Raw genomic sequence first — 230,114 nt, 5'->3', positions numbered from 1 at the left:
TCAGTCACTCATCCAACTGGAGACCAAGGCCAAGAGCGACACCGCTTTTCCCTCTTCATGTGTTTTAACAAAATCTTTCTTGCACCCCTGAATGGATGTCATTCATCACCAGGAACCCTGTCCAAGAAGCCACCTGTTCAGACGACACTCTCAGGCCTTTCATGGGGCGTCCACGACGGACACATCACTCAACATCAGTCACCTTTCACCCAGGATACTGTCGTCGGGACCAGACAACGTGAAGAGGTTTCAAAATACATCTTGGTCTGCTAATTAGACATGCATAACATGTCGGAAATGTTTAAGTGAATTTGTCTCTCTGTCGGAAATGATGTCGGCCGAACGTGGCCTTTTAATTGAACAGATCTAATGATCAGGGAAGCAGGGAAGTGGGGGTGTGGTCAACAGTTCAGAATGACTAATAATGTAAGAAAATTATATATATATATATATATATATATATATATATATATATATATATATATATAAATATGGCCTTTTGGCCTTTTAATTGAACAGGTCTAATGATCAGGGAAGCAGGGAAGTGGGGGTGTGGTCAACAGTTTAGAATGACTAATAATGTCATTCTGTAAGAAAATGTCATTCTGTAAGAATAATGTAAACATGGAAGTGAGTTAGCATTTTAGCACTCCCGGTTCCCTCTCTCTAAATTTATATAGACCTAGGCTTCAAAATGTATAAATTTTGAGTTGTCCTACATAGTGACGTCATCATTGGCACTCTATATATAGCCTATATTTAAAGTTTCATTTAAAGTTTCATTCATTGAACTAACCACGAGCAATAGCCTACATTTGTTACTGTTTAAATGGGTTAAATAGCCTAAACTATTTATAGTAAATAAAAACTATAAATAAACAGTCTTAATTATGTCTAAAACTATTTAGAGATATATAGTTCCTGCCTAATCACAGTAAAATAATATAATTTATATATTTTTAAACGTTTTAAAAATTGAATAAATATATTTATTTATACATCTATCAAAATATAATATAAAATCGTTATTTTTTTTTATATTTAAAATACAATACAATCTCTACCAAAGAAAATAATCCTAAACTACATAAAATATAACTCTTATAGATTATCGCCTGGGTAGGAGTTTCTTTTCGAGCACAGATCCTTTTACAGGTGGAGGTGGACCAGTGTAAATATGAGAGACCCTGATATGAATTTATGGGCCACCGCGTCAGTTCGACAGTGCACAGTTTATGAGCTAATTATGCAAACGCTAAATAAATTTGCCGGGCTATGAAAGGTCAAACTTACACTTCTGACTCGTTCGCTCATGATGCGGTTACTGCAACGGTTACTGTGAGCGTCGCCATCACATCTTCAGCTGCAAGTATTGAGAAACACAACACTTTTGACTGAAGGTTTGTTAGACGCACTCATGGGACTGAAGCTAAAATTGTTTGACTGGATCTTAAGGAATCTTTAAAGCGGTGAGTGTGTGTCCTGACTTTCCCTCAAATGCTTTGTGAGTTTAAATCGCTGCTCTGCTTTGTCCTAGTCACTCTGGTGGTGTGTTGGCCCAGAAAACCCTCATCCTACTTCCTTGCTCTCGTATTTTTCTCTTTTCAGGTGTCTGTATATAGAATGTGTGTATGAGAACCATAAAATCTGGATGGGGGGTAAAAATATAGTCAACATTTTTGGGAGTAAGTTAGCGATAAAGAGATTAAAAGATTGCGTCTTTTGAAATGAGAAACGAATATTGTCAGACTGAATTAAAAATAGTTTTAAAACACAACACTGTATTTTGTAATGAACAAGAAGTCTCAGTTGAAATATGACAAACACACACACAGAGGGGACCCATGGGTGACATTACTGTGTGAGAAAGAGAGTCTCTAGGACAAAATTCAATACAAATTGATAAAAATGCTGAGGGAATACATTGTGTATCATTTATCTAGCAGTGCTAGTAAAAGGAATTGGACGACTGTAGGCCTGCGGCCTGGAGAAGGAGAGGCAAAATCAATCTGTATTGTTCATTTCTGAGAGCCGTTATACCTACAGGACATTCATAATACTGGCATGTTGTGCTACTTATTGGGGATCACAAACAAGATTCAACCCAGTATTTCAGTTGAGGTTCACAGAGCTCTAAATCCATCTTCACATTCTTCTATACAGTATGTCTTGCCTTGAGAGGATCACACTCATAATGTAACATCACATTCAACTGGAAAAAAGGGAGCTTTAAAGGGATAGCTCTTTCCAAAATAAAAAAAACGCAATTATTGTTTGCATTCGAACATAAATATAGTGCATGAGTTACATTTATGATGCTTTTTTGCATTTCAGGCCTCATTCAATCCTGCTGAAAGAAAGAGTGATGAGTGAATGACATGGGGGTGAGTAAATGATGACCGAATTTTCATTTCTGAGTGAATTATCCCTTTACTAAAAGTAAAACCATAATCAGTATCAGTAATCAGGTCAGTGTGCATTGTAATAAGATAAATGCTCTAGAAGCATATTGCATATTGGAAGCATATTGTTCTTGCTGGATAAATGCATGTGTGTGAATATCTATAAGCGTCTCATGCTCATCAGATACACAGACTTTGGAGCAAATCAAGGTCAGAGAGACGAGAAAACTATTCTGAAAGTGAGAAAAAGTAACGTTAAATAGGTCCCATATATATACACTCACCTAAAGGATTATTAGGAACACCATACTAATACTATCAGGCAACATTTTTCCAGTCTTCAACTCTCCAATTTTATCGAGTTCTTTCAAATTGTAGCCTCTATTTGTAGTGGAGATGAGTGATACCCGGTGGGGTCTTCAGCTGTTGTAGCTAGGGATGTCACGGTACCAAAATTCCAGAAGTCGGTACCGATACCATTAAAATGTCACGGTTCTCGGTACCAGGCAATTTTGGTACCACAGCAAAATCAGTTTAAACTATTTAACTATTAAATAAAATAACAAATATATATTAAATTCAATTAAATCACTTTATTATTTATGATGGTAAATTTATGAAAGCATTGAAGGCTACATGCAAAAATATTCCGTCCATATTCGCGTGTTGTGTTCCCTTCTTCTTTGTTGAGTGTTGGCGCACGTTCTGTTTCGCGTCATTTCCGGTTAGTTTTATCGCGTGATTTTTCGTGACAAAACGTGGTTTGTAGACAAGATAGAAAAGGGGATTATCACGCTGATACGTAGTACTTCCGGATTCTGTGATCTTTGTGCACTGCCACTTCCGTTGACTCACCGATCTCGCTGGCAAACCGATGTAGGACTACACTAAGTTTATTTATACAGCATCCCTGGTAAATTCGTCTGATTCACTAAAGTGCCGGCTGCAAACAAACGTGCTACCTTGTTTTATTTTAAAGTTTTAATCCATTTCTTCCTTATACTCAATTCAGTCGGGAATGCATGAAAACTTAAGTAGGGTTGGCGTTGTTGGTTAGATTTACAAAGTAGAACAGAGCAGTGACATAAATAGCCTTCGTCTCAGACTCAGGCATTGTTGACCTGCGTCGGAAGTGTACATGCACAAAGTTGACAAATCCCGCCCATGAAACCCGGAAGCGTGATAATCATCATCATCAATAATAATCAGTTGTTGGCAACTCGTGTAGTGCGTTACCTCCTGTTGCGGACCAATCACATTGTGTTGTGTGGTGTGAACAGCTTAACAACTTGAACACTCCTGATTTCACTGAAAGCAAGTCATGTATTGTGAATCGCACAGTTCAGCCTGGCGTTTTAAAATCATGTAGTGTGAACAAGGCTTAAAGTGTTTGGTGAAATGTGAGGGGTGAGATACTGTATATGTTAACCTCTACATAAATGCAAAAAAGGAAACTAAAACACTAAAAATTTAAACCGATTATTGTTGTTATTTAATGATTACATTTAAGTGAGCTTTAGATGATGGCAAAGGTTATGTATATTCTGAAAAAAAATCTAATATTGGCAAATAAACAATATGGTATTGATATGTGTGTCGCAAATTGCTTTAACCCTTGTGCATCCTTATGGACATTTTTGTCCTTTTCAGTTTTGTTTTTTTGATCACTTTGCCTGTGTTAAAGCTAACTGCAAAAAACTTGGCACTGGTGTGTATTTTTATTGGAATTTTACTATTTCACCGTCATTTTCGTAAAAAAATATTTTTTGCATTAGGTACAAAAAATACTCCCTCTCAGCACCTTTTGGACAAAAATGTCCCCATTGAAACCCATTAAAACTGCCATTTTTAATCCCCGGTTCAGTTAACTATAAAATTATGCAATCTTTGTTAAGAGCCTTTCATTCTGATGGCAAGGCTTCAAAATTTAATTTTTTACTATTTTTTATCAGATGGTGTCATTTTTTAAAAGTTTGGCCTATAAAACAAATATCGCTTTATTCCTGTTTTCTGGTTCGGCATATTATAGAGCCAACTGGATAAATTATGCAACGATATTTGTGTGGGTGTGTTGGTATGGATGTCAGAGTGTGGTTAGCATGTGTGTTATAAAAAAATATGTGTGTGTGTGCGCATGTGTGTGTTTGTAATACTGAGAGAGAAAAACTGCAAATTGAAATCCAATCACTGTGAGCTCCAGTGGGGTTTTGCTGGCACCCAATGGGGAAAATATGTTACTACGCCCAAACAAACTGTTACCGAAAGCTCATTTTTTGAGATATCATCCTCAAATTTGGAACACAACCTATTTAGATTTATGGCTTTGATTTTATTGCAGTTTTGAGTTCAACCTGATTTAAAAAATATATATTTTATATAAAATATTTTTTATAAATAATTTTCATAAACTTATGCCTATATAACTTTTTTTTGGATTCACTTATTATTATTTTTTTTACTTCAGCAATAATCTGCAAAGGGTCTTCTTTAAAATGATACCAAATTTAAGTCTGTGCTCCAAAGCGTCACATTTTTATGACAGTTTTTTGACATGGACATTTTTGTCCTCTTTTTACCTATGTGTTACTTTTTTTAATTGATGCACAAGGGTTAATTACAGAAGATGGAACCAGTTGCACTTCAACTCATTTAAAATCTCAGGCTGGAACTTCTAAACCCAATGAAAGGGTTTGAAAAACGCAATTCAGATCTTTTGTTGACTTTTGTTGCCATTTCAAAGTACATACTGGCATTTATTTTTTACACTTATATACAAATGTACATTTACACTCCTGTGCAAAAACAAAACAAAAACAGGCCAACTAAGCTGAAGCTAAGCTTTCATTGTCTTAACCACAAATTATTGGTCAGGAAATGAGCCAAATTTAAGCAAATGCACTACTTAAGAAGCCATTGCTTCCCAGAAAATGAGTTTTTGGCAGAAAATGGGAAGTTGTGTGTGGAGTGATGAATCACACTGAAACACAAGTTGAATGGTGATGCTCCAGAGCGGTGTCTTCAAACCTCAGGTGAGAAATATAATAGTAAATGCATCTCTATTACAGTGAAGAATGGAGGAAGAGGTGTCATTGTCTGCAGAGCCGTTTTAGCTGCTAGGATTGGTGAGCTATACTTCACTGTGAAAATCATTCAATGCTTTGGAGTACAGGAGAATTGTGCAGAATGGCTAGCTTCCCACAAATGAAACGTTGTTATATTTTAGATCATATGGTATTTTTCAACTAGACAATGCTCCTGCCCAAATTTCAAAGACAACCAAGAAGTGTCTCGAGAACAAGTCCATCAGGCTCATGTTTTGGCCTGGTCAGAGTCCAGATTTGAATCCTATAGTGAATATTTGGTCTCACATTAATCTCAAACTAACTGGGAGACATTTTTCAACTACTCATGAACAGTTTGAAGCCATTAACTGTCTGCAAGTCGGGGAAAGTTATTCCATATTCAATTACATTATCTACAGTATTTGTGCAATTCTTGCTAATTTCCTGACCAGTGCTTTGTGATTAAAAATGGTTAAAAGACCACTAAATATTTAAACCAATTTTTGCCTTTTTTTTTTGCCCATGAGTGTATTTGTTCATTAAGCAGCTGCTTTTATCCAAAGCTACGAATAAATGAAGAACCATATGGCCTAAAACTTAACATACATGGACTAAAAGCCACAAAACTCCAATTCTGACCAATTTCAAGGGTCTTCAAAAGATGAAGTGAGCAGTGAGGAGAATTGCACATTAAACTGCATCCTTTATCTGCAGGGTTTGATTTCCAGACTAGAGAGTGTCTCTGGTGGTGTGTATGAATACCAAACAAGCCACTGGCTGTGATGGCAGATGACCCTGTCTGAGCTAGATGGACTCTGAGATCTTAAAGCTCTGTTTGGAAAACAGTTTGGGCTGCTGACACTGTTGTCCCTGACAAAGCTCCAAGGAGGATAATTAAAACCCAACACGGAACCATCTCTGACAGCCTAAAATCCTCCCGGACTTTGACGGATCCACAGTGAAAAAAACCAATATGTCCAATTACCTTTCCCTGCCCCACCCCCCACATCCCTCAGTCAAATAGAGAGACGGACGGAGGGAAAAATGAGAGAAATGCATCTCAATCCTTATCCTTAAAACAAGTGATTCAGTTATGAAGCTCAGAAAATGATTTTGTAATATACATTACAGGTCATTCTGGTCATATTCTCCGGTTTCACAGGAAAGGCATAAGCCTAGTCTCAGACTAAACTGCATGTTTGAGCTGGAAGCAACTTGCACTGACATATCTTAAAGTATGTCAGTATTCTAAGGCACGTTTATAAAAGCTTCTTTAATTCTGGCTTAATCTAAGCCCTGTCTGTGAAACCAGGTCTTTATATTGTACATTAAAAAAAAAGTATAACCTTAAAGGGATACTTCACCTCTAGAAAGATGAATGTGTATTTAAAATGGGTAATTTATGTAGAAGAAATGCGAAATTATTTTTGAATTTGGAGCTTTCTAGACTGAGAAAAGCCAGAAAAGGTATTTTTGGCTTATGTGAATGAGAGACAACAACTCCCAGAATGCACTTGCTTCACTGCCCCAGGAGGCCACGCCTACCGGTAACCGCGCAGTAGTTAAACAAAAAGTCTAGGCTAGTCTAGTGAGTCTCTGTGATGAGTCTGCCCGAAAATGTGTTTCGAGATCACTCAAAATGTCCGGGATTCGGCTTTTGCGTTCTACAGTCGCCATTCATTATGTTTACGGGACGAGTGAGGGCCGCGGGAGAACTGCGCGAGGCCCGTGGCGTGATTACCGATAAGCGACACCTGTGAGACCGGTCTCGTATCGCTCACGAATTTTCTTCACAATGTTAAAACGCACATCAACCGATCACTTGTTTAGCGTTCACTACAGTCAGATTCACAAATCGGAATTCAGTTAGATTGAAACAAAAGGGCATGTAAACAATGAAAGCTGAATCCCGGACGTCAACGGCCCGACATGTCCGGGAAAAAGAGGGTGGTAACCCCTACTACGCTTTACAGAAGCATGCTAGCTTAGCTTCCAAAAAAAAAAAAAAAAAGATGGCTGACACTATGTGTTCATTCTGTGAGTAATATCCCACCCTCTATGGGCGGGTTGAGAACATGCGGGACAGCCGCTACTACTGACTGTAGTCTTTAGCCTCTGGCCAAAAAATCCTCTGATGACGCAAAATGATAATTTTTGCGTCATCTGAGGAATTTTTCCAGACAAAAAAAATCAAAAATCTCTCGTCTCAGGGGGATATGAGGGTGGAAATCACGGTAATTCGAAAATACTACAGGGTTTCTACTAATACAAAGCTTGATGCTAAATCCTGAAGTATCCCTTTAAAGATCTATTCACACCAAGGACAACTATAAAGATAAAGATATAGTCTTAAAAATATCCTTTGAATCAGTTTCAGAACAATTTCCTCCATCTGATCAATCCCATCAGAATCCATTCTAATAGCTGGAGCGTTTAAACATGAAGGCTTATAATAAACAGAACATCATCGTGTGTTTGTGTAAATGCTGGTTATCTTTAGTTATCATTCCAGGTGTGATCAGGCCTTAAGGCCAGTAACGGACACGCACAGCGCAAACTTCCCCAGAATTCCCTATTGTATCACTGACAGTGCTGTCACAAGCAATGCATGCATTTGGGGAACATGAAGGCATCTGATGCTTCGTAAACAACTGATTGTCTGTGGTGGCAGAGATCAGAACGCCACACACACATTAACACAAACACACACACACACTGGCCCTCTCTTCCATACCTTGATGTTATCAGTTGTGACAGTGCTGTGGAACTATTTGGATGGGGATGTGATACACGGCTCTCCATGCTTATCAAATCTCCCAGAGAGGAGACCATTAACTCAGAGCAAATTGTGCCATGTAGCTTAAAGGGGCTTGTCTGTTCCAATATCCCTAATATCTCTATTTGTTGTCGGAGTGTAAAGAAGTCTGCTGTGCTCTGTTAGGGTGAGTGATGGAAAAAGAACATTGTCATGCGTTCTTACTCTCTCTTTTGTGTGTGTGTGTCTTGAGAACCAGATCAAATCATAGTTTGATCATCTGTTGGTGTTTAGAAGCATCCGTAATGAACAAATAACTTTCAGATATTGAGAAAATCTTTTTTTTAACATTTTTTTTTTACACAGTTTTACATTATTTCCAATATTTGTGAGTTTCTTCTTCCTCCGCATGCATTCTCAGCCTGATAATTGGCATTAGTGTGATTTGTGCACATTTTGGTGAGACACTTTGGCTAGAAAATGTCTAATAAAGACATTGATTTTAAGGACTTAATCCAACATTGGTGTAGACTTTAATTTCCCATAACTTATGCTAACAGAACAGAATTAGCTCCTAATAGGGTGTTATTATAAAAACACTCTCACTTGTGGTTTTGAAAAAAAGCCCTTTTTCTGATTGCTTATTGAACACTTGAAGTTAGTCAGAGTAACTAAAACCGAGAGTAACTTAACCAGGTTTCTTCTTTCCATATGCTTGGATGGATTCTGCTCATTTTTCTTTTCTTGCATGGTTTCTGAACGGATTTTGAAATTCTATGGAATTGACAAATATGAAAAAAAAAGCTAAGCAAGCTTGAGAAGCTGAAAGGTTTTTCAAATTATAATGTAATGATCAAAATTAAACTTAATTTTTTGACCCAAACTTGAAATTAAAATGAGCCTAAAAGCTCATTCAAAACGTTAATACATACAGTATATAAATAATGCTAAAATATCACTAAAAATTACACAAGCAAGATAACTGAGATGTTGATATTCAGACCAGCACGATTTCCATGCTGGTATTGCTTTTAAACATTTAATATTAAGTAACATATTTAGATCCAACATTGTCAGCAGCTGTTTATTAATTTCAATAGTTCAAAATGAAGCCAAAGAGAATATATGATACTCTTCTCACACATTTAAACTGCATGAGCGCAGGTTGAAATGAAGTCAAAATGTCAAATTTGTAATTCGTTTGTGAGATCCTGACTTCATCCTCGAACCAGTGACAAGCAAACCAAACTAACGGGAAACACCTCACTCAGTTTTCACCCAATGCCGGAAAGAAGCCAGCCATCAATTTTCAAAGCAGCACACATGTGTGTTGCAGACAGACAGACAGGTGTGTGTGTGAGTGTGTCTAGACTAAAAACACAGATCACAGGCCCTGAGACATCGATGTCCTGGTGGCTTTCTCATTCCTTGACTCATCGCTTTAAGACAAGACATGTCAAATCACACCCTCACCATCACAAGCGCTCGTAGCGTATGTCCATCACGGTGGATGCCGGGTCAGACAGGAAACGAACTGGCGCATGGACTAAAAACCAGTGCGCAAGGCAGTCTCGGGAATAAAGTGAACTTTAGACAGGCGAGACAAGCCAATCAGGGGCCACACAACCCTAATGGGCTCGTGTTCCTATGGTCGCCATGACAACACAGAGTCTGACACATTTACAATGACACGACGCTTCAGTTCGGTCCACTCTGACAGAAAGGAAGTGACAGAGAGGAAGAGACTCTCATCGTTCCATCTCTTCCTTTGGCATTGTGGAGTCTGTTGTAACTGTGTGACGCTTTAACCAGCACTCTAAAAAATGCTGGGTTGTTTTAACCCAATTTTGGGTCAAATATGGACAAACCCGAAATGTTGGGTTAAAAATGTAATGTAAAAATTTAACCCAACAGCTGGGTTAGTCCATATTTGACCCAAAGTTGGGTTAAAACAACCCAGCATTTTTTAGAGTGAGGGTTCGAATTACGTGGGAGCCAGTGGGAGCTGAGCTCCCATAGAGAGAGGATGAGCTCCCATGAAAGCAGTAAAATCATACACCTGTGGGGGCTCTAAAAATCATCAGCACCATTATTTTCAATTACAAATAAAGCACTTTTTTCTTCAATAATCAAGGCATATTTGTTAATCCTTTCGCACGTACGATCACAGCGGTGTGATTATGGTGCGTTCTATTATTCACCCGTCTCGGAGATCCGAATCGGACGACAGACGTTGCCTAGCAACATGCCCCCTTTCCTCGAATTTTTCCTCTCGGACGTCGGACAACCATGAGGACACCGAACAAGAATTCCGTTTCGGAATTCAAGATGGCTGCGCCCTGTGAATTGTAAGAATGAATTGTTTTCATTGTTTTTGAACCGCTTTGGTATTTTAAATGACGATTATAATCACTCGTATTACTGCGTCCCCTGTAGGTATGGGAATCGGTTGTTGTGAGTGCAATTACTAACGTTGCTAGTGTTGCTAACAGAAGATTAACATGAAAAACTTTAAATAAAGTGAACATTTTCAAGTTCAAATGGCTGCATTTTGATAAGGTGAAGTTATATTTTTATTTTAATGTAAGTGCCTGGTACTCGGCCAGTGCTACCATTACAACAGCTTTCTCCGACTCGGACAAGCAAAACATAATAGAACGCTTGAAGTGTGGACGTGACGTCAAATCCGAGGTCCGAGTCGGTTCGTTCGTTGGGTATAATAGAACGCACCATTAGAACATTCAGTGCATCACGTGATCAACTGCTAAATTCAAAAGTGCTTTCGCGCATTGGCTGGCGCTGAGCCAGAGTCTCGTTCGGACGCGGTTCGGACCCATTCGCATGCGGTCTGCGAATCTCCGTAGGACTTCCGGTCGTTTCGAAGCCGCATCGGAGCTGATTTTAACTGCCAGTGTGAAGGCGGCGTTAGTGTCAGTACATACTGAATCATCAGATAGAAAAGGACATGAAGAGCAAGCGTTCAGGGGCAAATAACATCACTGGTTTTCCTTCATTCTTCACTTATCCATGGAAAGATTGAAGTAAAGTCACTGGGCAGAGAAGAAGATAAATCAATTGTGACATTTCTGGATGGAACGTTTTGCATTTCATTAGCGTGAGACACACAGGAGAATGCTGAATTATCTGAAGACACGTCTGCGCAGAGCAGCAGTCAGGTTGTCTTTTAAGACGCTCCGCGTTCGGTTATCAGGACGCACTGTCCATTTATTCTCCGCTTTCACTTAATTTCACTCAACAGCCTCCTGTAGGGTGCCGGACATCTGATAGCTAATTATTTGTCAGCTAGCGGAGGCTCAGCAAAAGCCTTAATTCTGCTAACAAAATCCACTTTCCATCCTAAACGTCTGATATAGCTGAACTGGTTTAGTGGTTCTCATTAGCATCTGGCTCGTCAATCTGATAGTCGGGGCAAAGAGTTAGACACTGGGAATGAAGTAAAGTCTCCCGTTTCAAACAACATTGCGGGTAGATCGAAAATATCTCTCAAAACTGGGCTGGAACAATATTTGGCACTGAGGATGGATCATTACATGACCCCTCAGGCCCGTGAACAGGGAACAGTATTGACTTTGCGAGTCCCAATGGCCGTGTATCTTTGCTTGCTCTTCTTTGGTGTATAAGAACTATAGAGTTGGATAATAGGGAATCTGAAGCTTCCTGCAAAGGAGGTTTATTGATCGCGACCCTTATTTGTCTGGCTGGTATTAAAACGCTCCCACCTCTCTATATTTAAAGGTTGATAAAAAATACATGGACTGTGGCAGTAATGGTTTATATAACAGACCTCAGACGATCAGTCCATAGTTTTAATATGTGCGTATTTCCCCTCAGACGTATCCTTTGCCCTGCTCATAAAGACTGTGGTAGGACAGCAAGTTTGAGGAGAAACGAATCCTCTTGTGATTTTTGAGTTTTATGCAGAATAACATCTTCTGTTGAATCTTTTAAATTGAACGAATCATAGGCTAATGTTTCTCTTCATATTGATAAAAGAGAAAAATAATTTTGCCCTAAAAGACCTAAATGATTCAGTGATTCACTGATGTCACAGTTAAATACACTCACTTTTCGGCATTACTGGTTGAACAGTGCAATCAACAGAAATCGTCCCATGCATACCCTCTTTCACTATTGAGTGAGTTAAAGGGACAGCTCACCCAAAAATCCTGTCCTTATAGTTGTTCAAAATCTGCATCAATTTCTTTTTTCTGCTTAACACAAAAGAAGATATTTTGAAAAATGTCTGTAACCAAACAGTTTATGGGCCCCATTGACTTCCATACACTCTCAGAAAAAAGCTGTCACTTGGGCTGTACCTTTTCAAAAGGTAAACTTTTGCCCATTTTAGGTGCTAATATGGACATTTTAGGTGCTAATATGTACATTTTAGGTGCTAATATGGACATTTTAGGTGCTAGTATGTAGATTTTAGGTGCTAATATGTACATTTAGGTTTTAATATGGACATTTAGGTGCTAATATGGACATTTAAGTTCTAATGTACATTTTAGGCGCTAATATATACATTTAGGTGCTAATATGTACATTTTAGGTGATAATATGTACATTTGGGTGCTAATATTTACATTTTAGGTGCTAATACATACAATTATGTACACATAGGTGCTAATATATACATTTTAGGTGCTAATATGTACAATTAAGGTACCAGTTTGCACCCTTTAGGTACAAAAGCGTACCTTTTGAAAAGGTACAGTCCCAGTGACAGCTTTTGGACCTTTTTTTCTGAGAGTGGTATTTTTTTTCTCCTTAAAAAAAGGGTTTGGATATCTATGTTCTTCAAAATAACTTATTTCGTGCTTAGCAGAAGAAATAAATTCATACACGTTTGCAAACAACTTCAGGAGTAAATGATGACAGGATTTCCATTGTTGGGTGAACTATCCATTTTAATGAGTGAATGAAAACAAGTGAGCGAATTCGTACACTGAGTTCACCGGAAATGCGAAATACTCACAGTGAATCTGTGTTCTCCGTTGAGTGTACATTGGTTGTACACTCATTATTGAAGTGCAGTATGGGATTGAATGAGAACACTGGATAATATCCAAGATTTCAGATACCACTACATTGGCTGACTCCTCAAATAGTTAACCATAAAAAGGTATAGACAACTCGATCTGCACACTTCATGTTAAGCAAAGGGTCTCAGCTTGGTCAATAGGAAACAAATTGAGTTTATCTTGCCCTGCAAGAGCTCTCTCTATCTCTCTTGTTTTATCCGAACTGTAGATTCAAACACACTTGTTTGGGATGGCCTGTTCTTAGGTCCTTATATCCTCAGTCTCTCGCTGTGCATGTCTTGTCAATTGCTCTACAGCCAATTTGTTAGGAGTGCATGCCTGACTTTGCTACACCTCACTAATATATCACAGTCATTTGAAGCTGTTCACACACAGCCTGAAAGCCACGTACCATACACACTCCTGAAAGGCTGAATTTCAAACTCTCCATGTCATTAAAAAGTCCTGATATCTGCTTAATATACACATTTGAACACATACACACACAAAAAAAAACACTTTTCATGTTTTACTACATAAATTTATAGTTCACTTCCCCAAAATATTAATCTTTATCTGATCTCATGTCATTGATTGATTGGGTCCTCAAGATTCAAAGATGGTTCCTACCAAGGGAAATAGACTACTTCAACAAAAAAATATATAAACAACTCAAATCTATAACAGTATCTCGATACTACAGGACACTGATCTCCAGATATAGTGTACAGCAGTGTTTCCCAACCCTGTTCCTGGCGGCACACCAACACTGCGTGTTTTCTTTGTCTCCCTATAATCTAAAACACACCTGATTCAACTCATCAGCTCATTAACCCATCTGATTATGAGCTGATGAGTTGAATCAGGTGTGTTTGATAAGGGAGACAAAAAATACACGCAGTGTTGGTGTGCCGCCAGGAACAGGGTTGGGAAACAATGGTGTACAGCGTTCTTTCCTCTTTCAATGTAAATCTAGAGGTTATAATCAAAGTACAGCAACAGTTTCTAAAATTTATTTAAAAAAAAAACACTGAGTCTTTGAGGAAGCAAGTCCGAGTAAAGATTTTGTCCCGACATATCCATTTTGATATTTGTGATATATCCCCCCAGTTAATAATCAACAGTTATTGGCCCACATACTAAGCTAGATTGGTAATTGTTTAGAGCAGTCGTCTTAACGTCTTAAAGGGATAGTTTAATTTGAAATTAATTTTTGGTATAAGGACATTCAAGATGTAGGTGTCTTTGTTTCTGCAGTAGTTTCAATTTTGATATTTTTAGGTCAAACCGTTCTTGTCTGTCAGTCATTTAATGCAGGTCTATGGTCACCAATGGTTTGTGGTTCTGAAAGGCGAAATTTGGGGGTGGTGATGGCGCAGTGGATAAGATACAAGCCTTTGGTGTGAGAGACTCGGGTTCGAATCCACTGTGAGACACCTATGTGTCCCTGAGCAAGACACTTAACCCCTAGTTGCTCCAGAGGCGTGCGACTCCTGACATATATAGCAATTGTAAGTCGCTTTGGATAGAGGCGTCAGCTAAATGAATTAATGTAAATGTAAAATGTGGTTTTCTGCAGTTCTGACTATTAATAGAACAGACGACTTCAGACAGGACACAGACAGATTAGGGGCTCAGAGCCAGTGGGCATGATGGGTAATGAAACTAGTACAGCACTGAGCGTTCATTGTTTGTTTGCGTGAATGACTGTCTCCATTGAGAACCTTGTGTATTTTTCATGTGTCGTATGCTGCAGGGATCAGTGGGAGTAATTAATATACTTTGGCGTGCACCCTTTATAATCCACAAATGTTTTTGTTGCATCACTTGCAGTGTAGACACGATGTAAGAGTCTTGACGCCGATCTTTGCTTTCACTGTTGAGATTTTTGATATAGAAAGGTGCGTCAACTCAACACCAGACAGACGCAAACCAACAGGAGATTATCTTTGTCTTCCTCTTTTTCCTCCTCTTTATCTCTCTCTATCGTCAGTGCTTCTTCTCCAGCCCTCTGGGCCACAGTGATGAATAAAGATGGCTCATATAACTTTCGATCACCATGGAAACGCAGCACTCCCAGGGATTTAAGAGAAAGAAGCTGACGCCCAAATCTGTGAGGAATGTTCCGGCACGCTCCAGAGGAGCGCTGTACAGCTATGCCTCTCTCTCCTCACTATATGCGACATCCAAAAACACACTCTGACTGTAAGGCTGCCATGCCGCCCAGAGGAAGTGTGTACCATTTTATACTAGCTTAAATAAGTCTTATCAATCTCAAAGCCTACTGTGGAAAAATGTTTAGTTGGTAACACTTGAGTCATTAATGGGTTACCATGATCTTCACTTTAGAAAACTGATCCAAATAGTAATTCATTTAGGAGTCGTTACTTTTTTAAACAAAACTTCAGAAGCTTACATTTAAATTAGGGAGATATGCGTTTCATGTTAAACTACTGATCCAATTAGTAATTCCTTCTGAAGGATTTGGCATTAGGTAGAGCTTACAAATTACAGCCGGTTACTGATTACAAATGACATGGCAAAAAATGTAGTTAGTAATGTAATCCATTACATTACATATTTAAGGTATATTTGATTACTTTTAGATTACTTTTTGACCAAACTCGCTTATCACATTGATTTGAACAGGATAATCCTGTCGATGACATCGGAGAACCATGAACTTGAATCTATTATTGGATTTAATTGTATTATTGACCTGTTCACTTAAAATCGCTGGTGGTACTTTAAATAAATATTAGGTCAAAGAGGTAGAGCTGACAAAAAAGTTGGGGAATCCCTATATTCCTTCCAGGTAAATAAGAAATTACATGAATTTGTACATTTGAACGTGTTTGGAAGACAAAAGACTTGGTTAAATGACTCACTGAGTGATAATAATTCAAATGATAATCAATGTGTTTGTCAGGAGTTGATTAGAAATGCAGCGTTGCAATGTTAAGAAAAATGGATAGTTGAAAATTAGTATTTGGTATGTTTTAGCTTACCTCAAGGGCATCCAAGATGTAGGTGTCTTTGTTACCGCAGTAGTTCCAATTTTGATATTTTTAGGTGTCTGTCAGTCATATAATGGAGGTCTATGGTCACCACCTCAAAGAGCACGAAAGACACGTAACGAGCGGTTTGTGTGAGAAAACGAACAGTATTTATATCGTTTTTACCTCTTGTAAGCCACGTCCAAGTGATCTGAGGGCGCGGACGCTTTGTGGCTGTGGTAACAAGAGGTTTGTTGTGTAGCTTGTTGTGATGTATTAAAAATGCATAAGTCATTGCATTGGTACGCAAGAGTTTACAGACGACATGAGATGTAAATAGCAACCGTGTTATGGAGGATGATCAGATAATTATTTTAATTTGATTAAATTGTGTATGTCACTCAAATAGCGTGCTGGCAGCCAGCCAACAGACCAAACACATGATTAATATTAGTAAAAAAAAAAGGATATGTTTACATTGAAGTTACAGTATCAAAAAAATATTATATATTTGCTATTCTTTTAAATTCTTAAAACTGGTGGAGATTGGTGGCCTATATGGCATTACCGTACTAAGAGTCTCTAGTTTTGAAAACGCATGTGATTATCAATATCATTAATCAGCAGCTTCTCTCTTCTCTGTGTGTGTATGTGGATTATCTGGTTGATTAGCTCCTTGCACTTCTAATCAAGCCATCAAGACCCTACAATGATGCGCCTCAAAAAAAAAAAAAAAAAAAAATCATGGCATTTGTAATCAATATGTATATGAGAGCAGAAAGAAAAAGTAGGGAACTTTCTCGTGCAGGTTTGTGACAAAGAGGCAGAAAAGACAGAATGTACACAGACGAACAGAAACACTGTCATAAAAAATCAGCTTTCGCCTCACAAAAAAAAAAAAACCCACAATAAAACTAAACCCCTGTCCAGTCTGCAGATCAGTAAGTCCTTCTCTCTGCACACATCTCTGGATTTATTGTGTGCTGAAAGCAGGAACTCTCAATCTCTTCTCAGCCTGGAGTCTTTGGTCTCATCTCCCCTCATCTCACTCTGAGCCTCCGCAGTGGATCCACGGATTCATGTGCCGTCTTTGTGATATTTCTCTCCACTCTTCTGGAGAAGTAGACTACATGTTGTTCTATCCTTCCTTTATTACATAATGCTTTACAGAGTTGGAAACCCCCTTCAGTGAATGATAAGGAACAAATCTCTAGAAACTTGTGAGACTGAGTCAATTATGTGACCTCTGAATCCTCACGAGACAAACATTGTATTTGGGATGTTACAGAATCCTCTAGAGGATTGTACGAATAATTCCATTTATTAGATAGTTTGAGCTATGAACGCAAGAATCAACTCCCTAGATTGGTGAGAAAGATGGCACACTGTAAAAAAATATTTTCAAGATTTGTTATCACAACATATTTTCTTTTGTCAAATCAACTTAAATAATTCATTTAGTTGAGATAACTTATTATTTTGAGTTTCTGATGATTAAAGTAATCTCCTTCATTGTGTTAACTCACTTTTTCCAGTTCAATCAACTTAAAATTTTAAGTCAACCAGGTTACTTACTTTTTTAAGTTAAACCAACAATATTTTTTTTACAGTGTGGGACCCCACAAGGTAGTCTGGATTTGTTGGAATAGCATCCATTAAAATGGTTGTCTGTTTTGAAATAGTTTTTTAACCACTAAAGGCAGCGTAACATCATGAGAACCATATTTTTGATTTTTTTTTTCCAATAAAATATGATGGTTGACTATATCAAAAGCTTTTGAGAATGGAAGTATGGAAGTAGTGATATTCTTTTCTTCCTTATTGTGACATATATCAATGGAAGCTTGTTTCCAAAAGAAAACTGCAACTTTATATCTCACAGTTGAGAGTTTACATCTCACAATTTTGACTTTATTTCCGAGAATTGCAAGACATAAAGTCAGAATTGTGTGATATAGTCGCAATTACGTGTTATAAAGTTAGAATTGCAAAATATAAATTCAAAATTGCAACATATAAATTTGAAATTGCGAGAAATTCTGACTTTATTTCTAGCAATTGCGAGTTTATATCATCTTTTCTCCGAATTGTGAGATATCAACCTCACAAATGCAAGTTATAAAGTCCAATTCTAAGAAAAAAAAGACTTTGTTCCTCAGAATTGTGAGATAAAAAGTCGCAATTGCCTTTTTTATTTTGTATTCTGTGGCGGAAACAAGCTTATATATATATATATATTATATATATATATATATATATATATATATCTGGATGAAATGGCTTCTCGAACAAGAAAAAATGTAGGGCAGGAATTGATTTTGTCCATCGATAATTGATTGGATGGTTGTGTGGATTGCTATTGGTCGATCTAATGTGAGTGACAGGTAAACACGTCATCAGAGAAGAGAAGTCACTGCAGGGGAAGTTATTTTGGCTAACCAGATTAAACAATTTATCATTATTTTCACACACAAATCGCATTAAAAGTTTGTAGAAACATTTTGAATCCTCAAGCAAACAAATACATGAAACATGTCTTTCTCGCCTGCCGAAATCCTCAAAACCCCTCCCGTTCTCAACCAGCAGTCTCATCCAGAACAGGTTTAACTGCACCTACATTCTCTTCCTTATTTATTTGTGTGCAATCTGTGAGCTATGAGAAAGATTCAAGAGTGTAGCTGAGCAGTTCACCCTAAAGAAAGAGAGAAGCAGGTAAGCATCCTAAAAGATGAAATATGAATGCGTTCAAATGATTTGATATAAACTCCTCTGTGATATCTTATTCTTATAGCTTATTCTTTTCAATGACCGGCAGACCTATGAAATCTTTGCTCATTTAACTCGGAGCTGATCATGGGCGCTTCACAGAGCAAGGATAAGATGCATTGCACCAGATACCTGAACGGTCCTCCACCGCTGGGTGAGACAGGTGAGCTTCTGACCCGACACACAGGTCATGACACTGAAAGACAAATATTACCCACAAATAAATATCTACATGTTTTCCCACTTTTAAGAATGCATGAATGCTATTGCGTCAAATAATTAAATATCAGTAGCACTTTACAATAACGTTTGTTAACAGTATAGTTAATATAAATTAACAATTCTTTTAATGCATATTAATCTAGTTCACAACAGCTATTATATGACTAAAATTACCATATTATTTAATGGCCATAAGCTAACATGAAGGAACAGTTCTATTTTTATTAACTAACATTAACAAAGAGTAAATAGTGTAACAAATGAATTGCCTATTGCTAATGTTAGTTAATGCATTACCTAACAAGCTCAATTTCAATAAAATTATTAGTTTTTTTAGGTTTCAAATGATTAAAAAAATAGATAGACATTTTTTTTTTTTGTGAAACATTAGCACAACCTGCTAATTCAGTAGTTAATGTAATACACTAATACCTGGATATATCTAGGACGCCTGACATCATACATCCACAATTAAGAGTAGCTCAAGAAAGTCACTTTATTTCTGAGAAAAGCTTGTATGTGTTTGAGGATGCCATTTGTACCATTAACGTGTGTCTGTTATGTTTCGTGACAATTCAAGCAGAAACTCAAAGATCAAGCAACCGCAAAAAGAATAATCTGATAAAACAAGGAAGCCAGCCAGATGGAGGGCAGATGAATTGTAACATTGAAAGACGGAGTTTGCCGGGACATCCTGACTGTGACACCATTCAAATCACCTTTCATTTTGATGATGGAATCCAGTCGGTGAGCTTATGATCATGATGAATTCTTCTCATTGTTTTTTTACAGTATCTCTTCTTTGACGGTGTTTAAATAACAAGGCCAATTGACACACCTTTCAATCTATCACTGAGAAACATCTCAGCTATCTGTCTTTCTGCTCTGTGGAATCCTGTCCAGCCTGTTTCTCAGACACTTACACACTACAGAACTGAAATCCCCTGTTATGATATATAGACACTAATGCCTGAAGTGTTTATAAAGTGCTGTGCTTGACCTTAGTGTCCATCAGTTGTTGTTGTTTTTTAATCAGATGAGTTTAGAGTTGTTTTTTTATGGAAGTGCTCAACTTTAGTAACTCGTCTTGCAGGATAAGCATCCGCACCCGGGACATGGCTACAAGGGGAGTGAGTGTGTGGCCTACCTGCCTCAGAACACCACAGGGACCAAGATCGTCCGGCTACTGGAGCAGGCCTTCCAACACAAGCTGCTGTTCACTGTGGCGGCCGATCTCAGCGGTGAATACCGCGTGACGCCTGCAGATATACCCCTCAAGACTCGGGACAGCGGAAGGTATAATAATGAATCCCAAATAGTAGATCAGTGTTCACCACAGTTCTTCATAATTGCTGAGTTCAAATATATATATTCTTACTTCACTAAACAAAACAAAATTTACTTTCTATTCATTTGCAGCGTCTTACATACTATTTTTAAGCATGAAAATAAATATTTTCAATTCAATTAAAATTGATTTATTTTTAGATTTTTTTTTGTTTTATTTTCTGTTAAGTGTTTTTGTTATAGTTAAGCAAATTTGATGATTTCGTCTTTAGAAGCGATTAGAAAAATTAAAACCATAATAATATAAACAAATTATTCGAGTTTTTATTCAAAATGTCATCTTTATTTGATTTATTTATCCTATTTTGCCTTTAAAACCATAAGGAAACCCTTATGTTAAACATTTAATTAAGCCTGAAAATAAATATTTTCAATTCAATTAAAATTCATTTATTTTCAGATTTTTTATTTTTATTTTCTGTTAAGTGTTTTTGTTATAGTTAAGTTAATTTGATGATTTCGTCTTTAGAAGCTATTAGAAAAATGAAAACCATAATAATATAAACAAATTATTCAAATAAATAGTTATTTTTTGAGTTTTTATTCAAAATGTTATCTTTATTTGATTTATTTATCCTATTTTGCCTTTAAAACCGTAAGGAAACCCTTATGTTAAACATTTAATTAAGCCTGAAAATAAATATTTTCAATTCATTTAAAATTGATTTATTTTCAGATTTTTTTTGTTTTATTTTCTGTTAAGTGTTTTTGTTATAGTTAAGCAAATTTTATGATTTCGTCTTTAGAAGCGATTAGAAAAATGAAAACCATAATAATATAAACAAATTATTCAAATAAATAGTTATTTTTTATTCAAAATGTTATCTTTATTTGATTTATTTATCCTATTTTGCCTTTAAAACCATAAGGAAACCATTATGTTAAACATTTAATTAACATTTTTGGATAATATACTATTTTGTGCGATTTTATTTCATTTAGGTTTTTTGTGTTGTTCATCTTTAATGTTGATTCGTCAACATTCTCTCTCCTTTTGTCTCAGCTCGGGCTATCCAGATCCGAATTATTTGAAATCAGTGAGGAAAAGTCTCAAGGTAAAAGGGATCAAATGAGAGGAAGTGGACTACTATGACTACAACAAACTTTCCAACCTCATCATGACCCTGATCTGCATGACGAGGATATGGATATGTATATAGATGTGGATATGGATGTGGTGTGATGACATGGAATGTGACGTTTACAGCCAAATCAACAAAACATTGTCATGGCTGTTCAATTTGACATAGTTCATGAGGACCTTTATGCAAAGCCAGAAACGGGCACGCTGGTGACTTGTGTATTTTCTATAAAACAAGAGTTCTAACATGAAGTACGACAGTATTGTATACACTACTAGCTATTGCTTATTTGCTTACAGTGTTTTTAAATAATGAAAAATTAATATAACCCCTTTATGGATTTCTTTAAGAAATCAGTAAATGTTGTCACATTTTTTCTTGTTCATACCAATTTCATTTTAGTATTATTTATATACTATTATTAATATTTTGAATTAGCGTTTACTTTTTATATTTCTATTGAGCTTTAATTTATTGTTATTTATTTCATCATTTTAATACTTTTAGTAGTTTTAATTTTCAGTTAACACAACAGATTCATGTTCACATCTTAAAATTAATCAGACTCAAATATTGATTATAATTTAGTATGAATGAAAAAAGTACAACATTAACATTTTAAAGGTATAGTGAGGTGAAGGTAGTCTGCCAGGTGAAGTCAACGCATCCTCTGCAATATTTCCTCTGTGCCTGAAATGTGTCTTCACATTGCCGAGTGTGAACTTTCCCAGGCTGACGGTGGCCCTCTGTTCTCCTCAAACTGAATTACACACCAGGCTTCATACTCACAATAAAGAGTAATCGGATTGGCAGGCCCCATTAGAGAGGGCTCCGTCATCTCCAGGGGCGTTCTTAAACCACTTTCTCGTGGACGCTCCGCCAGGAGTCATCCGTCCCGACTGTCAGCTTCCACCACGACTCTGACAGCTATCAAATCTGCTCCTGCCCCATCCTCCTTCAATCTGCGCAGCTCTCCCCTCCTCCGTCACATCCCCCCTCTCTCTCTCTCTGTTCACGACCTGAAGAAGCCAGGCTCTGTCTGAATGTGTCACAAACCCGCTTAAGACTAAACCTGCCCTTAAATTATGACCAAAATCTTTCTATATCTTAGAGCTTTTCCCACTTGAAATAGTTAACCCTGAGCCATGCTAAATGGAATCCTGGCTTATCTTGCTTCAAGTTTCACATTACTCACAATTTACCAGGGGTTAACAATGAATCATATTCCGCTTCACACTGTCGCCTGCATTCTTAAACCCTGGGTTAATGTTCTTATTTGAATATGTGGCGTGTCAGTGTTCAAATACGTAAAGGCTCTAGCATTGTGCTTCCTCGTTTTATATATTGTCAACTGTATCATTACGTTTATACTAAATGGACTTTACAGACTAGTAAGGAAGATATTAAACAGTCTCTTTACTCCAATTGTTGCATTTTCAGTCACTGACATTTTCCCCTTGTATGTGGAAACAGCCTAGAGTTTACACAAAGCGTGTTTTTTTTGTGACTGTACAAAGTGTGTCAATATAAGGGATGCGATTGGCTGTAGCCTGCTATCTAGTAATCTAGTCGTAACATTCTTACACTGCAACATTTGACACTCAACACGATTGGAACCGTAATGCGGCGTTAGAAAAGCGCAAAAGCAGAGCATGGTTTTTAACCCTGGGTAAAAAGTGGTGTTAACCCCGCATCTAAATTTCAAGTGTGAAACATTCCTTTACCCGGGGTTAAAAGTGGTGTTCAGAATGATGATAATCCGGGGTTAAGCGCGGGGTTAACAGAGCAAAAGCGGAGCAGGGTTTATAACCCTGGGTAAAAAGTGGTGTTAACCCCGCTTATAAATTACAAGTGTGAAACATTCCTTTACCCGGGGTTAAAAGTGGGGTTTAGAATGATGATAACCCGGGGTTAAGCGCGGGGTTAACAGAGCAAAAGCGGAGCAGGGTTTATAACCCTGGGTAAAAAGTGGTGTTAACCCCGCTTCTATATTACAAGTGTGAAACATTCCTTTACCCGGGGTTAAAAGTGGGGTTTAGAATGATGATAACCCGGGGTTAAGTGCGGGGTTAACAGAGCAAAAGCGGAGCAGGGTTTATAACCCTGGGTAAAAAGTGGTGTTAACCCCGCTTCTATATTACAAGTGTGAAACATTCCTTTACCCGGGGTTAAAAGTGGGGTTTAGAATGATGATAACCCGGGGTTATGCGCGGGGTTAACAGAGCAAAAGCGGAGCAGGGTTTATAACCCTCGGTAAAAAGTGGTGTTAACCCCGCTTCTAAATTACAAGTGTGAAACATTACTTTACCCGGGGTTAAAAGTGGGGTTTAGAATGATGATAACCCGGGGTTAAGTGCGGGGTTAACAGCGCAAAAGCGGAGCAGGGTTTATAACCCTGGGTAAAAAGTGGTGTTAACCCCGCTTCTAAATTACAAGTGTGAAACATTACTTTACCGGGGGTTAAAAGTGGGGTTTAGAATGATGATAACCCGGGGTTAAGTGCGGGGTTAACAGCGCAAAAGCGGAGCAGGGTTTATAACCCTGTGTAAAAAGTGGTGTTAACCCCGCTTCTATATTACAAGTGTGAAATATTCCTTTACCCGGGGTTAAAAGTGGGGTTTAGAATGATGATAACCCGGGGTTAAGAGCAGTCTGAAAAGCCAAAGTTAAAATCATTTGTTAGTAATGACTCCTTCCTCTCCTCCTCGTTATGCAAAACAAAGTTCAAATTGTCATTAGAAATCATTGTCGTCCTTCCCATGAGATGAGTGTTTGTGGTGTTTTTCTATGTATTCCCCACTGGGGGGCTGAGTGTTGGTCTGTGCACCGGCAGCTTGTGATGAATGAGCTGAGGGTGTGTTTTCATTAGGCTGTTTAATTTGGAGCACAATTAGACTTCATCCTCTTTTAGAAGACAAAGCAGATTCTAAAGTTGTTAATTAAAAGGCAGAGTCACAGACAGTGAAGATGGATGTGAACGCAGGGAATCCTCTCCAACAACAACAGTGCACTCCAAAGTCAATTCTTCCTTGTCTAACTAGTTGCACTGCTCTCCTCAAGAAAAACTAGTAATCACTACCTAGTTCTTCATTTTCCTCTGTTCTAAATTCAATTTGCTCTCTTTTCATAATCTCATCTCTACTGCATGCTCTCATCTCATTTGCCTTTCTCGGCTCTTGTTATCTCATATCCCCACATGACGCGTCTAATTTTGTTTTGTCTTGTCTCGTCACATTTCGTTTTGTCTTGAGCTCTTTTTATGCTCTGCTCTCCTCATTTTGCCTTACCTCATTTTCTCTTCTCGTCCAGAAATAGTGTTTACTATCTAGTGTTTACTTGTCTCTTTTCATCTAATTTTATCTCCTGTGTTGTTTCATTTCATCTCCTCTATTCTCTTTTCTCATCTCTGTCGATATTCTTCTGTCTTCTCTTGTCTCATCTCACCTGTTCTACTCCTGTTTTGTCTTGTCTCACCTGCTCTCGTCTCATATCTAATTTCTTATCTCAACTGTTCTTTTCTTGACTCACATGCTCGTCTCGTCTCATGTCATTTCTTATCTCACAAGCTCTCGTTTCGTCTCATTTCTTATCTCACCAGCTCTTGTCTAGTCTCATCTCATTTCTTATCTCACCAGCTCTTGTCTAGTCTCATCTCATTTCTTATCTCACCAGCTCTCGTCTTGTCTCATTTATCATCTCTCCAGCTCTTGTCTCGTCTCGTCTCATTTCTTATCTCACCAGCTCTTGTCTTGTCTCGTCTCATTTCTTATCTCACCAGCTCTTGTCTTGTCTCGTCTCATTTCTTATCTCACCAGCTCTTGTCTTGTCTCGTCTCATTTCTTATCTCACCAGCTCTCGTCTCATCTCATTTCTTATCTCACCAGCTCTCATCTCGTCTCATTTCTTATCTCACCAGCTCTTGTCTTGTCTCATCTAATTTCTTATCTCACCAGCTCTCGTCTCATCTCATTTCTTATCTCACCAGCTCTCGTCTCATCTCATTTCTTATCTCACCAGCTCTCATCTCGTCTCATCTCATTTCTTATCTCACCAGCTCTCGTCTCATCTCATTTCTTATCTCACCAGCTCTCGTCTCATCTCATTTCTTATCTCACCAGCTCTCGTCTCATCTCATTTCTTAACTCACCAGCTCTTGTCTTGTCTCATCTCATTTCTTATCTCACCAGCTCTCGTCTCGTCTCATTTCTTATCTCACCAGCTCTCGTCTCATCTCATTTCTTATCTCACCAGCTCTCATCTCGTCTCATCTCATTTCTTATCTCACCAGCTCTCGTCTCATCTCATTTCTTATCTCACCAGCTCTCGTCTCGTCTCATTTCTTAACTCCCCAGCTCTCGTCTCATCTCATTTCTTATCTCACCAGCTCTCGTCTCATCTCATTTCTTATCTCACCAGCTCTCGTCTCATCTCATTTCTTATCTCACCAGCTCTCGTCTCATCTAATTTCTTAACTCACCAGCTCTCGTCTCATCTCATTTCTTAACTCACCAGCTCTCGTCTCGTCTCATCTCGTCTCTTCTCATTTCTTATCTTACCTGCTCTCATCTCACCTGCTCTCGTCTCATTTCATCTCTTACCTTACCTGCTCTCATCTCCTCTCTTTTCTTCTGTGTCCTCCCAAAGCCGTGTTTAACATGTTATATATTAACGATGACCCCGGGTCGGACTCAGCTTACCTCTGTGTAAATTGTGCTGCTCCTGTGGGACATTTAACTAAATCAATTTGCAAATAACATTACACTTGCCTATAAAAACAGAAACTCTGAAGTGCACAAAAAGAAAACACAGGTTTCAAAGCAGCACATATCTTCTCCACCGTGACGCAGGATGTTTTTTACAAACCGTCACGAGATCCCGTAAGGCCATCAAAACCAAAAAAGCATGTTTTGATGGACACGGCACATCCCATTTGTGTCCATTTTACAGTCCCTATAAACCTTGGCGACAGGGGAAGTGAGAAACAATACAACGTCTCTTCGCTCCGAAGCATCTGTGCGAAAAAGGCACCTGCCGCGGCACGTAGAAAGTGAATCTTCCGGAGGAAATGGTTTATGAAGTACTAAATCTCGATGTGGAGATGGATGGAGTGTTTCTAGCCCTTGTCCCTGCATGCTGATAGGACGGACCTGTCCCTTCAGGTTAACGCTGAGATAAAATGAAGTCTTAGGTAAAAGAGGGGGAACATCCGTAGGAAGGGCAAGAGGAATTACCCATAATTCATTGTGAACGTATTTAGAGAAATATCTTTTACAGAAGTAACAATATGAATTTTTGATGACGGATGCCGAGTCTTGTCAATGCTAATGGCTCAAAAGCTCGACTGAAAGAGCGACGAGTAGAACAGTAGATGTGTAGACAAGTCGCGGTCGGGGAGGGGAGCGTGTCTCGGTTTGATTTACGATGCTGTCGTTCGATATCCTCTCAGGTACCTGCTGTCCTGCTTTCATAAAGCCACCAACACAAACGCATTCACTCTATAGCCTTCCAGCTCCATTCATCAGAGCAGAAGGTCCCCGTTCGGCTCTTTTCATCTCAGACGCACAAGCTTGGGCCCCTTCGCGAACGCGCCACTCTCCTTCACACGGCCAAATCAAAGCAGTCAGAGATCTGCCCGTGCGATAACCTCCCGCCTCTTTGTCCTCTAAGGTTAGTCCCGCTATGTATCCGGCTGCCACACGCAGTCACCGCGAGCAGATATCTCACTCGGAGCTCAATGGACCCGGGGTTTCTAAAGAGTCACTGATACATCCCTGTGATAGTGGGGGATAGTGTGTCGGTGGCCTTTAGCTGAGAGAGATGGAGAGATAGACGACACCGGTCTCCATTTCTCTTTTCTCAGGACCGTACAAAGAGCAGAAAGCGTTGGGCATGAGCACTTTTAGCAGTCTGGTATTAGAAACTCACACATAATGGATTGCCGTGGGCCGTGATCTTTCTGTCTCTCTGAGGCCACAGTGATTTCATTCATCTTAAGACGGCAGAATAATGAATTATGCTATTTTATTGAATTTCAAAAACATGTAAAATGCATGTTTGTATTACCAAAGCCCTCGTTATTTACTATGGATCCAAAAGAAACAAGCATTGATAACAAACTAGACATCTCTGAAGAAAATATAAGTGATGTTTGTCCATTTAAAACTTGATTGGCAGGTTCTGAATGCAGAAAAGTTTCAAACTAATTCCTGTATTTGATTTGAGAAGTGTTGTTATTGTTAACTAAAACTATATGTTAACATATAATCTTAAAAATCTTAAGATTAAAAACTGTTGTCTTTGCAACTAACGGAAATGAAATAAGTTGAAGTGCTAAAATGACAAGCTAAAACAAAAATAAATTAAAGCTAAAGTCTGAAAATATAAAAATAAAAACTCAAAATATGAATAAATATTATAAAAGTATATAAGTATATGAAATTATATACGTAATACTAAAGTAACATTGGAATTGAGTTAAGAAACAGAGTGCACAACTGCCGTTCAAGGAAGTAGAATTAAAAAGAACTGAAATTGAAAGAGATTCATAACTCATTTTTAATTAAGATCGTTTCGGAACTTTAAAGTTTGAAGGTTTATAGACAGATAGATAGATAGATAGATGGACGGACGGACGGACGGACGGACGGACGGACGGACAGACAGACAGACAGACAGACAGATAGATAGATAGATAGATAGATAGATAGATAGATAGATAGATAGATAGATAGATAGATAGATAGCAGAAGGGACAACAAAAGATGTTGTTCTGAACATGTCCTACTTGAATAATCACACTAAGTGATCTGCACTTTGAGACACTTTGTAAGGATTTTATGATGCTTTAATACCGACATTTTGCCCCCTGAATTGATCCAAGCTTGTCCTGGTGGGTGAACAGCTCCTCTAGGAGGATGAGCCGAACTGCCCAATCTCTCTTGGCACTTCGTGATTTATGACCTTTTTGGTGACAAATCGCTTCGGTTACAGCGCATCGGAATAGCAGCGTTTAGAGTCGGCCTACCTTAAATCAATGGCCCATTGTTCCTCCTCCATGGACTCACTGCGACTGCCGAACAGGGACAAAGCCACCCAGATCTGCTGGAGAACAACAGCACTTTTAGAGAGCTCAGAAAATGGTGAACTTCACATGTATACCGCTGCTGAGACTACATAACTTTGACCCTGAATTCAAAAATGAGGCGTGTTTATTATTCATAATAATTTATTCAGCTATTCTTGATGATCTGTCAAGTCTTCAATATGAAAATATGAAAGTTTGGAATTACCAATTAACCAGTAGGGGGCATCTGTAAAGCAACCAACCAGAGATGCTTTCTGTGTAAAGGACAGGTCCAAAATTGATGACACCACAACAACAAACCAGAAAAGTGAAAACGAAATAAATACATAAATAAAGTAGGTCAATAAAGGGATAGTACACTCTAAAATATATATATTTTGTCATCATTTAGCGTGAATTCAGGGACATTTTTTCCCAGTCAACTCAATTGCAAAAAGTGTCACAACATACCTGAACCAACCGTCTCTCTCATGTCGTTGTAAACCGGTACGAATTGAAGATAAAGATATTATGAATAATACAGTTTCGGCTTCCATTAACTTCTATTGTGTGATATATAATGGAAGTCAATAGGAAAAAATGGTCAAAATATCTTTTTTTGTGTTCCACAGAAGAACAAAGTCACAACATGAGAGTGATTAAATGATAACAGAATTTTCACATTTTTGGGTGGACTATCCCTTTAAGGTCTGTCCATCTAATTGGCTCAAGATTCAGACTCATAAAAAATGTGCCATGATTACATCACATCAGTCATCACGACTGACCTTACAATAAACTCTGATGACTAACTTTGTTTTCCTGCTCCTGAAGGTCATGGTTTCCTCAAACTATGTCCAGCTGGATGCACTAAGAGCTATTCTATGTTGTTTTTTTTCATGTCACATACAATACTTCTCTCAGGCCACTGAATCTGCCTTTTTATTTGCACAATGCTGTATGTTGATGTTGAACATTTTCCTCCTGGTAATAGTGTAAAATTATAAAGAAGGAGAATCGAGAATGCTTGAAAATGCCCATCTGTCTGTTTTCATAGTGACAAAGTGTGTGGAGAAAGTAATGAGGGGTGATAAGCAGTTGCCATCCAACTAAAGGTCATGTCTGGTGGGCAATTGAGTTATTGATAATAAATAATTGATAGTTTATTGTAATTCGTATTCCATCTTTCACATGAACCACAATGCCGCAAGTTTTAAATCTGAATCTGTGCTCACATTTAAAAAAAGGATAAAAACAAATGTTACTCTTTCTGTGCGGATCTGAGTAACTTCCACACAAATGTAACATAAAGCACCCTATAGCTGATTAGATTAATATCTGATTAAAAAATTTAAAATAAAAGTATTTCAAAAAATCGAATTGGACTTCTGGCAAAGGTTTGAACCGTAAATTATATAAATAAAATTATTTAGTCAACAATTCAACGAAAAAAATGTACTAAATGTGAGTTTTTGTTTTACGTTAAGGATATAGCATACATAGTTCCCTTAGTTATAGTTCCATTTCGGGTCTGTAATGTTTGAATGTTTTTGAAAGCAACCCACTACGCTGCATTTATATGATCAAAAATAAATACAGTAAAACCAGTAGTATTGTATAATATTACAATTTAAAATAACTGTTTTCTATTTTAATATATTTTTAAAGTAATTTATCTAAAATATGTATAACATATATATTTAAATATGTAACATATTCCAGTGATTGCATGCATTACATGTATACATGTCTTTACTGCCCTTAATTTCAATGGAAAACAAAAAACATCTTACTGCACCCCAAACTTTTAAACAGTAGTGTTTGCTTGACTTGGTAACCACCGCTAATTGATCTAACTGTTTGGCCTGAAGCTGAATTGCTTTAAATTTAAGAGTCCAATCTTAAAGATTTCCTGAACCGAGTGTCTATTCCGATCAGTGGTAACAGCCACACAGCTGACAGTGTGAAGCACTAATGGCAGGCCTGAGAACTATCTTTTATGTCTTAATAAACCTCTCTCTCTCTCTCTTTTTCTCCTGCCACCAATGAGAGACGATGCTTTTTCTCCTTCTGAGAAAGGGGGCTGCCCGCAGAGGATCAGCTTCCTGTCAGTGGGTCTGTCTCTTAATGAGTGGGACTTCACATAACCTTCAAACTGGGCCGTGGAGCCGCCCAGTGCCTGACAGCTTGGCCCATCTCCCCTTGCACCAATAAATGTCAAGCGTTGATCTCTCTCTCCATCTCTCCGTTCGCCTTGCTCGGTCTTAACGGGGGTCCCATAAATCTAACTGGCCCTTTTCTCCCAGGTCTGAGTCGGGGACTGAAAAATGACAGTTCCTCGGCGCTCATTTTTATTCTTTATTTCATCTCCTCCTGTCTATCCTCCCGACCTGTATTTAAAGCACTGATACAACGTTCACGCCACCGTTTGCCTATAGGGCCCGGGTGTGAAGAGAGTGACTTCATAACTCACCTTAGATTAACAGAGAACGACCGCGGGAGAGAGAGAGAGAGGGAGAAGTAAAGAAATTGAATAGGTTATGGGGTTATTTGAAGGGCAGCGCAGTGGCTTTGTCATTCTCAATGTGATCTTTGTCATCAATTTCTTATTACAGAATACATCACTACAATCGGGAGCAGGGGGTCTGTTTGTGGTCGAGGGTTTTTGCGAAGCACCGCAAAGGATTACGATCTGTTCTGTTTCTCTTCATTACAGACCAGGGGCGATTTCCATGCGAAAGTGAACATCAATCCCAGGGCAGAACACTTGAAAGTGAGAACTATAAAGGGTGCATATGGTATGTACACACATGTTCACATACATAACTTCAACTACTGTATGTTAAAGTGTAAAGTTGCTTTACATGACAGCAGAACTCATGATAAACTTATTTTGGAAAAAATGCTCTCTTTGCATGTTTCTCAACAGATGTAGTGTCTATAAAACATGATATTGTCTGTGATGTTATATATATATATATATATATATATATATATATATATATATAACATCACAGACAATATCATGTTTATAGACACTACATACATATATATATATATATATCTCTTTGTAAGTATATTTTATATAAAAAATTGAACAAAAGTGACAATAAAACTTTTACATTTAAAATAAATGCTGTTCTTTTCTAACTTTCTATTCATCAAATAATCCTGAAAAGCCTTCAGAGTGAGTGGAGCATACTGATGAACATATTTTAATGGAATTTCTGCCATGAACGAATTGCATTGCTTAGAGTTTTTTAGAATTAGCCTAGGAATTTACTTCCTGTAGTGTCATTCAAGGGCAAACAGGCAAGTTTCAATATCACTCTTAAAAGCAAGTGGTATCGATCACTTGATCTCTCTCAGTTCTCAGTCCAAACCTAAAAAAAGAGATATGCAAATATACACACATGTAAACAAATATAACCTCTCAGTGCACATAACAGGCAATAGAGGGATTTCAGCTCTACAATCCACTGTGATAGACGGTGAGGTGGAAGAACGACAAAAGGGATGACCTGCAGAGAAAGAGATAAAATAGAGAAGCCGTCAGTAAAACCACTCACTCACAATTATCTTTAATTAAAAATCAGTGAAATTCTAACACAATAAGCAAGCACCAAGTTACATAAATGGCAAATCCGAAAACAATTAAACCTGATATCAACATACGGAAAAATGATACACCCTGAACATTTAGTTTACATTATAGTGTCGTATTTGGTTATTTTTCAATAAATTAAATGTCACAGCGAAGGTGCTGTCCACCCGCACAATTAGATGCTCACTTCAGACTTGTTTACTGTGTTATACTGAAAACACATTTATCAGTAATTGGCTGCTGTTCTTTGTTGGGGGAGGCCAGGTTATAGATTTATCCCATAGCACTGAAAACAGTGAGGTAATGAGGGTGAGAGCTCTTAAAGGACCTGGGTTGTGTTGAACAGATTCAAGTATCTGTTTAAAGCTGACTCAACTGTTGGAATGTGGTCTAGTGGCTTTGCATTCTCTTTAAGCAGTGACACGTGTGTTTGTAAGTAGTAGCCTACATAGGTAGTGTGAAACAGCTGATAATAGGAATGCCCTGGAGAAAACCAGCTTTTAAGTGCCTTGCACAAAGGCACAACAATGTTAATGATGTGTATATATACCCTGCCAAACACAGCGCCCCTTTTATATTTGTAAATTTGTGAATATCCCCATTTACATTGATACATTTGGCAGATGTTTTATGTAAATTGCATATTGTTATTGTCAAGGTTCTGGTTTTTGTCATGCGTTTCCCCTGCCCTCATGTGATCATATCACGTGCTTTAATTGCCTATTGTGTTACGTTGTGATTGTTTGTTTTAGGCATATGTGTTTCTCAGACCCTGTTCACACGAGAACGCTCGCGGGTGAAAACGTAAAAAGTATTTTGTGCCTTTCGTTTACACGGCGACGGCGTTTTTGAGGCTTAAAAACGCAAAAAAAGTGAAACCGAGTGGAAATCTTAAAAACGCTCCACCGCCGCGTTCCCGTGTAAACGGTAAAACGCAAAAGTTTGTTTGACAGTGAAGGTTGTACGCAGGCGCGTGGACTTGGTGTTGTAGTATGCACTCCTAGCCTCCTGAAGTGCATACTACATTGAATTTCACACACTTTTGCGTCACCATTTGCACGCGGATTTCCCAAACAAAACGCTCGTCTAAACGCAGAATAAAAGTGATGACGCGCAACGCCACTTTTGCGTTTTCTCCATCGTTTCCGTGTAAACATAGCCTCAGTTCTGTTTTCTCATTGGTTCATTATCTTGATTGCTTTCAGATGTCTTGTTTAGACGTTAGTCTTGGCTTGGCGTCGTGTGTGTCTGACGTGATTCAACTTCTCCCCAGTTGTTCCATGAAAACACTGAAAGCTGTGAAGTGATAAATTAGATGAAGGAAATACTGGAAAATGGGGAGAATGAACAAAGAAGAAGAAGTATTTTTTTATATTTATCAAGAATAGGTATGATGAAAAGAATATGATGTAACTGGACATGATAGGAAAAAAAATCCGGAAGATGGCGGTAGTGCAACATTTATGGATGCAAACTGCCGATAAACTCCAAAGAAGAAGAAGTGATAAATTAGGTTGTTTCTGCTTTGGGTTGACATACACATCATAAAAAGGTAAGCATTACGGACCACTTTTAGTCTCCGCATATTTTTCCACCGACTGCAATTGCGCTAGCGCTAAGCACTTTCACCGGAAAAAAAGTTTACCCTACTTCCGGTCTCAGTCGCTATTTTGTGAAATGCCCGCTTTAACTCATCCACCCTCTTAACATCACTGGACCTCTCGAACAGAACACACATTTGAGTCCTACACTCTTAGAAGAAATGGTTCTATTTAGAACCAGAAATGGTTCCATCCCCCACTTCATATATGGAACTCCAAAATGGAACCATTTTTTGGTAAAAGGTTCTATAGGCCAAGTATGGAACCCCAGGGTTTTAAATAGAACCCAGAGGAACCCTTTTTTAAGAGTGTATAGAACCTTTTAGGGGTTCCAAATACGTAGCGCTAATAGAACCTTTTAAGGTTCTATATATATATATATATATATATATATATATATATCTTTATAGTTCCATCTCCATGGCGATTATCACGGCCATTATATCGTCCTTGATCTCCGCCTCTCCTCGTCGTCATTAAGCTCAACCGTGTTCAGAACGCAGCATAACAAATGAGTCTCATCACTCGCCCTCTAAGCTCAACCAATTCTACCAAATAGTGTTTTTTTAAACGCCTTCCGCAAGGGAATTGCAATTATTTGTCATTTTAATTCATCTGGTCAGACACTGGGAAAAGAAAAGGGACAGGAGCCTGTGTTCGACATTGTGAGCGCTAATGATTCATGGTTCTGTCTCCGGGCCCGAATTAATATTTGAATGTAATTATTACTTCCTCTGCCATTAATGCACCGGCCAAATGAAATCATGTGAGTGAGGATTTTATTAATGCACTGAGAATCTAAAAGGGAAAAAATACCACAGCAAACATCCCCTGCAAATGAGTGACTGCATGCTTGAAATAATCTGTTGAGCATTCTAATGGAGGCTGATCTGTGCAGAACATCATAAAGAGATGTGAATTTCCTGATGCTTTTACTGTAGCATGAATCAGTGGCAAAGGACAGATCTCTGGCTTTTTACTATGAAACAGTTAGAATTCAACCATCAAAATATATAAATTAGATGTGGCCTAGCAATTAGTGCAGATGCTCTGACACTTTTAGCTTTGCTACTCTGTGATATTCTTCAAACTGCAAACTTAAAACCTGATATTATGGGCCCATTTCAAAATTATGAGATAAAATGTTTAAGGACAAGTTCGGTATTTTACACTTAAGATCGTTTACACTTAAAGGAGTAGTTCTTTAAAAAAAAAAAAAAAAACTTTTGATGATAATTTACTCATCCCCATGTCATCCAAGATATCCATGTCATTCTTTCTTCAGTTGAAAAGAAATTAAGGCTTTTGATGAAAACATTCCAGGATTTTTCTCCATATAATGCACTTTACTGGTAACCAAACGGTTCAAGGACCAAAAGACAGTTTCAGTGCAAACTGCAAACTGTTCAAAAGGCTTTAAACGATTCCAGGCGATGAATAAGGGTCTTATCGCTCATTTTAAAAATAAATAAATAACAAAGTTTAAGTTTTATAAGTTCAAATGCTCGGCTTGCTCTGTTCTGTGATGCGCGTTCGTGACTCTCCTGTTCGATCTCGTGCATCAAAATGAACGAATCTTTTTTCGTGTCATTTGGTTCATTCAACGAACGAAATGAACGAATTGACTTAGGAAAAGATTCGGACAAGTGCAATATGACGTGCAAGAAAAATGGCAAATGGTCAGCAATTGTTTTATGACAAAAGTAAGTAAAGTAAATCAACTTATATCTTAAGTTGAGATGACCTTTAATGGACAGATTAATTGTCTACCGTCAGATTTCGCACATCCCTATCAGAAAACACATTGAGTTTCTCCCTCTGATTTTCTCCTGTGAGAAGGGGACAAGATCGGTGATGACAGGCCTAGTGAGGGGGAAGAGATGTCAGAGAGGCACTGGTGACAGGCCTAATGCTGTCAGGTAGCGCTCTCTCCCTATGTGCCCTCTGGATATGCACGCCGCTTCATGAGGCTAGTAGAATTTAATCTGTGCTGATAGTATAATGACATCTGCAGGTCTATTTGTGCAGGAGAGATGTTTAGATGATGATCTTATAAAGTGTGAGTAGCAGAAGGCCAAATCGGTGAGGTGATATAAGTCATGTGAAAGATCCTGTCCAACACCAATAACAAAACTTATGGGTGTGCCTCAGCTGCAACTTCAGTGTCCTACACGGGTAACAGGTCATAACTAGTCAGCTGGAAAGATTCACTCACTTCAGCCTGTACTCTCACCATTGGCGTGCCACAAGGTTCAATGCTTGGACCCCTGCCACTGTCAGCTAACCAATCCTGCGTCAAATAAATGTGGAAATACATAAATAAATAAATGTAGAAATAAATAAATAAATACATAAATGTAGAAATACATAAATAAATACATATATAAATGCACAAAATAAATAAAAACATGTAAAAATACAGAAACAGCCATTTATATTACAAAATGTATTTATTTTCACTATATTTATTGCATTTGTTTATTTCTACTTTTATTTATTCATTTATTTTTCCTTTTGTCATTTTTAGTCCTTCATATTTCCGTCGTATTTATCAGTAAAATAGCTCAGCAACTGAAACACACAATTTAAAATCTAGCGACAGGATTGACACACTCTGTAAATAAGTGAACAACCTGACAGCAGACAGAAAGGTGAGTCGCCTGTGTCACTGTAAGGTGTAGGCTATTTAAGGAGACGACCTGTTTGTCCTTGAGAACCTGCACCAGTCAACGTGATTTATTGCGCGATATTGTTGTGCTTTTCAATATTGTTCAAAAGCAAGGCACTGATTACCTCTCAGAGTTCCTCTGTGGTCTCCTGTCAGCCCTTCGCTCACCACCCCTGCGGGGTAAGGCCTCTTTAATTGGTTTTGAAAGGATTTTCATCAGTGATACACTTCTTAATGTTGAGGGCTGGAGCTGGTTAAATTCAACTAACTCTGTTCTGAGGGAGATCCAAAAGGCTCCCGTGTGGAAATTACAGTAGCCTCGCTTATGAGTAGCCTAACAGACAGCAAGCAAATAGAAAACATTAATTAGCTAAATAAACTTGAGCTAGCGTCTTTGAAACGTTAATTTGAGCTAAAAACGCACCAGAAAAAAATAACTTTCCCTTTTTTGATATAACTTGTTTAGCTTTGTCTACTCCTCCTGGCACAGATCAACAGTTTCTGTAGTTTTATAAAAGGCTTGAGTGGGTATGACATTATTTAATACGGTGTCTCTCAGTCTACAGTAATGGCTCAGTAAATGTGAAAAATCTCTGCAATATTCGGGGCTGTAACGGAGTAGCCTACCTTTCTTCTTTCTGCTACTTAAACTTCTCACACACCTGAGACGGACCATTTCAGTTCTTCACTCAAGAGAGCGCAATCTCGTCTATGAACTCTCATCACTGCCTCACTGGTAGAGTTTAACCTCGTATTTTACCACTGGTAACCCCCAATACTGAATTTCTGAGTTACATCTTTGACCTCCAGTGTATGTGGGATGTCTTTAATATTGAAAAATAATATCATAAATATTCTTTATCTAATCAAAACGTTGCCGAACCTGAACTCCAGCAAACAGTTCCCTCTCCTGGTGACAGAACGCTATTGCCGCAGAGTGAGAGTGACGCCATCATTCAGAAGGACTCTGGTGATGAGTGACATCCATGATGGATGGCTGCACCCACAGTAGCATATTGCTGCCCTTAGAGAGAACAATGTCTGTGCAGAACACTGAGCCTAACACCATTGAGAACTGCTATATTTGTCTCCGAACATTGTGCTAAGGACAGCATATGAAATGTCACCCTCATCCGTACTGAATGAGAAACACACAGAAGAGGAGCACAAAACTCAAACAAAATCGTCTGTAGAAGAGTCATACAATAGCAACAACATTAGAAATAGGTAACTCTTAGTTACAAGCTATTAAGTTATTTGCTGTAAATACATAATGAAAGCAAGACAACTAAAATACCCTAAGAAAGGCCTGAGTAGGGCTGTCAAACGATTAATCGTGATTAATCGCATCCAAAATAAAAGTTTGTTTACATAATATATGTGGGTGCACTGTGTATAATTATTATATATATAAATGCACATGCTTGTATATAATTATTTATATATTAACATAATTATTTTGCATATATATATATATATATATATATATATGCAAAATATTTATACACAGAGCACCCACATATATTATGTAAACGAAAACTTTATTTTGGATGCGATTAATCACGATTAATCATTTGACAGCCCTAATTTTAATGTATTTTAAAGTATTAATTTCTTAATTCACCATTTGAACAGTATACTGCCAACAAGCCATCAATAGTCTTAGTCCATTTGGAAGAGACATAAATGTATATGTTGGTTAAAAGTTTATTTACAAAAAAAAAGAGAGATTACAAATGGCCTAAAATCTAATAAACATGAATACACTCCTAGAACGTTCTATAAAGAAGCTTCTGTCAGCGTTTCACATTCACATACAGAACATTTAGGGGTTCCCATGAGAGGATAATGTAGTATGAACATGTGTCAGTGCTAGTAGACAGTACAGTTAGCAGATGACCGTTGAGTGCACATGAAGTCACTGGTGATCTCTTTATATCCTGGAGCTTCAGTAAGACCGCTGCCTGCACACAGACAATAAACCTCAGAAGCTGGATTTGTCTTTCCATTAATGTTGTTTAATTATTCAAATACAGCCTTATTGTATTTTGACCTACCTTCCATTAAGTTGTAGAGGTTACAATAGTTGGTGCCGTGGTCTTTGACAACATACCAGGTCTCTGACACTGACATGGCCTGGAGATTGAGAATAAACAAAAACTGGTTATTTGATTGGCCAAATATGATACTTCTACATAAAATCAAATTTCAAAAGCATTTCCATAACACTTACAGACACTTGGCAATGTGTAAAGAATCTATAGGAGACGAGTCTGAAGTTGATGTCATCAACATATTTTTTCACTGGCGTTGTGTGTTTGGCTGATATGAAGTGCTCAGATGCAGACTGCAACTTCAAAACAGAGAGCAAAATATTCATGCAAGTTATTCAGAGAAATATACACACACATCTTCTTGTATCAAAGCACACACCTTGTAGAGACACTTCTCTCCTCCCATGGCACATGTCGAGACTGTCCTCCACTTTTTAATCTGTGTGACCAGAGCTTCATACACATTTCTGCAAGGGAGACTGAAATACCTTGGAAAAGCCGAATACAAGTTCTGAGTCAATTGCGTCGCTGTTAACTCCGTACAAATGCTGCCACCTAGAGGAAAACGAAGCTGTTGCACTGCCCACTAAAATTAAAGTCTCCCTGTATAGCCATTTTATCACTTAAAACTCACTTTTGTTCACCAAAATTACATATTTAAACGTTTTTTTTCCTTGAAAAAAAAAATCGCCATGCTTTTAAATAGCTTGAATGTAACTCTACAGCCTTGCCTCATTTAGTAGCTATAAGCGGTTCTATGAATATGCAAATGGGGCGGGGTCAGGGGTAGGTCATTCGTACGAATTCATACGAATTGGCCAATTCGTAAAATATGTACGATTTAGCAAAAACGTACTAGTGAGGTCGTACGAATTGTTACGAATTAGCCACCTCGTAAAATTCGTACGAATTCTCGTGAGATCGGGTTGGACTGTCTTTGTTTCACTGCAGTTTTAAGGAGAAAATGGTGTTGTCTCATGAATTTGCACATGGTTTGTTTTAAAGCATATTAAAAACACCACATAGACATGTAAACAACATTAAAAACTTGGTTTTCACCACAGGCCGACTTTAAATATATAGTAGCCTGCATGATCATTCTAACTTATAGAAAAGCTGTTTTCTATAAAACTCTAGCCTATAATATCTATAAATAATTTAAATATTACTCATAATAAGAACAATTAAACATTAAATACATGAAACAATGTATAAACATAACCAGATATAAAAATGTAGAACAGAAAAAATAGACTGATTAAATTTTACTTCTTTAAAACATGTTAATATATAAAGTAAAACTTGATAAGCGATTGAAAACAAACAAAACTGTTAAAAACATTTCATAACTTTTTATCTAATCAAAACCTTATAATAATTTACTTTAACATTATATAATTATAATATAAACAAATAGCCTACATTTACCTGCATTATTTCAGTTTCTTTTCAACTACTGTATATAAAAGTCTTCTGTAAGCAAATCTAATGCTAAAAATTTTGTATTCTTTAATTCTTTTTTTTTTTTTTTTAAATAAAAGTCACAGAAATGAGTATGATACTTTACCACTCGACTTTGCACTGTGCGTGTAGAGGTCCTGCGGAGCAGAATTCAGATGATCCTAATGTCACAATACAAATAAAGAGCAAGTTAGAGAAACGCATGGTTATTCTGCAGTCTCCAGGCTTAAAGTTCAATCAATGCTGAACGTTTCTCGAGAGGTCTTTACAGGACAGAAACAGAATCATAGGATGGTCATGAGTGAGGCTGCGGGGGGAAATTGACTAATTTAATTACAACATCAACTGAGCTCTCGAAAAAGATACGGGCCTACAGGGTGTGTGAACGTTGAGCTCACTATAGTCTCAATCTGAGAGATGGGAGAACGATTACATTTTTAAAGTGAGTTTGCAGACACTCTTTCTCTGATGTCCGTTTCCCTCGAGGACAAAAAAAAATGTATATTCTTAATAGACTTTAAACCTATTTAAATGGAGGATCAGAAACTGGAACAAATATTAGGGATTCAGGATAAAGAACAGTTTGGACGAGAACAAGAAGAAACTTGTAAAGTTCATCATTTCTTTACCCTCATGTTTTTACAAACATTACTTTCTTTCTTCCTTGGAACACACACACACATCTTCGTTGTCCCCAGATTTACAACACACAAACACACACAAAGATGTTTTTTATGGAGCACTTTTATGGAATTTTTTATGGAGTTTTTTTATGTCTTCATTTGTTTTTACTTTTTCCCTCACAACTGCATTTACAATTTTTTATTTTTTGGAAGGAAATTTGAGCATGCACACTTTAGTGCATTTTTACAAAGTTGCTTTATATATAACCCGAGACAAAAAAGGCCTCAAACCAAGCTTTTGTATTCTGCCAACACAATGCACAAACTGGTACTCGTCAAGTCATATCATATTCCTTCAGAACTCCACGCACACACTCCTCAAGGATGTTCTGCAGCATCACATGTCTCTCAAAATGATAAACTCTTACTATTCTGGTCAGGAACAACATGTTTGCTGTTTTTTGCAGGCCTGAAGCTGCTGTCCTGACGTTGCTCAGAAGTTGAAGAAAAAGAGGGATAACAGCAGTGTGTGAACTCATTGGAGGGCTGGAGGAAAGAGCAAAGATGCTATTTTAGGAGAAATGAAATAGCATGTTGAAATGTTTTCGTCAGCATGCTCTTGCTCAAGGCTCTCTCGGTCCCTCCACTCTTGCCAAAGGACCTTAAGGTATCACAGATTTGGACACAAAGTCAAGCAGTAAAGTCACAGTCTACTTACAGTGTCACCAATAGTCTAGCATAACATCCATCCATCCATCCATCCATCCATCCATCCATCCATCCATCCATCCCTCCCTCCCTCCATCCCTCCCTCCCTCCCTCTCTCTCTGTTTTTGGCCATTCTGTGCAGGCGGTTGAGTGAGAAACACTGGGATGTGTCATTATTTGCAGTTTTCCCAGTAATCTGTTGTGCAGCCCATAGCAGGGATTTTAATTTTAATGAATGGTTTCAATCCCTTTTCCGTGAAAATGTCATCAGCTTCGTGACGTTTTGTCACAGTGCATTGCTCTTACCGTACATTGTTCACCTGCGATGTGTAATTCATTGTGGCCAGATTACAAGCTTTGCATTGTGTTAGAAACAGACATGGTGAAGTGAACAGAATATTATTGCACAGAAAAAGGAAGTTTTCAATAAGGTCTGTTAAAGTTTGTATTCCAAGTAAAAAAAATAAAATAATAAATCCGATTCTTACAGTAATACGACATTGCATAAATTGCATATTTAAAAGGTTTAAAGTTAAATCGGTATTTTATATGTAGACCTTCTATTCTATAGTAATATGGCAGAGTTTGATTTTGATGCCAATAAATGAACAATTTTTGCCTTATTACCTGAACTGCATCTTTTGTTTACCCTTTGTTTTTAGCACCTTGTTCTCCAGTAAAAAAATTAAAATCATAAATATGAACAGTGTCTGGCTCAAATCCACAATGGTGATTCATACAGTGTTGTGGGGTTTGAACCTAACTATTGAGTGAGCAGCCTATATCAACCAAGAGATGTCGTCTACTGCAGAGGACATGTCTTCTGACTGTTCAACAGCAGATCTGAGACATGCTGCAGCACTCCAACATAACAGCAGAGAAAATGAATAAAGAAGAACGGCAAGTGTTAATGAAACGTGGGTTACGTTGAGTAGGTGCATAGCGGCCCGGAAGTTAAAAACGAACGGTCGGTGTAAGCAATGCTCTATTTTAGTTCTTAACTGTGTGTTTAAAATAATGGCTGTTACAATCTACGTTCATTTTTTAGGAATCAAATTTTGTTCGGATCCTTTCTGAAGCAGCGTCATGACGATTTTGTCACGTGCTAACTGTTTTTTTTTCTCAGCGCCGTCAACAAACAGTTGATTATTTGGTGAGGGTATCGCACAATTGTTTAATTAAGATTTCTGGGAGGGATTTCTATTTGTGTGACAGGTTAAAATATAATAAAATTGAGAGATTAAAACGATTATACTATTACGCGCGCAGATACTTCCAATGAAATGAAAAGCGTTTTGAAATTTGAATGCGCGTCAATGTGGAAAATCGGCTTTTGAGCCTCCACGCGCCCCCTAGAGGAAACATCAATTATTGTCTAGGAACAGCAGCAGCGCAATGAAAGACACGCAGAGTCTCTGTATGCGAAAATAGCGGTGGGTCACTACAAATCAAACGGACAGAGGGCGGGTAAACAGTCACCGGTGAGGGAAATTTTCATCTCATCCGTTTGCTCGATGGTGTCACGGCAGAGTCCATCACAGGTAACGTTATAAGATGTTTTTCACAATTATCGGGTGGGTCATCCTCTCTGCGCTCATTATGCGGGATCTACAGAGCAACCGTTGCCTGCCACTGCAATTATATAGAGATATAGCCTATATATTGTTTCGGTTCTTCTTTTTATGAATAAACAATTATGTATATTCTGCTGTTTGCATATGACCAGACCTTTGGCGCTCTAACAGGTCACACAGCCTGTCTGAGATTTCAAAGTCATACAGAATCTACCATTCTATTCTATTCTATTCTATTCTATTCTATTCTATTCTATTCTATTCTATTCTATTCTATTCGTTTCCATTCTGTATTCTTTGTTTGGAAACATTTTAACATTTAATACATGAAACCCTACACCTTGCATCCAACCTGTGGATCTTAATATTATTTTTCAACATTTACTTAAAGATTGTATTTAACATAACTTTATTGTTGAGTAATTATTTAAAGTTATTGATTTATTAGTATAATCAGCATTTCCATCCAAATCTCTCAACCATAATACGTCCAGATGTTTTACTCATATTTAACTTATTTATAATTTTCCTTATTCTCAATGACGATTGCCATTAGATTCCTATTACTTTAATACAATAACGAAAACCCTAACAATACAATAGATACGTTTTTTTGCATATATGTATATATATATATTTTTTTTTTTGCATATATATATATATATATATATATATATATATATATATATATATATATATATATGAAGAGTTCAGATGCAAAAGCCTCTAAATGCCATTTGAAATTTTCTTCCAAAATTACCATTTTTATCAAGCTTGTAAATTTAAGTTCAGTAATTTCACTTAAATGACAATTAATAGGTAATCTTCATTGCCATTTAAGTGAAATTACTGAACTTAAATATACAAGCTTGATAAAAATGATCATTTTAGAAGAAAATTTCAAATGGCACTTAGAGGCTTTTGCATCTGAACTCTTCATATATATATATATATGCACGGCCGTCCCAAGCATGGGGCCCTGTACACACATACATTTTGGGGTACAAATCTAGAGAGATTCTCTTTTCACTAAATTGCACAAAACAAAATCGGCATCTGAGATCTCTTTTAACAAAGTATTATTATTCCATTAATGTCTTTAGATCCAGTACGGGGTGCTTTGGGCCTGAAAATGGACTCTATTTCCCTGTTGGGCAGCAGCCCGGCCAGCACCAAAGTTTGCTTCCTACCCAACGGGCTGAAGAACGGTTCCAACGAGGGATCTGGCAAGCCCACAGTCGGCATCATCGGATCTGGGGACTTCTCCAAAAGCCTGACCCTCCGGCTGCTCCGCAGTGGGTTTCACGTGGTGGTGGGGAGCCGACAGCCCAAGAGAGCGGCCGAGTCGTTCCCGCATGTGGTAGACGTGACCCATCACGAGGATGCAGTGGGGAAGACCAACATCGTGTTCCTGGCCATTCGCCGAGAGCACTATTCCTCTCTCTGGGACATCAAGCACCTGCTGGCAGGGAAAATACTGGTGGATGTCAGCAACAACAGACGGGTGAACCAGTATCCAGAATCAAACGCAGAATACCTAGCCTCCCTATTCCCAGAATCCATCGTGGTCAAAGGCTTCAATGTGATCTCGTCCTGGGCCATGCAGTCAGGCCCCAGAGACTCCAGTCGACAGGTATGTTGTCCAAAATGCAGTGTAACATTTTCCATTTAAAGGCCATGGTGCAGGTTTGGCAATTTTCTAGTTGGTAATAAACATTTAAACAGTTATCCATTGTATCTAATGTTGTAGGGTACTCAAAAATTGAAATATAATACGGAAAAGTGGGTGAAATGTTAGCTTTTAGCTAAAGCTAAGCAAGGATTCTTATACAGTATGTCACTCCTGAAACACACCATGTGTGCCTGGCCACTAGTGTCTCAACCTGAGTTTAACCTCAGTCCTCATGACCCCTTACTAATAAACCTAAACCCATGTTATCCCTAAAATCAGAGCGAAATGAGAGGTGGATGACACCCTGGTTGTAAATCTAAACCTGACATAAACTGTAAACGTGTCCCTCAAATATGATTGGTTGATTGGAATGTTGTTCCAGGAACACGTTGTACTTGGTGACATCACATTCAATCTATACAGTACCAGTGTTATTTATATACTATTATTGTACACAAAACACAACATTAATACAAAGGAAGATATATTAAAGAATATGGGTAATCTAATCCATTTTTTATGGGGAAAAAATACTATGGAAGACGTCAATGGGGAATGATGATGAGGATGAGGATTATGTCTTCTGTATTAGCAGAGACCTCTTCCAGCCAGCAGTGAATGTGAATGTCTGAGTTTCTGTGAAGAACTGATTGGAATGATGAACAGATGAGCTGTGGAATCTCTGTGAGCTGAAAGAGGAATAGATTTTATTAACACTATGAAAGATCCATTAAAGCCATGCCATAAACCTGCTCTTATCTCAGTCTAATTTTGAACGCTTATAAACTCAGTGGATTAATTGCACTTTAGTTATGGGTTCTAGGGAATTGTTCTTACTGTATAAAATCATTCACACTGGTTCATTGGAAATAGTTTTTTTTTTCTGTTGTTTTCCATGTATTTCTAGCTACTTGGGATGCACTGATATTATACTTGGCCTGTACCGATAATGATTTATTGATAATTATTTTACGTTATTCTATAATATTTTTTAAATAAATTAAATCAAAGTAAAACATTAAAAACTAAAACTAACTGTTTCAAATGTTACAAGTGAATTAAGGCATCAGAAGATTATAAATATATTTAAAGATTACATTAAATATTCTAATTAATTTATCAGTCTTTTAAAGATTAACTTTAAGTGAGCATTAGATGATGGCAAAAGGGATCAAAATGCCAAATTAAAATCAGGTAAAATGATCTTGTCAATTTAAAATATATTTAAAACCAGTAAGAAAAAAAACAACATGATACCGACATATATTGTGCATCTCTAACGACTCATGAATACAGTATATGGCATTCATAAGTCTGACACCACATTAAAAATCTGCCATTCACAATCTAATTTTGGTCACCAATATATCCGCCTGATTGCTGTTGTGAATGAATGATAATGATAATTGCCTGTAATGTCTTTATACAGGTGTATATTTGCAGTAATTCGGCGGACGCTCGACAGCAGCTCATTGAAATGTCCCGTCAGCTCAGTTTCATCCCTGTGGACATGGGCGCCCTCTCCTCTGCCAAGGAGATCGAGAATATGCCACTGCATCTCTTCACAGCCTGGAAAGGACCTGTTTTGACCACCGTCGCATTGTCCATCTTCTTTTTCGCTTACTCCTTTGTGCGGGACATCATCCATCCGTATATGAAGACCAGACAGAGTTTTTTCTACAAGATTCCTCTGGAAATAGTGAACAGGACGCTGCCTGTAGTGGCCATAGTTCTGCTAGCACTGGTGTATTTGGCTGGACAGCTCGCTGCCGTGTACCAGCTGATCTACGGGACGAAGTACCGGCGTTTCCCGTCCTGGTTGGAGGGCTGGCTGGAGAGCCGCAAACAGCTGGGTTTGTTGAGCTTCTTCTTTGGCTGCATACACGTGCTGTACAGCCTCTGTCTGCCCATGAGACGCTCCGAGAGATACCTGATGCTCAACATGGCCTATCAGCAGGTGTGTGTGTGTGTGTGTGTGTTTTACATCTTTTAGATCCAGCAATTCCACTGAAACCATCCTGAGCATCCTGGACTGTTTGAAGCCAATATAATAATAATAAGTAAATACAAAATAAATATGTAAATATATAGAGATACAATAATATTAATAAAAATATATATATTATTATTATTATCTTTATGTATTTATTTATTATGATGATGCTTATTATAATAATGACAATAATTAAATTAATAATTAAATACAAAATAAATATATACTGTATATTCAGATATAATGAAATATGATGATTATTATTTTATCTGTCTGCATTTATTATTTATGATGATGAAGATGCTCATAATTATTGTTATTATTAGGATTATTGTTATTAATCATCACAAATAAGTAAATAAATAAATATATCTATAAATACATACATACGTACATACAGATGAGGTAACAAGAATACCACCAATATTATTAATAAGCAGTACATTAAATATGTCCAAGCTCATAATAATCTATTAAAAAAATGATCTGCATCAGTTTAAAAAATAATAATAATAATATTTAAAAAAAAATTTATTAAAAAAAAAACAAAACAACAACAAAATATATAATATTTAAATATTAAAAAAATATGTAATATTTTTTTAAATATTTAATATTTTAATATTTAAATATATTTAATAATAGTTTAATATTATTAATATTTTAATATTAAAAAAATATTTTAATATTTAAATATATATATATATATATATATATTTTTTTTTTTTCTTTCTCTGTAGGTGCATGCCAATATAGAGAACTCATGGAACGAGGAGGAAGTTTGGAGAGTGGAGATGTACGTTTCCTTTGGCATCATGGCTCTGGGGCTTCTCTCTCTATTAGCTGTCACTTCCATCCCATCCATCCACAACGCGCTCAACTGGAGAGAGTTTAGCTTTATCCAGGTAAGACATCAATAGGCAGGCACTGCCACCTCCCCATCTTGCATTTTTGGATAAATATGATGTCAATAAGCGTCTATATCCTGTCAGTCTACCCTAGGTTACATCGCACTGCTCATTTCCACGTTCCACGCTCTGCTCTTTGGCTGGCAGCGGGCATTTCTGGAGGAGTCTTACCGTTTCTACATGCCACCTAATTTTGTCCTGGCTTTGGTTCTACCCGTCACGGTGATAATCGGAAAAGTGGTGTTGCTGCTTCCCTGTGTGAGCCGGAAGCTGAAACAGATCAGGCGTGGATTAGACCCCAGTCAGAGCCGCACCAACCACGAGAGACCAGCAGCCCACGTTTCACCCGAGAGGGTCACCATCATGTAACTCCACCACAGTTATTTGATATCACCCTAACGTGAACTCTCCGTCTTTTGTTTCTAGTTGTGCTTATCATACTCATAATACCCGACCACTGTACAGCCCATCTGTAAGGTGACATGTCTGCTGCTTTTTTGGATAAGGGACTAAAAGGTTTGTTTGTAATTAGTATTCGGTTCCAGATGATGAATAGGAGTTCAGTTGGAACTGCACTGGTCATGTGACCTCAATTACCCCTTGAAGGAGGATGTCATGTGACTGGATGACCTGATCAAGAGCTTTATTGTATCCCAAACTTCTTATTTACACACACACACACACACACACTACCGGTAAAATATTTTGGGTTGGTAAATAGTCTCCTATACTTACCAAGGCTGCACTTATTTTATTAAAGTACAATAAAATAGTAATATTGTGAAATATTATTCAAATATTTTAATATATTTTAAAATGCGATGGCAAAATAACCCAATCTAACTAAAATAATTCTAGTTTGCTGATTTTTGTGCTCAAGAAATGTGTATTATTATTATTGTGCTGCTCAATATTTTTGTGGAAAAGCTTTAACATAGCTTTACAGCAAATACGTAAAGGTTTCGGCAAAAATACCACATAACATTAGCTTTAGCTTTAACAATAGCTAGAAAATGACCTTAAGTGGTGTCAAGATGTTCCCAAGCTCCATCCTGGTATGGAAACACCCTCTTTTCTCTATCCAATCAATTCCAAATGGGAGTTTGGAAAAGAAATCAGGTTAAATTGGACCATTTTTTTACCATTGGATTAATTACATTCACAAAACATTCACACTGACATCATGTCAGCCCAACATGTCATAATGTTAGTGTTACACCAAATCTGTTTTAACATCTGTACAGGAAAAGCAGTCCCATGAAATGCTAAACCACTGGAAATGACCTGCACAGACTCACTGATAAACATCTCATGGTAAAAGACAGCTCTTATTTCTGCACTGTTTCTTGTGACGTGTTCTGAAAACTGTTTTGTGTCACTTGTCTTGTTGCACAACACTACCGTATCTCTGCCTACGGTGTGTTGCTTTTTGGTAGAATGTGAACACAAACTTCTGTGCCTCACTTGATGCTTGGAGTGAGTACCAATAAATACAAATATACATCTCTCCAAAACCTTCTTAATTTTTTTTTTTTTTAAATATGCAAGATCATAACAGATAGATCATTATAGTGCACATTCAAAAGTTTGAGATCTGTATGATATGTTTGTGAAAATCTGTTTTCTATTTTAATATATTTTAAAATGTCATATATTCATGTGATGTAAAGCTTCATTCAGCATCATTACCTCAGTCTTCAGTGTCACATGATCCTTCGGAAAGCGTTCTAATATGCTGATTTGACGCTCAAGAAACATGTTTTATGGTCTGAAAACATTTGCTGCTTAATATTTCTAGTGGAAACTGTGATACTTTTTTCATGATTCTTTGATTCTTTTTTTGTAAAAGTCCATTTACTGTCTCCATTCCTCAACATTTAGCACCGTCAATAAACAGATTCACCAGCAGATGGCACACGTCTCCCTCTCAAATAGAGCATTGGTGTTGCGCAAGATCACACAGCAGTTTGTCATTAATATACATAATACAGTAAGAGATAAAATGTAATATCTTCATCCGCAAAATGTTTAGTTTACATCTTAGCAGGCGTATCTGAACCCTTAAGGAACTCCTGAAGATCCGGACACAGAGAAGAGCGGAGTTCGTCACTATGGTCACGTGACGTTCTGCGGCCTTAGTGCGCGCTGTTAAATCTTTCATTTTCCAATGTTTTGATGAAATATCACCATGCAGTTTGTGCCGACCTTTTACAAAGAAACTTCCCACAAATAACTACAAATGCAAGACAGAGACATTTTTTTCATACCACGCTGAGATTGTAACCATGGTTACAAATGTGCTTCCTGCTAGTTGAAAGACAGAGATAGATTAGTCTTAATTACCACTAATGATCTACAAACAAGGATAAATTGTTTGCCTGTCATACTCCGGTACAGGTTATCACCTCAAACCTTCATAGCCTCACAAAACTTACATCTAATTTATGCTTATGTCGTTCATCAACACAGCTGCGGTAATTGCAGGGGTGAGTAAAAAACTGCATTTTATGAGAGCGTGTGGCCAGCGTGCGTTCATACTGGATTATATAATATAATAATTATTATTTATTTAATAATAAATAGTCTCTGTGATTAGCTTCTCTTCCATTTTTCTCGCAGCTAATGTTTTGGTAGGAACGAAAGTTTACATTCATGTTTCTCCGGAATCAGCCAGCGTGAAGGACATCTATATTCCGATTGGTTGCTGGCGTTTTGCCGCTGCTTGCCGTTGAACCACGTCACAGCTCATTCCCATAAAGTTGAGCTTCTTTCAACTTTCTTAATGACGCCCAAAACGCGACGCCGATGGATTTGACGCTCCTTGCAGCTGAGAAAAGCCAGCTTCCATTGAAAATGAATGACTTCCGGCCGCTTTGGAAGCTCAAGTCGGCGGCGGTGTGAACATACAGTTATGACTTGAAGGTAGGCTATTTCTGGATTTTTCTATTTTCTGTATGAACTATTTTATGGCACTTTTTATGGTACTTCATATGAAAAAGAGCAGCGTGAACATTTTTCTAAACATCTCACAGAATAAAGAAAGCCAAACAAGTTTGAAATGACACGAAGGTGAATAAATGATGTCAAAATGTTCGTTTTTGGGTGAACTATAAGCAGCTTTTGCAACTATAACCGATATAGTAACACATTTCATTCTCACTTTCTCTGCTCATCCAAACCTCTATCCAATGTGATAAGGGGTTTTCTTGATTTGGGAGCAGCACTCGTTTCTGTGATTCTCAATTGTGGGTGTTGAATAAGTTGCCCTTTAATTCTTCTCTCTCCTATCGATCGCCTTTTCTACTCCTCTCACCAGAAGACCTGAACGACTCTTCCTCCTCTCACCGATTGCATAATCTTCACTATTAACATATGAAAATGGCTTCCACTGTGCATGTGTGAAGATCTGCCATGCTGTCTGCTGATGGCATGACAAGGAAAAAGTCTTATTAAGGTGTAGACCTTTGCTTTAAAAGAAGATAAAACTAAAAACGAAAAGGCTGTCATGATTTACTCGCCGCCATGTCGTTCCAAACCCTATGATTTTCCTTTTTCAGTAGAACACAAATGGAGCATTTCTTTTCTTTCCCTTACAATGAAAAGAAAGTGAATGTCGACAGATGCCGTCGAGCTTTACAAATGTCAAAGAAGCGGAAGAAAGAATGTCATAAAGGTTTGGAATGACACTAAGATGACAGAACTTTCATTTTTCGAAGCACTATCATTTTAACTGTTCTACTGTGCAGAAATCTACTAACATCTGTATGTGGTTTTGTCATCCTGTTTATTTGATCTTTCTTTCTGGAGTTATATGCTGTTCTCTTGAGAGTGTCCTTAAGATTAACAGGCCTTGTTCTGTTTTAACCTCAAAAGGGGATGTTGTGTTGAAAGTAGAAGTGCTGGTCATTCTGACACGGAATGATACACTTATGGAGGCACTTTACTTTCTTCCCGATTAAATGAAAAGGAAATTGCTCCACTATCATTTATATGCAGAACTATCTTCATTATGAAAGCCACCAGGAAGCCGACAGTCTTGAACCACTGCCAATAAAACCAATCAGAGCGTAAAACCAACAGAGAGAGAGAGAGAGAGAGAGAGAGAGAGAGAGAGAGAGAGAGAGAGAGAGAGAGAGAGAGAGAGAGAGAGAGAGAGAGAGAGAGAGAGAGAGAGAGAGAGAGAGAGAGAGAGAGAGAGAGAGAGAATCAGAATGGAATCAGAATGGAACATCTGGATAGTTTAGAACAGATGAAAGTCACATAGAAAAGGTGAGAGAATATAATAGAATAGCAGAATATAAGGTTACACTTTATTTTGATGGTTTACTTAACTATAAATTTGTACCCTCATGTCAACTAACTCTCAGAGTATTTGTAGATTGTTAGGGTTAGGGTTCAGGTTAGAATAAGTAGATGTACTTCCAAAGTTACAAAATATCGGTTGGGGGAGCATCAAAATAAAGGGCCCTATTTTACCGATCCTATTTTACTGAGCGCGTGTCTAAAACGCACGGCGCAAGTGCACTTAGGACGTGTCCGAATCCACTTTTGCAAGTTTATCCATTGGAAAAATGGTTGGCGCACTCGCTGCATGGTCTGAAAGGGTTGTCCCTATTCTCTTAAAGGGTTAGTTCACTCAAAAATGAAAATTAAGTCATTCCTTCGTTTCGAACCGAATAGAATTGAATAGAAGAGAGTGGAAAAGGAGATAATAAAGCACAACAGAATACAGCAGGCAAATGAAGTGCATTGATTAGGCATTAATAAAGCTGCTATGTGGTATCAAACGTAAACTGTAAAACTGACAGAATGTTTTGAGAGGGGGCTTGTTGGCGTCCAGATCTGGGTTTCGTCCAGTGACACGTGGCGTAGGTGGGACAGCTGTGATGTTCAGTCTGCCGGGGAATGAGTGGGCCTGACTGGACTGCCAGCTTCCCTCATTAAGATTTGATTAAGATTATTGTGCCCTTTCACGGAAAGCAAACAGAATGTTCTTCATTTGCTCTTCCTCCAACTCTGTCACCTTGTCCAGGCTGTTTCTGTTTTCCCTTTTACGTTCATCCGTGAGGACGTGTGTTAAGAAAGGTTAGAATGCGATTACATTGATTGCATACAGCGTGTGACACTATGACATTTACATGTATCTAACGAAGACAATGGTATTATGTTCTTGATCAATATTAAATTCAGTCTTGGGCAAACACGTCCCTCCTTCATATTTCCTCACAAAGAATATGAACAAGAATATGAATATTATTATGAAAATTATCAGTACTGCAGTTGCAGAAGCCGTGTATCATAGACTGTAAAAAAGATTGTGTGCGACGTGAGTGTGTGTGTGTGCGTGCATATATATATATATATATATATATATATATATATATATATTAGGGCTGTTAAACGATTGCATCCAAAATAAAAGTTTGTGTTTACATAATATATGTGGGTGCACTGTGTATAATTATTTTATATAAATACACACATGCTTGTATATATTTAAGAAATATTTTTATGTATATACTGGATATAGATTTATATATAATTTATATACATGCATGTGTGTGTATTTATATATATATATATATATATATATATATATATATATATATATATATAATTATACACAGTGCACCCACATGTATTATGTAAACACAAACTTTTATTTTGGATCCGATTAATCGCGATATATATATATATTATTATACGATTCATTAGACAGCACTATACATGTGTGTTTTCTGAAATAAAACATAGAAAAAAATAGCATTTGGGTTTTTAACATTTTTAAAGATTTAAAAAAATCTTTAGATTAATCAATTATTAAAATAATCATTAATAGCGATAATGGTATTTTTTCAGGACCTGTGGTAGTCATGGTCGATTTTTTTTTTTTTTTTTTTTTTTTTTTTTTTTTTTTTGTACCGACACATAAACAGTTTCATGAATTCACAACATGAGGGCAACATACCGCCTGTCCTTCCTCCACGTGTCCCAGCGGAAAGGTGATGGGATCGATATCCACATGTGCGATTAGTTTTCCACATAAGGCTGTGACAGATAGAGATAATCCCTGCATAAATCACACTGCTGCAGTGTGTGATACATCTAGCCAATCAATCACCTGAAATCAAAAACATGCAACGCCCAGCCACTCTGTCATCCAATCAGAATGCAGCTCTCTGAGATGAACAGGTTGTTCTGCCTGACGACCCGGCCCAAAGATTCTGTTGAACCAAAGAGGCACATTCAGGACAGCCAAAGAACAATATATGTATCTCTAAAATGTCTCAAAAGCAACAAAATACAATTTTCACTATTTCTTAAAATTTCATCCAAGGTGTTCTGTTTGAGGAGTAATGAGATATTTCCTAATCAGGATCTTGAACCTAATAAGAACGGCAGAGATCTACGCTGAAAGAAACACAGCCCTGCAACCCTGGAATCTGGTTGATATGTTGCCACGGAGATAAGAATGGCATGTTGTGTTTCTCATTGGGCGAAAGACTAGCTTGACTCTCATTTGATTGGTTTTTTAAAAAGCTACAGCAAGTCCACCAAATATTCATATTGATTAGTGATCAACAGTACAGTGACCTGGTGACCTCCAAGAAAAAAATATTTCTGTTGAATGACTGTTGTATTTCATTGAATTTTAATTGAGCAAAATCCTCAATTCAACATATTTTTGGGCATTCAAATTCACATGAATTTTAAAGGGAGCCGGTTCTTAAATTCTGAATGGCCCTATTAGTTTCGGGGTGAAATGCTCCATCAAATCTTGGCTCAGTTCATGTGTTGGAAAGAACAGGGCGGAAACCGCAGCAGATGTGATCAGCCCAGGCAAAAAAAAAAAAGAAAGAAAGAAAAAAAAAAGAAAATAGTATTTGATGCTGCTCTCACACTCGACAAAGTGCACTCATGAGCTCTTTCAGTCTCAGATGATCTACAATGGCCACTAGTACTTTACAAGACCAATTGACGACCCTTTCAGGCTGGCCATGTTATCCAGGAGGCTTTAAACTGGAATCATCTATCAAAAATAATAAGCTTTCATCTCTTCATCTGACTGAGCTGCTTTTGGCTTCATCACTGAACCAGATGGAGAGAATCCTTTCACAGAGCCAATCGGCTGCATCTCTGCCTAACTTCAAACAGTTAAACTCATCATTTCTCCTGGAGAACAGTGGGATTTCTTTTCCCACGCAGTGAGATGTGTCCTGTCCAGCTTCCGTTTCTTTAAGGTCTAGTTTGTTCATTTATGGTTCCCCAGGTCATTTTACAGTCAAACAGCTGAAATCTTGCCACTGCCGGCCCACACAAAGAGCAAAGCGTTTTAGTTCATTTGAGTGTCCCTCTCAGTGTCTATGGTGGCCCTTGTTTACTATTTACTACTGTAGATAAGGTCTAATTCTCACAATTACCTAACTATTAACAATGACTTTTGCCTCAATAAACTCCCAATTACTGCTTATATTAAAAGGTAGTAGGCATGTAGAATATGGTCTTGCAGACTAAGGCATTAATATAAGTAGAACTAATAAACAGCCAAAATTAATATGCAACTATAGGACTAAAGTGTTACCAATAATTCTCATTTACTGAAACGCAGTTTAAAGGGATAGTTCACCCAAAAATGAAAATTGTGTCATTAATTACTCACCCTCATGACTTTGGAACACAAATTGAGTTTTTTTTTTATGATGAAATCTGAGAGTTTTCTGTCCCTCCATTGACAGCTAAGCAACTATACGTTATGTATAATTTGGGTATAAATAGAAATGTTAAAATAAACCTAATAAAATGATAAAAGCAGATAACACAATTACTAAAACTTAAACTAAATTTTAGATATAAATGCTAATTCAAAAAGTTAGGACATATTATAATAGAATGTAAATTATACTAAAATAATACTGGTTATCATCTTATGCAGTATATACTAAAGGAACAAGTAGTATATACTGCAACTATATTTGTACTAATTGTGGAATGTGCAGTTTGTAGTATGGTTATTGTACAATTTTTTAATATGAGTTGTGCCATAATAATATAAACATATGCGGTATACAACCAGAGCACATTGCACTTTAAAAAACTTAAAAAACTTTTTTTTTCCTGTCCTGAAAAGTGAAATCAATAGCCTACTTTTTTTGTCAGCCATCTTTGAAATCAGTACAGATATACAGAAGCTACCAAGGGTGGAAATCGCAACAGTAAGCGTACAGTCTGACATGGAGTCCCTTGTCTCTCGTATCAAAGGCTGTAACATCAGATGCTGAGAGCATTATTCAGAATAACACAGATAAGACAGCCTGTTTATCGCTAAATGTTTTATGTGATTATAAGAGCCTCTGTGTGTGCAGTGACCTCAAACTAAGGTTGATCTCTCAGTGACTGAGGAAAAGAATCACCCTCCCTTTGTGTATTTTGATAAAACGTACCACCTTATCCAATTGGATCACATCCTCGATCGAGTAAACTCTTGTGTGAGTAGTATAGTCCAGCTAGGATCGATCTCCAGCACCAGCCTGGTGTCTCAGCAGTTACTCTATCGAGCAGAAGAGCAGCGGTGTGTCCGATTAGAGACTCGACGGACAGCAGGAGATGTAGGGCCGCACGGCTCAACTGATTCATGTTTCCTGCTGCTTTTGTTCACCTCTGCTTAACTCCGCGATCGACCCTCCAATCAGGGCTGAGAATGCAATGCATGATGGGTTATCTTTTAGTGGGGATTGTATCTGACAGGAGAGAGGGATGTGCAGGTTTACTACAAGAGGAGTTACGTTTGAATTTTCTCTGCAAATGGAGACGTTTAGCCTTTTCCAGCCCAGAGAAGAATTTGTGCACAGCAAAGCTTTTAAAAGAACTGCCTCAGCCAATAACCCTGATGGATTTTGTTAAAAGTTATTGGACTAAATTCATTTGAGAGTAAATGTACCCTAAATGGGCATTTCATGGAACATTTTAAAAACTTCAGTGAAATGAACAAAGATGCCGTTAAAAGTTCTTCCGATGTGTAATTAAAAATTACTTATTTTAAGCTCTTCCAAAAGTTAGATGTTGTTTATGGTCATGTTATATAGTGCCATCCCAGAATGCATAGCGCTGAGAGAGAGAGAAAAAAGATGGTGGATAAGTTCAGAGAAATGCTGATTAAAGCTACACTGTGTGATTTTTACCCCCATCTAGTGGTGAAAAGGTATATGACCATCCAGTGAATATTAGTTTCTGTTCCTCTCAATTCCGATTTCGTTTTAACTCCTACGGTGGCCAATGTAGTCCAAGATTAACATGGCTTCCAGTTCGACCTCGTCCATGAGTGTTAACTCAAACGTAAACGCAAAAAGCTTGAATTAACGGGTATGTCCCTCTTTGGCTAATGTACTTTCAAGATGGAGGGGCAACATTAGAACCCCTTACCCGTATGTATTTTCAATGCCATATTATACACTCACGAGAATACTTTATTACTTGAATGAAGTAAATATACATTAATGAGCACATATTATATTTTTGAAAGTGTTTTTAGCTAAGAATAAACTAAAATAGTTACACTGTGTAGCTTTAAGTAGCTTGAAGTTACTGTTTATTCAATACTGAAAATGTTGATAAAATACAAATACATTTTATGTTTATTACAATCAGCATGGCATTAGAATCAATTGTGAATCGAGTCTACCGGGCTTTGGAAGAGATCTGCAATGTGTGTGTGTTTTCATGCGTGTACATGTTCGTAGCATATGGCAGCACAACACAGTTCATTAGAGCAAAGAACCAGGGCAAATTAATTCACAAAACATACAGCAACATTGAACACTGAAACAAGACCAAGCAGGACCAGCAGCAGATCTAAACACAGCTTAGTGAAAGTACAGACCAATGTATACACTACAAATGAAACCATTGGTTATTCATGTCAACATTTGGAGAAAATGCAGTGCAAAAGAAGTGAGTGAGAGATAACACAATTTATCAGGAGGCAATACACAGTATACACACACACACATATGTAAATACAATTCTTACATTTATTTTTTTTAGTGGTGGGGCCTTACCCGTGTATCTCTGGCGTTAGAAAGGGGATTTTCACTGGGAAAGAGGCTGCAGTTCTGTCTTGATTTATCTTGCAGATTTCTCTCATATTCGGTGCAGCTCTGAAATAGCAGTTCCTTTCTGGCCCGTTCACTGGGCGCACCATCCCAAAACCGGTCAAAACTGGCACTAGAAATGTGTTGTTTGGTTCTTTAGCTGGCACTGACGAAAAATATCACAGTCATAAAAGGAAACTTGGACTGTGTGTTGTTGGGAAGCAGGAAAAAAAAAAGAGCCAGCAAGCACCATCTGTGTTTTCAATGTGAATCATTCACAGTTCTGTATGACATACTTCTGAACAGCACAAGAAAGGCCAAATGTTCAGATATCAGTGCGTCCTCAAGCTGCCAGAAATGATGATGAATTGAGACTGCCAAAGGAAGGTTTAAAAGTCATATTGATGCTTAGCAATCACAATAGCTTTACCGTTTTACCGTTTTATTGCCGGTCAAATCTTTACTGGGAAAATTTAGAAATGACGCAAAAAAGTAAATAGAAATTTTTTTTTTTTGTAATTTCGTAGTCATTTTTCAATTCACAAAAAAGACAGAAGGAATTTTACATAAACAGTGCATGAAGGAAATATGATCGCCATTACACGAGAGTAGATGTTAAAACTCCATGCTGATTTAAACAAACTCAACAGCGATCAAAAATTCAGTATAACCAATAAAGCTTCCAATGTAGGGCTCAGAGAATATTACAGCATTGTGATGATGTTCATGTGATGATTCATATGTGCATATGTATATACAGTATATATGAGCATGTTTTTTTTTTATCTCTCCAAATACTAGAAAACAAAACGGTCAACCCTCAGGCCAGTACACTCTCCATTAGCGATGAAATGCACTCAAAGACACACACACATCATCATAGTGTGGTTCAACAAAATTCCCTTTACACGCACTCACACCAGACACACAGACAACTTCCCCTCCATCATTCAGTCGTTCTTCTCCTCCCTCACGTTCCGTCTGTCTGAGTTTAGAAAACCATCCTCATCGAATTACCTGGCAAAGCATAATGAGCAACATTTTTATAGTGCAAATGACTTGGTTGTTTAGTTTGAGATATATTGCTTCCTTCTCTTTCTTTATTTTAAGCTATTTCACTCCCTCAAGTCATTTTCATTTCAGGATATATCACTCCCTCACTCTCTTTACTTCAGGATAAGTCACTCTCCCCCACTCTGCTCTTTACTATCTTTATATCGGAATATATCACGACAAGAATCCTTTTCCGTTGTGCTCTATTATTGATAATCTAATGCTGTGAGTTCAGTCTGGTTTGAAAGTGCAGAGAGCAGAATCCAGACAGTGATGCAACCTGAATGTCATATAGTCTGGCTTTTAATATTGACATGTGAAGCCATCTAATTTTATAATTTATACATGAATACATCATTTTTTTTTTATAAATTCTGATTATTGTATATGTACACTGACCTAAATGATTACTAGGAACACTATACTAATACTTTGTTTGACCCACTTTCGCCTTCAGAACTGTCTTAATTCAACGTGGCATTGATTCAACAAGGTGCTGAAAGCATTCTTTAGAAATGTTGGCCCATATTTATAGGATAGCATCTTGCAGTTGATGGAGATTTATGGGATGCACATCCAGGGCATGAAGCTCCCGTTCCACCACATCCCAAAGATGCTCTATTGGGTTGAGATCTGGTGACTGTGGGGGCCATTTTAGTACAGTGAACTCATTGACATGTTCAAGAAACCAATTTGAAATGATTCGAGCTTTGTGACATGGTGCATTATCCTGCTGGAAGTAGCCATCAGAGGATGGGTTCATGGTGGCCATAAAGGGATGGACTTGGTCCGTAACAATGCTCAGGTTGGCCGTGGCATTTAAACGATGCCCAATTGGCACTAAGTGGCCTAAAGTGTGCCAAGAAAACATCCCCCACACCATTACACCACCACCACCAGCCTGCACAGTGGTAACAAGGCATGATGGATCCATGATCTCATTCTGTTTGCGCCAAATTCTAACTTTACCATCAGAATGTCGAACAGAAATCGAGACTCATCAGACCAGGCAACATTTTTCCAGTCTTCAACTGTCCAATTTTGGTGAGCTCTTGCAAATTGTAGCCTCTTTTTCCTATTTGTAGTGGAGATGAGTGGTACCCGGTGGGGTCTTCTGCTGTTGTAGCCCATCCGCCTCAAGGATGTACATGTTGTGGCTTCACAAATGCTTTGCTGAATACCTCGGTTGTAACGAGTGGTTATTTCATTCAAAGTTGCTCTTCTATCAGTTTGAATCAGTCGGCCCATTCTCCTCTGACCTCTAGCATCAACAAGGCATTTTCGACACACAGGACTAAAATAGTAGTGTAGTTAGAAATGGATTATTTCACGTATGCTAATTACCGCATATAGTGGCAAAATGGGAAGCACTGTTGACAATAATTGCGAATTGAAGAGTTCTACTGCTGCGTGAGGTAAAGTCAGGTGATGATCCAAATGCTGCCATAGTATGTAAGCGTCGAGTCTCTCTAAACTTGTAAATGTTTACTTAATAAATCACAGTTTTAAGCACATACAAGCATCCCTAAAGTGTTCAACAGATTAGATTTGGAAGATTAGAAAAGACAGGAAAGGGGCACAAGTTCCTTTCTTGTTGTTTTTCTGCTCAGCTACTTTGCTAATTTGAGAGGTGCGTGGTGCATTTGTTTATGCTTGACTGTGTAAGCTGGCATTTGCTGTGTGAGTTTTATTGGTATAGTAGAGTCCCTGGATACTGGCATCCTCTGGTCCTCTGTCCTACCAACTACAGTACACCCACCCACTTGCGTGGAGATGGAACCTTCCGTATTCCCCAATGACCATGTGGGAGGCATCCCCACATCATTCAGCACAGTCACATTTAGAAAAGCCTCTCTGGTCCTACCCACATTCACTCGTAACCGTGTGAAAAAAGCTAAAGGTTGTGCAAGCCATCTTTACAAGGCTGTGTTACATAATCCTGACCTCTGTCTCTTAGTTTCACATCTCAACAGTTGCTCACCTGGAAAATGGAGATTCTGAATCTCAATGGCAACTCTACATCGTCACAAGCACAAAAGGAAACAGCTATTACATTTTTCCAAGAAAAAGTAAGCAGGGCTTGTCTGTGCAAAACCCACAAACACAATGCTAAAATGTTGCTTGTGATGGTTTGGGTGTAGTTATGTGGTTACTAAGGTTACTAAGGGTGTTGCTGTGCAGTTGTGAAGGTGTTCTAGGTGGTTGTTCGGGTGTTGCTATGCGCACACGCTGTCAATCAATGATCAATGTAGCTGTCAGTTGGAGGGGCGTGGTTATGGATGTTAAGGAGACACCCAAACCGCAAAGCCTACGTCATCGAGCAAGGTCCTCCAATGCAGAGGGGAGGGGCATTTTCAAAATTTGATTAAAGATTACGAAGCCAAAAAATTTTTTTGTGTGGATTGACTTCCATGTATGAATTGTTCACCACAAAACGATCAATTTAGGCAAACAAAGTGAGTATGTTCAATTTTGATTTCATGGGGACTTTAAAAAGCAAAATAAGCGGGTTTCTTGACTAAATATGAATTTTGATCAGTTAATTTTAAACCGTATGAACTAGTCCAAGTATCCAATAAGCAATGCATTCAAACCGTCAGTCCAAAACAGACCAAATGCAGAGAAAACCCGTCCAATTTCTTCAGAGATGGCTGAGCGAATAGTGTATTTGACTTCAAATGATGATATCTCTCCTTTTCTGTGATTGTTTCAGGGCATCCCAAGCCATTTCTCATCGTGCTAAATACAGACTGAACGGCAGCTCAAAACACCCAACCTGTCACGGATGGAACAGGAGTCAGACAGGTGGCAAGTGAAATAGTGTTTATTTACAGGTTGCAGATCCAGACAGAGATACGGTGAGTAAGCAAGCAGACGATATTGAAGATAGAACTTAGCTGAAGGATAACCAGAGTCTTTGTTTACAGATGCGGATGGAGAGCCACCGGGAACAGGCTGATGTTCGGAGACTGAACTTCCGTGTGAAGGTTAGCAGGTGATTGATGGATGGAGCTCAGGTAGCGGGTAAATGGCAGGTAAGTAGTGTGATAGTCTGTAGTGTCATGTAGAGACAAGACCAGACAATGAGTGTGTGAAGAGGAGTTGAATATATAGGGAGGTGAACTGATTAGGTGCAGGCGATGGTGATTAAAACTCAGGGGACCGTGGACGAGTGGGAGGAGTGAGTGAAGCTGGAATCCTGACACAACCGCTGTGTGAGGCCACAATTTTGACATCGATACCATGAGGAAAAACTGCCATAAAGATATTTTTAATATTATCTCATAATTTGGGAGCTGGTTTGTTAGGCTGCTGTCACTTTAAGACCTGACGCACATATTCATTATACTGTTATACATGCGTTGTCTTTCTCAACTGTTAACGTTCAATGAATACTCGTCAAGATCTGATTTTTTTTATATTATTTTGTGTGTATTTTACTGTTCAGATGCAATAAGCAGTGAAAAGGATCTCAATTTAGTACTGAGAGGTGGATTTATGTGCGAGCACAAAATCTGTGGGAATGAGAAAATCATGCGCAATACATGCAATCCCAAATAGTAATTGTAATATTTCACTGTAAAGTATTTAAGAAGAATATAACAATAATGATGATAACAATTTTATTTGACAGTACAGCTATAAAATTACAATACTAATATTTATGGTTGTCTTATTTTGTTAATTTTCAAACGTAAAACCATCAAGCACTAATTTTGGCAGAAAACAAACCAGCGGGGAACCTTTAAATATTCTCTTTCGTCAGTGTTAAGTTCGGGGAGATGGTTAAAGATAATTTACCAATCAGAATCAAATATCCCAGAGGACAATATAATAAGCCAGAGTTAGTTTGCGCAAGAGCCAGAATGATGAAACTATAATATCTTGCAGCTGTCAAAAATCTATCTTCATTAACTTCTTTCAATATTTATTTATCCATCTGATCAGCTTGCCTAATTTAATGTTATATATCACAGGCACCATTTGTGCTTCAAAAGTCAAGTAATGATTACTAACTCAACCAAAATGATTGTGAATTTTTAATAGCAATGAATCTCTCCTGTTTCTCTGCACGAGGAGATTTACTCTCTCATGGACGTCTGGTGGATTTGATTCGAGTGCTGTTATTTCTGATGAGCAGAATGAATGAAGCATGCTGATATTTGAGTCTTATTGCCTTCTCAGTGTTTATGTTTGATGATTTGCGTCATTTAGCGAAGGCTTTGGTTCCAGGCAATCAGCAGGGGATTCTGTATAACAGACCTTTAGCCCCATGAGTCATAGCCACAGTTCCCTGCAACGCTGATCACATCAGCTGAGATGCAGTGTCAGTGAGATGAATCAGATGAAAGCGCTCTAACACTTGGGAGGCGGCGCTGTTAGAGGAGCTGAGGTGAGGGAGGAAGCTGTCAATCACTGGCTGAGTAATTTGACCTCATCTCTATTTCTGTTACTGCATAAAAACATAAACATTTGTCACAGGTAGCTTTCTTCAGTTTGATTGACAATTGAGATTGATTGCGTGCGTGACATTGAGAAACAAATTGATCTCTGTCAGGAGATATGATCATGGAGCCATGTAGATGTAAATTGAATGCATGCTGGGGGATTTATGCTTGGCAATTAGGGTCGATTACAAGAAAACGTCAGCTATGAGAACCTTTGTTGGTAAACTGGTGTGTCTGTTTATAGAAAAGGCCACAGATGAATGATCTTGATGGGTATCCTGCTGAAAAGACGGGAAAATGACAGTAATGCAATGATTAGGGATTTACACTATTTTACAAATCCCCTATTTTTTATTCAGGTTACCTTGCTGTCATTTAACACTGATTAATATAATCTTTAAAAAAATGCAAAATACATATACGGTTTTTATACTGTGCATTAAAATGTTGAGATGGCTACATTTACTTTTAACACTTAAACAATAATAAAAAAGATGGAAGGAAGGAAGGGAGGGAGGGAAGCTGGATGAATGGATGGATGGAAGGAAGGAGGGAAGGATGGAAGGAAGGAAGGAAGGAGGGAAGGAAGGAAGGAGGGAAGGAGGGAAGGATGGATGGATGGATGGATGGATGGATGGATGGATGGATGGATGGAAGGATGGATGGATGGATTGATGGATGGAAGGATGGATGGAAGGATGGATGGATGGATGGATGGAAGGATGGATGGATGGATGGAGGGACGGATGGAAGGAAAGATGGATGGATGGATGGAAGGAAGGAAGGATGGATGGATGGATGGATGGATGGATGGAAGGAAGGATGGAAGGATGGATGGATGGAAGGAAGGAAGGAGGGAAGGATGGATGGATGGAAGTATGGAAGGAGGGAAGGATGGATGGAGGGAAGGATGGAAGGGAGGAAGGAAGGATGGATGGATGGAAGTATGGAAGGAGGGAAGGATGGATGGAAGGAAGGATGGATGGATGGAAGGAGGGAAGGAAGGAAGGATGGATGGAAGGATGGAAGGAAGGAAGGAGGAAATTATGGATGGATGGATGGAAGGAGGGAAGGATGGATGGATGGATGGATGGATGGAAGGAAGGAGGAAATTATGGATGGATGGATGGAAGGAAGGAAGGATGGAGGGAGGGATGGATGGATGGATGGATGGATGGAAGGAGGGAAGGATGGATGGATGGATGGATGGATGGATGGAAGGAGGGAAGGATGGATGGAAGGAAGGAAGGAGGAAATTATGGATGGATGGATGGAAGGAAGGATGGAGGGAGGGATGGATGGATGGATGGATGGAGGGAGGGAGGGATGGATGGATGGATGGAAGAAAGGAGGGAAGGATGGATCAATGGATGGAAGTAGGGAAGGATGGATGGAAGGAAGGAAGGATGGATGGATGGAGGGAAGGATGGAAGGAAGGAAGGAAGGAAGGAAGGAAGGATGGATGGATGGAGGGAAGGATGGAAGGAAGGATGGATCAATGGATGGAAGTAAGGAAGGATGGATGGAAGGATGGATGGAAGGAAGGAAGGAAGGATGGATGGATGGATGGATGGATGGAAGGAAGGAAGGAAGGAGGGAAGGATGGATGGAAGGATGGAAGGAGGGAAGGATGGATTCAAGGATGTAAGGAAGGATGGATGGAAGGAAGGAAGGAAGGAAGGAAGGAAGGAAGGAAGGAAGGAAGGAAGGAAGGAAGGAAGGAAGGATGGATGGAAGGAAGGATGGATGGAGGGAAGGAAGGAAGGAAGGAGGGAGGGAAGGAGGGATGGATGGATGGATAGAGGGAAGGATGGATGGATGGAGGGAAGGATGAATGAATGGATGGAAGGAAGGAAGGAAGGAAGGATGGAAGGATGAATGGATGGAAAGAGGGAAGGATGGATGGATGGAAGGAAGGAAGGAAATAAGGAAATTTTGGGAAATAAAGCAATATTGAAAAAATTACAAATTATCTGAATTTACCAGTTTTTCACTATCAGTATATTCCTGATAGAAGCAGCAAAATAAATATCATGAAAATAATGAACAACAGTCATTGACATGGAAATAATGTGATAATATAAAACAAGGTATTCTTTCTTTTGATTTGGGGTTAAAATAGTACATGGAAATGTTCTTGACATGTCTGATGAGATTCATCTCTGTCTGTGTGTTAGTTCTGCTTGTCATTGAGACAGGCTGATCTATTCGAGCTGTGAAATTTCCGGTGCCTCATTAAGGCAGATGGAGGCGGGTCAGTCTTGTGCCATCTCCGTAGCAACAATAGCCATGCTGATATTAAGTAATATTGATGCAGTAAAGGTCAGAGTTGGCTGACGAAATAGCAGGCACAGACCACTCTTTGTTATGCCTTAAGGGTTAGTTCATGCCTATTTCAGGACAAAGAATCACAGGTATGATTATGTCTGACAGCAGGTCCCAAAAATGACCTCATCCAGATACAGATGCACAATGTCTTGGATCATTGAATTATCAGAACTGATGTCAGGTTAGCTTCTTTGATCCTCAGATAAGCACTGATGTTTCCTTAGCTTTTATTAAAGTCTGGGACCACTGGGGCATCTTTGACAAAAAAAAAGAAAAAAAAAGAACCAAACAAACAAACCAAAAAAAACATGAAGGAATGCATCAAAGGAGATTCATAAAAGTTATAAAAGGGTAATTTTGACATCTGTGGGTTGAAAATTAAACATTTATAAATATATATATATATATATATATATATATAGGTAGTCGACTAGTCGTAAAATTAAGTGTTACAGAGATTTATTTAAAAAAATATTTAATGACCCGAAAAAAGTAGTTTAGCCTATATTTATTGTATACTCTCTTTTAGTATCTTTTATTGTTTTTTTTTCTTTTGTCTTCACTACTTGCTATTTTTCATGTTTTTTTTGTTTTGTTTTTTCGTCCCATAAGAGCACTCGTGACTCAAGCGATGATGCGCTGCTCTGTTCATCTGTTATGCTACGATGAGAGGAGATTCTGACCACGTGATTCGCTTTGCTTTTGATTGATAGCTGTATTAAGAGTGTCTCTGCTGCTTTCGCTAATGGAACATCACATTCTGAGAGCCATTACTTCACCAGCCATCCCACTGGCCACCTCTCTCTTTCACTCTATATCTGTCATCCATCTCTTTTCCAGCTCTCACCTATTTCGCTCCTCCTTGATCGTGTTTCCCGCCACCTATCAGCTGTTTACATTCAATTTCTCAGAGGCAATCGTGCTGTGCCCTGTGTGGACTAAATGAAGGTTAAGCAGAAGTTAGATGCACTGTCGTGGCCCAGAATGTGCTGCCTGGCTGGAGATGCTTATTCCCAGAATCTGGAGTGATTTTTCTGTCAAGGGAATAATTCCTCTCACAGACGGTGGGCTCATTTGCATCAGATGTCGACAACAGCATTGTTTTGACAGCTCAGAGAGGGAGATTATTCCAAGCCACACAATCGGCACCTAATCTTGGAAATCAGGCGAGCGGCACCCCTCAAAGAGGTTTATCAAAGCACACTGTGTCTAAAACGGATACTAAAATATCAAATTCGTATGACCACACTCGTACGAATTAGTACGATTTTTGCTAAATCGTACATATTTTACGAATTGGCCAATTCGTATGAATTCATACGAATGACCTACCCCTCTCTGTGAGTTTCGGAAGGGATGATTCAGATTTCTAGAAGACAGACGGGTTGCTCACGTCACATCTACGTCGTCAAGCTCTGTTTGAGTCGGTTTGAGTCTGCGCGTCAGGAACGGAAGTCCTAAAAAATCGCTAAAAATGGGCTTCACTTGTCTCAATGGAGTTCCAATGATATGGCTCTGTCCACTTTTTATACTGTCACTGTAAAAAAAAATCCTGTAAAAAAAGCGGTAAACTACTGGCAGCTGTGGTTGCCAGCATCATACTGTTACTATACGGTGTGTTAGTGTTTTTGTGTTAAAGTTGTATACTGTAGCTGACAATACAGTATTTAACTGTTCATTTCAAAAACAGTAACACACCGTATTTTTACGGTATAATGCTGGCAACCACAGCTGCCAGTATTTTACCGTTTTTTTTACAGGATTATCTTTCACAGTGAAGTTGTATACTGTAGCTGACAATACGGCATTTAACTGTTAATTTCAAAAACAGTAACACACCGTATTTTTACAGTATGATGCTGGTAACCACAGCTGCCAGTAGTTTACCGTTTTTTTACAGGATTATTTTTCACAGTGAAGTTTTATACTGCAGCTGACAATACGGCGTTTAGCTGTTAATTTCAAAAACAGTAACACACCGTATTTTTACGGTATGATGCTGGTAACCACAGCTGCCAGTAGTTTACCGTTCTTTTTACAGGATTATTTTTTTCACTCTCCACTGCACAGTAAGCAGTATGCAAGAAGTACATAACATTCAGGACAGGACACACACTTTTAAGTCAATAGCATCCCAGACAGACTGCTGTTGGAGACATTGGCTCGGTTGCCCAGTGGCCAGTGTGATGAGTGTCAGCAAATGGTGAGTCTGATATTCTTAATGCAAGTGTTGCTGCAGAGCTCATAAATTAGATTCAAGCCTGAAGCCATGCAGCCGAGCCAACTTCATTTGCAAAGTGCAGGTGATAAAGATACACACAAGCAGACCCTCAAACTTTTTTTTTCTTTCTCCCTCTCAGAGATGCACACACAAACTTCAACAGAATCACACTTTGCCTGGACAGTCCGTGAGTGAGACAGGCCTGATTTCTCATGTATTAGCAAAGGCAGACGTGACAACATGATTTTTCATCTGTATGACTCAAGCAGAAATCTTATTTCCCTGACCTCTGCTCGCTGACTAAAACTGAATAAGGAAGTGGTTTTACTGTCATTGCATTCCTGTCAAAAACATTTATAGGGCCTATTTCACATATCCTTCTACTGAACTCTTTACTGGAAGGTTCTTTGAGGAACCAAACATGGTTCTTCAATGGGAAAACGCCTTTTAAAAGTGCAGCTAGCATAAATATGTTGGTAAAATGTTTTTAAAAATGTTTAAATTGGCTTTATTAATCTGACTTTATTATTATATTTTGTATTAAGAGTAACTAAACCCTAAACCAACTTTTTTTAGTTAATGATCTGTAAGAATGGATCTTTATTAATACCAGTCATTGATTCGAGTAACTTTTTTGACATTTGTGTATAAAGTGTTTTATTTCTACAATATATGGTGTAAAAACGTCTTAGTGCTGCCCTCGTCAGGTTGAACGGTGGCTACTGCAGTTGAATTTTCCTATTGGATGTTCTGCACTTTGTGACATACGCAGGTTTCAGCTCACCACACTCTTGGTACGAGCGGCAGTATAAAAACCAGCTTGTTTCGTCAAAACCACTGTAGCGAGTCAGGAGTTGGAATTGCGAGTATTGGAAACGATCTCCTTCTGCAGGGGTGGTGTTTTATCCTCTTTGACGTCATAGTTCCCCACTTGGAAAAACGAGTCGTTTGCTGGGGCTGGTGTCAATAAAAGTTTTTATTGGACTAACAAGGACGTTTTCAGTTCTGAAACTTACAGAATATTCTTATAATATGATGAACTGAGAAATGAAATTTTCCTTGCGCTTTTGACATCTAAGAGGTCATCACCCCTTTAAAAAATGACAAATTACACTCCTAATGAGAGCAAAAGTTGCACCATTGTTTTGTGAATTGATCCCTTGGAGTGTCTAGATTCATTCCTGTATTATTTCTGTAATGCAAATGATTTCAGTGCAGCTAAAACAAGAGCATGGGGAATGACAAAGACAGATACAGAGAGCGAGCGCTGGGTTAGAAGGCGCGTCTGACATTATTCTAGAGATGAGTGATCGAGTGACACACTGGGCACTATATCATTCCCTCCGAGCATTGTGGGTAATTTAATGCTTTTGTGTCCATGCATGTGTTTAGGGCCGTTTTGTTGGTTTCAGTTTTGATTTATGTCTTCAGCTCTGGCCTTTTAGCAGCTGAGAATGAATTAAAGTTTGATTTGCATACATTTGCTGTTAATTTTTTGCCCGTGAAAGCTTTTGTCTCGGTGCCTGGGTATTATCACACTCTATATAAATACAATAGAAGGTTGCTGGAATCTCTCTAAAGCTGATCTCAGTCCCACAGCACCGTTAGACCCTTTTTACCTCTAAGATTATACACTTATGTAAGACTCCATAAATAGTTTGATGTTCAATTTGATATAAAATGGGTCAGTAGAGTCTTAAACAAACCGCTATCTCACACACGTTTTTTTGATCTTCATATCTGTGCCTCTGGTCGTGCCTGTAGCTTGTTAAAGTTCTGTTTTAAGCCTTAAATAAGTATAAATTATAATTGTGGATTATGAAAAAACAAACTATTATGTATAATTTGTCATTTAGTGTCTATATTAAAAAAACACATTATAGTTTCCACAAAAATATTAAGCAGCACAACCGTTTTCAAAACTTATATTAATAAGGAATGTTTTTTGAGCAGCAAATCAGAAGAAATGTCTGAAGGATCATGTGACTCTCAAGACTGGAGAAATTATGCTGAAAATTCAGCTTTGTATCACGGGAAATTTTTTTTTTTTTAAATATATCAAAATAGAAAAACATTATTTTAAATAGTAATAATATTTTACAATATTACTGTTTTTAGTAAATTTTGATCAAACAAATGCAGCCTGATGATACACTTACTGACTCCAAACCTTATTTATTTACACTAAACACAACAAAGAAACTAGACAATATTATTATTTTAGACAATATTCGTATGATAAATATTTCACCAAAAAAAAAAAACATCTATGAATCAGAATCATTTTCTGAAAAAAAAGTTAGTATAGGACAAACTAATTCATTAAAATGAACTGGGACCAGTGCAACATATGAGAGGTGATGCCATTTTAGGAGAGCGCGTTTTATGTAATTTGGGCTATAAAGTTTGTGCAATGCAGTGTGACGTATAAGACAATTAGCATTTTGATAGAAATTCCCTTTTTGTAATCGGTAGAATTGCCACTGTTAGTGTAGTTATTTACAGTAACAGCCCAACACTGATTATTCATCTGTAAAAAATAACAGTTGTTTTTTTTTTGTGCAGTTTTTTTTTTTTTTTTTTGGTTCATGCGACATACAAGACAGAGAACTGCCGTGCCAAACCAAGAGTCTGAGCTGAGGTTTCATTCAGATCCACTTGGCACGTACACATCCCAGCGGCCTCAGGATGAGGAACCGGATTTAGTCAGATGCAACATGGCCAAAGGTCATTGGAATCAGTATTTGAGTTTTAGACATCTTGTTTGAAGTATTACCTGGAGAGTCTTGCCTCAGATGCACGCGTGTTTGTGTGTGAATGCATGTTTGCTGACTCTTTGGAAAGACACAGACTATGTTTTCTCACCTTCATTGGGCATCAGACCGGTCCTGACCAAGCAGTCCAGATGGAAGGCACTGCGTGAGCATTTCGTCTCTAACTCTGAGCTCATAACTCTCTCTCTCTCTCTGTTCCACTGGCTGTTTCTTCTGTTGCGCAAGCTGACAGTGAATTCAGGAGTGAGGCCTCATTGCTTTCTCTTATAATCTATAAACAGTGTTGGGAAATAACTAGAGCCAGACCGATTTATCGGCAGGCCGATATTATCGGCCGATATTATGGATTTTCCAAACTATCGGTATCGGCACTTATAATGGCCGATAAATGAATATTAAAAAAAATGGACGAAACACGCTTCAACCATGTCATGAGTGTTGGAGTTGTATAGTTTGTCACCAGAGGGCACTCTACACCGTCCCTGTTGGCAACACTCGTTGAGTTGGTCACGAGGCATACATTGTTTGAATAACAATTATAAAAACTGATGGGGATGTTAGGGAAATCTGTTAATGTTTTGTTGCACGTTTCTGAAATAAAAAAATAAATAAAAAATAAAAATATCGACCGATATATCGGAATATCGGATTTTAAAGGGTTAGTTCACCCAAAAATGAAAATTAAGTCATTAATTACTCACCCCCATGCTGTACCAACCCCGTAAGACCTTCGTTCGTCTTCGGAACACAAATGAAGATATTTGATTAAATTTGAGAGCTGTATAACTACCACATTGGCTGCCTAAGGGACTGCCTCTTGACGGCCCAGAAAGTCAATGAAGAAAATGTTTAAATATCCCAAGTGACTACCGTGGCTCAACTATATGTTTATCAAGCGACGAGAATACTTTTTGTGCGAAAAAACAAACAAAAATAACGAGTTTATTCGACTATTTCTTTTCTTCCTTGTAGGCCAGAACGAGACTTCCTTATAGATTTCCACGACGCATGCGCGAGAATTGCGATCTGAAGTAGTGTAAGCTGGTGTGAGCAGATCGCAATTCTCGCGCATGCGTCGTGGAAATCTATAAGGAAGTCTCGTTCTGGCCTACAAGGAAGAAAAGAAATAGTCGAATAAACTCGTTATTTTTGTTTGTTTTTTCGCACAAAAAGTATTCGCGTCGCTTGATAAACATATAGTTGAGCCACGGTAGTCACTTGGGATATTTAAACATTTTCTTCATTGACTTTCTGGGCCGTCAAGAGGCAGTCCCTTAGGCAGCCAATGTGGTAGTTATACAGCTCTCAAATTTAATCAAAAATATCTTCATTTGTGTTCCGAAGACGAACGAAGGTCTTACGGGGTTGGTACAGCATGGGGGTGAGTAATTAATGACTTAATTTTCATTTTTGGGTGAACTAACCCTTTAAAACCAACAAATATTTGTATCGGTATTGGCCTTCAAAATCCTTTATCGGTCGGGCTCTATAAATAACTAACTAAAAGTAGCAATTCAACTAACTTCTCTATATTTATCAGTAGTGTTGGAGTAGATAATCTTGAAAATACTTTTTCTCTAACAACCTTTTTCCAGTAACAATCTACTTTTCCAACAAGTAACGGTGTAACGTGAACAAACACTGTTTAGTTCTAAACAATCTTTCATTCTAAATGGTCTTCGTGCTCATATATATATATATTATAATTATTACGATTATGAAAACTAGGAATATACACTACCGTTCAAAAGTTTGGGTTGGTAAGACTTTTTGAAAGACGTCTCTTATGCTCACCAAAGCTGCATTTATTCGATAAACAAAAATACAGTAATACTGTGATATATTTTACAACTTAAAATAACTTTTCAATTTGAATATTTTTTTTAATGTTATTCCTGTGACGGCAAAGCTACGTTTTCAGCATCGTCACTCCAGTCTTCAGTGTCACAGAAATCATTCTAAAATGAAATCATGACATTTTTTTCTAATATGCTGATTTATCTTTGTGGGATGAAATTTTTAAATACATCCCACATGCATCTTTGCTGAATAAAAGTATTAATTTCTTTCAAAAAAATATATCTTGACCCCAAACTTTTGAAGTGTTATGACTGTAGTTAAGCTCTTTACATAATTACTTGTATCCTGGCAGGCTACAAAGTTGCTTCCCCAACATTATAAATAACATCCAAAAGACAGACAAGAACAAAATGACAGATACATCTTCTTAAGCGGATGAACGATAGCTGAACAATGACACTGCATCTCCAATAACTTGCTCATTCAACGTGTAAAGAAACTTTTGAAAGACATCCAGAGAACGCTATTGTGCATGTCGAAGCGGCTGGGACTAAATTTAATCAGAGTGACTGACACAGAAATGCTTCGTTCTTTCCCTCACTGTATGAACATTGATTATAGGTTAAAGGCAATTAAAGTAATGGAGAAAAAAAAAAGCGAGGACGCTGCCAAAGAGAGTCTTGGCTTGGCCGGCCGTTAGTGCAGAGACGGCGAGTGAGAGGTCTGATTTAGAGACCTAGAGCGTCTTACAGGAACAAACCCTTAATGCAGCATCTCTGGATGATGTTCAAAGAGAGAGTGAGGGTAGAGAAGCCAATGTCTGCAACGCTTTAGCTAAAAGGCATTAAAACAAACCAAACCTCCTACAATTTACCTGAATCAATAAAGGTCTCATTAATACAAAACAAAGTATCTAAAAAGGAAACTTGTATCTACAACTATTATTTATTTGTTTCAATGGCTGAGTTACACCATGTGTCAATGCAATAAAACAAGAAGCAATTCATCACGGCTGTTTATTTCCTAGTCATCCTTAGATGCTTAGATTATTGCTGTCACGTTACTGTACGCTGGGTAGTCCCACCCACTCTAATCTGATTGGTCTGAAATCTTGGCCCTGTATAACCTGGTTTACTAAACAGGGCAAATTAGCGTGAGAGCGCGATCCCATAAAAGAGTCGATGGTAGTGGAAACTTCTGTGCGTGATCTACTGACTGGCAGCTATGGAGCCCAAGTTGGTTAACAATCTTCTGCAATTTTGTTTGTTCATGACAACAACAAAACATAGAAAGCATTAGAGGCCTGCATTCAAAACAAGTCGGGGTTAGCAGTTTACAGGGCATCAAAAGGTCTTGATGAAGAAATTGTGCCCTGGTTTGCATGACATATATCGAAATTAGGTGTCTGACAGCTGAAGTCTGAAGTTGGATCATTTTCTCTGAATGTGCTTCTCCTCTACTAATCAATTACAGCCAGCAAATAACAAAATGCAGTCAGCATACTCATATCGAAGTAAATGATGCACCATTTCCACTCATGTAGTTGACTCAAAAAAGTGGTATATGGCAAAGTACGGGATAATTGAATTCCTCCGGGGCCAGACCAGCTCAGCGAGGTATCAGACAGAATGCCCTGTGGTTTATTTGGAGCCGTGTGTAAATACTCTTCTGATAGTGGTTCATTTTTTGATATGACTGAGTGCATGCTGCAGTTTAAGTGCAGGTTTACCTTTGTCTTAAAGGGATAGTTCACCAAAAATATTTAATTATTTCATCAACCCTCATATCATTCCAAACCTGCACTGCAAAAAAAAAAAAAATGTGGAATTCATTTACACCTTTAAATTTTTAGTAAATTTCTACATTATTTACAAAAAACTGCAAATACACACAGAAAAAAAGGTGTGCAAATTGTACGTTTTGAGGTACAACAGCTTTCCACTGCATAAAAGGACATCTTTGTACCTTTTTACCACAAAAAGGTTCATAGTAGTACCTTAAAGGTGCATTGCGCAAGTCTATGAGTTTTTGCAGAACTATGCCCCCTCTGGCGATGAGCGAAACTGCAACTAGAGGTGTGCACGCTCATGGAGCACACGCATACGCTTGCACGAGCTGTTCATAACCAAAGGACCATCAGCCGCTCATATCTTTTGTTATAGTCATAATGTCTTCAGAGGTAATAAAGTTATAAATCTGCAAGTCATTTTAAATATATGAAAGGAAAGGCATTTGAGTAAATTACACACTTACTGTATGTGTGAGGGGAAAACAGGGGTAGTAGAAAACTTTGCTTTTTTTCCATCTATCTCCATGTTGAACTGTTTTATGTGTTTACTGTATCACTTATGATTGTATTATTATGGAAACACGTTCATGAACAATATAAGTCATTACTTTGTATAGGATCCCTTTTGAGCCGTAGAGCAGACCGGAGATCTCTCCGTTTGTTGAAAGCTTCCCGATGTTGACTCTCGTCTTATTCTGACGCCTGGCACTAGACAAAAGTTTTATTTTCTTTGTTTTACGTGGAGTTTGCATTGGGGTTTGGAATGAACTACAAGCTCTTTGAATCCATCTTCTACTTTTGTCGAAAGTTGACTAAAATTTTGTCTCTCAAGTTTTCTTCGCTGATACGGAGAATGGCGGCGAATACACAAACCCGCCAGACATAGCCAGGTGAGCGTGAACGCGCATGACGTCTCAAAATCCGTCCCAAATCCCTATTATTAATTTTACTGTAAAGGATTATAGAGGCAATCGCAGTGATCAGAGAAGGGCTCATTCAGCCCATCAGGCAATTGTTTAACCTTTAACCGAAGGTTAACCTTAAGCATGTATGGGTTAGAAATTTTTTTATTTTTAACTATTATGAAATATTGCGCAATACACCTTTAAGGTCAGAGGTGGAGAGTAACAAAGCACATTTACTTGAGTATTGTACTTAAGTACATTTTTACAGTATCTGTACTTTACTTGAGTATTATTTTTTCTGGAAACTTTTTGCTTTAATGTCATTACATAACATACTTTTTACTCCACTAAATTTCTGTCAAGGTCCTTGAGTAGAAAAGTCACTGGATGATTTTGGTTGGAAATGAAAGTCGGGTTGACGTCAGAACCCAATGTGTATTTTCTTTTGTCAAATCAAATTATTTCATTTAGTTGAGAACTTATTATTTTGAGTTTCTGATGGTTAAATTAATCTCCTTCATTGTATTAACTCACTTTTTCCAGTTCAATCAACTTAAAATTTTAAGGCAACCCAGGTTACTTACTTTAAGTTAAACCAACAATATTTTTTTACAGTGTAGTAATCATAACATTTTTTCTTTTGTCAAATCAACTTAAATAATTTATTTAGTTCAGATAACATATCATTTTGAGTTTCTGATGGTTAAATTAATCTCCTTCATTGTATTAACTCACTTTTTCCAGTTCAATGAACTTACTTACTTACTTACTTTTTACAGTGTCGAAGCCGACGTATGTTGGTTTCTGACATCAACCCGATTCTCATTTTCAACCACAATACATGAAACATGAAATTTTGAACCAGCATTTTCTTGTAAAACAATCTGTTTTATTTACAACTTCGAAAATTTTATTTGAATTTAACACAAAAGAAATTTAGCCAAATGTTCAATCCTTCTTTTTATACAATAAAAAAGATCAAAAGGATAATAACAGAATTAGCATTTTATGGTTCAGATCATATCTGCCCCAAACCAACAGTACACTCAAAAAATGCTAGGTTGCTTTAACCCATCTTTGGGTCAAATATGGACAAACCAAAACGTTGGGTTAAAATGTAATAAAAAAAATGACCCAATGGCTGGGTTTGTCCATATTTGACCCAAAGTTGGGTTAAAACAACCCAGCAATTTTTAGAGTGCATGTGCTCTTCCTTTTCCTTTCTTCCACCGCTCACGTTTCTTTAACTCCATCCCTCGGTTTGCCCATTGTGTAAATAAACCAAATATCAGGCAGGGCTGATTGACTTCCTGCCCGGTCTGGTCCCACCCAGCCCAACTCTACATGCGAAATAAACTTCAATTCCCCCTGTCAGGTCTCCTGGTCCCCACAGAACCTCTGTCTGCAGGTTGGAGAGGTTTACTGACATGCGTTTCAGCAGGTCTAAATGGATCCTGTGTGCTGTAACCCCCGAGAACACAAAACCCTCATGCAAGCTTCAACAGTGTGATGGATTGAAAAGGGTTTTGAATGAGAGCTGTGTGGCTGAACATGATGTTGCAATGTTTGTGTGGACCTCGTGATTGGATAGTACAGGCTTTGACGACACGGAACAGAGGAGAGTGTGTCTGTTGTGATGCCACACAAGGATATCAGTCATGATGTTTGTGCAGCAACCGTGCCCATGGGGTAACTGCACTTAAATCTAGACTATGTGAAAGAGAGACAAGAGAGAAAAGTGCAACTAGAGGGCAAACATCTGTTCTAGCTAAATCATTCAATTCTGTCCTTAATCACTCATCATTAGTCCTAATCTCACTAATCATGAGTTTTTTGTCCCTCCATTGACAGATACACAACTGGCACTTTGACGCTTCAAAAAGTTCATAAAGAGACTCGATCACTTTATATGATGGACAGATAGAATTTAGGCTTTTAATTGGTTTTATTTCACAATAAATGTGTGCCTATTGACCGCCCTAAAGAATGTGTGGTAACACTTTACAATAAGGTTCATTAGTTAACATTAGTTAACTACATTAGTTAACATGTACAATATGTGAACAATACTTCATCATCATTTATTAATCTTAGTTAATATTAATTCCAACATTTACTAATACATTATTAAAATCAAAGGTTGTATTAGTTAACATTAGTTAATGGACTGTGAACTACTGTAACATGAACGCACAATGAACAGCTGTATTTGTATTAACTAACATTAACAAAGATTAATAAACACTGTAACTAATGCATTGCTCATCGTTAGTTCATGTTAGTTAATGCATTTACTAATGTTAACTAATGAACCTTATTGTAAAGTGTTACCGAATGTGTATATATAAATATATAAATTGAGAGTAAAAGATGAAGGTGTCATTCAGGACAAGACAAAGAAAAAAAATTGGTGCATCAGAGGGATAATTTTGACAGAAACAGCCAGAACATCACCAGTCATTGATCACATAGAGAAGAGATGCCAGCTATCTCCTGAGAGAGATAGAGGACGATTACCAATTTAGAGAGAGATCTTTGCCTGATAGAAATTGAGACAGATGAAAAGAGGCTGAGATAAAGAGATGGTCAGTACAAAAAAACCCCCAAAAAAACGAAGATATCAGAAGAGAAGATGAGTGGGAGAGAGAAAAAGAGAGAGAACAAATAGCATAAAAGGAATGGGGAGTACAAGAAGGGGAGAGAGAATTAAAGAACAAAGGAAAGAGGAGAAATGGGGAGTAAGGGCAAAGAAATCCTCACACATAACAGTGGGATTGCTTAAAAAGAAGTGTAAAAGAGAGAGCTTGAGCAACATTGCAGACATCATAATAAAATAAAATCTCAGTACACATTTTCCTTTGGAAAGCTTTAGTACCACTGACACACACACACACACAAAGGATAGAGCCAGACACGTCCAGAGAAGCTCTTGTGGTAAATGGGTTACATTAGGCATTTGGCCAGTGTGTATAGAAAACTATTAAATAAATGTACTTATGAAATATCCATTTAGTCTGATGCACTGAGCCCTGACAAAACAATCCATTGCAACCTAAACCTGAACACGTGAAAATACGAGGCAACTATAAAAAACTAAACAAACAAACAAAAAAACACCAATGCTCAAAAACTAGGCCATTGCATACGGAGTCTGAAATTTTCATATGCGTTTTTTCGTTTTCGTGATTCAGTGGCTCTGAATTGTCAAAACACCATTCAAACGGCTTGCTACGGATGCGAAAAACGCAGAAAATCGAACCCGACGGACGAAAGTTTCATTCATTTACTTCTCTCTCTGCCTCGAGTCAGGTTACTAGTTTAATAACGTAAGCTTCTGTTATTGTACGTCACACGTATCACACACATGACCAGCTCTACGCTATCACTTTACGTTAACTGACTAGAGGCTCATAAAGAAGGAAGTGAATAGTTAAAATAAAGTCGTTATTTTTGTTTGTTTTTGCGCACAAAAAGTGTTCTCGTCGCTTGATAAACTTAAGATTGAGTCACTGTAATCACTCAGACTATTTTAACGATGTCTTTAATAACTTTTCGAGGCCGGCAAGTTTCAATCCCTCAAGAAGCCTATGGACTAGTATGATGAGTGATCCAGCTCTCAGATTTCATCAAAAATATCTTAATTTGTGATCCGAAGATGAACGAAGGTCTTACAGGGTTGGAACAACATGAGGGGGAGTATATACTGACAGAATTTTCATTTTTGGGTGAACTATCCCTTTAAGAGTATGTTCACATATGGACATGGACCGCCTTGTGTAGATGTGATCTGATCAGAAGGGGTCACCTAAATGTCCTTGAGAAACACATGGAGCTCCAGCATGCACCAGTTCTGCTCTGACGAATGGCCAGGACCTGGTTTCAAATATCACGTTCCTCTTAAGAAAGCAACACACGGTCCTTCTGTTGCTCATTAAACTCTTGATGTCATCGTGATTGTTCCACTAGCCAGTCTTCCTGCGTTCTGTTCGCTCCATTTCCTGTGCAGGTTTACACTGTGTCCTAACCAGATGTGACATGATAAACCAACAAGCGCATCCACTGCGTTCTGTTGCATTGTGCTGGGTCACAAGGATGAAATCTCATTGGCACAAAGTTGTAGTCCATGTATCTCTCTCCTTTTCGAACTCGTTTCTCAAAATGAACGAATCTTTTTCGTGTCATTTGGTTCGATAATCGCATCCACTGCGAACGACATCCAGTTACAACGAACGAATTGACTCGAGAAAAGATTTGTTCAATTTGATAAACGAGTTCGAACAGGAGAGTCACAAATGCGCATCACAGAACAGAGCAAGGCGAGCATTTGTGCTTATAAAACTTAAACTTTGTTATTTTTTTTAAATGAGCGATCGTTTCGCTTGATAAGACCCTTATTCATCGTCTGGAATCGTTTAAAGCCCTTTGAACAGTCTGCAGTTTGCACTGAAACTGTCTTTTGGACCTTGAACCGTTTGGTTCCCATTGAAGTCCATTATATGGAGAAATTCTGTTTCATCAAAAACCTTAATTTCTTTTCGACTGAAGAAAGAAAGACATGGATATCTTGGATGACATGGGGGTGAGTAAATTATCAACAACCTTTTTTTTTAAAGTGAGCTACTCCTTTAACTCAAGCACCATGTTTTTAGAACGGTGAGATGCTGCAAAAGATGTGAAACACTAGAGAATGACAAAAGCACCCTATCCATTTCCATTGTACGGAAAATAACAGAAATAAAATCGTATGGGTTTGGAATACAATATGCAAAACAAACCCGATGACAGAAGATCTATTTCTCCAATCGGCAAGAGTCTCATTGGAACAGTACAGCGTTGGTCCAGAGACAGCTGACCTTGCGAACCCTATACACCAAAAAAATGCTCTCCTATTCTGCCTGATGTTCTGTGACCACAAACATCTGCCCTCAGAAGGAAATGAAAACCTCATCTCAAGGGAGACACCAGCTGGGACTGGACTTCTAGGGGATTCCTAGAATACAGGGCAAAGGTGGAGGAAACGTGCCGGTTGGGATTTCCTCAGAGCCAACAGGGGGAGCAGTGTTGGGGGTGAGGGGTGCGTCCTGAATGTACTAGTTGTTAAATTGATTCCAGCCTTGAAAAGCAGAGGAAATACCATTCCTCATGCAAGATCCTTTTGTCTGGGTAAAACATCCTATACTATTGTTCTGTCTGAAGTTTTAAACTGAAACACCTGCCGGAGGCCCCTTCGGACCGAGTGTCTGCTTTCACTACAACTTTTTCCTATAAAGTAATTAGGATAAGCCTTTTGGCCTGCACTGAAAAATAAGCACGTTTAAAAAATAACTGCAGAACTGCAAGTGTTGTTTCACATAAATGGTCCTGTTTTCCTAATATGATAATAGTAAGTAAGGTTTAGAGATGCTTTTTAAATTTCCTTTCAGTTTTGAGTGCCGCGTTTTTTAGATGTGTCGTGCGAGATACTGCAAAAGTGTGTCAAACCTTTCTCTCTAACACACTTTTACATAAAAAACAAAAACAAATGAAAAGGAGTTCAATGCAAAAACAAAAAATGCATTATGTGTAAGGCAGTGTTGTTTTGGTATTGAGATACTATTACAGTTTGTATTAAAAGGAGCTGTATGTAAGAAATGTATTCTTTTATATTTACTTTATATTTTTATTTATTTCTGTTTAGTTTTAGTTATGGCCCACTCTGGTTCAAAAATACTCCAAATAAAATAAGAATAAAAATGAAATTATAAAAATACAATTGTAAAAACTAAAACTAACAGCTAAAGGAAACTAAAACTAAAATGAAAGGACATTAAGGCATTATGTGCATGGCATGCAAATGTGATTTGAGAGTCGTCTTGAGAGTTTTATAGTGCTTTTTTTTATATTGTTCAGCAGAAATTATTTTGTTTTCCTAATAGTGGACAATAGCTATATTGGAAGGAAGCCAGAATATATTTTGCTGATGGGGTGCGTCCTGGCTCAGGGATATAAGATTCCAGAAGACACAACCTGGTTCCTCCTCAAACGCTGTTGCGCTTACGATCTTAAGCCAACCAAATCCTTCATAACCTTTTCATGAAAGATGGTGGGGGTCGATTTCCATCCTGTTCGTGCTTAGCGTAGCATGCCAGTGAAAACGGAAAAAGCGCTCACGCAGCGTCCATCGCCTCTGAGATGTTTCTTCTGCATGTCACTGTCAGGTGTCCTGGAATTTATGCCTCACCCTCCTGTCCGCCCAAGTCTTTTTACACACAAACAGATGCATACGCATGCACACATGGACTAATGAAACACATGTGACAAAATATACACCTTATAGACGTCCTAAAAAAAAACCCCCCGCAGTAAAATCACATTCTTCGCCACAGATGGGACCTCTTTCTTCTGAAATGAAACTACACAATTCAGTTATTAACAATTCAGCCTCATGTTTTATTCCTAGTCTTATAAAGATAACTTCAATGGCTGTAACTAAAACCAAAATCATGATATTGCTTAGTGGCATGTGCTAACCATCTTTCTGAACTTGTAATGAGAAGTCCTTAAAAATCAGCAGATATCAACGAACGAGAAGCTTTAAATGCTAAATAAAACCTTGACGTTAAAAATGAAGAAATTAAGACATTTTAAATATGCATTCAATTGTTTAAAAAGAAAAATATCCTCAGCATGTGAGTTATATAAACTACTTTTTTTGATCACATTATTGTATTGTTTTTTAATCTCAAAATCTCCTATTATCATTCACTGTAAATACATGAAAAAAAAACAATCAACACTTAATTCATAATTTATAAATTACTGAAGAGTAAATAGTGACAACGTTTTCTTTTTGTAGCTGAACTATTCCTTTAAGTCACAGTAAATGGCCTTAATTCTTTTTTTATGCTATTGTGAGCATATCATGTCACCATAGTGGACAAATTATATATTGATGGACAATTATTTAGAGACAAAGACACTACTCCCTGGCTTTACTAATTATTGAAACTGTCAATGTAACATTTCCAATCTGTTTATGCTCAATTTATATTCAATTCATAATCTTTATATTCTTTCATTAAACCACTTGCACCACGCACGCACATTGTATTCCAAATGCACCTAAATGGCCTTAATTCTATTTATTATCATGCAGAGTCGTGCCAGGAACTTCAGATGGTTGGAGAATGATAGAAAGATGTGGAGATCAGAGAGTGGGAGGAGAGAGGCAGGGTTCAAGTGTTGATGAAAGATCCGCAGAATGAGATGGATCGATCTGGACCGAAGTCTCAGGATTGGGCAGATGCCAGCACTTAGAAACGTCTACCACAATAGACTTTAACCAATGATTCCTGATGGACTTTCGCCTTTTATCAAAGTCTATTAGCTGCAGTGATGTCCTTGTACAGTTTAACTGATTATTAGCAATAACCATAGCAAGTCCTAAATTAGCAATCAAAAATAAACAGCAAGCAATATGTGCAATCTCTCCCTTGACAGACACAGATAGTTTAATAGAAGTCTTGCGAACACTTCCTTGCTGCTCCGAAAGGAAGAACAAGGGAAGAACAAGGCTAATCTGTTCCATTCCAGGAATGTAGTGTTTAGAAATGGATATTACATGTTCAGCACTCCTGATGGACTCTATCCAAACTGTCTTTGACTCTGAGCCCAGCTGTCTAGCGTCACAAACCCTATGGGCTTCATTGAAAGCTGATGACTGATCACCAGCAGTCAATAATCTAGTGCAGACGGGACTGAATGTGCTCTTTTAATCTGCACTAAGCGTATCTAGTAATGGAGTTCCCAATGCAGCATTTAGCATCGCTTGAAAATGCAAACTCTATGTCTGGTCTTGTCTGGAGGGTTTTATTGCAGTGCTATTGGTCATTGTGATAAATTCATCTATTGGGAAGCAGCCAAGACTTCCTGTTTAGCATCCACTGTCCGAGTTTCCCACTATGCAGAAGGTGCGTCCCAATTCGCGTACTTATGCACTAATCTATGAGGTTTTTTTAACCCTATGGGGACCCTTTTTTGGTCCGTTTTCTCTATTTTTACATTTGGGCTTATAAACTATATAATGGCGATGGAACACTATGGGCCCTATCTTGCACCCGACGCAAATGACTTTATACTCAAACGCATGTCTCATTTCTATTTTGCACGCGCGCAAAGCGGGATTTTTCCCCTCCACAGATGCACGTCGGTAAACTAGGGAATGAACTTGTGCTCCCTGGGCGGATCGGCGCAAAAAGGAGGAGTGTTTCGGCGCAAACATTCCCTGGTGCTATTTTACACTTCCAGAAAACAATTGCGCCACTGACCAGAAAAAACCTGGTCTAAAGTCAGTGGTGCGTTGCGCGTTGTTCATAATGCTATTTTAAGCGTGCATGCTTGCCCATAATGTAGCGGGGACACAACGCGCTTACACTGATTCTCTCATCAACACAGATGCAGTAGTTTTTATTTTTGCAAATCATACATTATAACAAGGAAAAATATTAACACATGAGGGAAATCATTGTGGTTTACATGAAGATGAAAAAACTGAATTACCCATTTTTTAAGGCTAATTGTAGTACTGGATCAGACCTGTTTGCCCAATAGTGGCAAGAAACATTTGTATAGGCTATAATGTTTAACAGACGAGAGTTTCTCCCATCCCCATACAACATCACCTCTCTGTCTTTCACTGTCCTAACAAGAACGTCGGTCTCATCGGCTGTGAACGCTCTTGGCGCGCGCCTGGTAAACCCGCCGTTATAATAACAATCATGCAACATGCGCACCTGTTCTTAAAAGGTATGTTGGATGGCGCTCGGATTGGTTTATTTCACGTTACGCCCAAACCACACCTATGAATAATGAAGCTACTTCAGACCAACCCCTTTTAGATTTTGCCCCTGCACAAGAGGCATTTATCCCGCCGGGAAAATAGCAACAGCGCCGGGACCCGCCCACAAAGTTACTTGCGCCATGCGCTTTGACACTTGCGTTTCAGATCGTTAAAATAGGGCCCTATGTGTTTGGTGTCTATGGATTCAGAAGACCCTGAGCTACCATAAGCATGCATGTAATGTGTTTATAAAGGAATTATGAGTGAAAAATGAACGAATTTCAAAAACCAAAATTCAATTTTTGTCATTTATATCTGAAAATCACACATTATACAACAATAGTGAACAGTTTTTAAGCAAAAAATATATTTGTCAAAGCCTTGGCTTGACAGACATGTAATTGTTAAATAAAATGTGTAAAGAACAATGAAAAATCTAACTTTATTTACAAATAGTCCCAGGCTTTTTTCTTAGGAATGCTTAGAATTTTCCAAGCAATGCTTTCTCCTCGTCACTCTCCAGTAATTGTTCCAGAGCCTGTTCCACCGTAAATCGTTCATCTTACTGCACTTACAAGCACCTTTAAGCCGTCTGTACTTCACTGTTTGTAAAGTACAAATCTGAAAAATCTCTGCCTTGAGTTAACTTTAAGAATCTGCATTAATTTCCCTCCATCAGACCAGCACTGCAGTAATGGTTTGAGATTTCTTTTTATTACAAATTGAGTCAGCATCCATAAACTTTCACATCCTCCCAGAGCAAAACATCAGCAGGATAGTCAGAGTATTTTTATTAATGCTGAAAGATTGTGAAGCACTTCTTACTGTCTCTGCAGAAATTGCCAGGGGTGCAGGACGGTAACTGCTCGATTAAATGGTTGTATTTTCATAGCTTTATGATCACCAGATCACTGTCTAGAGTCCTTACCGGATATGAGAAGAGGGTGCGGGTTTGTGATGCAGAAATAAGAACCTTCATAAATCAAATGCAATAGAAAAAATAAATATATAAACACACTATGTGAGAAAGTAAACTTTTGAAGCATTCTTTTAGCTGTTTTCATTTCAGCTCCCCTCATTATATCGTATATAATTAAGTACACGCAGCAATTGAAACCTATAAGTCTGCTACCTTTTAAGACCCTAGAAACCAAACCAAAATAGTGAGCAACTGAAACATGCTTCATCTGCCTTGGTTTGAATTTGTGGGGAATAATTCTCATTGAAGTGTCTTTTACAACCACGCAAGAGCACTCCAGGGCATCTGTGTGATTATCTCTCAGTTTCATAAACCATCTCTCTAAACTCAGAGTTTTTATTGTGTGTTTATTACTTTTAGGACAAACACATTGCTTTCTTTTACCAAGGGAACATGAGTCCTGCAAATAATGCATTTCTTCCCTTTGAAGAAGTGTCCATCCATTTTTCAGCGATAGAAATTGTCATCATCTTTGGGAAAAGCCGTGTGGTCCACCAGGTTATGATTGTGTTCTGATTTTGGACCATTTTAGTTTCGTAAAACAAAAGATACGACTATAGTCACCTTGTTTCTTTTTCCTTCATTACTGCTGAGACTTTGATCCTCCAGCGGTCATATTTCGCTGAATGACCGAGCGGAACATTGAGTTAAAAGCGCCCAGCTGTATTTATCCAAATATCCCTTTTCTCAGTGTTTTTGGGTCCAGTCGAGCTGCCCGTGTTAATTTTTGGACCATGTTTGTTTAGGTTTATCTAAAGGGTGTGTCTTTGGGTGTGCGTATATACAGTATGTGTGTGGTGTCACATCTCAGGTGGGTATGTGTTTTGTGTGCTAATCTCTTCTGTCGTGTAAGTAAGCCAACCTGCTGTGAAAAGCTCTGGCACTGATGCTCCTAAATCCTGCCAGTTCCACTAGGCACCAAACCAGCACCACAGCCCATACAGATGCAGGAGAGTCGGCCTGTTTTGCCCTGTTCGCCCACAGAGGATAGAACATGGTGGCTGTCTTCCAAAACCTAGTAAACTACCTGCTGCCTACATAGGCAACATCCTAACGGCATGCTTACTAAAATAGATTCTCATAACTAATTTTGAATGTTTACATACAGTAGTTTCACTCAGTGTTGGGGGTAATGCATTTCAAGTAATGCGAGTAACGCAATCAGATTACTTTTTTTCAAGTAACTATTAAAGTAACCAATTACTTTTACTTTTTCAAATACAACTTTAAAGGGGATTTTCTCAATGTTTCGATTTTCAAATAGTTGTATCTCGGCTAAATATTGTCGTATCCTAACAAACCATACAGCAATGGAAAGCTTATTTGTTCAGTTTTCAGATGGTGTATACATCTCAATTTCCAAAATTGACCATGTGACTGGTTTTGTGATCCAGGGTCACATATGTGGTTTGTGCTGAACTAAAACTCCATCTGGACAGCAAAGGCTCAGTGTGGGTGGAGCTTTTAGCATGAGATGTGTTAGGACAGCAGAAGTGGATGAGTACAGACTGCAGTGGGAGTCAATGTGTGCCATTTCTGATTAATTTCTGAGTAATACTTAGACATCTGATAGCAAACACATACGCATTCACAACAACAACAACAACAATAATAACAGAACGAAGTGGCATTACTCACATCCAAAATCATTATGTCAAGATGTGAAATGCTTAAAAACTGGAGCTAAAGAGTAAACAAACAAACAATGGAGATGAAAATACAAAAAATACATACGGGTATGGTACGACCATTTGATTGAGGCAATTTTGATCCAATTCTAGGTGGTCTTGGAAATGATTGGCTGGAGTTTATCGAGTCCTGCCCGTTCCACAGATGATTCAATTGCTTAAAAAAAGCATTGTACATATTTAAGAAATGAATAATTTTAATAGGAAATATTTTGTTTAGTGTGGAAATATATTATATAGAAGCTGCACAGTGTCATTCACACAAATATTTAACACCATCATGGTAACATGTTGAAATTTAAAAAAAGCAATAAGCATTCATTTAACAACATTAAATGTAAAACCCTAACTTATTAGAAAAAAAAAACAAGAAAATTATGAAGAAACAGTTAAAATAGATTAAATGTGAAGTGTCACGCAGGGAATTGTGGGAATGTCAATTTACATTTTTTCACTCTAAATTAAACAATGACTTGTTCTTGCAACAAAACTGTTAATTTAACAGTATTTTACTGTAAAATTACATTACATGTACCAATATATATTAGTTATTTACCATATATATTAAGGAAACTTTCTCTTAACCAATTAACAGTTTTTCGCGGTAGCATTTTTACAGTCTTTTACTGTTAAAATCACAATCCTTTTTTACAGTGTACATTATAGGCCATGAATGGAGAAAAATGCTTGTTGAATCAGATGGTGTAGTACAGCCTCTACCAGGCTAACTGGGTCATGCTAACCAACCAAACCTTGACAACATGAGGGTGAGTAAAGGATTACACTCAACTATTTCGTCTTCTGGAGCATAAAAGAGTAGAAATAATATTTATGTGTTTATCCATATCTTCTAAATGCCTTACAACAGTTATCCCATGGCAGAAAGTCTTTACAACACACTCCACATGACAAAACATGTGGTTATATGACTCATAATGGAAGTTCCTCAGGGAACACAGAAGATAGAGGTGTGAGCGATAACATTTATATCATATTTCCCCCTCACTCCCAACAATCCAATTATTACCTCTTGCTCACCACTCATAACCATATTAGAGGGAGCTGTCAATGGCAATGGAGATTTCCAATCAGCTCTCTCACGTTTCTTGTCGCATGGTAGATGACGATATTAAAGGGCAGAATTTATCACTGGGGGTTCTCCAAATCTCATTTGGGATTCAATCATGAGAGCAACAATAGCTTAATATTCTGTTTCATCTGGCTATGTCTCAGAATCCTCAGGGTCACCATTAGCGGGTAAACTGTGCGAAATGGACCTGTCATATGTCATTTTTAATGAACCCAATGACATTTTTAGTTATGTATGCTTCTAATAGGGGAACCCAAGGCTAGTTATCACTTAATACTCCAGTGAATACCAATATTGGGGCATGTTGTCACAATGGATGAAACACTTAAAAAACGAAAAGTCTAAGGCAACATACAAAAGCAGCTCTTGTTGTTTTGTCCAACAAATATTGTAATTAATCAATTGAATGCATTTACATAATTTAAAGCGTGATATCCTTAATCCCCATCCACATGAGATATTTAGCCTTCCATCTACCTAACATTGTGTTGAATCCTTTTATTAAAAATCTCATGTGACATTGTGTGCCAGGATTTGTAGTTATATCACTGATGCTGTAATCATCACCAAACAGATATGGCATTAAACAATCCTCCGCTGTGGATATCTCCGGCATGAGACAGGTTTGCCACTTGAATCCTGTATAATCCCGCAACCTGTCTGTGTTTATGTAAGAGAGCTGAAATACCTCCCCAAATATCTTCCTCGTGTGCGCACACGGGAACTGGCATCCCTCAGTTCGCATGGCTCAGTCATGCTGCTTCCAGGCCACAATCAGCCTGAAATGTGAACTGTGACAACAGCCCAAACCATTCAATTTCTCATGGGAGTAAGACAGGCCTGGATGTAGCCTAATACCAGATCTTTCTTGGTGGTGGTCTTTCGGGAAAATAAATAAATAAAATCAAGTTTGAAAGATGTTTGGTACTTTGAAATCATGGACAAACCCACCAGTGGAAAAATGACAATGAGAACCAATAAAAAAGTTATAGTTTTTTATAGTTTTTCTCCTATTGCGGATTTTACAATTTTGTTGCCATGGACTCATATAACATGATCTATTTGCAAGCGACCCCCTTCCTAAAATAAAGGCAGCTTTGAAACTGTGAAAAATATATAAAAAGTGCAAAACATTCGGGTTTTTTTTAGCGGTAGCTAAATACGTTTAGAGAATCTAAAACCTAAAAAGAAACCAAGATTGCAACCAAGATCTCAAAACCAAATGAACTGAGTTTTAATTTTGAACACTCTTACTGTGTCTCAAGAATCGTCTCAAATGTGTCTCATCTAATTTAGCCCACATATAAGATAAAGTAAAATGCTTAAAGGAGTAGTTCTGCTAGTTCACTTTAAAAAAAAAAATAATTTACTCACCCCATGTCATCCAAGATGTCCATGTTTTTCTTTCTTCAGTCGAAAAGAAATTAAGGTTTTTGATGAAAACATTCCAGGATTTTTCTCCATATAATGCACTTCATTGGGTGTTAAATGGTTCAAGGTCCAAATGAGAGTCTCAGTGCAATCTGCAAACTGTTCAAAGGGCTTTAAACGATTCCAGACGATGAATAAGGGTCTTATCTAGCAAAACGATCGCTCATTTAAAAAATAAATATCAAAGTTTAAGTTTTATAAGCACAAATGGTCGTCTTGCTCTGTTCTGTGATGTGACTCTCCTGTTCGAACTCATCAGATCAAATTTCAGATCAAAGAACTGTTCATTTTCTAAGCACTGCTAACAGAGATATTGTAAAAATCCAGTTGAGTTCTGCTGGATTTTGAAAGCAAACATGAAAGTCTGACTGAATTATTGATCAGCTAGGAAAGATTCTGCAAAAACACGCGGGTCAGACTATCCATCACACCTTCTCAGCCTTGATTTCCTCTCCGCTCAAATCAGATATCACGAGCTATGACACTAATGTACAGTATAATCACATTGGTTGCCATTAAATGGTGACTTGTGATTTACAAGACCGGGTATTTCAGTTCAGTATGCGTGTAGCTGTAATGTAACAAGCTTGCTGCACTTATTAAAAGGCTGAGTTTGCAAACATTGCTAGGCTATTGAGTCTGCAGACCATATTTAATATTTAATCACTCAGGAATTTAGTGGAAAAGGCCAAATAATTTTTAACACTTTAAAGTTTGCACCAAGTAGGCTATTTTTTCCACTTGAAAAATGTTTTACACTTAAATAAATTCATAGACTTTTCCAAAAATGTTTAAAATGAGATGAAGTTTCCATTTGAAAAAGGATTTGTAGTTTATAATCATTAGCAACACCAAGTGGAATTGCATATGAATAAATAAATAAATTCCAAACAAAGTTTACCAAGTCTACCAAACACTGTCCTACAAAGTTCATCAATGTTTCAATGTTTTTGTGTTCACTGGCAAGAAGCTTACATTCTCTTGCAAAATTTTTGTGTTCGCATGTCAAATTTTTGCCTTCACAAACACAAAACTTGTAATGAAAATAAAATGGATACCATCCCCTAGTTTTTCCATCACCTTGTCCCCCTAGGGGCTCCGTTCAGTCGTGCCCCAAAATCGCACCATTGTTTGAGGTAATGTCAAGTTTCTGAAACAGACCGTAATACCATTTGGTGCCACTAGAGTCACAGATATTACACATTGCACCTTTAATCCGGGTTAACACTACGATTTTGGCCACCTGAGACTGACGTATATGATCGTTAGTTTGACATGTTTGCAGACAGCCAATTAATAACAGTTGCAATGAAATTCTTTCAGTGTCAGAAGATTTGACCTAAAGTCCTAGCGTGGCTTCTCCTACGATGACCATCAAATTGTCTTCGTTTTTCAAGACAAGCCATGCTTTCGGTCCAATCCAAGAAAACAAATATTAAAGTTCACTGGTGTTTTAGAACTAGATGAGAAGTTTACACTCTTAGGCCGTGTGTCCACCAAAGTGTTTTTCCACGCGCCTGGCGTATGTTTACAATTGATTTCAATTTTTAAACGGCATGAGCGTAACGAGGCGCTGAGCGTTTTTTTTCACGCTGAAGCGCCCAGCGTTTTTACTGGTCGCCGGGAGTTGAAAAATGTTCAACTTTGGATAAAACGCAGCGCTCATCACTGTCACTTTTTACCCAGCCGTCCAATCAGAGTGGAGGAGGGGCGGGACTAATACCACACTGACCCAACTGTCACAACCTTCTTTCTGTACAACGACATCAACCAGCAGAGCTAACCGAACAAAATGGATGAAAAATTATTTTTTAGTATGAAACAAATGATCTGCGAAATCCGTTACAAGTAAACTGTGTAGCGGATATTCTGTATCATAGCAACGAAACGTCTCAACAGGAAAAACGCTGCGCTGACAAAACGCTCTCAAGCGCCCAAAGCACGGCGTCTTCAGCAGAGCGCCTGGCGTTTTCAGCTGGCTAAAAACGCTTTGGTGGACACACGGCCTCAGAATAAAAGTTTCAATGGGGTTCTATAATGAACTAAATTTTAATTAATTATTTAAAACAAAACAAATGAATTAAAACTAAATCGATAAAATGACGTTCTATAGAACCTTTTCTTTTAAGAGGGTAGAGGCATTCCCCTGGGCCACAGCAGGAAAATGTGTGTCATCCTTTGTCCTGTTTTCAACAGCTCTGATTACGCATTTAACATTTAGAACGATGGCACGCACTTGATGTTTCGGCCAATCCCACGATGGCACTTCCAGCAGGAACCTGACAGGGCCCGGGGACAATGCGTCTCATTACCCTTACTTAGCCCAGCAGGAGGGCATCTTGCCCCCTCACAGATGGTTCGGGAACCTGGACGGCATCCACAAACACCAGAATGACCGAGGCAGTGTCAGCTTCCGGAACTCTGACCATCCGTCTTTTGACGTCTGCGGTCATGACAACAAAACACACTCTCCCACTGACATATGCACAGTGACACATGGATACATCGCGCACAAACACACTCAAACCCGTTACAACAAATGGATGACAAGACACCCTATAGACCGCGGATGATTTATTGGCCGGATGTTATGCGCGACCCTAATCACATTATGTAAATATCGTGTTTGATGCGCTATTGTGCACATGTTTGCTGTTTTATGCTCCATCTGTCCTCTAAAGTCATTCTATAACCACAGCTGGACTTAAAACCAGACTTTCATGGGGAAAAAAAGCCCCGAAATTTTTTCATCCAATTAAAACCAGAGGCTATATTGTGATTTCAAGGGAGACATTATCTCTACACTGATGTTTAAAGCCTGGCTTTCTGAAGAGTCTGTAAGTTCTGACCTCAATCTGACCCTGTGGTCTGGCTGCATTTTATAACTGTCAGTGAGTCTGCGCCATTGCTGGATCTGCATAAGTCTCTGACGAAATTACATGCTTCTAAACCTTAAAGGAGTAGTTCACTTTTAAAAATACTTTTGCTGATAATTTACTCCAACCAAACGGTTCCAAACGGTTCAAGGTTCAAAAGAGAGAGAGAGAGAGACTAATCTCCTGTTCGATCTTTTTTCGTGTCATTTGGTTGATTCAACGAACTAAATGAACGAATTGACTCGGAAAAAGATTCATTCATTTTGACGAACGAGTTCGAACAGGAGAGTCACGAACGCGCATCACAGAACAGAGCAAGGCGAGCATTTGAGCTTATAAAACTTAAACTTTGTTATTTTTCTTTTTAAATGAGCGATCATTTCGCTTGATAAGACTCTTATTCATCGTCTGGAATCATTTAAAGCCCTTTTAGCAGTTTGCACTGAAACTGTCTTTTGGACCTTGAACCGTTTGGTTCCCATTGAAGTGCATTATATGGAGACAAATCCTGGAATGTTTTCATCAAAAACCTTCATTTCTTTTTTTAAAATTGAACTACTCCTTTAAGCCTGCTATCATTTGAGCCTGTTCTCACATAAATGCATCTCTATAACACACATTGCGTGTTGTCGTGGAATTTATACGCGAAAATTAGTTTTTGCGTACATACGCAGTCTTCGCGTGCATTTGATACATAGTTCATTTGGGTGTAATACACACACAGACAGACAGACAGACAGACAGACAGACAGACAGATAGATAGATAGATAGATAGATAGATAGATAGATAGATAGATAGATAGATAGATAGATAGATAGATAGATAGATAGATAGATAGATAGATAGATAGATAGATAGATAGATAGATAGATAGATAGATAGATAGATAAATAGATAGATAGATTTTTGTTCCTGATGTCTCTAAGAAAAAGAAATGCAAATGGAGATTATGCTGGAAAGAGCGATGGGCGAAAAGAAGAATAGGAGTGGCGAGAGAGGGAGAGAGTGATGCATGATGGGTCGCCAAGAGAAATGGCCAAATGCTTAACCCACACATGTGAAGCCTGAACCTGTTCAAAGCACTTTTGGCTAATCGGGGAAGGAAGCAGAAGGAGCGTTTTTGAACCAGGCAGTCAAAGAGGAGCGTTCTGAATGGGGGAGCAGATGCAGTTCCAACATTAGAAGTGATATTGAGAGGGAAGGTTATACGGGGCAGCACAGTATCAGCGCCGGAACAAAAGAACCATAGAGTCTTCAATCTCTATCTGAGAAGTACAGCACAAGACAGAGAGAGAGACTACCGTACAAAGTACAGAGCGAGCAAAAACAGAATGAGAGATGGTCAGAGAAAGAGAAAGAGGCACAGATGGTTGCTGAAATGTGTGATTGCTCTAGTTTAGGATGTCATCACTATTGCGTGTCAACGATAAATGCCAGAATTGAATTTATGGCACCTGCTCATTTCTCTTTCTTTAGCACAACTGCCCAGCAGGCGTAACACGCTTCCACAGCTTTGCATATTGGTTGCAGTTATAAAGTAGCCAACATTGTGGAACATTTTAAAAACAAAAGCTGAACCAACTACACTGTTTCTCTAATATTTTATTTAGGTTTTAATGTAATATATGTTTCAAAAACATAGTGAAATCAAAACCATATTACAATGTTATTTGTCCTTGTCAGTGTTGTTATTGTTGACCTTAAACTAAAACTATTCAAAATCATTTTTTTTGTTAATTGACATAAAGCTGAAATAAAATAGAATATAAATATTAGATTAAAAACTTAAAGAAATGATTAAGTTGTACTTAAGTACTAAAAGTGAATTAAAAATAAATTAATTTAAGAAATAATTAGAATGATTATATAATAGGCCTAAATAAATCAGAAATATTAAGAAACAAAAGCTAATAACATGACAAAGGTACTAAACTTAAACTGAAATAAAATGAAAACTGATAAAAGCTCATTTAAAATATTAAATACTGTAAAAATATACAGGCTGTGTGTGTGTGTGTGTGAGGAAAACAACAACATCTTGGATGACATGGGGGTGAGTAAATTATCAGAAAAAGTATTTTTTTTAAAGTGTACTCCTTTAACATGATAACAAACAGCTGTCTGACTTTTGCATTTGTTGACATGCCATGGTTAGATTCAGATATATCATATATTAACTTCGGTGTCTACGTTAGATATAATCACATAAATATAATTAAACCATCATGTTTAAAAATATGATATTAATTTAGCCTATTGCCACTACTGTAAATCTATATTATTACAGGATCATCTACAATGCTTTCAGAATCTTTACTTTTTAAAATAATTTTGTTTCTGTATTTTTTAAACATTTTTATGTTAACACAACATATTTATTGAACAAAACTGACTTATTTTATTCATCAAAGTAAACAGAAAATAGTACAAACTTTGCTAAAGTGATTGTTTTGAAGTATTAACTTAGACATTATTAAAATAAAAACATATTATTTTAGCTACTATTTGTTTCAGTACTTTGACGTTTGCCCCATGCTAGCCTTTCACCCTGTGTGGGGTGAGATTTTAAACAAACTACTTATGATTTATTTTCACACACAACATGTTGCTCCATCAATGTTTTCTGTAATCATACACTATGGAAGTAGTGAAAGCACATTTTTCGTTGAGCCTTTAGCCCCGTTGTACATTGTACTTGTACCTCAAAAGTGGGGTAAATTGTGAAGTCCCATTCTTTGTATGCTCCAAGACAGCAAGTGAAATGCCCTCTAGTGGACATGAACGGTACACTGCATGTTAAAAGGCATCCAATGAAGGGTAGCCAAGATGTCTTGTAAACACAAAAGGATAAAGAATTATTACATACTGTGTATATAGAATATACATCATATCTCTCTCTATAACTAATATACATATAAAGTTGATAACAAAATAAATGTATTATTAATTTTAGTTAGCATACTGCTACTACTACTGCTAACAATAATAATAAAATATGAATAATATTATTAAATGTTATTATCAATAATAATACATATTCGGTGTTGTTTGGTGTTGTGTTTCTGATCTAGGATTCCGTGACGTTGCTCTCCGTGGGTTCTCCGCTGAGGTGGGATTGAGAGCGGAGCTCAGTGCGCATGCTCAGAAGGGAGAGGTATGGTTGAAAACTCGCAGTCCATCGCGTTGAGCAGAAGAGGAGCAGCACAACTAAATGTGACTTATCTGAGCATCATCATCACCACATCTGCGCCTCCGGGAGACAAAGACGAGACGAACTCTAAAGGAGCAAACAACGCGATCAGCAGAGCCTCCCGGAGTGATGTGATATTATTATTATTATATCTCGCGACGTGACGACTGTTTGCCTGCCTCTAATGTTTCCAACCCACTGAGACCAGAGGGAATTATTCCTTCTTTTGTTCTTTGATTTTTTTTTTATTGACTATTAATAAAAGCAAGCAGCCAAAACGATTAAATACGGGTCATTATGGTTTTGTTAACACTGAATAATAGAAGAGGGTTGAATTGCTTGTGCGCGCAGTTCTTGCTGTGGATTTTATGTGCTGTGGACGGTGAGGAGCAGCAATTCAGTGTGGAGGTAAGAGATCCACACAGGAGATGATGATGATGATGATGATGTCCACATCTCTATGTTCATAACAAACCATGGACTGAGCATTTTGCATGAAAACTTCTATGCAATTCACGTTAATCTCCCCATAACACACCAATTCAAAGTTTATCAAATGATAACAATACGCAGGAATGGACTGTCTTGTTATTTCTGAGACTTGTTGGTGAATGTTTACAAGACCGCAGGTGTAGGATTTATAGCCTATACATAACGTTAAATAATGCATCAAGCATTTGTGAAAATGAGGGGGTCACAGTCTGAATTAGTGTTCATGTTACAGTGCAATGGCTTAGTAATTAAAAAGCAGCATGCAATTTATGTTGTGATTAGGCATACACTTTTGTAATGCATAGGCTATTCTCAATCTAATTGTTTTGTATTCAAAAACATAGAAGTGCTTGTTTAGTTGCACCTCTGCCTTATTGTGTGACACACTTCCATAATTCCAGTCCAGAAGCTTGTATATACTCTCTTCCTGCTGCACTGGACACACACACACACACACATAGATTGAGGTTTGTTCTATTGGCACAATCTGATTCACGAAAGGGCGGAATAAATCAAGTCGACATGACTTGATATCCGGCCAGTAACCAAAAGAAGTCAACCTGTCATTACAGCCTAAATATTGTAACGGTAAACATGCTGTTACAGTTCAACTTTTCATTTTTATTAGAAACGCAGCAAAGAAAGCTTTCGCCTTTGAAACGTGCCAACATTATAAAAGTCCGCTGTGAATTTACAGTCGGTCAGAAGTTATGCTCAAATGAGACAGCTGTTTGTGTTGTTTGGAGTAGTGAAGTGTGTTCAGGGCAAAGTTTTTCTCCATACTTTATAATGACTCAAGCGCTGGATGGTGTTGCAGAGGCAGACCGCCTGTTTATGAGCTTGACAGTTGTGTCAGATGCCCTTTATGTTCTTTAAGGAGCCTAAAATCTGCGGGAAACCAAACAATAGCTTTGAGCCGCCTTCAATTTTCATTCTGACAACTGGTATTCTTTCTGTCTCTTAGAAGATTGCTATTTTAGACCCTTTGAGATTAGAGGCTTTCTCAGGACAGCAGCAATTCTGTAAGATTTTACAGTACCGTGTACTTTGAAGTCTCCAGTCACCGTGTATTTAAGCACCCAGTCATGTAAATTAGAATTTCGAGAGGACTCAATGAGAAGCGAAGTGGAAAACAGATTATATAAATCAAATCATCAACTTGATACAAACTTCTTCACTGGACTGACTTTGATTTCCATGGAGAACCTTTAAAAGGATAGTTCACTTTGAAATTAATTTTTGATATGTTTTAGCTTACCTCAAGGGAATCCAAGATGTCAGTGTCTTTGTTTCCGCAATATGATATTTTTAGGTCAAACCGTTCGTGTCTATCAGTCATATAATGGAGGTCTATGGGGTCCACCTCAAAGAGCATGCACAGAGAAGTCCAAATTAAACATGATTCAATGACTCGTAAATGTCAGTAAACATTGATGGCCTAAAACACGAAACGAGGGGTTTGTGTGAGAAAACGAACAGTATTTATATTGTTTTTACCTCTTGTAACGCCCGCGCCCTCAGATCACTTGGACGTGGCTGTGGTTACAAGAGGTAAAATCTATATAAATACTGTTCGTTTTCTCACACAAACCGCTCGTTTCGTGTCTTAGGCCATCAATGGGTACTTACATTTACGAGTCATTAAAGCTTTGGATAAAAAGCGTCAGCTAAACAAATAAATGTAAATGTAAACAAATGTCTCACACAATTAAAGTCAATGGGGTCCAATGTTGCTTTCTTCAAATTATATATATATTTTTTTGTGTATTCCAGTTTTGAATGACATGAGGGTGAGTAAATGATGACAGAGCTTTCAACTATCCCTTTAAGAAAGGGAATCTGCCAGGGTAAAAGGACATAGAACAGACAGACTGCATTTTCCACTTGTCTGATGTTATAAATGGACGCTGATGTAAAAACATTACGTTTATTGGCGCGGTTTGGCTTTGTATGGTCTGCTGGTGTGGCAGTGGCAGAGGTTTATATTGGTAGCTTCCTGTGCGCACACAAAAATACAGGGGTAAGATGAGTCTCTGTCTTTCTAAATGACGGATCTGTGCGTTTGCCAGAGTTTAACCCAGATCTGTCCAGGTTTTGATGGCGGGGCAGCGGACGGAGCTGATTGGTCACTGAGCAACAGCATCACTTCAAATCCCTGCCTGCTTGTGTTCCACACCATTAACACTGTTTTACCAGACACATTTAACTAGTTTTATTGTGTTATGGTTCGATATCTATTCGAATGTACAATGCACACACTCCCATTACAGTAGAAAAGGTCTCTCTCTCTCATGCTTGCTCGCGTTCGGTCTCTGTGTGTGTGTGTTTTGGAGAGAGACATTATTAATAGTGTGACAGACAGACAAAAGAGGGATTTAACTAGTGTGCAGCAAAGGCAGTGAGGTGTGTTATAAAAGAAACCATTGACAAACTATTTGGTCTTTCAGAAAGCCAAATTATTAAGAGCTGACAATGGACATGTAATCTTTTCTTGGCAGTTCTCGCGCTCTCCATACGTATTGCTCTCTGGAGGTCTTTGCGAGGCTTTGAGTTGAAGAATGGCCTCCCAGAACCAGCGGAGAAATTATCTCTCGGGGACACAACTGATTTATTTTTTAATTAAAAAGAAAGATTTATTAAATGGAAAAAGTTGTATTAATATAAATCGTTTAGATTATGGGGTGTTATTCCATTCATTGTATAGACTCAAGTCATCATGTCTTACCAAAAAGCTGTTAAATAGCGCCAGAGCTGTCAGTCTACAGAAAGCGTCACTGTGAACAGATAACGCTCTGTCACACCTCTCCAACAAAGCCGTATTCTCTGCAGAATGACATGTTTGGATGATGTTTGTCATTTCGTTTGACGTGATGTGTGTGTGAAAGAGTTCAGATGGAGTTCAGCCTCCAACTTTCTATCGCCGTGTCGCATTTTGCTAATGTTACGTTAAAACAAGAGCGAAATGTTATTTCTGCTGCCATGGCCACAGTGATTCACCCCCAAAATACTCATACCTATGCACTGGATGTATTGGGCTGGGTGATTTTAGGGCGTTTAATGATATTAAATATATATAACACAATATTTATGTATTTGCTCTGAAATTACCCAAAAGTGATCAATCTTTTTTTTTAACCAAATCTGCAAAAAAAATCATTGCAAGAATTAACACTGCACTAAATACATTGGTTTTTATTTTTAAATGATTAACTAGGGCTGTCAAGCGATTAATTGCGATTAATCGCATCCAAAATAAAAGTTTGTGTTTACATAATATATGTGGGTGCACTGTGTATAATTATTTTAGATATATAAATAAATACACACACATGCTTGAAATAATTTCGTGTATATACTGTATATAGATTTATATTATATAGAAATATTTTATATATAAATAATATTTTTTTCTTAAATATACATGCAAGTGGGTGTTTATATATATATATATATATATATATATATATATATATATATATATAGATACAAAAAAATTATACACAGTGCACACACATATATATTATGTAAACACAAACTTTTATTTCGGATGCGATTAATCGCGATTAATCGTTTGACAGCCCTAATTAAAACCTAAATCTGCTAAAATATTATTAAATAAAAATTTTTTTCCATTGATATGGATCAGCATAACTTCACATCCTAATAAACTGAAATTTACCTACAAATATTTTACTGAAAAATTTGAATATGTGAAAAACACTATACTGAGACTTCCATTAGCGTTCTTGAGTGACAAGATAACACAAACAAGTTACTGATTTGAACTTATTCACATAGATAAATTGAATCAAATAAAATATTTTGTAAATACATATTTATTACATTGCCTAGCTCTATTTGTATGCCAGTGTTTTGGGAATAAAAAATATTACGTGGAGACTTTCATGAACATTTTTGAGTGGTGATGCAAATGAATCATTGAATCAGAGCTTAATTGATTCTGATTCATCTAGATGAATTGAACAAACTCTGATGCTACTTTGAAAAATCAAAGATGCTACTAAAACTGAGTCATAAAACAAGGAAAGATTGTCATCTCAACTATTTCATAAATATTCTATATGTCACCCAGCCATAATTACACATTGGGGTTGAACAATATGCTCTAACACATCAACTAACGCTCAGACATTTACAAAGTATTCAAAATATCCCCTAGCTCTAATAGTAGGCCAGTGTTTTGTTTTGTCAAATTATAGGTCTATATTTAGATAATCTGTGTATCACATTATTGGATTTTGTCTCACTCATATAACCCACTTGCACATATAATACACATATTCTCTCATGCTCAGCTCTCAATGCAACACACAGCTTCAAAGAGAATACACAATGCGCAACTCATCCCATAAGCCCTTTGCTTTAACTGTATATGTACTAGAGGGCTTGAGGTTGTCCGACTGCACAGGTCCAGGTCTGTCTATTTCACTGCCCGACTGATCCGATCACAAGAACCCTTTGAATAACGGAGCCGTTTGACTTGGTCGGTTTTGTTTCCGAGTGCAACATTAAAGTCTCTTTTGATGGCTCATCAATGAATGAACAGAAGCCCAAATGTTCATTAGATCGTTCCCTTCATCCTTCTATCTGTGTGTTTATACGTATGCAGTGTTTATGAGCGGCATGTTCTGTCTTGAGGCCTACTGTGGACATGAGTAGATTGTTGCTCCTATATTTGTTAACAGTTATACACAAGATCTTCCTTCTGTATGTGTTTGTGTATGCATCAATGCATGGATGCTTTCTATTACATTGTGTCATCATGTGTGTTTCCAGGAAAGATCGTATAGTGCTCTGTTTCATGTAGCATGTTGCGTTCACACATGGTCTCTCTGATGTCAGTTTGGCTCTATACTGCGAGCAGATTTTCGCTGTGGAGGGGACGACACATCCGTCTGTTTATCTGTCAGAATCCTGTGAGAACTAAAGCGCACCAACCCAAACACAGTCGCAAACCTAATGTGCGATTCTGTCTGTATGCAATGCCTATTTCTAGCTTTCTTTCTCCCCGGACGTTATTTTCTTTCTCTCGCACCGTCCCTTGCTGTTTCCCTTGGCGTAATGTTTGTGTGCTGAAAGAGACTGTTGCTCTTCAATCTTTAATGGCATGGGTGATTGCTGGTGTTGAGCAGACGCACATGACACTATCAGCCCTCTTGAGATGTTTGGGGTTTTCTATTGACACCGTAGGGACCTGGAAAAAAATGTTTTTGCAGCTCAATCCAGTGATGACTTGATGCCAAGCTCACTTCTACATAGCACAGCCACTGTAAAAACTAACAATGTGGTATTTCGACATGAGCTGACCCTTGGAAATTACAAAAAATCATTCAAAACCATTGACGTTTTACAGTGTAATGTATATTGAAAATAACATAGTACCATATTTGTTCTGCCCCCCTTTGTGTTGCATAAGAGACATCTAGTGGTGTAAATATTGCATTTGAGTTCTCATATTTAGTCCCTCTCTCTTGCCGTTGTTTTTTCCTGTTTGCTTCTGACTTTGGTCACGTAGCAGTTACTCTTAAATATTTCTGTAAAAAGTATATCTACTTTGCTATATTCTTTGTGTATTGTCCGTTTTAGCATAATATGTGTGTTGTATTAATAGATGCTAATCGCGATTAGCATTTCTCCATAGACATCCATGTTAATGTTAGCTTAAATGCTTACTAGTCCTGCAAGTCTCATTGTAATGGCTCATATTTCTTATGGGATAGCTGTATATGTTAGACTTGAGTTGCATGTTCATGTACATGTATATATGGGCAGTTTGTAATGCCATATTATTATGTTTTCACAGTTTTAAAAAATTGGAAAGATCCTTACTAAACTAAAGGCCTCTCTCTACTCCGGTTTCCTGGGTCTTTATTTAATGGGTCTTATGTTAGCTATCTGCTACGCTAACCTGTCAAAGCAAGAGCACAATAATATTACTAATGATACTGTCAAATAAATGTGAGTTCCCACGGCTCCTTGAAAGTTTATGAATCAGGAAAAATAATTTCAAGGCCCTGGAACGTTTTTGAAAATAAACATGCTTAGATACAGGTCCTTGAAAGTGCTTGAATTTATTTTGTGATAGAAGTTTTCTGGGGAAAAAAAATCCATATTATATTATTCCGGTCCACTAATGTGTGTTTCGCCAACACTTCGTGGCCTATGCACACTAGCTTTGCTTGATTATCGTTAGTTACGCACATTTAGGCGGTATGTTAAGTTGTACGTTGCCTTGACGTTAACTACTATTATGGTACCTGAACGTTTATTGTTGGACACAACAAATGTGTCCCCAAGTCGTTAAATTTGAGGGTATTGGACCTGGAAAGTCCTTGAAAGGTACTTGAATGTGAAGTTACCAAGTTGTGGGAACCCAATACAATATTTTCTTTATATTTTTTTGGGAGAAATATGTTCTTTTAGATGTCATGAGGTTCTGTATGTGTGGAATACCTGAATGATTTGCTACATTTGCCAAAAAATGTGCAGTACAACTGGAACACAATGTGCGAAATACTGTTTTCCTCAATGCACTGAACTGAACTCCACCTTCCATTTCAAGTGTGACGAATGAAATGGAAGCAAAAGCCACAATGTTAACATCTAATCCATGCTTAATTAATCATTTAAAAAGTCAAAACATTAGACATGAAGAAACCCCGCTAGCAATAGTACCCACTTATGAAAACATTTGTGCCTTTCAGTTTGCGTCCTTGCTTCAGGAGTGCTATTTTCTTTTTTCGATTGGTAAACCTCATGATGACCGCTGGTGGTCTCTCATTCTTCGTGGGCAGTGGGTGACACGCCTCGATGTGCTCCAGGTCCATCTCTATCCCCCTGTTCTGGAGGTAGGAAGCAACCTGTTGTTCCACCGACTGTGTCTCCTGGTCGCTGGGCTCCCCGGTGTCCGTGGCCACCGCACGCGCATAGGAGCGCGGCCTGATCTTAATCCCGGTGATGACCACGTCATTCATGCGGGAGTATTGTTCCAGCTCGTCCACTCTCCGCTCAAGATCCACAATACGCTGGTCTTTTTCCGCGTTCTGGAGGCGTAGTTGTTTCACCTCCTCCAGTAGTCCCAGGAGCTGATCCTGCTGCGCTCTAACCGCAGCCACATCGCCGCACAGGGAGTGGATAGAGAGCTTTATCTCCTCGAATTCCTCCGGTATCGGGCCTTTCCTCGATGGGGGCATTTTGGTGATTTATACGCCAAGCATCCAGTATCCAATATCCAAAGGAATTTCTCATAAAACTCGTTTGAATTTTCCCGGATAAGCGTGGTTAACGTCTCGCGTCGCGCAAGCACTGCGTCACATCCCCAATGCCAAGTTAATATATATTAACTTATATATATATATATATTTTGGCACTTCAAGCCAAAATAACCTGTTGCATGTCGTTTTGCCAAAAAACTTGCGACATGTATGATATTCCATCATGTAAGCAAAGTCAACAGTGATCACAAGGTGTTTGGTTTCATCTTTTTGACATGTTCTATGTGTAGCCTGTGCGCCGTCTATACTTGGGCTAGTTAGACGTCCATTGAAGATTCAGACAGCCCTAATGTACCTTGTTTTAGCCAAGACGTCAGGGCTGTGTTTGGATGTAAAATTCCCTGCTTAATTAATTAATCATTTAAAAAGTCAAAATATAAGACATAAGAAATGGACAACAATTTAGCATGCCACACTACGGCTTCACATATACTATGAAATATGAGAGCATACAGTACATACTGGGCAGTATGCAGTATGCTAGTATTCAATTCTGAGCATGTAGCAAGCAACAGACACAAACCTCTCTCTGGAGGGAATGAACTGCGAATGAATGAAAATGTTTTGTTTGGAACTGGGTCGAGAGGTTAAAAGCATGCTAGACCCGTTATAGAACTGTGACATTCTCTGACATTTGGCCAAAACAGTCGGCAGCGGTTGATGGAGGGCATGAGACGGAGGGGGTAGCCATGGAGATCCCATGTGCGATATGACGGTTTGGTATGTGTCCGGTATTAATAATTTAGTGCGTGTGAAAACGGATACTGGAGAGCGATAGCCCTTACACTCACTTAAGCAAGTGACGCAAGAGATCTGTTGTGTCTGGTGTCACAGCTCGGCTAAAACACACAGCAGTTCAGTACCATTGTGTGAAACGTTTCGTTTTTAGTATAAACCACGCTAAGTGTCGTTAGAAACACAAGTATACACGTGTGTATGTGGAGGCAGCAAAACAGTCATGGCGACTTAAATTGCATGTTGGGATTGGAGGTTAGATCACACAATAAAATGAGTTAGCCTTGCAAAGCTTTCCAAACGCCCATAATGATCTAGTTGAATTATCTGGAAAAGTTCTGACCAACTTGATTAGGAATTGCTAAAATAGTGACTGTTTTCACTCAGGTTTACTCAAACACTCCTCTCATCTGCCATTGGTCAATCTCCCGTCCCAAACTTACCCCATTGGTTGAGCCAATGTTGCTGTTGCCGGGCTGATCTGGATGCTCAAACAAACAATTTTTTTGAAAGCACCACAGAGCCAAACCTTTACACTTTTAACACTAAAAAATAGACATTTCACCTCTAAAGATGAACAAATGATTTCACAGGATAGAGTCAGAAGCTTTTTGACTACCCAAACAACAGTCACTTATTGATCTGTTATCTATATTACATCTTTACACGTTGCCATGGTCCCATCCTCTCTATGAGGGTTTCTCATTGCTAATGAAGCATTAGAACGGCCTTTAGGGTTCAGCTTTGATGTTTCTATGAGGCTAATTAGGCCTCGTTTGTATTATTAGCTAGTGATCCATGAAACGCATCAGCTCTGAAAATTCACTGGTGTGGTTCAGCGATCAAAACACGGCGTCAGGTCTGGTTCGGCCTGAATCATATCGTGTGATTTTGGTTGAGCTTTTTGGACTTCAATAATAAAGTTGTAAAAAAAATTGCACAATCGCAATAATTATCCTGTTGGTTACTGTACTTGGCATTTATGGATCAGGTGATTGGCTCAAAAAATTTCCACAAAAAAGTGCCCATGAGCAAAGATGACAGCAAGCAGCTCACATACTTCCCAAAAGTCCTGCAAAAGACGAGTAACTGTCATTGAGATTAATGGAAATGATAAGGATGTGTTTTTCATTGACTAGTTTGATTGACGCATTTTCTGTCCAATGATTCTAGGTGGTCTTGGAAATGATTGGCTGGAGTTTTTCCGAGTCCTGCCCATTCCACAGATGATTAAATTGCTTAATTTTCATTTCAGTGCTTCTAACTCAGTGGCTGTAAGTGGGTTAGGAATAGGATTTCAAGTGATTTTGAAAAAAAATGGTCACATACCCCACCTTTAATTTTACACTATTTTTTTCTAAATGTGTCTGTGACCAGTTTAAAAAAAACTAGACCAAATGGTTCTGGTATAATATCAACCCAAATAGGCTATTTAGCCATTGTTTAAAGGTGGAGTTTGTGATTTATGCTCCACTACTGGCAACCGAATTGCAAAAGTAAGTATTTCAAACAAGTTTCCATTGGTTTGGACAAACAAATAATCCCACAACACTGGTTAAGCCAGTGTCGTTATGCCTAAACCAGTCAGGCCTTTCAAACAAACAGATTGCAATTCTGTTTGGTGCCAGAAATGGCACACTTCACTTTTAAAAAATAATACAGCCTTTCTAAAACCTTGCCAATATTTAACGCAATAATGCACCATACCTCCCACAGATTAAGTCGAGGTTTACTGTGTTTATTTATACTCATGGTTTTTGCCAGGATTTGAGGTCTTTTGCAACCTTTGGGGTTTATTGAGGTTTTGAAACAAAGCCTGAAAAAGTGTTGGGCGTAGACGCTGGGCAGTTGCGTTGTGCAATCAAACAGCACCTCTGCACAACGCCGCTCACAAAAACGTGACACATTTGCTGCTCTGGTTTTCTTTCCTCACTCACTTCAGGTCTGTGCATTGAGCAACACCTCATCACATATGTGTTTGTGAACCTGAACTACCATAGATCCCCTTGGATCCTGTTCCAATATCAAATTAGGTAATGATTTTTATTCATGAAGTCAGACGTTCAGTGCCAAATGCCCGTGCCAGGTAAAAGCATGGTTCTTGTGCAGGGGTATAGAAACCTCTGTTGAGTTAACAGCATGCTGTGAGTGAATGCAAATACAGGATATATTAGCAGAAGGTTACACTTTCCTGGCCAGACATGCCATTAGCCAGGGGTGAAGGTCAACCAGTAGGCAGAGGGAATTCTGTGAGGAAATTCTGAATGTATTGGTCAATGTGTTACATTGTACATATTTTAGCTGACCCCTAAATCATATCTAGAGGAAAATCCCTTTCGTACCTCAGTATATCTAATGGAGTTATCCATTCCAGTATCACCAGTTTGATATAATTTGATGAGAAATGTTTTGGTTTACATTGAAATAGTTCTGATTAGACTTTGCATCTTGGTGAATCCCAGCACTAGCCTGGCATGCCAGACTTACATCAAGATGTTAGGTCTGGGAACTCATCATTGACCGGGCTCAATCCGAGGGGCGGGATAAACGGTTGTCTTTCAAATTCTCTCTGCACGCAATCGCAATTGGATAGCGCTACAACCAATCAGAGCAACGAAGAAGGTGGCGACTGAGTCCCATGCGTTTTCCCACCAGCGGAGCAAGTTGATATATCAAACTTTTACTATCCAGTCGGCAAAACGAGCACATCTTTTTTTTTTTTTTTTAAATGACTCAAGTGTCGTTCTTTGTTCTGGTTTCAAATAAAATCTTAAGTTCAAATCATTCAGAGTAATGGTCAAAACCGAATCGCTAACCTGTCAAAGCAAGAGCACAATAATATTACTAATGATACTGTCAAATAAATGTGAGTTCCCACGGCTCCTTGAAAGTTTATGAATCAGGAAAAATAATTTCAAGGCCCTGGAACGTTTTTGAAAATAAACATGCTTAGATACAGGTCCTTGAAAGTGCTTGAATTTATTTTGTGATAGAAGTTTTCTGGGGAAAAAAAATCCATATTATATTATTCCGGTCCACTAATGTGTGTTTCGCCAACACTTCGTGGCCTATGCACACTAGCTTTGCTTGATTATCGTTAGTTACGCACATTTAGGCGGTATGTTAAGTTGTACGTTGCCTTGACGTTAACTACTATTATGGTACCTGAACGTTTATTGTTGGACACAACAAATGTGTCCCCAAGTCGTTAAATTTGAGGGTATTGGACCTGGAAAGTCCTTGAAAGGTACTTGAATGTGAAGTTACCAAGTTGTGGGAACCCAATACAATATTTTCTTTATATTTTTTTGGGAGAAATATGTTCTTTTAGATGTCATGAGGTTCTGTATGTGTGGAATACCTGAATGATTTGCTACATTTGCCAAAAAATGTGCAGTACAACTGGAACACAATGTGCGAAATACTGTTTTCCTCAATGCACTGAACTGAACTCCACCTTCCATTTCAAGTGTGACGAATGAAATGGAAGCAAAAGCCACAATGTTAACATCTAATCCATGCTTAATTAATCATTTAAAAAGTCAAAACATTAGACATGAAGAAACCCCGCTAGCAATAGTACCCACTTATGAAAACATTTGTGCCTTTCAGTTTGCGTCCTTGCTTCAGGAGTGCTATTTTCTTTTTTCGATTGGTAAACCTCATGATGACCGCTGGTGGTCTCTCATTCTTCGTGGGCAGTGGGTGACACGCCTCGATGTGCTCCAGGTCCATCTCTATCCCCCTGTTCTGGAGGTAGGAAGCAACCTGTTGTTCCACCGACTGTGTCTCCTGGTCGCTGGGCTCCCCGGGGTCCGTGGCCACCGCACGCGCATAGGAGCGCGGCCTGATCTTAATCCCGGTGATGACCACGTCATTCATGCGGGAGTATTGTTCCAGCTCGTCCACTCTCCGCTCAAGATCCACAATACGCTGGTCTTTTTCCGCGTTCTGGAGGCGTAGTTGTTTCACCTCCTCCAGTAGTCCCAGGAGCTGATCCTGCTGCGCTCTAACCGCAGCCACATCGCCGCACAGGGAGTGGATAGAGAGCTTTATCTCCTCGAATTCCTCCGGTATCGGGCCTTTCCTCGATGGGGGCATTTTGGTGATTTATACGCCAAGCATCCAGTATCCAATATCCAAAGGAATTTCTCATAAAACTCGTTTGAATTTTCCCGGATAAGCGTGGTTAACGTCTCGCGTCGCGCAAGCACTGCGTCACATCCCCAATGCCAAGTTAATATATATTAACTTATATATATATATATATTTTGGCACTTCAAGCCAAAATAACCTGTTGCATGTCGTTTTGCCAAAAAACTTGCGACATGTATGATATTCCATCATGTAAGCAAAGTCAACAGTGATCACAAGGTGTTTGGTTTCATCTTTTTGACATGTTCTATGTGTAGCCTGTGCGCCGTCTATACTTGGGCTAGTTAGACGTCCATTGAAGATTCAGACAGCCCTAATGTACCTTGTTTTAGCCAAGACGTCAGGGCTGTGTTTGGATGTAAAATTCCCTGCTTAATTAATTAATCATTTAAAAAGTCAAAATATAAGACATAAGAAATGGACAACAATTTAGCATGCCACACTACGGCTTCACATATACTATGAAATATGAGAGCATACAGTACATACTGGGCAGTATGCAGTATGCTAGTATTCAATTCTGAGCATGTAGCAAGCAACAGACACAAACCTCTCTCTGGAGGGAATGAACTGCGAATGAATGAAAATGTTTTGTTTGGAACTGGGTCGAGAGGTTAAAAGCATGCTAGACCCGTTATAGAACTGTGACATTCTCTGACATTTGGCCAAAACAGTCGGCAGCGGTTGATGGAGGGCATGAGACGGAGGGGGTAGCCATGGAGATCCCATGTGCGATATGACGGTTTGGTTGATTCTAGGTGGTCTTGGAAATGATTGGCTGGAGTTTTTCCGAGTCCTGCCCATTCCACAGATGATTAAATTGCTTAATTTTCATTTCAGTGCTTCTAACTCAGTGGCTGTAAGTGGGTTAGGAATAGGATTTCAAGTGATTTTGAAAAAAAATGGTCACATACCCCACCTTTAATTTTACACTATTTTTTTCTAAATGTGTCTGTGACCAGTTTAAAAAAAACTAGACCAAATGGTTCTGGTATAATATCAACCCAAATAGGCTATTTAGCCATTGTTTAAAGGTGGAGTTTGTGATTTATGCTCCACTACTGGCAACCGAATTGCAAAAGTAAGTATTTCAAACAAGTTTCCATTGGTTTGGACAAACAAATAATCCCACAACACTGGTTAAGCCAGTGTCGTTATGCCTAAACCAGTCAGGCCTTTCAAACAAACAGATTGCAATTCTGTTTGGTGCCAGAAATGGCACACTTCACTTTTAAAAAATAATACAGCCTTTCTAAAACCTTGCCAATATTTAACGCAATAATGCACCATACCTCCCACAGATTAAGTCGAGGTTTACTGTGTTTATTTATACTCATGGTTTTTGCCAGGATTTGAGGTCTTTTGCAACCTTTGGGGTTTATTGAGGTTTTGAAACAAAGCCTGAAAAAGTGTTGGGCGTAGACGCTGGGCAGTTGCGTTGTGCAATCAAACAGCACCTCTGCACAACGCCGCTCACAAAAACGTGACACATTTGCTGCTCTGGTTTTCTTTCCTCACTCACTTCAGGTCTGTGCATTGAGCAACACCTCATCACATATGTGTTTGTGAACCTGAACTACCATAGATCCCCTTGGATCCTGTTCCAATATCAAATTAGGTAATGATTTTTATTCATGAAGTCAGACGTTCAGTGCCAAATGCCCGTGCCAGGTAAAAGCATGGTTCTTGTGCAGGGGTATAGAAACCTCTGTTGAGTTAACAGCATGCTGTGAGTGAATGCAAATACAGGATATATTAGCAGAAGGTTACACTTTCCTGGCCAGACATGCCATTAGCCAGGGGTGAAGGTCAACCAGTAGGCAGAGGGAATTCTGTGAGGAAATTCTGAATGTATTGGTCAATGTGTTACATTGTACATATTTTAGCTGACCCCTAAATCATATCTAGAGGAAAATCCCTTTCGTACCTCAGTATATCTAATGGAGTTATCCATTCCAGTATCACCAGTTTGATATAATTTGATGAGAAATGTTTTGGTTTACATTGAAATAGTTCTGATTAGACTTTGCATCTTGGTGAATCCCAGCACTAGCCTGGCATGCCAGACTTACATCAAGATGTTAGGTCTGGGAACTCATCATTGACCGGGCTCAATCCGAGGGGCGGGATAAACGGTTGTCTTTCAAATTCTCTCTGCACGCAATCGCAATTGGATAGCGCTACAACCAATCAGAGCAACGAAGAAGGTGGCGACTGAGTCCCATGCGTTTTCCCACCAGCGGAGCAAGTTGATATATCAAACTTTTACTATCCAGTCGGCAAAACGAGCACATCTTTTTTTTTTTTTTTAAATGACTCAAGTGTCGTTCTTTGTTCTGGTTTCAAATAAAATCTTAAGTTCAAATCATTCAGAGTAATGGTCAAAACCGAATCGAAAGACAGCTGTTCGCCAGCAGTAGCACAAGTAGCAGTGAACCGTCACAACTCTGTCGTCATTATGTTAAGCCCGCCCACCGACTCTATACACGATGTGATTGGCCTGACCAGAGTTTGTTTTTTTCCAGCTAAAGCCCCGTTCACACTACACGCGACCAAGCGACACGATACCACCATTCATTTTCAATGGTGAGGGGGCCGAGTTCCGCGGTCACGACCGTTGGCGACCGGAGGGGTGTGTCCAGCGACGCAACAAATTTGTCTGACCGAGGGCGAGGCAAGTTGAACGGGAAGCTCATTTTAGCAGTCAGAAACTGTCCTATAATTCATGATATATCTCCGTATAACTTTACATACAGTGGTGTTCATGACTCCGTGACTGAATGGTTTCAGGGAACCCAGATAGACTGGTATTTGCCCGTTTCCTGCAGTTAAATTGCCACGATGGCAAAGATCACTCACTGTTTCTAGATTTCTATTTACAGTTTTTTTTAGATCTTTTTTCTGAAACTTTGGACACATTTACTATGGTAATCATGTTGTTATTTATTGTTAACTAAAGTATTAAAAAATTGTTTTTGATATTTAAAATTAAATTGATATAAATATTAGATAACGAATTTCAAACTTTAATGAAAATTAGCCTTGCCAGCTTGAAGTACCAAAATCTAATCACTTCATGACCACTAAAAAGTATGTTTTATATATATGATGTGTGTGGTAAGAATGTAATCTGGGTGACCAACCAGTGTCTGTATATGTGCCTAATATTTTATGAGTACTGTGAATATATACTCCGTAAATATTTAGTAGGAAAGTATACGATTTCGGATGCAGCCATAGTGAAGGGTAGGGTTAGTGATAGGGACGGGATACGCGATCGTCAGCACCACTGTATCTTTTGGTCTGATGCTGCTGGCCTGGCGCTGCTGTCCTAAGTCTGCTGTGGTTTTGCAGTCACCTGACCGATACAGGTTCCTTAAGGCATTGAGAGTGGTGCCATAAAAAAGGCATGATTGTGAACAGCTCTGAATAGAGCGTCACGTGTTTACATTTCGAGACTATGGTAATTACGCCATTGCATGAATGCAGCGTAACACACGACAGCTCATTATCCTTGTGATGCATAACACATAAAACAACTTAAGTGAATCAAGTCCTTTGATTACTAAGTGTGTAATGGAGATATATCCATATGACTGTTATACACTGTTTTAAGTTTCTGTCAGATACCTCACAGAACAACCTGAATTTGTTCTTTATTCTTACTTGGGCTTGATGAATTCTCAACATTCCTGGTAAATAACATAAAAAGGTTGTGTGGCGCTGTGTTGAAGTCTTAAAAACCTAATTTTTTCTTCAAGATTGGTCTTAACTTTTTGAAGTCAGTTACAGAAAAAGTTAGTTTGGTCTAATCTACATCTGAAAAGTAAGAGTGATTACTTCTTGTACAACTGCTAGTTGGTCAAATTAGTTATTACGACACAGTCTTAATTTAGAGGCTAGTTTGTGTAACTGGCCCCTGTGCTTTAAAGTATAAGTACATACTTGTGCATTAAACTCCTTAACATGATTTACTAAAGTAGATTGTGTTCCTGTATCAATTACCTTGTTGACCACAAACAACATTTGTTTCAACCTATCAAACCTTATTTTTAGAGCTATCATTTTATGGGATGGATTGGCTTATGATTGTTTGATAGGAAAGTTATTACAAACAAGCAATGTTGATCAAGGAACGTCATACTTGGGAAAATTGTGTTATGCGTTTTAGTTTAGTATGTCATAAATTTAAGTTTGCCAGGTCCAGGACCTTAAAAAACCCACTACAATGCTGAATCTCACATAGAAATGTATAGATCATGTTTCAAACCAAAATAAAAGACAAAGATGGATATAAATATATCCGATATACCATATGAAAATTATAGCCTACTTGGCATATTTTGCATAAATATCATCCTCATTACAGTAAGGCAAAATAAATATAATTCTCATTACTGTTTTGTATAAGATATAAGATTTATATCTTAAGAATATCTTTATATATTAAGAAAAAACCTACTACAATGCTGAATCTCACATAGAAATGTCTAGATCATATTTCAAACCAAAATAAAAGACAAAGATGGAATATATATATATATATATATATATATATATATATATATATATATATATATATATATATATATATATATATATATATATATATACCATATGAAAATTATAGCCTACTTGGCATATTTTGCATAAATATCATCCTCATTACAGTAAGGCAAAATAAATATAATTCTCATTACTGTTTAGTTTAAGATATAAGATTTAATATAATTTAATATATCTACAATATATATACAATATTTAATATATGGGCTACAATAACTAATTTTTCTGAATGCAAAGTTTTATGACAGTTTTTTTATTATTATGTCAAATTGAAACAACTAAAAACACTCTAACACCATTTGCTCAAGGATGTTGTCAATTTTATATCATTATCTATTCTACTAAGTTAACTAATAAAACGACCATCAACAGCCAATCAAAATTCAGCAGTTGAAATTTGACACCAAACAGCTACAGGATCTATTGGTTCTAATGTGATCATTGTGACATGTTCTCCACATACGCTTAGATCAGAATAATTGCAGTGTTTAGCTTCGTTTTCATTTTTTCGTGTGGTTTTGGGGTGAAATATGACTTTCTTGACTCACACCACAATAACTTTTGAAGGCCCAGATGACCTTAATGTACAGAGTACAGGTAATTCAACCTCTCCTTTGTGTGTTTATATTGTGGACTTCTCTTTAACACTGTCACCGGGACTTTAGGAAAGGGCACATAAGGACAGGTCTGTTCTTATATCTAGATGATAAAATCATAATTTAGTATGATTCATAAGCTGTTTTCCTCATGAGGACCAAGTTCAAAAATGACTTCTCCATGTTTGTGTTTATCGCCATGTTTGTGAGGACATTTGGTCCCCAGAATGTAGGGTTTACCAGGACCGCACACATACTCAGAGTGTCATGATGAGTGTTGTAGAGTTGTGATGAATTTGGCTGTTGGCTGAAGGCAGCAGATGGGTCAGCAGAGGATCCGTGTAAGCACTTCCTACCGCCTCTCTCCGGCATTAATGAGAAAACCACTTCAAAACAAACTCAACGTTCTTTTTAATCTGCTAATGGCAGTAACGGTAGCAGCCGCCATGTTTCTACAGTTAGTTCAGCTATGCTAAAATAATATAATTATATCTGGATTATGTGTAGACTTTTAACTGGATATAAAATTTGTCTTTCTCTCAGTTTCATAAGAAACTGTCAGAATTAGTTATTTTAGCTATGCTAAGGAAAAAATTCAGCTGTGTACAAATGTAAATAGTACTTCTTATTACACTTTCTTATTATACGCTTATGGAAGTAATGTGTAATGATTGAACACAATTCTCTCTCTGTCTCTCTCCCTTTAAGGCTTGGCTGCAGAGGTATGGCTACCTCCCTCCCACAGACCCCAGAATGTCCGTCCTGCGGTCAGATCAGACCATGCAGTCTGCTATCGCTGCCATGCAGCGTCTCTACGGCCTTAATGTCACCGGTGAACTGGATAAGAACACCATTAAGTGAGTAGCAGTTACACTCTCTCTCACTATAGCTCCCATATTGACTGATTCTGGGTCAGAAGTTTAAGATGATGTTGTTCTTCTCAGAGACTCTTTAACATTACTGACTGTGCACATTGCACGACAAAATGCCCATAAGTGCCCTTAAGGTGATTGACCCTGTTGAAAAGACCAATAAAGATGGATGCCTGTTTGGTTACCAATCATGAGGTGTTTCTATCAGCAGTGGCGGTAGCAATACAGGTCATGGGTTCAATGCATGAACTAATACAAAAAGTTTCAATTTTGATATTTTTAGGTCAGACCGTTTGTGTCTATCAGTCATATAATGGAGGTCTATGGTCACCACCTCAAAGAGCATGCACACAGAAGTCCAAATTAAACATGATTTAATGACTCATAAATGTGAGTACACATTGATGGCCCAAGACACGAAATGAGCGGTTTGTGTGAGAAAACCAACAGTATTTATATTGTTTTTACCTCTTGTAACCACAGCCACGTCGCGGGTGCTTTGTGGCTGTGGTTACAAGAGGTAAAAACAATATAAATACCGTTCTCGTTTTGTGTCTTAGGCCTTTATGAGTCATTAAATCATGTTTAATTTGGACTTCTCTGTGCATGCTCTTTGAGGTGGTGACCATAGACCTCCATTATATGACTGACAGACAAGAACGGTTTGACCTAAAAATATCAAAATTGAAAAATACTGTGGAAACAAAGACACCTACATCTTGGATGCCCTTTAGGTAAGCTAAAACATACCAAACATTAATTTCAAAGTGAACTATCCCTTTAATTTCAGAAACGTCTTTGCAGACTGTTCAAAGCTCTAAAACACAACATGATAAATGTATTGATATTACAAAATAGATCTGTATCTCCTGCTTACTGAATATGATGTACAGCTGTGATTCCCAACCAGGTGTATAAGACATGTTTGTAGTTTAGTGTTATTAAAAGGCACTTGAGCCTTTGTGAGAAGACTGAGGAGCTCTATATGACTGAAAATGTTGGGAAACACTGATGTACAATATCTGGCTGCTAGGATCATGGTGATTTCATATCTCTTATGTACTGTTTTTGCTTCCTTTTTGCTTCGGCATAGTGATATCACTATAAGGTGAGGCTGATTCTTCTCTTGTGATTTTGTTTTTATGCATTCAAAACCAAACTTCTCTCTCTCTCTCTCTCTCTCTCTCTCTCTCTCTCTCTCTGTGTGAACTCTATTGAAGTTGTTCTTAGCAAGATCAGAATGAGAGAAAGCTGATTTAGAGTATCATGAAATATATATTAGTGATAGTGGAAAGCATTCATTAGCTGATATTTGGATATTGTTATTGGAATTGGATATTAAAAACAAGTGCGACCAAATCTAAAAATGCAAAGTAAATTAAGTATACCACAATAGAGTTGGAAAAGGTGTATATAAACTTTAAATATGAAACCTCATGGAATTTGAGACGTTATTCTGGAATGCTAATTCATCAAGGAACATTTTAGAGGCTCAGACAGGATGAATGTCACGAGTGAGAAGCAATGCATTATGAATGAATCTACTTCTTTCTCTCTCTCAGCTGGATGAGGAAGCCAAGGTGTGGGGTGCCAGACCAGTTCGGCGGTGGCTCGAAATTTAGCGTCCGAAAAAGACGTTACGCCCTCACAGGGCAGAAGTGGCAACATAAACATATCACATACAGGTGAGTTACAAAAGCACACTTCCTTTGTGTGTATGTGTGTGATATGAAATGCATTTCTTGTTCTGAGATTTCTGCAAAAAAAAAAAAATCTTAAAGGAGTAGTTCACTTTTAAAAAAAACTTTTGTTGATAAATTACTCACCCCCATGTCATACAAGATGTCCATGTCTTTCTTTCTTCAGTCAAAAAGAAATTAAGGTTTTTCCAGAATTTTTCTCCATATAATGGACTTCAATGGGAACCAAACGGTTCAAGGTCCAAATCAGAGTTTCAGTGCAGCTTCAAAGGGCTTTAAACGACACCAGACGATGAATAAGGGTCTTATCTAGTGAAACGATCGCTCATTTAAAAAATAAATTAAAAAGTTTAAGTTTTATAAACTTAAATGGTGACCTTGCTTTGTTCTGTGATGAGGGTTCGTGACTCTCCTGTTCGAACTTCTTTTTTCGAGTCATGACTTCGAAGGGTCCTAGATAAGTCCCTTATTCATCGTCTGGTGTCGTTTAAAGCCCTTTGAAGCTGCACTGAAACTCTTTTGGACCTTGAACCGTTTGGTTCCCATTGAAGTCCATTATATGGAGAAAATCCTTTAATGTTTTCATCAAAAACCTTAATTTCTTTTTGACTGAAGAAAGAAAGACGTGGACATCTTGGATGACATGGGGGTGAGTAAATTATCAGCAAAAGTTTTTTTTTTAAAGTGAACTACTTCTTTAATCAGTATTTTTGTCTCGTTTTCCAGTAAACATCTTTAAAACAAGATAAATCCACTTCAGACAAGACATGATTTCAGAGAAAGTTTTTCTTTTCTTTTAAGCCTAAATCTAACAACATTCAAGTGCGGGTTATGTTTAAATCCATTTGCCAATGGGGTAAGAAAAACACACTTAATTCTTAATATTTTATGTCATTTTGTTTATCGAGTATAAACGTGTCTTCTTTTAAGGATGTTTAAATGTGTTCACTAAAAAAACGACACTAATACTGATTAAGAAAATGATTTGTGCCTGGCTAGCAGCAGTGCTGAGATAATTAGGCTGTCAGATTCTTCTCCCTCACCTCACTGTTTGCCTGCCAAACTCCCTTCACTCGTCCTAAATCACTCATCTCTTCCCCTCTCCCAGCTGGCCTCACTCCCTCTGTGTTTACAAACCTTTATTGGAATGACTGTAAATGATCAAGTTTCACTATATTATTCAAGCCTAATTATTTAAAGACTATACATCATGTACACCATCAGGATAAACTTTGTTTGAAGGTGTCATTGTTACAATGTAATTAATTATACATTAAATTACTGAGTTATATTAATTAACAACATGTAATTATGTATAATTTACTGTTATTGTAAGTAGATGTAACATATGTAACAAGGACACTGTAAAATAAAGTGTTACCCACTACCATGTAGCCCTCAAACCGTATTCACTTTATAGCCCTTAATCCTGTAATTGTGGGCACAGAGGACTCAGGTGTGATCCTAATTTTTATTTATTATAAATGTTATATCACTGTCTTCGATAAAGTTTTGTCTATACATTTATGGTGTTTTATTTTTATTTTGGGGGTATTTTTGAATTTATTTACTTCAAAAAGTACCATATTTTCTATGTAAACTATGCTTATTTTTATGTTTAATTTTTTTTTTTTTTTTACTACATTAAAATATCATTCCAATAAGTTCTTAGAGCTAAAACCTAAAGATGAAGTGACTTTGCTGTCACCTGGTGTCTTATTTTGGCTTATTTTAGAATGATCTAAATTACAGTTTTTCCCATTCATTTCTGTGGGTGCCCATTTATGACCCAAATACAAGATTAAGGAGTTTTTCTTTTCACCCACTTAACATTGTAGAATTGAGTCAAAAAAAAAATTGTGTGTGTTCAGGAGGCAAACTTAGGAAAAGTAGCCAAGTCTTGTTCCGCTCAGATCAAGGGAAGTATTTTTTAGTAAATAAATCAAAACTATTTTGCCCACATTTGTCCAGAATACAGTTTTAGGGTTAAATGTTTAGGGTCAGTAAAATTACAATGAATGCTATTCTTTTTAACTTTCTATCCATCAAAAAGTCCTGAAAAGATTGTATCACAGTTTCCACAAAAATATTAAGCAGCGCCGGTTTCAAATTTGATAATTGTTTCTTGATCAGCATATTAGAATGATTTCTGAAGGATCATGTAGACACTGAAGACTGGAGGAATGATGCTGAAAATTGAACTTTGCATCACAGGAATATAATCAGAATCATGCTTTGCATTGTTTTGCCCTACATTGTTCTTAAATGACATCACCAACATTGTGATTTGTACAGTATTGTAGTGAGATGTATTATTGTTACATGATGCTCTCTATCCAAAATGCAAGATTTGTTTTGATAATCCCACAGCTTATGTATGTATGACCTATATTCAAATATAACTGCATTACATTTGCCTTAAAATAATCTGCCTGAGTATTGCGAGGACGGATTCGTGTGACGGACGCGAAAGAAAAAGTCCCCGAAAAGCAGCCCAATACTCCTAGAACATAATAACAGACGTTCATCCACCTATAAAAGTGGTCCCAAATGATAACAGAATGTAACAGAATAACAAACATTCTTACTGAATAATTCATGTAAGTGCTTTAACAAAACAAAAAACAAAAAGCTTTACTTGTCTGCTTTTAAACTCTTCGGACTCTTTTAGCTGTCAGAAAGTTAATATAAAGCCGTTTTTGCAATCTGATGGACACGAAGAAATGACAAAAGACCATACAAGTGTACCAAAATACTTTGATGTGATGTAAATCAAACAATATGGTCTACCGAGGAAGAGAGAAAGAGAGAGAGAGAGATTATGATTATGCAATGGAATGCTGCTTGGTGGCTTTAGGCAGTAGTGTGTGTGTGTCTGCGTATGTGTGTGTGTGTAGCCAGGCTGAGCAGATGGGTAGGCAGATGTTCCCTTCAGTACTCCCTGCTCTCTGTCTTGATCCAGACTGTACCACCCTTCACCTTCCCCTAACCCTGGATCATACCATGTGAACAGCACACACACACACACACTAGAGCCCTCTCCTCATCCTCATACTATAACAAGCACAAATAGCATCTGTGTGATGCTATCACTGTGTCATTATATTCCTGTGTGTGTGTGTGTGTGTGTGTGTGTGTGTGTGTGTGCTAATTGAGTTGGTCTCAAAGCAGTCTGTGTTCTCATAACCACTGACACACACACACATTCACGTAACTGACATGGTTTCAGTATCGCCAGCGAAAGACTTAGAGGGACAAAGCGCAGTGTTGTGTATTCAGTGTCCAGGGGACTCTTTCGTGTGAGCCCTTGTGTTTACATGGGTTTAGACGATATAATACCAACATTTTTATAGGAACAGCATGTGTAATGAAAATGAACAACACTGTTGTTGCATTTTGATTCGGCAGAAGCTCATCTGGGCTGGGTCGAATATTTTCAACACCAAACGAACACTTGATATATTTAGGATTCAGTATGAGCTCTGTGGACAGCTTTTGTGGCATAAGGTTGATTATCACAGATCTTTTTTTTTTTAAATGGTTGCAATAAAATCATTGGATGCATACCAGGTCGGCATCTTTTTAAAAGCATGATTAGATTTTTTAAAAATATTTTATTAACATATTACAGCTATATGTTTTTTTTTTGTTGTTGTTTTTTTCAGTAGAAGTAAATCAACCCAGTACACTCTAAAAATGCTGGGTTGTTTTAAACCAACTTTGAGTCAAATATGAATAAACCCAAACGTTGGGTTAAAAATGTAATGAAAAAATGTAACCCAGTGCCTGGGTTTGTCCATATTTGACCCAAAGTTGGGTTAAAACAACCCAGCATTTTTTAGAGTGTATATAATTTTATATATAATTATTTATTTTTGCTAACATTTTTTATTAAAACACTGGCCTGGCATTAATTATTTAGTACAACTGCGTTTACTTTGATCTATAAAGTCTAAATCTACAGAATTTACTAAATTGTCATTTTTAATGCTTTTTAATGTTTATATACATATATATATATACAGCCAAAGCTATTAAACAAGGCCTTCTTACAAACAAACTTCTATATTCTCTATTTAATTCTGAAAGGCACACAGCTCTGCGTTGTATATAGAGGACAATATCCTTGCTGTTCAGGTTTCCTAGTGGAAAGACTTGGTGGTGGTGTAGTCTAGTGGTTAAAAAGCTGGGCCAATATCCAGACAGTTACAGGTTCAAACCCCAAAAGAGGTGGTGTATATGAATTATAACCATTGTGCCCTTCTGACATACACTTAACCCCTACCTGACGTTTTGATTTAACGCGGTTAGATTGTGGATACGATTTCCACTGGCACTGTTCATTAGCCAAGTGCTTTTTGGCATCCAAAACTGATGCAAATTTATACACCGATTCTTTATCATCTACTGATTCAATTCTGTATGTAGCAGATGAGATGCACCGCTGGAAGTTTTGTAAGACACCTCGCACACAGATAACAAGCTTCACGGCAGCTGAGCTGAAAATATAAGCCTGGAGAGGAAAAGAAATATATGAAGGGTCATGAAGTTCAAAGACAGGATTATGATTTCTGGGAAGTACAGCTGAGAAAGAAAAATACATGAACGGTGGAAGCCAGATGTTGATCTAATAGTTTGCTCTCACAGACAGAACAACTGTATGAGGATGATATCAAACCCCATCCTGCACCACCTGGAGGGAATGAGAGAGAAATAGAGATAGAGAGGTTAGGTTTCCCTGAGATATTATGTCTTGTAAATATTTTAAGAGGCACAGCTTTAATAGAGTTTAAATTCCTCAGCACATTTGAGAAAACAGCTGCTACTGGGTTGATAGAGAGTTTTGGCTGATACACAGACACTAGCACAAAATACCCAATATGGGTTAATTCACCCAAAAATGAAAATTATGTCATTAATGACTCACCCACAAGCCCGTAAGACCTCTGTGGAACACGGTTTAAGATATTTTAGATTCAGTCCGAGAGCTTTCTGTTCCTCCATTGAAAATGTACAGTATGTACGGTATACTGTCCTTGTCCAGAAAGGAAATAAAGACATCATCAAAGTAGTCCATGTGACATCAGTGGGTTAGTTACAATGTTTTGAAGCATCGAAAATACATTCTGGTCCAAAAATAACAAAAACTACGACTTTATTCAGAGTTATATTGTCTTCCGGTTCTGTTGTCAATCCACGGTTCAATTCAGTGACGAACTGAACCGGAAGAGAATACAATGGGCTTTATGCACGGCGTTATTTCCGGTGAAGGATTAAGGATGCTCGATAACTTCCGCCGATCATAGAGTCCAATGCAATACCGATAATTTATATTGAATTTTATACTCCATGGTTATACTAATGAAACGTTAGTCACAAAAACAGATAAAACAGACACCCCTCGTTGTGTTTATGCTTCTTTTTAAAATTATATTAAATAAACGTAACTATATATAAAATTACATCTAAACGTATGTACGTTTCGTTTCAAAGACGGGAGGACAGTAAATATTGAAGACTCTGCCATAATCCCGTTTTCTCCGGTTTTCCTCCGCTTTAATCTACACAACCGGAAATGGACGAGCATCCTTACGTCAAATGCGGAACTTATGCGTGCATATAGCCCATTCTGAATAAAGTCGTAGTTTTTTTTATTTTTGGACCAGAATGTATTTTCGATGCTTCAAAACATTGTAACTAACCAGCACACATAGACTACTTTGATGATGTCTTTATTTCCTTTCTGGACAAGGACAGTATACCTTACATACATTTTCAATGGATAATATAAGATAATATCTTAAACTCTGTTCTGAAGATGAACAGAGGTCTTACGGGCTTGGGACAACATGAAGGTGAGTCATTAATGACATAATTTTCATTTTTGGGTAAACTATCCCTTTAAGAGTAAGAGTCAAGATCTGCTAATTAGGTGTAACAAATCATTTAAAATTAAAAAATATTTTATAAAACTTTCATAATTACCTTAATCTTACATTTACAATAGAATACATTTGATAAAAATCACCTGTCAAGCTTAAAATATGGCCTATATTACAGAGTCAAATTGGACATCTACAGGACTTATCTCAAGATCACACATTTAACTGTTCATTTATTGCTGAAATTATGAAAAATGATCAGTCAAGAATATAATTATTGAAAATATTAAAATCAGGAGTGTCTGAATTAGAATGTAAAGTTTGTGCATGAAAATGTCCGTCGAAACCAACATGTTGAACGACGTTCAATAACCTGGTGAAGTTTTTCAATTTGGATTGGCGTTTATTCTCTTTACACTCTAAAAAAAATGCTGGGTTGTTTCAACCCAAATTTGGGTCAAATATGGACAAACCCAAATGTTGGGTTAAAAATGTAATAAAAAAAGTGAAATTTAAAAGTTGGGTTAAAATTTTTAATTACATTTGTAACCCAACATTTGGGTTGGTCCATATTTGACCCAAAAGTTGAAGTTGGGTTAAAATTTTAAATACATTTTTTAACCCAACATTTGGGTTTGTCCATATTTGATCCAAATTTGGGTTGAAACGACCCAGCATTTTTTGGAGTGTAGCATGCAGTTTGTAGCCTTTCACTCAGTTCCCTGATCATTCCGATTCAATTTCAGGGTGTGAAGAACAAATTCACGTATTACGTACGTTATCGTTTTTGACAGACAGCACGATGAAGGCAGCCTTTTACACCCTTTTCTCGAAAAGCTGGGACCTAGTCAAAACATCTGGTAGTATGGGTTTCATACTACATATGTATGTGCAACACAGGGTTATTTATGTGATCACTACATGTTAAATTCACACTTCCTGATTGTTGTCATCTAATCTTTCCAGCATAAAAAACGTCACACCTAAGGTGGGAGCGGAGGAGACCCACAACGCCATTCGCCGGGCGTTCGACGTGTGGCAGAACGTCACACCGCTGCGTTTCGAGGCAGTTCCCTACAGTGACCTGGAGCGCAACAAGAAAGATGTGGATATTACTATCATTTTCGCCTCAGGTTTCCATGGCGACAGCTCCCCTTTTGATGGAGAAGGGGGTTTCCTTGCACATGCCTACTTTCCTGGTCCAGGGATCGGGGGAGATACACACTTTGATTCGGATGAGCCCTGGACACTAGGGAATCCTAACCATGACGGTATGTAAACCTTATTATATTGGCCGCGTATAAACCCAACTTTATTGGAGAATAAATCCCAGTTCGCTCTCCATTAAAGCGAATAACTTTGTTGTCTTGCCCCTGCTTTTCTGGACTGCTCTAGAAAATCTTACGATATACGTATTACATTCCTTTCAAATGAAAAGAAACTGATATTTTGAGAGCATTTTGAGAACAACAAATCAGTAGATTTGAGTTTTACAAGTTTATATAATCAAGTAGTTTTGAAAGTTGTTTGAGGAACTTGGTATCAAGTAAATCAGATTTTCAGCAATTTTATATTCTGCTTTTTTTTTCTGTGAAAATATCAGTACTTATTACTTTTGGATAAATGGTCGCATCATAATTTGAGTTTTTCCACACTATTACAGTATTGTTGTTTCATTGATTTCAGATTTATCCAACCCTAAACAACTCGTTCAACTTAAACAAACTGTGGTTTCTGTACACACTGGTCAAATGGTCTCTTCCTGGGCATTTCTTGACCAGAATAAGCAGCAGCTTAGATCGGATTCGGACACTAAGCCAAAGTCTGTCTCTGCGAGACCAGATTGTCAGATCTCACTAGAAAAATAACCCAAAAAACGAAGACAAAAAAAGCCCAAAGTAAGCGACTCAGTTCAATAAAATACACCACACATTTGTGTGGGTTAATGGTGTTAATTGTTGTGTGGGATAGTAACTGTAAATGAACCATCAAAACTGAAAACCGTGACTTTACAGTAAGAAAAAGAACATGGCAACGGATTCTGACTTCAAGTGTTCTGAATTTAGAAAATGTAATTTGTCAGAATGCATTATGTGGGGGCAGAGTCAGAGTACTGTCAATCATTCGATAATTGAATCCATTACCATGCAATATTACTCATCAATTTTTCAACAGGAATTTTTTTATACCAATGCCAGAGAGCAATAATAAACTTGACGTGCAACCTAATTCACAGTAACAATGGTATCCATATATCATGACCAGTTCTGAACCTTTTCTAACACATACCCGAACTCGTTTCACATAATTTCAATTTCAAACTTATAGTCGCAGCTCATCCAGCTGCAATGCATTGCAACACAACAACCAGCTAACCTTCCTTATCACGTCAATATACAGTAGAGTCCATTTCCACATCAGATTAAACATTAAAAATGGTCATTGTGAGATAAATAAAGAAACAGACATATTGTGAAATATAAAGTCACAAGTTCCAATTACGAAACAAAGAGATATTGAGTTATTTAAATGTGAGATATAAAATATTGTGATATAAAGTCACATTTTGAAAAGTTATTGAGAAGAGTATTTAGCTGGTGAAGTGGATTTGCTTATTGTAGAGTTAGTTAAAGTTATCATGAGCATTGTAATGTTTGAAGTGGATATCATAACAGATGTTAGACCCCGAGCGGTTCATAAATCCATAAGATCTTACTTTCATACTGTGGAAATACAAACCTGAAGAGAGAAAGGAATGAGTGCAGCGCTGAAAAGGGGCGGGGCTGCATAAGATCTATAAAGTTGCGAGATGTAAAGATGAAATTATGAGACGCAAAATCACAACTGACATATATAAAGTCAGATTTTGAGACATAAATATCATTGTGAGATGTAAAAGTTGCAATTGTGAGACCTAATCACAATTAACCATATACTAAAATATTTAGTTGTGATTAAAAAATGCATAAGATATAAAAGATCATTTGTGAGTCACAATTATGAGAGAAACAGTAGTAATTACAACATATAAAGTCACAATTTTCTTATTCGTTTTTTACCCTGAGGCAGAAACAAGCCTCCATACTTCAATATCCTCTCCTTCAAATCTAACTGCCCTCTCATCCTCCATTTCCCCTGCACTCATTCTCTTCCTCTCTCTATTTTCTATATTTTCTACACTTGTCATCCTGCTATCATAGGAACCCTTTAGGTCTCTCTCATTCACCACATTTAGAATTGTTGCCATTTCTGCCATCTATCTTTATAATAGGCCTACTTGTATACACCCACAAAGCACGTGGTCAACAGGAGACAACACTTATGCGCCTCTGTCAAATCAAACCCCTGCCTGTTGCTGGGCACGATTGTTGTGTTGGTTTTGTTGACGTGCACAGCTCTCACACATCCTCCCTCACGTGGGCCGACACTTCCACTCTCTGCTTGTGGACATCCTCTCTACCTCCACTGTCTTGTCGGAGAGTTCGGCTGTAAGTAGGTCAGCTTGTGTGTAAAAGCAGCAAGTGATGGGGATTTTAGGAGTATAATAATGGACACAGCTCACAAGATGTTTAGTCTGAGTTAGGGGGACAAACTACACAGAAAAATGCGAATTTCACCCTTATTTCCAAATTCGTACCTTCTCTTTCAATTTTATCGCTCTGCTTGGTTTCAGAAGCAGACACAAGGAACATTACGGCTGGACTGTAGAACTGTGTGTGAAGGAGAGCAGTTAGACCTCACAACAGGAACATTCTCCTTGTCTCATTCTAGGCTGAGAGAAAGAGAGATTGTCTGTGACGATAAAGATGAAATACACAGAATAGAGCAATAGTACAACTGCAGCCAGTTTAGCACTAAAACTGTGAACTGATGAAGCTGTGTGTAGCTTCTGTCCTTCTGCTAGGGTGTCATGGTGCAGTGGTTGAAGATATGGGGTTGTAACCGAAAGGTTGGAGGTTCAAATCAGCATGGCAAGGTTTGATTCGCTAGCATGGTCCAATTAGCCTGTTCTAGTAGATGCCACAACTACATATCGCGGTCTTTCTCCATTGACAACCATTCAAAGAGTAGTTTCATTTATTTAATGGAGAATATTTTTTTTAATTAAATTGACAGCATTTTTTTCCTAACCCACTATTAGATGTATAAACCTGAAAAAAAATATTGTAATACGACTATTTTTATGTCGATGATTTTAACTCGAATTTTGTTATTGTAAAGAAAAATTGCAATATGAATAAGACATTTATTTATTAACTTACCATAACATGTTAATTAAATACAATTTTTTAGTCAATGCCATTAAGTTTAGCCAAATATACACTGTAAGAAAAAAATCTGTACAAAAAAACTACAACACAATTACCTGTACTTTTTCCGGTTAAGTTTACGGATATTACCGTCAAGCCTAAAACACAACAAAATGAGGTGCGTAATTGAAATTAGTGTAAAATACCTGTGAAAAATCAATACAGAAAATTCCTGCATATTAGCACAGTATCTAACATCTAATTCAAATCAGCCTGTATGTAACATGAAAACCTATAATATTTCCAGCTGATCATGCAGGCACCATTATACTCTTGAAAAGATAAGCAGCAAATGTTTTGTTTTTCACCCAAATGTCCCCGGGGAGGGGTCCACTCAGCCAAACACGGATTCCGACGGATTCTGAAGTTTCCCGCACTCTTAAGTTGATGTGATAACATCGGCTACAGTGGAAAATATGGAACATTCATGTGGTTGCATTCATGCAGGAAATTAAAATTCCAGAGTGATATTTTCTCTCCCTCACCCAAATCAGGGTGAGACGGGCTCTGTGTGTAGGAAAAACAATCGAGAGTGAGGAATGCCCTGAATGTTTCCTGAATCAGGAGACATGCTTAAATAATTCAAGAATTTCACCTACATTCCTGATGAACACATTTAGTCAAATGCAAGAGCAGGCAGGAATCGTAGCTCGTGTTCGAGCAGTTTGGTGATGTTGGAGGAAGAGGAGGGAGGAAATGAACATCTGGAAAACTGTGCAAGGAACAAGCTCTGTTGGAAGAGAATAACTGGACAGATAAGTGTGGATGATACAGTAAATGCACAGACGCATGTTGCATGTCCACATGGTTCAGTTGACTATCAACATAAAGAGGTGTACTGTATATATGTGTGTGTGTGTGTGTGTGTGTGTGTGTGTGTGTGTGTGTGTGTGTGTGTGTGTGTGTGTGTGTGTGTGTGTGTGTGTGTGTGTGTGTGTGTGTGTGTGTGTGTGTGTGTATTTTTTGGATGGATGGATGGATGCATGGATGGATAAATGGATGGATGGATTGATGGATAAATTGATGGATGGATGGATAAATGGATGGATGGATATATGGATGGATGGATGGATATGGATGGATGGATGGATGGATAAATGGATGGCTGGATGGATAAATGGATGGCTGGATAAATAGATGGATGGATAAATGGATGGATGGATAAATGGATGGATGGATAAATAGATGGATGGATAAATGGGTGGATTGATGGGTGGATTGATGGATGGATGGATGGATGGATGGTGATAAATAGATGGATGGATGGGTGGATAAATGGATGGATGGATAAATAGATGGGTAAATGGATGGATGATGGATAAATAGATGGATGGTTGGATAGATGGATAAATAGATGGATGGATAAATGGGTGGATTGATGGATGGATAAATAGATGGGTGGATGGATAAATGGATGGATGGATATATGGATGGATGGATAAATGGATGGATGGATATATGGATGGATGGATGGATGGATAAATGGATGGATGGATGGAGGGATGGATGATAAATAGATGGATGGATGGATGAATAAATGGATGGATGATGGATAAATGGATGGATGGATAAATAGATGGATGATGGATAAATGGATGGATGGATAAATAGATGGATGGTTGGATAGATGGATAAATAGATGGATGGATAAATGGGTGGATGGATGGATGGATGGATGGATAATAAATAGATGGATGGATGGATGGATAAATGGATGGATGGATCAATGGATGGATGGATAAATACAGATGGGTGGATGAGTGGATGGATGGATGGATGGATGGATAAATAGATGGATGGATAAATAGATGAATGGATGGATGGATAAATAGATGGATGGATGGATAAATAGATGGATGGATGGAAAAATAGATGGATGGATAGATTTATTTGTCAATGGTAGTGTATATTATTTATACACCCCCCACCAAATAAGATAAACGGATAAACAATCAACAAAATGACAGCAGTCAAAAATAAAATCAAAAAGTTATTGCAGAAGATTCACAATCCAATCGAAACCCGATAGATTCAACACATTCCAGAAGTTAAATGCAAGCGCGGTTTTATGTTGTCTTGTTGAAACCATTGCTGCATTCATTTTGTGTCAGAATTACTGTAATTATGTTGTAAACAACTCTGAGACTCTGAGCTGGTCACATCCTCAGACTCAGAAATTATTAATTTCTATGGCAACTCTTACAGCGGCAAAGCAGACATATGCGCGGCTTTGTTCTCGAAGACATCAAGACGTAATCACTATGTGAATTCACTTCTAAAGATGTTGAAGAGTAAGCAAAGTGCAATAGTGACTATAATAAAAACAAATGTTTTTACCATTTGGAACCTATGGAATTTCTGACATTGTGAATGCAGAATGTCATGTGACCAGTCTGTGATGTCATGGTTTACTCCATAAATTGCAGCAAAAGAGACTGTGTGCACAGTACACACTTAATATAATACAGTATATGGCAGAATTAGCATTTATGAATAACCAATATTTGATTTGATTGGCCTGCAGACACTGCGTTGTACTGTATGTGATCCATATCCTGTGTGTGTAAGGAGAGGGACTCATGCTGCTACACACCAGGCCTGCTCTCAAAATAGGCTCTCACCCACCGACTGGAGCATTAGCATTCCATGTGGGGAACAGCAGCACCTTCCGCCGGCACAGCCTGCCTCTCTCTCATTCACTCCATCTCTCACTTTTTCCCTCACTTCTCATTCAAAATTTGTCTCACACAGCATTGTGAGTGAGGCTTTGATAACCCGACGTGTGAGTGTTTAAATACTGTCCTTAATCTCTCCTCACTCTTGCGTGTGTCTCTCTCAAGGCCACTGCCTCTGGATTGAGTAACAGCGTGTTTTTATTCAAGCCTTGTTAGCTTGCTAAAGTCAAGGAATCTTTAAGATGCCGCCTTAGATACCGTCTTCCTTGATAAAAATTGTGATTTAAAAGAAAATTTTACTATACTAGTAGTAATAATAATAAAAATTGTATTATTGTTACTAAATAATATTAAACAAGACAATTGTAATATTTCACTGCAAAATAAAAAGGAGTATTTAAAACATAATATAATAATAGTATTTTTATTTTGCAGCACAACTGTAAAAACCACAATATATTTTGTGGCTGTCTTATTTTTTGCATTTTCATTAAATCGTTTTAAAATTTCGTTTAAAAAAAACACAGGAAGCCAGGTGCCATATGTTGTGTTCCCAAATGCACATTATAAGCAACCCAAACTCAGATCAGATGCGTATAACTAGACGCAGTAGGCGTGAATTTGACGTGCTATTCGCGTCTGGTGTGAACGCATAGTTAATGAGCAAAATATTAAAATATTTAATGGAGAATATTTAAAAGAAGACTCATCTTTTTTGTCTCATGAGATACCTTCATCTGATCGATTTTTGATGGCAGCATTTATATATCCTTCGATGCGTTTGATGTCCCACAATCCTGTGCGTTCCATTCTGTGACAGTTGAGCTAAAAAATAAACACGGCATCTGAAATTTGCAGTTTGTTATCAGTTTGAGTGTAAATATACTTTTTTGTCCAGCGTTTTCACTGTTGATGTCATTTCTAGCTAGAAATATCTATTGTAGTAATTAGATATTCGATTAGTTATCACCGAAGCTCTCTCTATTTAGCTTTAGATCATTAAACTATTACACTGCCTCAGAAATCTATCCGAAATCAGTCATTGCCAAGAGTCAGCTGCCTTAAGGCTCTTGCACACTGAGTCTAAAATTCGCGTCCGAAATTTTCGCACGTTAAAAAATAAATACAACCTCATGTTATGTCAATCACGCTTCCACACTGCCTCCGAAAATTTCGTCCGTCATAAAAAAAAAAACGAATCGAGTTCGATTTTATGCGTTTTGCGTAAATTTATTTGTCGATTTTATGCGTTGTACTTTTTTGGCCAGGATTTTCACTGTTGATGTCATTTCTAGCTAGAAATATCTATTGTAGTAATTAAATATTCGCTTAGTTATCACCAAAGCTCTCTCTATTTAGCTTTAGATCATTAAACTGTTACGCTGCCTGTCCGAAATCAGTCATCGCCAGGAGTCAGCTGCCTTAAGGCTCTTGCACACTGAGTCTGAAATTCGCGTCCGAAATTTTCGCATGTTAAAAAATAAATACAACCTCATGTTATGTCAATCACGTTTGCACACTGCCTCCGAAACTTTCATCCATCATTGGGTTCGATTTATGCGTTTTTCGCATCCGTAGAAAGCAGTTTGAATAGTGTTTGAATGGTGTTTTGACAATTCAGAGCCACTAAATCACAAATATACGAAAAAACGCATACGAAAATTTCGGACTCGGTGTGCAATGGCCTTTAGTTTTCCGACGCTGCCTGTTGCGCTTTACTCAGAAACAAACAGTCCATATATTCATTTATTTATTTAACCGCAGTGTTTGTGATTTGATAATCGTGCTAATATAGCGTTTTCTGTTTTATTTTGATCACGCAGCGACTAATCGACTAAAGTTCAAGTTAGAAGTTTTAAAAATCCTTAACCATGTGCAAGCACTAAATATTCTACAACAGTACTGCGTTTTTGAAATGATTTGTGTTCAAGGTCCGCATATATATTAGTGAGGATCTAAATTTGAAACAGGAAAATCAGCGGTAGAGCCAAAGTAAAGGCCGTAAGTCTAGTCTAGACGTGAGAACCGAACAAGAGGAAGAGAGGGGGTTTTGGACAGATGAAGAGAAAAGAGAGAAAGATGGCCGGGCAGCTGTTCTTTCCACAATGCTTCATCTGTTCATGGGCACCGGCTCATTTCTTCACACCCAAGAATGAACCTGAACCTGATCTCTCCTGGAATCAGCCACGGCTAACAGAAGAGCGCTAGGAATCTAAGTATTCAGTGTTCTTTTCGTCTCCCTCTCTCTCTCCATTCCTGATCCAATTACTTCAGCGATGGCCTTCTCGGAGGGATAACAAAAGCCCTCTTGTTCTCAACTATCCCATGTTTTTAATCACCACTTATGTTGAAATGAAGACTAATAATGTTTCTCATCCATAATTAGCATTTCAGAAGGGGATTCCTCTGATTCGCAGTTCAACTGTGTGCTTTATGAGCTGTGTTGATGCTAACCGCTAAGGCCTACCGTTTTTACTGGAATGATCTGTTAGCACGGTGTTCTTAGCTGCGTCTGTTTACCGAGTGTGAATCAGCAAGGGTGTGTTTGTGAGGTGCGTTAGCATTGTTAAGCGAGGGTTTGGGTTAGCAGAGAGCATTAGGCTGGTGTATTTGGTTTGCTAGCAGGGTGTAATGACTTGTGTTAGCAAGGTGTAGCCTAGTGATTAGAATGAGACAGGTTCTGAGGACAAAACAAGTAAAAGCTATATAGTATTTCGAATGTAGCCTCACTAAAATGAACCGACTCAAAAGAGTTGTTCACAAATCAAACTAAACCATTTGTCCAGTGTTCAGACTGATCTCATGAAGTAGTGTGTGTATGACACGCCAATTTGTATTTCCATTTTTGGCGTGCTATCAAGACGCATAATCGTTTTTCAACGTGTTATTACTGTATATAGAAATATATGACTTACCTCAACCCCGTCCCTAAACCTAACCGTCACTGGGGTTAATGGCATTTATGAGTGTTCCCTTACTATCCTAGGAAAAAAAGAGATCGCTCCCCAGATGTAGATCTACATTTTGCTTCGTTTCGCGCAGACATTTGACGGCGTGTACAGACACGCGGAATCACTCGGACGTTAATGGCGTAGAAATACACGCATACACGTGGATACACGCGGATAGCTCAAAATGCGTACCCAGATAGCAAACTGACATTGAATCAACGTGGAAACATGACATCGAAACAACATTGATCTGACATTGTTTTGCTCATTTAATTTAACGTTGAACCAACGTCAGACGCGTCATTCTTTCAAAACTAACTGAAAATCAACTTGAAATCAACGTTGTTTCAACGTTGTGAAAGTAAACCAATTTTCGATTTTCATTTAGCTTTGAAGAACGCCGCGTCTGACGTTGGTTCAACATTAATTCGATGAGCAAAATCAACGTTGTTTCGATGTCATGAGAGACATTGTTTTTCTACGTTGATTCAATGTCAGTTTGCTGTCTGGGTAGAGATAGCACGCCACTTGAATCGAAAGTGGTGTGTATGTTTACGCAAAAGTCATGATGTCATGTTGCAGTGTTTTTGATTCCCTCAAATGCGTCCTGTTTCACACAGTTTTTTTTTATGATCTCCATGTGACCGTGATGTTATAATAGATACTACCCAGAAGCTCTTTGTGCTCTCAGAAGAAAGAAATGGTTGGGGAAACTCAAACATGGTTCACTTTAAAAGAGGGGAAAGGAATTTCTCCCAAAGAGACCAGTTAGGCCTTGGGCATTTACTGTTTTCTCTGAAATCCTGTTGACAACGCTGTAAGTGTGGGCCAGTACTGTTGCAGAAAAAGATTATAAAGAGGAAGTCAGTATAGCAAATGTTAGATTAATGAAATAGGCTTCTTGCTCTCTATTACCTGTGCTTTCTGTCTTTAGTTGAACAGAACGTTTGTCCCCCTGCTGAGAGGAAATCCGTATGGGATATAAAAAGGGTGTAACGTGCCCCAAGGGTATCCTGACTGATGTCTTTGTGTGCGTGTTTAGCTTTTCATTTAAGGCGCCTGGTGCCTCAATGTCACAAACATCCACACATTCGCACGTTCGCACACATCTTGCCTTACTGAATTGCTCTCGTTCCCCTGAGAAACGCCGAGTGATGTCATATCCTTTGAAGGCTAATGAATTCCTGAAAGTTCATCAAGCCGTTCGCTGCTATTAAAATTATTTCCTGGCAGTGAATGTGGCAGAAAGGGATGTCAATCATTTAGCGGTGTGGGATGATCCACTTTGACATTTCCCATCTCGTGTTTGGAATTAAGCGGATGGATCCATCATCTGTAATCAGAGCCCAGGTCTCGTGTGTGTGTGTGTGTGTGTGTAGGAAGCTCATCATGCAGCTTAAAAAGGCATCGCTTATTTCGAAACAAGCGAAACTGACTTTAGAAAGAAGGTGAGATATAAAGAGAAAAGACTAGGAACATTTGACTAATTCCCTTTTGCATGATGGGATACATCATATACATGAACCAATTGTTATGTCTCTGTTCAACACATGAGTGTACCGTGGTGTTACCATGGACATCTTACTATTATAATGCCATGTTTTTTTAATTTGCAATGGCAGTACTATGGTACAGTGATACTATGTTACTTTAAAACATACCATGGTATAAAAATTAATGTACTATGGTATTTACATGATACTCCAATGTACTTTGAAGGTGGTCTTACAATGGTAAATAGTAAAAAAATAAAATAAATAGGGTGGTACCTTGGTTATTTTTGAAGGGTTTACTGTGATAAAATCATAGTTTATTTTAAGTACTTTTGCAGTACCTTAAAGTAGCATGGTTCTGTATATTAATACGGAAATCATTCAGTACCATGGCATACATATCAATGTTCTATGGTATTACCATGCTTTATTGGACATTTACCATGGTAACAACATTTAAGTAAATTAGAGTACCATGATAGTTAAATATGTATGGTATACTGCATATCAAAGTATCATGATGTTTATTTTTCAAACCCAATTATTCATTAAAGAACTTTGAAGTACCTGGTAAATACCATGATATACAGTACAAATATGGCAGTTATTCAATATATATATATACATATACACATACATACATACATACATACACACACACAGTATATATACCATGGTATTACCAAGCTTTTTGGACATTTACCATAGTAAAACCATATTATTCTTTGAAGAACCATGCCAATAAGTAGGGTAATCATTCAGTACCATGGTAGATATCAGTGTTCTATATAGTATTACCATGTTTTATTGGTTTTATTTACCATGGTAATCACTTGTGGTCCTTTGAGTACCATATAAATAAATACCATGGAACATATGAAAATAATCCTTCATTACCATGGTATTATAATCTTGTTGTTGTTGTTGTTGTTTACATTTACCATTGAGTACCATGTAAATACCATCGTATATGAATATGGTAATCATTCAGTAGCACTGTATATATCAAAGTACTATGGTATTCAAATGTTTTATTCTTTTCATGTCCGTTTTTGTTTCCCCTCACTTTTGCTTTTCTTTTCTTTTTGATGAGTGAACTTGCCTTTCAGCTGCCTGCTAATTAATCAGGGTCTCTGGTCTTACATAAGAGATGTGATGGTTCAAACACAGCTGTTCCTGATTGAACTTCAGGAGGAGCATCTTGGGAGAAGTGAGCCTGAGCTCGAGTCGGCTGATACTGTATGACACGCACACTTCACTCCACTCCACACATCACCAGATCTACCCCCACAGGTTTTATCCTTCTCTCTGTAGAGGGAGCAAAAATTATAATACATATTTATATTTTATGTAAAAAGCAGAATTGGTGTGCTCTTGCAGTCTTGTGGTCCACAAGTCAGTAGGGTGTCCCATTTGTCATTTTAGGTTTTGTTTGTTTTGATTTACTGAAAAGAACTCGTAAGAATCATTTGTTCATTTTGTGTTTCACATTTATTCATTTTGAGATATTTGTTTGTTCATTTGTGAATCAAACTACAATGATTGCACTTTCTGATTTTGTTTCATATGGGCTCATATGGGCTATTCAGTCACAAATCAAACTACACTGGCCATGATGTGTGTTTTTGATTCACAAATTGACTGATAAGAGTCATTTGTTCGGGAATTTTACTGGTCTTGCTTTATTTTTGATTCATATCTCTGTCTCGCACTCGTCTGTTTTTGAGTCATTGAAACGAATCGGCTCATAAGAGTCATTTGTACACTTGCCGTGCTGTGTGATTTTGATTCTCAAATGAACTCTTAACAAATATACCGGTTTGCTATGATTTTTTTATAAATTTTTCTATCCAGCTTTTACCCTTTTTCCTCATGGAGAGAGCATAAATCAAATAAATTGTACATTTTATAATTAAAAAAAGCTTAATACAGTCATGTTTTTGCCAGTTTTGGGCTGGCCCAGGAGTTGATTAGCAGTTGAGTGGTTGTTAGCATTTTGCTAGGTTGTTGCTCGCTGGATACACTCTGCCTTAAACGGACAATTCACCAAAAAAATTCAATTCTGTCATCATTTAGTCATTTAAAATCCATAGGACAGATTTATTTTTGAGTGAACTACACCTTTATTTCAAAAGAGCTCACCCAAGTCTTTAGAGGGCTCAAATTTCAAATTTCTCCTTAAAGTCTAAGATCTGAAATGCCATTCACGTCCGTAGCATAAACGGTGAATTTATGCTACAAAGTTTTGAAAAACTGATCGCTCTATTTTAGACACTTCAGTTACAGTGCGGCCCACTTTCTATCATACTACAAAGTCTCTCTCGATTACATTCTTGCACACAAACCACCCCGTTAATAAATTCTTAAAACTCATAAATTCTTAAAAACGCTTCTGTGTGATGCATACAGTTTGTTTCCTTCTAAAATCCTGCCAAACTAATATTTCCCTTTGATGACAGAAATGTAACTGGTCTCGTGTGTTTTGTTCGCTCAGTAGCATTTGGTCAACTGTGTATTTTGGAGTGTTTTGCAGCCTTCGGCTTTGATGGCGCCGAAGTCTCCGGGGCGTCGAAATAGACCGAAATATCCGGGAATGCAAAACGCATCATTTGATCTGCCTCTCCCGCGCCAAGCACTTTAAATAAAACACAAGTTGACTGAATAAAAATGTGTCATAATCATTTGTTTCAGCAGATAAAAGATAGCGAGTCAGAACTGAAGGAGAAGAGGATAGACAGCTGAAGTGGCCATCATGGGTGTGCTGTTCTCGTTTTCCATCGCATAACGTCTGCCGTACTTTGGTGTTTGGACTGTTTTCTGGCCCGTGGCGTAAAGTCCCACTTCCAACGCTTCTTGGGGCGAGCAGGGTGGGGTTTTCCATTTGTGCACAGAGGGAAGATGCTCAGCGTGGATGTTGGATGTGAGGGTGTGTGGTGACAGCGTTCATACTGTAATGAATCCCGGCAGTACCTGTGGTTACTCTGGATGAGTTATTCTGGAGTGGAACCAGAGATGGATAACAATTACGCACACAAACAACCACACACACACACACACATACAGACTGCAGCTTTGATTTTGACATATCATTATGTGCTCTTACACATACAGACTTTGCTGTGAATTTAGTGGTATTTTCTTTCTTTTAGAACGTATAAACTTCTCATTATTCAATATGTGTTGCATATTAATAATTAGATCCTCATTATCACTGCTTAAAGGGATAGTTCACTTTGAAATTAAGTTTTGATATGTTTTGGCTTACCGGTACCTCAAGGGCATCCAAGATGTAGGTGTCTTTGTTTCCGCAGTATTTTCAATTTTTATATTTTTAGGTCAAACCGTTCGTGTCTGTCAGTCATATAATGGAGGTCTATGGGGTTCACCTCAAAGAGCATGCACAGAGAAGTCCAATTTAAACATGATTTAATGACTCGTAAATGGCCTAAAACATGAAACGAGCGGTTTGTGTGAGAAAACGGAAAGTATTTATATTGTTTTTACCGCTTGTAATCACAGCCACGTCCAACTAACAACAAACTCTTGCTTGTATAGTCTTGGGTGCTGTGTGTTAATTTTTTTGTGTTTCCGTGTTTTTCGTTCGCCATCTTCGTGCGAAACACTATTTTGCTTCGCTTCTGCTATGATAAAGAGACATCCATTGCATCCATTGCGTTCATACATTTTGGGGGTGGAGCAATGAAGAGAGGGGTGTGTTCAACAATGAGAAATTGCACAGTTGATTGGGTCCTGAAAAGTGTTTTTTACATATCAGCTTGGTTGCTGAATGTTGTAGATTAATAGACATCTTGATATCTTGATATATGTTTTTGGTTTTCTACAACGAGCCGGCTGATTCAGGAATCAGACTTTATCGATGTTAGCAACTCTAACAAGTGACCTCAGAGTGTTTTAACTGCAGTTTTAAAGATGCAGTTATTTTTTCTGAAAGTTATTCCATAGTAATTTAAATGGTTTTATGTATTTATTTTGTGTGTATAGGGAACGACCTCTTCCTGGTGGCGGTACATGAGCTGGGACATGCGTTAGGCCTGGAGCACTCCAACGACCCCACTGCCATCATGGCCCCCTTCTACCAGTACATGGACACAGAGAACTTCAGACTGCCACACGACGATCTGCAGGGCATCCAGAAGATTTACGGTAACATTCACATAGAACACACTAAATTTCACAACATTGCTTTTCTCAACAAACTCGCACACAGTGTGTAGCTCAAATCAGATCCACTTTTCTAAATCCCATCCAACATCCAAATGGCTCATTAGAGTCGTTCATTTGTGAATCAAACCACAACATGTTTACTCGTGAGAGTCGTTTGAGTCAACAACTCATGAGATTTGAATGAGATTTGAAAAAAGAGAAAATGTCCAGGGGGCTCAGGGAGTTCAAAAAGTTATTAGAAGGTGCTCTTTGGGGTCGGGAGTTCATTGTACACAAATACAACCCACGTGTAGTGGCACAAACAGCCTTCTTCAGGATCTTTTCTATCATTATAGCCAGTCTAATAAAGGCTTTTTAATTTTCTAAAGAAGAGTGCCTTGGATTTCCTTTTCTACAACTGATGAGATTTGTTTGAGTCAACAACTCATGAGAGTCATTTGAATCAACAACTCATGAGAGTCGTTTCAGTCAACAACTCATGAGAGCCGTTTAAGTCAACAACTCATGAGAGCCGTTTGAGTCAACAACTCATGACATTTGTTTGAGTCAACAACTCATGAGAGCCGTTTAAGTCAACAACTCATGAGAGCCGTTTAAGTCAACAACTCATGAGAGCCGTTTGAGTCAACAACTCATGACATTTGTTTGAGTCAACAACTCATGAGATTTGTTTGATTCAACAACTCATGAGAGTCATTTGAATCAACAACCGATGAGAGTTGTTTGAGTCAACAACTCATGAGATTTGTTTGAGTCAACAACTCATGTGAGCTGTTTGAGTCAACAACTCATGAGAGTCATTTGAATCATCAACTCATGAGAGTTGCTTGAGTCAACAACTCATGAGAGCTCTTTGAGTCAACAATTCATGAGAGCCGTTTGAATCATCAACTCATGAGAGTCGTTTGAGTCAACAACTCATGAGAGCCGTGTGAATCATCAACTCATGAAAGTCGTTTGAGTCAATAACTCATGAGAGCTGTTTGAGTCTACAACTCATGAGATTTGTTTGAGTCAACAACTCATGAGAGTTGCTTGAGTCAACAACTCATGAGAGCTCTTTGAGTCAACAATTCATGAGAGCCGTTTGAATCATCAACTCATGAGAGTCGTTTGAGTCAACAACTCATGAGAGCCGTGTGAATCATCAACTCATGAGAGTCGTTTGAGTCAATAACTCATGAGAGCTGTTTGAGTCAACAACTCATGAGAGCCGTTTGAGTCAACAACTCATGAGAGTCATTTGAATCAACAACTCATGGGAGTCGTTTGAGTCAACAACTCTAGTGAAGTGTCCATCATATGCACACTTAAGTATCTCGGTGGAAGTAGTATGTCATCTGAGGACTGTTATTTGGACATATAGTAGGGAATTATTTGATTTTGGATGCTGCTTGTGTGTTTTTTGATTCACAAATTGACTCACTCGCTTCGATATGTTTTTGATTCATCTTGCTATACTGCACTGGTTTTATCCTCTTTTCCTGTGGAGAGAGCATAAATGAACAACATTTTTACATTTTATGAAAAAATGTAAGTGGTGTTTTGCCCATAATGTGACCAAGATGTCATCTTGTTCTATGCTTTTGATTCATCTCTCTATCTTTTTTTTCTGTGGAGAGAATATAAAGGAACTACATTTTTACATTATGTCAAAAAATATGTAAGAGGTATTTTGCAGATTTTGAGGTGACTAAAGTTGTTGGATGGGTTGCATGTAGCCTTAAAGAGACAGTTCACCCCAAAAATGAAAAATTCTGTCATCATTTACTCACCCTCCGAACTCGTAGGACACACTTTTATCATAAAATGTCAAATCTAGTGCCTTAAATTTCCCTCTGTTCCTCCACTCCAATCCAGAATAACTCTTTCCTGGATCCCATTCAACATCCGTCCCTTCGGTCTTCCTCTTTCCTCCCTCCGACACGAGGCCGGAGAGGGTGGAGATACTCGCACATCTTACGTATCACGCACACATTCCCAACCATGTTCTCTCAACATCCCTCACTCTCACCAGAGCAGATCTCTATCTCTCTCTCTCTATCTGCCTGTGTCGTCCGCCCTGTGTTGTGTAACATGAAGGGCTGTAATCCTCGCTCTATTTCAGGAGATTTGATTTCAGACAGTCACTCCTCTCTGTGGTCCTGTGGGTCGTTCACATCTCCAGAGGGGTAATCCTGTCAGGCCGCCCTCCTGCCTGATTCATACTTAAAATCATTCATTATTTTCTCTATTTAATCACCTATCCTTTCATTCTCACAGAGGATTTCTTGACCTCTCGATCCGTCGGCTCTTAGCGTTCTGTCGCTCATCCAAAAATGTGACGTCTCAGTTCATTGTGCTAACAGCTTGAACTCTTCAGCGCGGGTCAGCTGTGATAATGAGTCCGCAGATAATCGAGGTGTATGCTGGACTATAACTGATGCGAGAGCACATTATTACACCAACACTCCAGATGAATATTATAAAAGCAATTATTCTGCCAGCTTCATTATTTAGCTTATTTTACCTTTATTTTAAAATAATGCATGCAATAAAGTACATAAATATTCAATGATAAATGTTATATATTATACAATTCATGATAAATATGTGAAAAAATATATACACTGAAACAAATTAAAATATCAAATATTTATATTTATTAGGTATTTTATTTAGATTTAAATAATAGTAAATGTATTATTTAATAATAAAATATATAAATCCATTTTAGACATTAGTTAAAATCTAATCTTTTTAAAGTTTTGTATTTATTTTTAATGTTAAAAACAATCGAATGATTTATATTGTAGAGTGAATATAAATAATAAAATATAATTAAGCATAAATATATTATAAAAATATATTTATTTTAAAATTATTTATTTATATTTTTTTTTTCAAAGTAATTATATGTATTATTACTCATTAAAAAATTATTAAAAAAAGTTATTTAGTGAATCATATGGATTTTATTATTTATTTAATTTATTTATTAAATATTTGTTATATATCTTTATAAAAGCGACTGAAAAAATATGCTAAATAAACTAATAGCAGTCTTCAGTGAGTCAGGGGTATTTAACAATAAAACATTTATAAAACCATATCATAAGACAAGCACAATATTCAATGAATCATTAAATGTATTATTGTTAATAATTCCAGCAAGTAATATAGTACATTAGCAAGCCATGACAAGCAACATGGCACATTAATATAGTCTAAATACTTCTTAGTATGAGACCAAATTGTGTCGTTTATAAGGGTTTTTTGGCTACAAACACCCTTAAAACAAAGTTTAATGACCCTCATCTCTCTCTCTCTCTCTCTTCAGGACCTCCAGATAAACTTCCTCAGCCAACGAGACCTCTACCCACGATCCCACCCGTCCGCTCGCACCCTCCCGTAGATCCACGCAAAAACGACAGGCAGACGCGGCCTCCCCGAATACCGACCGGCGACAAACCAGCGCACCCGAACGCTAAGCCAGACATCTGTGACGGTGGCTTCAACACGCTTGCCATCCTCAGGAGGGAGATGTTCGTGTTTAAGGTAAGCAAACGAATGAGACATACAGTATCTGTCTGAAACGCACCAAACATACACACAGATTCTTAATGACTACATGAGCTCATTTCAAGCTTATGGTCTCATAACTGCTGCTTCAAGCGCTGGCAGCCTCAGCTGACAAACACACACAACGTGGCGGCCACAGGAAACATTTCAGTGTGTGGGTGTTTTCTCTTTGTTCTCTTGAGCTTGTGCTGAAGGAAAGTGACCTATTAGTCAGAGCCAATGAGCTTTTCTTTGCTCGCTGAACCTGAGAGCTGCCTTCAATGAATCCTTAAAGCTCTAGTGTGATAGTTCAGTGTATCAAAAGAGCTGAGCGTTAGCAATCACTGTGTGGATGACAGGGTGTGGATTATCAGGCTCTGACCCTACTAATGAAAGCTTGAACCTCACCAGTGGAAAAAACAGAAAGGGAAGCTCATGGAAAGCAGATCAACTAAACTCTTTAGTTCTACATACGATATAGGGAACAGCATTTTCCGATAACGTCATGCAATTACATATCATAATCACGTGTTAATCAGAGGACAAAAGTAACCATAGGAACAGAAGGCTACTTGAGTGTTTTTCTTTAGGATCAGTATTGAAGTACATCGACAAAACAGTAGTATTGATAATATTTCTAGATTTGTTAATTTAGACAACACTATCATATTGCCATTTTACATGAAATTATAAACAGGATACATTAAATTGATTAAAAGTGACAGTAAAGACATTTAACTTGGTAATAAAAAGTTGAACTTTCTGTCTTTCTTGAACTTTCTATTCTTTAAAGAATCATGAGAAAGTATAACGTTTCCACACACAAAAAGTAAGCAAAACAACTGATTTTAAACTTAACATGATAATAAGAAATGTTTCTTGCGCAACAAATCAGCATATTAGAATGATTTCTGAAGGATCATGTGACACTGAAGACTGGAGGAATGATGCTGAAAATTCAGCTCAAGTCACATGCATACATTATAGAATATATTCAAATTGTTTACTTTTGAATGGTAAATAAATACATACATTTTTTACATAATGTTTTACTATATATATATAAAAGTTTGTGTGTACATAATATATGTAGGTGCACTGTGTATAATTTTTTTTATATATATAAATACACACACATGCTTGTATATATTTAAGTAATATTTTCATGTATATACTGTATATAGATTTATATATAATTTATATGATATATAAATATAAATATTTGATATATAAATAATATTTTTTTCTTAAATATACATGCATGTGTGTGTCTTTATATATATATGCAAAATAATTATACACAGTGCACCCACATATATTATGTAAACACAAACTCTTATTTTGGATGCGATTAATTGACAGCCCTATATATATATATATATATATATATATATCCACAATGATGTATAAAAGATATACTGTATACGCAATACGAAACCTTTTTTTAGAATGTAAGATCTATATTTTTTTACTGGTAGCTCATGTAGGCTTTCAGAAAGGTGATGACTCCAAAATCCATGACTGTCAAAGTCTATAAACTGAAATCAGAACAAACAAAGAGAAGTTACGAATTGATGTCCACTAACTGCACACAGGGGCAAGTTAGTGTTTTTGTTGTGTATGTGTTTTTCTCTGTTTAAAAATAGATGGAATTCATTTGTCACGACTTTACAGAAAGTTTCTTTTTTTTCTAAATAGACAAACTGACGTGCAGATTTATTCCTCTTGTAGAGGGGTTTTGTTGGGATCTAATCTTGTCACTTGGTCTCTACTCCCACTTCCACAGCAGACGCCTCTGGGAAAACTAAATCTATCATGACACTCAGTCGCTCGCTCTATCATCGCGGTTAGACAATAACACAAACATATTTCTGTGCTGTAAAACATTCAAAGTCTGCCATCTAAGCTCTGAGGTGTATCCACAGTAATGTCTGTGTCAGCTTCCTCACGTTGGCGGCACACGGTTGTGGACGGAAGTCCTGATTGGCTGAAAGATGAGGAGGTCGGCAATATATTTAACTCTAGAAAACAGAAAAACACTGACAGATCCATAATCATCAGCAAAAGTTTGATACCAGATCATTTCTTCCAACCACTTGAAAACCATTACTAGGTCAATATAATACAATTTATATACAGTATATATATATATATATATATATATATATATATTTATTTAAAAAAAATGCAATATAATATAATATTTTAATAAACATTTATTTCTTAAATCTTAAAAACAATTTTTTTTTAAATGTCAAAGTGAAAGTCTGTACAGTAAAGTCAAAAAAATAATGCACTAAAAATAATATAAAATAACAAATATTATATATTGCATGATAAATAAGTAAATAAATACATACACTATTTATATAATATATTTTATATTTTATTTACTTATAATAAATATAATATATAAATATAATATTTAATAAGCTTTTATTTGTTACATTTTAAAAAGAAGCTCAAAATGAAAGTCTATAAATGAAAGTTATAAAATATGCATGACTATATATATATATATCAATATATATAAATTATATATTTTATTTATTATAAATATACAATAAAAAAACTAATTGAATAAGCCTTTTTAAATGTCAAAATTAAAGTCTATAAACCCCGAACGTACAATCTCTGCCAATGTAAAGAAAAGCACACTTTGTTCTCTATCATTTCTCCAGTAATATAAACAGTCAGCTCCCTCCTCCCTCTCTCTCTCTCTCTCCTCTGATTGCCCGTCTCCTGAGCGCTGGTGTTTGATGCGGTTTCAGTCTGTGCCCGGTGACAGATCTCTTCCGTCCAGTCTCCAGTTCTGTGAGGAGAGTTTCACAGTCCGGCGAAGGATCTGTAGACTGTGAAACCGAGAGATAGAGGCTGATCTCCCAGCAGAGAGCTCTCAACCTGCCCAGCAACACACTGCTTGTGGCGCTTTCATCTCTCATCCCTCCATCTCCCAGCAGGCAGCCCTGTGTTAAGTATGGCTGGTTGTTACGGTGGGCTTCATTTGCACAGGCTAAACCTCACGCGTCACATGAGCGTGGAATCCGTATTCACATCCTCATGCTGAGCTCTCGTAACGTACGCTTTCGTCCTGAAAAATCAGACAAATTCAAATATTAGTGAAATCAAATAACGTTTCATTGATAGATTTCCCTATGAGACACTTAAAGATCTGCCTTCAACAATTCTGGGTCCTTAATCGTTCCATTATCAATTAAAGACAATTTTGAATCAGATATTACACTGATTTAATTCTGTCATTACTGTTGTGTTTAATTCTGTCATTACTAATATAAAACTTATATCATAACTTAAAACACAATTTCCCCCAAGGACTCTAGACTAAACCAATCAGATTTCACAAGAAGTTCTGAGCCTCTGATCTTTACTACAACGTTATATTTAACATTTCACAGATAAAATCCAGATATTTTACATTGAAGAGTCCAACTTGTACCAGATAATGGTCTCTCTGAGAGTGGCTGTTCCTAAAAGTGAGGTACGGAGGGTCACATAAGTCACTCTTTCTTGCAGAATAAAACAGAATTCATTTTAGTTTGGTGACCCATTTTTTTAAAACTCCATAATTCATGCAACCCCTCGTTTTAAGCCTACATTTTAAAATCTCACAGATGCAATATACCGTACAGAACTTCAAAATGCTTTTCTATTAAGAATTTTTATTGTTATATTAGCAAATAATTCGGGCAGCCCATAAATGAATAAGAAAGGCTGAAAACCTATGAAATCAAAAAGGACGATTCATATGATAAATGATTTACCTCTGCACATCAATCATTTTTTTTAAATGCACGAGCCCTCGTATTCTTCAATCAAATCAACTAATTGCAGCGACATCTCTTCTCTGATGATGTGTTCAGTAGGGCGAGGGCGGGGCAACCTGTCACTCAAATGAGATCGACCAATAGCAAACCACAACCATCCAATCAATTCCCAACAGTCAAAATCAAGTCCAAGCCAACATTTTTTCTTGTTCGACAAGCAATTTCACTCAGATATACGTCACAATAGGGAAGGCTATCACAACTTAATATTTAGTGTTTTAATTCTGAAGCTACATATGCAGTGTGTCCCGTGGCCTGTCATTTCTCACTCATATCAGCTGTATGGAGCTGAACGCAGACACAACGGTGTGTCTTCTCTCATAGCCAAACAATAATGAAACGCAGAAGAATGTGGTGCCTCCAGGGAGCCATAGGTCAATGTTGTCTGTGTGGGCCTTCCTGTGATTACATAGTGCCATGCAGTTGAATTTGTTTGTCTTTCTCTGGTTTTGTGATAGAAGAGAAGGATGAGAAAAAGTAGGAGTTTATATAGAAGCAAAGAAAAAAGTGACTTTGTGCCACAATGCCGTCTTTGTGTTGTGAAATGAAGGCCTCTGTGTTTAACCCAACCAAGTTTTAGCACACACATTAGGAGCAGTGAGTAGTACACACACACACACACACTGGAAACCGTGGACACACACATCCATTCACTGTTAGCATGTTGGTATGTGATTACTTGCCATCATTCAAGTCTATAGCACAAACAGTATGTTACAAGTTACACACCAAAGTTTAATTTGGGTTTGTCCAAATCACCAACCCAAACTATGAGCCAAAGTGTCAGTGATATCTGATTAGTAAACACCAATAATGACCAGAATGCCTTTTCAGTTACAGTATTTTCTCCAAGGACACAGAATACTATTTTCAGTCCCTAAAGACTCCTGCTGACTGCTGTGGGCGGATGGCAGTTCTCAGAGAGTGTGTGTGCAGTCGCGTATAGTGTCAGATAATGGAAAAGAAAATGATTACACATTCATAGTATCATTATACACACTTTTCACACTATTTCTAGTTTAAAGAGAACTATATATAGGCTATTCATCCTCCACAAGTCTCAAAATGATATTTATGTCAATTTTAGAATAAAATATCCTTATTTTTCATCTTGCTTTGTTTGGGTCAATTTCATAGCAAGCACTTCATGCATCCTAAATACACAAAATTAAATAATATTTTTTTTACAATTTTGCATAGAATCACAGCTTGATTGGAAATGATGAACAGTACAAAATATTTAATAACCAAGTATACAATCCTTGGGTCGATGTGTAAATGACAATTCGAGGAATATCATGCAGGAATATTATTTTTGAAATTAAAAAATTAAAAATCATTTTCGCTGAAATTAAGTGAAAAATTTAAAAACTAAAAATCTTGCCTTTGCAACTAGCTGAAATTATATATATATATATATATATATATATATATATATATAAAATTACTAAATCTAAAACTGAAATAAAAACAAAGCTACATTAAATAGAAATAATTACTAAATAAAAAATAACTAGTAAAATGATAAAAAACACTTAAAAAATGACTAAAATGTAAACTCAAATTAAAAATATATAATTAAATGCTCATTTAAAATATAAATGAATACTAGAATAGTGTTTAAATATAATACTACAACAACACTATAGTACACGATTTGTGTGAGAGGGAACAAGTGGAATCGAAGTAGTCGTGCAAAATCTGAAGAATGCCATCTCTGTGATGGAGTAGAAAATACTGTGAGTCACAGGCTGAAGAAGTGTCATCTGAGGGTCTCACTGCTGTAGAGAGACTGATGGTCAAACGCCATGCTTCAATTTGCTACAAAAAGATTAGTCGGGAGAGGCAAATCTGTGCTTGAAGAATAATGGAGGTGTCATTCTCGAACCATTTGTTATTCTCAAGCTTGCTGTTAAATTGTATTCTGAGAGATACAGCGAAGGATCTCAGAAATTCTCATATAAAAAGCTACTCTCGGTGTGACGATGGTCAATATCATGTTCCAGGTGCGCTACACTACACAAAATAATTATGTTCAACAGAAGGAAGAAATCATAGAGCTTTGAAACGAACAGAGATGAAAAGCTTGATATAATATTATATTTTATGTAAATTATTTACACATACACAAACACACACACACACACACACACACACATATATACATACATACAGTATATATACACACGTCAGTGTATATATATATATATCAGGGCTGTGTAAAGATCAATTGCGATTAATTGCATCCAAAATAAAAGTTTGGGTTTACATAATATATTTGTGTCTGCTATGTATAATTATTTTGTATATATAAATGTACACATGCATGTATATATTTAAGAAAATGTGTTATTCATATATAAAATATTAATATTTATATATAATATAGATTATGTATTTATATACACAGTATTTACGTGAAAATAATTCTTAAATATATACATGCATGCATTTATTACAAAATATTACATGCACATTTATGGAACCCATTCTCATTTCTGAATATATAGATATATATTTAAATATATATATATATATATTTCTGTATCATATTTTAAATAATATATAAGATTATTTATAATAATATAACACACATATGAGACCCATTCTCATTTCTGAAATGATATATATATGGAACAAAAACGTCATACAGGTTTGGAGGGAATAGAGATCAAGCCTGGCAGAATATGCTTCTTGTTTATCCAGTTTATGCGGTGACAGGCTTGATTTCCCATCATCCTCTGTGTCAGAGTGATAAAACACAGATGAACATCAATTATACCTAATGCGCATCATTTGCTTGCTCTTCACTATAGGACTAAAGTAAAGAGCGTCTTGCATCTGATGGGAACTGTTAAACAGAGAAAGAAATATGTAATTGCCCACAGTTTCTATTCACTTGAACGCGCATCCCCTCATTATTTTGATTTCTGGACTCTAAGTAGGAACTTCCCTGGAGGCAACGATTGTTACAGTGATGACGGAGGTATTGTCTGTTTTGCCACCAACGTTTAAACAAGCTTTGGAGACATCAAAGCCGTAGATGTGTGACGGGGGATTTTTCGAAGCTGGAAGTGAGAGCAGCTGTGGCCGTGGCAAATCAAACTATTCCATGTAGGAAGATGTCTGTTTGGGTTTGATTTAATAAAATATACTTTTCCGCCCCAAAAAACAATGACAGAATAGCTGTTGTTTACAAGACAAAGCCTCTTAGAAAACCTCTAAAGTCTTGTATTGACCAAAAACACATCATGCAAAGCTTTATAGGATCCATCTGGAGCTGTAAACCCCGAAACGTGCCACGCAACTAATGTTTCTTTATGAATTTTTTTTCTCTTTCAATCTCTTTTCCCTCTGTGAAGGACCACTGGTTTTGGAGGGTCAGGGATAATGCCGTGATGTCCGGTTACCCCATGCTCATCAATGTCTTCTGGAGGGGTCTGCCACCCAAGATTGACGCCGTCTATGAGAACAGCAAGGGCAAATTTGTGTTTTTCAAAGGTAAGATTTCTACACATCAGATCAACGTCCCTCAGCACGGTTTGTTTACAAGCGTAAGAGGCGAGTTGAGTTCAGACAGAGATAGCGAGGGAACAGCGTGAAAATGAGACTTAACCTGGTTTCTACAGAGAGGTCAACTGCTGTAGGGCTCTCGCTGGGTTTATCTACGCTGACAGTTTGCCTCTAAATATAACAACATTAGGGGTTCATAGTGAATACTGGAGAATGTATGCGTGTAAGAGCGAATCTCACAAAGCCTTTTCAAGAGCATGGGTCATATTGTACACAAAATTCAAAAAGAAAAGACATGCATTATATATATATTTTTTTGTATTTCATATTTTGCATAATGAAAATAAAGCTTATTTTTAAATTAAAGCTATTTAAGATTAAATTTCGGAGTGTCTATTTACACCAAGTGCAAAAAGCCCACCTTATCAGTAGAACCTCATTGCAGTACACAAGATCCAGGGGCGGAGTTGGATCCAGATCTAAGGGGTGGAGATGGGCTAGGTTTAGGGGTGGGGTTAGGGATCAGGGATTTTAGGGATTTAGGGAGTTAGGGAGTTATTTTCAGGGGGTTAGGGATTTTCTTTGTTTATGTTTAGTTGTGTCTGTATCACCAGCTGACACTATTGGGCTCTACACAATGTGTGTATTTTTTGAGTGAGAGAGAGAAAGAGGAGGCTGGGCCAAATGAGATAATGACAAATACACACACACCTACACAAACACAGCAGTTTTCCACACGCTTTTGTTCCTCGACAACTAGACAAATGGTCTCCCATGTTCAGAGAGCTTAATGAACCTTTTTAGCCCACCATGCCTGTAATCTTAATTATTTATTTGCCTGTACACCTCACAGAGAGCAAGGGAAAAGAGAGGGATGGATTGAATTATGGATGGATGGAACATGTACCAGTTGTTTCTGGGTTTTACTGTGTGATTGCGCAAGCTTTCTGGATCCACTTTGTCCCAGATTTTTGTGTTTCAAGTTTCTGTTTCAATTATGTTTCAAGTTTCTGAAAATTATAAAAGTACATTTTCCCAGCTCATGGGGTTTCTATAAATGAAAACAAATGAAAAAAAAAATTATACAATTGCTTTCATTGTGATTTTTTTTGTCCATTCCAATGGACATCAGGTCAAAACAGGTGTACTTCCCAAAAATGTACCAACATGAAATACATTAATAAACATAAAATTTGTTGGTCTATACTTTAAGCTTTTTCTCAAGGTCAAAAAAATTCCAGCAGTATACCATTTCAACTATAATTTTGAAGTTTTTGTTTTACAGATTGCACATTGTTTGTAACAAACTAAATATATTCTAATCAATCTGGTCATATTAGAGTCATTTTCTGTGTGCATCTTTCTTTTTTTAGAACAAAAAACTTGAACATTATAACATTACAACTTCAATCGTAAGGTTTTTCCTTTATATTGCACATTTATTTATTCATAACAAAATAAACCTAGGAATAAATCCACCGTCCGTGAACCCACTATTTTTATAATTGGATAAGTGCTACGTGGGATCTCAATATCTCAGCTCTGGAAGGGGCTAGAGCCTCAATTTTTGCACTCAGGTCTAAGTCTCATGGCCCTCTATCAGAATCCAGAGTTTTGGGAAGATTGGAGAAACTTAATTTTTCGCCCGAAAAAAAAAAAACGTAAGGGGTACCACTGTTGTTGTTTTTTTTCGGGCCGAATTTTTGAGTTTTGATATCTCAGCTCTGGAAGGGGCTAGAGCCTCCATTTTTGCACTCAGGTCTAAGTCTCATGGCCCTCTATCAGAATCCAGAGTTTTGGGAAGATTGGAGAAACTTAATTTTTCACCCGAAAAAAAAAAACGTAAGGGGTACCACTGTCGTTTTTTTTTTTCGGGCCGAATTTTTGAGTTTCGATATCTCAGCTCTGGAAGGGGCTAGAGCCTCCATTTTTGCACTCAGGTCTGAGTCTCAAGGCCCTCTATCAGAATCCAGCGTTTTGGGAAGATTGGAGAAACTTAATTTTTCGCCCGAAAAAAAAAAAACCGTAAGGGGTACCACTGTCGTTTTTTTTTTCGGGCCGAATTTTTGAGTTTCGATATCTCAGCTCTGGAAGGGGCTAGAGCCTCCATTTTTGCACTCAGGTCTAAGTCTCATGGCCCTCTATCAGAATCCAGAGTTGTGGGAAGATTGGAGAAACTTAATTTTTCGCCTGAAAAAAAAAACGTAAGGGGTACCACTGTCGTTTTTTTTTTTCGGGCCGAATTTTTGAGTTTCGATATCTCAGCTCTGGAAGGGGCTAGAGCCTCCATTTTTGCACTCAGGTCTAAGTCTCAAGGCCCTCTATCAGAATCCAGAGTTTTGGGAAGATTGGAGAAACTTAATTTTTCGCCGAAAAAAAAAAACGTAAGGGGTACCACTGTCGTTTTTTTTTTTCGGGACGAATTTTTGAGTTTCGATATCTCAGCTCTGGAAGGGGCTAGAGCCTCCATTTTTGCATTTAGGTCTAAGTCTCATGCCCCTCTATCAGAATCCAGAGTTTTGGGAAGATTGGAGAAACTTAATTTTTCACTCGAAAAAAAAAAACGTAAGGGCACTGTCGTTTTTTTTTTTCGGGCCGAATTTTTGAGTTTCGATATCTCAGCTCTGGAAGGGGCTAGAGCCTCCATTTTTGCACTCAGGTCTAAGTCTCATGGCCCTCTATCAGAATCCAGAGTTTTGGGAAGATTGGAGAAACTTAATTTTTCACCCGAAAAAAAACACGTAAGGGGTACCACTGTCGTTTTTTTTTTCGGGCCGAATTATTGAGTTTCGATATCTCAGCTCTGGAAGGGGCTAGAGCCTCCATTTTTGCACTCAGGTCTAAGTCTCAAGGCCCTCTATCAGAATCCAGAGTTTTGGGAAGATTGGAGAAACTTAATTTTTCGCCCGAAAAAAAAAACGTAAGGGGTACCACTGTCGTTTTTTTTTTTGGGCCGAATTTTTGAGTTTCGATATCTCAGCTCTGGAAGGGGCTAGAGCCTCCATTTTTGCACTCAGGTCTAAGTCTCATGGCCCTCTATCAGAATCCAGAGTTGTGGGAAGATTGGAGAAACTTAATTTTTCGCCCGAAAAAAAAAAACGTAAGGGGTACCACTGTCGTTTTTTTTTTTCGGGCCGAATTTTTGAGTTTCGATATCTCAGCTCTGGAAGGGGCTAGAGCCTCCATTTTTGCACTCAGGTCTAAGTCTCATGGCCCTCTATCAGAATCCAGAGTTTTGGGAAGATTGGAGAAACTTAATTTTTCGCCCGAAAAAAAAAAACGTAAGGGGTACCACTGTCGTTTTTTTTTTTCGGGCCGAATTTTTGAGTTTCGATATCTCAGCTCTGGAAGGGGCTAGAGCCTCCATTTTTGCACTCAGGTCTAAGTCTCATGGCCCTCTATCAGAATCCAGAGTTTTGGGAAGAATGGAGAAACTTAAATTTTCGCCCGAAAAAAAAACTTAAGGGGTACCTCTGTCGTTTTTTTTTTTCGGGCCGAATTTTTGAGTTTCGATATCTCAGCTCTGGAAGGGGCTAGAGCCTCCATTTTTGCACTCAGGTCTAAGTCTCATGGCCCTCTATCAGAATCCAGAGTTTTGGGAAGATTGGAGAAACTTAATTTTTCACCCGAAAAAAAAAAAAACGTAAGTGGTACCACTGTCGTTTTTTTTTTTCGGGCCGAATTTTTGAGTTTCGATATCTCAGCTCTGGAAGGGGCTAGAGCCTCCATTTTTGCACTCAGGTCTAAGTCTCAAGGCCCTCTATCAGAATCCGGAGTTTTGGGAAGATTGGAGAAACTTAATTTTTCGCCCGAAAAAAAAAAACGTAAGGGGTACCACTGTCGTTTTTTTTTTCGGGCCGAATTTTTGAGTTTCGATATCTCAGCTCTGGAAGGGGCTAGAGCCTCCATTTTTGCACTCAGGTCTAAGTCTCATGGCCCTCTATCAGAATCCAGAGTTGTGGGAAGATTGGAGAAACTTAATTTTTCGCCCGAAAAAAAAAAACGTAAGGGGTACCACTGTCGTTTTTTTTTTCGGGCCGAATTTTTGAGTTTCGATATCTCAGCTCTGGAAGGGGCTAGAGCCTCCATTTTTGCACTCAGGTCTAAGTCTCAAGGCCCTCTATCAGAATCCAGAGTTTTGGGAAGATTGGAGAAACTTAATTTTTCGCCCGAAAAAAAAAACGTAAGGGGTACCACTGTCGTTTTTTTTTTTCGGGCCGAATTTTTGAGTTTCGATATCTCAGCTCTGGAAGGGGCTAGAGCCTCCATTTTTGCACTCAGGTCTAAGTCTCATGGCCCTCTATCAGAATCCAGAGTTTTGGGAAGATTGGAGAAACTTAAATTTTCGCCCGAAAAAAAAACGTAAGGGGTACCTCTGTAGTTTTTTTTTTCGGGGCGAATTTTTGAGTTTTGGGAAGATTGGAGAAACTTAATTTTTCACCCGAAAAAAAAAACGTAAGGGGTACCACTGTCGTTTTTTTTTCGGGCCGAATTTTTGAGTTTCGATATCTCAGCTCTGGAAGGGGCTAGAGCCTCCATTTTTGCACTCAGGTCTAAGTCTCATGGCCCTCTATCAGAATCTAGAGTTTTGGGAAGATTGGAGAAACTTAATTTTTCACCCGAAAAAAAAAACGTAAGGGGTACCACTGTCGTTTTTTTTTTCGGGCCGAATTTTTGAGTTTCGATATCTCAGCTCCCGAAGGGGCTAGAGCCTCCATTTTTGCACTCAGGTCTAAGTCTCATGGCCCTCTATCAGAATCCAGAGTTTTGGGAAGATTGGAGAAACTTAATTTTTCACCCGAAAAAAAAAAAACTTAAGGGTTACCACTGTCGTTTTTTTTTTCGGGCCGAATTTTTGAGTTTCGATATCTCAGCTCCCGAAGGGGCTAGAGCCTCCATTTTTGCACTCAGGTCTAAGTCTCATGGCCCTCTATCAGAATCCAGAGTTTTGGGAAGATTGGAGAAACTTAATTTTTCGCCCGAAAAAAAAAACGTAAGGGGTACCACTGTCGTTTTTTTTTTCGGGCCGAATTTTTGAGTTTCGATATCTCAGCTCTGGAAGGGCCTAGAGCCTCCATTTTTGCACTCAAATTTTCAGTTTCTCCAATCTTCGCAAAACTCTGGATTCTGATAGAGGGCCATGAGACTTAGACCTGAGTGCCAAAAATGGAGGCTCTAGACCCTTCCAGAGCTGAGATATCAAAATTCAAAATTTCGACCAGAAAAAAAAAACGACAGTGTTACCCCTTACGTTTTTTTTCATTTTCGGGCGAAAAATTAAGTTTCTCCAATCTTCTCAAAACTCTGGATTATGATAGAGGGCTGTGAGACTTTGAGCTGAGTGCAAAAATGGAGGCTCTAGACCCTTCCAGAGCTGAGATATCGCAACTCAAAATTTCGACCCGAAAAAAAAACGACAGTGTTACCCTTACGTTTTTTTTTCATTTTCGGCCGAAAAATTAAGTTTCTCCAATCTTCTCAAAACTCTGGATTATGATAGAGGGCTGTGAGACTTTGACCTGAGTGCAAAAATGGAGGCTCTAGACCCTTCCAGAGCTGAGATATCAAAATTCAAAATTTCAACCCGAAAAAAAAACGACAGTGTTACCCCTTATGTTTTTTTTCATTTTCGGGCGAAAAATTAAGTTTCTCCAATCTTCTCAAAACTCTGGATTATGATAGAGGGCTGTGAGACTTTGACCTGAGTGCAAAAATGGAGGCTCTAGACCCTTCCAGAGCTGAGATATCAAAATTCAAAATTTCGACCAGAAAAAAATACGACAGTGTTACCCCTTATGTTTTTTTTTTTCATTTTCGGGCGAAAAATTAAGTTTCTCCAATCTTCTCAAAACTCTGGATTATGATAGAGGGCTGTGAGACTTTGACCTGAGTGCAGAAATGGAGGCTCTAGACCCTTCCAGAGCTGAGATATCAAAATTCAAAATTTCGACCCAAAAAAACCCGACAGTGTTACCCCTTTCGTTTTTTTCATTTTCGGGCGAAAAATTAAGTTTCTCCAATCTTCTCAAAACTCTGGATTATGATAGAGGGCTGTGAGACTTTGACCTGAGTGCAAAAATGGAGGCTCTAGACCCTTCCAGAGCTGAGATATCGCAACTCAAAATTTCGACCCGAAAAAAAAACGACAGTGTTACCCCTTACGTTTTTTTTTTTCGGGCCGAATTTTTGAGTTTCGATATCTCAGCTCTGGAAGGGGCTAGAGCCTCCAATTTTGCACTCAGGTCTAAGTCTCAAGGCCCTCTATCAGAATCCAGAGTTTTGGGAAGATTGGAGAAACTTAATTTTTCGCCCGAAAAAAAAAAAACGTAAGGGGTAACACTGTCGTTTTTTTTTTTCGGGCCGAATTTTTGAGTTTCGATATCTCAGCTCTGGAAGGGGCTAGAGCCTCCATTTTTGCACTCAGGTCTAAGTCTCAAGGCCCTCTATCAGAATCCAGAGTTTTGGGAAGATTGGAGAAACTTAATTTTTCGCCCGAAAAAAAAAAACGTAAGGGGTACCACTGTCGTTTTTTTTTTTTCGGGCCGAATTTTTGAGTTTCGATATCTCAGCTCTGGAAGGGGCTAGAGCCTCCATTTTTGCACTCAGGTCTAAGTCTCAAGGCCCTCTATCAGAATCCAGAGTTTTGGGGAGATTGGAGAAACTTAAATTTTCACCCGAAACAAAAACGTAAGGGGTACCTCTGTCGTTTTTTTTTTCGGGGCGAATTTTTGAGTTTTGATATCTCAGCTCTGGAAGGGGCTAGAGCCTCCATTTTTGCACTCAGGTCTAAGTCTCATGGCCCTCTATCAGAATCCAGAGTTTTGGGAAAACTCAAAACCGAAAAAAAAAAACGTAAGGGGTACCACTGTCGTTTTTTTTTTCGGGCCGAATTTTTGAGTTTCGATATCTCAGCTCTGGAAGGGCCTAGAGCCTCCATTTTTGCACTCAAATTTTCAGTTTCTCCAATCTTCGCAAAACTCTGGATTCTGATAGAGGGCCATGAGACTTAGACCTGAGTGCCAAAATGGAGGCTCTAGCCCCTTCCAGAGCTGAGATATCGAAATTCAAAATTTCGACCAGAAAAAAAAACGACAGTGTTACCCCTTATGTTTTTTTTCATTTTCTGCCGAAAAATTAAGTTTCTCCAATCTTCTCAAAACTCTGGATTATGATAGAGGGCTGTGAGACTTTGACCTGAATGCAAAAATGGAGGCTCTAGACCCTTCCAGAGCTGAGATATCAAAATTCTAAATTTCGACCAGAAAAAAAAACGACAGTGTTACCCCTTATGTTTTTTTTTTTCATTTTCGGGCGAAAAATTAAGTTTCTCCAATCTTCTCAAAACTCTGGATTATGATAGAGGGCTGTGAGACTTTGAGCTGAGTGCAAAAATGGAGGCTCTAGACCCTTCCAGAGCTGAGATATCGCAACTCAAAATTTCGACCCGAAAAAAAAACGACAGTGTTACCCTTACGTTTTTTTTTCATTTTCGGCCGAAAAATTAAGTTTCTCCAATCTTCTCAAAACTCTGGATTATGATAGAGGGCTGTGAGACTTTGACCTGAGTGCAAAAATGGAGGCTCTAGACCCTTCCAGAGCTGAGATATCAAAATTCAAAATTTCAACCCGAAAAAAAAACGACAGTGTTACCCCTTATGTTTTTTTTCATTTTCGGGCGAAAAATTAAGTTTCTCCAATCTTCTCAAAACTCTGGATTATGATAGAGGGCTGTGAGACTTTGAGCTGAGTGCAAAAATGGAGGCTCTAGACCCTTCCAGAGCTGAGATATCGCAACTCAAAATTTTGACCCGAAAAAAAAAAACGACAGTGTTACCCCTTACGTTTTTTTTCATTTTCGGGCGAAAAATTAAGTTTCTCCAATCTTCTCAAAACTCTGGATTATGATAGAGGGCTGTGAGACTTTGACCTGAGTGCAAAAATGGAGGCTCTAGACCCTTCCAGAGCTGAGATATCAAAATTCAAAATTTCGACCAGAAAAAAAAAACGACAGTGTTACCCCTTACGTTTTTTTTCATTTTCGGGCGAAAAATTAAGTTTCTCCAATCTTCTCAAAACTCTGGATTATGATAGAGGGCTGTGAGACTTTGAGCTGAGTGCAAAAATGGAGGCTCTAGACCCTTCCAGAGCTGAGATATCGCAACTCAAAATTTCGACCCGAAAAAAAAACGACAGTGTTACCCTTACGTTTTTTTTTCATTTTCGGCCGAAAAATTAAGTTTCTCCAATCTTCTCAAAACTCTGGATTATGATAGAGGGCTGTGAGACTTTGACCTGAGTGCAAAAATGGAGGCTCTAGACCCTTCCAGAGCTGAGATATCAAAATTCAAAATTTCGAACAGAAAAAAATACGACAGTGTTACCCCTTATGTTTTTTTTTTTCATTTTCGGGCGAAAAATTAAGTTTCTCCAATCTTCTCAAAACTCTGGATTATGATAGAGGGCTGTGAGACTTTGACCTGAGTGCAGAAATGGAGGCTCTAGACCCTTCCAGAGCTGAGATATCAAAATTCAAAATTTCGACCCAAAAAAACCCGACAGTGTTACCCCTTTCGTTTTTTTCATTTTCGGGCGAAAAATTAAGTTTCTCCAATCTTCTCAAAACTCTGGATTATGATAGAGGGCTGTGAGACTTTGACCTGAGTGCAAAAATGGAGGCTCTAGACCCTTCCAGAGCTGAGATATCGCAACTCAAAATTTCGACCCGAAAAAAAAACGACAGTGTTACCCCTTACGTTTTTTTTTTCGGGCCGAATTTTTGAGTTTCGATATCTCAGCTCTGGAAGGGGCTAGAGCCTCCAATTTTGCACTCAGGTCTAAGTCTCAAGGCCCTCTATCAGAATCCAGAGTTTTGGGAAGATTGGAGAAACTTAATTTTTCGCCCGAAAAAAAAAAAACGTAAGGGGTAACACTGTCGTTTTTTTTTTTTCGGGCCGAATTTTTGAGTTTCGATATCTCAGCTCTGGAAGGGGCTAGAGCCTCCATTTTTGCACTCAGGTCTAAGTCTCAAGGCCCTCTATCAGAATCCAGAGTTTTGGGAAGATTGGAGAAACTTAATTTTTCGCCCGAAAAAAAAAAACGTAAGGGGTACCACTGTCGTTTTTTTTTTTTCGGGCCGAATTTTTGAGTTTCGATATCTCAGCTCTGGAAGGGGCTAGAGCCTCCATTTTTGCACTCAGGTCTAAGTCTCAAGGCCCTCTATCAGAATCCAGAGTTTTGGGGAGATTGGAGAAACTTAAATTTTCACCCGAAACAAAAACGTAAGGGGTACCTCTGTCGTTTTTTTTTTCGGGGCGAATTTTTGAGTTTTGATATCTCAGCTCTGGAAGGGGCTAGAGCCTCCATTTTTGCACTCAGGTCTAAGTCTCATGGCCCTCTATCAGAATCCAGAGTTTTGGGAAAACTCAAAACCGAAAAAAAAAAACGTAAGGGGTACCACTGTCGTTTTTTTTTTCGGGCCGAATTTTTGAGTTTCGATATCTCAGCTCTGGAAGGGCCTAGAGCCTCCATTTTTGCACTCAAATTTTCAGTTTCTCCAATCTTCGCAAAACTCTGGATTCTGATAGAGGGCCATGAGACTTAGACCTGAGTGCCAAAATGGAGGCTCTAGCCCCTTCCAGAGCTGAGATATCGAAATTCAAAATTTCGACCAGAAAAAAAAACGACAGTGTTACCCCTTATGTTTTTTTTCATTTTCGGCCGAAAAATTAAGTTTCTCCAATCTTCTCAAAACTCTGGATTATGATAGAGGGCTGTGAGACTTTGACCTGAATGCAAAAATGGAGGCTCTAGACCCTTCCAGAGCTGAGATATCAAAATTCTAAATTTCGACCAGAAAAAAAAACGACAGTGTTACCCCTTATGTTTTTTTTTTTCATTTTCGGGCGAAAAATTAAGTTTCTCCAATCTTCTCAAAACTCTGGATTATGATAGAGGGCTGTGAGACTTTGACCTGAGTGCAGAAATGGAGGCTCTAGACCCTTCCAGAGCTGAGATATCAAAATTCAAAACTTCGACCCAAAAAAACCCGACAGTGTTACCCCTTTCGTTTTTTTCATTTTCGGGCGAAAAATTAAGTTTCTCCAATCTTCTCAAAACTCTGGATTATGATAGAGGGCTGTGAGACTTTGACCTGAGTGCAAAAATGGAGGCTCTAGACCCTTCCAGAGCTGAGATATCGCAACTCAAAATTTCGACCCGAAAAAAAAACGACAGTGTTACCCCTTACGTTTTTTTTTTTCATTTTCGGGCGAAAAATTAAGTTTCTCCAATCTTCTCAAAACTCTGGATTATGATAGAGGGCTGTGAGACTTTGACCTGAGTGCAAAAATGGAGGCTCTAGACCCTTCCAGAGCTTAGATATCGAAATTCAAAATTTCGACCCGAAAAAAAAACGACAGTGTTACCCCTTTCGTTTTTTTTTGTTTTCGGCCGAAAAATTAAGTTTCTCCAATCTTCTCAAAACTCTGGATTATGATAGAGGGCTGTGAGACTTTGACCTGAGTGCAAAAATGGAGGCTCTAGACCCTTCCAGAGCTGAGATATCGAAACTCAAAATTTCGACCTGAAAAAAAAACGACAGTGTTACCCCTTTCGTTTTTTTTTTTCATTTTCAGGCGAAAAATTAAGTTTCTCCAATCTTCTCAAAACTCTGGATTATGATAGAGGGCTGTGAGACTTTGACCTGAGTGCAAAAATGGAGGCTCTAGACCCTTCCAGAGCTGAGATATCAAAATTCAAAATTTCGACCAGAAAAAAAAACGACAGTGTTACCCATTACATTTTTTTTCATTTTCGGACGAAAAATTAAGTTTCTCCAATCTTCTCAAAACTCTGGATTATGATAGAGGGCTGTGAGACTTTGACCTGAGTGCAAAAATGGAGGCTCTAGACCTTTCCAGAGCTGAGATATCGAAACTCAAAATTTCGACCAGAAAAAAAAACGACAGTGCTTTCGTTTTTTTTGTTTTCGGCCGAAAAATTAAGTTTCTCCAATCTTCTCAAAACTCTGGATTATGATAGAGGGCTGTGAGACTTTGACCTGAGTGCAAAAATGGAGGCTCTAGACCCTTCCAGAGCTGAGATATCAAAATTCAAAATTTCGACCCGAAAAAAAAAAACGACAGTGTTACCCCTTACGTTTTTTTTCATTTTCGGGCGAAAAATTAAGTTTCTCCAATCTTCTCAAAACTCTGGATTATTATAGAGGGCTGTGAGACTTTGAGCTGAGTGCAAAAATGGAGGCTCTAGACCCTTCCAGAGCTGAGATATCAAAATTCAAAATTTCGACCAGAAAAAAAAACGACAGTGTTACCCCTTGTGTTTTTTTTTCATTTTCGGGTGAAAAATTAAGTTTCTCCAATCTTCTCAAAACTCTGGATTATGATAGAGGGCTGTGAGACTTTGACCTGAGTGCAGAAATGGAGGCTCTAGACCCTTCCAGAGCTGAGATATCAAAATTCAAAATTTCGACCAGAAAAAAAAACGACAGTGTTACCCCTTTCGTTTTTTTTTTTCATTTTCGGGCGAAAAATTAAGTTTCTCAAATCTTCTCAAAACTCTGGATTATGATAGAGGGCTGTGAGACTTTGAGCTGAGTGCAAAAATGGAGGCTCTAGACCCTTCCAGAGCTGAGATATCGCAACTCAAAATTTCGACCCGAAAAAAAAACGACAGTGTTACCCCTTACGTTTTTTTTCATTTTCGGCCGAAAAATTAAGTTTCTCCAATCTTCTCAAAACTCTGGATTATGATAGAGGGCTGTGAGACTTTGAGCTGAGTGCAAAAATGGAGGCTCTAGACCCTTCCAGAGCTGAGATATCGCAACTCAAAATTTCGACCCGAAAAAAAAACGACAGTGTTACCCCTTACGTTTTTTTTCATTTTCGGCCGAAAAATTAAGTTTCTCCAATCTTCTCAAAACTCTGGATTATGATAGAGGGCTGTGAGACTTTGACCTGAGTGCAAAAATGGAGGCTCTAGACCCTTCCAGAGCTGAGATATCAAAATTCAAAATTTCGACCAGAAAAAAAAACGACAGTGTTACCCCTTATGTTTTTTTTCATTTTCGGGCGAAAAATTAAGTTTCTCCAATCTTCTCAAAACTCTGGATTATGATAGAGGGCTGTGAGACTTTGAGCTGAGTGCAAAAATGGAGGCTCTAGACCCTTCCAGAGCTGAGATATCGCAACTCAAAATTTCGACCCGAAAAAAAAAACGACAGTGTTACCCCTTACGTTTTTTTTCATTTTCGGCCGAAAAATTAAGTTTCTCCAATCTTCTCAAAACTCTGGATTATGATAGAGGGCTGTGAGACTTTGACCTGAGTGCAAAAATGGAGGCTCTAGACCCTTCCAGAGCTGAGATATCAAAATTCTAAATTTCGACCAGAAAAAAAAACGACAGTGTTACCCCTTATGTTTTTTTTCATTTTCGGGCGAAAAATTAAGTTTCTCCAATCTTCTCAAAACTCTGGATTATGATAGCGGGCTGTGAGACTTTGAGCTGAGTGCAAAAATGGAGGCTCTAGACCCTTCCAGAGCTGAGATATCGCAACTCAAAATTTCGACCCGAAAAAAAAAACGACAGTGTTACCCCTTACGTTTTTTTTCATTTTCGGCCGAAAAATTAAGTTTCTCCAATCTTCTCAAAACTCTGGATTATGATAGAGGATTGTGAGACTTTGACCTGAGTGCAAAAATGGAGGCTCTAGACCCTTCCAGAGCTGAGATATCAAAATTCAAAATTTCGACCCGAAAAAAAAACGACAGTGTTACCCCTTTCGTTTTTTTTCATTTTCGGGCGAAAAATTAAGTTTCTCAAATCTTCTCAAAACTCTGGATTATGATAGAGGGCTGTGAGACTTTGACCTGAGTGCAAAAATGGAGGCTCTAGACCCTTCCAGAGCTGAGATATCGCAACTCAAAATTTTGACCCGAAAAAAAAAAAACGACAGTGTTACCCCTTACGTTTTTTTTCATTTTCGGGCGAAAAATTAAGTTTCTCCAATCTTCTCAAAACTCTGGATTATGATAGAGGGCTGTGAGACTTTGACCTGAGTGCAAAAATGGAGGCTCTAGACCCTTCCAGAGCTGAGATATCAAAATTCAAAATTTCGACCAGAAAAAAAAAACGACAGTGTTACCCCTTACGTTTTTTTTCATTTTCGGGCGAAAAATTAAGTTTCTCCAATCTTCTCAAAACTCTGGATTATGATAGAGGGCTGTGAGACTTTGAGCTGAGTGCAAAAATGGAGGCTCTAGACCCTTCCAGAGCTGAGATATCGCAACTCAAAATTTCGACCCGAAAAAAAAACGACAGTGTTACCCTTACGTTTTTTTTTCATTTTCGGCCGAAAAATTAAGTTTCTCCAATCTTCTCAAAACTCTGGATTATGATAGAGGGCTGTGAGACTTTGACCTGAGTGCAAAAATGGAGGCTCTAGACCCTTCCAGAGCTGAGATATCAAAATTCAAAATTTCGACCCGAAAAAAAAACGACAGTGTTACCCCTTATGTTTTTTTTCATTTTCGGGCGAAAAATTAAGTTTCTCCAATCTTCTCAAAACTCTGGATTATGATAGAGGGCTGTGAGACTTTGAGCTGAGTGCAAAAATGGAGGCTCTAGACCCTTCCAGAGCTGAGATATCGCAACTCAAAATTTCGACCCGAAAAAAAAACGACAGTGTTACCCCTTACGTTTTTTTTCATTTTCGGCCGAAAAATTAAGTTTCTCCAATCTTCTCAAAACTCTGGATTATGATAGAGGGCTGTGAGACTTTGACCTGAGTGCAAAAATGGAGGCTCTAGACCCTTCCAGAGCTGAGATATCAAAATTCAAAATTTCGACCAGAAAAAAATACGACAGTGTTACCCCTTATGTTTTTTTTCATTTTCGGGCGAAAAATTAAGTTTCTCCAATCTTCTCAAAACTCTGGATTATGATAGAGGGCTGTGAGACTTTGAGCTGAGTGCAAAAATGGAGGCTCTAGACCCTTCCAGAGCTGAGATATCGCAACTCAAAATTTCGACCCGAAAAAAAAACGACAGTGTTACCCCTTACGTTTTTTTTTCATTTTCGGCCGAAAAATTAAGTTTCTCCAATCTTCTCAAAACTCTGGATTATGATAGAGGGCTGTGAGACTTTGACCTGAGTGCAAAAATGGAGGCTCTAGACCCTTCCAGAGCTGAGATATCAAAATTCAAAATTTCGACCCGAAAAAAAAACGACAGTGTTACCCCTTATGTTTTTTTTTCATTTTCGGGCGAAAAATTAAGTTTCTCCAATCTTCTCAAAACTCTGGATTATGATAGAGGGCTGTGAGACTTTGAGCTGAGTGCAAAAATTGAGGCTCTAGACCCTTCCAGAGCTGAGATATCGCAACTCAAAATTTCGACCCGAAAAAAAAACGACAGTGTTACCCCTTACGTTTTTTTTCATTTTCGGCCGAAAAATTAAGTTTCTCCAATCTTCTCAAAACTCTGGATTATGATAGAGGGCTGTGAGACTTTGACCTGAGTGCAAAAATGGAGGCTCTAGACCCTTCCAGAGCTGAGATATCAAAATTCAAAATTTCGACCCGAAAAAAAAACGACAGTGTTACCGCTTATGTTTTTTTTCATTTTCGGGCGAAAAATTAAGTTTCTCCAATCTTCTCAAAACTCTGGATTATGATAGAGGGCTGTGAGACTTTGAGCTGAGTGCAAAAATGGAGGCTCTAGACCCTTCCAGAGCTGAGATATCGCAACTCAAAATTTCGACCCGAAAAAAAAACGACAGTGTTACCCCTTACGTTTTTTTTTCATTTTCGGCCGAAAAATTAAGTTTCTCCAATCTTCTCAAAACTCTGGATTATGATAGAGGGCTGTGAGACTTTGACCTGAGTGCAAAAATGGAGGCTCTAGACCCTTCCAGAGCTGAGATATCAAAATTCAAAATTTCGACCCGAAAAAAAACCGACAGTGTTACCCCTTATGTTTTTTTTTCATTTTCGGGCGAAAAATTAAGTTTCTCCAATCTTCTCAAAACTCTGGATTATGATAGAGGGCTGTGAGACTTTGAGCTGAGTGCAAAAATTGAGGCTCTAGACCCTTCCAGAGCTGAGATATCGCAACTCAAAATTTCGACCCGAAAAAAAAACGACAGTGTTACCCCTTACGTTTTTTTTCATTTTCGGCCGAAAAATTAAGTTTCTCCAATCTTCTCAAAACTCTGGATTATGATAGAGGGCTGTGAGACTTTGACCTGAGTGCAAAAATGGAGGCTCTAGACCCTTCCAGAGCTGAGATATCAAAATTCAAAATTTCGACCCGAAAAAAAAACGACAGTGTTACCGCTTATGTTTTTTTTCATTTTCGGGCGAAAAATTAAGTTTCTCCAATCTTCTCAAAACTCTGGATTATGATAGAGGGCTGTGAGACTTTGAGCTGAGTGCAAAAATGGAGGCTCTAGACCCTTCCAGAGCTGAGATATCGCAACTCAAAATTTCGACCCGAAAAAAAAACGACAGTGTTACCCCTTACGTTTTTTTTTCATTTTCGGCCGAAAAATTAAGTTTCTCCAATCTTCTCAAAACTCTGGATTATGATAGAGGGCTGTGAGACTTTGACCTGAGTGCAAAAATGGAGGCTCTAGACCCTTCCAGAGCTGAGATATCAAAATTCAAAATTTCGACCAGAAAAAAAACGACAGTGTTACCCCTTATGTTTTTTTTCATTTTCGGGCGAAAAATTAAGTTTCTCCAATCTTCTCAAAACTCTGGATTATGATAGAGGGCTGTGAGACTTTGACCTGAGTGCAAAAATGGAGGCTCTAGACCCTTCCAGAGCTGAGATATCGCAACTCAAAATTTCGACCCGAAAAAAAAACGACAGTGTTACCCCTTACGTTTTTTTTCATTTTCGGCCGAAAAATTAAGTTTCTCCAATCTTCTCAAAACTCTGGATTATGATAGAGGGCTGTGAGACTTTGACCTGAGTGCAAAAATGGAGGCTCTAGACCCTTCCAGAGCTGAGATATCAAAATTCAAAATTTCGACCAGAAAAAAAAACGACAGTGTTACCCCTTATGTTTTTTTTCATTTTCGGGCGAAAAATTAAGTTTCTCCAATCTTCTCAAAACTCTGGATTATGATAGAGGGCTGTGAGACTTTGAGCTGAGTGCAAAAATGGAGGCTCTAGACCCTTCCAGAGCTGAGATATCGCAACTCAAAATTTCGACCCGAAAAAAAAACGACAGTGTTACCCCTTACGTTTTTTTTTCATTTTCGGCCGAAAAATTAAGTTTCTCCAATCTTCTCAAAACTCTGGATTATGATAGAGGGCTGTGAGACTTTGACCTGAGTGCAAAAATGGAGGCTCTAGACCCTTCCAGAGCTGAGATATCAAAATTCAAAATTTCGACCAGAAAAAAAAACGACAGTGTTACCCCTTATGTTTTTTTTCATTTTCGGGCGAAAAATTAAGTTTCTCCAATCTTCTCAAAACTCTGGATTATGATAGAGGGCTGTGAGACTTTGAGCTGAGTGCAAAAATGGAGGCTCTAGACCCTTCCAGAGCTGAGATATCGCAACTCAAAATTTCGACCCGAAAAAAAAACGACAGTGTTACCCCTTACGTTTTTTTTCATTTTCGGCCGAAAAATTAAGTTTCTCCAATCTTCTCAAAACTCTGGATTATGATAGAGGGCTGTGAGACTTTGACCTGAGTGCAAAAATGGAGGCTCTAGACCCTTCCAGAGCTGAGATATCAAAATTCAAAATTTCGACCAGAAAAAAAAACGACAGTGTTACCCCTTATGTTTTTTTTTTCATTTTCGGGCGAAAAATTAAGTTTCTCCAATCTTCTCAAAACTCTGGATTATGATAGAGGGCTGTGAGACTTTGAGCTGAGTGCAAAAATGGAGGCTCTAGACCCTTCCAGAGCTGAGATATCGCAACTCAAAATTTCGAAACCGAAAAAAAACGACAGTGTTACCCCTTACGTTTTTTTTTCATTTTCGGCCGAAAAATTAAGTTTCTCCAATCTTCTCAAAACTCTGGATTATGATAGAGGGCTGTGAGACTTTGACCTGAGTGCAAAAATGGAGGCTCTAGACCCTTCCAGAGCTGAGATATCAAAATTCAAAATTTCGACCAGAAAAAAAAACGACAGTGTTACCCCTTATGTTTTTTTTCATTTTCGGGCGAAAAATTAAGTTTCTCCAATCTTCTCAAAACTCTGGATTATGATAGAGGGCTGTGAGACTTTGAGCTGAGTGCAAAAATGGAGGCTCTAGACCCTTCCAGAGCTGAGATATCGCAACTCAAAATTTCGACCCGAAAAAAAAACGACAGTGTTACCCCTTACGTTTTTTTTCATTCGGCCGAAAAATTAAGTTTCTCCAATCTTCTCAAAACTCTGGATTATGATAGAGGGCTGTGAGACTTTGACCTGAGTGCAAAAATGGAGGCTCTAGACCCTTCCAGAGCTGAGATATCAAAATTCAAAATTTCGACCAGAAAAAAAAACGACAGTGTTACCCCTTATGTTTTTTTTTTCATTTTCGGGCGAAAAATTAAGTTTCTCCAATCTTCTCAAAACTCTGGATTATGATAGAGGGCTGTGAGACTTTGAGCTGAGTGCAAAAATGGAGGCTCTAGACCCTTCCAGAGCTGAGATATCGCAACTCAAAATTTCGAAACCGAAAAAAAACGACAGTGTTACCCCTTACGTTTTTTTTCATTTTCGGCCGAAAAATTAAGTTTCTCCAATCTTCTCAAAACTCTGGATTATGATAGAGGGCTGTGAGACTTTGACCTGAGTGCAAAAATGGAGGCTCTAGACCCTTCCAGAGCTGAGATATCAAAATTCAAAATTTCGACCAGAAAAAAAAACGACAGTGTTACCCCTTATGTTTTTTTTCATTTTCGGGCGAAAAATTAAGTTTCTCCAATCTTCTCAAAACTCTGGATTATGATAGAGGGCTGTGAGACTTTGAGCTGAGTGCAAAAATGGAGGCTCTAGACCCTTCCAGAGCTGAGATATCGCAACTCAAAATTTCGACCCGAAAAAAAAACGACAGTGTTACCCCTTACGTTTTTTTTCATTTTCGGCCGAAAAATTAAGTTTCTCCAATCTTCTCAAAACTCTGGATTATGATAGAGGGCTGTGAGACTTTGACCTGAGTGCAAAAATGGAGGCTCTAGACCCTTCCAGAGCTGAGATATCAAAATTCAAAATTTCGACCAGAAAAAAAAACGACAGTGTTACCCCTTATGTTTTTTTTCATTTTCGGGCGAAAAATTAAGTTTCTCCAATCTTCTCAAAACTCTGGATTATGATAGAGGGCTGTGAGACTTTGAGCTGAGTGCAAAAATGGAGGCTCTAGACCCTTCCAGAGCTGAGATATCGCAACTCAAAAGTTCGACCCGAAAAAAAAACGACAGTGTTACCCCTTACGTTTTTTTTCATTTTCGGCCGAAAAATTAAGTTTCTCCAATCTTCTCAAAACTCTGGATTATGATAGAGGGCTGTGAGACTTTGACCTGAGTGCAAAAATGGAGGCTCTAGACCCTTCCAGAGCTGAGATATCAAAATTCAAAATTTCGACCAGAAAAAAAAACGACAGTGTTACCCCTTATGTTTTTTTTCATTTTCGGGCGAAAAATTAAGTTTCTCCAATCTTCTCAAAACTCTGGATTATGATAGAGGGCTGTGAGACTTTGAGCTGAGTGCAAAAATGGAGGCTCTAGACCCTTCCAGAGCTGAGATATCGCAACTCAAAATTTCGACCCGAAAAAAAAACGACAGTGTTACCCCTTACGTTTTTTTTCATTTTCGGGCGAAAAATTAAGTTTCTCCAATCTTCTCAAAACTCTGGATTATGATAGAGGGCTGTGAGACTTTGAGCTGAGTGCAAAAATGGAGGCTCTAGACCCTTCCAGAGCTGAGATATCGCAACTCAAAATTTCGACCCGAAAAAAAAACGACAGTGTTACCCCTTACGTTTTTTTTCATTTTCGGCCGAAAAATTAAGTTTCTCCAATCTTCTCAAAACTCTGGATTATGATAGAGGGCTGTGAGACTTTGACCTGAGTGCAAAAATGGAGGCTCTAGACCCTTCCAGAGCTGAGATATCAAAATTCAAAATTTCGACCAGAAAAAAAAACGACAGTGTTACCCCTTATGTTTTTTTTCATTTTCGGGCGAAAAATTAAGTTTTTCCAATCTTCTCAAAACTCTGGATTATGATAGAGGGCTGTGAGACTTTGAGCTGAGTGCAAAAATGGAGGCTCTAGACCCTTCCAGAGCTGAGATATCGCAACTCAAAATTTCGACCCGAAAAAAAAACGACAGTGTTACCCCTTACGTTTTTTTTCATTTTCGGCCGAAAAATTAAGTTTCTCCAATCTTCTCAAAACTCTGGATTATGATAGAGGGCTGTGAGACTTTGACCTGAGTGCAAAAATGGAGGCTCTAGACCCTTCCAGAGCTGAGATATCAAAATTCAAAATTTCGACCAGAAAAAAAAACGACAGTGTTACCCCTTATGTTTTTTTTCATTTTCGGGCGAAAAATTAAGTTTCTCCAATCTTCTCAAAACTCTGGATTATGATAGAGGGCTGTGAGACTTTGAGCTGAGTGCAAAAATGGAGGCTCTAGACCCTTCCAGAGCTGAGATATCGCAACTCAAAATTTCGACCCGAAAAAAAAACGACAGTGTTACCCCTTACGTTTTTTTTTCATTTTCGGCCGAAAAATTAAGTTTCTCCAATCTTCTCAAAACTCTGGATTATGATAGAGGGCTGTGAGACTTTGACCTGAGTGCAAAAATGGAGGCTCTAGACCCTTCCAGAGCTGAGATATCAAAATTCAAAATTTCGACCAGAAAAAAAAACGACAGTGTTACCCCTTATGTTTTTTTTTTCATTTTCGGGCGAAAAATTAAGTTTCTCCAATCTTCTCAAAACTCTGGATTATGATAGAGGGCTGTGAGACTTTGAGCTGAGTGCAAAAATGGAGGCTCTAGACCCTTCCAGAGCTGAGATATCGCAACTCAAAATTTCGAAACCGAAAAAAAACGACAGTGTTACCCCTTACGTTTTTTTTCATTTTCGGCCGAAAAATTAAGTTTCTCCAATCTTCTCAAAACTCTGGATTATGATAGAGGGCTGTGAGACTTTGACCTGAGTGCAAAAATGGAGGCTCTAGACCCTTCCAGAGCTGAGATATCAAAATTCAAAATTTCGACCAGAAAAAAAAACGACAGTGTTACCCCTTATGTTTTTTTTCATTTTCGGGCAAAAAATTAAGTTTCTCCAATCTTCTCAAAACTCTGGATTATGATAGAGGGCTGTGAGACTTTGAGCTGAGTGCAAAAATGGAGGCTCTAGACCCTTCCAGAGCTGAGATATCGCAACTCAAAATTTCGACCCGAAAAAAAAACGACAGTGTTACCCCTTACGTTTTTTTTCATTTTCGGCCGAAAAATTAAGTTTCTCCAATCTTCTCAAAACTCTGGATTATGATAGAGGGCTGTGAGACTTTGACCTGAGTGCAAAAATGGAGGCTCTAGACCCTTCCAGAGCTGAGATATCAAAATTCAAAATTTCGACCAGAAAAAAAAACGACAGTGTTACCCCTTATGTTTTTTTTCATTTTCGGGCGAAAAATTAAGTTTCTCCAATCTTCTCAAAACTCTGGATTATGATAGAGGGCTGTGAGACTTTGAGCTGAGTGCAAAAATGGAGGCTCTAGACCCTTCCAGAGCTGAGATATCGCAACTCAAAAGTTCGACCCGAAAAAAAAACGACAGTGTTACCCCTTACGTTTTTTTTCATTTTCGGCCGAAAAATTAAGTTTCTCCAATCTTCTCAAAACTCTGGATTATGATAGAGGGCTGTGAGACTTTGACCTGAGTGCAAAAATGGAGGCTCTAGACCCTTCCAGAGCTGAGATATCAAAATTCAAAATTTTGACCAGAAAAAAAAACGACAGTGTTACCCCTTATGTTTTTTTTCATTTTCGGGCGAAAAATTAAGTTTCTCCAATCTTCTCAAAACTCTGGATTATGATAGAGGGCTGTGAGACTTTGAGCTGAGTGCAAAAATGGAGGCTCTAGACCCTTCCAGAGCTGAGATATCGCAACTCAAAATTTCGACCCGAAAAAAAAACGACAGTGTTACCCCTTACGTTTTTTTTCATTTTCGGGCGAAAAATTAAGTTTCTCCAATCTTCTCAAAACTCTGGATTATGATAGAGGGCTGTGAGACTTTGAGCTGAGTGCAAAAATGGAGGCTCTAGACCCTTCCAGAGCTGAGATATCGCAACTCAAAATTTCGACCCGAAAAAAAAACGACAGTGTTACCCCTTACGTTTTTTTTCATTTTCGGCCGAAAAATTAAGTTTCTCCAATCTTCTCAAAACTCTGGATTATGATAGAGGGCTGTGAGACTTTGACCTGAGTGCAAAAATGGAGGCTCTAGACCCTTCCAGAGCTGAGATATCAAAATTCAAAATTTCGACCAGAAAAAAAAACGACAGTGTTACCCCTTATGTTTTTTTTCATTTTCGGGCGAAAAATTAAGTTTTTCCAATCTTCTCAAAACTCTGGATTATGATAGAGGGCTGTGAGACTTTGAGCTGAGTGCAAAAATGGAGGCTCTAGACCCTTCCAGAGCTGAGATATCGCAACTCAAAATTTCGACCCGAAAAAAAAACGACAGTGTTACCCCTTACGTTTTTTTTCATTTTCGGCCGAAAAATTAAGTTTCTCCAATCTTCTCAAAACTCTGGATTATGATAGAGGGCTGTGAGACTTTGACCTGAGTGCAAAAATGGAGGCTCTAGACCCTTCCAGAGCTGAGATATCAAAATTCAAAATTTCGACCAGAAAAAAAAACGACAGTGTTACCCCTTATGTTTTTTTTTTCATTTTCGGGCGAAAAATTAAGTTTCTCCAATCTTCTCAAAACTCTGGATTATGATAGAGGGCTGTGAGACTTTGAGCTGAGTGCAAAAATGGAGGCTCTAGACCCTTCCAGAGCTGAGATATCGCAACTCAAAATTTCGAAACCGAAAAAAAACGACAGTGTTACCCCTTACGTTTTTTTTCATTTTCGGCCGAAAAATTAAGTTTCTCCAATCTTCTCAAAACTCTGGATTATGATAGAGGGCTGTGAGACTTTGACCTGAGTGCAAAAATGGAGGCTCTAGACCCTTCCAGAGCTGAGATATCAAAATTCAAAATTTCGACCAGAAAAAAAAACGACAGTGTTACCCCTTATGTTTTTTTTCATTTTCGGGCGAAAAATTAAGTTTCTCCAATCTTCTCAAAACTCTGGATTATGATAGAGGGCTGTGAGACTTTGAGCTGAGTGCAAAAATGGAGGCTCTAGACCCTTCCAGAGCTGAGATATCGCAACTCAAAATTTCGACCCGAAAAAAAAACGACAGTGTTACCCCTTACGTTTTTTTTCATTTTCGGCCGAAAAATTAAGTTTCTCCAATCTTCTCAAAACTCTGGATTATGATAGAGGGCTGTGAGACTTTGACCTGAGTGCAAAAATGGAGGCTCTAGACCCTTCCAGAGCTGAGATATCAAAATTCAAAATTTCGACCAGAAAAAAAAACGACAGTGTTACCCCTTATGTTTTTTTTTTCATTTTCGGGCGAAAAATTAAGTTTCTCCAATCTTCTCAAAACTCTGGATTATGATAGAGGGCTGTGAGACTTTGAGCTGAGTGCAAAAATGGAGGCTCTAGACCCTTCCAGAGCTGAGATATCGCAACTCAAAATTTCGAAACCGAAAAAAAACGACAGTGTTACCCCTTACGTTTTTTTTCATTTTCGGCCGAAAAATTAAGTTTCTCCAATCTTCTCAAAACTCTGGATTATGATAGAGGGCTGTGAGACTTTGACCTGAGTGCAAAAATGGAGGCTCTAGACCCTTCCAGAGCTGAGATATCAAAATTCAAAATTTCGACCAGAAAAAAAAACGACAGTGTTACCCCTTATGTTTTTTTTCATTTTCGGGCAAAAAATTAAGTTTCTCCAATCTTCTCAAAACTCTGGATTATGATAGAGGGCTGTGAGACTTTGAGCTGAGTGCAAAAATGGAGGCTCTAGACCCTTCCAGAGCTGAGATATCGCAACTCAAAATTTCGACCCGAAAAAAAAACGACAGTGTTACCCCTTACGTTTTTTTTCATTTTCGGCCGAAAAATTAAGTTTCTCCAATCTTCTCAAAACTCTGGATTATGATAGAGGGCTGTGAGACTTTGACCTGAGTGCAAAAATGGAGGCTCTAGACCCTTCCAGAGCTGAGATATCAAAATTCAAAATTTCGACCAGAAAAAAAAACGACAGTGTTACCCCTTATGTTTTTTTTCATTTTCGGGCGAAAAATTAAGTTTCTCCAATCTTCTCAAAACTCTGGATTATGATAGAGGGCTGTGAGACTTTGAGCTGAGTGCAAAAATGGAGGCTCTAGACCCTTCCAGAGCTGAGATATCGCAACTCAAAATTTCGACCCGAAAAAAAAACGACAGTGTTACCCCTTACGTTTTTTTTCATTTTCGGCCGAAAAATTAAGTTTCTCCAATCTTCTCAAAACTCTGGATTATGATAGAGGGCTGTGAGACTTTGACCTGAGTGCAAAAATGGAGGCTCTAGACCCTTCCAGAGCTGAGATATCAAAATTCAAAATTTCGACCGGAAAAAAAAACGACAGTGTTACCCCTTATGTTTTTTTTCATTTTCGGGCGAAAAATTAAGTTTCTCCAATCTTCTCAAAACTCTGGATTATGATAGAGGGCTGTGAGACTTTGAGCTGAGTGCAAAAATGGAGGCTCTAGACCCTTCCAGAGCTGAGATATCGCAACTCAAAATTTCGACCCGAAAAAAAAACGACAGTGTTACCCCTTACGTTTTTTTTCATTTTCGGGCGAAAAATTAAGTTTCTCCAATCTTCTCAAAACTCTGGATTATGATAGAGGGCTGTGAGACTTTGAGCTGAGTGCAAAAATGGAGGCTCTAGACCCTTCCAGAGCTGAGATATCGCAACTCAAAATTTCGACCCGAAAAAAAAACGACAGTGTTACCCCTTACGTTTTTTTTCATTTTCGGCCGAAAAATTAAGTTTCTCCAATCTTCTCAAAACTCTGGATTATGATAGAGGGCTGTGAGACTTTGACCTGAGTGCAAAAATGGAGGCTCTAGACCCTTCCAGAGCTGAGATATCAAAATTCAAAATTTCGACCAGAAAAAAAAAACGACAGTGTTACCCCTTATGTTTTTTTTCATTTTCGGGCGAAAAATTAAGTTTTTCCAATCTTCTCAAAACTCTGGATTATGATAGAGGGCTGTGAGACTTTGAGCTGAGTGCAAAAATGGAGGCTCTAGTCCCTTCCAGAGCTGAGATATCGCAACTCAAAATTTCGACCCGAAAAAAAAACGACAGTGTTACCCCTTACGTTTTTTTTCATTTTCGGCCGAAAAATTAAGTTTCTCCAATCTTCTCAAAACTCTGGATTATGATAGAGGGCTGTGAGACTTTGACCTGAGTGCAAAAATGGAGGCTCTAGACCCTTCCAGAGCTGAGATATCAAAATTCAAAATTTCGACCAGAAAAAAAAACGACAGTGTTACCCCTTATGTTTTTTTTCATTTTCGGGCGAAAAATTAAGTTTCTCCAATCTTCTCAAAACTCTGGATTATGATAGAGGGCTGTGAGACTTTGAGCTGAGTGCAAAAATGGAGGCTCTAGACCCTTCCAGAGCTGAGATATCGCAACTCAAAATTTCGACCCGAAAAAAAAACGACAGTGTTACCCCTTACGTTTTTTTTCATTTTCGGCCGAAAAATTAAGTTTCTCCAATCTTCTCAAAACTCTGGATTATGATAGAGGACTGTGAGACTTTGACCTGAGTGCAAAAATGGAGGCTCTAGACCCTTCCAGAGCTGAGATATCAAAATTCAAAATTTCGACCAGAAAAAAAAACGACAGTGTTACCCCTTATGTTTTTTTTCATTTTCGGGCGAAAAATTAAGTTTTTCCAATCTTCTCAAAACTCTGGATTATGATAGAGGGCTGTGAGACTTTGAGCTGAGTGCAAAAATGGAGGCTCTAGTCCCTTCCAGAGCTGAGATATCGCAACTCAAAATTTCGACCCGAAAAAAAAACGACAGTGTTACCCCTTACGTTTTTTTTCATTTTCGGCCGAAAAATTAAGTTTCTCCAATCTTCTCAAAACTCTGGATTATGATAGAGGGCTGTGAGACTTTGACCTGAGTGCAAAAATGGAGGCTCTAGACCCTTCCAGAGCTGAGATATCAAAATTCAAAATTTCGACCAGAAAAAAAAACGACAGTGTTACCCCTTATGTTTTTTTTCATTTTCGGGCGAAAAATTAAGTTTCTCCAATCTTCTCAAAACTCTGGATTATGATAGAGGGCTGTGAGACTTTGAGCTGAGTGCAAAAATGGAGGCTCTAGACCCTTCCAGAGCTGAGATATCGCAACTCAAAATTTCAACCCGAAAAAAAAACGACAGTGTTACCCCTTACGTTTTTTTTCATTTTCGGCCGAAAAATTAAGTTTCTCCAATCTTCTCAAAACTCTGGATTATGATAGAGGGCTGTGAGACTTTGACCTGAGTGCAAAAATGGAGGCTCTAGACCCTTCCAGAGCTGAGATATCAAAATTCAAAATTTCGACCCGAAAAAAAAACGACAGTGTTACCCCTTACGTTTTTTTTCATTTTCGGGCGAAAAATTAAGTTTCTCCAATCTTCTCAAAACTCTGGATTATGATAGAGGGCTGTGAGACTTTGAGCTGAGTGCAAAAATGGAGGCTCTAGACCCTTCCAGAGCTGAGATATCGCAACTCAAAATTTCGACCCGAAAAAAAAACGACAGTGTTACCCCTTACGTTTTTTTTCATTTTCGGCCGAAAAATTAAGTTTCTCCAATCTTCTCAAAACTCTGGATTATGATAGAGGGCTGTGAGACTTTGACCTGAGTGCAAAAATGGAGGCTCTAGACCCTTCCAGAGCTGAGATATCAAAATTCAAAATTTCGACCAGAAAAAAAAACGACAGTGTTACCCCTTATGTTTTTTTTCATTTTCGGGCGAAAAATTAAGTTTCTCCAATCTTCTCAAAACTCTGGATTATGATAGAGGGCTGTGAGACTTTGAGCTGAGTGCAAAAATGGAGGCTCTAGACCCTTCCAGAGCTGAGATATCGCAACTCAAAATTTCGACCCGAAAAAAAAACGACAGTGTTACCCCTTATGTTTTTTTTCATTTTCGGGCGAAAAATTAAGTTTCTCCAATCTTCTCAAAACTCTGGATTATGATAGAGGGCTGTGAGACTTTGAGCTGAGTGCAAAAATGGAGGCTCTAGACCCTTCCAGAGCTGAGATATCGCAACTCAAAATTTCGACCCGAAAAAAAAACGACAGTGTTACCCCTTACGTTTTTTTTCATTTTCGGCCGAAAAATTAAGTTTCTCCAATCTTCTCAAAACTCTGGATTATGATAGAGGGCTGTGAGACTTTGACCTGAGTGCAAAAATGGAGGCTCTAGACCCTTCCAGAGCTGAGATATCAAAATTCAAAATTTCGACCAGAAAAAAAAACGACAGTGTTACCCCTTATGTTTTTTTTTCATTTTCGGGCGAAAAATTAAGTTTCTCCAATCTTCTCAAAACTCTGGATTATGATAGAGGGCTGTGAGACTTTGAGCTGAGTGCAAAAATGGAGGCTCTAGACCCTTCCAGAGCTGAGATATCGCAACTCAAAATTTCGACCCGAAAAAAAAACGACAGTGTTACCCCTTACGTTTTTTTTTCATTTTCGGCCGAAAAATTAAGTTTCTCCAATCTTCTCAAAACTCTGGATTATGATAGAGGGCTGTGAGACTTTGACCTGAGTGCAAAAATGGAGGCTCTAGACCCTTCCAGAGCTGAGATATCAAAATTCAAAATTTCGACCAGAAAAAAAAACGACAGTGTTACCCCTTATGTTTTTTTTCATTTTCGGGCGAAAAATTAAGTTTCTCCAATCTTCTCAAAACTCTGGATTATGATAGAGGGCTGTGAGACTTTGAGCTGAGTGCAAAAATGGAGGCTCTAGACCCTTCCAGAGCTGAGATATCGCAACTCAAAATTTCAACCCGAAAAAAAAACGACAGTGTTACCCCTTACGTTTTTTTTCATTTTCGGCCGAAAAATTAAGTTTCTCCAATCTTCTCAAAACTCTGGATTATGATAGAGGGCTGTGAGACTTTGACCTGAGTGCAAAAATGGAGGCTCTAGACCCTTCCAGAGCTGAGATATCAAAATTCAAAATTTCAACCCAAAAAAAACGACAGTGTTACCCCTTACGTTTTTTTTCATTTTCGGGCGAAAAATTAAGTTTCTCCAATCTTCTCAAAACTCTGGATTATGATAGAGGGCTGTGAGACTTTGAGCTGAGTGCAAAAATGGAGGCTCTAGACCCTTCCAGAGCTGAGATATCGCAACTCAAAATTTCGACCCGAAAAAAAAACGACAGTGTTACCCCTTACGTTTTTTTTCATTTTCGGCCGAAAAATTAAGTTTCTCCAATCTTCTCAAAACTCTGGATTATGATAGAGGGCTGTGAGACTTTGACCTGAGTGCAAAAATGGAGGCTCTAGACCCTTCCAGAGCTGAGATATCAAAATTCAAAATTTCGACCAGAAAAAAAAACGACAGTGTTACCCCTTATGTTTTTTTTCATTTTCGGGCGAAAAATTAAGTTTCTCCAATCTTCTCAAAACTCTGGATTATGATAGAGGGCTGTGAGACTTTGAGCTGAGTGCAAAAATGGAGGCTCTAGACCCTTCCAGAGCTGAGATATCGCAACTCAAAATTTCGACCCGAAAAAAAAACGACAGTGTTACCCCTTACGTTTTTTTTCATTTTCGGCCGAAAAATTAAGTTTCTCCAATCTTCTCAAAACTCTGGATTATGATAGAGGGCTGTGAGACTTTGACCTGAGTGCAAAAATGGAGGCTCTAGACCCTTCCAGAGCTGAGATATCAAAATTCAAAATTTCGACCAGAAAAAAAAACGACAGTGTTACCCCTTATGTTTTTTTTCATTTTCGGGCGAAAAATTAAGTTTCTCCAATCTTCTCAAAACTCTGGATTATGATAGAGGGCTGTGAGACTTTGAGCTGAGTGCAAAAATGGAGGCTCTAGACCCTTCCAGAGCTGAGATATCGCAACTCAAAATTTCGACCCGAAAAAAAAACGACAGTGTTACCCCTTACGTTTTTTTTCATTTTCGGCCGAAAAATTAAGTTTCTCCAATCTTCTCAAAACTCTGGATTATGATAGAGGGCTGTGAGACTTTGACCTGAGTGCAAAAATGGAGGCTCTAGACCCTTCCAGAGCTGAGATATCAAAATTCAAAATTTCGACCAGAAAAAAAAACGACAGTGTTACCCCTTACGTTTTTTTTCATTTTCGGGCGAAAAATTAAGTTTCTCCAATCTTCTCAAAACTCTGGATTATGATAGAGGGCTGTGAGACTTTGAGCTGAGTGCAAAAATGGAGGCTCTAGACCCTTCCAGAGCTGAGATATCGCAACTCAAAATTTCGACCCGAAAAAAAAACGACAGTGTTACCCCTTACGTTTTTTTTTCATTTTCGGCCGAAAAATTAAGTTTCTCCAATCTTCTCAAAACTCTGGATTATGATAGAGGGCTGTGAGACTTTGACCTGAGTGCAAAAATGGAGGCTCTAGACCCTTCCAGAGCTGAGATATCAAAATTCAAAATTTCGACCCGAAAAAAAAACGACAGTGTTACCCCTTACGTTTTTTTTCATTTTCGGGCGAAAAATTAAGTTTCTCCAATCTTCTCAAAACTCTGGATTATGATAGAGGGCTGTGAGACTTTGACCTGAGTGCAAAAATGGAGGCTCTAGACCCTTCCAGAGCTGAGATATCGCAACTCAAAATTTCGACCCGAAAAAAAAACGACAGTGTTACCCCTTATGTTTTTTTTCATTTTCGGGCGAAAAATTAAGTTTCTCCAATCTTCTCAAAACTCTGGATTATGATAGAGGGCTGTGAGACTTTGAGCTGAGTGCAAAAATGGAGGCTCTAGACCCTTCCAGAGCTGAGATATCGCAACTCAAAATTTCGACCAGAAAAAAAAAACGACAGTGTTACCCCTTATGTTTTTTTTCATTTTCGGGCGAAAAATTAAGTTTCTCCAATCTTCTCAAAACTCTGGATTATGATAGAGGGCTGTGAGACTTTGAGCTGAGTGCAAAAATGGAGGCTCTAGACCCTTCCAGAGCTGAGATATCGCAACTCAAAATTTCGACCCGAAAAAAAAACGACAGTGTTACCCCTTACGTTTTTTTTCATTTTCGGCCGAAAAATTAAGTTTCTCCAATCTTCTCAAAACTCTGGATTATGATAGAGGGCTGTGAGACTTTGACCTGAGTGCAAAAATGGAGGCTCTAGACCCTTCCAGAGCTGAGATATCAAAATTCAAAATTTCGACCAGAAAAAAAACGACAGTGTTACCCCTTATGTTTTTTTTCATTTTCGGGCGAAAAATTAAGTTTCTCCAATCTTCTCAAAACTCTGGATTATGATAGAGGGCTGTGAGACTTTGAGCTGAGTGCAAAAATGGAGGCTCTAGACCCTTCCAGAGCTGAGATATCGCAACTCAAAATTTCGACCCGAAAAAAAAACGACAGTGTTACCCCTTACGTTTTTTTTCATTTTCGGCCGAAAAATTAAGTTTCTCCAATCTTCTCAAAACTCTGGATTATGATAGAGGGCTGTGAGACTTTGACCTGAGTGCAAAAATGGAGGCTCTAGACCCTTCCAGAGCTGAGATATCAAAATTCAAAATTTCGACCAGAAAAAAAAACGACAGTGTTACCCCTTATGTTTTTTTTCATTTTCGGGCGAAAAATTAAGTTTCTCCAATCTTCTCAAAACTCTGGATTATGATAGAGGGCTGTGAGACTTTGAGCTGAGTGCAAAAATGGAGGCTCTAGACCCTTCCAGAGCTGAGATATCGCAACTCAAAATTTCGACCCGAAAAAAAAACGACAGTGTTACCCCTTACGTTTTTTTTCATTTTCGGCCGAAAAATTAAGTTTCTCCAATCTTCTCAAAACTCTGGATTATGATAGAGGGCTGTGAGACTTTGACCTGAGTGCAAAAATGGAGGCTCTAGACCCTTCCAGAGCTGAGATATCAAAATTCAAAATTTCGACCAGAAAAAAAAACGACAGTGTTACCCCTTATGTTTTTTTTCATTTTCGGGCGAAAAATTAAGTTTCTCCAATCTTCTCAAAACTCTGGATTATGATAGAGGGCTGTGAGACTTTGAGCTGAGTGCAAAAATGGAGGCTCTAGACCCTTCCAGAGCTGAGATATCGCAACTCAAAATTTCGACCCGAAAAAAAAACGACAGTGTTACCCCTTACGTTTTTTTTCATTTTCGGCCGAAAAATTAAGTTTCTCCAATCTTCTCAAAACTCTGGATTATGATAGAGGGCTGTGAGACTTTGACCTGAGTGCAAAAATGGAGGCTCTAGACCCTTCCAGAGCTGAGATATCAAAATTCAAAATTTCGACCAGAAAAAAAAACGACAGTGTTACCCCTTATGTTTTTTTTCATTTTCGGGCGAAAAATTAAGTTTCTCCAATCTTCTCAAAACTCTGGATTATGATAGAGGGCTGTGAGACTTTGAGCTGAGTGCAAAAATGGAGGCTCTAGACCCTTCCAGAGCTGAGATATCGCAACTCAAAATTTCGACCCGAAAAAAAAACGACAGTGTTACCCCTTACGTTTTTTTTCATTTTCGGCCGAAAAATTAAGTTTCTCCAATCTTCTCAAAACTCTGGATTATGATAGAGGGCTGTGAGACTTTGACCTGAGTGCAAAAATGGAGGCTCTAGACCCTTCCAGAGCTGAGATATCAAAATTCAAAATTTCGACCAGAAAAAAAAACGACAGTGTTACCCCTTATGTTTTTTTTCATTTTCGGGCGAAAAATTAAGTTTCTCCAATCTTCTCAAAACTCTGGATTATGATAGAGGGCTGTGAGACTTTGAGCTGAGTGCAAAAATGGAGGCTCTAGACCCTTCCAGAGCTGAGATATCGCAACTCAAAATTTCGACCCGAAAAAAAAACGACAGTGTTACCCCTTACGTTTTTTTTCATTTTCGGCCGAAAAATTAAGTTTCTCCAATCTTCTCAAAACTCTGGATTATGATAGAGGGCTGTGAGACTTTGACCTGAGTGCAAAAATGGAGGCTCTAGACCCTTCCAGAGCTGAGATATCAAAATTCAAAATTTCGACCCGAAAAAAAACCGACAGTGTTACCCCTTACGTTTTTTTTCATTTTCGGGCGAAAAATTAAGTTTCTCCAATCTTCTCAAAACTCTGGATTATGATAGAGGGCTGTGAGACTTTGAGCTGAGTGCAAAAATGGAGGCTCTAGACCCTTCCAGAGCTGAGATATCGCAACTCAAAATTTCGACCCGAAAAAAAAACGACAGTGTTACCCCTTACGTTTTTTTTCATTTTCGGCCGAAAAATTAAGTTTCTCCAATCTTCTCAAAACTCTGGATTATGATAGAGGGCTGTGAGACTTTGACCTGAGTGCAAAAATGGAGGCTCTAGACCCTTCCAGAGCTGAGATATCAAAATTCAAAATTTCGACCAGAAAAAAAAACGACAGTGTTACCCCTTATGTTTTTTTTCATTTTCGGGCGAAAAATTAAGTTTCTCCAATCTTCTCAAAACTCTGGATTATGATAGAGGGCTGTGAGACTTTGAGCTGAGTGCAAAAATGGAGGCTCTAGACCCTTCCAGAGCTGAGATATCGCAACTCAAAATTTCGACCCGAAAAAAAAACGACAGTGTTACCCCTTACGTTTTTTTTCATTTTCGGCCGAAAAATTAAGTTTCTCCAATCTTCTCAAAACTCTGGATTATGATAGAGGGCTGTGAGACTTTGACCTGAGTGCAAAAATGGAGGCTCTAGACCCTTCCAGAGCTGAGATATCAAAATTCAAAATTTCGACCCGAAAAAAAAACGACAGTGTTACCCCTTACGTTTTTTTTTCATTTTCGGGCGAAAAATTAAGTTTCTCCAATCTTCTCAAAACTCTGGATTATGATAGAGGGCTGTGAGACTTTGAGCTGAGTGCAAAAATGGAGGCTCTAGACCCTTCCAGAGCTGAGATATCGCAACTCAAAATTTCGACCCGAAAAAAAACCGACAGTGTTACCCCTTACGTTTTTTTTCATTTTCGGCCGAAAAATTAAGTTTCTCCAATCTTCTCAAAACTCTGGATTATGATAGAGGGCTGTGAGACTTTGACCTGAGTGCAAAAATGGAGGCTCTAGACCCTTCCAGAGCTGAGATATCAAAATTCAAAATTTCGACCAGAAAAAAAAACGACAGTGTTACCCCTTATGTTTTTTTTCATTTTCGGGCGAAAAATTAAGTTTCTCCAATCTTCTCAAAACTCTGGATTATGATAGAGGGCTGTGAGACTTTGAGCTGAGTGCAAAAATGGAGGCTCTAGACCCTTCCAGAGCTGAGATATCGCAACTCAAAATTTCGACCCGAAAAAAAAACGACAGTGTTACCCCTTACGTTTTTTTTCATTTTCGGCCGAAAAATTAAGTTTCTCCAATCTTCTCAAAACTCTGGATTATGATAGAGGGCTGTGAGACTTTGACCTGAGTGCAAAAATGGAGGCTCTAGACCCTTCCAGAGCTGAGATATCAAAATTCAAAATTTCGACCCGAAAAAAAACCGACAGTGTTACCCCTTACGTTTTTTTTCATTTTCGGGCGAAAAATTAAGTTTCTCCAATCTTCTCAAAACTCTGGATTATGATAGAGGGCTGTGAGACTTTGACCTGAGTGCAAAAATGGAGGCTCTAGACCCTTCCAGAGCTGAGATATCAAAATTCAAAATTTCGACCAGAAAAAAAAACGACAGTGTTACCCCTTATGTTTTTTTTCATTTTCGGGCGAAAAATTAAGTTTCTCCAATCTTCTCAAAACTCTGGATTATGATAGAGGGCTGTGAGACTTTGAGCTGAGTGCAAAAATGGAGGCTCTAGACCCTTCCAGAGCTGAGATATCGCAACTCAAAATTTCGACCCGAAAAAAAAACGACAGTGTTACCCCTTACGTTTTTTTTCATTTTCGGCCGAAAAATTAAGTTTCTCCAATCTTCTCAAAACTCTGGATTATGATAGAGGGCTGTGAGACTTTGACCTGAGTGCAAAAATGGAGGCTCTAGACCCTTCCAGAGCTGAGATATCAAAATTCAAAATTTCGACCCGAAAAAAAAACGACAGTGTTACCCCTTACGTTTTTTTTCATTTTCGGGCGAAAAATTAAGTTTCTCCAATCTTCTCAAAACTCTGGATTATGATAGAGGGCTGTGAGACTTTGAGCTGAGTGCAAAAATGGAGGCTCTAGACCCTTCCAGAGCTGAGATATCGCAACTCAAAATTTCGACCCGAAAAAAAAACGACAGTGTTACCCCTTACGTTTTTTTTTCATTTTCGGCCGAAAAATTAAGTTTCTCCAATCTTCTCAAAACTCTGGATTATGATAGAGGGCTGTGAGACTTTGACCTGAGTGCAAAAATGGAGGCTCTAGACCCTTCCAGAGCTGAGATATCAAAATTCAAAATTTCGACCAGAAAAAAAAACGACAGTGTTACCCCTTATGTTTTTTTTCATTTTCGGGCGAAAAATTAAGTTTCTCCAATCTTCTCAAAACTCTGGATTATGATAGAGGGCTGTGAGACTTTGAGCTGAGTGCAAAAATGGAGGCTCTAGACCCTTCCAGAGCTGAGATATCGCAACTCAAAATTTCGACCCGAAAAAAAAACGACAGTGTTACCCCTTATGTTTTTTTTTCATTTTCGGGCGAAAAATTAAGTTTCTCCAATCTTCTCAAAACTCTGGATTATGATAGAGGGCTGTGAGACTTTGAGCTGAGTGCTAAAATGGAGGCTCTAGACCCTTCCAGAGCTGAGATATCGCAACTCAAAATTTCGACCCGAAAAAAAAACGACAGTGTTACCCCTTACGTTTTTTTTCATTTTCGGGCGAAAAATTAAGTTTCTCCAATCTTCTCAAAACTCTGGATTATGATAGAGGGCTGTGAGACTTTGAGCTGAGTGCAAAAATGGAGGCTCTAGACCCTTCCAGAGCTGAGATATCGCAACTCAAAATTTCGACCCGAAAAAAAAACGACAGTGTTACCCCTTATGTTTTTTTTCATTTTCGGCCGAAAAATTAAGTTTCTCCAATCTTCTCAAAACTCTGGATTATGATAGAGGGCTGTGAGACTTTGACCTGAGTGCAAAAATGGAGGCTCTAGACCCTTCCAGAGCTGAGATATCAAAATTCAAAATTTCGACCAGAAAAAAAAAACGACAGTGTTACCCCTTATGTTTTTTTTCATTTTCGGGCGAAAAATTAAGTTTTTCCAATCTTCTCAAAACTCTGGATTATGATAGAGGGCTGTGAGACTTTGAGCTGAGTGCAAAAATGGAGGCTCTAGTCCCTTCCAGAGCTGAGATATCGCAACTCAAAATTTCGACCCGAAAAAAAAACGACAGTGTTACCCCTTACGTTTTTTTTCATTTTCGGCCGAAAAATTAAGTTTCTCCAATCTTCTCAAAACTCTGGATTATGATAGAGGGCTGTGAGACTTTGACCTGAGTGCAAAAATGGAGGCTCTAGACCCTTCCAGAGCTGAGATATCAAAATTCAAAATTTCGACCAGAAAAAAAAACGACAGTGTTACCCCTTATGTTTTTTTTCATTTTCGGGCGAAAAATTAAGTTTCTCCAATCTTCTCAAAACTCTGGATTATGATAGAGGGCTGTGAGACTTTGAGCTGAGTGCAAAAATGGAGGCTCTAGACCCTTCCAGAGCTGAGATATCGCAACTCAAAATTTCGACCCGAAAAAAAACCGACAGTGTTACCCCTTACGTTTTTTTTCATTTTCGGCCGAAAAATTAAGTTTCTCCAATCTTCTCAAAACTCTGGATTATGATAGAGGGCTGTGAGACTTTGACCTGAGTGCAAAAATGGAGGCTCTAGACCCTTCCAGAGCTGAGATATCAAAATTCAAAATTTCGACCAGAAAAAAAAACGACAGTGTTACCCCTTATGTTTTTTTTCATTTTCGGGCGAAAAATTAAGTTTCTCCAATCTTCTCAAAACTCTGGATTATGATAGAGGGCTGTGAGACTTTGAGCTGAGTGCAAAAATGGAGGCTCTAGACCCTTCCAGAGCTGAGATATCGCAACTCAAAATTTCGACCCGAAAAAAAAACGACAGTGTTACCCCTTACGTTTTTTTTCATTTTCGGCCGAAAAATTAAGTTTCTCCAATCTTCTCAAAACTCTGGATTATGATAGAGGGCTGTGAGACTTTGACCTGAGTGCAAAAATGGAGGCTCTAGACCCTTCCAGAGCTGAGATATCAAAATTCAAAATTTCGACCAGAAAAAAAAACGACAGTGTTACCCCTTATGTTTTTTTTTCATTTTCGGGCGAAAAATTAAGTTTCTCCAATCTTCTCAAAACTCTGGATTATGATAGAGGGCTGTGAGACTTTGAGCTGAGTGCAAAAATGGAGGCTCTAGACCCTTCCAGAGCTGAGATATCGCAACTCAAAATTTCGACCCGAAAAAAAAACGACAGTGTTACCCCTTACGTTTTTTTTCATTTTCGGCCGAAAAATTAAGTTTCTCCAATCTTCTCAAAACTCTGGATTATGATAGAGGGCTGTGAGACTTTGACCTGAGTGCAAAAATGGAGGCTCTAGACCCTTCCAGAGCTGAGATATCGCAACTCAAAATTTCGACCCGAAAAAAAAACGACAGTGTTACCCCTTATGTTTTTTTTCATTTTCGGGCGAAAAATTAAATTTCTCCAATCTTCTCAAAACTCTGGATTAAGATAGAGGGCTGTGAGACTTTGAGCTGAGTGCAAAAATGGAGGCTCTAGACCCTTCCAGAGCTGAGATATCGCAACTCAAAATTTCGACCCGAAAAAAAAACGACAGTGTTACCCCTTACGTTTTTTTTCATTTTCGGCCGAAAAATTAAGTTTCTCCAATCTTCTCAAAACTCTGGATTATGATAGAGGGCTGTGAGACTTTGACCTGAGTGCAAAAATGGAGGCTCTAGACCCCTCCAGAGCTGAGATATCGCAACTCAAAATTTCGACCCGAAAAAAAAACGACAGTGTTACCCCTTATGTTTTTTTTTCATTTTCGGGCGAAAAATTAAGTTTCTCCAATCTTCTCAAAACTCTGGATTATGATAGAGGGCTGTGAGACTTTGAGCTGAGTGCAAAAATGGAGGCTCTAGACCCTTCCAGAGCTGAGATATCGCAACTCAAAATTTCGACCCGAAAAAAAACCGACAGTGTTACCCCTTACGTTTTTTTTCATTTTCGGGCGAAAAATTAAGTTTCTCCAATCTTCTCAAAACTCTGGATTATGATAGAGGGCTGTGAGACTTTGAGCTGAGTGCAAAAATGGAGGCTCTAGACCCTTCCAGAGCTGAGATATCGCAACTCAAAATTTCGACCCGAAAAAAAAACGACAGTGTTACCCCTTACGTTTTTTTTCATTTTCGGCCGAAAAATTAAGTTTCTCCAATCTTCTCAAAACTCTGGATTATGATAGAGGGCTGTGAGACTTTGACCTGAGTGCAAAAATGGAGGCTCTAGACCCTTCCAGAGCTGAGATATCAAAATTCAAAATTTCGACCAGAAAAAAAAACGACAGTGTTACCCCTTATGTTTTTTTTCATTTTCGGGCGAAAAATTAAGTTTCTCCAATCTTCTCAAAACTCTGGATTATGATAGAGGGCTGTGAGACTTTGAGCTGAGTGCAAAAATGGAGGCTCTAGACCCTTCCAGAGCTGAGATATCGCAACTCAAAATTTCGACCCGAAAAAAAAACGACAGTGTTACCCCTTACGTTTTTTTTCATTTTCGGCCGAAAAATTAAGTTTCTCCAATCTTCTCAAAACTCTGGATTATGATAGAGGGCTGTGAGACTTTGACCTGAGTGCAAAAATGGAGGCTCTAGACCCTTCCAGAGCTGAGATATCAAAATTCAAAATTTCGACCCGAAAAAAAAACGACAGTGTTACCCCTTACGTTTTTTTTTCATTTTCGGGCGAAAAATTAAGTTTCTCCAATCTTCTCAAAACTCTGGATTATGATAGAGGGCTGTGAGACTTTGAGCTGAGTGCAAAAATGGAGGCTCTAGACCCTTCCAGAGCTGAGATATCGCAACTCAAAATTTCGACCCGAAAAAAAAACGACAGTGTTACCCCTTACGTTTTTTTTCATTTTCGGCCGAAAAATTAAGTTTCTCCAATCTTCTCAAAACTCTGGATTATGATAGAGGGCTGTGAGACTTTGACCTGAGTGCAAAAATGGAGGCTCTAGACCCTTCCAGAGCTGAGATATCAAAATTCAAAATTTCGACCAGAAAAAAAAACGACAGTGTTACCCCTTATGTTTTTTTTCATTTTCGGGCGAAAAATTAAGTTTCTCCAATCTTCTCAAAACTCTGGATTATGATAGAGGGCTGTGAGACTTTGAGCTGAGTGCAAAAATGGAGGCTCTAGATCCTTCCAGAGCTGAGATATCGCAACTCAAAATTTCGACCCGAAAAAAAAACGACAGTGTTACCCCTTACGTTTTTTTTCATTTTCGGCCGAAAAATTAAGTTTCTCCAATCTTCTCAAAACTCTGGATTATGATAGAGGGCTGTGAGACTTTGACCTGAGTGCAAAAATGGAGGCTCTAGACCCTTCCAGAGCTGAGATATCAAAATTCAAAATTTCGACCCGAAAAAAAAACGACAGTGTTACCCCTTACGTTTTTTTTCATTTTCGGGCGAAAAATTAAGTTTCTCCAATCTTCTCAAAACTCTGGATTATGATAGAGGGCTGTGAGACTTTGAGCTGAGTGCAAAAATGGAGGCTCTAGACCCTTCCAGAGCTGAGATATCGCAACTCAAAATTTCGACCCGAAAAAAAAACGACAGTGTTACCCCTTACGTTTTTTTTCATTTTCGGCCGAAAAATTAAGTTTCTCCAATCTTCTCAAAACTCTGGATTATGATAGAGGGCTGTGAGACTTTGACCTGAGTGCAAAAATGGAGGCTCTAGACCCTTCCAGAGCTGAGATATCAAAATTCAAAATTTCGACCAGAAAAAAAAACGACAGTGTTACCCCTTATGTTTTTTTTTCATTTTCGGGCGAAAAATTAAGTTTCTCCAATCTTCTCAAAACTCTGGATTATGATAGAGGGCTGTGAGACTTTGAGCTGAGTGCAAAAATGGAGGCTCTAGACCCTTCCAGAGCTGAGATATCGCAACTCAAAATTTCGACCCGAAAAAAAAACGACAGTGTTACCCCTTACGTTTTTTTTTCATTTTCGGCCGAAAAATTAAGTTTCTCCAATCTTCTCAAAACTCTGGATTATGATAGAGGGCTGTGAGACTTTGACCTGAGTGCAAAAATGGAGGCTCTAGACCCTTCCAGAGCTGAGATATCGCAACTCAAAATTTCGACCCGAAAAAAAAACGACAGTGTTACCCCTTATGTTTTTTTTCATTTTCGGGCGAAAAATTAAATTTCTCCAATCTTCTCAAAACTCTGGATTAAGATAGAGGGCTGTGAGACTTTGAGCTGAGTGCAAAAATGGAGGCTCTAGACCCTTCCAGAGCTGAGATATCGCAACTCAAAATTTCGACCCGAAAAAAAAACGACAGTGTTACCCCTTACGTTTTTTTTCATTTTCGGCCGAAAAATTAAGTTTCTCCAATCTTCTCAAAACTCTGGATTATGATAGAGGGCTGTGAGACTTTGACCTGAGTGCAAAAATGGAGGCTCTAGACCCTTCCAGAGCTGAGATATCGCAACTCAAAATTTCGACCCGAAAAAAAAACGACAGTGTTACCCCTTATGTTTTTTTTTCATTTTCGGGCGAAAAATTAAGTTTCTCCAATCTTCTCAAAACTCTGGATTATGATAGAGGGCTGTGAGACTTTGAGCTGAGTGCAAAAATGGAGGCTCTAGACCCTTCCAGAGCTGAGATATCGCAACTCAAAATTTCGACCCGAAAAAAAACCGACAGTGTTACCCCTTACGTTTTTTTTCATTTTCGGGCGAAAAATTAAGTTTCTCCAATCTTCTCAAAACTCTGGATTATGATAGAGGGCTGTGAGACTTTGAGCTGAGTGCAAAAATGGAGGCTCTAGACCCTTCCAGAGCTGAGATATCGCAACTCAAAATTTCGACCCGAAAAAAAAACGACAGTGTTACCCCTTACGTTTTTTTTCATTTTCGGCCGAAAAATTAAGTTTCTCCAATCTTCTCAAAACTCTGGATTATGATAGAGGGCTGTGAGACTTTGACCTGAGTGCAAAAATGGAGGCTCTAGACCCTTCCAGAGCTGAGATATCAAAATTCAAAATTTCGACCAGAAAAAAAAACGACAGTGTTACCCCTTATGTTTTTTTTCATTTTCGGGCGAAAAATTAAGTTTCTCCAATCTTCTCAAAACTCTGGATTATGATAGAGGGCTGTGAGACTTTGAGCTGAGTGCAAAAATGGAGGCTCTAGACCCTTCCAGAGCTGAGATATCGCAACTCAAAATTTCGACCCGAAAAAAAAACGACAGTGTTACCCCTTACGTTTTTTTTCATTTTCGGCCGAAAAATTAAGTTTCTCCAATCTTCTCAAAACTCTGGATTATGATAGAGGGCTGTGAGACTTTGACCTGAGTGCAAAAATGGAGGCTCTAGACCCTTCCAGAGCTGAGATATCAAAATTCAAAATTTCGACCCGAAAAAAAAACGACAGTGTTACCCCTTACGTTTTTTTTTCATTTTCGGGCGAAAAATTAAGTTTCTCCAATCTTCTCAAAACTCTGGATTATGATAGAGGGCTGTGAGACTTTGAGCTGAGTGCAAAAATGGAGGCTCTAGACCCTTCCAGAGCTGAGATATCGCAACTCAAAATTTCGACCCGAAAAAAAAACGACAGTGTTACCCCTTACGTTTTTTTTCATTTTCGGCCGAAAAATTAAGTTTCTCCAATCTTCTCAAAACTCTGGATTATGATAGAGGGCTGTGAGACTTTGACCTGAGTGCAAAAATGGAGGCTCTAGACCCTTCCAGAGCTGAGATATCAAAATTCAAAATTTCGACCAGAAAAAAAAACGACAGTGTTACCCCTTATGTTTTTTTTCATTTTCGGGCGAAAAATTAAGTTTCTCCAATCTTCTCAAAACTCTGGATTATGATAGAGGGCTGTGAGACTTTGAGCTGAGTGCAAAAATGGAGGCTCTAGACCCTTCCAGAGCTGAGATATCGCAACTCAAAATTTCGACCCGAAAAAAAAACGACAGTGTTACCCCTTACGTTTTTTTTCATTTTCGGCCGAAAAATTAAGTTTCTCCAATCTTCTCAAAACTCTGGATTATGATAGAGGGCTGTGAGACTTTGACCTGAGTGCAAAAATGGAGGCTCTAGACCCTTCCAGAGCTGAGATATCAAAATTCAAAATTTCGACCCGAAAAAAAAACGACAGTGTTACCCCTTACGTTTTTTTTCATTTTCGGGCGAAAAATTAAGTTTCTCCAATCTTCTCAAAACTCTGGATTATGATAGAGGGCTGTGAGACTTTGAGCTGAGTGCAAAAATGGAGGCTCTAGACCCTTCCAGAGCTGAGATATCGCAACTCAAAATTTCGACCCGAAAAAAAAACGACAGTGTTACCCCTTACGTTTTTTTTTCATTTTCGGCCGAAAAATTAAGTTTCTCCAATCTTCTCAAAACTCTGGATTATGATAGAGGGCTGTGAGACTTTGACCTGAGTGCCAAAATGGAGGCTCTAGACCCTTCCAGAGCTGAGATATCAAAATTCAAAATTTCGACCAGAAAAAAAAACGACAGTGTTACCCCTTATGTTTTTTTTCATTTTCGGGCGAAAAATTAAGTTTCTCCAATCTTCTCAAAACTCTGGATTATGATAGAGGGTTGTGAGACTTTGAGCTGAGTGCAAAAATGGAGGCTCTAGACCCTTCCAGAGCTGAGATATCGCAACTCAAAATTTCGACCCGAAAAAAAAAACGACAGTGTTACCCCTTATGTTTTTTTTTCATTTTCGGGCGAAAAATTAAGTTTCTCCAATCTTCTCAAAACTCTGGATTATGATAGAGGGCTGTGAGACTTTGAGCTGAGTGCTAAAATGGAGGCTCTAGACCCTTCCAGAGCTGAGATATCGCAACTCAAAATTTCGACCCGAAAAAAAAACGACAGTGTTACCCCTTACGTTTTTTTTCATTTTCGGGCGAAAAATTAAGTTTCTCCAATCTTCTCAAAACTCTGGATTATGATAGAGGGCTGTGAGACTTTGAGCTGAGTGCAAAAATGGAGGCTCTAGACCCTTCCAGAGCTGAGATATCGCAACTCAAAATTTCGACCCGAAAAAAAAACGACAGTGTTACCCCTTACGTTTTTTTTCATTTTCGGCCGAAAAATTAAGTTTCTCCAATCTTCTCAAAACTCTGGATTATGATAGAGGGCTGTGAGACTTTGACCTGAGTGCAAAAATGGAGGCTCTAGACCCTTCCAGAGCTGAGATATCAAAATTCAAAATTTCGACCAGAAAAAAAAAACGACAGTGTTACCCCTTATGTTTTTTTTCATTTTCGGGCGAAAAATTAAGTTTTTCCAATCTTCTCAAAACTCTGGATTATGATAGAGGGCTGTGAGACTTTGAGCTGAGTGCAAAAATGGAGGCTCTAGACCCTTCCAGAGCTGAGATATCAAAATTCAAAATTTCGACCAGAAAAAAAAAACGACAGTGTTACCCCTTATGTTTTTTTTTCATTTTCGGGCGAAAAATTAAGTTTCTCCAATCTTCTCAAAACTCTGGATTATGATAGAGGGCTGTGAGACTTTGAGCTGAGTGCAAAAATGGAGGCTCTAGACCCTTCCAGAGCTGAGATATCGCAACTCAAAATTTCGACCCGAAAAAAAACCGACAGTGTTACCCCTTACGTTTTTTTTCATTTTCGGGCGAAAAATTAAGTTTCTCCAATCTTCTCAAAACTCTGGATTATGATAGAGGGCTGTGAGACTTTGAGCTGAGTGCAAAAATGGAGGCTCTAGACCCTTCCAGAGCTGAGATATCGCAACTCAAAATTTCGACCCGAAAAAAAAACGACAGTGTTACCCCTTACGTTTTTTTTCATTTTCGGCCGAAAAATTAAGTTTCTCCAATCTTCTCAAAACTCTGGATTATGATAGAGGGCTGTGAGACTTTGACCTGAGTGCAAAAATGGAGGCTCTAGACCCTTCCAGAGCTGAGATATCAAAATTCAAAATTTCGACCAGAAAAAAAAACGACAGTGTTACCCCTTATGTTTTTTTTCATTTTCGGGCGAAAAATTAAGTTTCTCCAATCTTCTCAAAACTCTGGATTATGATAGAGGGCTGTGAGACTTTGAGCTGAGTGCAAAAATGGAGGCTCTAGACCCTTCCAGAGCTGAGATATCGCAACTCAAAATTTCGACCCGAAAAAAAAACGACAGTGTTACCCCTTACGTTTTTTTTCATTTTCGGCCGAAAAATTAAGTTTCTCCAATCTTCTCAAAACTCTGGATTATGATAGAGGGCTGTGAGACTTTGACCTGAGTGCAAAAATGGAGGCTCTAGACCCTTCCAGAGCTGAGATATCAAAATTCAAAATTTCGACCCGAAAAAAAAACGACAGTGTTACCCCTTACGTTTTTTTTTCATTTTCGGGCGAAAAATTAAGTTTCTCCAATCTTCTCAAAACTCTGGATTATGATAGAGGGCTGTGAGACTTTGAGCTGAGTGCAAAAATGGAGGCTCTAGACCCTTCCAGAGCTGAGATATCGCAACTCAAAATTTCGACCCGAAAAAAAAACGACAGTGTTACCCCTTACGTTTTTTTTCATTTTCGGCCGAAAAATTAAGTTTCTCCAATCTTCTCAAAACTCTGGATTATGATAGAGGGCTGTGAGACTTTGACCTGAGTGCAAAAATGGAGGCTCTAGACCCTTCCAGAGCTGAGATATCAAAATTCAAAATTTCGACCAGAAAAAAAAACGACAGTGTTACCCCTTATGTTTTTTTTCATTTTCGGGCGAAAAATTAAGTTTCTCCAATCTTCTCAAAACTCTGGATTATGATAGAGGGCTGTGAGACTTTGAGCTGAGTGCAAAAATGGAGGCTCTAGACCCTTCCAGAGCTGAGATATCGCAACTCAAAATTTCGACCCGAAAAAAAAACGACAGTGTTACCCCTTACGTTTTTTTTCATTTTCGGCCGAAAAATTAAGTTTCTCCAATCTTCTCAAAACTCTGGATTATGATAGAGGGCTGTGAGACTTTGACCTGAGTGCAAAAATGGAGGCTCTAGACCCTTCCAGAGCTGAGATATCAAAATTCAAAATTTCGACCCGAAAAAAAAACGACAGTGTTACCCCTTACGTTTTTTTTCATTTTCGGGCGAAAAATTAAGTTTCTCCAATCTTCTCAAAACTCTGGATTATGATAGAGGGCTGTGAGACTTTGAGCTGAGTGCAAAAATGGAGGCTCTAGACCCTTCCAGAGCTGAGATATCGCAACTCAAAATTTCGACCCGAAAAAAAAACGACAGTGTTACCCCTTACGTTTTTTTTCATTTTCGGCCGAAAAATTAAGTTTCTCCAATCTTCTCAAAACTCTGGATTATGATAGAGGGCTGTGAGACTTTGACCTGAGTGCAAAAATGGAGGCTCTAGACCCTTCCAGAGCTGAGATATCAAAATTCAAAATTTCGACCAGAAAAAAAAACGACAGTGTTACCCCTTATGTTTTTTTTTCATTTTCGGGCGAAAAATTAAGTTTCTCCAATCTTCTCAAAACTCTGGATTATGATAGAGGGCTGTGAGACTTTGAGCTGAGTGCAAAAATGGAGGCTCTAGACCCTTCCAGAGCTGAGATATCGCAACTCAAAATTTCGACCCGAAAAAAAAACGACAGTGTTACCCCTTACGTTTTTTTTTCATTTTCGGCCGAAAAATTAAGTTTCTCCAATCTTCTCAAAACTCTGGATTATGATAGAGGGCTGTGAGACTTTGACCTGAGTGCAAAAATGGAGGCTCTAGACCCTTCCAGAGCTGAGATATCGCAACTCAAAATTTCGACCCGAAAAAAAAACGACAGTGTTACCCCTTATGTTTTTTTTCATTTTCGGGCGAAAAATTAAATTTCTCCAATCTTCTCAAAACTCTGGATTAAGATAGAGGGCTGTGAGACTTTGAGCTGAGTGCAAAAATGGAGGCTCTAGACCCTTCCAGAGCTGAGATATCGCAACTCAAAATTTCGACCCGAAAAAAAAACGACAGTGTTACCCCTTACGTTTTTTTTCATTTTCGGCCGAAAAATTAAGTTTCTCCAATCTTCTCAAAACTCTGGATTATGATAGAGGGCTGTGAGACTTTGACCTGAGTGCAAAAATGGAGGCTCTAGACCCTTCCAGAGCTGAGATATCGCAACTCAAAATTTCGACCCGAAAAAAAAACGACAGTGTTACCCCTTATGTTTTTTTTTCATTTTCGGGCGAAAAATTAAGTTTCTCCAATCTTCTCAAAACTCTGGATTATGATAGAGGGCTGTGAGACTTTGAGCTGAGTGCAAAAATGGAGGCTCTAGACCCTTCCAGAGCTGAGATATCGCAACTCAAAATTTCGACCCGAAAAAAAACCGACAGTGTTACCCCTTACGTTTTTTTTCATTTTCGGGCGAAAAATTAAGTTTCTCCAATCTTCTCAAAACTCTGGATTATGATAGAGGGCTGTGAGACTTTGAGCTGAGTGCAAAAATGGAGGCTCTAGACCCTTCCAGAGCTGAGATATCGCAACTCAAAATTTCGACCCGAAAAAAAAACGACAGTGTTACCCCTTACGTTTTTTTTCATTTTCGGCCGAAAAATTAAGTTTCTCCAATCTTCTCAAAACTCTGGATTATGATAGAGGGCTGTGAGACTTTGACCTGAGTGCAAAAATGGAGGCTCTAGACCCTTCCAGAGCTGAGATATCAAAATTCAAAATTTCGACCAGAAAAAAAAACGACAGTGTTACCCCTTATGTTTTTTTTCATTTTCGGGCGAAAAATTAAGTTTCTCCAATCTTCTCAAAACTCTGGATTATGATAGAGGGCTGTGAGACTTTGAGCTGAGTGCAAAAATGGAGGCTCTAGACCCTTCCAGAGCTGAGATATCGCAACTCAAAATTTCGACCCGAAAAAAAAACGACAGTGTTACCCCTTACGTTTTTTTTCATTTTCGGCCGAAAAATTAAGTTTCTCCAATCTTCTCAAAACTCTGGATTATGATAGAGGGCTGTGAGACTTTGACCTGAGTGCAAAAATGGAGGCTCTAGACCCTTCCAGAGCTGAGATATCAAAATTCAAAATTTCGACCCGAAAAAAAAACGACAGTGTTACCCCTTACGTTTTTTTTTCATTTTCGGGCGAAAAATTAAGTTTCTCCAATCTTCTCAAAACTCTGGATTATGATAGAGGGCTGTGAGACTTTGAGCTGAGTGCAAAAATGGAGGCTCTAGACCCTTCCAGAGCTGAGATATCGCAACTCAAAATTTCGACCCGAAAAAAAAACGACAGTGTTACCCCTTACGTTTTTTTTCATTTTCGGCCGAAAAATTAAGTTTCTCCAATCTTCTCAAAACTCTGGATTATGATAGAGGGCTGTGAGACTTTGACCTGAGTGCAAAAATGGAGGCTCTAGACCCTTCCAGAGCTGAGATATCAAAATTCAAAATTTCGACCAGAAAAAAAAACGACAGTGTTACCCCTTATGTTTTTTTTCATTTTCGGGCGAAAAATTAAGTTTCTCCAATCTTCTCAAAACTCTGGATTATGATAGAGGGCTGTGAGACTTTGAGCTGAGTGCAAAAATGGAGGCTCTAGACCCTTCCAGAGCTGAGATATCGCAACTCAAAATTTCGACCCGAAAAAAAAACGACAGTGTTACCCCTTACGTTTTTTTTCATTTTCGGCCGAAAAATTAAGTTTCTCCAATCTTCTCAAAACTCTGGATTATGATAGAGGGCTGTGAGACTTTGACCTGAGTGCAAAAATGGAGGCTCTAGACCCTTCCAGAGCTGAGATATCAAAATTCAAAATTTCGACCCGAAAAAAAAACGACAGTGTTACCCCTTACGTTTTTTTTCATTTTCGGGCGAAAAATTAAGTTTCTCCAATCTTCTCAAAACTCTGGATTATGATAGAGGGCTGTGAGACTTTGAGCTGAGTGCAAAAATGGAGGCTCTAGACCCTTCCAGAGCTGAGATATCGCAACTCAAAATTTCGACCCGAAAAAAAAACGACAGTGTTACCCCTTACGTTTTTTTTTCATTTTCGGCCGAAAAATTAAGTTTCTCCAATCTTCTCAAAACTCTGGATTATGATAGAGGGCTGTGAGACTTTGACCTGAGTGCCAAAATGGAGGCTCTAGACCCTTCCAGAGCTGAGATATCAAAATTCAAAATTTCGACCAGAAAAAAAAACGACAGTGTTACCCCTTATGTTTTTTTTCATTTTCGGGCGAAAAATTAAGTTTCTCCAATCTTCTCAAAACTCTGGATTATGATAGAGGGCTGTGAGACTTTGAGCTGAGTGCAAAAATGGAGGCTCTAGACCCTTCCAGAGCTGAGATATCGCAACTCAAAATTTCGACCCGAAAAAAAAAACGACAGTGTTACCCCTTATGTTTTTTTTTCATTTTCGGGCGAAAAATTAAGTTTCTCCAATCTTCTCAAAACTCTGGATTATGATAGAGGGCTGTGAGACTTTGAGCTGAGTGCTAAAATGGAGGCTCTAGACCCTTCCAGAGCTGAGATATCGCAACTCAAAATTTCGACCCGAAAAAAAAACGACAGTGTTACCCCTTACGTTTTTTTTCATTTTCGGGCGAAAAATTAAGTTTCTCCAATCTTCTCAAAACTCTGGATTATGATAGAGGGCTGTGAGACTTTGAGCTGAGTGCAAAAATGGAGGCTCTAGACCCTTCCAGAGCTGAGATATCGCAACTCAAAATTTCGACCCGAAAAAAAAACGACAGTGTTACCCCTTACGTTTTTTTTCATTTTCGGCCGAAAAATTAAGTTTCTCCAATCTTCTCAAAACTCTGGATTATGATAGAGGGCTGTGAGACTTTGACCTGAGTGCAAAAATGGAGGCTCTAGACCCTTCCAGAGCTGAGATATCAAAATTCAAAATTTCGACCAGAAAAAAAAAACGACAGTGTTACCCCTTATGTTTTTTTTCATTTTCGGGCGAAAAATTAAGTTTTTCCAATCTTCTCAAAACTCTGGATTATGATAGAGGGCTGTGAGACTTTGAGCTGAGTGCAAAAATGGAGGCTCTAGTCCCTTCCAGAGCTGAGATATCGCAACTCAAAATTTCGACCCGAAAAAAAAACGACAGTGTTACCCCTTACGTTTTTTTTCATTTTCGGCCGAAAAATTAAGTTTCTCCAATCTTCTCAAAACTCTGGATTATGATAGAGGGCTGTGAGACTTTGACCTGAGTGCAAAAATGGAGGCTCTAGACCCTTCCAGAGCTGAGATATCAAAATTCAAAATTTCGACCAGAAAAAAAAACGACAGTGTTACCCCTTATGTTTTTTTTCATTTTCGGGCGAAAAATTAAGTTTCTCCAATCTTCTCAAAACTCTGGATTATGATAGAGGGCTGTGAGACTTTGAGCTGAGTGCAAAAATGGAGGCTCTAGACCCTTCCAGAGCTGAGATATCGCAACTCAAAATTTCGACCCGAAAAAAAAACGACAGTGTTACCCCTTACGTTTTTTTTCATTTTCGGCCGAAAAATTAAGTTTCTCCAATCTTCTCAAAACTCTGGATTATGATAGAGGGCTGTGAGACTTTGACCTGAGTGCAAAAATGGAGGCTCTAGACCCTTCCAGAGCTGAGATATCAAAATTCAAAATTTCGACCAGAAAAAAAAACGACAGTGTTACCCCTTATGTTTTTTTTCATTTTCGGGCGAAAAATTAAGTTTCTCCAATCTTCTCAAAACTCTGGATTATGATAGAGGGCTGTGAGACTTTGAGCTGAGTGCAAAAATGGAGGCTCTAGACCCTTCCAGAGCTGAGATATCGCAACTCAAAATTTCGACCCGAAAAAAAAACGACAGTGTTACCCCTTACGTTTTTTTTCATTTTCGGCCGAAAAATTAAGTTTCTCCAATCTTCTCAAAACTCTGGATTATGATAGAGGGCTGTGAGACTTTGACCTGAGTGCAAAAATGGAGGCTCTAGACCCTTCCAGAGCTGAGATATCAAAATTCAAAATTTCGACCAGAAAAAAAAACGACAGTGTTACCCCTTATGTTTTTTTTTCATTTTCGGGCGAAAAATTAAGTTTCTCCAATCTTCTCAAAACTCTGGATTATGATAGAGGGCTGTGAGACTTTGAGCTGAGTGCAAAAATGGAGGCTCTAGACCCTTCCAGAGCTGAGATATCGCAACTCAAAATTTCGACCCGAAAAAAAAACGACAGTGTTACCCCTTACGTTTTTTTTCATTTTCGGCCGAAAAATTAAGTTTCTCCAATCTTCTCAAAACTCTGGATTATGATAGAGGGCTGTGAGACTTTGACCTGAGTGCAAAAATGGAGGCTCTAGACCCTTCCAGAGCTGAGATATCGCAACTCAAAATTTCGACCCGAAAAAAAAACGACAGTGTTACCCCTTATGTTTTTTTTCATTTTCGGGCGAAAAATTAAATTTCTCCAATCTTCTCAAAACTCTGGATTAAGATAGAGGGCTGTGAGACTTTGAGCTGAGTGCAAAAATGGAGGCTCTAGACCCTTCCAGAGCTGAGATATCGCAACTCAAAATTTCGACCCGAAAAAAAAACGACAGTGTTACCCCTTACGTTTTTTTTCATTTTCGGCCGAAAAATTAAGTTTCTCCAATCTTCTCAAAACTCTGGATTATGATAGAGGGCTGTGAGACTTTGACCTGAGTGCAAAAATGGAGGCTCTAGACCCTTCCAGAGCTGAGATATCGCAACTCAAAATTTCGACCCGAAAAAAAAACGACAGTGTTACCCCTTATGTTTTTTTTTCATTTTCGGCCGAAAAATTAAGTTTCTCCAATCTTCTCAAAACTCTGGATTATGATAGAGGGCTGTGAGACTTTGACCTGAGTGCAAAAATGGAGGCTCTAGACCCTTCCAGAGCTGAGATATCGCAACTCAAAATTTCGACCCGAAAAAAAAACGACAGTGTTACCCCTTACGTTTTTTTTCATTTTCGGCCGAAAAATTAAGTTTCTCCAATCTTCTCAAAACTCTGGATTATGATAGAGGGCTGTGAGACTTTGAGCTGAGTGCAAAAATGGAGGCTCTAGACCCTTCCAGAGCTGAGATATCGCAACTCAAAATTTCGACCCGAAAAAAAAACGACAGTGTTACCCCTTACGTTTTTTTTCATTTTCGGCCGAAAAATTTAGTTTCTCCAATCTTCTCAAAACTCTGGATTATGATAGAGGGCTGTGAGACTTTGACCTGAGTGCAAAAATGGAGGCTCTAGACCCTTCCAGAGCTGAGATATCAAAATTCAAAATTTCGACCAGAAAAAAAAACGACAGTGTTACCCCTTATGTTTTTTTTCATTTTCGGGCGAAAAATTAAGTTTTTCCAATCTTCTCAAAACTCTGGATTATGATAGAGGGCTGTGAGACTTTGAGCTGAGTGCAAAAATGGAGGCTCTAGTCCCTTCCAGAGCTGAGATATCGCAACTCAAAATTTCGAACCGAAAAAAAAACGACAGTGTTACCCCTTACGTTTTTTTTCATTTTCGGCCGAAAAATTAAGTTTCTCCAATCTTCTCAAAACTCTGGATTATGATAGAGGGCTGTGAGACTTTGAGCTGAGTGCAAAAATGGAGGCTCTAGACCCTTCCAGAGCTGAGATATCAAAATTCAAAATTTCGACCAGAAAAAAAAACGACAGTGTTACCCCTTATGTTTTTTTTCATTTTCGGGCGAAAAATTAAGTTTCTCCAATCTTCTCAAAACTCTGGATTATGATAGAGGGCTGTGAGACTTTGAGCTGAGTGCAAAAATGGAGGCTCTAGACCCTTCCAGAGCTGAGATATCGCAACTCAAAATTTCGACCCGAAAAAAAAAACGACAGTGTTACCCCTTACGTTTTTTTTCATTTTCGGCCGAAAAATTAAGTTTCTCCAATCTTCTCAAAACTCTGGATTATGATAGAGGGCTGTGAGACTTTGACCTGAGTGCAAAAATGGAGGCTCTAGACCCTTCCAGAGCTGAGATATCAAAATTCAAAATTTCGACCAGAAAAAAAAACGACAGTGTTACCCCTTATGTTTTTTTTTCATTTTCGGGCGAAAAATTAAGTTTCTCCAATCTTCTCAAAACTCTGGATTATGATAGAGGGCTGTGAGACTTTGAGCTGAGTGCAAAAATGGAGGCTCTAGACCCTTCCAGAGCTGAGATATCGCAACTCAAAATTTCGACCCGAAAAAAAAACGACAGTGTTACCCCTTACGTTTTTTTTCATTTTCGGCCGAAAAATTAAGTTTCTCCAATCTTCTCAAAACTCTGGATTATGATAGAGGGCTGTGAGACTTTGAGCTGAGTGCAAAAATGGAGGCTCTAGACCCTTCCAGAGCTGAGATATCAAAATTCAAAATTTCGACCAGAAAAAAAACGACAGTGTTACCCCTTATGTTTTTTTTCATTTTCGGGCGAAAAATTAAGTTTCTCCAATCTTCTCAAAACTCTGGATTATGATAGAGGGCTGTGAGACTTTGAGCTGAGTGCAAAAATGGAGGCTCTAGACCCTTCCAGAGCTGAGATATCGCAACTCAAAATTTCGACCCGAAAAAAAAACGACAGTGTTACCCCTTACGTTTTTTTTCATTTTCGGCCGAAAAATTAAGTTTCTCCAATCTTCTCAAAACTCTGGATTATGATAGAGGGCTGTGAGACTTTGACCTGAGTGCAAAAATGGAGGCTCTAGACCCTTCCAGAGCTGAGATATCAAAATTCAAAATTTCGACCCGAAAAAAAAACGACAGTGTTACCCCTTACGTTTTTTTTCATTTTCGGGCGAAAAATTAAGTTTCTCCAATCTTCTCAAAACTCTGGATTATGATAGAGGGCTGTGAGACTTTGACCTGAGTGCAAAAATGGAGGCTCTAGACCCTTCCAGAGCTGAGATATCGCAACTCAAAATTTCGACCCGAAAAAAAACGACAGTGTTACCCCTTATGTTTTTTTTCATTTTCGGGCGAAAAATTAAGTTTCTCCAATCTTCTCAAAACTCTGGATTATGATAGAGGGCTGTGAGACTTTGAGCTGAGTGCAAAAATGGAGGCTCTAGACCCTTCCAGAGCTGAGATATCGCAACTCAAAATTTCGACCCGAAAAAAAAACGACAGTGTTACCCCTTACGTTTTTTTTCATTTTCGGGCGAAAAATTAAGTTTCTCCAATCTTCTCAAAACTCTGGATTATGATAGAGGGCTGTGAGACTTTGACCTGAGTGCAAAAATGGAGGCTCTAGACCCTTCCAGAGCTGAGATATCAAAATTCAAAATTTCGACCAGAAAAAAAAACGACAGTGTTACCCCTTATGTTTTTTTTCATTTTCGGGCGAAAAATTTAATTTCTCCAATCTTCTCAAAACTCTGGATTATGATAGAGGGCTGTGAGACTTTGAGCTGAGTGCAAAAATGGAGGCTCTAGACCCTTCCAGAGCTGAGATATCGCAACTCAAAATTTCGACCCGAAAAAAAAAGGACAGTGTTACCCCTTACGTTTTTTTTCATTTTCGGCCGAAAAATTAAGTTTCTCCAATCTTCTCAAAACTCTGGATTATGATAGAGGGCTGTGAGACTTTGACCTGAGTGCAAAAATGGAGGCTCTAGACCCTTCCAGAGCTGAGATATCAAAATTCAAAATTTCGACCAGAAAAAAAAACGACAGTGTTACCCCTTATGTTTTTTTTCATTTTCGGGCGAAAAATTAAGTTTCTCCAATCTTCTCAAAACTCTGGATTATGATAGAGGGCTGTGAGACTTTGAGCTGAGTGCAAAAATGGAGGCTCTAGACCCTTCCAGAGCTGAGATATCGCAACTCAAAATTTCGACCCGAAAAAAAAACGACAGTGTTACCCCTTACGTTTTTTTTCATTTTCGGCCGAAAAATTAAGTTTCTCCAATCTTCTCAAAACTCTGGATTATGATAGAGGGCTGTGAGACTTTGAGCTGAGTGCAAAAATGGAGGCTCTAGACCCTTCCAGAGCTGAGATATCGCAACTCAAAATTTCGACCCGAAAAAAAAACGACAGTGTTACCCCTTACGTTTTTTTTCATTTTCGGCCGAAAAATTAAGTTTCTCCAATCTTCTCAAAACTCTGGATTATGATAGAGGGCTGTGAGACTTTGACCTGAGTGCAAAAATGGAGGCTCTAGACCCTTCCAGAGCTGAGATATCAAAATTCAAAATTTCGACCAGAAAAAAAAACGACAGTGTTACCCCTTATGTTTTTTTTCATTTTCGGGCGAAAAATTAAGTTTCTCCAATCTTCTCAAAACTCTGGATTATGATAGAGGGCTGTGAGACTTTGAGCTGAGTGCAAAAATGGAGGCTCTAGACCCTTCCAGAGCTGAGATATCGCAACTCAAAATTTCGACCCGAAAAAAAAACGACAGTGTTACCCCTTACGTTTTTTTTCATTTTCGGGCGAAAAATTAAGTTTCTCCAATCTTCTCAAAACTCTGGATTATGATAGAGGGCTGTGAGACTTTGACCTGAGTGCAAAAATGGAGGCTCTAGACCCTTCCAGAGCTGAGATATCAAAATTCAAAATTTCGACCAGAAAAAAAAACGACAGTGTTACCCCTTACGTTTTTTTTCATTTTCGGGCGAAAAATTAAGTTTCTCCAATCTTCTCAAAACTCTGGATTATGATAGAGGGCTGTGAGACTTTGAGCTGAGTGCAAAAATGGAGGCTCTAGACCCTTCCAGAGCTGAGATATCGCAACTCAAAATTTCGACCCGAAAAAAAAACGACAGTGTTACCCCTTACGTTTTTTTTCATTTTCGGCCGAAAAATTAAGTTTCTCCAATCTTCTCAAAACTCTGGATTATGATAGAGGGCTGTGAGACTTTGACCTGAGTGCAAAAATGGAGGCTCTAGACCCTTCCAGAGCTGAGATATCAAAATTCAAAATTTCGACCAGAAAAAAAAACGACAGTGTTACCCCTTATGTTTTTTTTCATTTTCGGGCGAAAAATTAAGTTTCTCCAATCTTCCCAAAACTCTGGATTCTGATAGAGGGCCATGAGACTTAGACCTGAGTGCAAAAATGGAGGCTCTAGCCCCTTCCAGAGCTGAGATATCGAAACTCAAAAATTCGACCGAAAAAAAAAAACGACAGTGGTACCCCTTATGTTTTTTTTTTTCGGGTGAAAAATTAAGTTTCTCCAATCTTCCCAAAACTCTGGATTCTGATAGAGGACCATGAGACTTAGACCTGAGTGCAAAAATGGAGGCTCTAGCCCCTTCCAGAGCTGAGATATCGAAACTCAAATATTAGGCCCGAAAAAAAAAACGACAGTGGTACCCCTTACGTTTTTTTTTTCGGGTGAAAAATTAAGTTTCTCCAATCTTCCCAAAACTCGGGATTCTGATAGAGGGCCATGAGACTTAGACCTGAGTGCAAAAATGGAGGCTCTAGCCCCATCCAGAGCTGAGATATCGAAACTCAAAAATTCGGCCCGAAAAAAAAAACGACAGTGGTACCCCTTACGTTTTTTTTTTTTCGGGCGAAAATTTAAGTTTCTCCAATCTTCCCAAAACTCTGGATTCTGATAGAGGGCCATGAGACTTAGAGCTGAGTGCAAAAATGGAGGCTCTAGCCCCTTCCAGAGCTGAGATATCGAAACTCCAAAATTCGGCCCGAAAAAAAAAACGACAGTGGTACCCCTTACGTTTTTTTTTTTTCGGGCGAAAAATTAAGTTTCTCCAATCTTCCCAAAACTCTGGATTCTGATAGAGGGCCATGAGACTTAGACCTGAGTGCAAAAATGGAGGCTCTAGACCCTTCCAGAGCTGAGATATTGAGATCCCACGTAGCATTTATGCCATTATAAAAATAGTGGATTATTGGACAAATAGTGGGTTTGTGGACACGTGGTCTTTAAGCTTAGCTTTCAAAATTTTGGGATGAAAACCATTTTACTGCACTCAGGGAGGCCCCCTGAGTCTGTGGCACCAAGGGCCGTCCCCAAATTCCACCGTCCGCGAACCCACTATTTTTATAATGGGATACGTGCTACGTGGGATCTCAATATCTCAGCTCAGGACGGGTCTAGAGAGTCCATTTTTGCACTCAGGTCTAAGTCTCATGGCCCTCTATCAGAATCCAGAGTTTCGAGAAGATCAGAGAAACTCAAAATTTCGCCCCCCGAAAAAAAACGTAAGGGGTAACACTGTCGTTTTTTTTCGGGGGGCGAAATTTTGAGTTTCTCCAATCTTCTCAAAACTCTGGATTCTGATAGAGGGCTGTGAGACTTAGACCTGAATGCAACAATGGAGTCTCTAGACCCTTCCTGAGCTGAGATATTGAGATTCCACGTAGCATTTATGCCATTATAAAAATAGTCTATTAAGAATATTACAATGCAAATTATTGTAATTTTATTTGTACTTTTTTAGTTTAAATCAAAGTCCATAGTCCGTACTAAGATTTTAGCTGTAGCATAATGTATAAATACTTTACAGTTCTATATATGTACATATACATCATACACACACACACACACATACAGCATGTCTGTAAAAACTGTGTGAGGATGCCCATAATCATATTTCCTGATAATTTGACACTGAGGTTATTGATATGGAATATCCCTAATATTTTACATCATTTCCAGATAAATGTCTGCTTCAGCAAAACCAAACATTCAATTTCACAGCTCAGGCACTTCCTGTTTGCATTTAATCACTGTGACCGGGCCTTTGCCCGTACGTCTGCCACTGTTACTCAGACCTGACATGTTAATGCCTTGACTTTAAGATGTCAGTGTGGGTTGCTTACAGGGGTGCAGCGCTGACCCTCTAAGCTCAGGAAACCCTCTGTGATGCATGTCCACAGTGGACGGGGTTAAGGGTGTCCTGGTTTGTTTGGAGTCCGAGGGGTCAGCGGAGGACAGGCCCGTCATTTTCTCTGGAAAAGGAAATGCCTGTCACGTCACCTGGGGTCTTTCTCATGACCCTCTCAGCGGGGTCAGCGTCTCTCTCTGCCGGTCAGAACCCCCCGACAGGGCCGATGAGTGCAAGAGAGCTCGAGTGTCTGTGTTTTGCCAGTGATTGTGCGAGTATGTGAAAGTGAAATTACAGGAAAATTTTGTTGTAAATGTTGGCTTGAGGTCAATGCTATCCAGAGCAACACATTTAAACTTCCAGATTTGGCCATGCTAGCTAGTTAAATGCTGAGAGGTCAGTGTTAGCGATCCTCGATGTGTGCTGCTTTCTACCAGCAATGAGTGTGAACAAATGTGTTTGTTTCCACATGGACCACACACACTGTGTATGCACTAATATATATATATATATATATATATATATATATATATATATTAGTGCTGGGCAATGATTAATCACATCCAAAATAAAATATTTGTGTTTACATAACATATATGTGTACTGTGTATAATTATTTTGTATATATAAATACACACAAATTTGTTGTATTTTTATATAAAACATTAATATTAACATTTAATATATAAATTATTTATAAATATATATACATTATATACATGCAAAAAAATGTATATATATATATATATATATGTAGGTATTTGCCGTAAGACTGTACTTACTGTGATATTTAGTAACAATTGCTAGTAATTTTCTACTGTAGTAATTCTCTATTGTACTCACTTTATTTCGATAGTCACTTTAGACATTCTATTAACTATAAGTAACTTTTCAACTACATGTCAACTAAGCGTCATTATAGTATTAGTAGGCTGTAGTAGACTGTCAGTAGACTGTTAGGTTAGGGTTAGGTGTTAGGGTTCAGGTTAGGAGAACAAGTTGACTTGTAATTGCTAAGTTACTTACAGTCAGTTGAATGTCTGTTGGGGGACCAACAAAATAAAGTGTTAGCAGATATTAAGCTGACAGTCTACTAATACTCTAGTATAGTTAGTTGACATGTAGCGGCAAAGTTACTTATAGTGAGTTGAATGTCTAAAGTGGACTATCAAAATAAAGTGTTACCAATTAAAATGTATTAAAACATTTTAAAGTAAAATGTAAATTAAAAACAATCAGTCAGAATATATATATATATATATATAAATCAATATTTCAGCCATTACAGTCAATACAGTACAATCAATCAAGGTATATTTTCGTCACTGTTATTCACTAAATATGAATAATGCTATTTTTGTCAACACTCTTATACTTAAGTCACAGGAAGAATCACAATGCAATCAATAACAAAGGTTTAATAGCCAACTAAAAAGTGCATTAAAATCACCAGTATTTATAATCAATATATAATCCAAATTCAACTTATCCCTCAGCTGTACTGAACAAATCAGCAAGTCAAAGAGAATTTATAGAAACTACGATTTACATTTTCTTCCTTTGGCTGAGCTGAATCACTGAGCGCTCTCATTTGGCCCGGTGAAACTGTACCCTGGGCTGAACACAGTAATCCCCTGATTTCTTCTTTGTTCTTGTGCTTTTTCTAGGGAAGCAGTTCTGGGTGTTCAAGGACACAATGCTACAGCCTGGCTACCCCCAGGACATCTCAATGTTTGGAAACGGCATGCCAGCTCAGAGTATAGAGACAGCCGTCTGGTGGGAGGACGTAGCCAAGACCTACTTCTTCAAAGGAGATAGGTATGTGCACGGCTTGTGTGTTTGTGTGTGTGTGTGTGTGTAACTTTCTCTACTTACCTTTATGCAGGTATTGGAGATATAACGAAGACATGAGAACGATGGATCCTGGTTATCCCAAGTCCATCACAGTATGGAAGGGTGTTCCAGATTCTCCACAGGGAGCATTTGTGGACAAAGCTAACGGTATGTTTCATTTTTCATGATGTATTCTCTAATGCAATTCAATCAAGTTTTAAGTTGTTGAAATTTGAAAATGCAATAAAAAAATCAATAATAATGACATAAAAAGTTTTGTGTGCGGAACATAGTGATATTTAACATTCCCTTCCCTGTTCTACTTTCAAATGTAATGCATGGAAAATGTCATACACAAGTCATACGGACCACTTCTATAAGTCAACTAAACCTTTAATAAGATCATGATTTGATATGCTAAGTAAAATTGAACATCTTGTCAGAAATGTGAGCTAGTGGTTACTGTTGTGGTGCTCATGCTGATGACACGAGTTTGAATCTGGCTTGCAACATTTCCCAATCTCATTGCTTTGTCATCTTCCCATAAATCCCTGGGGTTTCTTCTCTAATTAGGTCAATTGATTTGATCCAAATTTCTGAAAAAAAAAAAAAAAAAAAACAGTGTAGAAAAAGTTGCAGTGGCAGAGGGAAATAATCTGAAAGTGATTTACCATAAAAAATAACCAAAACCAACTAAAAAAAATAAATACAAAACTAAGGACTGGTGAGGTAACTAATTGAAAGGTGACCTGTTAAGTCTCGGATTTGTTTTGGGGGTCTACTAGAATAGGTATTCATGCTTCAATGTTCAAAATTCATATTAGTTTTGACATACTTTCACATTGTTGCAGGCAACACCCAGTTCTGATCTCTGAGCGAATGACACTTAATGACAGTTGTCACAAACATGCATAAAACTTCCTTCATATTCATAACATGTCATGATTATGAAGGTGCAATGTCAGTCTTATGCACACCCCTTCAAGTAAAGTGTTACCACCAATCTTTCTGTCTATTTTGAAGCAGTTTAAATCAGTGTAATTCTCATTTACAAAGCCCTATATTCATTCTGTACAAGAACAAGTTGTGCAGTTCAGGACAAGTGTGAATCTCTGTATGAGCTCTCGTCTTGCATGAGTTCGGTCCATAACTGCAGACCTGCAGGTCGACAGCCACACACATGCCATCTGCGCCCAGCCTCGGTGCCAGGTTTGCCTGTGGACGCAGGCGATCATCTGAGCGTGAAGGGTGGATTGATATTCCAGGGAAACTGTTTGGCTAACCACACTTTGAAAGTGATTGTGGGCTTTCTTTCAGCCCTGTCTCTGCACGTTACCCAAAAGGCCTCTGTGGGCGAGACAGAGTAGAGAAAATTGACCCTAATTATGCGTCATCATGGCCAGCCGATCATGGGGAGATCGGAAAGGACAGTTTTTTGTTTTTTTTCTTTCTTCAGCTCTAGTCCTGTTTTATTGCAAGTATAGATTTTACGATAACAGTGATCTTACCATAAGCCTTTCTCTTTGGTTCAGTGTCTTTCAAATCACACTGAGCCCCTGTTCCAGTGTGAAACATTTTTATATCAAGGATTTAGAATCTTTATTAAACAGATTTAGTGGAAGAGCGACAGGAAATTATTGGGGAGATATGAGATCAGGATAAATGTCAGGTTGGAACTTGAATGACCGACAGGTGCACCATGGCGCAACGTCTATTCCAGCAGACCTGTGGTTTTGGAAAAAATGTAATTACATTCAATTAAATTAATAGTGTATCGTAATGGTAGCAAAACGAATAGGTTTTTTATAACCTTTTGAGAGGAAAGTGAAAATGCTATATGCTAAATATGAGAAATGAATTAAAAAAAAATTTAAATAATAAAAAACTAATATCTAACAAATATATAGAATTATAAACTATTATATAAAAGTATTTATATATTAAAAAAAATCAAAATAAAACCTTAATATTTTTAGATTTTACAATAACTAACAAAATGTATTCAATCAAAAATAAAATAAAATTATACTAAAATTTGTGCTGTCCAATCGATTAATTACGATTAAACACATCTGACATAAAAGTATGTTTATATAATATATGTGTGTATATTATGTTATATGAATATTTATAAACAAACTAGGGCTGTAAAAAAACGATTAATCGCAAATAATCACATCCAAAATAAAAGTTTGTGTTTACATAATATATGTGGGTGTACTGTGTATAATTATTTTATATATATAAATACACACAGATTTAATATATAATTTATATTATACATAAATATACATATTTTTTTTTCTTAAATATACATGCATGTGTGTGTATTTTTATATATATATATATATATATACAAAATAATTATACACAGTACACCCATTTATAATGTAAGCACAAACTTTTATTTGGATGCAATTAATCGTTTGACAGCCCTTAAAAGATATAAGATATCTTTAAGACATCTTAAATATATATATATATACACACAACAAATCAATACATTTAAATGCTACAAGTGAATTTAGGCATCATAATATTATTATTATATTATCTGTATATGAAAAACAGATATTCAATTTGTGATTTGCTAGAGATTACATTTACATGTCTGCAAACGTAATAGAAAATGTAAGGTGGAAATGGGCATGAATGAAATATCCGATATAAATATGAATATAATAGCATCTAACAAATGTGTCGGATGTTTTGCAGGTTTCACGTACTTCTACAAGGGTAAAGAATACTGGAAGTTCAACAACCACAGGCTGCGGGTGGAGCCGGGCTACCCTCGCTCTATCCTGAAAGACTTCATGGGATGCGACCTCACGCCCATCGACCCCGACCTGCAGCCGACGGACGACGAGGACGTCGTGATTAAACTGGACAGTGAAGCCAGCACGGTCAAAGCCATCGCCATCGTCATTCCCTGCGTCCTGGCGCTCTGCCTGGTGGTGTTGATCTACACCGTCTTTCAGTTCAAGAGGAAGGGGACGCCCCGCCACATACTGTACTGTAAACGCTCCATGCAGGAGTGGGTGTGAGTCTGACAGCCACAAGACACAGTGGCGTAACACCCCAAACTTGCGGACTTTGGCTCTCGACCTGTGTCTCGCTCGAGGAGAGCAGCGAGGGCCTTTGCTTTGACTCCCCTCTCCAGGAGATGAGGGGCGCATTTCTCCTAAAACCCCCTTCTGTTCTCTCATTGGCCCCGGTGCACTCGCTGTAGGACTGCAAGGATCCCACGGTGCATTGCGACGTCCAGCGCGCCACTGTTCCACATGGAAATCGCTGATTGCTATACGTTTAGGTTTTACAAGTGCACGTTGAAAACACGGAAGAAAAAAAAAATGATGAAAACGCTGTCGCGGGAGCCGAGCCGATTTAATTTTCAGAGATTTTTACGATTCCCTTTAAAACACTCCCAAACCAAATAAATCTCTCCAAAGAGGATCTTTTTTTTTTCTTTTCTATACATCTTTTCACTTCTTTCTCTTTATTTTGCAGTGACATGTAGTGGGGGAACTTTTGACTGTTGTGGCAGTCTGTCTCAAAACAGGGGCCAAAATATTCTGCAATATTTTTAACAGCCTTAATTATGGATTGTGTTTGCTTTTGTTTTAGTTTATTCGTTTGTTTTTCGAGCACCGCTTTTGTCCGTCTGTCGGAATTGAAAGGCAGTGCAGTGTTGCTTTGCTCCCTTCGAGATCAGAGATGGTGGTTCATTTTTCTGCAGGGTCGCCCGCAGCCGGGACGGGACTCCTCAACCTCTGCCTAACATGAAGCATATCAGTCAAAACAGAGGGAAGACCAAGCCACTGCAACGACCAATATTTTATTCAGCTATTTTTTTTTCTGTCCGACGGTGGAATTGCAACTGCAAAGGAAGTGCTTGAACCGTTATCGTGCTTAACGCTCACTCGTTCGGTCGTGTTTTGCACGGACAGAGATTTGAGAATTCGTATCTTCCCATTTTTTTTGTTCCGAAAGGTTGCTGTTCAAGCATGTAATTTCCTTTCGGACTGCCTTGTTTTTAGGTCTGGATGGGATCCTAGAACCTTGAAGTATGAACCAGAACCACCAGAGCAACTCAGGACAGCGCTTGATTCAAAAGTGTATGCAAGCATTCACATCCAGTCCTGTGTCTTTATTATCAACCGAGAAGAAAATCAAGGATATATTATATCATGTAACGTTTCACCATCTCTTGTGATCGGGGCTTGTGAGGGGCTCACGTTTTGCAGTCTGACTCTAGATCGGTCCTTCGCATCGAACGGATGTTTGAACATACGGTTATTTGCTTGCATTAACATTTTATACGTTTGTTTGTTTGTTTGGTACATTTGAACAAACCGAATGGTCTCAACCTCAACTTTAAAGTGGTACTTAAAGTGCTAAGCTGTCATCCGGAACGTTTCCTTTAGATGCGAGAGAAAACGTACGCGATCTTAAGGAAACTATGTGCGTGTATCTGGCAAGCAGTGTTTGAATGTGTGTCTGTATCAATGCTAGATTTTCTTTTTTTTTTCCTTTTTCATTGTTTTAATAAGAAAAGAACAAAGGAAAAACATGGGACATTCTTTAAGTTCATGTACTTCATGACTCGGTTTGGGACAAACCGTCCTGACAGACTTAATAAATTAATCAGTATATGATTAAAATGCCTTTTAGCAATTTGTTCTCATTTACTTTACATATATTTTAAGTCTGGGAATATATAAACATCCACTCTCTACACTTCCAACAATATCATGGGAAAACCATAGGATTTTAGTATGGTAATATTTCAATATCAAAGCACTATGGTGTTGCCATGGTACTGTCGCAGTACTTTTCTTCCTTTCTTTCACTTACAAAATGGTTTTTTTGATCATAAGTACCATGAAATGGGATTATACCATGGTATTTTGCACATTGTGCCATGATGTTTGATCACAGTGCCATGACACTACCATGGTATTTTGCTATGGTATCATGGTCCCATCTACTATTACTATGGTATCTACGTTCTTTGGACATAGTACCATGGTACTACTATGGTATTTTGAACATTTTACCATTGTACTACTATGGAATTTTAGACATTATACATAAGATGGTATTTTGGACATGGCACTACTATATTTTAAAAATTTCTCCATGGTACTACCTTGTTTTTTTGTGCATGGTACCATGCATGACCTCCTAGACATTTGACATGGTACTACCATGGTATTTTAGACATTTTATCGTGGTAGTATCATGATATTCTGAACATGTACCATGGTATTTTAGTACTATGTACCATGATATTCTTGGAAATACCATGCAAATACAATGATCCATAAAATCCAGTACCATGGTATACCACTACAGCACTTTTTTGTAAGGGTTCTATCTTCTCTCTGTCTTACTGTGTGTGTGTGTGATATGCATGATCGCATCTGAACATTTCCCAGAATCCCAGCCGATCAAACAAAAGTCTGCCTTGAACAACTTAAGAGGAATAGGCAATCGTTAAATAATACAAAAATCGAGTATCGTGGTGGTGGTGTGTATCCTGTGGTAATATTAAGCAAGTATGATAAGAATCAGAGCATAAAATATGAGACGGCGGTGAGCAGAGACATTTAGAACTCGCCAAGTGCAAAAGTAAACAGAGACAGACACGGCCCATGTGCACGGCGGATGAGTTCAGCTCGGGCATCAACTGCCATCTATGTTCCAAATCAAATCTAGCTCAGCAAGATCACTGTGGACATGGTTACAGCGAGTATAATGGCTAAGATGAGAGATTAAAGCAGTCAATGACCTGAATTACTGTCTGTGGAAAAATTTGACTGCTTTTAAACGGTTTAATCACTCTGAACTGACCACCAATGTTGATGTGCAAAACTACATATTTTCAAAATCAAGTCATCTTGTCGACTAGTTAGTTAGGATTAGGGTTTATGTCCACTAGACATCAATCAGATGTGTCTTAATGCGAGGCGTTCACATTCAAAAATGGCTAGATGGAGCGCAACAGGAACAATGCAGGGATCTCAAAATTAATTTTTCAAAGTTTTGAAGTGACATGCGACATTAAAATCCAATGACTGAAAAACGGCAGGAGAAAAAAATTGCATGTAGACTACAATTTAAAAGTTAGGGGTTGGTAAGGTTTTTTTTTTACTTTATTTTAAAAGAAGACTCTTATGCTCACCAAGGCTACATTTATTTTATTAAAAACAGTAAAAATCATAAATATATTATTACAATAATAAAATAAAATTCTATTTGAATATATTTTAAAATGTAATTTATTCCTGTTCTGAATTTTCAATATCATTACTCCAGTCTTCAGTGTCACATGATCCTTCAGAAATCATTCAATATGGTGATTTGCTGCTCAATAAACATATCATATTATTATCAATGTTGAAAGCATTTCTGCTGATTAATATCTGCAAACCATTATATTTTTTATAACATTATACATATCTTCAAATGATAAAATGGTTAAAAAAAAGTCTGTCCTTGCTGAATTATGCATTTCTTTAAAATAAAAAAAAAAATCTTCCTGACCCTACATTTTTAATGGTAGTGTGCATAAAATATAAAAAAAAAATTACATTAATAATCATATTATATTAGTAAAATATATATTCATCTGACAATCATTTTCTTGAAATTTAGTGTAGAAGGTGGTAAATTTGTTTTTCGCTAGAAGCTACGTTTTAGCATGTTAGCATCTGAACGAGTTACCATGCTAAAACCGTCTGCAAACTCATCTTCTTTAAACGGCAGAAAAAAAATTAAACCATCCGATTAAACTCATAAATTGAACCAATTAAAGTCGTTTTTGCATGTTTAGTCGACTAGTTGATCATCTTTTGTGAGAAATGTCCAACATGCGCGTGTGGAGTGTGTGTGTATTTGCTAAGAAGCTAATCTGTGGTTCTGTGTTTGGTGTAAGTCTGCTCTCTCTCTCTCTCTCTGAAAGTTTTCTGTCTAGCTGACAGAACATGTGGTGCTAACTGGACCTACACTGGTGAGCGTCATCCTGTAATCTTTTGGTGCTGTTATTATTTTAGACCTTATTATGGATTTACACTTGATTTGACTATGGTTCGTGCAGAAATGATGTATTTGCGCTGCCGCTGACGCGATGGTGCATGGAGTGGAAGTAAGGCTTGCGTATATATATTTCCTGTGTGTTCTGTGAAGGCCTTAAGCTAAGTCAGGTGTCAAAGGTTGTGCCGCCCATCGGCTACATGTTGGTGCTAGACCCTGATTCATGTTTACAGTTTCTGTAACTTTAGAAAGGATGCGGTTTTCTGTTTGCTTTGCGACATGAAGTCATGATCTCAATTCCTCAAACTCATCAGCATCTGTGCTATTCTCAATCATCCTCATCATCCTGTTTATCATCTTGCCATCCTGATTATGTTAAACGATTCCAAATGAAGGAAACAAAGTCTGAAAAACATGTTTATACTTTTTTCATTCTGTCTGTATCCCTGTATTTGTGATGTATCTGTTAACGATCCATTTCATTGATCAATAAACACATTTGAACATATTTCCCCAGAGCATTTTTGGGTTCATCTGCCTCTACCATCATCATGTTTCCTCATTTTCCTAGTCCAAACATCACTCACCCTCAGCTGTGAACATAACTGGTATAAACTGACACTATTAGCTAAAAATATATATTAAATTAAAATCACCACAATTTAATGTTTTTTTAAAAAACGAATTTGTCAAAACGTAAAATTGTAGTTTTAGTAAAACCCAACTGCACTGAAAAACTAACAAAAGCTACCAATGCTATCTCACGACCAATTTGTACGAATTCGTACGAGTGATTAAAAAGTGGGTAAATCGTACTAATTCATACGACCTCACTCGTACGAATTCGTACGATTTGTCTAAACCCACGTGAAGGGTAGGTTTAGGGGCGGGGTCAGGGGTAGGTCATTCGTACGAATTCATACAATTCATACAAAAGTAAAATATGTACGATTTAGCAAAAAACGTACTTATTCGTACGAGTGAGGTCATACGAATTGTTACGAATTAGCCAACTCGTAAAATTTGTACGAATTTCCCGGAGATTGGGTTGATAGCTACGCTGATAAAAATGGAAATTAAAAAAACTGTAATAAAAATATTATGAGAACGTGTAAAATATAAGTCTAAAACATCTGCTCACAACGGTTGCATCAAAAATAACACAAAAAACTAAATGTATAGAAACTAGAAAACTCTGAAACAAAACAGAATATAATGTAAAAACATACAATAATTAAATTAAATCAAAAGACTAATTGACAAATACAATAGAAAAAAAATCAAGACAAAATAATTTTTTATGAAAATTTATCAAATATAAAACATTTGCTAAAAAAGTATCAAAAATATTCACACCCCTAAATCTTCTGAAAGAAAAAAAAGAAAGAAAGAAAATAATTGTAAATACTTGAGGGTCACATTGTTCTTACCGGGCATGTTTTTCATGCCAAAAATTAATACTCTGTGTATACAGGCTTATTAAGATGTTGCCAAATCTATCTTCTTATCTTTTTATGAAGACGTTCTATTTCATAATGTAAGTGATAGACTTAAACAGGCTGTAAATAAGTTGCTGTAATTACCAAGTTCTTTTACTTAAAGCGCTTAGTGTTCTTTTAAATAACATTATATGAGATTTTGAAAACATTGATACATAATGTGTTTATGAGTGTCTCCAGGCAGATGTGCATCGATGCGGCCCAGCTAGGAGCCACAACTGCAGTGAGAGCTCATTATCCTCATTAGTCGGACTGTGCTAAAGTGATTCCAACGGCAGGAAGAAATTAGCTCTATTTCTCAGAATATTGACTTGCTCGTGGGGTTCATTCTACTCTCCACGCCTTACTGACTTTTCTGAAATGATTACCGTCGCTAAGACTGAAACAGCAAACAACTACACAGGCTACCAACAGATGGAATATTTTTACTATAATTATTAAAAATTTTATTTGTATGAAAAGAGTAATGGCATAACCTAAAAAGTTTTCCAAAATGTGCAGTACAATAAAGAGATTAAGGTGTGGACTAGCCTACTGTAAACCCCTAAACAATGTATTCAATCGCGTTAATTTCCTGACATATAGATTCCTGTACTGATTATTTCATCGGACTGCCGCATATTCAGACATTTTTAAAAAAATTACCCGTTACTTCATTAGTTACACCAGTAGGTGGCAACAAAAGACTTCAAGCGTTACTTTTTTGCCATGATTGTCTTGCAAATGAATCAATGAATCATTTGTTCAAACGATTCACAAAAAAACTACTCGTTTACTCTTGAGGCCAAGGGAGTGAGGTTTACTCGCAACAGCTCTTTGTGTTACACATAGGCGCTGTATTGAGCTAATCCTAACCCTACGATCACTATGTGATGAGCGGTCAAATTATTCGATCGCCACAGAATTCGATTAAACACAGGCTTCACAAACCCACCTTTGGGTTGTTATTTTAAACCCTGGTTTCACAGGTCAGGGTTTAGATTAAACCAGGATTAGGCCTTAGTTCAATTAGGACATGTAAGTAGCTTTTGCCTTTAAAGGTGCAATATGTAAGAATTTTGAGAAAAGGAGAACTAAAACGAGGATCAATATCAGCGTGGCGTTTTCGAGATGCCGAGAGCTCCACGTCCATAACAAACTTCGACTTGACAGAGCTCTTACATGTACTTTACTAGAGAGGTGAGCAAATGCACATAAAGCTATAAGGTTCAACATGATGAAATGTTAGAATTAGGGCTGTCAGTTAAACGTGTTATAAACGGCGTTAACGCAAACCCATTTTAACGCCGTTAATTGTTTTATCGCGCATTTGCACAAAGCAAGCCGATCCACTTTTCCATGTTGATAAGAGCATTAAAATGAGAAAAAATAATGGGACAAAAAGAAATCAAAAGACATTTAGAATAGATAAAAATGTGCGATTAATTGCGAGTTAACTATGACATTAATGCGATTAATAGCGATTAAATATTTTAATCGCTTGACAGCACTAGTTAGAATATGATCAGTTTAATTCTAGCTTACTGCTAGTCTCACACAGCCAAAAAACTAACATAACTTTCAACAAACTCAAATGCAGTTTAGTGTGATAGTGTAGACCAAATGAAACCGCGGGACTCTGATATCTGTCTCGCATAAGTAATCGAACCCTGCTTCATACCACAGTCATGATAAAAAACATCAATGTATTCACTCATCCATAAGCATTATTAGATCCATAAGCTTGACGACAAGTTCCATAATTCAACTGAAATTTTGCGCCATCAACCAACGTCTTTGTTATTGTATGAGGTTAGCGACCCCTAGCGGCGAAAAAAAATTACATATTGTATCTTTAATAAACGTGCCCTAGAAAAAACATTACTAGTGTTCATCTTGAGACAAAACAAGTTACTTTCAGTTAAAACAGCTCAAACATACATTTGTATGTGAAACTGGGCTAAATATATTTATTAAAATACAATGGGTTTCCATCTGCTTGTTGCATAATGAGTCTAATGCATTTTTTCTGTTTTTCGGTTTAATTCATTCTGCAGTCGTTAATTGTGTTTGCATAAACTATAGACTCCACATACTTTTTCCACCTCCAAACACATCATGCGTTCTGCACTCACTGACACCTACAAACATCCTAAATATCTCGCGACTTACTCGATGCATTAGAAAAGAAAACCTGATTAAACCAGTAAATGATTAGTCTGCGCAGGGACTTGTGCAATATTGCATGTGGCCCAGCTAATGGTTCTAACCTTTGTTGTTGCTTTAATGATCAGCATTTAACTGGAGGCCTGCAGGCTGCAAACATGTTCTCTGGAAACTAATCAATACACGGCATGGTTCACTTGACCGCGAGACATTAATCAGCAGCGCTATACTATATAATGGAGGAGTTTTTCATTCTAAATTTAATACCTAGGTCAGCTGTCTTTCTAGAGAACGCAGCATGTGTTTCAAGGTACTGTGATTCTTCCTCCGTCTGTTTTACTCATCCTCTCAGCTACCGGGAGCGATTTCTGCCTAATTCAAGCTGCCACAGAGACGGTAGATGAAACATTTAGCTTACTTAGAACAGAGGGGTGCAGGGGAAAGAATGATGGTGTAAAAGAGTGGGAAATATAGATGAATGAAAAGACAAGAAAATAAAGCAATAAGACTTTCAGGAACAATGAGGTGAATAAAACATTCTGATCAAAGTACTGTACCCTCAAGTTTTCCAAACCAGTGTTTTGCCACACAAAACGAGAATTTTGAAGAATCCTCACAGCTTATTATCATCAAAGTTCATGACCATGGATGGATGCTAAAGGTTCTGCACGGAAGTATAATAAATAACCTTCATTTTTTAGTGACCAGCAAGCAATCGCCGTCATTTCACCGACTAGATTTAATAGACCCAATAAAATCCAGCTAATAGTAACCCCAACGCATTCTCATCCCAAGGCGTCATGTGGCAATGCATATACATCCAACGCACATGGCACTCTTTAGCGTCAATGTAACACGCTTCGGTTATGGGTAGGTTTAGACCTTTAGGAGGCGCCTTCACTGTAAAAAAATATTGATGGTTTAACTTAAAAAAGTAAGTAACCTGGTTGCCTTAAAATTTTAAGTTAATTGAACTGGAAAAAGTGAGGGAGAATGATTTAATCATCAGAAACTCAAAATGATATGTTATCTGAACTAAATATATTATTTAAGTTGATTTGACAAAAGAAAAAATGTTGTGATTACTACACTGTTAAAAAAATATTGTTGGTTTAACTTAAAAAAGTAAGTGACCTGGGTTGCCTTAAAATTTTAAGTTGATTGAACTGGAAAAAGTGATTTAATACAATGAAGGAGATTAATTTAATCATCAGAAACTCAAAATAATAAGTTATTATAAAGTTGATTTGACAAAAGAAAATATGTTGTGATAACAAATCTTGAAAATATTTTTTACAGTGTTCTGGCCCTTATATATCAGTGTCTCAGATTGACGCTAAAGGGTGCCATGTGCGTTGGATGTATACGCATTGGCAAAAGCGTCAGTATATGACGCCTTGGGATGAGAACGGGCTGGTAACCCATGCACTTCTAGCCAAAATAACCGTGAATTTGGTTACATGTAATTTATGCCAAAATAACTTGTGACATGTATGATATTCCATCATGTAAGCAAAGTCAACAGGGATCAGAAGGTGTTTGGTTTCATTTCTTTGACATGTTCGATGCGGGCTATAGTTAGACGTCTATAAAAGATTCAGAGAGCCCAAATTTTGCCTTGTTTTAGCCTCGACATCAGGGCTGTGTTTGGACGGCTATTAGATGTCAAAATTGCTTGCTGGGTGGCCACTGTATTCCAAGTCATCTGAAGCCAAATTAAGCTTTGTGAGAGGAACAAACTAACTTTAACCAACATTTAGATACTCAGTGAAAAACTTACCTTCTATTCAAATATCGGAGTCAGTTTCATGCTCGACTGATGTTCACAGCAGGTGTGTTCCTCACTATTTCCCCTAGCGGTTCTGAACCAGCTGGGGGTAAAACACACAAAGTGTTCATCCACTTGTAAGTTCATGATCTCTAAACACTTTCCAAAAATGTCAGAGGTGAATTAGGAAAAACTGTGGTTTCCAACCTGAAGAAAGAATGGAACAAGACAGCTGTTTAGTGTCTAAGGTTGCACTGTGGAAAAACATCATAACATTTATCTTTATGATTATTATCTTTGAAAATTATAGGTTAAAAAACAAACAAACTCGACAAATCACAAGCATACTGCATCTACAGGAGAAACAGGCTAAACAGCTTAACACACTTCATTTCTAATGCACAATATGCAGAGCTCTTATTGCTGCTTATGATTCTCTCCAAAATATAATTTCCTTGACTCGAAATTGCAGTGGAATGATAATTAATAACACAAGTCCGCCTGACAAAGCGCTACAATCTAATCTTCAGGAGATCAGCGGAACGAATGGGAAAGCAATTAATAGCACTCAATGGAGTCAGCATTTCCTTTTGTTTGTGGCACGGTTGAATAAAAAAAAATTCTGAATATTTTCACGTTTTGAATAGAGAAGCAGTTTAGAAAGCAAATCTCTTTAAGTAGATAAGAAAAAAAAGAAAAAGAGTTGATAATATAAAATAACTTCCCTAAAACGTACACTGTAAGAAAAAGTAGATATCCGAAGCTTAAAATAACACTTTATCAGCTATTAGTTAGTATATACAGTAAGCAGGGTTTTCAAACTTTAGGATGTTACAAGTGAGAATGTGTGGAAAAACACATTAAGCATTAATATTTTAATAGCTACACACAAAAGAATACATATTAAGCATTGTGTTTAATAAAAAATTGTGACAAGTTTCTAAAATGAAATAGTCTGAGTTTATATTTCTTTTTTGCAGCCATTTTTGATCATATTCACCATGGCATTCATTCTGACCACAACTGTAGAACAGTGATTAAACTGACTTCGAACTGTGTACCTGTGCATTAAATGGTTTTATTGCTCACCTTCCAGCCAATCAGAATCGATTATTCAGACAGACCATGGCATAAAAAAAATATTATCAACTGTATGTGTTTGCTTCATACCCTGGAAATTATTTGGACATGGAGGCAACACTTAAAACACTTTATAAAACGGATAGTTCCAGTCCTCGATTCTGATTGGTTGAGCAGCCATTGTAAATAACTCTATAAACATACACCTGTGACCTCATTAAAATCCACATTTTATGGACCAACTTATTGTAATAAAAGCAATAAGCCATGAAGCCGTGATGTCCCTTTGCTGTTGTAAACCACTGCTTCGTGGAGCTTATTGCTTTAATAAATGCCATTGCATTATAACATATCAAAGCAAGTACTATTTTACCAAAGACATTTTTCTGAAACGCATTCAAATTTATTGTAATGAAATCACCTTGACACCAGTTTAAAGTCATCGCATAAAGGCTTCAGAGAAATTCTAGCATCATTTGTTTGCAGATATGTTATTTAATGCAATGGCATTCAGATATTTTCAAGTGTTTCTGAAGTCATTGATGAATGCTGCATTACTGTAGAAGGGTATAGAAAAGGAAAAAGGGGGAAAAATGTTTTCTGTATGAGGGATTTATTGAAGCTGACCTGGCACTCTTGATACGCAATGGTCTGTGAAGGAACCATCACTTCAAAAGTGGCTGTGCTGATACTTTTAAGCATATTAGTTCAAGGAGTGACTTACAAACAAACAATACAAACATTGTGTGAGGATGAAGATTTTGCGGCCGCATTTACACTGCATGCCTAATTCCAATTTGTTGACTATCTCCATTTTTTTGACAACCAGCTAACATCTTGTAGCCCTCAAACCGTATTCAATTTATAGCCCTTAATCCTGTAATTGTGGACACAAAGGACTCAGGTGTGATTCTAATTGTTATTTATTATAAATGTTATATCACTGTCTTCGATAAAGTTTTGTCTATCCATTTATGGTGGGGTTTTTTTATTTTGGGGGTATTTTTGAATTTATTTACTTCAAAAAGTACCATATTTTCTATGTAAATTATTTCTATGTAAATTAATTACTATGTAGTTTTATTTTTTTAACTACATTAAAATATCATTCCAAATAAGCTAAAACCTAAAGATGAAGTGATTTTGCTGTCACCTGGTGTTTTATTTTGGCTTATTTTAGAATGCTCTAAATTACAGTTTTTTACATTCATTTCTATGGGTGCCCGTTTATGACCCAAATACAAGATTAAGGAGTTTTTTTTTGTTTTTTTTCCACCCACTTAACATTGTAGAATTGAGTCAAAAAAAATTGTGTGTGTTCAGGAAGCAAACTTAGGAAAAGTAGCCAAGTCTTGTACCGCTCAGATCAAGGGAAGTATTTTTTAAAAATAAATCAAAACTATTTTGCCCACATTTGTCCAGAATACGGTTTTAGGGTTAAAAGTGACTCATAAACGATATTTGCCTTTACACAACACACTTGGTGAAACAACCCAAGGTAGACGCACTGACCCGGAAAAGCTTAGGCCAAAAAGAAAGTAAAAAGGGAGAAATTTGCAATGGATGCAAACAAAAGTCAGCAAAACACTGGGTTGAGCCTTCGTCCTCCATTTGGCTATTGGTATCGTATTGACAGGGGAATATCCGATCTGTCCGCTTGCATGGCAGATGCAAATGCACATATCCAATTTATTTCCACATATGAGGCCTGAAACCGATCTGAGAATATCAGAATCCATGTGCTTTTTCACATTCAATCTTTTCCACACGGGAGGAAAAAATGGTTTGGGTCACTTGAACCATGTAACATAAATGCAGCCTTTGTTTAGTTGGAGGTTTTAGGTAATATGAGTGAATATTTTTTTATTAAACATGACTATAGAAAAAAAACTAAACTGACCTATCCTGCAAAACAGTCTCAGATAAGTAAATATAAAATCTAAGCACTACATCTGCATCAACGCACCTCAGAAATCATCCAACGCCAAATTAAAGCGAGAAAAGATTATTTAATCCTGAAATAGTCAAAGCTAACACAGACTTGATGTAATCTGTAGCCACAAATATTCATACAGTTAGTTAGATTTAAGAGAGCAGATACAGAGAAAGGACCTTGGAAGAGATGGCAAATAAAGGACTGAGAGGGATAAATGATAGAGAGGAAACTAAATGAGCAGTTTTAGACCTGTGGGCCACTAAAGAGCTGTAACTCGTAATGAGCAAATCTCATTTGTTCTCGTTCACTGTCATGTGAACTCTTTATTCTAGGAATGTATGGACATAAAGCAAATAGTCAAGGATAAAATATATCACGGCATAAAAGAGGAGAGCGAACAGATGGCTGGAATACTTTTGAAAGACTGTGTTCCTTCGATTTTTTTATCATCTTGTTGTAACGATGTTTAATGGGACTTTTTTTACAGGACGCAGTGCTAATTATGGTACATAATCAACTGTGAATAAATAAACTAGATTTCACTGTCATGATGCCAAGGCGTTGCTATGTGGTTGCTTGGGAATTCTGGGTGGTTGCTAGGGTGTTCTAGGAGCTTTCTGACCCTATCTTACCAAAATTGTATTTACAGCCACATTACCCACAGAAAAATGCAAAACGACACTTAGCTATATAATATAAAACATTGCATCAATTCAGGTCAACCAGCTCTGTTGTATTTTTACAACAATTAAAATAACAAAGGCAGAATAAAAAGAAAAATCCTCATTATACACTACCACTCAAAACTTTAGTGTTGGTATGATGTTTTTGAAGTCCCATATATTATTTAATTTATATATATATATATATATATATATATATATATATTTTTTTTTTTTTAAATAATTTATTCCTGAGATGCAAAAGCTGAATTTTATGCATTATTACTTATGTAAAAGTCACTTTTGATCAATTTAAAGCACCCTTGCTTAGTAAAAGTATTAATTTCTTTAAAATAAATCAAATAAAACGGCAGTGTAGTATACTATATTATACTGGCACAGTTGAAAGTGGTTAAGTTGCACAATCTGAGATGTATTCAGATCATTTTTAAACATATCCCAGATCATCCCAGGGGTTTGTTCAAATCCTTAACCCCAAGTATTACTGTAATAGTGATTATCCCAATAGAGCACGGATCACGTCCCATTTGCTCCTTGAGTTCACTGTGAATCATTCAGAGGACCAAGATAAACACCGTATTAGCTGGAATGAGTTTTCTTTAGGATAATGTGATCAGTTAATTGCACCTCTTGTGTGCTCAAGCAAACGTTACATCATTGATTTTCAATGACAGCAGGGTGGATCCGGGGCTCAATAGCATCATTTTGAAGGCAGGGAGTAATTGTAAATTAGAATGGGGCATTATCACGTTAATTTAATGAGACCTGGCCAGCGGTCGACTGGATTTTCCTGCGGTGCTCATGTAAATTACGTTAATACGTCTATCCGGACCGCCTGATGTTCAGACGAGCGGGTTGATTTATTTCTAATTTGTTTCACAACAGGAGAAAAACAGACAAAATCTCAGTCAAGTCTTATTCTGTGGCTGTAGACGTGGGTCAAATTGAAACAGATTATGTTGATTGGAGCCCAGGGGCCGCTGATGGAGAATAAATGAGAGCCGGTCAGAGGGTAAAATGAGTGGGAAATGATGTCGTTGTTTGATTTTCATGCTGTGGAGATTGCTAAATCCTACTGTGGACTTTTCATTAACAAAATTCTTATCACTTATGAAAAGAAAACATCTTTGTATTTAGTTGAAAAGTTGGAAATATTACTACTGTCAAATTTAATTGTTTGTCAACCTGATTCCACTTTGGTCAACAAGCCTCCAAAACTCGAACATGACAGAACTGAACTGTTGAACATCAGGGTTGTATGAAGTTCAAAACAGAAGAATTGGCCTTATCGAAGTTGTAAATAAAACTGATTATTGGAGTATGTTTTACAAGAAATTATTCAGTTTTTCTACTTCAAAATTGCATGCTTAATCAATCAATCAATCAATCAATCAATCAATCTATCTATCTGTCTGTCTGTCTGTCTGTCTGTCTGTCTGTCTGTCTGTCTGTCACTTTAAACAAGTTTTGTCGAGCCAACATTCAAACTTTGTCTTGACCAGCTTTGCCTTTCTAGTTAAACGGATAGTTCACCCAAAAAGAAGATATTTAGAAGAATATCGGTAACCAAACTGTTGTGTATATATATATATATATATATATATATATATATATATATATATATAGACATTCTTCAAAATCTCTTCTTTTGGGTTCAGCAGAAGAATTCATACAGGTTTGGAACAACTTAAGGGTGAGTAAATGAGGACATAATTTTCATTTTTGTGTGAACTATCCCTTTAAATCTTAGTTATATGAATTTCATTGAGTTTCAATTCTACTTATATTCAAAATCAAATTACAATTTTGCATCCTACATTTGAAACTAAAGGCATTCTCAATTGAGTAACCCCTGTCGCACACAGTAAGACGTTTATAACCAATATATTTGGAAAATATAGTGTGGCTATTCTCCCATCTCATTTTTCCACTCTGTAAATGATCTCTAATTCTTCTAAATAAAATGATGAGTAATTTTGCATCTCATATGATATGACAGTCTCTGCCATTTACCTCATGCAAATCACACTCAGTAAGGAGCCGCACTCTGATTGGCTGCGGTCTCTGGAGACGTCTTCATCAGCTGAGGTGACTCCTGGTTGCCTTGTTAATCAGAAACACACCAATTACAAGTTCTGAGAGGAAGGAGAATAAATCAGGAAAGTGTTATCAGACAGTGACAAGAGGAGAAACGCAATGATGATCACAGGAAACACTTGATTAAATAAATAACCGTTTGCTTACCAGCTGATTTGATGCGTCAGCACATTGTCCTAGACTTTTGTACAGCTCCTGTCGGTTCTGATAAATATTAGTAAACTGTGTGGGAGAGTCAGTTTGTCAGTTTGTGTGAAGACAGCATTTCCGATGAATAAAAATTGACTCATCGGCTCATTAGTCATTGATTGAGTATATTAATAGAGTTGACAAGGCTGTTTATCACACAGACAGATTGATTTGCCTGCTCATGAAAGGAAAACTTTAGTTAACATGAACATGAATGCAGAGACTGTGAGTTTAGGCTACTTAAATATAATTAAAATAAATGTTATTACCGTATTTTTGTTAATTAAATTCAATTATTATTAATTTATTTTTATCCTCAATCTTCAAAAAAAAATATGATAATTGCATTCTTATTTTAATATCACAGACATCAAATAGACCCTATGAAATTATGATTTTTAAAGAAGCAACTTTTCCTTTAAAATACAACTGTGATCGACACATTTTCAGCAGCCTGGGATCTGGAAATACATTTTCCAAATATTTTCTCCCAAGTCCCCAGGCATTTTGAAAAACTATTTCATGAACCACACAATACAGGTTTAATTATTACAACATTTGATTTGTCTAAAATCAGGAGAAAAGAAGAAAAAAAGGGATACAACAATATTATATAAATATTATATAAAAGAGTTGAGTATAAGTATGAAATATTATATTTTAGAAGTATCCAAAATATTCAATGTCACTAAAATTGTAATTGCTTAAAAGGGATAGTTGTCACTGGGGCGGTACCTTTTCAAAAGGTACACTTTTGTACCTAAATGGTGCATATTGGTACCTTGATGGTACACTTTTGGACCTAAAGGGTGCATATTGGTACCTTCATGGTACACTTTTGGACCTAAAGGGTGCATATTGGTACCTTGATGGTACATATTTGTACCTTTAGGTACAAAAGTGTACCTTTTTGAAAAGGTACCGCCCCAGTGACAGCTTTCGTACCTTTTTTTCTGACAGTGTTGACAGCTATGAAACTACCACTTTGACGCTTCATATAAAAGTCTAAATTCAATCTGCTCATCATATAAAGCGATTGAGCCTCTTAAGAAAATTTGGACTAAACCGCTCAATTCAAATGGATTCGTTTTTTACAATCTCTAAATGAACTTTTTAAAGCGTCAAATTAGTTGGTAGCGAAGCTCTCGATGGAGGGACACCAAACTCTCAGATTTGATCAAAAAGATCTTCATTTGTATTCTGAAGATGAACGAAAGTCTTACGGATTTGGAACGACATGAGGGTGAGTAATTAATGACAAAAGTTTCATTATCTCTTTAATGAAATAAACTTTTATGCAGTGCATTTTCAGTGATGGGTGTCAACGATACACTCAAAAAAAACACAGCAATTGCTTCAGGCCTCCATTGACTTCATGTTCAAATCCTCTCTCAGCATCTGTAGCTACGGGTGTCACAGTCAGTCATTTTAATTGACACTTGTTGCGTGTATAAAAAGGTCTAAATTGCTTCCCCTGAGATGCTGCCAAAGATGGATGATATCACTCTTAACATTTTTAATTTCATTCACTGCTTTTCCCCATCAGTCAGCTTGTAAGGTAATTAGTCCTGTTGAGAGAAAGTGCAAAACAGTTTAAAAAAACAAAAACAAATCAGATGCAAATGGGACAGCTGTCTGTTTCTACATGCAGGAGACTTTGCATAGACCATCTGACTCATCAACACAAGCACGCAGGAGAAAGTTTCTCATTTCACAGTGAATTTGCCACATCAATGAGAGCTTCAGAGATCAGCCCATATGAGACAGCAGGTCATAAAAGACCGAGCCACAATGATAAGAGAGATTGAGGCCACAACAGGTCATATGCAGTTTCCAAATCACTGCATTATATACTTTATACCACATTCTATTTGCAAAATATGTATTTATTTTTATTTTTATATTGTGTTTATCAAAGGAGTAGTTCACTTTTAAAAAAAAACTTTTGCTGAAAATTTATTCACCCCCATGTCATCCAAGATGTCCATGTCATTCTTTCTTCAGTCGAAAAGAAATTAAGGTTTTTCATGAAAACATTGCAGGATTTTTCTCCATATAATGCACTTCAGTGGGAACCAAACGTTTCAAGGTCCAAAAGACAGTTTCAGTGCAAGCTGCAAACTGTTCAAAAGGCTTTAAACGATTCCAGACGATAAATAAGGGTCTTATCAAGCGAAACATCACTCATTTAAAAAAAAAAAAAAACAAAGTTTAAGTTTTATAAGCTCAAATGGTCGCCTTGCTCTGTTCTGTGATGTGCGTTTGTGACTCTATACTGTTCGAACTTGTTTATCAAAATGAACAAATCTTTTTTCGTGTCATTTGGTTCATTCAACGAACGAACGAAAAAAGATTCGTTCATTTTCCACAACCATTAAAGGTGCCATATGAGAAATCAAATTTGCCTTGATCTTGTGAATAAAAGCATGTTATTCTAACAGAATGCAAGACTTGCAAACCAAAACACTGCTTTTCATTTTCACAAAGTTTACACAGAAGCAGAAGCAAAAAAGAGGAGCATGTTTAAGTCTAACTGTCAGAGAGAGGTTGAAAAAATGGTAATGAGAAACTAAATGATGCAATAAACTTGACTAATATTAATTTGGACTTTAAAAACTTTACTCTAAAACACACTCTAAAAAATGCTAGCTTGTTTCAACCCAAATTTGGATCAAATATGGACAAACCCAAATATTGGGTTAAAAATATATTTTTTTTAAATGTACCGTTGAAAGTTGAAGTTGGGTTAACATTTTAAATTATATTTTTAACCCAACATTTGGGGTTGTCCATATTTGACCCAAATTTGGTTTGAAACAGACCAGCATTTTTTAGAGTGCATTATAAGTGGTCATCAGGAGAGAAAAGAGAGAGAGAGAGAGAGAGAGAGAGAGAGAGAGAGAGAGAGAGAGAGAGAGAGAGAGAAAAGTGTGATATGATCCCAGTTGAATGCACAACCACAATCATATCTCTAACAATCCCAGAGCATAATTACACAGTCATTTCTATAAAAAGAAACTGCTGGCAAGATCTCTGCGTTTGTGGCAAAATGTATTCTTTATATTCTTCAATGTAAAATGTGTACAACAAATACCTCTATTCTAACTGAATGGACAGTTCAACTACATAAGAATGTTGTTTTTTTAGATTTATCAACAAAAATAATCATATAAATACATAAATAACAAAAAAAATTAAGAAATCACATTTCGCTTGGAAATCTATTGAACAATAAAAAATTCAGTGACATTGAATGAGAGTCAATGACATTTTCAACCTAAATATAACTGATTAGTAATTCTATAAATGAGTATATATATATATATATACATTCTGTATATTTAGTTCATATTTTGCATGAAATATTTTTTTCGTGAGATTCACCGTTTTCACTTTGAAAGTGACTGAACCATAGTGCAGAAAATGACTGATAAATTGAAGAAATCCCAGAGCTTGACAAAGATACTGATAGAAATAAATGCAGACAGCCCTGACAAACAGACAGACTTCAGGCTGTAACTGTGTTTGCTTTGGTCTCTGCAGGCGATCACATCAGCGCTGATGTTCCCCTGGAGAAGCACAATGATAATTCTTCAATAACTCAATCTTCATCAGCTTTACAAGAAACTCCCACATGACCCATTTTTCCTGTATACGCCTGTTCTCTACACCTCTAGATTCATTATCATCATCCCCCACTTACAAGCCGGCTTTTGTGTTTCCAAATTTCCTCTAAACTCCCTCAGATACTCCCCTCACCTCCTTTCCGGCTACAGAAGGAAAGATAACTCAGCTCATGGAAGCAGGACGTTCCCAGTCGTGCGCTGTTGGCGGGCCAAAGAGACGGCAAACAGTCATCTGTGTTTGTGTGCACTACAGAAGCAGACAGAAAGAACACATCGGCCAAGGCCCAACAATATTTTCCAAAGGAGGTGATTTTGTTTTGCTTTTGTGGCTTCTGAACCATATTGCTGAGACCACAGAATGGGAGGATGGACACGGTGGCCGATGGCTTTAAAGGTTAGGCTCGGTTTGGAAGGTGTGCGGTGGAAATGAGGAGGAAAAGAAAGATGAATAAAGAGAGGAACAAAGAAACAAAGGAGGTGTGCGGATGCCAGACTGGAAACGATGAGTCAAGCTGGGAAACAGGTCAAAAGTTCCTGTAAATAAAACAAGGGAACTCCGGACTGACATTCACTTAGTCAATCTCACACAGTCCACAGGAAACACATGGATAGTTCTTGGATAGTTCTCTCGCACATATGTAGGTTATATTGATCTGTGTTGAGAAAAAAAAATGCTGATACAGTCATTTCACCCGGCCAAAACTAAAAAAAAATCACTTTTGGATTTGTGAATGATTAAGAGCATCTATGATTGGATCATTAGTGTAGAAATTATTATGTTTCTAGCATATATTTGGCAACAGTTCGTCAAATCCTAACTGATGGAGTGTGTAGCTTTTTATTTCTTAAACCACCATATAGGAAGACGCATCATGGCCATATTCCAGGATGACAATGTCAAGATTCATCAGGCTCAAATTGTGAAAGAATGGTTGTGAGGAGAGTGAAGAATCATTATCACACATGCAGACCTTAAATTCAGTGAAAGTCTTTGGGATGTGCTGGAGGAGACTTTACAGAGTGCTGGACTCTTGCATTGTCAATAAATGATCTTGACCAAAAATGTATGCACCTCTTAAAGGGATTCTCCACCGTTATATATATATATATATATATATATATATATATATTTAAACAACCCAACCACCCAGAAAAAGAATATTTGCAGAGAGCGAAGCCTCTTTTACAGTAAAGAATATTTTGAAATTTTATAACGTTAAATAAGTGCTTTCTATTTTAAAATGTGGTGACAAACTTGCATTTTGTGATATTGTCAGGATTATTTGATGAATTTTTTGTTCAAAGAACACCATTTATTTAAATACAAATCCTTTGTAACATTAGAATGTCTTTTTGCCACTTTTGATCAATTTAATGCGTCCTTGCTGAAAAAAGCATTACATTCTTTCTTATGTACTTCCACAGGAAGAAATTTCACCAGTGCTTTAATATATAAATTATGTTGGGCCTTGATATTACACTATCAAAAGTCATCATAATATATCCACATGCTGAGTTTAGCTCAAGCTAAATAATTAAAGAGACCATTTTATATCAGTAATTCATTGCCATGTATAGCCTCTGTACTAAATTCTTTTCATGCTGTGTGTTTCGGCTCATCGCAACGGCCACAACTATAAGCAAAATAAGTAGCAATACACTATCAATCAATAAGTAATAAGAGACAGCTCAGTTTATTGACTGTACAGATGGCAACCCTGTCAGAGGATGGTTCTAGATGTCACTAGCAACAAATAAATCATTCAAAGATATAACCAACCATTCCCTTCAGGGTGGGATCACATGTCCTACTCAGAGAGCACATATAGACTGTGAAGGGGCTTGTGATGAAGGGAAGCTGGACCGTTGAGAAAAAAACCTTTTACGGTATGACACCAAAAACTAGTGAGCTGCTTCGCTGTTCATGGACTACATTGGCAGCCGCCTTCTAAGACAGAATCCTGACCACATGTACACCACATAAAAAACACACCACTCACACAGGAGTCCCAACTCATATTTGGTTCTAATATCAGCAGAACAACAGCATAAGACCCCACCGGGCACCACTCACCACTCAAATAGGGGAAAAAAAGACTACAACTACGACTACTTTGCAAGAGCTCACCAAAATTGGACAGTTGAAGACTGGAAAAATGTTGCTTGGTCTGATGAGTCTCGATTTCTGTTGAGACATTCAGACGGTAGAGTCAGAATTTGGCGCAAACAGAAAGAGAACATGGATCCATCATGCCTTGTTACCACTGTGCAGGCTGGTGGTGGTGGTGTAATGGTGTGGGGGATGTTTTCTTGGCACACTTTAGGCCCCTTAGTGCCAATTGGGCATCGTTGCCTATTGTTTCTGACCAAGTCCATCCCATGTACCCTTTACCAAGCCACCATGTCCCCATCCTCTGATGGCTACTTCCTGCAGGATAATGCACCATGTCACAAAGCTCGAATCATTTCAAATTGGTTTCTTGAACAGGACAATGAGTTCACTGTCCTAAAATGGCCCCCACAGTCACCAGATCTCAACCCAATAGAGCATCTTTGGGATGTGGTGGAACGAATGGATGTGCATCCCACAAATCTCCATCAACTGCAAGATGCTATCCTATCAATATGGGCCAACATTTCTAAAGAATGCTTTCAGCACCTTGTTGAATCAATGCCACGTTGAATTAAGACAGCTCTGAAGGCAAAAGGGGGTCAAAGTTTTTTTTTTTTTTTTTAAATCCACTAGATTTCAATTTTTTTTTTGGAATTTTGACTGCTGATATTCCAAGTTTAAAACATTTCTGAACAGAAAAGAGAGTATTTAGTTCAAATTTGCTACATGTGTAAGTGCTTTTTGTGGAGCAGAAACGTGATGAGGGAAAATGACAACATACAGTAACAGATGTTCTGAAACCATCAGAATGTGTCACCTTGTGATAGTGATACAAATGCCAACTGATGCATTTTGAAAACCTCAGTGAACCCTGAGGGTTTTCCATCTCTCCGGCAGGCGGATGCCACGATATGTGAGGTGGAGAGCTGAACTCCTTACTCAAAAG

At 38.0% G+C, this 230,114-nt stretch overlaps 4 protein-coding genes across 8 annotated transcripts; 3 read left to right on the top strand and 1 right to left on the bottom strand.

Moving 5' to 3' along the window:
- Positions 1–18,538: 18,538 nt before the first annotated feature.
- Positions 18,539–22,030, top strand: dtx3la (deltex E3 ubiquitin ligase 3L a). Of its 3 annotated transcripts, none has more exons than XM_039684612.2 (5): positions 18,539–18,972; positions 19,076–19,189; positions 19,829–19,995; positions 20,342–20,544; positions 21,599–22,030. In XM_039684612.2, exons 2-5 carry the CDS (start codon positions 19,114–19,116, stop codon positions 21,666–21,668), a joined length of 516 nt encoding a protein of 171 aa, XP_039540546.1. In that variant the 5' UTR covers positions 18,539–18,972; positions 19,076–19,113; the 3' UTR covers positions 21,669–22,030. The 3 variants fall into 3 exon arrangements, with proteins under 3 accessions (XP_039540546.1, XP_039540547.1, XP_039540545.1); XM_039684613.2 differs by having other exon boundaries at positions 19,052–19,189; positions 19,832–19,995; XM_039684611.2 differs by having other exon boundaries at positions 18,540–18,972; positions 19,052–19,189.
- A 16,283-nt stretch (positions 22,031–38,313) lies between these two features.
- On the bottom strand, positions 38,314–40,365 carry LOC120488432 (uncharacterized). The gene is made up of 5 exons (XM_039685174.2): positions 40,235–40,365; positions 39,047–39,155; positions 38,847–38,966; positions 38,671–38,749; positions 38,314–38,577 (listed from the first exon to the last, which is right to left on the bottom strand). Exons 1-5 carry the CDS (start codon positions 40,330–40,332, stop codon positions 38,486–38,488), a joined length of 498 nt encoding a protein of 165 aa, XP_039541108.2. The 5' UTR covers positions 40,333–40,365; the 3' UTR covers positions 38,314–38,485.
- Positions 40,366–42,685: 2,320 nt separating this feature from the next.
- steap2 (STEAP family member 2, metalloreductase) lies at positions 42,686–49,120 on the top strand. Of its 2 annotated transcripts, XM_039684451.2 has the most exons (5): positions 42,686–43,000; positions 44,137–44,666; positions 46,135–46,662; positions 47,439–47,603; positions 47,691–49,120. In XM_039684451.2, the coding sequence occupies exons 2-5, from the start codon at positions 44,166–44,168 to the stop codon at positions 47,973–47,975; spliced, it is 1,479 nt and encodes a 492-aa protein (XP_039540385.2). In that variant the 5' UTR covers positions 42,686–43,000; positions 44,137–44,165; the 3' UTR covers positions 47,976–49,120. The 2 variants fall into 2 exon arrangements, with proteins under 2 accessions (XP_039540385.2, XP_088981876.1); XM_089125750.1 differs by lacking the exon at positions 42,686–43,000 and having other exon boundaries at positions 44,127–44,666.
- Positions 49,121–61,683: 12,563 nt separating this feature from the next.
- On the top strand, positions 61,684–209,662 carry mmp16a (matrix metallopeptidase 16a (membrane-inserted)). Of its 2 annotated transcripts, XM_039684830.2 has the most exons (12): positions 61,684–61,782; positions 94,968–95,494; positions 113,634–113,782; positions 114,891–114,905; positions 115,360–115,482; positions 122,346–122,650; positions 136,811–136,972; positions 140,313–140,530; positions 147,741–147,879; positions 204,832–204,982; positions 205,050–205,165; positions 207,713–209,662. In XM_039684830.2, the coding sequence occupies exons 2-12, from the start codon at positions 95,384–95,386 to the stop codon at positions 208,039–208,041; spliced, it is 1,818 nt and encodes a 605-aa protein (XP_039540764.1). In that variant the 5' UTR covers positions 61,684–61,782; positions 94,968–95,383; the 3' UTR covers positions 208,042–209,662. The 2 variants fall into 2 exon arrangements, with proteins under 2 accessions (XP_039540764.1, XP_088982121.1); XM_089125995.1 differs by lacking the exons at positions 61,684–61,782; positions 114,891–114,905 and having other exon boundaries at positions 94,972–95,494.
- The last annotated feature ends 20,452 nt before the right edge of the window (positions 209,663–230,114 follow it).

Source organism: Pimephales promelas, chromosome 22, assembly GCF_988280905.1.
Source record: "Pimephales promelas chromosome 22, fPimPro1.hap1.1, whole genome shotgun sequence".
NCBI lineage: Eukaryota > Metazoa > Chordata > Actinopteri > Cypriniformes > Leuciscidae > Pimephales > Pimephales promelas.
Note: the sequence above shows the minus strand (reverse complement) of the source record. Positions and strands in the feature narration are given on the sequence as shown.

Coding starts and splice junctions, on each gene's coding strand:
- dtx3la (XM_039684612.2), top strand. CDS start 19,114: ATGGGCGCTTCACAGAGCAAGGATAAGATGCATTGCACCAGATACCTG. Junction 19,190..19,828: donor TCCACCGCTGGGTGAGACAG/GTGAGCTTCTGA, acceptor TGACAATTCAAG/CAGAAACTCAAAGATCAAGC. Junction 20,545..21,598: donor AAGACTCGGGACAGCGGAAG/GTATAATAATGA, acceptor CTTTTGTCTCAG/CTCGGGCTATCCAGATCCGA.
- LOC120488432 (XM_039685174.2), bottom strand. CDS start 40,332: ATGCGTTTCTCTAACTTGCTCTTTATTTGTATTGTGACATTAGGATCA. Junction 38,967..39,046: donor GAGAGAAGTGTCTCTACAAG/GTGTGTGCTTTG, acceptor TCTGTTTTGAAG/TTGCAGTCTGCATCTGAGCA. Junction 38,750..38,846: donor TTACACATTGCCAAGTGTCT/GTAAGTGTTATG, acceptor CTCAATCTCCAG/GCCATGTCAGTGTCAGAGAC.
- steap2 (XM_089125750.1), top strand. CDS start 44,127: ATGTCTTTAGATCCAGTACGGGGTGCTTTGGGCCTGAAAATGGACTCT. Junction 46,663..47,438: donor TCAACATGGCCTATCAGCAG/GTGTGTGTGTGT, acceptor CTTTCTCTGTAG/GTGCATGCCAATATAGAGAA. Junction 47,604..47,690: donor GAGAGTTTAGCTTTATCCAG/GTAAGACATCAA, acceptor ATATCCTGTCAG/TCTACCCTAGGTTACATCGC.
- mmp16a (XM_039684830.2), top strand. CDS start 95,384: ATGGTTTTGTTAACACTGAATAATAGAAGAGGGTTGAATTGCTTGTGC. Junction 140,531..147,740: donor GGGAGATGTTCGTGTTTAAG/GTAAGCAAACGA, acceptor CCCTCTGTGAAG/GACCACTGGTTTTGGAGGGT. Junction 147,880..204,831: donor CAAATTTGTGTTTTTCAAAG/GTAAGATTTCTA, acceptor TGCTTTTTCTAG/GGAAGCAGTTCTGGGTGTTC.